A 288,358-nucleotide genomic window follows, 5' to 3' on the forward strand; every position below is an offset into this window, starting at 1 on the left:
GGCACATTCTGTGGTGTTCTGGTGCCCTCATTTCTGCACTGACTCGGCAGGATTCTTGCTGAGACCGGGCTGTGCAGGCCCCACAGGGATGGGGCCAAGGTGGAGGCCAAGGACAGGGTCTGGGTGAGATATGGTTGAGGAGAGTTTTGGTCATCTAGAATGGTCCTAGGCATGTGCCTGGTGTCTCTGTGTCCTGATCTCCTCTTCTTATAAGGACACCTGTCCTATGGAGTCTGTTACCTCAGAGTGAAGGGGGATTGTGTGTTCCATCCCCCACCATGGAAAAAGACATCCACATCCTGACCCCAGGGCCTCAGGACATGACCTCATTTGGAAGTAAGGACTGGTCCTGTAAGTAGTTAAGACAAGGGCATTAGGGTGGCCCTAATCCTGTGTGGCCCTAATCCTTTTAAGATGAGGGGAGACACAGACACAGAGGAGAAGCCACATGAAGACAAAGGCAGAGATGGGAGGGATGCAGCCACATGTCCAGGGATGCTTGGAGCCCCCAGAAGCTGGAAGAGGCAGGAAGGATCCTCCCCTGGAGCCTCAGCACTTTCCAAGTAGACAGTTGCCATGGGTAGGCCTGAACTGAAGGCAGTGCTGTGGACCCTGACTGTTCTGTGTTCCCTGCATGGTGCCCTGGGGACAGCTTTCACAGGACACTGACCAGCAAGTTGGTTTCACATGAGACTGCAGGGCGCTGGTCCTCTAAACATTCAGGCCCATCTCACCCTTCCTCTGGGCTTGGTCATACAGGGTGACTGTGCGCCGTGTGGGGCTGGGCTCTCGGCCCCTGCACAGGACCCCTGGGTGTTGGTTAAAAGTGCAGGTTACACCCCAAGAATGATGGAAGGTGAATTTCTCATCAGCCCTATGCAGTGTGGGCAGCGAGTTACAATAAATTATAGAGTTAAAAGTAGAGAGGGGAATACTACTCAGCCATGAAAAGGAGTGAAGCAGTGATACAGGCTGCAACATGGATGAACCTTGAAAACATGATGCTCAGAGAAAGAAGCCAGACCCAAAAGGACAGTTAGTTAATTCCACTTATATGAGATGTCCAGAACAGGCAAATCCGTAGAGACAGAAAGTGGTTAGTGGTGCTGGGGCTGTGGGAAGTGAGGGGTGACCTCTAAAGGGCAGGGGTTTTGAGGAGATGATGGAAATATTCTAAAATGGATTGTGCTGATGACTGCACAACTCTGTGAATATGCAAAACACCACGGAGCTTTATGCTTAAAATGGGTGAATTGTATGGTATGTGAGTTTAGTCTCAAAAGTTGTTATCAAAAGTTGAAAACTGGAGGCTTCCAGGCCCACCTCCAGAATCTTGACCCCAGAGGTGCAGGGTCAGGCAGGACCTGTGTGTCTGAAAGCCCCATGTGTCCAACCAGGCGGTCTGAGGGCACCTCATGAAATTCTCCCCATGGCACCAGACACCTGGGGCTCTAGTGTGGTTAGGCCTCAGGCCGTGAGGCTGGATTCTGTGGCCTTGCTGTCCCCTCTTAGGGACGGTGGCATAGTCTCCGTAGAAGGCGGTGGGTCAGCTTGAACCCTGCTTCTTTCTTCTGCCCGTTTCCTCTTTCTCTCCCAGCAATGGTGATGGCCGAGCTGTGCCAGAGCAACCAAGGCAAGAGCATCATGCCCAGAATGACCGAGAAGTTTGACCAGGTTGGATAGGCTGCTAAGAGGCAGTGACCCAGGACTGAGGTCCCAGGGCCTCCTTCTGAGTGTCGTGGCCCTGGTGCCCCGCTCATGGGTGTTGTTGTCAGGCCTGATGGTTGAAGCAGCCACAGTATCAAGATTTCAGTGGTAGAAACTGTCCTCTTTTGCTTCCCTGGGAGAAGTAGGCATCCTTCTACTTTGTTGGGGAGACTCCTCTTTTAATAAACAAAAATGATAAGCTTTAATTACATATTAAGAATTATGTTATAAACACATAAATAATAATCATAAAGATCAAGAAACAGAACATGATGAGTGGGCACCCAGGGGTGCCCTTCCCCTCTGGCGGCCTCCTCCCTACTGTGAGATAGCTGTTCTCCTGATTTTGTGCCAGTAATCTTGTCCTCATGGTTTACCCCCAGGCATGCATCCGTAAATAACACAGCCCAGCTTGCCTAGTTCTGAACTCTGTACGTGGGTGTACAGCACGTGCTGCTTTGTTGCCCTTGGTGGCTTAGCACTGTGTCCATGAGATTCTTTCATCTCGTGGATGTAGCTTTTTAAAAATAATTTTTATAGTTTTACCTACTTTAAATAAAAACCTACTCAATGGCTGTGGAATATTCCTTCGAGTGAGCACGCATAGTTCATTTCTGCATCCTCTTGTGATGGCCTTCAGGTTGGTTTCGGGTTTGGCTCCTGCAGCTGCAGAGTCATTGTGTGTCCTGGTCCAGAGCTTGTGGGTCTCTGTTTAACTGGGAGCAGCACGGTGGGTCCATGTGTGCACAGACTTCGCTGAGGCCAGATTGTTTCAGAAGTGGTTGCACCCCCGCTGGATACCAGGCTTTCCATTGCTCCACATCCTGCTGATATTTGACACTGTGTCTTTAATATCTGCCAGTCTGGTAGGTGTATGCATAGTTTTTTCTTATGGTTTTATTTCCTGGGTTATTAGTGAAGTTGTGCACCTTATTGCATTCATGGACTATTTCCTGTGGTTCTTTTAAACGTTAAAAAAATTGTGGTCAAATACATATAACATAAAAGTTACCATCTTAATCATTCTTAAAAAATTATTTTATTTTTGGCTGCGTTGTGTCTTCATTGCTGCACGTGGGCTTTCTCTAGTTGTGGTGAGTGCGGGCTACTCTTCTTGCGGTGTGCGGGCTTCTCGTTGCCGTGGCTTCTCTTGTTGCGGAGCACGGGCTTTAGGCGCACGGGCTTCTGTAGTTGTGGCACGTGGGCTCAATAGTTGTGGGACACGGGCTTAGTTGCTCCACGGCATGTGGGATCTTCCCGAACCAGGGCTTGAACCTGTGTCCACTACATTGGCAGGTGGATTCTCAACCACTGCACCACCAGGGAAGTCCCCATCTTAACCATTTTTAAGTGCACATTTCAGGATCAGGAGGTAATTCACACTGTTGTGCAACCACGACCACCATCCATCTCCAGAACTTTTTCATCTTGCAAAACTGAAACTGTCCCCATTAAACACTGACTCCCTATTCCCCTTCCTGCAGCCCCTGGGACCTACCATCCTACTTTCTGCCTCTATAGATCTGACTGCTCTAGGGGCCTTATATGAATGGATCAAACATTATTTGTTCTTTTGTGTCTGCTTTATGTCACTGAGCATAATGCCCTGAAGTTTCATCCATGCTGTAGCCTGTGTCAGAATTTCCTTCCATTTTAGGCTAAATAACATTCCATTGTATGGATGGACCGTGTTTTCCTTCTCCATTCATCCACTGATGGACACATGTAATATCTACATTAATCTCTCACGTCCTACAGTATTTGTAGAATAACTTCAGAAAGTCCTATGAATCAAAAGTCACTTACCATTAACTTTTTTCTTAAACTTTTTATTTTGAAAAATGTCAAAGTTAAGAAAAAGGGAAGAATACACATGTGCTTCACTTGTGTTTAGGAATTAACGCTTTACGATATTCACTTTACTCCCTGTGTGTGTGCTGTGTGTGTGCATACACTTGCTGTGCATGTGCTTGGGTATGTGTAGGTACACGTGTGCATTTGCACATGCACGTGTTAGTGTGTGCATGGGCATATGTGTGCTATGCATGTGTGTGCATGTGTATTCATATGCTAGTGTGTGCACATACTTACGTTGTGCAGGTGCATGTGTTTGTGTGCTGTGCATGCCTGTGCGCACACCTGTGCATTTGCCACAACCACTTGCAAGTTGGTTACAGACTTAACTACGTCCCAGATACCTCAGCACACACCTGCTCAAACAATCCTGTGTAGCCATGTAAAGGTCACGGATCTCAGGCATTTAAATGCATGGAGCAGGATGTCCTAACGCAGAGTCTGTCTTCCAGTTGCTCTAACTATCTCAGTAACGTCATTCACACCTTCTTTAAGCTCCATTCAGGGTCCAGCTTAGGCCCCCATTACATTCAGTGATCTGCCCCGGGTCCCCTTTAAGCTACAACGTCACTGTTGGACAGCCCAGCCAGGGCTGGGGGGGCCTCCCCAGCCTCCAGGCCCTGAACTTAGCTCCTGTGTTCCCATCGCTCAGTAAGGCCCTGACTCGGATGGGGCCACCGGCTCTTTCCTCAGAGGGTCCCGTCACCCAATTAGGGGAGTTCATTCTGCCCAAACTCAGCATCAGGACTCGAGGGTGGACCACTGGGTCTCCTTTATGAGACCCTGTGCATTTGAAAGAGCAGGCACTGTGTCATGGGGGTGGTGGGCAGGTGGCGTGCGGCCCATGGTGGGCAGGCAGGCCACCATGTGGAGATGGACTGGTGCCCTAGGAGCTCGGTCTGTGAGTTCTCCACTCGGATGGCTTCTGTGCCCCAACCTCTCCACGTGTTCTCCCCTTGAAGACAGTGCAGTGCACGCTCTGGGCAACAGAGTAACTTGACTGGAAGCCCTCGGAGCCATCAGCCTTCCACTCGGAATCGGCTTGTGGGATGTACGGTCTTGCCCAGGGTTCCAGTGCGGCCACCTCCTGCTGGGAGCTCGAGATGCTGGAATCAGGCCACTTCTGGTCTGTCCTTGCAAAAGACTAGGCTGCACTACAAGAAGCTCCTGGCTTACCCCGGGATCCTGACCATGATGTGACCAGAGAAATCTGTAATGTTTTTGTTTTGCATGCTGAAATGTTTAATGACAGAAAGATTTTGTTCAGTTTCTTGATGTGAGTGAGTGTGGAGCCCGATGTTAATTTATTTTCCCAGAAATGTACATCCTACTTCCCACACAAAAGTGAGCCCCCCTGTTCAGAGTTAAGGACCGACGTGTGTGACCTCTGCCTCATAGGAGATCAAACCTAAAGTAGTTTAAACCTGGCCAAGTTCTGTCTACACCATAGATTTAGATCTCTCCATGCCCTGTCTAGACGGAGTATGTTTTAGACCTGACCGTGTGCTGTCTACAAATGAGAACATTTAGAACAGACTGTGTTCTACATACACTAGAACGTGGAGACCTGAGTAGAGGTGCAGCCTGGCTTCAATCCTGGGAGCTTCAAGATGGAAGTCGAGACACGGGTAGAGACTTGGCCTCAGTCCTGGAGCTTCAGGAGAGATGTGGAGAGCAGGGCGGAGACACAGCCTGGCCTCAGTACTGGCAAGCTCTGTGCTTCTGTCTGAATGCCAGTGCTCAGATGTCTGGGGTCTGGAGCTGAGGTGGGCTTGTCTGGGAAACAGCGCTCTGCTCTGAGCGTGGTTACATGGCCCTCCCAGGGTCAGTGCTGTCGTAGGGGCCTTAGTCCTTACCCCTCTGAGGTTCACCTTCCCTGGGGCCGGTTTAGACTCCTCAGGTGGGCTTCCTGGTAACTATTCCAATTCACCAGCACACAGAGGGCGAGGAGGGAGGCAGGTTTACCTGGTGAATTGATTGCTGGGCTCATGGATCTGGGCTTAAGGCTGATGGGCAGCAGGTGAGGTTGCTACTGTGCTCGCATTCTGGTCGGCCTTCCCCACACAGCAGAGTCCGGTCCTGCTGCTCCTCTTTCAGCCCTGCTGTTGGTGAGTTTTCTCCACACCTCGCTGAGCAAGGAAAGGGCCGAGCCTGCCAGAACCAAGGTACTGTGTTCAACTTTAGCCTGAAAGCTTTAAGAACAATGAAAATAACACAGAACCCAAGTGAAACAGGAAGGGACTGACTTTGCTGGGACAAGTATCAGGAGTGGAGATGGAACCTACACTTCTTTGTACAGTCCTAGGAGGTCCCAGGGACCCGGCTTGTTCACACATTGGGCGCCCATGCAGCACAGCCACGGTGTCGTGACCAAGGTGGATGTGTGACCCCAGGTACAGGATCTGGGGAGGTGGGGTCCCCCCGGTGAGTGTGGACGTGTGATCCCAGGTGCAGGGTCTGGGGATTGTGTGGTTTCACCCCATCTGCATGGGTTAGGATCACATGTAGGGGGAGACCCCATATCTGCTTTCTGCCTGCAGGGTGTCTTGTCCCCTCTGAGATTTCCAACGTCTGAGTTGAGGGTTTTGCCATGATTAACCTGTGGTCTCCTTTCGTCTCTTTATGTTGTTGTGTTCACATGAGGATGGACGACCTGGAACAGGTGCTGCTCCATGTTCTGCTGTGTGATCAGTAACCCTGATCTGATGTGGGGATTATAGGGGAGTGAAAATTGAAATCTTCATAATCTGTGTATTAGTAGCTTCAGTATCATTGCTGACCCATAGTTTTTACTGTTAGGGAAGAGTTATTGATTTTATGTGTCACGTAAAGCATTCGCAGTGATGATAGGGCAACTCCGATTAGAATGATGGTTGGTAAATGTTTCCAGTTGTCTCTACTTGGCCCTTTCTGGATTTGTATACAGCCTAGGATTTTCCATTCAGTTAATGTAAGGAATGCTATAGTGAGTAATGTTTGGTAATTAGTGACAGAACGTTGATTATAAACATATTCTTAGGAAGAGGACTTGAACCTCTGTGGATTCAAGTTTGTTTAAATGCAGTTGCTAGGCTCTGCAAACCCTAACAAACCCTGTCTACAGTCGGGTATGCATAAACTAATTGAATGTGGATTTTATCATCGTTTAGTTTGAAGACATTTTGTAAAGTATGCCTTCCTTGTCTTGAAGTTTCATACTGGGAGAAATCTATAGTATAGGTAGAAAGGGACTGGGATTACTCCAGTCTGAACTCAGATCATCTAGGACGTTCATCACTGAACAAACAGACCATTAATAGCAGTTATACCATTAGGATATCCTGATCCATCATCAAGATCGTAAAAGCTATGGTTGATATGAACTCTGGAAAAGGATTGCGTTGTTTATCCCTAGGATAAGTTGTACCATAAGCATAAACAATATGGTTGATCAGTGTTTCAGAACAGTAGGCAATAAAGCATTCTGACTAGTTGGTATAAAGTTTAATCACTAGAAGTTTGTTTTAATCTCCATGGTCACCCCAACCAAAATTGTTAATACATTAAAAGCTACGTTATCCCTTAAAAGTTCAGTTGTTTATGATTTTGGATTAATTAAGCTCGATAGGGTCTTCTCATCTTATATTATTCCCACCTCTTCACGGGAAGGTCAATTTCACTGCTTAAAAGAGAGAGTAAAAGCCTTGTGTAACCAGTCATGCAAGTCCTTATTTAGAGAACAAATGACTATGCCACCTTTCCACACTCAGGATACCAAAACCCTTAAACGGATCTCACTGGGCAGACGGTGCCTCCGACCAGAAGTGCTAGAGGTAATGTTTTTCATAAACAGATAGGTTTGTATTGCTGAGTCCCGTTTACTTTTAAAGATCTTTTCTTTCTTTTTAAAAAAATTTCTTTTTTTTTTTTTGGCTGCGTTGGGTCTTTGTTGCTGTGCGTGGGCTTTCTCTAGTTGCTTTGAGTGAGGGCTACTCTTTGTTGTGGTGCGCAGGTTTCTCATGGTGGCTTCTCTTGTTGAGGAGCATGGGCTGTAGGCGTGCAGGCTTCAGTAGTTCTGGCACGTGGGCTCAGTAGTTGTGGCGCATGGGCTTAGTTGCTGTGTGGCATGTGTGGTCTTCCCGGACCAGGGCTCGAACCCATGTCCCCTGCATTAGCAGGCGGATTCTTAACCACCGTGCCACCAGGGAAGCCCTAAAATCTTTTCTTAAACACATACTTGTGTTCGGTTAACAATGTTTGAAGAGGTTACGTATTAGCTTAGGTTTCTTTAATTGTTATCTGTCATGGGTTATCTATTGTGATATAAGCTTATGCAAGGAGAAATATTTCTTGTTACTCATATTAACAGTATTGCTTCTAATAATGAATAGATGAGCCCAGTATTAAATTAGGAGTTGCTTTATCTACTGTTGGTATTAAGATGAAAGTGTGTGTGGTTGACCTTGCACACTTTCTTAATTGGTGGCTGCTTTTAAGGCAACTATGGTATTGTTTATGCTTATTCTCTAGAGAAGGTTGTATCCTGTATCTGAAAAGGTATAGCATTGTAAAATAACATTTAAAATTACAGTAAAATTTATGATTTTTTAAATAATATATAAGTTGAACTAAAATTCCTTTCTGGACAACCAGCTGTCACCAGGCTTGTTAGGCTTCTCACCTCTACTCACACGTCTTCTCCCTAGTTTGCCTTTTAGATGAGTTTGTTCTTGTAAACCGTTCCTAAGTAGCTCATCTGGTTTCAGGGTATTTAACTTAAGTTCTCTTTCTCAAAGTTTTCTAGTTAAATCATTATTCAAAAGGTGAAAATGGTAGTAAGTTTTTTTGGTACTTTTCATGCTTCTTTCATCATTCTTCCCTTATGGTACTTTATCTGTAGCACCAGATTTAGATTTCTATCTTCTATACATTAGATGTTGACTGAATGTTTTATTTAATTTACTTATGCCAGTTGAATTTGATGTGACGTTTGGGCTACTTTTAGTACAGACTGTGCATGCAGTGTGAAATGTCCTGGGTGTAAACTAGGTGCTTTTCTTTAAGCTACACTTTGACTCATCCAAGCACACTTTCCAGTCTGCTCACCTCATTACAACTTACCTCCTCTTTTACGTTTGGTACTTGTTAATAGGATATGAAAAGTCATCTATATTTAAGGAGAGTGATAGGCAATGTGCCCCTGCTTCATGGCCTGATTCAATTAAGCACTCTATTAATTTACTGGGAAATCCTCCTCTGATTTTTTAATTTCATAGAAGTTTCGTATAAATTATTTTATGTTCTTGAGGTAGAAAACGTAGCCCACTTCTTCCCCTACCGTAGGTTACACTTTGCCCTAACATTTTTATGTGTGATAATTATGCTTAGAGTTGTTCTTTACCAGGGTTTCCTGAGGATGGTGGTATATATGGCTGGTGAGGTTTATGAGAGTTTATCGATTATAGAACAGGCTCCTCTAGAAGGGTGTGAAGCACCACCAAGTTCTTTGACTTTCAGGCTGAGGCTAGTAGTGTTCCGGTGAATGATTCTATTGTTACAATTATTTGGATTTAGGGCTAAGCATAGTGGGACATGTAATCCAAGTGTGGATCTTAGCTGTCATGTAATCAGAAATGTTAAAGTCACTTTCATAGCTTATTTTTATTTTAGCTATGGCTTGTTACAGCTTAGCTCAGACTTAACTTTATTTGGGGATAATCTTTAATATCCTTTACACTGGGTTTCTATTAATGTGAGTTAATCTTACGACCAATGTGGCTGATACGAAAATTACCAGCCCTAATCCGTTCATATAACTTACCCGACCTTCCTTTTATGGCTTAATGTTTATCACTCATTTCCCATGGGGCAGAAGTGAAACAAGGCGTTGTCAGCTATGCCTGCTGCTTTTAATCCTTTATGATTTAGAGGGCATTCTTAATGGGATGCAGATACTTGCATGTGTAATTTTAGTTAAAAATTACTAGGCTGTGTGTTTATAAAGTTGGCAAAATCAACTAGACATTTACAGAGCCTCACTTCAACTACTATTTATGTGTGATATATTGGTAATTCAGTGTCGCAGTTTGGGTTGTGTTAAAATTAGTATTGACGTATTAAATATTTTTTCTTTTGGGGATTATTAAAATGTACTTCACTTTTTATTTTCTTTGAGGTACATGGCTGGTCTAGGGGGATGTCTTTCTATATAAGCCTTCTGTAAGGAATTGATTGGTATTTTTATGAGGCTAGTTTTTAGTTATACTAAGCTTGGATTGGTGAAGTGAGGGCCGTCTGTTTGTTAGATGGGTTACCTGACTCTTACGTAGTTATGTATTTCACCTTTTTTGGGGGGCATCGGCAGGGCCACATGGCCTACAAAATACGAGATTTAGTGTTAGGTAGGAGGGTTTGATTAAGGAAGCTGTTTACCTGAAAACACGTGCATATGTATGTATGTGTGTAAATGCTCTATGCCTGGTGATCGTCGACTCAAGAACACATTATAGTTGAGTATGTTGGTAAATAATATTCAAGTTAAGCTCAGATGCAAGTTGCTTGACTGTGTTAAGTCCTCTGATGGCCATAGCTGAGTCACAGCATCCCACAAAATTAAAAAATACCAACTGCATGAAACCAGTTAAGTGTGAGCATAGGCTGCTTGGATAGTCCATCGAGGTGTTTTATTTAAGGGGAAAGGGTGGGCAATTTTAGGTGAGATGGCCCTGAAGTTAGAACCAGATGCCTCATATAGTTCCTTTATAGAAATCCGCATAGTTCATGGCCCAGAACGAGGAGAGAGGCCTGTTTGTGGGCGGGTTGATGGTTTATCGTGGCTTTCTGGTTATTGGTTATGATAAGCATGTTGACGGGAAATGTTCAGAAATAATGTGGTCTGTACAATTAATAAACATATGTCCTGTATAAAATCAATCATTCCAATTACCCCTGTTACTATTTGTTAGGGACTGGAATCTAATGTGAATTGAACTGTAATATCAATAGGCTGATGTACATGCTTATACACATGGAGTAGATAATTAATACAGGATTATATGATCATGCATAATGATAAAGCATAGGTGTCCTACTTATATATGTAGTAGGGCATGTAATGCATAAAGTCCATAGTAATGTCAGTTTTCATGACGTCATATTTTAATACTTAAGATAGTACTTAACAATAGTGTTAATGTCCCATAAGCAAATTGTTCAGGGAGTTCTTTAAGTAGGATTTCAGCTTTGGGAGCTGAAGGTGGAGTTGGAGCCTCTTCCTTGAGTCTCAGGGAGATATGTTGTTCTTTTCTGATTTACAAAACCAGGGTAATAAATATACTGCAAAGACTTGTCTTTTTAGAAGATTATTTTCAGTAATGCTTGTTATGGGTATAAGGACAAAAATGAAAAGAAAGTATAGAATAGATGCTAGTTTGGGTTTGTGCAGTGAAAAAAGGAAACCGAAGCTGAGACCGATGCAGCCCAAGTTTTATTCTGTGGCCAGGGAATGGAGAAGCGAGACCTTAGTTCACAGATCAACTTCTCACCCATGGGGTGAGAGGGATTCTATTTTAAAGAGTGAAGAATGAAGGGAGGAGGGGTGAGGATAATGACGGGGAGACAGATGCATGAGTCTACTGGGGAAGGGGCAGCGTTTTCATGGAAATGGGGTGCCACCCCCTTTCTATCCTTTTTTGGTCCCCATCTTCCAGTCATGGCCACCAGTCTGTGTGTCATCCAGTAGCTGATGTGGTAAAATCAGCGTGTGATGAGACTGAGGGTCTGTTGGAGGTCAGATTCGTTGCCACCTTGCTTCCAGCTCGTTCTGTTTTTTGTTTTTTTGTTTTTGTCTCTCTGTATGGCTTCCTCCTTTTGTCTCCAGATCCTGTGACTTAAAGATACATGTTTATTTGTGTTCGGGGTTATGGGGACGGGTTGGTGGGTTTTGGGTAAAGACCTGGCACAGCTCTGGCAACAAAATCCCTCCTTTCCTTGTTGCTGTTCCTCATTCCTGAGGGGCGCTGAAGGTCAAAGTTCTGCCTTCCGAAGCCACTTCTCGCTGAATATGGGTGCAGTTTTTCCCTGGAATAGAGGAGTAGAAGTGTTCCTAAGTAGCCGAAACTATGTCTGCTGGTCACCAGGCTGCAGTCCCAGTTGCTCGTACCCTGTGTTATTATCATCTGAAGTCCGATGGCTTCAGTGCATTCACTAACGAAGTTGACAAGGCAGTGAAGGAGGCAAGGCCCCAAGATGAGCAGGAGGATAATAGCAGTTAGTGGGCTGAGAGGTGGAAGAGACCAGGTTAAACTGGGAGGCTCTGTCTGACCATACTCCAATGCAGCTTGGATCTGGACCTTGGATGTTATACCTATGTAGCCTTTGAGCTTGCTCATATATCTCTTTAATGTTTACCTCACTCTGACCAGAGTTATTGCCAAAAGCAGGTTTTCTTTGTAAGTGCACATATTGCCCCTTGCTGAGCCAGGAGGTAGTCAAGGGATAGCCTCTTGTCGAGAAGGACATCTGCTAGTGAGTCCAGGGAATTACAGAGTCCTTGTAAGGAATCCCCCCTATTTTTAGACAAGTCATCAAGGGCCTGATGCTGAAAGCCTGGCCTCAGTGCTCCGGTGCCGGATCTAATTTCGGAGGCAGAGTTTAGGGTGAAATAGAAAAGAATAGCTTTACTGCTTTGCCGGGCAAAGGGGGGACACATCGGGCTCCTGCCCCGAAAAACTGTGTGTCCCCTAGCCCGGGGGGATTTAATGAGGAGTTTTATCTCAGTAGTTCAAGGGGATGTGGGTACCTGGGTAGAGACCTGGCCTCAGTCCTGGAGCTTCAGGGGAGATGTGGAGAGCAGGGTGGAGACACAGCCTGGCCTCAGTACTGGCAAGCTCTGTGCTTCTGTCTGAATGCCAGTGCTCAGATGTCTGGGGTCTGGAGCTGAGGTGGGCTTGTCTGGGAAACAGCGCTCTGCTCTGAGCGTGGTTACATGGCCCTCCCAGGGTCAGTGCTGTCGTAGGGGCCTTAGTCCTTACCCCTCTGAGGTTCACCTTCCCTGGGGCCGGTGGAGACTCCTCAGGTGGGCTTCCTGGTAACTATTCCAATTCACCAGCACGCAGAGGGCGAGGAGGGAGGCCGGTTTACTTGGTGAATTGATTGCTGGGCTCATGGATCTGGACTTAAAGCTGATGGGCAGCAGGTGAGGTTGCTACTGTGCTCGCCTTCCGGTCGGCCTTCCCCGCTCATCAGTGTCCGGTCCTGCTGCTGCTCTTTCAGCCCTGCTGTTGGTGAGTTTTCTCCACACCTCGGTGAGCAAGGAAAGGACCGAGCCTGCCAGAACCAAGGTACTGTGTTCAACTTTAGCCTGAAAGCTTTAAGAACAATGAAAATAACACAGAACCCAAGTGAAACAGGAAGGGACTGACTTTCCTGGGACAAATGTCAGGCGTGGAGATGGAACCTACACTTCTTTCTACAGTCTTAGGAGGTCCCAGGGACCCTGCTTGTTCACACGTTGGGAGCCCATGCAGCACAGCCACGGTGTCGTGACCAAGTTGGATGTGTGACCCCAGGTACAGGGTCTGTGGAGGTGGGGTCCCACTGGTGAGTGTGGACGTGTGACCCCAGGTGCAGGGTCTGGGGATTGTGTGGTCTCACCCCATCTGCATGGGTCAGGATCACATGTAGGGGGTGACCCCATATCTGCATTCTGGTTGCAGGGTGTCTTGCCCCTCTGAGATTTCCAACGTCTGAGTTGAGGGTTTTGCCATGATTAATCTGTGGTCCCCTTTCGTCTCTTCATGTTGTTGTGTTCTTGTGAGGATGGACAACCTGGAATGGGTGCTGCTCCATGTTCTGCTGTGTGATCAGTAACCCTGATCTGATGTGGGGATTATAGGGGAGTGAAAATTGAAATCTCATAATGTGTGTATTAGTAGCTTCGGTATCATTGCTGACCCGTAGTTTTCACTGTTAAGGAAGAGTTATTGATTTCATGTGTCACGTAAAGCATTCGCAATGTTGATAGGGCAACACTGATTAGAATGATGGTTGGTAAATGTTTCCAGTTGTCTCTACTTGGCCCTTTCTGGATTTGTATACAGCCTAGGATTTTCCATTCAGTTAATGTAAGGAATGCTATAGTGAGTAATGTTTGGTAATTAGTGACAGAACGTTGATTATAAACATATTCTTAGGAAGAGGACTTGAACCTCTGCGGATTCAAGTTTGTTTAAATGCAGTTGCTAGGCTCTGCAAACCCTAACAAACCCTGTCTACAGTCGGGTATGCATAAACTAATTGAATGTGGATTTTATCATCGTTTAGTTTGAAGACATTTTGTAAAGTATGCCTTCCTTGTCTTGAAGTTTCATACTGGGAGAAATCTATAGTATAGGTAGAAAGGGACTGGGATTACTCCAGTCTGAACTCAGATCATCTAGGACATTCATCACTGAACAAACAGACCATTAATAGCAGTTATACCATTAGGATATCCTGATCCATCATCAAGATCGTAAAGGCTATGGTTGATACGAACTCTGGAAAAGGATTGCGTTGTTTATCCCTAGGATAAGTTGTACCATAAGCATAAACAATATGGTTGATCAGTGTTTCAGAACAGTAGGCAATAAAGCATTCTGACTAGTTGGTCTAAATTTTAATCACTAAGGTTGTTTTAATCTCCAGGGTCACCCCAACCAAAATTGTTAACACATTAAAAACTATGTTATCCCTTAAAAGTTCAGTTGTTTATGTTCTTGGATTAATTAAGCTCGATAGGGTCTTCTCATCTTATATTATTCCCACCTCTTCACGGGAAGGTCAATTTCACTGCTTAAAAGAGACAGTAAAAGCCTTGTGTAACCAGTCATGCAAGTCCTTATTTAGAGAACAAATGACTATGCCACCTTTCCACACTCAGGATACCAAAGCCCTTAAACGGATCTCACTGGGCAGACGGTGCCTCCGACCAGAAGTGCTACAGCTAATGTTTTTTTATAAACAGGTTTGTATTGCTGAGTTCCTTTTCCTTTAAAAAATCTTTTCTTTTTAAAAAAATTTCTTTCTCTCTCTCTTTTTTTTTTGGCTGCATTGGGTCTTTGTTGTTGTGCATGGGCTTTCTCTAGTTGCTTTGAGTGAGGACTACTCTTCGTTGTGGTGCGCGGGCTTCTCATTGTGGTGGCTTCTCTTGTTGGGTAGCACGGGCTGTAGGTGTGTGGGCTTCAGTAGTTGTGGCACGTGTGCTCAGTAGTTGTGGTGCACGGGCTTAGTTGCTCTGTGGCATGAGTGGTTTTCCCGGACCAGGGCTTGAACCCATGTCCCCTGCATTAGCAGGCGCATTCTTATCCACTGTGCCACCAGGGAAGCCCTAAAATCTCTTCTTAAATGCATACTTGTGTTGGGTTAACCATGTTTGAATAGGTTAAGTATTAATTTATGTTTGTTTTATTGTTAACTGTCATGAGTTATCTATTGTGATATAAGCTTATGCAAGGAGAAATATTTCTTGTTACTCATATTAACAGTATTGCTTCTAATAATGAATAGATGAGCCCAGTATTAAATTAGGAGTTGCTTTATCTACTGTTGGTATTAAGATGAAAGTGTGTGTGGTTGACCTTGCACACTTTCTTAATTGGTGGCTGCTTTTAAGGCAACTATGGTATTGTTTATGCTTATTCTCTAGAGAAGGTTGTATCCTGTATCTGAAAAGCTGCAGCGTTGTAAAATAACATTTAAAATTACAGTAAAATTTATGATTTTTTAAAGTAATATATAAGTTGAACTAAAATTCCTTTCTGGACAACCAGCTGTCACCAGGCTTGTTAGGCTTCTCACCTCTACTCACACGTCGTCTCCCTAGTTTGCCTTTTAGATGAGTTTGTTCTTGTAAACTGTTCCTAAGTAGCTCATATGGTTTCAGGGTATTTAACTTAAGTTCTCTTTCTCAAAGTTTTCTAGTTAAATCATTATTCAAAAGGTGAAAGGGGCCTTATGGTACTTTATCTGTAGCACCAGATTTAGATTTCTATCTTCTATACATTAGATGTTGACTGAATGTTTTATTTAATTTACTTATGCCAGTTGAATTTGATGTGACGTTTGGGCTACTTTTAGTACAGACTGTGCATGCAGTGTGAAATGTCCTGGGTGTAAACTAGGTGCTTTTCTTTAAGCTACACTTTGACTCATCCAAGCACACTTTCCAGTCTGCTCACCTCATTACAACTTACCTCCTCTTTTACGTTTGGTACTTGTTAATAGGATATGAAAAGTCATCTATATTTAAGGAGAGTGATAGGCAATGTGCCCCTGCTTCATGGCCTGATTCAATTAAGCACTCTATTAATTTACTGGGAAATCCTCCTCTGATTTTTTAATTTCATAGAAGTTTCGTATAAATTATTTTATGTTCTTGAGGTAGAAAACGTAGCCCACTTCTTCCCCTACCGTAGGTTACACTTTGCCCTAACATTTTTATGTGTGATAATTATGCTTAGAGTTGTTCTTTACCAGGGTTTCCTGAGGATGGTGGTATATATGGCTGGTGAGGTTTATGAGAGTTTATCGATTATAGAACAGGCTCCTCTAGAAGGGTGTGAAGCACCACCAAGTTCTTTGACTTTTAGGCCGAGGCTAGTAGTGTTCCGGTGAATGATTCTATTATTACTATTATTTGGACTTAGGGCTAAGCATAGTGAGACATCTAATCCTAGTGTGGATCTTAGCTGTCATGTAATCAGAAATGTTAAAGTCACTTTCATAGCTTATTTTTATTTTAGCTATGGCTTGTTACAGCTTAGCTAGGACTTAAATTTATTTGGGGATAATCTTTAACATCCTTTACACTGGGTTTCTATTAATTTGAGTTAATCTTATGACCAAGGTGGCTGATACGAAATTTACCAACCCTAGTTAGTTCATATAACTTACCTGACCTTCCTTTTATGGCTTAATGTTTACCACTCACTTCCCATGGGGCAGAAGTGAAGCAAGGCATTGTGAGCTATGCCTGCTGCTTTTAATCCTTTATGATTTAGAGGGCATTCTTAATGGGATGCAGATACTTGCATGTGTAATTTTAGTTAAAAATTAGTAGGCTGTGTGTCTATAAAGTTGGCAAAATCAACTAGACGTTTACAAAGCCTCACTTCAACTACTATTTATGTGTGATATATTGGTAATTCAGTGTCGCAGTTTGGGTTGTGTTAAAATTAGTGTTGACGTATTAAATATTTTTTCTTTTGGGGATTATTAAAATATACTTCACTTTTTATTTTCTTTGAGGTACATGGCTGGTCTAGGGGGGTGTCTTTCTATATAAGCCTTCTGTAAGGAATTGATAGGTATTATTAGGAGGCTAGTTTGTAGTTATAGTAAGCTTGGATTGGTGAAGTGAGGGCCGTCTGTTTGTTAGATGGGTTACCTGACTCTTACGTAGTTATGTGCTTTGCCTTTTTTGGGGGGCATCGGCAGGGCCACGTGGCCTACAAAATATGAGATTTAGTGTTAGGTAGGAGGGTTTGATTAAGGAAGCTGTTTACCTGAAAACACGTGCATATGTATGTATGTGTGTAAATGCTCTATGCCTGGTGATCGTCGACTCAAGAACACATTATACTTGAGTATGTTGGTAAATAATATTCAACTTAAGCTCAGATGCAAGTTGCTTGACTGTGTTAAGTCCCCTGCTGGCCATAGCTGAGTCACAGCATCCCACAAAACTAAAAAATACCAACTGCATGAAACCAGTTAAGTGTGAGCATAGGCTGCTTGGATAGTCCATCGAGGTGTCTTATTTAAGGGGAAAGAGTGGGCAATTTTAGGTGAGATGGCCCTGAAGTTAGAACCAGATGCCTCATATAGTTCCTTTATAGAAATCCGCATAGTTCATGGCCCAGAACGAGGAGAGAGGCATGTTTGTGGGCGGGTTGATGTTTCATCGTGGCTTTCTGGTTATCGGTTATGATAAGCATGTTGACGGGAAATGTTCGGAAATAATGTGGTCTGTACAATTAACAAACGTATGTCCTATATAAAATCAATCACTCCAGTTACCCCTGTGACTGTTTGTTAGGGACTGGAATCTAATGTGAATTGAACTGTAATATCAATAGGCTGATGTACATGCTTATACACATGGAGTAGATAATTAATACAGGATTATATGATCATGCATAATGATAAAGCATAGGTATCCTACTTATATATGTAGTAGGGCATGTAATGCATAAAGTCCATAGTAATGTCAGTTTTCATGACGTCATATTTTAATACTTAAGATAGTACTTAACAATAGTGTTAATGTCCCATAAGCAAATTGTTCAGGGAGTTCTTTAAGTAGGATTTCAGCTTTGGGAGCTGAAGGTGGAGTTGGAGCCTCTTCCTTGAGTCTCAGGGAGATAGGTTGTTTTTTTCCGATTTACAAAACCAGGGTAATAAATATACTGCAAAGACTTTTTAGGAGATTATTTTCAGTAATGCTTGTTATGGGTGTAAGGACAAAAATGAAAAGAAAGTATAGAATAGATGCTAGTTCGAGTTTGTGCAGTGAAAAAAGGAAACCGAAGCTGAGACCGATGCAGCCCAAGTTTTATTCTGTGGCCAAGGAATGGAGAAGCGAGACCTTAGTTCACAGATCAACTTCTCACCCACAGGGTGAGAAGGGTTCGATTTTAAAGAGTGAAGAGTGAAGGGAGGAGGGGTGAGGCTAATGACGGGGAGACAGATGCATGAGTCTACTGGGGAAGGGGCAGCTTTTTCATGGAAATGGGGTGCCACCCCCTTTCTATCCTTTTTTGGTCCCCATCTTCCAGGCATGGCCACCAGTCCGTGTGTCATCCAGTAGCTGATGTGGTAAAATCAGCGTGTGATGAGACTGAGGGTCTGTTGGAGGTTAGATTCGTTGCCACCTTGCTTCCAGCTCGTTCTGTTTTTTGTTTTTTTGTTTTTGTCTCTCTGTATGGCTTCCTCCTTTTGTCTCCAGATCCTGTGACTTAAAGATACATGTTTATTTGTGTTCGGGGTTATGGGGACGGGTTGGTGGGTTTTGGGTAAAGACCTGGCACAGCTCTGGCAACAAAATCCCTCCTTTCCTTGTTGCTGTTCCTCATTCCTGAGGGGCGCTGAAGGTCAAAGTTCTGCCTTCCGAAGCCACTTCTCGCTGAATATGGGTGCAGTTTTTCCCTGGATTAGAGGAGTAGAAGTGTTCCTAAGTAGCCGAAACTATGTCTGCTGGTCACCAGGCTGCAGTCCCAGTTGCTCGTACCCTGTGTTATTATCATCTGAAGTCCGATGGCTTCAGTTCATTCACTAATGAAGTTGACAAGGCAGTGAAGGAGGCAAGGCCCCAAGATGAGCAGGAGGATAATAGCAGTTAGTGGGCCGAGAGGTGGAAGAGACCAGGTTAAACTGGGAGGCTCTGTCTGACCATACTCCAATGCAGCTTGGATCTGGACCTTGGATGTTATACCTATGTAGCCTTTGAGCTTGCTCATATATCTCTTTAATGTTTACCTCACTCTGACCAGAGTTATTGCCAAAAGCAGGTTTTCTTTGTAAGTGCACATATTGCCCCTTGCTGAGCCAGGAGGTAGTCAAGGGATAGCCTCTTGTCGAGAAGGACATCTGCTAGTGAGTCCAGGGAATTACAGAGTCCTTGTAAGGAATCCCCCCTATTTTTAGACAAGTCATCAAGGGCCTGATGCTGAAAGCCTGGCCTCAGTGCACCGGTGCCGGATCTAATTTTGGAGGCAGAGTTTAGGGTGAAATAGAAAAGAATAGCTTTACTGCTTTGCCGGGCAAAGGGGGGACACATCGGGCTCCTGCCCCGAAAAACTGTGTGACACCAACCCGGGGGGATTTGATGAGGAGTTTTATCGCAAGAGTTCAAGGGGATGTGGGTACCTGGGTAGAGACCTGGCCTCAGTCCTGGAGCTTCAGGGGAGATGTGGAGAGCAGGGTGGAGACACAGCCTGGCCTCAGTACTGGCAAGCTCTGTGCTTCTGTCTGAATGCCAGTGCTCAGATGTCTGGGGTCTGGAGCTGAGGTGGGCTTGTCTGGGAAACAGCGCTCCGCTCTGAGCGTGGTTACATGGCCCTCCCAGGGTCAGTGCTGTCGTAGGGGCCTTAGTCCTTACCCTTCTGAGGTTCACCTTCCCTGGGGCCGGTGGAGACTCCTCAGGTGGGCTTCCTGGTAACTATTCCAATTCACCAGCACGCAGAGGGCGAGGAGGGAGGCAGGTTTACCTGGTGAATTGATTGCTGGGCTCATGGATCTGGACTTAAAGCTGATGGGCAGCAGGTGAGGTTGCTACTGTGCTCGCCTTCCGGTCGGCCTTCCCCGCTCATCAGTGTCCGGTCCTGCTGCTGCTCTTTCAGCCCTGCTGTTGGTGAGTTTTCTCCACACCTCGGTGAGCAAGGAAAGGACCGAGCCTGCCAGAACCAAGGTACTGTGTTCAACTTTAGCGTGAAAGCTTTAAGAACAATGAAAATAACACAGAACCCAAGTGAAACAGGAAGGGACTGACTTTCCTGGGACAAATGTCAGGCGTGGAGATGGAACCTACACTTCTTTCTACAGTCTTAGGAGGTCCCAGGGACCCTGCTTGTTCACACGTTGGGAGCCCACGCAGCACAGCCACGGTGTCGTGACCAAGTTGGATGTGTGACCCCAGGTACAGGGTCTGTGGAGGTGGGGTCCCACTGGTGAGTGTGGACGTGTGACCCCAGGTGCAGGGTCTGGGGATTGTGTGGTCTCACCCCATCTGCATGGGTCAGGATCACATGTAGGGGGTGACCCCATATCTGCATTCTGGTTGCAGGGTGTCTTGCCCCTCTGAGATTTCCAACGTCTGAGTTGAGGGTTTTGCCATGATTAATCTGTGGTCCCCTTTCGTCTCTTCATGTTGTGTTCTTGTGAGGATGGACAACCTGGAATGGGTGCTGCTCCATGTTCTGCTGTGTGATCAGTAACCCTGATCTGATGTGGGGATTATAGGGGAGTGAAAATTGAAATCTCATAATGTGTGTATTAGTAGCTTCGGTATCATTGCTGACCCATAGTTTTCACCGTTAGGGAAGAGTTATTGATTTCATGTGTCACGTAAAGCATTCGTAATGATGATAGGGCAACTCCGATTAGAATGATGGTTGGTAAATGTTTCCAATTGTCTCTACTTGGCCCTTTCTGGATTTGTATACAGCCTAGGATTTTCCATTCAGTTAATGTAAGGAATGCTATAGTGAGTAAAATTGGGTAATTAGTGACAGAACGTTGATTATAAACATATTCTTAGGAAGAGGACTTGAACCTCTGCGGATTCAAGTTTGTTTAATGCAGTTGCTGGGCTCTGCAAACCCTAACAAACCCTGTCTACAGTCGGGTATGCATAAACTAATTGAATGTAGATTTTATCATCGTTTAGTTTGAAGACATTTTGTAAAGTATGCCTTCCTTGTCTTGAAGTTTCATACTGGGAGAAATCTATAGTATAGGTAGAAAGGGACTGGGATTACTCCAGTCTGAACTCAGATCATCTAGGACGTTCATCACTGAACAAACAGACCATTAATAGCAGTTATACCATTAGGATATCCTGATCCATCATCAAGATCGTAAAGGCTATGGTTGATATGAACTCTGGAAAAGGATTGCGTTGTTTATCCCTAGGATAAGTTGTACCATAAGCATAAACAATATGGTTGATCAGTGTTTCAGAACAGTAGGCAATAAAGCATTCTGACTAGTTTGTCTAAAGTTTAATCACTAGACGGTTGTTTAATCTCCAGGGTCACCCCAACCAAAATTGTTAATACATTAAAAGCTACGTTATCCCTTAAAAGTTCAGTTGTTTATGATTTTGGATTAATTAAGCTCGATAGGGTCTTCTCATCTTATATTATTCCCACCTCTTCACGGGAAGGTCAATTTCACTGCTTAAAAGAGAGAGTAAAAGCCTTGTGTAACCAGTCATGCAAGTCCTTATTTAGAGAACAAATGACTATGCCACCTTTCCACACTCAGGATACCAAAGCCCTTAAACGGATCTCACTGGGCAGACGGTGCCTCCGACCAGAAGTGCTACAGGTAATGTTTTTCATAAACAGATAGATTTGTATTGCTGAGCTTATTTTACTTTTAAAAATCTCTTCTTTTCTTTTTAAAAAAATTTCTTTCGGGGTTTCCCTGGTGGCACAGTGGTTGAGAGTCCGCCTACCGATGTAGGGGGACATGGGTTCGTGCCCCGGTCCGGGAGGATCCCACATGCCGCGGAGCGGCTGGGCCCGTGAGCCATGGCCGCTGAGCCTGCGCGTCCGGAGCCTGTGCTCCGCAACGGGAGAGGCCGCAGCAGTGAGAGGCCCGCGTACCGTAAAAAAAAAAAAAAAACAAAAAAATTATTTCTTTTTTCTTGGCTGCGTTCGGTCTTTGTTGCTGTGCGTGGGCTTTCTCTAGTTGCTTTGAGTGAGGGCTACTCTTTGTTGTGGTGCGCGGGCTTCTCATTGTGGTGGTTTCTCTTTTGGTGTATCATGGGCTGTGGGCGTGTGGGCTTCAGTAGTTCTGGCACGTGGGCTCAATAGTTGTGGCGCATGGGCTTAGTTGCTCTGCGGCATGTGTGATCATCCCGGACCAGGGCTCGAACCCGTGTCCCCTGCATTGACAGGCAGATTCTTAACCACTGTGCCACCAGGGAAACCCTAAAATCTCTTCTTAAACACATACTTGTGTTCAGTTAACAATGTTTGAAGAGGTTAAGTATTAATTTAGGTTTCTTTTATTGTTAACTGTCATGGGTTATCTATTGTGATATAAGCTTATGCAAGGAGAAATATTTGTTACTCATATTAACAGTATAGCTTCTAATAATGAATAGATTAGCCCAGTATTAAATTAGGAGTTGCTTTATCTACTGTTGGTATTAAGATGAAAGTGTGTGTGGTTGACCTTGCACACTTTCTTAATTGGTGGCTGCTTTTAAGGCAACTATGGTATTGTTTAGGCTTATTCTCTAGAGAAGGTTGTATCCTGTATCTGAAAAGGTATAGCATTGTAAAATAACATTTAAAATTACAGTAAAATTTATGATTTTTTAAATAATATATAAGTTGAACTAAAATTCCTTTCTGGACAACCAGCTGTCACCAGGCTTGTTAGGCTTGTCACCTGTACTCGCGCGTCTTCTCCCTAGTTTGCCTTTTAGATGAGTTTGTTCTTGTAAACTGTTCCTAAGTAGCTCATCTGGTTTCAGGGTATTTAACTTAAGTTCTCTTTCTCAAAGTTTTCTAGTTAAATCATTATTCAAAAGATGAAAGGGGTAGTAAGTTTTTTTGGTACTTTTCATGCTTCTTTCATCATTCTTCCCTTATGGTACTTTATCTGTAGCACCAGATTTAGATTTCTATCTTCTATACATTAGATGTTGACTGAATGTTTTATTTAATTTACTTATGCCACTTGAATTCGGTGGGACGTTTGGGCTACTTTTAGTACAGACTGTGCATGCAGTGTGAAATGTCCTGGGTGTAAACTAGGTGCTTTTCTTTAAGCTACACTTTGATTCATCCAAGCACACTTTCCAGTCTGCTCACCTCATTACAACTTACCTCCTCTTTTACGTTTGGTACTTGTTAATAGGTTATGAAAAGTCATCTATATTTAAGGAGAGTGATAGGCAATGTGCCCCTGCTTCATGGCCTGATTCAATTAAGCACTCTATTAATTTACTGGGAAATCCTCCTCTGATTTTTTAATTTCATAAGAACTTTCGTACAAATTATCTTATGTTCTTTTCTTTCTTTCTTTTTTTTTTTTTTGCGGTACGCAGTCCTCTCACTGTTGTGGACTCTCCCATTGCGGAGCACAGGCCCCGGATGCGCTGGCCCAGCGGCCATGGCTCATGGGCCCAGCCACTCCACGGCATGTGGGATCTTCCCAGATCGCGGCAGGAACCCGTGTCCCCTGCATTGGCAGGCGGACTCTCAACCACTGTGCCACCAGGGAAGCCTTATTTTATGTTCTTGAGGTAGAAAATGTAGCCCACTTCTTCCCGTCCCATAGGTTACACTTTGACCTAACATTTTTATGTGTGATAATTATGCTTAGAGTTGTTCTTTACCAGGGTTTCTTGAGGATGGTGGTATATATGGCTGGTGAGGTTTATGAGAGTTTATCTATTATAGAACAGGCTCCTCTAGAAGGGTGTGAAGCACCACCAAGTTCTTTGACTTTGAGGCTGAGGCTAGTAGTGTTCCGGTGAATGATTCTATTGTTACAATTATTTGGATTTAGGGCTAAGCATAGTGGGACATGTAATCCAAGTGTGGATCTTAGCTGTCATGTAATCAGAAATGTTAAAGTCACTTTCATAGCTTATTTTTATTTTAGTTATGGCTTGGTACAGCTTACCTCGGGCTTAAATTTATTTGGGGATAATCTTTAATTACACTGGGTTTCTATTAATGTGGGTTAATCTTATGACCAAGGTGGCTGACACGAAATTTGCCAACCCTAATTAGTTCATGTTACTTACTCAGGCTTCCTTTTACGGCTTAATGTTTACCACTCACTTCCCATGGGGCAGAAGTGAAGCAAGGTATTGTGAGCTATGCCTGCTGCTTTTAATCCTTTATGATTTAGAGGGCATTCTTAATGGGATGCAGATACTTGCATGTGTAATTTTAGTTAATAATTAGTAGGCTGTGTGTTTATAAAGTTGGCAAAAGCAACTAGACATTTGCAGAGCCTCACTTCAACTACTATTTATGTGTGATATATTGGTAATTCAGTGTCGCCGTTTGGGTTGTGATAAAATTAGTATTGACATATTAAATATTTTTGCTTTTGGGGATTATGAAAAGTACTTCACTCTTTATTTTCTTTGAGGTACATGGCTGGTCTAGGGGGATGTCTTTCTATATAATCCTTCTGTAAGGAATTGATAGGTATTATTAGGAGGCTAGTTTGTAGTTATAGTAAGCTTGGATTGGTGCAGTGAGGGCCGTCTGTTTGTTAGATGGGTTACCTGACTCTTACGTAGTTATGTGCTTCGCCTTTTTGGGGGGGCATCGGCAGGGCCACGTGGCCTACAAAATATGAGATTTAGTGTTAGGTAGGAGGGTTTGATTAAGGAAGCTGTTTACCTGATAAACACGTGCATATGTATGTATGTGTATAAATGCTCTATGCCTGGTGATGGTCGACTCAAGAACACATTATAGTTGAGTATGTTGGTAAATAATATTCAACTTAAGCTCAGCTGCAAGTTGCTTGACTGTGTTAAGTCCCCTGATGGCCATAGCTGAGTCACAGCATCCCACAAAATTAAAAAATACCGACTTCATTAAACCAGTTATGTGTGAGCATAGGCTGCTTGGATAGTCCATCGAGGTGTCTTATTTAAGGGGAAAGAATGGGCAATTTTAGGTGAGATGGCCCTGAAGTTAGAACCAGATGCCTCATATAGTTCCTTTATAGAAATCCGCATAGTCCGTGGCCCAGAACGAGGAGAGAGGCACGTTTGTGGGCAGGTTGATGGTTTATTGAGGCTTTCTGGTTATCGGTTATGATAAGCATGTTGTCGGGAGTGGAGATGGAACCTACACTTCTTTCTACAGTCTTAGGAGGTCCCAGGGACCTGGCTTGTTCACACGTTGGGAGGCCATGCAGCACAGCGACGGTGTCCTGACCAAGGTGGATGTGTGACCCCAGGTACAGGATCTGGGGAGTTGGGGTCCCCTTGGTGAGTGTGGACGTGTGTTCCCAGGTGCAGGGTCTGGGTATTGTGTGGTCTCACCCCATCTGCGTGGGTCAGGATCACATGTAGGGGGAGACCCCGTATCTGCTTTTTGCCTGCAGTGTGTCTTGTCCCCTCTGAGATTCCAAAATATGAATTGAGGGTTTTGCCATTATTAACCTGTGGTCGCTTTTCTTTTATCTTGTCATGATCATATGAGGACAGGCACCTTCTAACAAGCTGCTGCTCCATGTTCTGCTGATTGGTCAATAACCCTTGGTGGCATGTTATTCATTCAAAACATGTCATATATCATACTTAATTTATAGGGGTCACCACTCTGTGGGTTCCCCGGGTCAGAGCTCAGGTAACATAGACTAGCCCCACTAAGAATGGTCCCTCACAAGCCAGGGGATGGCACCATGATGGCCCCTGAGGTGGGGGAGGGTGCTTGGGCCTCGCACATTTGTGACAAAGGGGAGTCGAACTGGAATCTCAACAAGACATCATTTCAAAAGTTTATCATTGGGCTTCCCTAGTGGCGCAGTGGTTGAGAGTCCGCCTGCCGATGCAGGGGATACGGGTTTATGCGGGAAGATCCCACATGCCACGGAGCGGCTGGGCCCGTGAGCCATGGCCGCTGAGCCTGCGCTTCTGGAGCGTGTGCTCCGCAAAGGGAGAGGCCACAACAGCGAGAGGCCCACGTACCGCAAAGTTCATCATCTTTTAATTGAACTAACAATACGTTACATACCCTTTACCATCGTTACCATTTTAAGTGCATGTTTCTGAGGCATCAGGTATATTCACCTTGTCATGGAGCCATCGCGCCATTCCTAGAACTTTTCATCTTATAAAGCCAAAATTTCACAACCTTTAAAGGATCACTACCCAACCCCTCCTGCAGCCCTGCCAGCGACGTCCACTCTGGTCCACGTGTTGTTGACTCCAGGCCCCCCACGTGAGTGGAATCCCGCAGTGTTTGCTGACGGGTCAGTTTGGAAGAGCTGACTTTCATTCTGAAACTCTTGTCTCTTTGCATCTGAAGAACTTGCATTTAGGTAGAAGCTGTAGGAGGGACAGCGTGTCCAGGGTGCAGATGAGCCAGGACGTGACCAGACACATTTGAGACCCTCTGGTCCCATCTCGTGGGCTGTGCCTCATCTGCATCATTGTGGTCCCTGCTGCTGCCCCTGGGAAGCTGGTGCTGAGTGAGATTCCTCTGGTGCCCCTGCTGCCCTCCCCTCTTCCTGCCAGTTGGGGAGGGAGATGGTAGCTGAGTGGCCGTTGCTCCTGAGGCAGGAACGTTGCTCCTGAGCTTACAGGGCAGACCCTCAGAGTGTGGGGTGTGATCCCCAGAGCACGCGCCCCTCATAGGACACAGTGTCGGTGTGGTGACAGGTGCTTAGGTTGCCTCATCACTAACATGGACTGTTCCCAAGATCCTGCTCAGGAGGGTGTGGTGGTTGCCCTGGGAACCCAGCGGCCCTGTTCCTATCCTGGAGCTCAGAGAGCAGGTCCACCATGGGCTCCGGATTCACCCTGGGTCTCAGCCGTCTCCTCTGTCCTGTCTTTGAAAACGAGAAAACGACTTCTACTGATCATTGTCCATAACATAGGCCTGGTCCTGTCGATGTTAGGGTTCTTTAATTTAGGCATCCTGGGATAGCAGGTGTTCTTAGCCCTAAAGAAGGAAAAGCTCGTGAGTGTAAAAGCATTTTCAGATGAAAGTAATATTTGATGACTATCTCTATACTACTTTGCTGTTGACTTCTCTTAGTCATAATTCTCCTGGTTTTAGACCTGATGTGGGGATTATAGGGGAGTCAGAATGTCAATCTTCATAATCTGTGTATTTGTAGCTTCAGTATCATTGATAATCCATAGTTTCTATGGTTAGGGAAGTCATTGATTTCATGTAAAGGATTCACATTGATGATAGGGCAATTCAGATTAGAATGATGGCTGTAAATTGTTCAAATGTCTCTACTTGTGCATCTAGTGTATGCATCTGAGTCAGTCTGTTGTCAGTATTAGTGAAATAATATAGAGGACTAGAGAACTTATCCAAAAATAATTATTAATGTGATCATGAAAATGTAAAAGTTTTTCCATAATTGGTGATGTTACATCTTGTAGACCTAGATGAAATGGATACGCCTTAGTGATATACAGGCTTTTTGCCTGTGATTTAACTTTGACAGTTATGTAATTTTTGTTTTTACTGTTATCTCATTTATTGAGAAAGACATAATGATTATGCTGTTGGCTTGACACCGGTTGACAAGGATTTGACTTCTTCCTTCCTTATTTTAAATTAACACAGGTAGGGTCTTCAAACATACGATGTGGTGGAGGGCATCCGTGTAACCATTATAGGTTAGTAGTAGTAGTTTCCACTACTGAGACTTCTCGTTTCGATGCAAATCCTTCTCAAGTTATGACGATTATTAGCATTACTGCTGCTGATGAGATGAGTGAGCCTATGGACAAAATGTTTCATGTTGTATGTTCATCAGGGTAGTCAGAGTAACGCAGCGATATCCCTGAAAGGCCAGGAAAGTGCTGCGAGAAGAAAGTCATATTTACTACTACGAAGGTAGTTGTGAAGGGAATTTTTGCTCATGTTAAGTGTATAACCTGAGGACAGTGGAAATCAGTGTAGGAAGCCTCCTGTAATAGTGAAGACTGCTCCCACTGACATTACATAATGGAATGTGCTACTACATAGTCTGTATCATGGAGGACAGTGTCCCGGGATGAACTGGCTAAGATGATTCCTGTCAACCCACCTACTGTAAGGAGAAAAATAAAGCCTAAAGCTCATAATATAGTGGGAGATGATGTAATATGACCTCCGTGAAGAGTTGCTAATCAGCTAAATACTTCTACTCCTGTAGGAATAGAAATAATTTTGGTGGCTGATGTGAAGTGTGCTCAGGGGTCAACATCTTTCCCCATGGTAAATATCTGATGGGCCCACAGGATAAATCCTAAAAAGCCAATGGACGTGATTCATAGTATCCCCATATATCTGAAAGGCTCTTTTTGTCCTAAGTAGTATGTAATGATATGTGAGATCATTCCAAGCCCTGGTAGGCTCCGAATAGAGACTTCTGGGTGACCAAAGAATCAAAATAGGTGTTGATACAGGATTGGGTCTCCTCTTGCACAGTCAAAGAAAGTAGTGTTTAGGTTTGTATCTGTTAACAGTATGGTAATTTAGGCTGCTAGGACTGAGAGTGATGATTATAGTAATATGGCTATAGTTGGGGCAGATCAAACAAAGAATGGTGTTTGGTATGGGGATGTGTGTGCTGGTTTTATATTAAAGACTATAGTAATAAATTTAATAGCACTAAGTATTGAAGAGACACTTGCTAAATGTTAGGAGAAAATGGTTAGGTCGACAGATGCTCCTGCATGGGCCTGACTGACGGCTAGAGGTGAATATACGGTTCCACCAGTACCAGCACCAGCTTCTACTATTGATGATATCAGTAGGAGTAAGAATGATGGGGGAAGTAACTAAAAGTTTATGTTATTTATTCGGGGAAATGCTATATCAGGTGCCCCAGTTATTCGTGGGACAAGTCAGTTTCTGAACCGTGTAATCATAATGGGTACACCTCTAAAGAACATTATTACCAATGCAGGGGGTGTTATGACTAGGCTACAGATTTGCTCATCCCCAAGTAGCGCTCCAGGTTAGCATAGCTCAGCCTGGATTAACAGACTGAAGGTGCTGCCTGCTATTCCAGCTCAAGAAACAAACTGTAAATGTGAGGTGCCGATAACTTTGTGACTTGTTGAAAATAATCATCAGTTTTTGAACAGAGGCAAAATGACTGAGCTAGCATTAGATTGTAAATCTAACAAAAGAGATTGAGCCCTCTTTTTGCCAAACCCTGTGGTGAATCAACAAATTGAATTACAAATTGAAAGAAGCAGCTTCAATCCTGCTGGTGCTTTTCCTGCTTTCTTCTTCTTAAAGGCTGGAGTAGTAGATTGAAGCCAGTTGACTAGGGTATTCACCTGTTAACTAAAATTTCCTGGGGTGTAAGCCCATCAATCTAGTAAGAATTTGGCTTAATTAAAATGTTTTATTTCCATTTAATTGATATAGGATTGAGTCTTGCTTCCTTATTTTCAGGAATTAAGTAAATTGCACTTGCTTAGGGTTTTGAAAGCTCTTGGTCTACACTAATCTCAATTCCTAGTCCAGTACTGATAGAGTGGCTGTTAAGGGTAGTAATAGTGTAGATATTATGATTAGTAATGGTAGGAAGGTTATTTGTTTTTTTAATGTTATTGAAGTATAGTTGATTTACAATGTTAAGTTCTGTACAGCAAAGTGACTCTGTTTTATATATATATATATATATATATATATATATATATATATATATATCTTTTTCATATTCTTTTCCATGAAGCTTTATCCCAGGATATTGAATACAGTTCCCTGTGCTATACAGTAGGACCTTTTTTTTTTTATCCATCCTCTCTATATATTAGCTTTCATCTGCTAATTCCAAACTCTCAATCCATCCCTCCCACTCCCAGTCCATCCCTCCCACGCCCACCCCCTTGTCAACCACAAGTCTGTTCTCTATGTCTGTCTGTTTCTGTTTAGTAGGTATGTTCATTTATGTCATATTTTAGATTCCACATATAAGTGATGTCATATGGTATTTGTCTTTCTCTTTCTGACTTTGCTTAGTATGATAATCTCTAGGTCTATCCATGTTGCTGCAAGTGGCATTATTTCATTCTTTTTATGGCTGAGTAATATCCCATTGTGTATATATACCACATCTCCTTTATCCATTCATCTGTCAAAGGACATTTAGGTTGTTTCCATGTCTTGGCTGTTGTAAACAGAGCTGCTGTGAATCTAGGGGTGCATGTATCTTTTTGAAATATAGTTTTGTCTGGGTACATGCCCAGAAGGGGGATTGCTGGATCATATGGCGACTCTATTTTTAGTCTTTTGAGGAAACTCCATACTATTTTCCATAAGGGCTGCACCAAGAAGGTTATTTGTTTTGTATATTCTAGTTGTTGTTTTATTTTTATGTTGTTTATTGAAGGGAATATAGTTAGTGATGTGGAGTATGTTAGCTGCAAGTAGAAATATATGCTGAGCACTGCTCTGATGGCTATTAGTGTGGTAGAATGTTGTTCTCATTTTTGTGATCTCTTGGATAATTATTCATTTGGGTAAAAACCCTGATAGTGGTGGGAGACCTCCTAATGGTGCTATAATGGTGAGCATAAGTATAGTGATGGGAGGTGTTTTATTTCACGTGTGTGATAATGATCCTGTTGTCGTACATGAGCTGGGCATAAATAGTAAGAAGACAGAGGGTGATGTTGTGATATAAATTAGCATGCTTAGGATTGTTATGGTTAGATTATACATTATAATAGCTGTTATTCATCCCATATGGGCAACTGACAAGGAGGCTATAATTTTTCCTAGGTGATTTTGGTTAAGTCTGCCTCAGCCTCCAATTATGATTCATAATATACCTATGATTAATAGTTTGTTTAGGTTGATGGATGGTGAGATTTGGTATAAAACTGAGAAGGGTGCAAGTTTGTTCTGATAGTAGCATCGGGCCTGCTGTTCATGGAGTGACTTGTGTTACTTCAGGGACTGAGATGTGAAATGGGGAAAGACCTAATTTTATGACAAGGGCTATGTTATGATGGTAGATGCTGTTGGATTAAAGATGTTTGTAATTCATTGTGTTCATTGACCAGAGTATATTAGATTAACAATATAGCCATTACAAGTAGTATTGATTTGGTAGATTGGTTTAGAAAATATTTGTTGGATGCTTCTATAGTTTATGGGTTAATGTTTTTATTAGAATGGGGATAACATTAACCAGTGTGAGCTTGTTACAGTTACGGTTCCTGATATAACTGGCAGTAGAATGATAATAAAAACAATATGGTTTAGTATTCCAGGAAGGATATAAAACAACATTTTGGGGGTATGGGCCTAACATCTTACTTTTGGTCCTTACTGTAACATGCGGTGTAATGTGGTAGCATGGAGAATGTAAAACTCTGAAGAGTAGGTTCAATTCCTACTATTCTAGGAATAAGAGGGTTTAAACCTATATTTATTCTATCAAAGTATTTTGTCAGACATATTTATGTTTGTGGCGAGATGCCTGATGTGATTACAGATTGTGAAACCTCTCAGATACACAGAGCTAATGTTAGTGGTAAAAAAACCTTTTTTATATAGAGACGTGTAAGTTGATCATATCAAAATTGTGGGTAGGATGCTCGAATTCCTAGAAAGCAGATTGTGAGGAGGAGTGTTTTAATGATGACACTGGCTGTATATAATTCTGGCACGTAGTGGTTGTAAAATGCTCCTATAGGTAAGATTGTCGTGAACATGTTTATTATAATGATATTGACATATTCTCTAGGAAGAACAGGGTGAATGTGCCTGTGTTTTCTCCATTGAACCAAATACAGGTTTTGATTGTACTTTTGCAAAATCAAATGGCGCTTCATTGGATTTCTGCTAGAATAATCAAATTCTGGGTAGGGGTCAGGATGGGAAAATTAGTCATAGGTGTTTTTTTGTGCAATTACTGTTGAAAGTGTCAATGATCCATTTACCAGCAGGACTGATGAGAGAATAATTGCTAATGTTACTTCATATGAGATTGTCTGTGCTACTGCCTGTAGAGCTCCAATTAGTTCATATTTTGAACCTGAAGCTCATCCAGATCAGAGGATGGAATAAATGGCTAGGCGTGATATAGTTAATATAAATAGTATGCCTAGGTTTATATTAATTGGTGGAGGAGTTATGGGAAGAGGAATTCATATTGTGAGAGCCAGGGTTAAGGCTAGCACTGGAGCAATAATAAATAAATAAACTGATGATCTTGACAGTCATAGTGGAGCTTTAATAAAGAATCTGACTGCATCAGCAATGGGTTGTAATAATCCACAGGGGCTGACCATGTTTGGCACTTTCTGGATTTGTATACAGCCTAGGATTTTCCATTCAGTTAATGTAAGGAATGCTACAGTGAGTAAAATTGGGTAATTAGTGAAAGAATGTTGATTATAAACATATTCTTAGGAAGAGGACTTGAACCTCTGTGGATAAAGGTTTAAGTTTCACGCAGTTGCCGGGCTCTGCAAACCCTGACAAACCTTGCCTACAGTAGGGTATGTATAAATTAATTGAATGTAGATTATATCATCATTTAGTTCAAATACATTTTGTAAAGTAGGCCTTCTTTCTCTGGTCCTTTCTTTTTTTTTTTTTTTGCGGTACGCGGGCCTCTCACTTTTGTGGCCTCTCCCGCTGCAGAGCACAGGCTCCGGACGCGCAGGCCCTGCGGCCATGGCTCACGGGCACAGCCGCTCCGCGGCATGTGGGATCCTACCGGACCGGGGCACGAACCCATGTCCCCCGCATCGGCAGGCAGACTCTCAAGCACTGTACCACCACGGGAGCCCTCTCTGGTCCTTTCTTATTGGGAGAAATCTATAGTAGATAGAAACCGACCAGGATTATTCCAGTCTGAACTCAAGTCATGTAGGACTTTAACTATTGAACAAAGAGACCATTAAGAGCAGTTATACCATTGCAATGTCCTGATCCAGCACCAAGGTCGTGAACCCTGTGGTTGATATGAACTCTAGAACAGGACTGCACTGTTATCCCTAGGATAACTTGTTCCGTTGATCAGTATTTTAGAACAACAGGCAATAAAGCATTCTGACTAGTTGGTCTAAATTTTAATCACTAGGAGGTTGTTTTATTCTCCAGGGTCACCCCAACCAAAATTGTTAATCCATTAAAAGCTATGTTATCCTATAAAAGGTCAGTTGTTTATATTTTTGGATTAATGAATTAATTTAAGCTCCATAGAGTCCTCCCATCTTATATTATTCCTGCCTCTTCACAGGAAGGTTAATTTCACTGATTGAGACAGTAAAAGCCTTGTGTGACCAGTCATGCAAGTCCTTATTTTAGAGAACAGATGACTATGCTACATTTCCACACTCAGGATACCACAGCCCTTATTAAACAGATGTCACTGGGCAGGAAGTGCCTCTAATACCAGAAGTGCTAGAGGTAATGTTCTTTATAAGCAGGCAGGGTTTGTGGTTCCCAAGTTCCTTTTACTTTTTAAAATCTTTTCGTAAATGCATACTTGTGTTGGGTTAAGTGTTTGAATAGGTTAAGTATTAGTTTAGGTTTACTTTGTTAACTATCAGTGGGTTATCTGTTCTGATATAAGCTTATGCAAGGAGAAATATTTCTTGTTACATTAAGAGTATTGTTTCTATTAATGAATAGATTAGTCCAGTATAAAATTAGGAGTTGCTTTATTTACTATTAAGATGAATGTGTGTGATTGACCTTGAATGCTTTCTTAATTGGTGGCTGCTTTTAAGCCAACTATGGAATTGTTTATGCTTATCGTCTAGAGAAGGTTGTATCCTTTATCTAGAAAGCTGCAGTGTTTTAGAATGACACTTAAAATGACAGTAAAAGTCTTTTTCTAAAAAAAATATTTAAAGTTGAACTAAAATTCCTTTCTGGACAACCAGCTGTCACCAGGCTTGTTAGTCGTGTCACCTCTACGTGCACGTCTTCTCCCTAGTTTGCCTTTTAGATGAGTTTGTTCTTGTAAACTGTTCCTAAGTAGCTCATCTGGTATCAGGGAATTTAACTTAAGTTCTCTTTAAAGTTTCCTAGTTAAATCAGTATGAAAAAACTAAAAGGGGTAAGTTTTTGGTACTTTTCATGCTTCTTTCATCATTCCCTTATGGTACTTTATCTATAGCAAGATTTAAATTTCTATCTTCATACATTAGATGTTGACTGAATGTTTTATTTAGTTTACTTATGATAGTTGAATTTGGTGGGAAGTTTGGACTAGTTTTAGTAAAAAGTGTTCATGCAGTATGAAATGTCCTGGGTGTAAACTAGGTGCTTTTCTTTAAGCTGCACTTTGATTCATCCAAGCACTTTCCAGTCTGCTCACCTTCCAGTATGCTTACAGTTTATCTTGTTTTATGTTTGGTACTTGTTAATAGGTTATGAAAAGTTATCTGTATTTGAGGAGAGTGATGGGCAATGTGTGTGTGCTTCATGGCCTAGCCTGATTCAATTAAGCCCTCTGTTCTTAATTTACTACTAAGTCCTCCACTGCTTTTTTTATTTCATAGAAACTTTTGTATAAATTATTTTGTTTTTGAGGCAGAAAATGTAGCCCACTTCTTCCTCCCCCATAGGCTTCACCTTGACCTGTCTTTTTTGTCTGATAATTATGCTTACTATTGTTCTTTACCAGGGTTTCCTGAGGTTGGTGGTATATAGGGCTGGTGAGGTTTATCAGAGTTTATCAATTATAGAACAGGTTCCTCTGGAGGGGTGTGAAGCACTACCAAGTTCGACTTTTAGGATTATGCTAGTAATATTCCGGTGAGTAATTTTGTTACAATTATTTTGATATAGGGCTAAGCATTGTGGGACATCTAATTCCAGTTTGGATCTTAGCTGTCATGTAATCAGAAATGTTAAAGCACTTTGATAGCTTATTTTTATTTTAGCTATGGCTTTGTACAGCTTAGCTAGGGCTTTATCTGGGGGTAATTTTTAACATGCTATATGCTGGATTTCTTAATTAATATGGGTAAATCTTATGACCAGGGTGGCTGATGCAAAATTTACCAACCCTAATTCTTTTTTTTAATATAAATTTATTCATTTTATTTATTCATTTTTGGCTGTGTTGGGTCTTAGCTGCTGCGCACGGGCTTTCTCTAGTTGTGGCGAGGGGGCTACTCTGTTGCGGTGTGTGGGCTTCTCATCGTGGTGGCTTCTCTTGTTGCAGAGTACAGGCTCTAGGTGTGCGGGCTTCAGTAGCTGTGGCTCACTGGCTCTAGAGTGCAGGCTCAGTAGTTGTGGCTCACTGGGTCTAGAGCGCAGGCTCAGTAGTTGTGGCGCACAGACTCAGTTGCTCTGTGGCATGTGGGATCTTCCTGGACCAGGGCTCGAACCCAAGTTCCCTGCATTGGCAGGCGGATTAACCACTGTGCCACCAGGGAAGCCCCCTAATTATTAGCAGAACTTAAGCTTTCTTTTATGGCTTAATTTCTATCACTGCCATTTCCCATGGGGGCGAAGTTAGGCAAGGTCTGAGCTACTTTTTAGTGTGCTTGATGCCTGCTCCCTTTAATCTTTTGATTTAGAGGGCATTCTCAATGGATGCAGACTTGCATGTGTAATTTTATTAGAAATTGGTAGGCTGGGACCACACCTATGAATTTATGGAGTTGGCAAATTCATCTAGGCATTTACAGAGCCTGACTTTACTTATTAAGCTACATCAACAGGTTGAGTAGGACTTTGTACGTATAAGATTTATGTATTTCTGTGATATATTGGCATTCAGTGTAGTAGTTTGGGTTGTGTTAAAATTAGTGTTGAAATGTTTAGTATTTTTTCTTTTAAAGATTATTAAATGTACTTTTAAAATTTTTTTTAAGGTACATGGCAGAACTAGGGGGGTATCTTTCTTTATAAGAGTACTCTAAGTAATTGATTGGTATTATTAGGAGGCTACTTTGTAGTTATACTAACTTTGGATTGGTGAAGCAAGGGCAGTATGTTGTTAGATGAGTTACCCAACTCTTATGTAACATTCAACTTAAGCTCAGTTACAAGTTGCTCGACTATGTTAAGGCCTTTGATGGCCACAGCTGAGTCACAGCATCCCCCAGAATTAAATGATACCAAATGCATGAAACCAGTTATGTGTGAGCATAAGCTGATTTGATAGTCCATCCAGATGTCTTATTTAAGGGGAAAGAGTGGGTAATTTTAGGTGTGATGGCCCTGACGTAAGAACCAGATGCCAGATATAATTCATTTCTAGAAATCCCCATGGTTCTTGGGCCCAGAACGAGGAGAGAGGCATGTCTGGGTGGGTTGATGGTATATCAAGACTTTCTGGTTAAGCTCTGGTTATTGGTTATGATAAGCATGTTGACTGGAAACATTTGGACATAATGTGGTATGTACAATTAATAAACATATGTCTTATATAATACCGATCACTTCAATTACCCCTTTGAATATTTCATAGGGACTGGAATCTAATATGGATTGAAATGTTTAATGTGTCCTATAGTATCAGTAGGCTGATGTACATGCTTATAGACATGGGGTAGATAATTAATACATGATTATAGGATCATGTATTATGGTAAGGTATATGTATCAAACTTATTTATGTGGGAGAGCATGTATGTACAAAGTACACAGTAATGTCAGCTTTTATGATGTCATTGTTTAATACTTACACAATACTTAAAGATAGTATTAATGTCCCATAAGCAAATTGTTCAGGGAATTATTTAAAGAATTTCAGCTTTGGGAGTTGAAGGTGGAGCTGGAGCTTCTTTCTTGAGTCTTTGGCGGATAAGTTGTTCTCCTTTTCTGATTTACAAAACCAGGGTAATAAATACACTGCAAAGACTTATTTTTTAAGAGATTATTTTCAATAATGCTTGTTATTGGTATAAGGACAAAAATGAAAAGAAAGAATAGAATAGATGCTAGTTCGGGTTTTGCAGCCAAAAAAGGAAACCGAAGCCGAGACCGACACAGCCCAAGTTTTATTCTGTGGCCAAGGAATGGAGAAGAGAGACCTTAGTTCACAGATCAACTTCTCACCCACGGGGTGAGAGGGATTCGATTTTAAAGAGTGAAGAGTGAAGGGAGGAGTGAGGCTAATGATGGGGAGACACATGCATTAGTCTACTGGGGAAGGGGCAGCGTTTTCCTGGAAATGGGGTGCCCCCCCTTTCTATCCTGTTTTGGTCCCCATCTTCCAGGTATGGCCACCAGTACTTGTGTCATCCAGTAGCTGATGTGGTAAAATCAGCGTGTGATGAGACTGAGGGGTCTGTTGGAGGTCAGATTCGTTGCCACCTTGCTTCCAGCTGGTTCTGTCTGTTTTTTGTTTGTTTCTATCTCTCTGTATAGCTTCCTCCTTTTGTCTCCAGATCCTGTGACTTAAAGATACATGTTTATTCCTATTCAAGGGGTGGGGGTGGGTTGGTGGGTTTTAGGTAAAGACCTGGCACAGCTCTGGCAACAAAATCCCTCCTTTCCTTGTTGCTGTTCCTCATTCCTGAGGGGCGCTGAAGGTCAAAGTTCTGCCTTCCGAAGCCACTTCTCGCTGAATATGGGTGCAGTTTTTCCCTGGATTAGAGGAGTAGAAGTGTTCCTAAGTAGCCGAAACTGTCTGCTGGTCACCAGGCTGCAGTCCCAGTTGCTCGTACCCTTGTGTTATTATCATCTGAAGTTTGATGGCTTCAATCCATTCACTAACGAAGTTGACAAGGCAGTGAAGGAGGCAAGGCCCCAAGATGAGCAGGAGGATAATAGCAGTTAGTGGGCCGAGAGGTGGAGGAGACCAGGTTAAACCGGGAGGCTCTGTTTGACCATACTCCAATGCAGCTTGGATCTGGACCTTGACTGTTATATCTATGTAGCCTTTGAGCTTGCTCATATATCTCTTTAATGTTTACCTCAATCCGACCAGAGTTATTGACATACCTGCAACAGGCTTTATTTGTAATTGCACATACTCCCCTTTTCTCAGCCAGGAGATAATTAAGCATTTGCCTGTTGTCAAGAACAACATCTGCTAGTGAGTCTAGGGAAGTACGGAGGCCTTGTAAGGCATCCCCCATATTTTTAGATAAGTCCTTAAGGGCCAGCGTTGAGATTTTGTAGAGTGGTTTCATGCTATGTAAAACCTCCACAGGAAGCCACCAGTGTGAGGGCAATCTATACTTCTGCCAGAATGAGATCTATTGCCCTTTTTTCTCAGGGTTGGGCGGTATCATGAATGGTTATACCTAGGTTCCTGGAACACAGCTGGCCTAGCATGCATTGTGCACAAATTGGGGACTACCTAAACAAGGGTAGCCTAGAGCCCACCCTGGAGAAGGATAGGAGTTAGGGTTGTTCTTATGGGGCAGTTGGTTTACTCTCAGGCCACAAAGAACAGGTACCCAGGGGGACTGCATGCCTGGTGCACTTCTGAGGAGTTGAACCACCTCCATAAGTGGCTAGCCCAAGACGGGGTGCCCTTGCAGTGTGGGGAGAGAGGCCCACCTGCACAGCAGGGGTCACTGGGGTATTCTTGACTAATGGATTTCCCCCAGGCCTCAGGAGGGCCATATACTAAACACCAGACAACCAGTGTCTTCCCTCCCCAATGAGTACATTTCCCATCTGGTCCCTGTGTGTATTCATGGAGTCAGTGTGGAGGGCACCAGTAGGAGTAATTTCCACAGAAGTCAATCCCGCGGCACTTAATTGTGGGGCAATGGAAGAAGCACCGATCAGAGTCCAGATCAGCCACACGGTGTTACTGCAAGTTCCTCCCTTTGGTAGAGGCTGTTGATAGGGGCAGTGGCAGCAAGACCGGTAGAGAGATGGCACTGTAGCGTGAGTGCTTTGCACTCCTTAGAGGTGTTAATGCGAGGGGTGAGCTCCAGGCAGGAAAGCTGTGTTAGGGATGAGATATGAACTTCAAGAGGGGTGGGATTAGCAGACCTGTTAAGCAAGGTGAGAGTGAGGCTGTCATTCTTAGGAGTAAAATGTGATAGCTTTAATCCATATGCGTCACTTTGTGGGCGGGGGCGACAGACCAGCACTGGGATGGATTTTGTCCATGGGCTGTAATCCTCAAGGAATTTACTACTGCACTGGACTCGCATTCCGTGTGGATAGTTATGAGACAGAGCAGAGAAGGAAAGGAAGAACAGACCGTGATGGCCACTCATGCTGCCACCTGTATTAATATCCCCTTTATCCAGCATGGACAGAGATGTTCGCCAGAGGAAGGGGTTTCGCAGAATAGCAGAAGCCAAGGAAGACAACAGCAATAACAAGGGCAACTACTCAGCCTGTCTGCCCCATTACTTATTGGTAAGCTCATCCTTTTGAAAAGTAACTTAAGGTCTGTGACAGGTTCACAGGTATATTGAATGGGTTCCCCAGTAACTTCCTCATGCACAGGTCTTATACCCTGTAATTGTAAGGCAGGATGAGTGGTCACTGTTACTAGATAAGGTCCTATCCGCTTGGGGTCTAATTCGTCTTGTGGATTTCCAGCCTTCCAGGTTTTCAAATAAACCCAATCCCCAGGGGAGAAAGGATGTAAAAGCATGTCAGAAAGGGAAGGCAGTTCTGGATTCCTGCAGGCATATAAATCTTTGATTACTTCCCCTCCCTGTAAGGTATATTTCCATCCGTCCATAGCCCTAAGTTTCGTCTTGGAGCTGGGTCCTTCAGGAATGGGCCTCCCATACATAAGCTCCTAAGGACTCAACCTGAGCTTTCCCTTAGGGGCTACTTGCATTCTCAAAAGTGCTACAGGGAGAAGCAAGATCCAGGGTTGATGAGTGTCTTGACAAAGTTTGGCTAAGTTTGAGGATTTGATTTGTTCTACTTTTCCTAGGGACTGTGGTCTCCAAGTGGAGTATAAACCCCATGTAATTCCTAGAGCTTAGACTTCCTTAGTAATTCGGGAAACGCAGGCCCATTGTCACTCTGGATGGACTTACGGAGCCCAAACCGAGGGATTATTTCCTTAAGTAGGATCTTAGAGACCTCCAAGGCAGTCTCAGTTTGGGGGCGGGGGGAATGCCTCTATCCACCCGGAGGTGTCACTCAAAACCAGCAAATGTCTAAAAGTTCCTTGTGCCCAGGGCATGACTGTAAAATCAGTTTGCCAGTCTTGACCTGGATATGTGCCTCTAAACTGGGTGGGGGTCACTCCATTGACCTTGGGGTTGGGGCAGGGGAGTGTTGGACTTATTCTAGAGGCAGATAGGGCAAGCTTCAACCACCTGTTTAAGGAGATTGTGGAAATTGGGAGTAGTCATGGATTTGATGAGCCACTGATATAGGGCCTCCTGCCTGTAATGTGTGCTCTGGTGAGCTTCCCTGGTGGCCTGCAGGGTAACAGTTGATGGGAGGAACCGCTGCCCATGACCATTAACCATCCATCCCAGACATTCTGGGCTTTTAAAATAGCCCCATCTCAAAGCCTTTTCCCTTTCTTCTGGGGTACATATGGGAGTGTAGGAGTTAAGGTCTGGGTGAGCTGGTAGGAGTGGCATTTGAAGTCCGTCCCCATCCTCTGCTACTTGTTTAGCTGCCATGTCTGCTCTGTTAACTCCTCTTTTAATTTCTGCTTCTCCCTTTTGTTGGCTTCTGCAGTGAATAACTGCTACCTCCTTTGGCAGGAGTATAGCCTCCAGCAGCTGCATAATTTACCTCTATTCTTTTTTCTATTGGAGTATAATTGCTTTACAATGTTGTGCTAGTTTCTGCTATACAATGATGTGAATCACCTATACATATACATATATCCGCTTCCTCTTGGACCTCCCAATCCCGCACTTCTAGGTCATCACAGAGAACCAAGCTGAGCTACCTGTGCTTTATAGCAGGTTCACACTAGCTAGCTATTTTGCAGGTAGTGTATAATGTCAATCCTAATCTCCCAATTCATCCCACCCTCCTCTTCCCCCCCATGTCCACATTATCCATTCTCTACGTCTGTGTCTCTATTTCTACCCCGGAAATAGGTTCATCTGTACCCTTTTCCTAGATCCCACATATACGCGTTAATACACGGTATTTGTTTTTCTCTTTCTGACTTACTTCACTCTGTATGACAGATTCTAGGTCCGTCTGCCTCACTACAAATAACTCAATTTCGTTCCATTTTATGGCTGAGTAATATTCCATTGTAGATATATACCAAATCTTCTTTATCCATTCATCTGCTGTTGGACATTCAGGTGGTTTCCATGTGCTGGCTGTTGTAAATTACAAGTGCTGCAATGAACGCTGGGGTACACGTGTCCTTTTGATTACGGTCTTCTCAGTATATATGCCCAGTAGTGGGATTGCTGGGTCATATGGTAGTTCTATTTTTAGTTTTTTAAGGAACCTCCATACTGTTCTCCATAGTGGCTGTATCAATTTGCATTCCCACCAACAGTGCAAGAGGCTTCCCTTTTCTCCACACCCTCTCCAGCATTTACTGTTTGTAGATTTTTTGATGATGGCCATTCTGACTGGTGTGAGGTGATACCTCATTGTAGTTTTGATTTGCATTTCTCTAATGATTAGTGAGGTTGAGCACCTTTTCATGTGCCTCTTGGCCACCTGTATGTCTTCCTTGGTAAAATGTCTATTTAGATCTTCCACCCATTTTTTGATTGGGTTGTTTTTTTGATATTGAGCTGCATGAGCTGTTTGTATATTTTGGAGATTAATCCCTTGTCGGTTGCTCATTTGCCTATATTTTCTCCCATTCTGAGGGCTGTTTTTTGTTTTGCTTATAATTTCCTTTGCTGTGCAAAAGCTTTTAAGTTTAATTAGGTAACCCATTTGTTTATTTTGTTTTTATTTTCATTACTCCAGGAGGTGGGTCAAAAAAGATTTTGCTGTGGTTTATGTCAAAGAGTGTTCTTCCTATGTTTTCCTCTAAGAGTTTTATAGTGTCTGGTCTTACATTTAGGTCTCTAATCCATTTTGAGTTAATTTTTGTGTATGGTGTTAGGGAGTGTTCTAATTTCATTCTTTTCCATGTAGCTGTCTAGTTTTCCCAACAGCCTCTTCAATAAGTGGTGTCTTTTCTCCATTGTATATTCTTGCCTCCTTTGTCATAGATTAGTTGACCATAGGTGCTTGGGTTTATCTCTGGGCTTTCTATCCTGTACCACTGATCTATATTTCTGTTTTTGTGCCAGTACCATACTGTCTTCACTACTGTAGCTCTGTAGTATAGTCTGAAGTCAGGGAGCCTGATTCCTCCAGCTATGTTTTTCTTTCTCAAGATTGCTCTGGCTATTTGGGGTCTTTTGTGTTTCCATACAAATTATAAAATTTTTTGTTCTAATTTGGTGAAGAATGCCATTGGTAATTTAATAGGGATTGCATTGAATCTGTAGATGGCTTTTGGTAGTCATTTTCACAGTACTGATTCTTCCAATCCAAGAACATGGTGTATCTGTCCATCTGTTTGTGTCATCTTTGGTTTCTTTCATCAGTGTCTTATGGTTTTCTACATACAGGTCTTTGGTCTCCTTAGGTAGGTTTATTCCTAGGTATTTTATTCTTTTTGTTGCAATGGTAAATGGGAGTGTTTCCTTAATTTCTCTTTCTGATCTTTTGTTCTTAGTGCATAGGAATGCAAGAGATTTCTGTGCATTAATTTTGTATCCTGCAACTTTACCAAATTCATTAGTTGTTTTCTGGTAGCATCTTTAGGATTCTCTATAGTATAGTATCATGTCATCTGCAAACAGTGACAGTTTTACTTCTTTTCCAATTTGGATTCCTCTTATTTCTTCTCTGATTGCCATGGCTAGGACTTTTGAATATGAGTGGCGAGAGTGGGCATCCTTGTCTTGTACCTGATTGTAGTGGAAATGCTTTCAGTTTTTCACCTTTGGGAATGATGTTTGCTGTGGGTTTATCATGGCCTTTATTATGTTGAGAAAGGTTCCCTCTATGCCCACTTTTTGGAGAGTTTTTATCATAAATGGGTGTTGAATTTTGTCAAAAGTTTTTTCTGCATCTATTGAGATGATCATATGGTTTTTATTCTTTAATGTGCTAATATGGTGTATCACACTGATTTGTGTATATTGAAGAATCCTTGCATTCCTGGGATAAACCCCACTTGGTCATGGTGTATGATCCTTTTAATGTGCTGTTGGATTCTGTTTGCTAGTATTTTGTTGAGGATTTTTGTGTCTACGTTCATCAGTGATATTGGTCTGTAATTTTCTTTATGATATCTTTGGTTTTGGTATGAGGGTGATGGTGGCCTCGTAGAATGAGTTTGGGAATGTTACTCCCTCTGCAATTTTTTGGAAGAGTTTGAGAAGAATAGGTGTTAGCTCTTCTCTAAATGTTTGATAGAATTCACCTGTGAAGCCATCTGGTCTTGGACTTTTGTTTGTTGGAAGATTTTTAATTACACTTTCAATTTTTTTTTTTTTTTTTTTTTGCGGTACGCGGGCCTCTCACTGCTGTGGCCTCCCCTGTTGTGGAGCACAGGCTCCGGACGCGCAGGCTCAGCGGCCATGGCTCACAGGCCCAGCTGCTCCGCGGCATGTGGGATCTTCCCGGACCGGGGCACGAACCCGTGTCCCCTGCATCGGCAGGCGGACTCTCAACCACTGCGCCACCAGGGAAGCCCCTACACTTTCAATTTTATTACTTGTGATTTGTCTGTTTATATTTCTTCCTGGCTCTGTCTTAGAAAGTTGTACCTTCCCAAGAATTTGTCCATTTGTTCCAGGTTGTCCATTTTACTGGCATATAGTTCCTTGTAGTAGTCTCTTATGGTCCTTGTATTTCTGTAGTGTCAGTTGTAATTTCTCCTTTTTCATTTCTAATTTTATTCGAGTCCTCTCCCTTTTCTTCTTGATGAGTCTGGCTAAAAGTTTATCAATTTTGTTTACCTTCCTAAAGAACCAACTTTTTAGTTTTTTTGACCTTTGCTATTGTTTTATTCCTTTCTGTTTCATTTATTTCTGCTCTGATTTTTATGATTTCTTTCCTTCTACTGACTTTGGGTTTTCTTCTTCTTCTCTGGTTGCTTTAGGTATAAGGTTAGATTGTTTGAGATTTTTCTTGTTTCTTGAGGTGAGACTAAATATTGCTATAAACTTCCCTCCTAGAACTGCTTTTGCTGTGTCCTATAGGTTTTGGGTTGTCATACTTTGTCATTTATTTCTATGTATTTTTTATTTCCTCTTTGATTCCTTGAGTGATCTCTTGGTTATTTAGCAGTGCACTGTTTAGGCTCCATGTGTCTTGTGTTTTTTATTTTTCCTGTAATTGATTTCTAATCTCATACTGTTGTGGTTGGAAAATATACTTGATACAATTCAGTTTTTTTAAATTTACCAAGGCTTGATTTGTGACCCAAGATGTGATCTATCCTGGAGAACGTTCTGTGAGCACTTGAGAAAAGAGTGTATTTCCACTTTTGGGTGGAATGTCCTATAAATATCAATTAAATCTATCTGGTCTGTTGTGTCATTTAAAGCTTGTGTTTCCTTATTTTCTGTATAGATGATCTGTCTATTGGTGTTAGTGGGGTGTTAGAAGTCCCCCATTATTATTCTGGTACTGTCAATTTCCCCTTTTATGGCTGTAAGCATTTGCCTTATGTATTGAGGTGCTCCTATGTTGGATGCATAAATATTTATAACTGCTTTATTTTCCTCTTGGATTGATCCCTTGAGCATTATGTAGTGTCCTTCCTTATCTCTTGTAACAGTCTTTATTTTAAAATCTCTTTCATCTGATATGAGTACTGCTACTCCAGCTTTCTTGTGATTTCAATTTGCATGGAATATCTCTTTCCATCCCATCAACTTTCAGTCTGCATGTGTCCCTAGGTGTGAGGTGAGTTTCTTGTAGACAGCATATATATCGGTCCTGTTTTTGTATCTATTCAGCCAGTCTGTCTTTTGGTTGGAGCATTTAATCCATTTACATATAAGGTAATTATTGATATGTATGTTCGTATTACCATTTTCTTAATTGTTTTGGATTTTTGTGGGTCTTTTTCTTCTTTTGTGTTTCCTACCTAGAGATGATCCTTTAGCATTTGTTGTAAAGCTGGTTTGGTGGTGCTGAATTCTCGTAGCTTTTGCTTGTCTGTAAAGGTTTTGATTTCTCCGTCGAATCTGGATGAGAGCCTTGCTGGGTAGAGTGATCTTGGTTGTACGTTTTTGCCTTTCATGGCTTTAAATACATCCTGCCACTCCCTTCTGGCCTGCAGAGTTTCTGCTGAGAAGTCAGCTGATAACCTTATGGGAATTCCCTTGTATGTTATTTTTTTCCTTTCCCTTGCTGCTTTTAATATTTTTTCTTTGAATTTAATTTTTGTTAGTTTGATTAATATCTCATTTGTTTGTTCTTTAGTTCTTCTAGGTCTTTGTTAAAGACCTTGATCTGTGCCTCCGTTCTATTTCCGAGATTTTGGATCATCTTTACTATCATTACTCTGAATTCTTTTTCAGGTAGGTTACCTTGCTCCTTCATCTGTAACATAGTTTGTTGTCTCTTTTTTTGATGGGTGGGACTGTGTTCCTGTCTTACTGTTTGTTCGGCCTGAGGCTTCCAGCACTGGAGTTTGCAGGCAGTTGGGTAGAGCTGGGTCTTGGTGCTGAGATGAGGACCCTCTGGGAGACCTCACTCTGATTAATATTCCCTGGGGTCTGAGGTTCTCTGTTAGTCAAGCAGTTTACACTCTGTGCTCTTACCACAGCAGCTCAGGCCCGACTTCCGGCCTGGGAACCAAGATCTCACAAGCTGCACAGCACAGCAAAAGAAAAGAAAAAAAAAAAAATAGGTGCAGTACAATAACAAAGAATAAAAAATAAAATAGAAAGATAAAAAATATATTAGGAAAAATAAAAATTGAAACAACTACAACAAGGCAAAACAGAACCACAACATAAAAAAAGAAAGAAAAAAGGGGGAGGGGGACAAGCCAAAAGGAGCAGAATAACAAAGTATAAAGATTAAAATGCAATTAGAAAAATAAAAAATTAGAAAAAATATAAATTAATCAACAAGAAGGTAAAACAACCACAACCTGAAAGAAAAAGAAAAAGGCCAGACAAGGCCTTGGCTGTGGAGGGCAGAGCTTAGGCAGGGAGTGGAACTCAGGCAGCAGCAGACTTTAGCAGGGGCAGCAGGGCCTAGGCCCAGGTCCTTGTAGTTGGAAAAAGCCTTGGGGGGTGGGACCCAGGCTTAGAACCTGCACAGCAGGGAAAAGCAGCATGGCCTGAGGGGTGCCTCACAGTGTGGAGTTTGGAGGTAAAGGGGTGTGTGGGCAGGGTTTAGGCCCAGCAGGGTTGGAGGGGGTCTTAGGGTGCTGTGTGCAGAGTTAGGGTGCTGGGTATAGGGGTGGGGCTTAGGCTTTGTGCAGCAGGAAGGAGACTCTGAGGGTGGAGCATTAGTCCTGGGAGCCCAAGAGGCTCCCTGGTGCCCAAGTGGGCAGGGGAAGCACTTGTTGCTCCCTTCCATTCCTCTGCTCTCCTGAGGGTCTCCCCTGTCACTGCTGAACCCCTAATGTGGGTGGGCCCCACTAGGTGTGGAAACTCCTCCCCTTCCCCAGCTGCCCCTCAGAGGCACCTGTCCCATCAGTCCGGTCTTTACTTTTGCTCCCCCTTCCCTCCCTCCCTCAAGGCCCACATGGCTGAAGGGGGCCTTGGTGGGCAGAGGGTCAGGCCTGGGATCTCAGCAGGCTCCCTGGGGCCCAAGTGGGTAGGGGAAATGCTGGCCGTGCTCCCTTCTGATCCTCTGCCCTCCCAACAGTCCCCCCTTTTCCCCCTTGGGGCGTGGGAGCCCTTCCCCTACCGCAGCTGCTTCTCAGGGGTGCTGGTCCTGCTCCCCACCACTTCTCCCCCTTCCTCCCCACAAATCCTAAGTGGTCGCTGGGGGTTCCTCCTGTCTGCTTAGGTGTCCGTGGTCCCCGACCAGGGCCTGGTAGGTGCCCTAGTTGTGCAGAGACACAAACTCCGTGCCCTCCTAGTCTGCTATCTTCACTCCACCCCTTTTTCTTTTATGTGTGTGACCAGCGAGGATGGGCCAGGACACAGAGGTCCCCTTAGCTACCTTCTGGGATGTTTGGGGCCTCCCCCTTCCAGTGGCCCTCCTCGAGGCAGTGTGCACACTGATTGACTTTGAGCCCTTCCCTGCACTCTGGGCATGGTCTTCGAAACCTGGGTCAACTCATCAATGTCACAGGGTCCCTTCGAGGGGGCCCCATTGTCACTGGGAGGTTGACAGACCCTGAATCACTAAAGGCAGATTACTGGCAGTTTGTTGTGCTCATCTATCTTCCTTGGCATTTGCCTCTAGATACCATTTGTTGAACATATGAAATGCTGACTCCACCCCCAGGAAGTGGGCGTGGTGGCCCCTATCTCCAACTTCTGTGATTTTCTCCTAATGTCTGGGGCACTCTAGGAAGTGAAACGGGACTTAAGACTGGCCTGTCCTTCCCCTGACTCCAGGTTCACATTCATGTACACGCAAAGGCACTCCCTTAGGCATTTCCGGACATCCGAAGGGGTTTTCCTTCAGTCACTGGATGACTCCTTGAACCCTATTCTAATTTATGGGTTTCTTCGCAGCCTACTGAATGCCCTGAAGTATCAAGTCCCTGAAATGTGTGAGGTGCTGCTGACCGTTTTCCTCTTAATGGTTCCACCCCCAGAGTCCATGTCAGGAATGGCCTGGATTCCAGTCTGGTGTAGAGTGTGTCCTGCATTATTTTGACTGGTGTTATCAGCTTCCTCCTTTGCATTAGTTATAATCAGTGCCTTTTCTTCCCCAGAGAATAAGATGTTCAGGAGGGTTTGGACACTCACCCAAGTGGGGAAAGGAGTGTGGAATATTCCTCAGACTAAATTGGGCAGGGAGGCCAAATGCCCATTTGGCATGTGTCCAGTTCTCCATTTACTCAGCTACAAGGACCCAAGGACTTTGGATGTCCTTTTCTTCTTTTCCCAGCAGGCAAAGTGATTTTCCTGAAATCTGGCAGAAACAACATTTGTAAAGAGTTTGTGTCTGAGAAGGGATCCCTAGGGATCTGCAGTGGAGGATAGTGGGGCGAGACCTGTCCAACAGAGACATGTACCCTGCCCCGGGATGGCAAATTGGGATACAACAGACCAACACAAAGGATGCGCTCTTGGGTTTTTGACTACATCCTGAAGGTGGGAATGCAGCAGGGGTTCTGGGGGCTGTGAGCATTTTACAGTTGCCTACTTATATTTGCTTCAGTCAGCAGGATGCCTAGTGCTCATCTACCCTGCTCTGTGACTTATCTTTTCGTGGAAGTCTTCCAGTGGTGAGTGGCCTTTAACAATGCTCAAGCTGTGCCCACATTTGCAGCAAGGGTTTTCAAGAGCATTAGGACAGACAACATAGAACAGAGACTGAAGCTTCAATCATATCAAGAACAGACTAGGACTTACAACACACACAGAAAACAAAGAGGTGTTCTTACCATGTGGTGGCCCCTTGTCCAGTCTAGTTCCCCTTTTGGGGAACCAGTTCAACGAGACAGCCAATTGTTCAATCTCCCTCACTAGTAGAGGATTGGCTATATTTAGACAACTACCTAGTTGTTGTGTGGATCCCAAGGAGGGGGTCCATACGACTTAATTCAGCAGAAAAAGCAGTGTACAATGTAATCCCTCCAATATTCAAACTGCATTTTTCATGGAAACAGAACAAATAATCCTACCACTTGTATGGAACAACAAAGAACCCTGAATAGCCTAAGTGATCCTAAGAAAGAAAAACACAGCTGGAAGCATCTCCCTCCGTGACTTCATACTACACTACGAAGCTACAGTAACCAAAACAGTGTAGTTCTGGCACAAAAACAGGTGCATGGGCCAGAGGAACAGAAATAATCCCATTTGTACGTCATCAGTTAATTCATGACAAAGGAGGCAAGAATAAGAATACAAGACAGGGAGAGGACAGTCCCCTCAATAAATGGTGCCAAGAAAGCTCTACACCAAACATCAAAGAACACCAGACACCGTCAACACCACACACAAAACTAATATCCACAATTTTCCACATCAAGCCCTTCCTCTGCAGGGTCTTCTGAAAATGGACCCCCCCCCCCCGCTTAGTGGTAAACCACACACAGGAGGTTTCTCTCCCCCTTTTCCTCCCATGATGGTGCCTCCTGGCAGTTCCTAAAGGCATCTGGCTCTTGCCTGCATGGACTCAACCGAGTCTTGTCCCAAAGCTGAAACCATGGTGGATCCTGAAGAGACCGAACTTCAGTCAGCAGCGTGAGAAGCCAAGTTCCTTCACGAGCCAAGTTCATCAGTGAAGCACATATGCACCTCAAGGATCAGCAAGGTGGGTGTACCACCTCCTGCTGGCCAACTGGGAAGTGCAGGCCACAACCTCTCAGTTCAGTGGAGCCCATGCTCCAAGCTGGCAAGCCTGCAGAAACCACTAAATTTGGAAATTCAAACTGAAATGGAGCCAAATATCCCATGACTTCTCCAAAAAGAGTTACAGAATAATTGGAAACCATATGCAATCAAAAGAACGTAGACACAAACTTTACAGCCTACACCAAAATTCACTCAGAATTGTCCACAGACAAATTTAAAATGCAAAACTATAAAAACAGTAGATGAAAACACAGAAGCAAATCTACATTACCTTGGATCTGGTGGTGGATTTTAACACAAAACCTCAAAAGCCTATCCACAAGAGAAATAAAATTTTGAACATGGACTTTAAACTCCATGAAATATATCTTATTCAGAAAACCAAAAGACATGCCACAAACTGAAAGAAAAATATTTGCAAAATACATATCTGATAAAAGATTTGTACTCAAATTACACCAAGAACCCTAGAACAAACCTCCTTAAAAATGGGTAAAGATTAGAATAGACACCTGGCCAAAAAAGATTATACAGATAGTAAATAAGCATACAAGAATATGCCCAACATCATATACCATTAGGGAATTACAAATGAAAACGAGATAGCACTGCACACCTATTAGAATTAATAAACTCCAAAAAAAATGACACTACTGATTGATGGGAGGTGAACAGGAACTCTCCTCTACTGCTGGTGAAATGCATATACAGCTACTTTAAAAGATATTTTGGAAGTTTTTTCCAAAGCTAAGTAAGACTCACCTGAGGATCCAACATCCTGCCTCCAGTATCTAGACAACTGCTTTTCAGAACTATGTCCAAACGCAAACAAGGATGTAATTAAGCACAGCACTTCTACTCATAATGGCTATAAACTTAAAGAAACCAGGATGTTCTTCAGTAGAAGAATGCATAAGCAAATTGGGGTACCTCCATTTCAAGGCGAGCAGAATATGCCACCCCAATATGCCTCTTGGAATAAGGATTATTTTGAGCTGATTATTTTTTGTTTTTTTAAAAAGAAGACAACATGAGAGTCTCTGAAAACCAAGTCAAGATTGCCCTGTTGTGAGGGAAATATATATTTATAAGGGAAATCTCCATTTGAAACGTTATCTTCCTCTCCATTACCAGGAATGGAAGGATGACTAAATCTCAAGAAAGTCTATCAATGGAGAAAGCTACTACTTAAATCTGCACAACACCCATACCCTTCCTTTCTTTCGTCTTTAGATGAAGACGGTATTTAAGGTAATGGCTTGGGCCATTTCAGGGCGTTAGTGTTCCTGAGTATCTCCCTTGCATATAGGAGGTACATATGTTATTAAACTTCTGATTATTTGTCTCCAGTTCATCTGCCTTTCATTTTTTATGGGGGGTAAGGGGGGGACCTCAATGAAGAACAAAGAAGGGTAGAGGGAAAATTATTTTTCCTTCCATACACATGCAATGGTATAGCATTTAGAAATACAAAGGAGTGAACCATCAACCCATGCAAAAAACATGGGTGAACCTTACATGTATATTGCTAAGCAAAGAATCCAGTCTGAAGTGCTACACACTGTATGACCCCATTTATGACATTCTGAAACACGTAAAACAGAGATGGTGAACAGGTTACGGGTGGGGGATTGAAATATTCCATACAATACTTCAGTGATGAATACCTGCCACTATGCATTTGTCTAGATCCAGAAATTTTTACAGCCCAACAAATAAATCATAATATATTCAATTTTAGTTATTTAGCATATGGGAGTGCCACAGGATGCATTACAGAATTTAACAAAAACTGATTTAGTAATGTATGAGAAAACCTCACTGTTGGTAGTGGGACAGAAGGTGCTGACCTTAGTAATTCTGGAAGTAAATGGAATCTCTAGACTAAATGCAAGATGTACTGTACCTAAACAGTAGACTCTAAGTTCTTTCCCTGTGGGCAGGCGCTAAGAATGTTGAAGCCACTGTATCTGTAATCTGGAATGGAACAAGCAATGAATTCAAAAAATGACAGATGGTGGAAGCCAGGTTTCTCACCACTGGAATAGGAAGTTACAGATAAACAAAGGGAGTAGGTTACAATATCCATGTAATAATGGATCAGGGTGATGACATCTATATAAATTCATCTTTAGTTTAACATGGATACAGACAGTTCCACATAGAAATCTTTATAATTAGGTGTATATGCACAGGTTGGAATACATGCATATATTTTAGTGCATTACCAGCTGAGTACATTTAGCTTTCAAATGTAAGTTTTTAATACCATCCTCTAATTAAAGGAATCAGGGCTCTTTGAAAAAATGTCTGCTACTAGAACTCAGTAAATGTATGAGCCAGGATAATCTTAAAGTATCAAAGTAAAGAAGTACCAGCAGGGGGTGGGGTGTGGGGGGGACGGACGACTCACAAGATGTTTTCATTTGACATAATTCCATGAGACAATGGAAAAAGCTCTCAACAGTCAAAGCAAGAATGAACTAAGCACTGTACTGCTGAATTATAACAAGTATAAAATAACTATTCAGGTGTCCACACTAGTAAAATAAATGACTACACTTTTTATGAACTGTGTTGAACAGAAATGTCCTATGCAGAAGAATTCCAAATAACTGATGTAGACACACAGCCATCCATCCATCGAGGAGGGTGACCCTAACCCTCCTCTGAAGTGTGGGTTCTTCCTAAATAAGACACATAGTATGGACATGGGAAAAATAACTTCACAGCAGGGAAAATTGACAAACAGGACCTCAGCCACGTGACCAAAGTTAACATGAATGGTGATAAGTTGCCTTGAGAGCCTGTTCCTTTGACATATAATGATAAGAACGCACTTGACCTCTGTGATCTGCTTCCTCAAAACCCATAAACCCAGTCTAATCATGACAGAAAAACACCACGTAAATCCCAACATGGGACAGTCTACAAAATACCTGACCAGTCCTCCTCTACAAAGAGAAACAAGGAGAGTCTGAGAAACTGTCAAAGGCCAGAAGAACCTAGACAGACATGATGACTACATGTCATGTGGTGCCCTGGATGGGATCTGGGACAGAAAAAGGAAAAACAAAGGGAACCAGAATAAAATATGGACTTCAGTTAACATATAAAAAGGTATCAATATGTGTTCATTCATTGTGACAATTCTGTAGGAAGCTAGAAGAAAGGAAAAATTAAAAGTCAAATAAGAGAAAGCTATTGTATCAAACTGGAAATGTAGAGGAAATGGGTGATTTTGTAAAAAAAACACGTTAACAAAATGCCCTTAAAATAAGGCAAATACAAACAGACCGATTAGCCACCCAGGGACCCCTTTCCCCTGCTGGTTCTCCTCTCACTACTCTGGGGTTTCCCTCTTCTGGACAGGGAAGGAACAAGAACAGAGATGCCCAGCAGCTCCCCTAAGATCTGACCCCACCCAGTGTTTCCACCTCTGCCCACCATGACCCCCCGAATGAGGACACCCTGCCAAAGGGAGTCTCAGGGATTATTGGTTCTGATGTGTCAGCAAGGAATTTTTTGACTCCAAGGGACTGGACACACTTACTGATAGAAAATAAGTTAATTTAATGATAGAAAGAAAATAATATACTTGCAAGAAGCAGTTATAGGAGTGGTTTTGAGCCTGGTAAGACAAGCTCACACTCTCACAGTGTGACCTGGTCCCTTTCTCCTACTAAGTGACTTTGTGGTTGGTGGCGCCACCCACAGGCACAGTCTCTCTCTCTGCATCAGGGGCCTTCAGCAACTCCAGGCTAACACCCACTCATGTCCATCCTACTGGGAAGGGTCTCTCCTTCTTTAGGTTCCATGAAAAGTCATGGCTTTAAATACCTTTGCTCTGGCTTGGGTCATGGTCTCATGCTTGAACACACCAGAGCACCAAGAGGATGGAACGTGGGATTGGCTAGAGGTGGATCATATGCACATCTTCGAGGGGGGTGGAACATGGGATCAATCCTCTGCAAATGTGTGGACCAGAAGCAGGTAAGATGTAACTCCCAAAAGCTGAGATGTTGAGAATAGATGCTGGGTTGGGGAAAGCAGCAGATACCACATTACTGACAGCCTACTGCATAGCTGTGTAGGAAGCCCAAGAAAGGAAGGGATTCACTTAGGGTCAGGGGCTGTGGCCACCCATCCAGTGCTGTCCTCCCAGTTTGGCAAGAAGCTCTTCCACTTGCTGAAAAAGCAACTTTGTTGCTGGTGATAAACTCAGGGATCCTGGTTTGGGCATCGGGTCCTCACATTTTAAAGACTGGCCAAGAATAGCCTGTGTGCCCTCAAAAGGCCCACAGACCTCATTCCTGGCCCTGGGAGGTGGGAGCCACGCCTACCCCTTGGCCACATTACTCACTCACCCACAAGGAACAAATGTGCCCATTTTCCAGTCTCTTCTCTCTATGAAGAGCAGAGACCAAATACTAGAGTTGCAGATAAATTCTTACTCAATGAAACAGATGGAGTCTCATGGACTGTTTTATACTATGATAACACAGTTGGTGGCTTTCCAGAGACCACAGGGTATGGGCCAGGGATGCACATATCTCCCCAAGGCCATATAGCCACAACATGAAACTGCCTGTTAGTAGGCCCAGATGCTTCCATACCTTTGATTCTCAATGAATATGAAGGTCAATCTTTGTTACAACCAGAAGGTCAAAGAATTGCAGGGCCACAGTCTGTTCATTATTGTCATGACCAGGGCCATGCTCAACATTTGGAGGGTTATTACTTGTCTTGGCAGGCTAAGAGGCTGTAAAGGGAGAGACATTTGTCTCAATGACATGGATGTTGGGAACTGAAACATCCCAAGGAGCTGTCTAGGCTTCCCAGGTAGTTGTTCAATTACCCAGCAGCACAATCAGTAATTGGCCACAGGGGGCTTGAGGGGCCAAGGCTGACCTGAGCTGGAAGACCATGGATATCTGCCTGGATGCTGAGAGGCCAAGGGCTGTTCTGAGACCTGTTTCTACACCCATGCAGATGGAACAAAGGATACATCCAGTCCCAGGAGGGCCCCACCAGACCTCAAGAAAGGCAGCACCTGGGGGCTGGCAGCTCAACGCACCCACTCCTGTATAAAATCCACACATGTTGGGGCTTCCCTGGTGGCACAGTGGTTGGGAATCCGCCCACCAATGCAGGGGACATGGGTTCAAGCCCTGGTCTGGGAAGATCCCACATGCTGCAGAGCAACTGAGCCTGTGCGCCACAACTACCAAGCCTGCGTTCTAGAGCCCGTGTGCCACAACTACTGAGCCCGTGTGCCACAACTACTGAGCCTGCGTGCCACAACTACTGAAGCCCATGTGCCTAGAGCCCATGCTCCACAACAAGAGAAGCCACCACAATGAGAGGCCCGCACACTGCAATGAAGAGTAGCTCCCGCTTGCTGCAACTAGAGAAAGCCTGCGTGCAGCAACAAAGACATAACACAGCCAAAAAAAAAAAAAAAAAATCCATACATGTCTACTGAGTACCCTGCATGTCACGGCTTTGCTGGACGTGGGGCTGCCCTGACAGAGTGGGGCCTGCATCACTCTTCCCAGGTGGGAGCATGGAGGGAAACCCTGAGACCCTAAGAACACTTGGCTGAGGTTGAGTTCAATTTGGAACAGTGAGTGGCCAGAGCAGACATTTCATTCATCATCTATCAGAGCCCAGGACAGGAGAAGGAGAAAAACAATGACCTAGCTCAACCTTGACCCCTAATACTGACAATGATCCTAACCCTAAACTCTGACCCTGACCCTAAACCCTGACCTAACCTTACCTCTAGCCTATACCCTAAACCTGTACCTTACCCTAACCCATATTCATACCCATATCCTACCTGTACCCTAATTCTAACCCATACCCTAACACCCACACTCCAACACAGAACCCTAAGACCAAAGACCCTGAGACCAAAACCATAAACCTTAACCAATAAAACCATAACCATAATCAAACTGTAATGCATATTAATTAACCATATGCATAAATAAGTCATAACGATAAAAGTTAGATCGCAACAGCAAACATAAACCATAACCCACCCAGCCCCCACACCAGTCTCAGCCCTAGTGATAACCCTCCAAACCACTAACACCAAGCCAAATGAATAAAAATCACACAAATACATCATAAAAAAGAAAACGACATCAGTACACCTTATAAATAGGAATGTAAGAATCCTCCACAAAATAAGAGCAACATGAAACCAACCGAACATTAAACGGATGATGCTGCAAGCAAATGTCTCTACACCAGAAATGTCAGGTTGTTCAACATTAAAACTAAGCAATGTATTAAACCACAATAAAGGTGTGAAGTAAAAACACACGATCATATCAATTATTACAGAAAAAGCTATAATCAAAATCCAATGCTATTTCATGATACAAACACTCAAGAAAGTAGGAATAAAAGGAAATTTGTTCAATATGGAAAAGAGTAGTATACAAAGCCACAGGAAACATCATGCTCAAGTTAGAGATTTATTCTTGAAATCAGGAACAAGGCCAGGAAGCTGGCCTTCACCACTGTTACTCAATAGTGTACTAGAGGTTCTACCCAGTCTTGAGGAAACAAAAGGCACCCATGTGTCAAAGGAAAAATTAAAACTGTGTCTATGCACGGAACACAGACCACATCATCTTATAAATAAAACTTCCTGTATCAACAAAAAATTATTTGAGCTAGTCAACTAATTCAGCAAAATTATAGGAAAACTATCAGGCTCGGAGTCTGATGTGGCCGACTGTAGGGAGCTCCGCAACCCATTGGTACCGAACCACTCCCCTCGAAAATGATCCAATTAATGTTCCAATTGACAGGCTCCTGGATTAGAAATAACCTTTAAATCGTAGCAATAAAAAAAGCTTGGTGGGGAGTTGACCTAAACCCAATCCTAACTTGCAAAAGAAGGGAAGCTGAAGTTGAAGGTTTGAGGCCATCAATCTTGTGGCATATCTTAGATGAAAAACATCAGCAAACTAGACAAGAAAAGGATTACTGACCAAAACTGAAGGAAAACAGCTAACAGGACTTATGTGAGATTGATTCATTATAAGGAATTGGCTGACTGGCTCATGCAACTGCAGAGGCTAACAAAGCTGAAGATCTGTAAGAACGGGCAATCTAGGATTGGTTCAAGATGGCAGAGTAGAAGGATGTGCTCTCACTCCCTCTTGTGAGAGCACCGGAATCACAACTAACTGCTGAACAATCATCAAAAGGAAGACACTGGAACTCACCAAAAAAGATACCCCACATCCAAAGACAAAGGAGAAGCCACAATGAGATGGCAGGAGGGGCGCAATCACAATAAAATCAAATCCCATAACTGCTGGGTGGGTGACTCACAAACTGGAAAACACTTATACCACAGAAGTTCACCCATTGGAGTGAAGATTCTGAGCCCCATGTCACACTTCCCAACCTGGGGGTCCAGCAACAGGAGGAGGAATTCCTAGAGAATCAGACTTTGAAGGCTAGAGGGATTTGATTGCAGGGCTTCGACAGGACTGGGGGAAACAGAGACTCCACTCTTGGAGGGCAAACACAAACTAGTGTGCGCACTGGGACCCAGGGGAAGGAGCAGTGACCCCATAGGAGACTGAACCACCCCTACCTGCTAGTGTTGGAGGGTCTCCTGCAGAGGCGGGGGGGGGCTGTGGCTGACCATGAGGACAAGGACACCGGCAGCAGAAGTTCTGGGAAGTACTGCTTGGCGTGAGTCCGCCATTAGCCCCACCAAAGACCCCGGGTAGGCTCCAGTGTTGGGTCACCTCAGGCCAACCAACCAACAGAGAGGGAACCCAGCCCCACCCATCAGCAGATAAGCGGATTAAAGTTATACGGAGCTCTGCCCACCAGAGCAACACTCAGCTCTACCTACCACCAGTCCCACCCATCAGGAAACTTGCACAAGCCCCTTAGATAGCCTCATCCACGAGAGAGCAGACAGCAGAAGCAAGAAGAACTACAATCCTGCAGCCTGTGGAACAAAAACCACATTCACAGAAAGATAGACAAGATGAAAAGGCAGAGGGCTATGCACCAGATAAAGAAACAAGATAAACCCCCAGAAAAACAACTAAATGAAGTGGAGATAGGCAACCTCCCAGAAAAAGAATTCAGAATAATGAGAGTGAAGATGATCCAGGACCTCGGAAAAAGAATGGAGGCAAAGATCGAGAAGATGCAAGAACTGATTAACAAAGACCTAGAAGAATTAAAGAACAAACAGAGAGGAACAACACAGTAACTGAAATGAAAAATACACTAGAAGAAATCAATAGCAGAATAACTGAGGCAGAAGAACAGATAAGTGACCTGGAAGACAGAATGGTGGAATTCACTGCCACAGAACAAAGAAAAAAGAATGGGGGAAATCGGGAAAATGGCGGAAGAGTAAGATGTGGAGATCACCTTCCTCCCCACAGATACACCAGAAATACATCTACATGTGAAACAACTCCTACAAAACACCTACTGAACACTGGCAGAAGACCTCAGACCTCCCAAAAGGCAAAAAACTCCCCATGTACCTGGGTAGGGCAAAAGAAAAAAGAATAAACAGAGACAAAAGAATAGGGATGGGACCTGCACCAGTGGGAGGGAGCCGTGAAGGAGGAAAGGTTTCCACACACTAGGAAGCCCCTTCACGAGCGGAGACTGGGGGTGGGGGGGGGAAGCTTCGGAGCCGCAGAGGAGAGCACAGCAACAGGGGTGCAGAGGGCAAAGCAGAGAGATTCCCGCACAGAGGATCGATGCCGACCAGCACTCACCAGCCTGAGAGGCTTGTCTGCTCACCTGCGGGGGTGGGCGGGGCTGGGAGCTGAGGCTTGGGATTCGGTCGGAGAGCAGGGAGAGGACTGGTGGCGTGAACACAGCCTGCAGGGGGTTAGTGCACCACGGCTAGCTGGGAGGGAGTCCAGGGAAAAGTCTGGACCTGCCGAAGAGGCAAGAGACTTTTTCTTCCCTCTTTGTTTCCTGGTGCACGAGGAGAGATTAAGAGCGCTGCTTAAAGGAGCTCAAGAGACGGGCGCGAGCTGCGGCTAACAGAGCAGACTCCAGAGACGGGCATGAGATGCTAAGGCTGCTGCCGCCACCACCAAGAAGCCTGTGTGCGAGCACAGCTCACTATCCACACCTCCCCTTCCGGGAGCCTGTGCAGCTTGCCACTGCCAGGGTCCCGGGATCCAGGGACAACTTCCCCGGGAGAACGCATGGCACACCTCAGGCTGGTGCAACGTCATGTTGGCCTCTGCCGCCGCAGGCTTGCCCCGCATCCGCACCCCTCCCTCCCGCCGGCCTGAGTGAGCCAGAGTCCCAGAAGCAGCTGCTCCTTTAACCCCGTGCTGTCTGAGCGAAGAACAGACGCCCTCCGGCGACCTACACGCAGAGGCAGGGCCAAATCCAACACTGAGCCCCGGGAGCTGTGCGACCAAAGAAGAGAAAGGGAAATCTCTCCCAGCAGCCTCAGAAGCAGCGGATTAAAGCTCCACAATCAACTTGATGTACCCTGCATCTGTAGAATACATGAATAGACAATGAATCATCCCAAATTGAGGAGGTGGACTTTGAGAACAAGATTTATTATTTTTCCCCTTTTCCTCTTTTTGTGAGTGTGTATGCCTCTGTGTGAGATTTTGTCTGTATAGCTTTGCTTTCACCATTTGTCCTAGGGTTCTCTACCTGTTGGTTTTTTTTTTTCTTAAAAAAATATTTTTTCTTAATATTTTTTTATTTTATTTTATCTTTATCTTCTTTCCTTCCTTCCTTCCTTCCTCTTTCCTCCCTCCCTGCCCCTCCCACCCCTCTCTCTCTCTCTCTCTCTCTCTCTCTCTCTCTCTCTCTCTTCTTTCTTTCTTTCTTTCTTTCTTTCTTTCTTTCTTTCTACTTTTTCTCCCTTTTATTCTGAGCTGTCTGGATGAAAGGCTCTTGGTGCTGCAGCCAGGAGTCAGTGCTGTGCCTCTGAGGTGGGAGAGCCAACTTCAGGACACTGGTCCACAATAGACCTCTCAGCTCCACATAGTATCAAACGGCGAATATCTCCCAGAGATACCCAATCTCAACACCAGCACTCAGCTTCACTAAACGACCAGAAAGCTACAGTGCTGGACACCCTATGCCAAACAACTAGCAAGACAGGAACACAGCCCCACCCATTAGCAGAGAGGCTGCCTAAAATCATAATAAGGCCACAGACACCTCAAAACACACCATGAGATGTGGACCTGGCCACCAGAAAGACAAGATCAGGCCTCATCCACCAGAACACAGGCACTAGTCCCTCCACCATGAAACCTACACAACCCACTGAACCAACCTTACCCACTGGGTACAGACACCGAAAACAACGGGAAATACGAACCTGCAGCCTGCAAAAAGGAGACCCCAAACACAGTAAGATAAGCAAAATGAAAAGACAGAAAAACACACAGCAGATGAAGGAGCAAGGTAAAAACCCAACAGACCTAACAAATGAAGAGGAAATAGGCAGTCTACCTGAAAAAGAATTCAAAAAAATGATATTAAAGATGATCCAAAATCTTGGAAATAGAATAGAGAAAATGCAAGAAACATTTAACAAGGACGTAGGAGAACAAAAGAGGAAACAAGCAATGATGAACAACACAATAAATGAAATTAAGAATACTCTAGAAGGGATTAATAGCAGAATAACTGAGGCAGAAGAACAGATAAGTGACCTGGAAGATAAAATAGTGGAAATAATTACTACAGAGCAGAATAAAGAAAAAAGAATGAAAAAAATTGAGGACAGTTTCAGAGACCTCTGGGACAATATTAAATGCACCAACATTCGAATTATAGGGGTCCCAGAAGAAGAAGAGAAAAAGAAAGGGACTGAGAAAATATCTGAAGAGATTATAGTTGAAAACTTCCTTAATATGGGAAAGGAAATAGTTAATCAACTCCAGGAAGCACAGACAGTCCCATACAGGACACGCCAAGACACATATTAATCAACTGTCAAAAGTTAAATACAAAGAAAACATATTAAAAGCAGCAAGAGAAAAACAACAAATAACACACAAGGGAATCCCCATAAGGTTAACAGCTGATCTTTCAGCAGAAACACTGCAAGCCAGAAGGGACTGGCAGGACATATTTAAAGTGATGAAGGAGAAAAAGCTACAACCAAGATTACTCTACCCAGCAAGGATCTCATTCAGATTTGAAGGAGAAATTAAAACATTTACAGACAAGCAAAAGCTGAGAGAGTTCAGCACCACCAAACCAGCTTTACAACAAATGCTAAAGCAACTTCTCCAGGCAAGAAACACAACAGAAGGAAAAGACCTACAATAACAATCCCAAACAATTAAGAAAATGGGAATAGGAACATACATATCAATAATTACCTTAAATGTAAATGGATTAAATGCTCCAACCAAAAGACACAGACTGGCTGAATGGATACAAAAATAAGACCCATATATATGCTGTCTACAAGAGACCCACTTCAGACCTAGAGACACATTCAGACTGAAAGTGAGGGGATGGAAAAAGATATTCCATGCAAATGGAAATCAAAAGAAAGCTGGAGTAGCAATTATCTTATCAGACAAAACAGACTTTAAAATAAAGAGTATTAGAAGAGACAGAGAAGAACACTACATAATGATCAAAGGATCGATCCAAGAAGAAGATATAATAATTATAAATATTTATGCACCCAACATAGGAGCACCTCAATACATAAGGCAAATACTAACAGCCATAAAAGGGGAAATCAACAGTAACACAATCATAGTAGGGGACTTTAACACCCCACTTTCACCAATGGACAGATCATCCAAAATGAAAATCAATAAGGAAACACAAGCTTTAAATGATACATTAAACAAGAAGGACTTAATTGATATTTATAGGACATTCCATCCAAAAACAACAGAATACACATTTTTCTCAAGTGCTCATGGAACATTCTCCAGGACAGATCACACCTTGGGTCACAAATCAAGCCTTGGTAAATTTAAGAAAATTGAAATTGTATCAAGTATCTTTTCCGACCACAATGCTATGAGACTAGGTATCAATTACAGGAAACGATCTGTAAAAAATACAAACACATGGAGGCTAAACAATACACTACTTAATAACGAAGTGATCACTGAAGAAATCAAAGAGGAAATCAAAAAATACCTAGAAACAAATGACAATGGAGACATGACGACCCAAAAACTATGGGATGCAGCAAAAGCAGTTCTAAGAGGGAAGTTTATAGCAATACAGTCCTACATTAAGAAACAGGAAACATCTCAAATAAACAACCTAACCTTGCACCTAAAGCAATTAGAGAAAGAAGAACAAAACAACCCCAAAGTCAGCAGAAGGAAATAAATCATAAAGATCAGATCAGAAATAAATGAAAAAGAAATGAAGGAAACGATAGCAAAGATCAATAAAACTAAAAGCTGGTTCTACTTTTTTTTTTTTTTTTTTTTTTGCAGTACGCGGGCCTCTCACTGCTGTGGCCTCTCCTGTTGCGGAGCACAGGCTCCGGACGCACAGGCTCAGCGGCCATGGCTCACGGGCCCAGCCGCTCCGCGGCATGTGGGATCTTCCCGGACCAGGGCACGAACCCGTGTCCCCTGCATCGGCAGGCGGACTCTCAACCACTGCGCCACCAGGCAAGCTCTAAAAGCTGGTTCTTTGAGAAGATAAACAAAATTGATAAACCATTAGCCAGACTCATCAAGAAAAAAAGGGAGAAGACTCAAATCAATAGAATTAGAAATGAAAAAGGAGAAGTAACAAGTGACACTGCAGAAATACAAAAGATCATGATAGATTACTACAAGCAACTCTATGCGAATAAAATGGACAACCTGGAAGAAATGGACAAATTCTTAGAAATGCACAACTTGCCAAGACTGAATCAGGAAGAAATAGAAAATATGAACAGACCAATCACAAGCACTGAAATTGAAACTGTGATTAAAAATCTTACAACAAACAAAAGCCCAGGACCACATGGCTTCACAGGTGAATTCTATCAAACATTTAGAGAAGAGCTAACACCTATTCTTCTCAAACTCTTCCAAAATAGAGCAGAGGGAGGAACATTCTCAAACTCATTCTACGAGGCCACCATCACCCTGATACCAAAACCAGACAAGGATGTCACAAAGAAAGAAAACTACAGGCCAATATCACTGATGAACATAGATGCAAAAATCCTCAACAAAATACTAGCAAACAGAATCCAACAGCACATTAAAAGGATCATACACCATGATCAAGTGGGGTTTATTCCTGGAATGCAAGGATTCTTCAATAGACGCAAATCAATCAACGTGATACACCATATTAACAAATAGAAGGAGAAAAACCATATGATCATCTCAATAGATGCAGAGAAAGCTTTTGACAAAATTCAACACCCATTTATGATAAAAACGCTGCAGAAAGTAGGCATAGAGGGAACTTTGCTCAACGTAATAAAGGCCATAAACAACAAACCCACAGCCAACATCATCCTCAATGGTGAAAAACTGAAACCATTTCCACTAAGACAAGGTTGCCCACTCTCACCACTCTTATTCAACATAGTTTTGGAAGTTTTAGCCACAGCAATCAGAGAAGAAAAGGAAATAAAAGGAATCCAAATCGGCAAAGAAGAAGTAAAGCTGTCACTGTTTTCAGATGACATGATACTATACATAGAGAATCCTAAAGATGCTACCAGAAAACTACTAGAGCTAATCAATGAATTTGGTAAAGTAGCAGGATACAAATTTAATGCACAAATCTCTGGCATTCCTATACACTAATGATGAAAAATCTGAAAGTGAAATCAAGAAAACACTCCCATTTACCATTGCAACAAAAAAAAAATAAAATATCTAGGAATAAACCTACCAAAGGAGACAAAAGAGCAGTATGCAGAAAATTATAAGACACTGATGAAAGAAATTAAAGATGATACAAATAGATGGAGAGATATACCATGTTCTTGTGTTGGAAGAATTACCATTGTGAAAATGACTCTACTACCCAAAGCAATCTACAGATTCAATGCAATCCCTATCAAACTACCACTGGCATTTTTCACAGAACTAGATCAAAAATTTCACAATTTGTATGGAAACACAAAAGACCCTGAATAGCCAAAGCAATCTTGAGAACAAAAAATGGAGCTGGAGGAATTAGGCTCCCTGACTTCAGACTATACTACAAAGCTACAGTAATCAAGACAGTATGGTACTGGCACAAAAACAGAAATATAGATTGATGGAAGAGCATAGAAAGCACAGAGATAAACCCATGCACATATGGTCACCTTATCTTTGATAAAGGAGGCAGGATTGTACAGTGGAGAAAGGAAAGAGTCTTCAACAAGTGGTGCTGGGAAAACTGGACAGGAACATGTAAAAGTATGAGATTACATCACTCCCTAACACCACAGACAGAAATAAGCTCAAAATGGATTAAAGACCTAAATGTAAGGCCAGACACTATCAAACTCTTAGAGGAAAACATAGGAAGAACACTCTATGACATAAATCACAGCAAGATCCTTTCTGACCCACCTCCTAGAGAAATGGAAATAAAACCAAAAATAAACAAATGGGACGTAACGAAACTTCAAAGCTTTTGCACAGCAAAGGAAACCATAAACAAGACCAAAACACAACCCTCAGAATGGGAGAAAATATTTGCAAATGAAGCAACTGACAAAGGATTAATCTCTAAAATTTACAGGCAGCTCATGCAGCTCAATAACAAAAAAACAAACAACCCAATCCAAAAATGGGCAGAAGACCTAAATAGACATTTCTCTAAAGAAGATACACAGACTGGCAACAAACACATGAAAGAATGCTCAACATCATTAATCATTAGAGAAATGCAAATCAAAACTACAATGAGATATCATCTCACACCAGTCAGAATGGCCATCATCAAAAAATCTAGAAACAATAAATGCTGGAGAGGGTGTGGAGAAAAGGGAACCCTCTTGCACTGCTGGTGGGAATGTGAATTGGTACAGCCCCTATGGAGAACAGTATGGAGGTTCCTTAAAAAACTAAAAATAGAACTACCATATGACACAGAAATCCCACTACTGGGCATATACACTGAGAAAACCATAATTCAAAAAGAGTCATGTACCAAAATGTTCATTGCAGCTCTACTGACAATAGCCAGGAGATGGAAACAACCTAAGTGTCCATCATCAGATGACTGGATAAAGAAGATGTGGCACATATATGCAATGGAATATTTCTCAGCCATAAAAAGACATGAAATTGAGCTATCTGTAATGAGGTGGATGGACCCAGAGTCTGTCATACGGAGTGAAGTTAAGTCAGAAAGAGAAAGACAAATACCATATGCTAACAGATATATATGGAATCTAAGGGAAAAAAATGTCATGAAGAACCTAGGGGTAAGACAGGAATAAAGACATAGACCTACTAGAGAATGGACTTGAGGATATGGGGAGGGGGAAGGGTAAGCTGTGACAAAGCGAGAGAGTGGCATGGACATATATACACTACCAAACGTAAAATAGATAGCTAGTGGGAAGCAGCCGCAGAGCACAGGGAGATCAGATCGGTGCTTTGTGACCACCTAGAGGGGTGGGATAGGGAGAGTGGGAGGGAGGGAAATGCAAGAGGGAAGAGTTATGGGAGCATATGTATATGTATAACTGATTCACTTTGTTATAAAGCATAAACTAACACACCATTGTAAAGCAATTATGCTCCAATAAAGATGTAAAAAAAAACAAACCCAAAACAATTAAAATGGGAATAGGAATATACATATCGATAATTACCTTAAATGTGAATGGATTAAATGTTCCAACCAAAAGACACAGGCTTGCTGAATGGAAACAAAAACAAGACCCATATATATGCTGTCTACAAGAGACCCACTTCAGACCTACGGGCACATACAGACTGAAAGTGAGGGGATGGAAAATGATATTCCATGCAAATGGAAATCAAAAGAAAGGTGGAGTAGCAATACTCGTATCAGCTAAAATAGACTAAAATAAAGAATGTTACAAGAGACAAGGAAGGACACTACATAATCATCAACGGATCAATCCAAGAAGATATAACAGCTTTAAATATATATGCACCCAACATAGGAGAACCTCAATAAATAAGGCAACAGATAACAGCTATAAAAGGGGAAATCGACAGTAACATAATAACAGTGAGGGACTTTTAACACCTCACTTACACCAATGGACAAATCATCCAAACAGAAAATTAATAAAGAAACACAAGATTTGAATGACACAATAGACCAGATAGATTTAATTGATATTTATAGAACATTCCATCCAAAAACAGCTGATTACACTATCTTCTCAAGTGCTCATGGAACATTCTCCAGGATAGACCACATCTTAGGTCACAAATCAAGCATCAGTAAATTTAAGAAAATTGAAATCATATCAAGCATCTTTTCTGACCACAATGCTATGAGATTAGAAATCAATTACAGGGAAAAAAACATAAAAACCCCAAACACATGGAGGCTAAACAATACGTTACTAAGTAACCAAGAGATCACTGAAGAAATCAAAGAGGAAATCAAAAGATACCTAGAGACAAATGACAATGAAAACATGATGATCCAAAACCAATGGGATGCAGCAAAAGCAGTTGTAAGAGGGAAGTTTATAGCAATACAAACCTACCTTAAGAAATAAGAAAAATCTCAAATAAACAATCTAAACTTACACCTAAAGGAACTAGAGAAAGAAGAACAAACAAAACCCAAAGTTAGTAGAAGGAAAGAAATCATAAAAATCAGAGCATAAATAAATGAAATAGAAAAAAGAAAACAATAGCAAAGATGAATAAAACTAAAAGCTGGTTATTTGAGAAGATAAACAAAATCGATAACCATTAGCCAGCCTCATCAAGAAAAAGAGGGAGAGGACTCAAATCAATAAAATTAGAAATGAAAAAGGAGAAGTTACAACAGACAATGCAGAAATACAAAGCATCCTAAGAGACTACTACAAGCTACTTTGCCAATAAAATGGACAACCTGGAAGAAATGGACAAATTCTTAGAAAGGTATAACCTTCCAAGACTGAAGCAGGAAGAAATGGGAAATATGAACAGACACATCACAAGTAATGAAATTGAAACTGTGATTAAAAATCGTCCAACAAACAAAAGTACAGTACCAGATGGCTTCACAGGTGAATTCTATCAAACATTTAGAGAAGAGCTAACACCCATCCTTCTCAAACTCTTTCAAAAAAATTGCAGAGGAAGGAACACTCCCACACTCATTCTATGAGGCCACCATCACCCTGATACCAAAACCAGACAAAGATACTACAAAAAAAGAAAATTACAGACCAATATCACTGGAGACTATAGATGCAAAAATCCTCAATAAAATACTATCAAACAGAATCCAACAACACATTAAAAGGATCACACACCATGATCAAGTGGGATTTATCCCAGGGATGCAAGGATTCTTCAATATACGCAAATCAATCAATGTGGTACACTATATTAACAAATTAAGAAGAAAAACCATATGATCCTCTCAATAGATGCAGAAAAAGCTTTTGATGAAATTCAACACCCATTTACGATAAAAACGCTCCAGAAAGTTGGCACAGAGGGAACCTACCTCAACATAATAAAGGCCATATACGACAAACCCACAGCAAACATCATTCTCAATGGTGAAAAACTGAAAGCATTTCCTCTAAGATCAGGAAGAAGACAAGGAGGTCCACTCTCACCACTATTATTCAACATAGTTTAGAAAGTCCTAGCCACGGCAATCAGAGAAGAAAAAGAAATAAAAGGAATACAAACTGGAAAAGAAGAAGTAAAGCTGTCACTGTTTGCAGATGACATGATACTATACATAGAGAATCCTAAAGATGCCACCAGAAAACTACTAGAGCTAATCAATGAATTTGGTAAAGTTGCAGGATACAAAATTAATGCACAGAAATCTCTTGCATTCCTGTACACTAACGATGAAAAATCTGAAAGAGAAATTAAGGAAACACTCCCATTTACCACTGCAACAAAAAGAATAAAATACCTAGGAATAAACCTACAAGGGAGACAAAAGACCTGTATGCAGAAAACTATAAGACACTGATGCAAGAAATTAAAGATGATACCAACAGATGGAGAGATATACCATGTTCTTGGATTGGAAGAATCAATACTGTGAAAATGACTATACTACCCAAAGCAATCTACAGATTCAATGCAATCCCTATCAAATTACCAATGGCATTTTTTACAGAAGTAGAACAAAAAAATCTTAAAATTTGTATGGAGACACAAAAGAACCTGAATAGCCAAAGCGGTCTTGAGGGAAAAAAACGGAGCTGGAGGAATCAGACTCCCTGACTTCAGACTATACTACAAAGCTACAGTAATTAAGACAACATGGTACTGGCACAAAAACAGAAATATAGATCAGTGGAACAGGATAGAAAGCCCAGAGGTAAACCCATGCACCTATGGTCAACTAATCTATGACAAAGGAGGCAAGGACATACAGTGGAGAAAACACAGTCTCTTCAATAAGTGTTGCTGGGAAAACTGTACAGCTACATGTAAAAGAATGAAATTAGAACACTCCCCAACACCATACACAAAAATAATCTCAAAATGGATTAGAGACCTAAATGTAAGACCGGACACTATAAAACTCTTGGGGGAAAACATAGAAAGAACACTCTTTGACATAAATCACAGCAAGATATTCTTTGATCCACCTCCTAGAGGAATGGAAATAAAAACAAAAACAAACAAATGGGACCTAATGAAACTTAAAAGCTTCTGCAAAGCAAAGGAAAGTACAAACAAGATGAAAAGACAACCCTCAGAATGGGAGAAAATATTTGCAAATGAATCATTGGACAAAGGATTAATCTCCAAAATATATAAACAGCTCATGCAGCTCAATATTAAAAAAACAAATAACCCAATCTAAAAATGGGCAGAAGACCTAAATAGACATTTCTCCAAAGAGGACATACAGATGGCCAAGAAGCATATGAAAAGCTGCTCAACATCACTAATGATTAGAGAAATGCAAATCAAAACTACAATGAGGTATCACCTCACACCAGTTAGAATGGGCATCATCAGAAAATCTACAAACAACAAATGCTGGAGAGGGTGTGGAGAAAAGGGAACCCTCTTGCACTGTTGGTAGGAATGTAAATTGATACAGCCACTATAGAGAATAGCATGGAGTTTCCTTAAAAAACTGAAAATAGAATTACCATATGACCCAGCAATCCCACTACTGGGCATATACCCAGAGAAAACCATAGTTCAAAAAGACACATGCACCCCAATGTTCATTACAGCACTGTTTACAATAGCAGGTCATGGAAGCAACCCAAACGCCCATCGACAGACGAATGGATAGAGAAGATGTGGTACATATATACAATGGACTATTACTCAGCCATAAAAAGGAACGAAATTGGGTCATTTGTAGAGACGTGAATGAATCTAGAGACTGTCATACAGAGTGAAGTAAGTCAGAAAGAGAAAAACAAATATCGCATATTAACGCATATATGTGGAACCTAGAAAAATGGTATGGATGAACCGGTTTGCAGGGCAGAAATTGAGAAAAAGATTAGAGAACAATCGTATGGACACCAAGGGGGGAAAGCAGCAGTGGTTGGAGGTGGTGGTGTGATGAATTGGGAGATTGGGATTGACATTTATACACTAATGTGTATAAAATGGATGACTAATAAGAACCTACTGTATAAAAAAATAAAATTTAAAAAAGAGAAACATATCAATTCATGAAAATCTATTTTATATGTATACACTAGCAATAAATAACCTGAAAAAAATTATGAAAACAATTCTATTTTAAATGTCAACATTAATATTTAAGAATATATTTAATCAAGATACAAGACTTGTTTTTATGTATGTAGAGTTGTCTATATGTTCAAAATTACTGGAAAGTAAATTACTTTTCAAAACACCATGTCAATACCATGCCGGAATAGCAGAGAAAACATCAAACTTCATATAGAGGCCAGCCTTACCCAGATCCAGTTCATCCAAAGTACACACGTAATTAGAGGCACTGTGGGAAGATTATATTAGGGGCTACTTTCTTCCGTATTGTGGATGACCTGGATGTGGTAGAAAGAGTTGGTTTTTTGAATTCCAATTTTACACATCATTCCACCAACAAATTACTAGAAATAATGCATTCAGTAAAGTAACAAAATCAATACACAAAAATCAGTTGCAGTTCTAAACACTAACAATGAACCATCAGAAAGAGAAAAAAAAAACCCTATTTACAATTCCATCAAAAAGAGTGAAATGGTATTTATTTAAATTTATGAATAAATTTAACCAAGGACGTGAAAGACCTGCACATGGAAAACTTTAAGACATTGATGAAGAAATTGAAAAAAAAACACAAATAAAGGGAAAGATATCCTGTTCTCATGGAATGGAAGAATTAACGTTGTTAAGATTTCCATTCTACCCAAAGCAATGTACATAGTGAATGTAATCCCTACCAAATTCCAATGTACTTTTTACAGAAACAGAGCAAATCATCCTAATATTTGTATGGAACCACAAAGGACCCCAGTTAGTCAAAGAGATCCTCAGAAAGGAGAACAGGCATCTCGCTCCTTGACCTCACACTACAGCACGAAGCCACAGTCACCAGAAGTGTGGACTTGGCACAAAAACAGGCGCGTGGGCAGCAGGAACAGAGGGCCCAGAATTAAACCCACGTGGATGGGGTCAGTTAATTTATGACAAACGGGCTAAGGACACACCAAGGGGAAGGAGAGTCCCCACAATAAGCAGTGCTGGGAAAAATGGACACCACTAAGTCATGCCGGTTACACTGCCCACAAAACTGACGAAAGCCCAGTTTTCAACGTGAAGCCCTTCCTGGGTCGTATGAAGACGGACCGCTCCTCAGCAGTCAGTCGCACACAGGAAGCTTCTCCCCACTTTTCTTCACTGTTTTCTCACTTTTTCCTTCCGGTCGTCAGGAAACTCAGCTCCAGTCTGCATGGACGCAGTCCTGTGTTGTTCTGAAGCTGAACCCTAGCGAGCCCTAAGGAGACTGAGCTCCTGTTGGCAGAGATGCTGACCCGAAGCATCCCAGGCCCAAGCGGTGCTTGAGGCAACAGAATTCCTTTCAGGTGTGCAGAGCCAAGTCCCAGGTGGAATGCGCATGCGCCGTGGGTCAGCGAGGTTGGCTTGGCCCCCCTGTGACAGTCCCCGAACTGCAGGCCGCGCCTCACTCACAGTTCACTGGTAACAGCGCTCCCTGCAGGCAGAACTGCTGAATCCATTTAACTGTGGTAATTCAAACTGAAATGGAGATAACACTCCACAACTTTCTTAAAAATAGTTAAGGAACAATTAATTGGAAACCGCACGGAATGAAATGAATGTAGATGCAAACTTACATAAAATTCACTCAAAATTATTCATAGAAAAAATTTAAATACAAAACTATTCAAAATTATAGAAGAAAACACAGAAGAAAATTGACAGGAGCTTGGGTTTGGTCATGTAGATCCTGAGCTCCAAGTTTTAACAAAAAACACAAAAAGCCAATCCACAAAGAAAAACAAGGAATATCATGGACTCTGTAAAATTAAAGATTTCTACTCTGTGAAAGGCCTTATTCAGAAAATCAGAAGACAAGCCACAGACTGAGAAAAATATTTGTAAACATATATCTAAAAAAGGATTTGTTTCAAAATATACAAAGAACTCTAACACAAACAACGCCATTAAAAATAGGGAAAGCTCTGAATAAACACCTGATCAAAGAATTATACAGATAGTACACAAAACCATGCCCTTGACCAGGGGCAGAGAAACAATGGTCCAGCTCAAGTCCCTAAGTCATGTGTGACCCTAGACTAATCCTGTCCTTCCTGGAGGCCTCAGAGAGATGGAGAGGGAGGAAGGGAAAGAGGGCCAGTTATGCTTAAACCTAACTCTAACCCTGAACACTCTCACCACTTTCGTTCCAAGGTCTAGGAAGTCCTAGCCATACTAATTAGATGAGAAAAAGAAATAAAAGGAATCTAATGGCAGAGGAAAAAGTAAAACTGTCACTGTTTGTAGATGACATGGTACTGTATAGAACAGCCTGAAGAAGACACCCCAAAACAGATAGGATCCATTGGAAAATTCAGTTAAGTTGCAGGATAGAAAATTAATCTACAGAAATCGGTTGCATTTCTATACACTCACAACAAACTATCAGAATGAGAAATTAAGAAAACAACTCCACTGACAATAACATTAACACAAATAAAATACCTAAGGGTTACATCTAAACCAGGCAGTAAAAGACGTGTACTCAGGAAACTGGAAGACCTTGATGAAAGAAATTGAAGACCACACAAACAAATGGAAAAATATGCTGTGCTAATGGATTTGAACAATTCGTATTGTTAAAATGATTCCACACCTCACGGCAATCTAGAGATTCAATACCATTCCTATCCTATCAAAATACCAATGGGATTATTTGGAGAACTAAAACAAAGAATTCTAAAATGTGTATGGAAACACAAAAGAACCTGAAAAGTCAATACCATCTTAAGAGAAGCACAAACCTGGACATGTTACGCTCCCTGATTTCAAACTATACTACAAACCTAGAATCATCAGAACAATATGGTATTGGCACCAAAGAAACACAATAGATCCATGGAACAGAACTAAGAGCACAGAAATAAACCCACAGTTTATGGTTAGTTCATCTATGACAGCGGAGGTGAGAATATACAATGGGGAAAAGATAGCCTCTTCGATAACTATGTTGGGAAAACTGGACAGCTACATGCACGAGAATCAAACTGGAATCCTTTCTCATACCATCTATAAAAACCTCAAAATGAATCAAATACTTCAGTGTAAGACCTGAAGCCATAAAACTCCTAGAAGAAAACATATGCAGTATGCTCTCTGACATCAGTCTTAGCAATATTTTGGGGATCTGTCTCCTTAAGCAAGGGAAACAAAAGCAAAAGAAGCCAACGGGACTCCATCCAACTGAAAAGCTTTTCAATGGCAAAGGAACCATCCACAAAATGAAAAGGCAGCTTACTGAATGTGAGAAGATATTTGCAAATAATATATGTGGTAAGGGGTTCACATCCAAAATAGACCAAAAACTCACACAACTCAACCTGCAAAAAACAAAACCAATTAAAAAATTGGCAGACGATCAAGCATTTTTCCAAAGAATATATACAGATGGGCAACAGACACATGAAAGGATAAACAATATCACTTATCATCACGGAAACGCACACGCAAACCACAATGAGATTATCACCTCACACCTGAAAGAATGGCTATCAACCAAAAGACAACAAATAACAAGTACTGGCAAATGTGTGGAGAAAAGGGAACCCTCATGCATTTTGTTGGGAATGTTCATTGGTACAGCCACTATGGAAAACAGTATGGAGGTTCCTCAAAAAATTAAAAGTAGCACTACCATATGATGCAGGAATTATACCAGGCCACCACTCTGATTCCACCCAGGTAACCCTATGTCCCCTCCTTGTATGTGTGGACGTAGGGGGTTTATGTGGAGTGGGTCTACTTCAAGCAAGAGCAGGTCAGAAGCCTGGTGGGCTGGTCATATCCACACTCCAGGTCAAAGCTGGCTGGGTCGGATGTGGAGAGCTGGGGCAGTGCCCTTTTGCCCGAGGTTTATCCCAAGCCCTCTAGAGGCATCTCTTTCCTCCCAGGTGGATATCTGAGCAGACACAGCTCTGTGCCTGATCTGGAAGCAGAAGAAGCAGAAGAAGCAGCAATAAGATAAAGGCCTGGCAGGGCTCTGATACATCCGGGCCAGGCTGGCTGCTGGTCACTGTCATTGCAGAGCCCCACCCCACAGAGCCATGAGGAGCTTGTTGATGGCAACACTCAATCCATCTCCCCAAGTGAGGGGCCACTGCACCACACTGCCAACGAGGGCCAATGCAGCATCCTGGTGAGTGTGTCCACAGAGGGTTCTCCAGAACCAGGGCCCAGAGATGAATGGGAAAGGCCTCCTGCCTGCATACCACCCAAGCCATTCTCCAGGGTCCCGTCCTGGGCTTACGTGCAGCTCAGCACATCCAGCTCTGACATGAAACACTATGTCAACCTTCCCCTGAGTCAGCTGGAGGACCTGGAGCCCACCAAGGCAGAGACCAAAGGTGGGAAGGGCGGGGGTGGGTGCATGTGAGTGTGTGGGAGGGCTGAGTTCTGGGCCACACAGGGAGGAGTACCCAGAGGCTGGTGTTGGGCGAGGAGCAAAGACTGGCTCCAGACCACCCATCTGGTGGACTGCAGTCTGAGAAGTTCCTGGGCTGGGACTTCTCTAGAAGGCTCTGGGAAGATTTCTGTCCTTGGAAAAGAACATGGAAAGGCAGGCATGTGGGTAATCTTTTCTTCTCTCACAGCTCCAGCCAGAGACCCAGAGCCAGGTCAAAATTCACCACCCCTGCAGGGAGAGCATGCACCAGCTCTTGCAGGAGACCCAAAGCCATTTCAGAAACCACCACACACCCAGGCAGAGCTGGCTCTGCTACCACCACCGCTGTCAACTCCCGATCTACACCATCAACCCACTCCCCCACCCAAAATTTACTTTCCTTCCCCTGTAGTTGTTTGCATTTGTGTGGTTTGTAATTTTATTTTTTCCCCCACATTATTTACGGCACCCCGTCCTTTAGGTTTTACGTGTGAAATAATAAAATTTAAACTTTTTCTATTTTAAATTGTGCAATTAAGTATTCACAACGCTGTGCAAATATCACCACTGAATAGTTTCAGACTATTTAATTCCCCCCAAATAAAACCCTGTCTCCAAAGCACACACTCCCTATTCCTCCCTCCCCCAGCCTCTCACAACCCCTAATCCTCTTCCTTTACCTGTTTCTTTACCTATTCTGGATGTTTCCTATAAACGAAACTATACAAAAGGTGACTTTTTGTGTCTGCCCACATATTTTAAGAGGGGACTGGTGAATTTTTATTTTTTTTAAATTTGAAATAGCATTTTTGTTATTTAAAAGGGAAATCCAGATGGATTAAAGATGAGAGGTATAAAACGAAACCCTTTTAGTAAATATATGCAGAATCTCGGGGTAGACACTGTTCTAAATGTGACACCTAAGCCAGAAGACAGAAGGGAAATGCTTAGCTCCTCCTGTGGCATTAGTCTAAAACCATGGATTTTTACGACCCAACATGTAAATCATAACATATTCAAATATAGTTATTTACGATATGGGAGTGTCATAGGGTGGAAGAGAGAATGTGCCAAATAACCTGATTTAGAAATGTATGGGGCCTCCCTGGTGGCGCAGTGGTTGAGAGTCCGCCTGCCGATGCAGGGGATACGGGTTCGTGCCCCGGTCTGGGAGGATCCCATATGCCGCGGAGCGGCTGGGCCCGTGAGCCATGGCCGCTGAGCCTGCGCGTCCGGAGCCTGTGCTCCGCAACGGGAGAGGCCACAACAGTGAGAGGCCCGCGTAAGGGAAAAAAAAAAAAAAAAAAAAAAAAAAAGAAATGTATGAAAAAAACTCACTGTTATTGGTGGGGCAAAAGGTACTTGCTTGACCTAGTTAACTATGGACAAGAATGTAATCTGTAGAACAAAGGCAAACTGTGCCATACGTAAATACTGGACTCTCTAAGTTCTTTCCATGGTGTTAGTAGCTAACAATACTGAAACTACTATATCTGTACTAAGCTGGAATGGAGCAAGCAATAAATTCAATGAATGACAAATGTTGGAAGCCAGGTTTCTTACCGTTGGAGTGGGAAGTTACAGATAAGCAAAGGCAGATGGTTACAATACTCATGTAATAACGGACAGATTACATTTCCTCAACTTGAAAAAATTTTGTGCATCAAAAGGTGCTATGAGAAAGTGAAAACACAGCCCACAGAACTGAAGAAAATATGTGCACGTGATATATCTGACAGGAGTCTGTCCTTCAGAATACATCAAGAACTTTTACAAATCATCCACAAAAAGACAACCCAAATTTTAAAATGGAAAAGGACTTGAACACACTTTTCTCCAGACAAGAAACATAGATGGTCAATAAGCACATAAAAAGATGTGTACGAAGATAAAAAGAAACCCACAAGATGGAATTATGTCAGAGGAAAGCAGGAGCAAATAGAAAGAGCTCTCAATAGCCAAAGCAGGAATGAATTGCGCAGCCAATACTGCTGGATTATGACCAAAAGCTTAAAATAACTTTCTGGGTGGGGTGTCCACGCTGGTAAAAAGAAATGATTAGATAGTGTTTTGTTGTTTTTTAATGAGTACTGTTGAATAGAAGTCTCCTACGTTTAAGTATTCCAAACAGCTGATGTAGATACTCAGCCACTCATTAAGGAGGTGGGGCTAACTCCCCTCTCCTGAAGTGTGAGTGCCGCATAGTGACTTCATCTTGAAGAAGACGCAAAGTATGGACTTGGGGAAAAAGTAACTTCACAATGGGGAAAATATGACAAAAACTACCTCAGCCAGGAGGGCACAGTTAACATGAACAGTGTTGCTTTGATGTATGTTCCTATGATATAAAGTAACGAGAAAGCACTTTACCTCTGTGCTATGCTTCCTTAAAACCCATGACCCCATTCTAATCGCAAGAAAAACATCAAGTAAATCCCAATGCAGGACAGTCTACAAAATACCTGACTAGTCCTCCTCAACACTACCAAGGTCATTGAGAGAAGGATAGTGGGAGAAAATGTCAAAGCCAGAAAGATCCTAAAGTGACATGATGACTCAATGCCATGTGATACCCTGGATGGGATCCTAGGACAGAAAAAAGGGAGAATGAAGGGAACCCAAATAAAATATGGATTTTAGTTAGTAGTAAGGTATCCATATTTGTCGATTAACTGTGACAATTCTGTAGAAAACGAATGAAAGGTGAAATTAAAGGTCAAAAACGACAAGCTATTGCATCAAACTATAAATCTAGGATAAAACAGTGATTTCCTAACAATATACAAACAAAATAAACCATAAAATATGGAAAATACAAGCAGACCAATTAACCATGCTATGACCCTTTCTCCCTGCTAGCTCTCCTCTCGTTGTTCTGGGGTCTTCCTCTCCTGGGACATTGAAGAACAGGGATAGAGTTGTTTGGCAGCTCCCCTTAGATCTGACCCCACCCAGTGTCTTCATCCACTGAAAGCAAACTGTTCCAGGGCAGATGGACTCACAAGCTTGACCTACCCAGGCACTTTAAAAAGATCCAGTCCACCCACCCAAATACGTATTAGGAGTGCGTAAATCCCATGGGCTCAGATTCCATGTAGGAGATGATACTCAGTCCACCATCTCATTCTATTTCTCAATCTTGAAAGACTGGTTATCCAATCTTTTGGAATTCACCTTTTCATTGCCTGATGAACCATTTGGATGGCTTACTCTTCCCCTCCCCCACCTTTCCACTCAAACACTCAACAACTTTATTTGCCTATGGCTGGTTTCTTGGGATGTGAAGGACGGGGCTGGCAGCAACCTGGGCTTCATGCGCCCTCTGGTGGGCTTCAGAGGCAAGGAGCAGAATTGTGACCAACCCGAAAGGACTTGCCAGTCTGGAGGCCACAGTCAATACAGTCTAGGGGAGGGTTGCAGTGTTCCTCATGACTGTTGGATGACCACATGTTCTGCCGAGACTTCATCTGCTTCAAACAGTCCTTGTCCACTTCCCACTTGGTGAGGATAAAGAGGAGGATACCACAGGGGAAGCTGATGGCCCAGGCTAGCCCCACAGCTTTCATGGGGTTCTTGCCGCTCTTCCTGGGAATGTATTCCAGCTCAGGGGATGGGGCTTGGGCTCCTCCTCACACTCTATGGAGCTGTGGCTTTGCAGTGCCCAGGTCCTGTTCTGGGAACCCTTGTTAGCTGTGGCTCCTGACAGAATCCCTTTGAAAGCCACTTCCACATCACTGAGGGCTCATCACCCTGGTGCCAGGGGAGTGAGCTTCACTGTCATCTCCTCAGACACAGGACGTGAAGGACTGCAGTAGGGCTCATGTGAGACACGCGAAGGAAATCTGAGAAAAGGTTTTCAAACCTGGAGGGCACGGGCATTTCTTGCCCCCTGGCCCTCCAGTGCCACAGCAGCTACCACCGCCGCCATGTTCAGATCCCACCCCCCTTCCTGGATGGCTTACTCTTGGCACTGACCATTGGGCATGACATGGATACTTGTGTTCTGGACACATGAACACAGCCAAGGTGTGTGCAGTGGTGCAGTGGGACGTCCTAGCACAGTTCACTCCCTTCCAGTCCTTCTCACCAGGTGACGGGATCTGGCAGCCCGCCCACTGCTCACGTCTTATGCAGTTACTGAAAGAACGGAAAGCACTAGGCTGCTTCCCCAAACCACCTGAGGTTGAATGGCAGGAATTTCCTGATATGATGTGGAAAACCATATTCACTGGGGAAAACAGAAGTACGAACTCATTTAAAAAAACATGTTACTGTGCGATATTTCAGCGGTGAGACTTGAGCAAAGCTGACCCAGCGTTCTTTAAAGACTTTTGTCTCCTCATGCCCCACACCCAGCACCACTCCCCGACCTCGCTCCCTGAATAAGAACAAACATGAAAACAATTCACTGTAAGCTGGATTTGGCAGCCACCCACGGTGTGGTCCAAGAAAGAATGCATCTTGTGGATCTGCACAGGAGGAAGAGAGGAAACTGTATGAGAAACAGTATGATCTGTGCCGTTATAGATTAGAGGTCTAGACTTTGCGTGCTGAGCTAGAGGGAAGAGCAGAGAAAGATCCGTGGGAAGAAGAGGGGTCAGCTGATTTTGTTCCATGAAAGGAGAGAAAGAAAGCAATGCTGAATTCAGATGGGCCTGTGAGGGCTGCAATCATGCATCCCCTGCTACCCTCTCTTTTGGTTTATGCACGATTTTAATCAGCCTCTGCCTCTGGGGTGGGACTAACACTATGTTTTCAAGGGTCACCACTGGTTTGAAAAGAACAAAGTCTCACACTTGGCTTGGGTCTTTCTGCCCATGTCTAAGTCCCAGTTCTGGTAATGTTCCCAACACCATAGTAATTTAGATGGGCAGCTTCAAGATCACAATTACCTGAGAAGGTCTTTACTGCCAGCTAGTCAGATTCCTCCCATGCCATGAACAACAGGGATTAACATTTACTGAGCACTAACTGTACGCCAGGCACTTAACATCCATTACCTAATTTAATTCTTAGAACAAGCCTGTGAAGGTGATGCTATTATTATCGTGCCCATTTTATAGGTGAGGAAATTGAAGCTAAGATCACCTGTCTGGTGGGGGTGGAGCTCAAGTGATGGTAGTCTGACTGCACAGTCCATCCTTTTGACCTCCGGGCTGGAAGTCAGCACATTCCCTGCTTTCTGACCAAATCCCAGCACCTGTGTTCTCACATGCCTTACTGATTTCTAGTCTCAATTTCTGCTTCATTATGATTCTGCTGCTTGAGTCTTGGTGACATTCATCTACTCATTTATTCAACAAGGATTTATTGAGCCCTTACCATGCACTGGATGCTATGGATACAGGGATGAGAAAAACAGGCATGGTACTTGCAGTCACGGAGCTCACAATCTGGATCCTTTTACCAGGACAGCCACTAGCTGATTTTTGACCTTCACTTCTCAGACTCCATCTGACACTCAGGGCAGCGTCTCAGAGACTGATCCACAAAACCCCGTGATTGTGTTCCCAGGTACCATTTCCAGGAGGCACACATCTATCAGCAGATTTGTCTCAGGGCTGATGCTTACTGGGTCCTCTGAATAGTTCCTGCTCCTGGCTTCCTTATGGTGATGCTTTGCCTGATAGCTGGGATACCTTACTACTGTCTGTATACCAAGAAAATAAGTTCAATAACCAAGGCCTCTGAGTGCCAAACTCTTAGGTCAAAACAGATTTATGCACAGTCACCTTACAGAGATGGACAGTTGAACTGGTTCATCTATATCTTCCTTTCTCTTGCTTCTATGGTCACAGGACTATTCTGAATGTACTAGGATTTGGTCTGTACATGTAGGTAAGATGACGAGAAACAACTGCCTTTGAAAGAAGAGTTTATCACTGACAGCCCACCAAGGGACAGGAGGTATGTCCTGCCACACAAGGGGGCCACATGGAGAAGCACTAGGGTCAGTCAGGAGACAGGAGGAGTGAGGGGAAAGCACGGGCGAAAGTCTTTATTGTGGTTTTTGTGGCAAGGAATGCGTGAAGCAAGGTAAGCAGTTAAGCACGTTTAAGGTTGAATAGTCTGGGACTTCCCTGGTGGCGCAGTCATTAAGAATCCGCCTACCAATGCAGGGGACACGGGTTTGATCCCTGGTCTGGGAAGATCCCACATGCCGCGGAGCAACTAAGCACGTGTGCCACAACTACTGAGCCTGCACTCGAGAGCCCGTGAGCCGCAACTACAGAGCCCACATGCTGCAACTACTGAAGCCCGCGTGCCTAGAGCCCATGCTCCGCAACAAGAGAAGCCACGACAATGAGAAGCCCGCGCACCGCAATGAAGAGCAGCCCCCGCTTGCTGTGCGTAGCAACAAAGACCGAATGCAGCCAAAAATAAATAATAAATTTTAAAAAAAGATTGAATACTCTGAGTAACTTAGGAGGCTCTGGGCGATATAGGGCAGGGGAAATATTGGCGTGTGTGAGCTCAGGAAAGGAGGTGGCTGGGGGTATACGCTCTGGATGGGTTGGTATGCATGTCAAAGGCAGGCTCACAGGCAAGGTGGTTGCTATCTCTAGGAATTAGCTAACCCTGGGAGGAGCAGTTCCTCCTCAGTATGCAGGGCCCCAAGATGTCAAAGCATCATAAAATACAGAAAAAAGAGACACTATTAAAACAATGACCCCAGATGGCCAATCATAAGCATTATCCCCTAGTTCCAGTGGTCGGTTCAAGGGGTGGGCATGTGACCTAAGCCAGACCCATCAGTCTTTTCCTTTACTCTCTTGTCATGTAAGGATGTGCTTCTGCAGCTCCTGGGAGCCAGGAAAGGCCAACTCTGAGCAAAGGAACGTGACATATGTAGAGAGAAACTGGATGGCACTTAAGTCTTATATGGTGGAGTCAGACAGACCTAAACTAAAATCTCAGCTCTTAAACTTCCCACTCATGTGACTAAGAGCTATGTACGAAAGCTCATATGAAAGTAGAAATCTCAGAGCTGTGATAAGAATAAACACAATGGACTCCCACTTGAAAGAACACCAGAATCACAACAAACTGCTGAACAATCATCGACTGGAAGACACTGGAACTCACCAAAAAAGATACCCACATCCAAAGACAAAGGAGAAGTTACAATGAGACAGTAGGAGGGGCACAATCACAATCAAATCAAATCCAGAAACTGCTGGGTGGGTGACCCACAAACTGGAGAGCACCTATACCACAGAAGTCCACCCACTGGAGTGAAGGTTCTGAGCCCCACATCAGGCTACCCAACCTGGGTCTGGCAACGGGAGGAGGAATTCCTAGAGAATCAGACTTTGAAGGCTAGAGGGATTTGATTGCAGGACTTCAACAGGACTGGGGGAAAAAGAGACTCCACTCTTGGAGGGCACACACAAAGTAGTGTGTGCATCGGGACCCAGGGGAAGGAGCAGTGACCCCATAGGAGACTGAACCAGACCTACCTGCTACTGTTGGAGGGTCTCCTGCAGAGATGGGAGGTGGCTGTTGCTCACCGTGGGGGACAAGGACACTGGCAGCAGAAGTTCTGGGAAGTACTCCTTGGCATTAGCCCTCCCAGAGTCCATCATAAGCCCCACCAAAGAGCCTGTAGGCTCCAGTGCTGGGTCACCTCAGGCCAAACAACCAATAGGGAAGGAACCCAGCCCCACCCATCAGCAGACAAGCGGATTAAAGTTTTACTGAGCTCTGCCTACCAGAGCAACAGCCAGCTCTGCCCACCACCAGTCCCTCCCATCAGGATGAGATAGCCTCATCCACGAGAGAGCAGACAGCAGAAGCAAGAAGAACTACAGTCCTGCAGCCTGTGTAACAAAAACCACATTCACAGAAAGATAGACAAGACGAAAAGGCAGAGGGCTATGCACTAGATGAAGGAACAAGATAAAACCCCAGAAAAACAACTAAATGAAGTGGAGATAGGCAACCTACCAGAAAAAGAATTCAGAATAATGCTAGTGAACATGATCCAGGACCTCAGAAAAAGAATGGAGGCAAAGATCGAGAAGATCTTTAACAAATGTTAAATATCTTCAAGAAGTGTTTAACAAAGACCTAGAAGAATTAAAGAAGAAACAAACAGAGATGAATAATACAATAACTGAAATGAAAAATACACTAGAAGGAATCAATAGTAGAATAACTGAGGCAGAAGAACAGATGAGTGACCTGGGAGACAGAATGGTGGAATTCACTGCCACAGAACAGAATAAAGAAAAAAGAATGAGAAGAAATGAAGACAGCCTAAGAGACCTCTGGGACAACATTAAACACAACAACATTCACATTATAGGGGTCCCAGAAGGAGGAGAGAGAGAGAAAGGACCCGGGAAAATATGTGAAGAGATTATAGTAGAAAAATTCCCTAACATGGGAAAGGAAATAGCCATGCAAGTCCAGGAAGTGCAGAAAGTCCCATACAGGATAAACCCAAGGAGAAACACGCCAAGACACATAGTAATCAAATTGGGAAAAATTAAAGACAACGAAAAAGTAAAGAAAGCAGCAAGGGAAAAGCGACAAATAACATACAAATGACCTCCCATAAGGTTAGCAGCTGATTTCTCAGCAGAAACTCTACAAGCCAGAAGGGAGTGGCATGACATATTTAAAGTGATGAAAGGGAAGAACCTAAAACCAAGATTACTCTACCTGGCAAGGATCTCCTTCAGATTTGACGGAGAAATCAAAAGCTTTACAGACAAGTAAACGCTAAGAGAATTCAGTACCACCAAACCACCTCAACAACAAATGCTAGAGGAACTTCTCTAAGTGGGAAACACAAGAGAAAAGGACCTACAAAAACAAACCCAAGGAGAGAGGGGGAAGATGGCGGAAGAGTAAGACGCGGAGATCACCTTTCTCCCCACAGATACATCAGAAATACGTCTACACGTGGAACAACTCCTACAGAACACCCACTGAACGCTGGCAGAAGACCTCAGACCTCCCAAAAGGCAAGAAACTCCCCACATACCTGGGTAGGGCAAAAGAAAAAAGAATAAACAGAGACAAAAGAATAGGGACGGGACCTGCACCAGTGGGAGGGAGCCGTGAAGGAGGAAAGGTTTCCACACACTAGAAGCCCCTTCGTGGGCGGAGACTGTGGGTGGCGGAGGGGGAAAGCTTCGGAGCCAATGAGGAGAGCACAGCAACAGGGGGGCGGAGGGCAAAGCGGAGAGATTCCCGCACAGAGGACCGGGGCCGACCGGCACTCACCAGCCTGAGAGGCTTGTCTGCTCACCCGCAGGGGCGGGCGGGGGCTGGGAGCTGAGGCTCGGGCTTCGGTCGGAGCGCAGGGAGAGAACTGGGCGGCGTGAACACTACCTGAAGGGGTTAGTGCACCACAGCTAGCCGGGAGGGAGTCCGGGAAAAAATCTGAACCTGCCAAAGAGGCAGGAGACTTTTTCTTCCCTCTTTGTTTCCTGGTGCTTGAGGAGAGGGGATTAAGAGCGCTGCTTAAAGGAGCTCCAGAGACGGGCACAAGCCGCGGGTAACAGCGCGGACCCCAGAGATGGGCATGAGACGCTAAGGCTGCTGCCGCCGCCACCAAGAAGCCTGTGTGCAAGCACAGGTCACTATCCACACCTCCCCTCCCGGGAGCCTGTGCAGCCCGCCACTGCCAGGGTCTCGTGATCCAGGGACAACTTCCCCGGGAGAACACACGCCGCACCTCAGGCTGGTGCAACGTCACTCCGGCCTCTGCCGAAGCAGGCTCGCCCTGCACTCCGTGCCCCTCCTTCCCCGCAGCCTGAGTGAGCCAGAGCCCCTGAATCAGCTGCTCCTTTAACCCCGTCCTGTCTGAGCGAAGAACAGACGCCCTCCGGCGACCTACATGCAGAGGCGGGACCACATCCAAAGCTGAACCCCGGGAGCTGTGCGAACAAAGAAGAGAAAGGGAAATTTCTCCCAGCAGCCTCAGGAGCAGCAGATGAAATCTCCACAATCAACTTGATGTACCCTGCATCTGTGGAATACCTGAATAGACAACGAATCATCCCAAATTGAGGAGGTGGACTTTGAGAGCAAGATTTATTGTTGTTTCCCCTTTTCCTCTTTTTGTGAGTGTGTATGTGTATGCTTCTGTGTGAGATTTTGTCTGTATAGCTTTGCTTTCACAATTTGTCCTAGGGTTCTATCCGTCCGTTTTTGTTTTTACTTAAAAAATTTTTTTTCTTAATAACTATTTTTTTATTTTAATAACTTTATTTTATTTTACCTTATTTTATTTTATTTTATCCTCTTTCTTTCTTTCTACTTTTTCTCCCTTTTATTCTGAGCCGGGTGGATGAAAGGCTCTTGGTGCTGCAGCCAGGAGTCAGTGCTGTGCCTCTGAGGTGGGAGAGCCAACTTCAGGACACTGGTCCACAAGAGACCTCCCAGCTCCACGTAATATCAAACGGCGAAAATCTACCAGAGATCTCCATCTCAACACCAAGACCAGCTTCACTCAACGACCAGCAAGCTACAATGCTGGACACCCTATGCCAAACAACTAGCAAGACAGGAACACAACCCCATCCATTAGCAGAGAGGCTGCCTAAAATCATAATAAGTCCACAGACACCCCAAAACACACCACCAGATGTGGATCTGCCCACCAGAAAGACAAGATCCAGCCTAATCCACCAGAACACAGGCACTAGTCCCCTCCACCAGGAAGCCTACACAACCCACTGAACCAACTTTAGCCACTGGGGACAGACACCAAAAACAACGGGAACTACGAACCTGCAGCCTGCAAAAAGGAGACCCCAAACACAGTAAGATAAGCAAAATGACAGGACAGAAAAACACACAACAGAAGAAGGAGCAAGGTAAAAACCCAACAGACCTAACAAATGAAGAGGAAATAGGCAGTCTACCTGAAAAAGAATTCAGAATGATAGTAAAGATGATCCAAAATCTTGGAAATAGAATAGACAAAATTCAAGAAACATTTAACAAGGACCTAGAAGAACTAAAGATGAAACAAGCAACGATGAACAACACAATAAATGAAATTAAAAATATTCTAGAAGGGATCAATACCAGAATAACTGAGGCAGAAGAACGGATAAGCGACCTGGAAGATAAAATAGTGGAAATAACTACTGCAGAGCAGAATAAAGAAAAAAGAATGAAAAGAACTAAGGACAGTCTCAGAGACCTCTGGGACAACATTAAACGCACCAACATTCGAATTATAAGGGTCCCAGAAAAAGAAGAGAAAAAGAAAGGGACTGAGAAAATATTTGAAGAGATTATAGTTGAAAACTTCCCTAATATGGGAAAGGAAATAGTTAATCAAGTCCAGGAAGCACAGAGAGTCCCATACAGGATAAATCCAAGGAGAAACACGCCAAGACACATATTAATCAACTATCAAAAATTAAATACAAACAAAACATATAAAAAGCAGCAAGGGAAAAACAACAAATAACACACAAGGGAATCCCCATAAGATTAACAGCTGATCTTTCAGCAGGAACTCTGCAAGCCAGAAGGGACTGGCAGGACATATTTAAAGTGATGAAGGAGAAAAAGCTACAACCAAGATTACACTACCCAGCAAGGATCTCATTCAGATTTGATGGAGAAATTAAAACGTTTACAGACAAGCAAAAGCTGAGAGAGTTCAGCACCACCAAACCAGCTTTACAACAAATGCTAAAGGAACTTCTCCAGGCAAGAAACACAACAGAAGGAAAAGACCTACAATAACAATCCCAAACAATTAAGAAAATGGGAATAGGAACATACATATCAATAATTACCTTAAATGTAAATGGATTAAATGCTCACACCAAAAGACACAGACTGGCTGAATGGAAACAAAAACAAGACCCATATACTGTCTACAAGAGACTCACTTCAGACCTAGAGACACATTCAGACTGAAAGTGAGGGGATGGAAAAAGATATTCTATGCAAATGGAAATCAAAAGAAAGCTGGAGTAGCAATTCTCATATCAGACAAAATAGACTTTAAAATGAAGACTATTAGAAGAGACAAAGAAGGACACTACATAATGATCAAGAGATTGATCCAAGAAGAAGATATAACAACTGTAAATATTTATGTACCCAACATAGGAGCACCTCAATACATAAGGCAAATACTAACAGCCATAAGAGGGGAAATCGACAGTAACACATTCATAGTAGGAGACTTTAACACCCCACTTTCACCAATGGACAGATCATCCAAAATGAAAATCAATAAGGAAACACAAGCTTTAAATGATACATTAAACAAGAAGGACTTAATTGATATTTATAGGACATTCCATCCAAAAACAACAGAATACACATTTTTCTCAAGTGCTCATGGAACATTCTCCAGGATAGATCATATCTTGGGTCACAAATCAAGCCTTGGTAAATTTAAGAAAATTGAAATCGTATCAAGTATCTTTTCCGACCACAACGCTATGAGACTAGATATCAATTACAGGAAAAGAGCTGTAAAAAATACAAACACATGGAGGCTAAACAATACACTACTTAACGAAGTGATCACTGAAGAAATCAAAGAGGAAATCAAAAAATATCTGGAAACAAATGACAACGGAGACACGACGACCCAAAAACTATGGGATGCAGCAAAAGCAATTCTAAGAGGGAAGTTTATAGCAATACAATCCTACCTTAAGAAACAGGAAAAATCTCGAATAAACAACCTAACTTTGTACCTAAAGCAATTAGAGAAAGAAGAACAAAAAACCCCCAAAGTTGGCAGAAGGAAAGAAATCATAAAGATCAGATCAGAAATAAATGAAAAAGAAATGAAGGAAACGATAGCAAAGATCAATAAAACTAAAAGCTGGTTCTTCGAGAAGATAAACAAAATTGATAAACCATTACCCAGACTCATCAAGAAAAAAAGGGAGAAGACTCAAATCAACAGAATTAGAAGTGAAAAAGGAGAAGTAACAACTGACACTGCAGAAATACAAAAGATCATGAGAGATTACTACAAGCAACTCTATGTCAATAAAATGGACAACCTGGAAGAAATGGACAAATTCTTAGAAATACACAACTTGCCAAGACTGAATCAGGAAGAAATAGAAAATATGAACAGATCAATCACAAGCACTGAAATTGAAACTGTGATTAAAAATCTTCCAACAAACAAAAGCCCAGGACCAGATGGCTTCACAGGCGAATTTTATCAAACATTTAGAGAAGAGCTAACACCTATCCTTCTCAAACTCTTCCAAAATAGAGCAGAGGGAGGAACACTCCCAAACTCATTCTACGAGGCCACCATCACCCTGATACCAAAACCAGACAAGGATGTCACAAAGAAAGAAAACTACAGGCCAATATCACTGATGAACACAGATGCAAAAATCCTCAACAAAATACTAGCAAACAGAATCCAACAACACATTAAAAGGATCATACACCATGATCAAGTGGGGTTTATTCCAGGAATGCAAGGATTCTTCAATATATGCAAATCAATCAATGTGATACACCATATTAACAAATTGAAGGAGAAAAACTATATGGTCATCTCAATAGATGCAGAGAAAGCTTTCGACAAAATTCAACACCCATATATGATAAAAACCCTCCAGAAAGCAGGCATAGAGGGAACTTTCCTCAACATAATAAAGGCCATATATGACAAACCCACAGCCAACATCATCCTGAATGGTGAAAAACTGAAAGCATTTCCACTAAGATCAGGAACAAAACAAGGTTACCCACTCTCACCACTCTTATTCAACATAGTTTCGGAAGTTTTAGCCACAGCAATCAGAGAAGAAAAGGAAATAAAAGGTATCCATTTCGGAAAAGAAGAAGTAAAGCTGTCACTGTTTGCAGATGACATGATACTATACATAGAGAATCCTAAACATGCTACCAGAAAACTACTAGAGCTAAACAATGAATTTGGTAAAGTAGCAGGATACAAAATTAATGCACAGAAATCTCTGGCATTCCTATATACTGATGATGAAAAATCTGAAAGAGAAATTAAGGAAACACTCCCATTTACCATTGCAGCAAAAAGAATAAAATACCTAGGAATAAACCTACCAAGGGAGACAAAAGACCTGTATGCAGAAAACTATAAGACACTGATGAAAGAAATTAAAGATGATACCAACAGATGGAGAGATACACCATGTTCTTTGATTGGAAGAATCAATACTGTGAAAATCACTATACTACCCAAAGCAATCTACAGATTCAATGCAATCCCTATCAAATTACCAATGGCATTTTTTTACAGAAGTAGAACAAAAAATAGTAAAATCTGTATGGAGACACAAAAGACCCCGAATAGTCAAAGCAGTCTTGAGGGAAAAAAACAGAGCTGGAGGAATCAGACTCCCTGACTTCAGACTATACTACAAAGCTACAGTAATCAAGACAACATGGTATTGGCACAAAAACAGAAATATAGATCAGTAGAACAGGACAGAAAGCCCAGAGATAAACCCACGCATCTATGATCAACTAATCTATGAGAAAGGAGGCAAGGATATACAGTGGAGGAAAGACAGTCTCTTCAAGAAGTGGTGCTGGGACAACTGGACAGCTACATGTAAAAGAATGAAATTAGAACACTCCCTAACACCATACACAAAAATAAACTCAAAATGGATTAGAGACCTAAATGTAAGACCAGACATTATAAAACTCTTAGAGGAAAACATAAGAAGAACACTATTTGACACAAATCACAGCAAGATCTTTTGTGATCCACCTCCTAGAGGAATGGAAATAAAAACAAAAATAAACAAATGGGACCTAATGAAACTTAAAAGCTTCTGCAAAGCAAAGGAAACTACAAACAAGTTGAAACGACAACCCTCAGAATGGGAGAAAATATTTGCAAATGAATCAACAGGCAAAGGATTAATCTCTAAAATATATAAACAGCTCATGCAGCTCAATATTAAAAAAAGAAACAACCCAATCTAAAAATGGGCAGAAAACCTAAATCGACAGTTCTCCAAAGAGGACATACAGATAGCCAAGAAGCACGTGAAAAGCTGCTCAACATCACTAATTATTAGAGAAATGCAAATCAAAACTACAATGAGGTATCACCTCACACCAGTTGGAATGGGCATCATCAGAAAATCTACAAACAACATGCTGGAGAGGGTGTGGAGAAAAGGGAACCCTCCTGCACTGCTGGTGGGAATGTAAATTGATACAGCCACTATGGAGAACAGTATGGAGGTTCCTTAAAAAACTAAAAATAGAATTATCATATGATCCAGCAATCCCACTACTGGGCATATACCCAGAGAAAACTATAATTCAAAAAGACACATGCACCCCAATGTTCACTGCAGCACTATTCACAATAGCCAGGTCATGGAAGCAACCTAAATGTCCATCGACAGACGAATGGATAAAGAAGACATGGTACATATATACAATGGAATATTACTCAGCCATAAAAAGGAATGAAATCGGGTCATTTGTAGAGACGTGAATGAATCTAGAGACTGTCATACAGAGTGAAGTAAGTCAGAAAGAGGAAAACAAATATCGCATATTAAAGCATATATGTGGAACCTAGAAAAATGGTATGGATGAACCAGTTTGCAGGGCAGAAATTGAGACACAGATGTAGAGAACAAACATATGGACACCAAGGGGGAAAAGCGGCAGCGGGTGGTGGTGGTGGTGTGATGGGAGATTGGGATTGACATGTATACACTGATGTGTATAAAATGGATGAATGATAAGAACCTGCTGTATAAAAAATAAAAATTTAAAAAATTGAAAAAGAATAAACACAATGTACTATAGTTATTTTCACATAAGTACTCCATTAGTGGCAAAATTATTCTCAGGTGTGATTTAAGAGGTTGAATTATCAGCACATGGGATTTTCTGTGAAGTTAGAGCCCCTCTGGGTGGAATTTTTATCCCCTTTAATCTTCCCCCACTGTCTTGTTTTCGTGGTACCCTTTCAGCAGGGGGGAGGTGCCACATATCAAGCACCGAACCCTGTGATAGGCACATAGTAGGTGCTTTAGAAATGTTGGCTAACCAGGACTTTCCTATCTTTGGGGAGAGGACTGTCCTTGTGGAGGGGATGGAGGCTTTGGGTTACTACAGCTCCAAGACCACCCATGCTTCCATTTCTCATGTACATCCATTAATACATTGACTTTCTGATTTTTATTTAAAAAAATATCACTTCTCCTTGACACTCTCTCCTTCCGACCACACAACCTGAAGTCTTCCTCCCAGGAAGTCCTAGCTTCATACTCCTGGAAGACAGGGGCCATGTATATTAATACTACTCAACTCTGCCTTCGTAACACAAAAGCAGCTATAGGCAATATATCAATTCATGGGTGTGGCTGTGTCCCAATAAAGCTTTATTTATAAAGACCGGTGGCAGGCTAGATTGGGTTCCTTGGCCACAGTTTGCCAACTTCTGCTCGAGGTGGTGTTAGGCATGAAGTGGGCAGAACCTGAGCCCCAGCTCACTGACATGAGCTGTGAAAGCCACCAAGAGGTGATGCTCCTGGATAAACAGAAGTTCGTAGCCAAGATGGCAATGGTGCGAAATCCTTCCTCCCATCCTACCCTTGAGTGTCATCGAGTTGGGAAGAGGATTAAACTGAAAAGACTGGCATCACACAGTAAGAGGAGGGACTTACCCAGAGCACAGAAGCTTCATTCTAAGAGATGCATCTGTTTGGGCATTATGAGCTTGACAAATTCATATAAGATTCCGCAAATCAGACTGGTCTCTCCTCTGCATTTTCCCAGACTGCATTTCCAAAGGGACACAACCAAAAAGGTGGCCTCGAGAACAGTAGCATATTTAAGAATGCATGTCTATTCTATTGGTATTTCTTCAGGCAATTACATGTAGTTATGCCTGTGTAACCAGGAGCTTGCTTTTTTTTTTTTTTTTTTGAAAAAGAGTGAATGAAACTTAGGACTTCTCAGAAGTCTAAAATATGGAAGAAACTAACATGACTAGAGGGCTTAGCTCTTGTTGGGAAACAGGAAGCCTCTGTCCCACCCATGCTAGACGGTGGGGGGAGGGATGGCGATCCATCCTCAGACATAACAACTGATCCTTTGCTGGATGCACAAGGTCACAAGACCAACTTCCTTCTTCATGACTGAAAAATGTTCAGCTTCCCAGATTACAGCATAATCCCTCCAGGGCAGGGACGGTATGACACCCTTACCCTGTGTCCCTATAGGTCAAAGTAATAATCTTTGCTAACATTTAAGGAGCAATTATTTTGTGCCAGGCACTACCAAAGTGCTTTAAGGCCCTTCTCATTTAACAACCTCACAACTCATGCCTTGGGACCCTTTATCATTATTATTCCATATCGATAGATAATAGAACTGGGGATAAAGAGATTGAGTAACTTGGCCCAAATCATGCAGCTGCAAGCGTGGAGTCCAGATTTAGACCCAGGGATCCCAGCTCCAGAGACACTGCTCTTAAATTCTATCTATACTGCTTCTAATAATGCAACCAATACAGGTGATCAGTAAACTTTTGGGGTGGATGACAGTAGTGACTTGGAGAGATGGGGAACAGTGGAGGAGGTCTGGGTTGAAGCTAAGCCAACTGTGCATGATTGCCAGTGAGCTCACTCTGCGCATTCCCCTGGGTGGGGAACACAGGACTGTCTTGAGGGCTCTGCACTGGAGCCCGGCTCTAAGAGGGCAGCTGTTACTGGAGGAGCTGCAAGTAGGCACGTCTGCAGCTCGTAAAGGCCTTTCTTCAACCGCCTGAGCTGGGAGGCGTGGGAGATGTGCCTACAGCTGGGATCAGTGCTCTCTCTGACCCTCCCAGAGCCTTCCCTAAGGGGCCAGGGTAGAGAAGATAGCCCCAGGGCAGCCCCCATCCCCCCACCCCCCCAATCTCCTCAAGATCCTGACTCTGGGAATGCAGGGGCCAGGCCTTCCTAATTTCTCAGTGATTGAGGTGAAGACGAGGGGCAGCTGAGGAGGAGGAGAGGGAACAGGCACTGTCAAGCTGGGGCTAGACATGATAACTTTGTTCATTAGACCACTTGGTTTTTCCTTCATCAAAACCCAGATTATTTTGATTTTTCTTTCCTTTTTCTTTCTTTTTTTTTCTTAAAATGTTTTTGATTCAGAAGCTATTTTAATCTCTATTTTTCTTCTCTAACACTGGCGTTTGGGAGTAGGAAATGTAGTCCAATTACAGTTTTGATTGCATCCCATGGTATACAGGGAAGACTGCACTTCTACTGTCTTTTGATATATTGTGTACTTGGTTTCTTCTTTCACAAAACAGCTATTTAATAGTTTTTGAGCAATTGGATAGCTTTTAATTAGCTCAGCATTCTACACCTCCAAAGTCCTTATATCAGGCAATTAAGTCTGATTGCTTTATTTATGAGAATATTTTTCAAACAGACCCTATATATCTTTGTAAAAGACCTCTGTACTCTTGAAATATATTTTATCCTCCACTTTTAAAATTTTTCTTAAAAATTCTATTAAATTTCTCCCAATGAAGTGTGGAACAAAGCTGTTTCATTTATTCTGCTGATCAAACATTTAATTTATTTATCATTGCTTTCTTTGTCTAACATACTCTGATAACAGGGTGCAAAGACTCTGTACATGCAATTATTTCCAAGAGTCAGAGAACCTGTACTCAGATCCTGGTTTATCTTTAAGCTGCTGCATCACTTTGGCCCAAATCACTTGACATCTCTGGACCTAGGTTTCCCTTTTTTATAACATGTAGAGTTGAATTAAAACTTTCAAAACTGTCTTTTGACAATATCATTCTAGGACAGCTTTCAGTGAGGCTTTACCACCAGGACCATCTTTCCTCTTCCTTTCTGCTCCAAGGTAACCCTTTTAACCAGATTTCACCTGATGAAGGAAGGGAAGGAAAGATCAAATAGACCCTGAGAATCACTACACTGTCCTTAGAAGGAAAAGGAATTCCTTGTTCTGCGCGCAGCGCGTGCACGCACACACACACAGGATGCCTGAATGTGAACTTTTTAATAATCAGTTGTAATGTACCGATGAGAAAATTTTTATTCTGAGCAACCAGCAAGTATTTGGTAAAGGGATTTTTTCTTTTACTTAAGGGCAAATATCAAGAGGCCACAAGCCTAGGGGGACCCTGGCCACCTTATATCTCCCTAGCCTTGGAACAATCGCAGAGAAATGCCAGCCTCAGAGGGAATAAACTTAGAATCTTCAACTTCCACAGCCTGGCTGTCACCACAGTATATCGGTCAGATTTCACTCAAGTCACTGCCGGGAAAGACCCAGACACCTGGCTAGGATCAAGGTTCTGCAGGCATCTGAAAATCAACTATTCCTTCATGGACTGAGGATGTCGGAACAAAATAATATGGATTGGCTTCAGCATGTAACACACTTCTACTATGAAAACATCCAAGAACAACTGTTAAATGTACATACAGCGTGCAAGAAAAATGAGCATTCCCTGGATTGGACTCAATCACACTGGGCCAGCCACGCCAGGAATTCCAAGTGAAATCCTTGACTTCAGGCCCTCTGAGATCTCCAGCATGTCAGCCCATGCTCTGGCTCACCCAGAGCTGATAAAAATTACAGTTGGAATTTCAACCACCAAGCTGGGAATAACATTTCAACACACTCTCTTCAGTTTAGATGTCCCCTCCAAGAAGCTCTTTATGTACAGCAAAAAGTGACCAGTCTGCTGATCAAGGCAGGGACTGAGAGAAACGGGGTGCTTCCCCTGAGCCCATCAACAGGTGAATTTAAAATGTGGGGAAAAACACAGAACTGAAGAGGAAGTGGCGGCAAAGGAGCCCTGGGAAAGAAAGAGGTTCCCTGGACTGGAACTTTCCCTTGGAAAATGTAGGCGACAAACAACAACAACAACGACAAAAAAGACCAAAACTGCTGAGCTTTTACCCATGTCATTCCCCTTTCCTGGACTGAAATTTTCTCTTTTCCAAATATGAAAATCCTATTTGGAACCCCAGTTTACGCTCCTTCTCTACAGGGCTTTCCCAAACCCATCCACCCCATAAAGACTGCTCCATTCTCTAAACTCAGCCGGTGTCTCGTTTCACTCCAACAATAATGCTCATGCTGTCTTCTGGCATCTCACATCCTTGTTTTGTGACATCATGTAATTATTCCACTATTATTCAGCTTTTCACATGCTCATACCTCGATTTCTAAACTTGATTTTAACCTTCCTTCCTGAAGGTGAACTCCATGATCATTTTAGCTTTCTTCTCTAAGGCAGCCGTTCCATACATGCTAATTGATAAAGGAAGGAAAGAGGAGGGGAAGGTAACACAGTACAGAAGTGTTCCCTGGTAGCACAAGGGTGGACCTGTCCTGACAGAAAGGGCAACAAAATTCCGTGCCAACTAAGTACCAACAGCACACAGCAGACACCTAAACATGTCTGTTGAATGAAAGGAAGGGAGAGAGGGAGGGAGGGAGAAAGGGAGGGAAGGAGGAGAGAACAGAATGGAAGAAAGGATGGAAAGAAAGATGGATGGAAAGGCGGACAAAGGGGTAGAAGGAAGAAGGAGGGAGAGTGGAAAAAAGGGGAAAGAAAAGGATGGAGGACGTCTTATCCTTGACCTTCTGGGTCTTCCATGTTTATACTTGTTCCTTTTCTATTTCCAAAATATCTCTGGCACCTTATGATACCGAGCAGGACCCTCTGGGGCTCCTGGGCACAAAAGCCTTTCTGTGTCCACTGATAAATGGAATATTTCCTGCCATATCAGTAAACAAAGGATGTCACAGTCATCAAAGATTGCAGCTCTCGGGCCTCCCTGGTGGCGCAGTGGTTGAGAGTCCGCCTGCCGATGCAGGGGATACGGGTTCGTGCCCCGGTCTGGGAGGATCCCATATGCCGTGGAGCGGCTGGGCCCGTGAGCCATGGCCGCTGGGCCTGCGCATCCGGAGCCTGTGCTCCGCAACGGGAGAGGCCACAACAGTGAGAGGCCCGCATACTGCAAAAAGAAAAAAAAAAAGATTGCAGCTCTCCAATGTGAGCCAGTGAGCCCTGAGGGAACTCAGGGCTGAAAAGAATACCTGCCATCTAGCAGCCAACAGACTGCAGCCACTCCCTACGGTGAACCCTGAGGAAACTCAGGATGTGAAAACACAGGATACAGGCCCCAGATGGCTGAGGTGCATATCAAAGGAATGATTTCAGTGAGCCCAGACTCTTGCATCTTCCCACATATAGAAAAGCACTAAATTCCTTAACTTGAGATACCTGGTTTTCTTTAGTTAACAATAATCTTTTGACGTTCTGACTACCTGCCCTTTGTTATAAAACTTCTATATAACCTGGCTCCCCTCCTCGTCTCCCCGGAGCAGTTTCTCAGAGTTCACTGAAACGCTGTCTGCTGGGCTGCAGTCCTCATTTTGCCCCAAATAAAACTTAACTCGAAACTCTTACGTTGTGCTTTTTTTAAGTCAAGAGTTATGGCGACCACGAATAAGGGACCCGGAGTGGACTTCTCTCCTTCGCCTGAACTCTAAGAGGAAACGGAGCCTTGGTACCAGTAGCGGCCCCTTGTGCCCATCTGCTTCCTCGGAGAGTCCAGATGAATTTGGGTAAGTCTCTCCTGGTTCTTGGATCTCCTATGTTGGTTGATGAATCTGAGTTTTATTTGGTGGTGTATAAAAGGTACCTGCCCCCGCCCAGTTGAAAGATACTGGGGCGGTGGGGGGGGCCCCTGGTTGAAAGATACCAGGGTTTGCTCACTTGTAGGAGACTGAGTGGTCTTGGCTGAGTGGTTAGGTAAGAGGCTGATCTGATGCTTTTCCTCAATTTGGCTGCCTTAATAGAATTTGTCAGGGTAAAAGTAAAGACATTACATGAGAACGTTGCTCTGAAAAAAAGGGACAAGACTCCTCCTGGCTGGTTACGGCTTTGAGAAACTTATGGGAGTGGTGGATGCAGAGTCCTCGTACCATGCAGTGGTCCCATAGGAGAAACCTATTACAGGGAGGGGTGAACCATCCTGGGTGCTTACGTATACACCCTGGACCTTGGGAGAACTTAGAGCCTTGGCTAAGGAATTTTCCGATCTGAGTCGGGATCCATTGGGATTTCCTAAGAAATCTGAGTTAACCATCCAGGCCTATGAGCCTCTATATCAATCAGTATTTACTTAATTGGAAGTTAAAGGAAATCACACCCTAAAAATGAGGAGGCTCTTTTATTGCATACGTGGTTAAGTTAAATTAAGGTGAAAAAGCTGGCTTGATAAAAATCTTTTCAGAATTCTGACTTTAAACAAAGGCCTTCTGGGGGAAACTTGCATTTCTCTTCCTGTGTCTTTGAGATGTAAATGTTCTACCTTATCTTCCTAGGACTTTCCGTGTAAGTCTGTGTTTTGAAAACTTGACCTCTGCCATACTATTTTTTTGTTGTTGTCGTTGCAGTACGCGGGCCTCTCACTGTTGTGGCCTCTCCCGTTGCGGAGCACAGGCTCCGAACGCGCAGGCTCAGCGGCCATGGCTCACGGGCCCAGCTGCTCCGCGGCATGTGGGATCCTCCCAGACCGGGGCACGAACCCGCCTGCATCGGCAGGCGGACTCTCAACCACTGTGCCACCAGGGAAGCCCTGCCATACTATTTTTGAGAGTAAACTTTCTGGATTTTACGTAGGTTACACCCTCCCCTACTCTCTTATGGGGAAGCCTCTTGAATCTTAATGGTTTGAACCACTATAAATACATATACTTTATTAATGGCCAAATGATGGATCCTTTTAAAATTGGAGAAACTAACAAATTGGTCAATCTAGAGTACTCTCATTATAAACAGCTGTTTTATTGGTACCTATAAAAACAAATCACATTAAAGGTGGAAAAAAGAAATATATCTAATGATTACCCAAGAACTTCTTTAGTTTAAAACAATTAAGAAAAACTGGTGTGGGAAGCTTCATTTGTGGTCTTTGCCTTCCCTCAATGGGTCTCACAGATGCTAATAGAATCATTAGAATAATTAATGTTAACAGTAAAAATCCTATAAGGAAAGTCTAGATACTATTTCCAACAAGGTAGAAATTTTAAAGGAATTATCTCAAATGAATAAAGAAATCTTTAGATGGTTATTTAAAATGGGATAAATAAAATGGACACTGATGTGATTTAAACACAAGGTTTTTATATTACACTACCTAAGGTTAAATGGGCCAAAAGGGACCCCCTACTGGTCCCCAACATTAAAAGCCAAACACGTCTGTTCTATTTACCCCAGCTTTAAAATATATTTAACAGGCTAAACAATTTTTTTTTTTTTTTAACATTGAGATACCTGACCAGCAATTACTTGGGACAACAGTTAGGCCAAAGGGTCTAAGTTCCTTGCCTCAGCCTCACTCTGGGGATCCCAGAAGCCTTTTATATAAAAAAAGATAAAATGCACAGGGAACAAAAAGAAAAACTTCTAGAACTCCTCCTGTAAGCTTGTTGATTGGCTCTTAATGAAAAGTAAAGTTAAAGGTATAAAGTTGATGGAATTGAGATGAAAGTACAAAATTGGTATATTTAAATGGGCTTTATATAAGATGGCTACATCTCTTTTGTTTAATTACATTGTGGAATAGTCATGTTTCACTGGGAAATACTTCCCCTACATGGTATTATAAGACAACGCATATAAATCTGCCCCTCAGGAAATATTAATTGAACATACTAAAACACACCAACAGGGTTACCTGAACCATACAAGTAGGTAAAACTGGGAACTAACATTCAAGGGCTAAGAAAAATAATAATAGTGATTTTGCTCTGGGTTTAACCTGTAAACTCAGAAAGAAGGTCTTTGCTGAATTCCTTATACAAACCTTTGAAGGCATGATAAATTAAACTCTAAAGTTATAGAACATAGAACTTGTAAAATAATTTTCAGTTTAATTAGAAATCTTGTCACTGATAAAATCTTTTAGTATCATTTAGGTGACAGACCTGTTCTTTGGGAAACTAAAAGCAACTGTCTTTCTCTTGCAAATCTCTACAAACCAGAAATGTAAATACAGGCTACAAGGACCTGAGACTGAGCCTAATTAGCTCAATCAGACAAGACCTGAAATGAAGGAAAAAAAAAAAATGACAAAGTGGCAGTTATAAAATTCAAACTGTTGGGAATGCTCCCTCAGCCAAGCTTTACAAATAGTAAAGCCTTAGTCATATAAGCAAGCAACTTTAATGTATTCCAACTGTCCTTTGTAAACTAGTAAGTTTATATTGTAATACCTAATTCATAACTACGTTTTTTTCTTTTAAATGAAGCCATGAGATCTCTAGTTTTGCCTGTTTATGTCTGTGTACACATTATACATGTGAGATATCTCTACCTCTGGAAAGTATTATCAAAATTGAACTTATAAAGAGCTCTATTTAATTTTTTAAAAAGCGCTTACAAATAAAGAAACCGGCCAAAATGACTTTCAGGTTCAAGTAAACCAGGAAATATTCAATATTAAGTTGATATCTGGTATTAAAGTTTGTGGATCTAATTAATATAGACATACCATTAGAGTCATCAACATTAAATGTAATACTTCATTGTACCTAGGTTTAATAGACGTCAAATAAGACCTTATCATATCTGCTGCAAGAAAAATAGCTTGATAACACTTTAAATGTAAATAAAAGCTTTGGGGTAAACTTTAAAAATATATTTTAGATATGTCTACTTAAAATTATCCCTTCATACATTTGATAACTTAAAGGTCTAGAGTTGTGTTAATTTAAGCTATGGAAGTTTATTGAATAGCTAATTTCCAAAAAAAAAAAAGATACTGAGACATCAATTACTAAGTAGAGAAACTAAAGGTATTTAGGACTATTAATGAAAATGTTTGCTGCCACCCTGAGATGTCCTCTCTAAGAAAACAAATGTTTTTAGAAATTATCACTGGTATTTATGCTCACCAATCTACAGAATGCTAATGTAAAAGACAGTTCATAATTGCTTCTTTTTTTTGATGTTCTTAATTATATTTTTAATTTAATAAAAACATAGTTTATCTTACAAGCTTTCAATAAAGATCTAAAGATAGATTTTAGGAATTGATGTTGTTGATTTGGTTTGCTTTCCAGACTCAGGGGTCCCTCGAGAAAGTTCACGTGAACAGTCTCTGCTGGAATGGATCAACACCTTTCCTCGCACGGGAAACGCAACTCGAAGCGGACAGAATGGGAACCAGACTTGGAGAGCTGGGAGTTGAACAAACCCACACAGTGGAGAGTTCCAATTTAGTCTGGAAATCCACATCAATCACGAGAATAGAGGATTTGAAATGGGTGGCGAAGATTATGTGGGCGTTCCACTTTCAGATGTCAGCCAAGATCACACTACAGATGGGCCGCAGAGATCAAGTAGTCCTGTGGCCAGGCGAAAAAGGAGCCGAGCTGCAGGGAACCTCAGTGGTAGTGGTGCCAGCGTTCCGAGAGCTACGCTTGGATCGAGGGGGTGGAATTCAGTAGAAGGATCTTTGTCAGCATTCGGAAGATTAAGAAATGGAATTGGGGGGCAGTTGGCACCCCTACAACTAGTGCTCCACGCGCTAATTTCAGTAGTCCATCAGGTGGTAGTGAACTCAGGCAAAGGGAGGGGCAGCGATTTGGAGCAGCCCATGTTTGGGAAAATGGGGCTAGAACCAATGTCACAGTGCAAACCAAAGATTAGAGCCAATAAGATTACAGTCTACTTTCAATAGCCGAAGCCGGTCATCAATTCAGAGGCAAAGTGGCACTGTTTATCCTAGTTCACAAAGGGAAAGTAGACCTTTTCAGCAAACTAGTAGGCGGTCTGTTAGGAGGAGAGGTATATCTCGTGTCTTTCTAGAGCAAGACCGAGAAGGCAGAGGTACTGCATATACTCCATTCTCTAACTCAAGACTTGTGTCAAGAATCACAGTAGAAGAAGGAGAAGAGTCCAGCAGGTCCTCCACTGTTGCACGACGACATCCAACAGTCGCAATGAATCTTCAAGTGAGAAGGATTCGTCCTGGAGAAAGCAGAGACTGGGACAGTATTGCAAACAGAACTCGATCTAGGGTGGGGCTGGCAGAAAACACAGCCACTATCGAAAGCAGTAGTGGGGGCTTTCGGCGCACCCTCTCTCGTTTAGAGCGCTCAGGTATGTGAACCTCCGTTAGTACCATAACTGTTCCTCTTCGTAGGATTTCTGAGAATGAGCTCGCTGAACCATCATCAGTGGTTCTTCGATCAATTTTAAGGCAGATCGTGAACGGACTTGGAGAACTGAGTTCTCTAGTGGAGGCCGAATATGGGTCAGAGGCTCAGAGAAGTGGTCAGCATCGGCCAGAGACACACTCAGAAGTGAGTCTCCTCAGTGAGGCCGTCAGCCAGCACAGGGGAGGGTCCTCCCAAGGCAGGTGGACCCGAGAAGACAGCCCTGACACCCCGCCTCGTGCCCCAGAGGTGACAGGCAGTTGCGAAATTCAAGTAACTTGGTCGAAACTGGCACCCTACCTATCCTTCACCTCGCTCACTTCTTGCTTAATGAAAGGGAGGATGATGACCGCATACGTGGTTTAACCAAAGAGCAGACTGACAATCTTTCCACCCGGAACTATGAGCACAGCAGTATCGATAGCGAACTAGGGAAAATCCGTAGTGTTTGCATCAGTGACTACGTAACTGGAAACAAGCTCAGGCAGTTACCTTGCATGCATGAATTTCACATCCACTGTATCGACCGGTGGCTCTCAGAGAATTGCTTGTGTCCTGTCTGTCTGCAGCCTGTCTTAGGGTCCAGTACAGCAAACAACGGGTGACATGCTGGATCCAGTCAAATGTTGCATCTTAGTAGAGCTGAGTATTCAGGCATTCTTTTGTTGAATTATTTGTGATAAGCCATCCTTCCGCTTGGCTTTGTAGACGTGACCATAAGTGCCTCGGCCAACTTTGCAGCCCTCGTATTCAAACAGGTCCTCGACCTGCTCCTGCTCGCTGCTCAGCTTCACTTTAAAGTCATAGTCCATTGTCACGGCCTGCGAGGCCGGGGAGCGGGGTCGCGGGGCGGGGGTGGGGACTGGGGAAGCTCCGGCAGCCGCGGCCCCCGGGAACCCGCCCGCTCTACGCCCGGCGGCCGCAGCGGCAGGAGGAGGCCCCGCGAGGGCGCCGGGGACATCCAGGGGGGCGGCCGGGAGCGGGCCGGCCGGTGTGGACGGCGCGGTCCCCGGGCGCAGGAGGGCGAGGGACGAGGGCTGGGGGCCGGGAGCGCGGTCGTTGCCCTTGTCCCCGCGGGCTCCGGCCGTGCGCTCGGACCCCGCGGCGGGCAGCGGCAGGACGGCGCGGCGGATTGCCCCTCGGGCTCTCGCGCCTCGCCGCGCTCACAAACGTTCTCACTCGCTCGCTCGCTCGCTCGCTCGCTCTCCCATCCACTCAGACAGAAAGGCAGCCCATAATTGCTTACTTCTTAACTTTCACTAGAAATTAAGGTTTTTAAGAGTTGAGGATTCTAATTTAAACATGTAATTAAAACTGATAGGAATAATACAGAAATATTTCAGTGTACAGTAGGAAAGTAGAATGTGTGTTTCCAGTAAAGAAGATATGAGGAATGGAATTAAATTTTATTGAGGGAAAAGGAAGAAAGTATATCTTAGGGCTGGTTGGTTTATTTGGATAGAAAAAATAAGGGACAGGCTGATATGAAAACAGATAATGAAAGGCTGTGGAAAATAAACCCTGAGGCAAAAAAGTTTTGTTTTTTTTTCCCCCCCCCCGGTATGCGGGTCTCTCACCGTTGTGGCCTCTCCCGTTGCGGAGCACAGGCTCCGGACGCGCAGGCTCAGCGGCCATGGCTCACGGGCCCAGCTGCTCCGCGGCATGTGGGATCTTCCCGGACCGGGGCACGAACCCGTGTCCCCTGCATTGGCAGGCGGACTCTCAACCACTGCGCCACCAGGGAAGCCCGAAAAGAAGTTTTATGCATGGTCAGGATTAACTAAATTTTAGATTGAAGTTAACTAAGTAAATAGATTTTGTTAAGTAAACTGGTACAAGACTGGAATTTGAACAAAGTTTCTTAGAGTGCCCCTTTTTGATAACAGATTGTGTGAGTTTCTGTCCCCTTAACTAATCTTTTTGCGACTTTGGTTAAATGAATTAAGTATTGTTTCACAATGACCTGTTGTATTTGAAAACCTTTTTGATATTTTTAACAAACTTCCCAAATATTAAAATCCAACTAAAGTTATTTTTAGCCTCCAGCTGACTCTGGGATGCTTTGAAGGAACATCTCTGAGACATCTTAGAGAGGAATTTTCTTTTTTTAATCTTTATTGGAGTATAATTGCTTTACAATGGTGTGTTGTTTTCTGCTTTATAACAAAGTGAATCAGCTATACATATACATATATCCCCATATCTCCTCCCTCTAGCGTCTCCCTCCCACCCTCCCTATCCCACCCCTCTAGGTTGTCACAAAGCACAAAGCACCGAGCTGATCTCCCTGTGCTATGCGACTGCTTCCCACTAGCTATCTATTTTACATTTGGTAGTATACATAAGTCCATGCCACTCTCTCACTTCGTCCCAGTTTACCCTCCCCCCTCCACGTGTCCTCAAGTCCATTCTCTACGTCTGCGTCTTTATTCCTGTCCTACCCTTAAGGTTCTGCAGAACCTTTAGAGAGGAATGTTAAACTAAGTTTATTTGGTATGTTTAATTACTTCAGAAACATTGTCAAGTGATTGGAGACGAACCTTAGGTTATAGTGTATGGATAAATGTCATTAATATAGATATTCCAAAATTTATATGGAATTCCTAACATCTGATATGCCCTGATACAGTGTTATCAGTCATAATTCTAATTATTCTAAAATGTTACATGTCACGGAAATATCCAAGTTTCCTACTAATTGCATTGTACTCAAATCTTTAACCACACTATTTTAAGTTTAGTCCTGATGCTTTTACAGATTGAAGATTTTCAAGAAGACTCATAAAAAGAACTTTTTTTTTTTAACAAACATAAGTTTCTGATGGCCTTTAGATAATACCACTGAACTATGTAACAAATGATGGAAAACCTGATTACTTCAGATCAACAGGAATCAATTACATGGGGCTGAATGAACTGATGAATATGATTTATAAATTTATGACTTTGGGAAATATACTAGCTTTAATATTGTTTTTTCAGAAAAACCTTTTATCTTATGCTATGGCCTACAAGTTGATAAAGTATACCCTTGTAAACAAAAATTCGCTCTACCTGATCCTGCCAGAATTTGGCTTTTCCAGCTGGCTCTCCTATGGACTTGATGGTTTACTGCAACTGGATTACAACTAGTTATACTAAGCATTGTTTTAATTTGTTCTTTGTTTCCAAATTGTTTATAATTGGGTCTCCCTGCTGCACTATAACTTTGTCAATATTACTAGTTGCATTACTTATATCTTGTCTTTTTTTTTTTTTTTTTTTTTTTTTTTTTGCGGTACGCGGGCCTCTCACTGCTGTGGCCTCTCCCGTTGCAGAGCACACGCTTCGGACGTGCAGGCTCAGCGGCCATGGCTCATGGGTCCAGCTGCTCCGCGGCATGTGGGATCTTCCTGGACCGGGGCACGAACCCATGTCCCCTGCATTGGCAGGCGGACTCTCAACCACTGCGCCACTAGGGAAGCCCCACATCCTGTCTATTTTATAAGATCGTTGTCTCTTACAGTACTCAATGATAGTAACCAGGCTATTAGCCTACTGAATTCTGAGGTCTCTATGATGAGAAAAGCAGTGCTACAAAATTGCACGGCTCTTGACATCCTTACAGCATCTCAGGGAGGCACCTGTGCCATAATTCAAACTGAATGCTGTGTTTTCATACCTGATGAATCCTCTAATACAACATGTTTAATGAACCATATGAAAAATCAGATTTCTGCCTTAAGTGACCCACTCCCAAATCCTGATGACCTCTTAGAAAACTGGTTTGGCATGGGATGCTCTTGGCTTAAATATTTACTCATAATTCTATTAATATTATTAGCTATATTATTTGTATTTTGCCTGTTTTACAAGATTGTTCTCTATATTACCAAATGTGTGACCGAGCCTCCAACAAAAATAATGATGACTAGGCGGCTTGAAACAGTTGATCAAATATATAGCTCCGTATGCGATCAGTGATTGTAATATATTGTGCAACTCTAGATATGGGAAGATTCAACAAGGGAAAACATTTCCTGGATCACAATAGATTAGTAAGACAAAGGATCCAGAAAATCTTTAATCTGATGATTAAACAGGGCCCTAATCTGAAAATTAACACCTGGAGTGGCATATCAACAAGAATTTTCACCTGATCTGGGATGAACCTCCCAGTGCTGTGGGACAAAATTTGGTCATGAAATGTCTCCCGAACATTGGTCTAATTTCCGACCAAGAGGAGGGACTGATAAATGGAATATTTATAAATTTAATGGAATATTTATAAATGGAATATTTCCTGCCATATCAGTAAACAAAGGATGTCATGGTCATCAAAGATTGCAGCCCTCCAATGTGAGCCAGTGAGCCCTGAGGGAACTCAGGGCTGAAAAGAATACCTGCCATCTAGCAGCCAACAGACTGCAGCCACTCCCTACGGTGAGCCCTGAGGAAACTCAGGATGTGAAAACACAGGATACAGGCCCCAGATGGCTGAGGTGCATATCAAAGGAATGATTTCAGTGAGCCCAGACTCTTGCATCTTCCCACATATAGAAAAGCACTAAATTCCTTAACTTGAGATACCTGGTTTTCTTTAGTTAACAATAATCTTTTGACGTTCTGACTACCTGCCCTTTGTTATAAAACTTCTATATAACCTGGCTCCCCTCCTCGTCTCCCCGGAGCAGTTTCTCAGAGTTCACTGAAACGCTGTCTCCTGGGCCGCAGTCCTCATTTTGCCCCAAATAAAACTTAACTCGAAACTCTTATGTTGTGCTTTTTTTTTTTTAAGTCAACACCGCCATTTCTTGATTACAGAAAATAGGCTTCATTCGGTCTCCATTACTTTCCCTGAGTTCCAACCAGCAGGTTCAAACAGTTGCTAATTAGGGAAGGGAGGGGGATGCGGAGACTAGGGAGAAACTGCCCAAAGAAACAATAGTGCAGCCTTGGGTCCTGGTTCCCCCTCAAGGGACACGCAAAACAATACCTTTGAGCTGTTTTGCAGATACTGAAACCCAACCAGGTGGGAGAAGTTAACTGTATGCTGCCCACAAGCACGTAGACCTCAGGCCACCAGGTGGAACCAGAAGGTTGATGATGCTGACTCCCACTTACCTCACCACCAACCCAATCAGAAAAATGTCCACAAGTTGATCACGCCCTCTTCGAACTATCACTATAAAACTCTTCACTACCCCCTCCCTGTTGGGACAGCACAGTTTTTGAGGGCATTAGCCCGCTCTGGCCCCTTTTGCCTGACAAAACAATAAAGCTATTCTTTTGTACTTCACCCAAAACTTTGTTTCCAAGATTTAATTCGGTGTCGGGGTACAGAGGCCAGATTCAGCTTCACTTACAGGGCACCCAGCACCTAGTTCCAGGCTGCTTGATTCACCTGCATAAAGATGTGCGTGAACCACCTCCAAGGCCAGTTTGCTTCACTGGTCAGCACCCACCATCTCTTTCGAGTGCCCCTGGTCCAGGGACGCCGGCTCCCACAAAGCTACGCCTCATGACCCAGGGCTTGGAGCTCTGGGGGACGTGTGGGCAAAAGCCTGGTCACTCCTGGTGCAGCGGGAGGCCATCTCCTCTTACTTGTGACAAGGCAGCACATGACACAGCCCACTGGCTTCCTGGGCAGTCCATTAGGGAATCAGGGATCCTGGGCTCCGAGGGGTCGGGGCGGGGAGCGCCTCTGAGGACCCGCACTGGCGCGCATGCAATGCCTCCCTCACTGCCAACCACCGACCCCCCTGCAGCCCTCGCCCCTCCTGCACCCCCTCCTCCATGCAACCCCAAGGACCTGGAAGGCGGGAGCAAGGGGTGGGGGGAACTAGAGCCTTAAAGGCCACCCGCGTCCTTCAAGGGAAGGGAGGAACGCATCTTCCTAACAGTACTTTTCTCAGGGATCAGCCTGAAAGCAAGGACCCTGTGGGGCCCTCCTGGACACAAAAGCCTTTCTGTGTCCCCCGTTTCTGGTCTGTAGGAAATAAGCGTCATTCAGCCTCCAAGACCTTCCCCGAGTTCCAAACAGCAGGTTCAAACATTTGCAAATCAGGGAAGGGAGGGGGGGATGCGCAAACAAGGGAGAGGCAATCCAGAAACAATGTGCAGCCTTGGGGCAGGGTCCAGGTTCCTCCTCATGGAAAATACAAAGCAAGATCTTTGAGCTCTTCAAGGGACCTACGAGCCAATGGATGAGTTTCGAGCCCGTGGATGAGTTGTAAACCCGAGAGCCCAAGACTCAATCAAATACTGGAACCTACTGTAAGAGTGTGGGGGGGGATGGTTAGGAGGCTGAGTCCCACTGCAGCGGCTCCAGCCCTGGGACACCGCATATCCTCGCCCCCCGACCACTTCCCCTCGCTCAGGAGGTGGGGCGCTGCGACTGCAGCTGGGACGCTGAGACTCTGCGCCTCCCCCTCCTCATTCCCCTCAGGAGGCGCAGGTTGGACCTCTCCCCGCTCCCGCCGGCCCCGGTGAGCCGGGTGGAAGGCAGGAGCTAGACGGCGCACCAAAGTTCCCCTGGACCAAGACGCTGCCCCCAGCTCTTCCTAAACAGCAGGGGCGGCTCCGAGCGAACGCGAACACGTGGGACTCAAAAGTTGGTCTCCCGCAGCAGCCCGGGGACGCGGTGCTGGGTCCGCCCCTACTTACCAGGCGCGGGGCCCCGAGGGCGGACTGGGCTTCGGCTGGCGGGGTCCAGCCCGAGTGCGGCGGCGGTTCGGCCGTGGGCGAGGTCGAGGGTCGCGCCGCCCTCCCCTCGGGCTCCGGGGCAGCGCAGCGGCGGCAGAGAGAAGAGACTCCAAGCCGGGAGTTCGGGCTCCGCGGGGACCCGGTCTCCACTCCAGGCGTCGGGGGTGGGTCCGCTCGGCCCTAAGTCTCTAGGGGAGGCGGGCGGGGGCGGCGGAGAGTGTGGGGAGCTAGAGGGAGGAAGCGGGGCCCGAGCGGGCAGCTGGGCACCACGCCTCCGCAAAGCGTTTTCATCTTCTGAAGATCCGCTGGCCACGCAGCCCACGCGTCGCCCACGCGCTGCCTGCTCCTATGCCTTGGCGCGAGCGCCCCCTGGGGGCCGGGAGGAGGGAGGGCCGGGAGCGGAGTGCACCGCCGGGCCCCTCCGTGCCCCGCCCCGCCGGGTGTCCCGAAGCGGGCGGTCCGGACTGGGGAAGGCCCGCCTTGGCAGCAGCCCTGGCTCCTGGCTAGGCCCCATCGCTCACCTGCAGCTCCTGGGGACACGTCTCCTCTCCACTTCGGGGTAAAGCGTGGATATCTGGAAGCGGGTAGGAGTGATGCTTCTTTTCGCACGCATTCCAGGAAACTTCTTGGACGGATGTTCAACTGCCACAAAAAAACGGTGAGGATATCGCTCACCTCTGCATCCTCAAGGTCTCCAAGAGCGCCTGGCCTATGGTAGGGGCCTGGTAATAATTTTTTAGTAAATAAGTGCATGAATAAATGAATGGATCATGAGGCTTTTTTTCATCCCATAAAGTCTTCTGGAACACATCCGCTTCACAAATAAGTAGAAGATAAAGAAATGCTTGGGGAGCACCAATGTTTAAAAATAAATATAAACAGGCTGTCTTATGTAAGGGGTAACCACTGCCACATGTTCTGAAGCACTTTAGAAAGGAAATGTGGCTTTCCTGTTCCACACTTATTAAAAGTCGAATTCAGACAAATGAGTGCTGGAGGTGTATACTGTGCCTTACGTCTGATTCTTTCTGCAGCAGCAGATAAACTAGACAGCTACAGTAATCAAAGAGGATTATTCCACATCCAGAAACGGAGCCAGCTGTCAGGTGGAGGAACACACAAGCCAAAGGAGGCCTGTTGGCGTTTTGGAGAGTCTCTGCTTCCAGCATAAGGTTTACTTTATTTATTTACATTTTGTTTTATTTTTAAAAATCTATTATTTATGAAATCGTTCTCTTTGGTCAGATATATACTGGTATTGAAAACAGTTAAAACATGTAATGGTTATCTACAAAAAAATCATTTCTGATTGTTGTATTCCCTCAATAGCATATGCATCTACACAGGTGCAAGGATATTATATTCCCCAAATGTTTTATATTCAGAATTAAATTTTAAAGGACCATGTTTTCCATAGTTTTGGTCTGGTAAACAGGTTATTTTAAAAAACCCATTAAAAGGGGCACAAGTCATCAGAATAGGCACCCAATATCACAATAGGCACCAACCATCAGAATAGGTGCCAACTATCAGAACAAGGCATCAGCCGTCAGAACAAGCACCAATGACCAGAAGAGGCATCAACCATCAGAATGCTTGACATACTGTTTATTCCCCATTGAACTTTCACTTCACTTATTCATTTATTTATATTGGAAAGGACACAGCTTTCTGTTTGATTCAGTGGGTTATTATCCATTACTCTCATTGTTTATTTTAATCCTCACATTGTCCCAGATTTGACCAGTGAGGACCTCTTCAAACTGGATTCTGGGTCTTTTCAACATGCTCCATCATTCTTAGAGCACTTTGTTACTTTGTAGGCCCCAAAGATCTTACAGGCTCATCTTGTATTTTCCCTGCCCCTTGGATTCTTTTAGTGGAGAATGGCTTTTAGAAGTCAGATATGGGTGCTAGGTGTTCTCATTGCTATTGGGGTGGTCATTGCTCCTAGGCTGTCTCAGTGGACAGAACTAAAAGTGTGTGTGTATATGTGTGTGTGTCTCACAATTACATTAATATTTATCTCTATATATTGAAAACCATTAATTTACATAATACCTCTAATTCTAATTCAAAGCCACAGGGCTCATTCTGTTTTTCTCCCCTTCTGTATTTGTAACTGCCTTCTTAATCAGTGAGAAAACTGGCTCCCATCATTCTTAATATATTTGCTTTGCTTGGTTGATCTCCCTGCATGGAACCAACTTCCCATAGGAGGACACCCTCCCACCAGCACCTCATTCTGCTTGGGCTTTGGCATTCCACCTTGACTGTTCCCGTTTCTTGTGTGGGCACCCTCTTCATTGTATTTGGGCTCTGACGCTGTGCGTTGGGCTACCAAATCCCTGCTCCCCTGTATGGATACTCTCTTTGTTCTGTTCCGGCTCCGACATCCCATGCCAGACCCTCCCCACCACGGGGTGCTCTGCTCTCACAGTGCTGGGCTGCTCCAGTAGCTGCCCTACCCTGTGCAGATGTACTCCTCCCTACTCAGCTCCAACACTCACCTGGTCTGCCCCTTATGGGGACATCCTCTCATTCCACTTGGGCTCCAACTCTCTGCTCTTAGCCTCTGAGACTCCCTAACCCTGGCCCATCCTCATGAATGCTGAGTCTCTGGTGATGGTGCCATGCCTCTAGACTATAGCAGTTAATCAGGTAGCCCTTCCTCCACAGTCCCCTAGTTCTATGACTGGATTGTCTCCCCTGATTCCATTAGCTGTAGGGTGGTAACTTCTTTTGCTAGTCTTTGACTACCTCACCATATCCTGTATTTTCCCTTAACTCTGCCCACACCTCTCTGTTACCTTCCCATGAAGATCTCTTCATGTGACTATCTGGGGGTGAACTCTCCTGCTTAGAGTACGACTGATATGCTACCTTTCATTTTCTTGGTCTCCCTTCCTGGAAATTTTATTAATTGGATAATGGATCATTTGCATTAATCATCTATGCCTCTTATTTTTACATAGGGTTTCCATCTTTTTGTGTTTTTGCTCTACATTATGAGACATTTCTTTACCTCCCAATAAAATATTTTTCAGTTTCAGAAATCATACGTTTCATTTTCAAGGGTTCTTTCTTGCTTTCTTGGTCTCATGTTTTCATAGCAATCTGCTCTTATTTGCTGGATTCAGAAACTTTGTTAATCTCCTTAAGGATTAATGGAAGTTTCTAGTCTCTTAAGTTTCTTTTCTATTTCTTGAGGTATTTCAGCTTCTTTTGAGGCCAATTATTTTATTTATCTTGACGTTTTTTTTCTTTTGTGCTGTTGGTTTTCTGAATGTATGGGACTCTTTGGTTCTCTGTTCATAAGAATGGGAAAATAAATGGATTTTCCTGGATAGCTGATGAGGCTTTCCTTTGCTATGGGTCTTCCAGGGAAAAAGCAAGACAGCTACCCGTGAGCTCTCTGTATGGGCGACATACTTGTCAGCTTCCGTTTAAAATGAGCAGGTGGAAGGTCAGGGACATTTCACAGAGGGCTGCATCTCCAAGAATGAGTAGGAGTTTTCCAAGTGCAAAATGAGCTCAGTGAGTCCAGGTTCTGGAAGCAATATCTACACAAGCATGGATGTGTAAAACACAATGATATTCCCTAAAAATGAAGAGTTTATATGGAGAAGGAGTCTGGGGGAGGCACCTTAGGAAACCTTAAGGAGAAATAGTGTCAGACTGATTTTATTTATTTATTTATTTATTTATTTAATCATTTAGATTTTGTTTTTAAATTTTTACTAGGATATAACTTATATATAGCCCAGTGCAGATATCTTAACTGATGAAGTTAGGTGTATTTATACATTCAAGTGACAACCACCCAGATGGCGATATAAAACATTTCCATCACCCCAGAAAGAGTGTCAGGCTGACTTTACAGGCTCCCATGGCTGAGCACGTAGAGCCTGTTAGGACCCTGTTGGACTAATTCAGGAGAGAGGTGTGGATCGTGCCATGTGGCTGGAGAGGTTTTCAACTAGAATTGGTAGGGACTGCTCATTAGCTGTGGGTAGGGAGCTCAGGGAGGTGGACAGGCACATAGGACACAGGAATGATAACACCAGCCACAGATCTCTAGGATGTGTTTCCTGCCAGGGACTGTACTAGGAGCTGTTTGCATCTCATCTCATTTTTTTCTCAAGCAAGATTTTATTACTGGCTCCATTTTACAAAAGAGAATCTGAGGCTTGGCAAGTTGGCTCCCACGCCCAGCTCCTGACCACTCACCACACTGGTTATCAGGATGCTCAAAGTAATAGCAAATTGGCAGCAAGGAAGTGGATTGGGTCCATCTTCACTTCCTGACCCTCAGCTTTCTTCATCAGACCAAGGACAGCACTGATTGACCTTGCAGTGGACTGAGAGTTCAAACTTTGAGCTGTCGAGGGCCAAACACACCTGTGTGACTCCAAGGTGATTCACGTGGAACATTCCTAAGGGGGCAAGAAGTGAGGTCTGTCACTAAGCTATTAAGGAAGGTCAATGTCTAGGAGGTTGGACAAAGCCAGACACTTTTTTTTTTTTTTTTTTTTTTTTTTTGCGGTACACGGGTCTCTCACTGTTGTGGCCTCTCCCGTTGTGGAGCACAGGCTCTGGACGCGCAGGCTCAGAGGCCATGGCTCACGGGCCCAGCTGCTCCACGGCATGTGGAACCCTCCCGGACCGGGGCACGAACCCGCGTCCCCTGCATCGGCAGGCGGATTCTCAACCACCGCACCACCAGGGAACCCCAAAGCCAGACACTTTTATGGTGCAGGGAAAACCCTATTGAGCCCCTTCCTCAGAGACTGCAGAATGCAGCCTGGCCACTGACAGGACCTCCCAGACTGGGGTCCTGGCCCCAGATGCCAGCAAGTGGGGAAGTACAGCTCCCAGTTTCTTGCTCATGGGCTTTGCTTTCTTGGGGAGCTCCAGATATTCTTGCTCTGCTCTGTTCAGGGCTCAGCTGCCACCAGGGGTTGCTGTTTCCTTCCCCGGCTGAGTAAAGCGTCTGAGAGCTAGCTCCTGCTGCGTTGGTTTAACTAGGAATGTCTGCTATCAGGCACTCCTTCCCCTTCTCGGGGGCTCTCCGGTGCTGAAGAAGGAGTTCGGACTTTGGGTTCAAACCCCAACCCCACCATCTACAATTTGGATGACTGAGACAAGTCATTCCACTTCTTCGAGCCTCAGTTTTCTCACCTGTGAAATGGGGTGATCATACTTCACAAGGTGGGAGTGAGGATGGAATAAAAGAAAGTGCTGCTGCCTGGAGCGGGAGCTGGTCACTATTTTCACTGCTCCCTCAGCTGCTCTCTGATCCATGGGGGCTCGGGGTCAGGCCTGGGAGCCCTGGGCGGTTGCTCAAAGGACTCACCTGTAAGACCTCAGCCCTTGGCCCCAAACAGCTTCCCCACGAGGAGGAGGTGTCAGTGTCTGAGTTCTTGCCCACACAGAGAACAGGTGTCTATAGGTGAATGGTTTCTGGACAGGAAAGACTCTTCACTTCATTATTTTTTTAGTTTTTACTTTTTTGGCCACGCTGCACGGCTTGTGGGATCCTAGTTCCCTGACCAGGGATTGAACCCCTGCCCCTGCAGTGAAAGCACAGAGTCCTAACCACTGGACCATCAGGGAAGTCCCAAATACTCTTCACTTTAGACTCCTGGAAGCCATCATTATGATTAAATTCCATCAAATGCATTCCTTCCTCCCTTTGTCGGATGCTGTCGCTGTATATGGACCCATGCTGGGCTCTGAGGGCAGAGACAAGGAATAGTGCCCTAGACATGGGGAGTATGTTGTGTAAACATACAAGCAGGCTTGGCCACCTGCCTCTGCAGCAGAGCACAGAAGGCTGCGGGAATGCATCATGGCACAGGGGACGTCAGAGCTAGGCTGCGAAGGAGGAGCAGCATTTTCCCAGGCAATCAAGGCAGGGATGAGAGTGGTCCTGAAAGAAGACACGGCAGCTGCAAACCTGGAGGGGCCAGTGAGCAGAGGCATGGGTGTTTGGCAGACTGGATCTGAGTGTTTCTTAGCTGAGTGACTTTGGGTAAGTTGCTCAATGCTTGAGTCTCACTTGGCTTCATCAGTAAAACAGATATAAAAATGCCCACCTCTCAGAGCTGTTGTGATGATCCAATAGGGTAAGGTCTGCAGAGCCCACATGGGCCATAAATGACAGCTGTCATTCTAGAAAGCTGTCACTGCCCACAACTCTGGAAACATTTCCATAGTCGGCACCATGGATGGTGCCTCTGGGATTACTTGGTGTGTTTGGGGGAGCAGCTGGGAGGTCTGGGCCGTGTCCTGTGGGTCATGGGGAGCCATGGAAGGTTTTCCCCCCAGCTTTATTGACATATAGTTGACATATAACATTATGTACATTTAAGGTGTACAATGAGTTGATTTGATACATTTATATATGGCAAAAGGATTACCACCATAGCATTAGCTAATACCTCCATCCCGTCACATAATTACCATTTCTTTTTTTCGTGGTGAGGACATTTAAGATCTACTGTCTTAGCAACTTTCAAGTATATAATACAGTATCATTAGCTATAATCACCAAGCTGTACATTAGATCCCCAGAACTTGTTAATCTTATAACAGGAAGTTTGGACCCTTTGACCAATTATCTCCCCATTTCCTCAACCCCCTGGCCCCTGGTAACCGCTGCTTTACTCTGCTTCTGTGATTTGGAGCCATGGAAGGTTTTAGAGAAGAGTTGTATATGTCGGATACTTAGGAAGTTCCCCAGAAGCAACGCCTACTCTCAGGAGGTCCTCCAAGTACACACATGATTTTACCATGTGGCCTTCTGGAGGAAATTATAAGTTAGTGTATTCAAAACTGGAGCAGCCTTTGTAATAAACATTGTCCCCTTTCAGGCAAGTCCTGTTTCACGTGGACTCCAATGGAGAAGTGCTTTCTTACTTGATTCTTGTTGCAACAATCTTGGAGGCCTTTCCAGGATCTACCAGGGCCTCCCTGACTGTTCTCACATGCACCTCTGAAAGCCTTGGCATTCTCCAGCCAAGGAGATCACCGCCCTTCAGTGATCTCCAGTGAGTCAATGCCTCCAGTCTCAGGGCCTTTGCGCTTACTGTGCCCTCTGCCTGGCCCACATATCTAAAGCTGATCCATTTCCCCACAGCATCTCACTCCCTGCAATAATATTAACTTATTTACTTGTTTACTTGTCCTTGATGGGCCTTCTCCCCCCAGGGCTGGGAACTCCAGGATAACACAAGGATGGGAACTCTGTTTTGCTCAGCTCTGTGTCTAGCAGGAGAGCCAGGTTCATAGGAGGCCTGTAATTAATATTTGTGAACGAATTTATGAAAGGCAGGTCTTATGCCCATTTCATGGATGAGGACACTGGGGCTCAGAGAGAACACCAACAGGGCAGTTCCAGCCCGCTGGTGTGTAGGGTCGGGGTGGGCGTGGGGGAGGCCGGCGTACGGGGCTGCAGCTCCTGGCGCACAGCGGACGGGAGGATTCGCGGCCGCAGCTCCGGAGCAGGCGCCTGGTTCGCCGGCGGCCGGCCGGAGCGTCCTCAAGGGCGGCGCGGGCGGCAGACTGGGCGGGCACTGGCGGTGGCGGCGCGGGAGGGAGCCGAGCGGGCGGGGAGAGCGGCAGGGCAGCTCCGCTCCGCACGCAGAGAGCGCCGGGCCGCCGGAGCAGGTGAGACCGGCGCGGGCCCCGCAATTTGCCCCGTGGATCCCACGGGCAGAAGGGACCCGGGCCCGAGGGGTTCCCGGGAAGCCGCGCGCTGCCTCTGCCGGGCGACTGGGGAGGGGTCGCCGGGAGGGCTTCGCAGGGGCTCAGAGCCGCGCAACCGGGACGGTGCGGGGAACCCTGCTCCTCGAGCGAACTTGGGCTCCTTCAGTCTCACCTGTCCTCACCTGTGTGCTGCCGGGAGAGCAGGTAAGGGGTGAGTGGAAAATGTGGGCACCGCGGGCTTTAGGAGACAGAAGCTGTTTGCTGAAATTTCAGGAAACAAAGCAGACATTCTTCTCTCCATTCTTAGCTCACGGGAGAATTGATATTATTTGTATTATCCATTAGTTTTCCTCTGAGTGCTGGGAAGGCAGGCTGCAGTGGAGGGCTCCCCCCTCCCCCCTTCCCCCCCGGGTTGCAGATGTTTCCACCTTGTCACGAGAACCGCTTGGGATCTAAACCTGGAGACACTATTTCACTGACTTTGCACAATAGTCTGCCTTCCCGCTCCCAGAATCGCCACCCCCTGGGGTGTGCCTGGAGGACCTGAGGTCTCCTGGTCCGCACTGGGCACCTCTGAGGAATGCAGTGGGAAGTGAGGGACAGTCTTGGTGTGAGGGCCCTCCGGGGAACTCCAAATCACCCAGAAGGGTCTGAAGTGGTCGGAGTGGCCCCAGCTCAGCAGCCCAGGGGAGTGGATGCGATCACCTTGAGGTGATCCAGGTGAAGAGTTGCATTGCTGGAGGCTGCAAGGGATAGACACTCGCTTGTGATAGCCCTTCAAGCCCACGTCTCTCCCCTGGGAGCTGTGCTCTTGTGTTCTGCCCCGGCGAGGGGCCTCTGGGGTTCTGAACTGTGTCGGGAAGGAGGCAGCTCTATCTAGGAGTGTCATTCCATTAGGGACTCCAAACCCGCATCTGCTTGGGAAGGATGAGGGGCTGGAGAGGCTGGGCTGTCCGCAGAGCTGCCCCGGGAGGAGGGGGCTCTGAGCCAGCATGCTGGGGCCCCAGGCCAGGGGACGCTGGGCGCTGCCACCCCACCTGGGGCATCTTCTCACTTGGGCGAGCCACATCCCGGCACCCCCAGGTGCTCACCCAGTCACGCTTTGTTGGGGATTGGATGTCCATCTCCGACCCTGCCTCTACCGCTCCGCCTGCCCACATTAGTTCACCTCCTGCTTCAAGACAGGCCCCGTTCCTCTTTCCTCCTTTTCAAAATCTCTCTGTCTGGCAGAGCCTGGTGCAGGGGGCTTCAGAATCAGACTGACCAGGGTTCCAGTTCAGCTTTGCCACTTACTGACTGTGGGGACGTTGGCCAGGTCCCTTCATCTAACTGGGCCTCAGTGTCCTCCTCTTTGAAATGGGGCTGATACTAGATCCAACCATATGAATTTGCTGTCTTTGCAGGTTGAAAGTGCTTGGATACTGGCAATTTCATAGTTCAGCCTAGTAATGCCTTCCTCCCGGGGCTTCAGTGTGGATTAATGCTCAGGGAGATGTCTTGTGCCCAAAGCTCTGTGAAGGCTAAAGTCCCTTCTGCCCTCTGTCTCCCAGCAAAGTGTGCGCTCTCCAGGGTGAGGCAAGACACACCCGCTCCTTGGGCTCTCTGCAAGACTGGGCTCCCGCCTTCCCTCCCCTGCCTGTCTTTCCAAATTCCCCTTCCTGCTCCTCTGGGTATGGCAGGCTCAGTTGCTTCCATTCTCTCCCCAACCCCTGCCCAGTTACAGCCCCTGAGGCTGCTTGGGCCTCCCATGTGTCTGCGGGACCAAACTCAGACCAGAGTCACCTCTGCATGCGTGCTGCCACTGCCTTCTCCCTACTGCCCCTGTGCAATTTCTACAGAAGGAAACCAGCTTTCGTGCTGACCTGGGGCTCAGGGGTTTGAATTATTACTGCCTTGCCCCTGGAGAATGCTTCTGGAAATCCTCAGTTCCTGTGTACAGAGGGCCTTTCTGGGGTAGGGGCTTATGGAGTGGTTCCCTCCCTGGTATTCCCTTCCAGCATCTGCAGCTCTGGAGAAAGATGCAAGGGCCAGATGGCAGTTCTGCTCCTTTCTTGGTCCCCCAAAGATCTCCTTCCCATGTTGATGCTCTCCCAGCCCCAGCACTTCCCTCCTCTGCCCCAGTCCCAGAAGCTGCTGGGAAGGGCTGATTTGCGTTCAGGCAGCTGTGTGGTCTAATCAGCAGGGACTGGTGTGGGGTTTCCTGGCTCACTGGTGACCATCCCTTGTGTTAGCTCTTTATGGATTCTCTGAGAAGAGGGCTGCAAGCCAGGCAGATCCCCAGTGCTGCCTTCAGCCCTCCCCCTCCTCCTGTCTTGGCCCTTTCCCTCAATCTATTCTCTACATCCAAATGACCTTTCTGGAATGAACTTGGGCTTGCTGGCAGCCTTTCAGCAGCTCACCCAGCATTCCTGGTCTGGCCCACCTCTCCAGCCCATCTTTTGCTACTCCCTTCCACCTACTCTAGGCTCTAGTTATTCTGAACTGCTTACTGTTCTCTGAGGAGGCTTTCTTCTTTCCTGACTCCTTGCCTTTGTACCCTGTTCCCTGTACCTTGAATTCCTTCCTCCACCTTGTCTATTTGGATAGTTAACTCCTCTTGGATCCTTTGAGCCCTGGATCCATGTCCCCTCTTCTCTCATCTGCCTGCTTCCTTCCTCGATCTCCCAGCTCACAGGCATTCCATTCATACTGGTTTTGGTGATGGCAATGTGGCATTGAGGTTCATCTGTGTTCCTGGTGGCTAGTTCCTCTGGTCTGGGAGGGACACGGCTGTATAAGTCATCTTTGCAGACTTTGTTTCTAGCGTGGGACTTGGTACATGCTTATTGAGTGAATGAATGAACGAAGCAGGAAGGATTTTCTGGAGCCCTCCCCATCTAGTAATGGCACTCTGATCATGCTGAGCTTGGCCAGTTTGGAACCAATGGTGTTGTTTCCCATTGTTGACCCAGCCCTGGCTGTTGGTCAACCAGAGTCTTGGATTTCCATCTTATTTGCTGCTTCTGAGCACAGTGTATCTGCCACAGTTTCATGCAGCTATGGCTGTTTTTTCACTCAAATACTGGACCTTATATTTTGCCCTGGTATATTACATTTTGTCACATTCAATTCCAAATGACTCTTTTTGCCCAAAGACTGTGGTACCAGAAAAATCCTCTTGCTTCTGGGATTGGGTAGCTGAAATAACCAGACTATAAACTGTCATTCGAATTCACGACGATCTTGTTCGTGGCAAAATGTGACTCATCTTTATAAGCCAAATTAAATGTACAGTGAGTGACATTTTTGACGGCTGACAAATAGGTTTTATTGACCTCTGGTTAATTTTGGCTATACCCTGTAAAAACTGTCTCTAACTTAGCACTTGAACATAAAGAACATATATAATGTTCACAGTTCACAAATAGACACAACCATTATAAGGCCTCAAAGAATATCTGAAATAGGGTATTCCTCTATGAACAGTACTTATCAAAATGGGGTCCAAGGACCATGTGCATCGGAGTCATATGGGTCAGTTGTTAAAATACAGATTCCTGAGCCCCATCCCGGACTCACATAACTGCATCTCCTGGTGAGGGATTCCGGAATCTGCGCTTTCAATCTGCTCCTGGAATGATTCTGATGTCTCCTGAAGGTTGAGAACTGCTTGTGGGATTAGTGATGACTAGAGAAGTCATGAGGAAGGTGAGCCCTAGTGGTGTGTGATGATGCGGTGGCGCTCCACGTCAAAATATCTTTCATTGGCATTACCACCTGGAAGCTCTGGAGTCCAAATTCCAATTAAGTCTTGGCAGAGGGTCCCTTGTGTTAAGGCACCAGAGGAAGACAGCCAGGCTGGGCCGGGACATGGAGGTATGGCCCAGGCTGGTGTCTGGGAGCTGCAAGCTGTGACTTGAGCATAGGCATGGAGGGGACCCACAGGGAAGGCAGTGGGCATCCCTTGACCTTGGCCTGGTGTGTGTGTACACATAGGGGTCAGGAGGAGAGAGCTGGTGTGCTGATGACCAAGTCTTTGCATACCTGGCTGTCTTCAACTCTGCCATGTGTCACCTGAGAAACAAGGCTGGCAGGGCAGGTAGGGGCTGAGACCAGAAGGGCACACTGTGTGTCAAGCCCCGAGGTTTTTGTTCTGTCCTAAAGGGGTGCCATGGAAGGACCTGAGCACATGGCAGAATGTGTTCCTGTCTCTATTTGCATAAAATGTGATAAGGGGATTTCTACCCATGTTCCCTAAGTAATTCTGTCCCTGAACTCTGCATGCAACAGTCCAACTTCTTGATCATCAAAATAGCCTCAAACTCTGAGGTCAGAGGGAATTTGTGGAACAGGTTCTGAGGTCAGACAGACCTGGGTTTGTATCTGGACCCCCTTACTTATTAGCTGTGTGACTATGGGCAAGTTGCTTTACATCTCTGAGTTTCAGGTCCCCTAGGTCTCAGCCTTGGGAAGGAAGCAGCCATGAACCTCTCTACCTGGTCCCCACTCTTCCCTGGATTCCACACAGGAGACACTATCCTTCAGTGCCATTTGTCTTTGCTTTACAGATGTCATCATTGAATCTCCTGGAATCTTTTCACATCCACCATGAATATCTCTCACTTCCTGGCCTTGCTGCTTCCAGAATCCCCACAGGGTCAAAACAGGAGCAAGTCAAGTTCTCTGTACGCTCCATACAACTTCTCTGACTACTGCCAGGATTCCATAGACCTAGTGGTCTTCATTGTCACCTCCTACAGCATTGAGACCATTGTGGGAGTCCTGGGCAACCTCTGCCTGATATGTGTGACCATTAGGCAGAAGGAGAAGGCCAATGTGACCAACCTGCTTATTGCCAACCTGGCCTTCTCTGACTTCCTCATGTGCCTCATCTGCCAGCCACTCACAGCTATCTACACCCTCATGGACTACTGGATCTTTGGCGAGGTCCTTTGCAAGATATCGGCCTTTATCCAGTGTATGTCGGTGACAGTCTCCATCCTCTCGCTTGTACTTGTGGCTCTGGAGAGGCATCAGCTCATCATCAATCCAACAGGCTGGAAACCCAGTGTCTCCCAGGCCTACCTGGGGATTGTGGTCATCTGGCTCATTGCGGGCTTCCTTTCCCTGCCCTTCCTGGCTAACAGCGTTCTAGAGAATGTCTTTCATAAGAACCACTCCAAGGCTCTGGAGTTTCTGGTGGATAAGGTGGTCTGTACTGAGTCCTGGCCAGTGGACCATCACCGCATCATCTACACCACCTTTCTTCTGCTCTTCCAGTACTGCGTCCCACTGGCCTTCATCTTGGTCTGCTACGTCCGCATCTACCAGCGTCTGCGGAAGCGGGGGCGGGTATTCCACAAGGGCACCTACAGCTTTCGGGCTTGGCAGATGAAGCGGATCAATGTGATGCTTGTGGTCATGGTGGCTGCCTTTGCTGTGCTTTGGCTGCCCCTGCATGTGTTCAATAGCCTGGAGGACTGGTACCATGAGGCCATCCCCATCTGTCATGGCAACCTCATCTTCTTGGTATGCCACCTGCTTGCCATGGCCTCTACCTGTGTCAACCCTTTCATCTATGGCTTTCTCAACACCAACTTCAAGAAGGAGGTCAAGGCCTTGGTGCTGACTTGCAAGCGGAGGGTCCCTGTGGAGGAGTCCGAGCATCTGCCTCTGTCCACAGTGCACACGGAAGTCTCCAAAGGGTCTCTGAGGCTCAGTGGCAGGTCTAACCCCATTTAGTCAGGTTTAGGGCTTCTCTCTGCCATGTTCATTACCAGCCTCCCTCACTTAGCTAAGTGGGCACGTTGCAAGCTGGGCGTGGCACTGGCCTTGTGGGGCCCAGATAGGGTAGCAAGAGCCTGTTTTTGCATCCATTTGCCTTGTGAAGCCGAGCATTCTGATGGTTCAGCTATTGTTCTTGGAAGAATTCTGAGTCTGGATTCTGCAGGTCGCACACAGTATGTCTTGCATCCTGAGCAGAAGCCAGAGCCGGAGATGGTCTGATTGATGGTCTGTAGTTCATTCTGGTAACTCAACAACAGATGCCCATCCCGGAAGCCCAGGGATTTCACTTCCACCAGTGAGGCTGCAAGGCCATGGTGCGGTCAGGGGAAGAACACATGGAGTCAGAGTTCTGGACCTTGGTAAACCCCTAACCTCTGTGGGAGACGATGTTTGTGGATGGGCTTTGTAAGTGGTAAAGAGTTCTATGGAGGCAAGACAGTGGGATTACTGTATATCATTAGCACATCCAGCTGCAGAGAAGGGACCCTGGCAGCCAGCTCACACTCCTCTGCAGTAGGAAAATCAGCCCTGAGCAGCGGGAATTCCAGGGTTCACATCCTACTCCATCCTTTTTCTCTTTCTTTGTATCTGCCACCTTGAATGGAAATAAGCCTGCAAGCATCTCTCCTTGATAAGACTGTGGGCCCCTTGAGGGTGACATCTGTATTGTCAAAGAGCTTGGGTCCCCTATGCCTGGGACAGTCCCTGGCACAGGGAGAGAGCTCCAGAAAGATTTACCATGGTGACAAGAAAGGTAGCAGGTGCCCCTGCTGAGTGCTCAGCTGAGGACAGCACCCTGCGACACAGTCCAGTGTAGGAAGGGCTCAGGCTGCTGCAGCCACACTCTCTCGCCTGCCCTTCCTTGCCTCCCAAGACCTCTCTTGACAAGGCAGCTGGCCAAGGACTCTGCGGCCCTGCCCAGTCCACCCACTGCAGAGATTTACAGTACTTAAGGCCATGACTCCAGCCTCCTTCGTTCCACTCTGCCCCTGAGCTGACTTGCCCCGGGTGATGTGTCACCGTTCTTCCGAAGCCTCCCCAGGACTTTGGGCCTCCCAGCAGCTTTCAGTAATGGCAGGGCCAGGGAGGGAGTTCTTAAAGTCTGGGGCATGGGCTGAAAGGAGCAGAGTGTCCCCCTTCCTCCGGCCAGCCTGGGAGATAGAGAAAGGGCTATGATGAGTATGAATATCTAACCCATGGAGGTCAAGGTTCAGGCTTCTGGATCCAAGGCTTCATCTGTGTGTGGACCAGACAGCTTGTCCTTGCAGAAAGGGAAATGTCAAGATTGCTTGTGGGCCACCTTGGATGGGATGTCCAGACCTGGTTGTACCTGCTCAGACCTGCAGAGTGGCTAGCGGCTGGACCCACCATGGCCTCCCGGGGCAGGGTATTCAAGTCTCTAGACCCTTTGAGGGTCCTCACTGTGAGGCTCCTAGGGTTGGCTCTACACAGGGCATCTGGCAAAGGGCCAGGTAGCAGGAGATTGAACAGCCACATTTGATCATCTCTCTGGCCTGGCCTCTGACCAAGAACCCGTACAGCTGACACCAAAGACAACTGCTCTTTGAGTCACCAGCTTCCTTCCTGGGAGCTCCCTTCCTGGAACTGTTTGTTTTGTCCCAACTTCTGGTCACATCTCTCATTCCGTTCCTTTGCTCACCTTTATCCTATTTTTTTGGACAGATTGTTGAGCCATTCTCTTGGTTGCAGCTTGTGCTTGTCCTCTGGTGCCACCTGCTGCTGGCTGCTCCAGGTAACCACCTGCCAGCAAAGCCCAGACCATGGGACCCATTCCAGAAAGATGTCATTGCTTAAGCTCCGCAAGGAACTGGGGGCCTCAGGCCCCTCCCGATCCCATACGATTGCCTGGAGTTTGTGTGTCACCACTCATCTCAGTGGTGCCAAGATGCTTGGGGACAAGGATGCTTTAGGGTGCTAGCATGCTTGAAGACTGGGGGACCAGGCTGAGCATGTGGTGAAGGTGCTTGGCATTGGGAATTCGGGTAGCGGATGGAAGCCTCGCTGAGTATCTTCTGTGCTCCCCTCACCTTGCTGGGTTGGCATGACTTGCCTGGATGGCTGTCTCCTGCTCCTGGTTCCTAATGACCCTTGGGGTTTCCCATTTATCCCACCTTTGGCCCTTGTATCTCAAAGTGTACTCCGAAGACGAGCAGCCTTAGCATCACTTGGAGCTTGTTTGGCATGTAGAATCTCTCTTCCCACCCCAGACCTATTGAATCAGAATCTGCATTTTATCAAGATCTCTGAGTTAATGGTGCAAACATTCGAGAAGCTCTCCTCTAGGAAACAGATTGCCCTGGAGCCTGGAGCCACCTTTAGACACCCACAGTGGGATCTCCAGTAGAGCTATAGGAATCCTAGTTCTAGAGATATGGCTGTAAAATGGTATTGCTGAAAAGGTAGATTCAGTTTTGATTGCATATCTGGCTGCATGTGGACATATTTCTTGTGGCCTTTTCCTTCCTTCAATAAATATTTGTGAAATGAACAGTTTGCATGGTTATATTCTTGGCGAACGTGCTCCTCTGTATTCTGCTCTGTTTCACTTAAAACTGTATCATCAACAGTTTTCCATCTTGCTGGGTATTATTTTTGCCAGCTGGTTAAGAATCTAGAAAATGCTCCAGTGAAAGCTGGTGCCTCTGAAGAGCATCTCTCTTTAGCTCTTGGAGGGGCCTTCTCTCACCCAGAAAACAGACCTGCCCCTGATAGTAGTGGGAGTAACCCATCTTCAGAGGAGCACCATGGCTGGAATTGGAGACCCACATCGACAAAGACTGCCTGGGGACACTCGGAGGGTGCAAAACCTTATTGAGTCCTGTCGATGAGAGTGTAAATCCTACCTAACTTTAGCCCTTCTTTATTATTTTTATTTCTTATTTTTCAACTGCGCCACATGGCTTGTGGGATCTTAGTTCCCCGACCAGGGATTGAACCTGGGCCATGGTAGTGAAAGCCCTGAGTCCTAACCACTGGACCGCCAGAGAACTCCCAAGCCCTCCCTTTTTAAAGAAATGACCTTGACTTGTTTTTTCCATCATAAAAGTAATCATATTCATTTTAAAAAATATGCAAAATAAAAATAAAATGAAAAAGGAAATAATATTTCACCACCCAAAGATGATTACTGTTTATAGTTTAGGGAGTTATTTCTTTAGTTTTTATATATATAGTGTTAGGGTGTTTTTTGTTTGTTTGTTTGTTTGTTTAAAACATGGTTGAGATCATACTGTGAGCGTATGCAGATTTACATGTAAATTTAAGGATTATTTTATCTTTTTATTGCTTAACTTTATAAGAATATTTATTCATTCATTCAACAAATACCAGTTACATGGTAGGTGCTGGGGGTAAGTGATAAATAAAATAGACACCATCCCTGTTCTCAGGGAGTTTATAATCCAGTCAGTGGGTCCATTCTGCATCCTTAATCATTATCTATTGTGGCATATTTAGATGTTCCTAGACCTATGATAAAGAATTTTGTGACAAATGTCTATGCAGAGAACTTTCCTCTGTATTTGGAATTATTTCCTGAGGAGAGATTTCCAGAAGTGGAATTAGTGGGTCAAAGGACATGGTCATCTTTCAGGGCTCTTGATGTGTATTGCTAAACTGATTTCCCAAGAGGCTGGAATGATTTCCACTCCCTGAATAGTGCCTGCTTCCCTGTACCCTGGACACTGTTGAAAAATTACCATTAATGAAAAGACCCCCATGTTCACTCGATCTTGTTTTCCTCTCATTCACTCATGAGCATCACTCCAACATCACCAGTTTTCTGGGCTCCCCTTCACACAAAACTCCTCCAGAGGCTTGTGGAATCTCGAAGTCTCTGCTTCTCCTCCTCCCATGCTCTTTTGTCCCTCCAAGTAGCTCTTGCCAAGGTCACTGGTGACCTCCGTGTTGCCAAATACCATGACCAATTCTCAGTCTTGTCTTATGTGGCAATCAGCATCATGCGGCAGTTGGTCAGCTTTTTCTCTTTGAAACTCTTCTGCATGTGACTACTTCAGGAAGACACTTGCGGTTCTCTCCTGACTCACGGGGCACTCCTTCTCAAGCTCCTTTCCTGGGCTCTCATCTCCCTGACCTTGGAACATTGGCCTGTCCCCAGGAAACCATGGAGGCCCATCTGCTCTCATTCCCTAGGTGGGTTCATCCAGGCTCCTGGCTTTCTTTTTTCTTTTTTTTTTTGTGGTACGCGGGCCTCTCATTGTTGTGGCCTCTCCTGTTGCGGAGCACAGGCTCCGGATGCGCAGGTTCAGTGGCCATGGCTCACGGGCCTAGCCGCTCCATGGCATGTGGGATCCTCCCGGACTGGGGCACGAACCCATGTCCCCTGCATCGGCAGGCAGACTCTCAACCACTGCGCCACCAGGGAAGCCCTCCTGGCTTTCAGTACCACCAAATGTTTCAATGTCCAATGCTCCCAAATGGGAATCTCTAGTCTGGACTTTCCCCTGCTCTCCAGATTTGTTTATCCAGCCATTACTTTGTGTTTACTGGACATCCAATCAGGGTGTTCAAAAGCAGGCTCCTGATTTGCCTCCTCACCTCTTCTTCCTTAATCTCCCCCTTTCAGTAAATGGCAACTCCCTCATTTCATTTCATTGCATCCCAGTCTTGGGACCAACCTTCTGTTTACACTCCACATCCAATCCATCACCAAGTTCTGAAAGTTCTGCCTTCAAAATGTATTGAGCATGACCATTTCTCACCTCCCCTGTCTCTGCCTTAGACCACCTGGTCTAAGCCAACATCACATCTACCAATGTTATTGCACTGGCCTTCTCTCTGGTCTCACTCATTCAGAGCGATCCTTTGAAGCCTAAGTCAGGTCCCTCCACACCTCTGTTTAAAACCCTTCATTAGCTTTCTGCCACTCAGAGTAGAATTCACAGTCCATGGCCTGCCCAAGCCATCTGCCTGTCTCTGACGTCACTTCTTACCACCTTACCCTCGCCCACCCCCTGCACCAGTGCTGGCCCCTCTGCTGCTGTCCCTTGAACACTCTAAGATTGCTCCTACCTCAGCCCTCTGTGCTCCCACTCGGGCTGCTTGGAATGCTACCCCTGATATCAATGGTTTCACTCCTTTGCTCCCTTTACCTTAAGTGAGCTTTTATCAGAAGATTGCTTCCTCAACCATGTTATAAAAATATAAGCCCCCTCACTCTGCATTCCTACTTTATGCCATAGCACCTAGTACCCTATGACATGCTTACACACATTGACTGCTTCACTGTGGAGTGTCTCATTTCCTCATTAGAATACAAACCCCATGAAGGCAGGGACCTTGTATGTTTCGTTCACTATCTAGCTCTCCAAAGAGTGTCTGCATATGGGAGGTGCAGAAGAAATATCTGTAGAGTAATACATTTAAACACTTTTATATTTGATCAGTGAGCATTGATGACTTCAGCCTCTTGTTTGTGGAGTCCAGTCTGGCTTTGTAGGATTTTGGTCCCAGGTTTCATAGCTATTGTGAGCCAACTGTGTGACCCTGAGCAGCTCCCTTTGCATATTGCTTTCCGATTCCTCATCTGTAATAATGCTGACTGCTATGTATTTAGTGTCCCAAACACTCTGCTAGACACTACACACATTGCCTCTCCTCAACCCTGGGATTGGGTAGATGAAGAAACTGAAGCTTAGAGAGGTGAAAAACTTTATCCCAGTTTTCAGAAAGAGCCAGGTTTAAAACCCAGTCTGATGGATCCCAAAGCCCATGACTTGGACTGTTGCAGCATGAAAGAAGGCTGACCAGATGGCCTCTAAGCTGCCTTCCAGCTTTTAGCTAGAGAGTTTGAACTTTAGGACAATGGGGAAGCATTGTAGGGCTTTCAGCAGGGGAATGGCATGGTCAGGTTATATTGAGAGAGAGCTCTGTGGCTGAATGGGCCCGGGTTCCCCTAAAAGCAGAAGCTGAGGCAGAGGCTTATGGGCTTTTTCTTTATTAGAGAATCCAATCCCAGGAAACAGATTGAGGGACCTGGGGAATGAAACAGGGAAAAAGAGAGAGCCAATTCCAAGATATTTTATGAGCCGATTGTTTCTAAGAGGCAGATGATCACTTGATTTTTGGTATAGCTATCTCAGGACAGTCTGTCTGGAAGGAGAAAGAAGTAAGAATTTATTCATTGGCTCCTTTTTTCCTTTTGTCAATGGTTCCCCCCATGGAGTTGTGCACTCATAGACACTGAACACACTTTCCGTGAACAGGACAGCTCCAGGAAGAGGTGAAGTGAAGTGTTGTGAGGGTACGAGGTGGGGCGGCATCAGGTCACACCTGTGGGAAGTTGGTTGGAGCCTTGCAGGGTTGGATGATGCAGCGGCCATGGGACCAAGAAGCAGGTGAAAACCAGAGGATCTCAAGTAGGGCAAAAGCGGCCTCTGATGCAGGCAGAGCTAAGTTGGGATGGGAGGTGTTATGGATTGAATTGTGTCCCCCCACATTCATAAGTAGAAGTCCTAACCCCTGTTCCTCAAAATGTGACTTTATTTGGAAGTAGGGGCATTGAAGATGTTCTCAGTTAAGATGAGCTCATAGTGGAGTACAGAGGGTCCCTAATCCAATATGACTGTGTCTTTACAAAAAGAGGAAATTTGGACACAGAGACACTCACACACAGGAAGAATGCCATGTGAGGATGAAGGCAGAGATCTGGGTGATGCTTCTACAAGCCAAGAAAGGCCAAAGATTGCCGGAAAACCACCAGAAAGGTATGGACAGATTCTCTCTCACAGGCCTCAAAAGGAACCAACCCTTCTGGCCCTTTGGTTTTGGACTTCCAGCCTCCAGAACTGTGAGACAATACATCTCCATTGCTTAAGCCACCCAGTTTGTAATACTTTGTTATGGGAGCCCTAGCAGACTAATACAGCAGGTGAGATTGAAGGGAGGGGGACCCGTCTATGTGAGTTATTGGGTCAGCAGGTGTTCAGTAGTTGGAAATAGACCACAATTCAAACTTGTTATGATGAAATAGGGAATTTATAGACTCATGTCATGGGGCTGTCCAAAGGAAGTTCTTTGACTGTAGGCTGGATTCAGGGGTTAAAACAATGACATCAGAGCTCTCCTTTCCTTGCCCCCTAGTCTCTATCACTCTCTCTAATCCCTTGATTCTGCTGGTCTCTTCATAGCTTTACACTCTACATGTGATAGTAAGAGGCCCCACAGCTCCTGTCTTACCTTGGTCCTTGTGAGCCCAAGGAGAAAGGGCATAGCTTTCTCGCCATGCCCAGTAGAACTCCGGGGAGGATTCTGATAGTTCAGCCCTTAACTGATGACCGTGGCCAAGTGGCTGGATACTTTCTGTATCCAGGCCTGGATCCCTTGACCACTCCTAGACCAAGATGGTGGGGTCAGCCCCACTTGAATCACATGGATGTTCAGGGTTATCATACTAGGGCATAGAGGTAGTCCCCAAAGAAAGTAATGCCAGGCAAGCAACAAAAGCAGAAGTGGACTTAGAGAGGATAAATGGATTAGAAAGATACTTGGGTGTCAAATGGACAGGATGACTTGGGTGTGGGAGAGAGAAAGAAGATTCCCAGGTTCCAGACTTGGGAAAGTAGGTATATGCCTGGTCCATTTAGTGAGATGGAGAGGGTTTTTATTTTTTTGGTTTATCTTTGGACATGCTGTGTTTGGGGCCCTCTTGGGTGTGCAGATGGATGGCCAGATGCTTGAGTCTGGAGCTCTAGAGAGCTTTGGCCAAGGCCTGACCAAGTCTTGCTGAGGGGTGGGGCTGGGTTGTGCTAGACTGGGGTGTGAGCTGATCTGGAGCTGGATGTGGGCCAAAGGAATTCCAGTTTCCCAGAGCTGAATCTGCTGATAGGACACAGGTCAGTAAACAAGGTGGGGTCCTGGGATACGGGGTGGGGTAGTGCTCAGCAGGATGCCCTGGTAGACAGGGTGGAGTAAGCCAGGCACAGGAGCTATTTTCCCAGAGATGACACCAGGTAAGTTGCCCTTCATCTGTGACCCATGGCCTCAGTTCTTTTGAGAATGAAGGACTGTTTCAAGGTCAAGCTTCTTGGCTAGAAGTTGGGAGTTGTTGCTGTGACTTACTGCTTTGTAGGGATACAATGATGCCTGAGAAAATCCTGAAAGGCCTGGAAGTTCTTCAGAGAAGGAATCTGTGATTCTTACACCCTGTTGAGAGATGGTCTGGTGGTGGAGGAGTGAGCACAGCTGTCATCTCTGTCTTAAAGCGTGTCATGCTCACTTGGACCGACATCTTTAGTGACAAGGCCCTTGGCCTGACCTGGTCTGGTGGTGGGGCTTCTCCCCAGAGTACCTCTTCAAGGCTCTGATACATCTCACAACGGCTGCAAATATACAGACAGACAAGACTGGGGCTTCTGGGTCCTGAGAAGATACTGGGAAAGGATTTGCAGAGCATATTCAGATGCCTTCTTTTTTTACATCTTTATTGGAGTATAATTGCTTTACAATGGTGTGTTAGTTTCTGCTTTATAACAAAGTGAATCAGTTATACATATACATATGTTCCCATATCTCTTCCCTCTTGCGTCTCCCTCCCTCCCACCCTCCCTATCCCACCCCTCTAGGTGGTCACAAAGCACCTAGCTGATCTCCCTGTGCTATGTGGCTGCTTCCCACTAGCTATCTATTTTATGTTTGGTAGTGTATATATGTCCATGCCACTTCTTAACCGACAGCAGCCAGGCACTTCCTACCTCGGGCAGCTGGGAAGGCATCTGCAGGGTGAACTTGCCAATGAACCATCAGCAGGAGGGTGCTTGTGAATGGGGCTGTGTAATCATGGCCCTTGAGGTTTCTAGTTGTTTAAATATCACCCTTTATTTGAAACTGATTCTTGTCAGACTTTGAAAAGAGTTTGTAGGTGCTGTACATTTCCTTTCATTCATGAAGCTGTTAATGGGCATTCGATTAGTCATTCAGTCACTACCAAGGAAACCATACTGAAAATGGGGCATGCATTCAGAACAAAGAACTTCCACTCACTGAGATAACCGTATCTCCCTTAAAGATAGTGCGCTTTGTGATGGTCAGCAGCCTGTTGCCATCTTGTAAATGTCATTTGCAGCCCCTTGTGGGTTTGATAACTTTAAGGTGTGGGGGTGGATCTACAAAGGATTTCTTAAAGAGAGAGACCTCCTTTTCCTACCTTTACTTTTACAGACTCACGTATCTGGAGCTCGTGGGAGACCTGTGCCGTACCTGGGCAGGTGTGAGCACCAGCCTTTTCCCCAGACCCCTGGGCACTGTCAGGGTGTGCTGTCAGTTGACAGTGGGGCCTCAGTCACATCCTGGCGGAGGGAATACTGAGGTTCTCATTGGTATATTTAACTATTCAGAGGAAATGGCCAGTACCACATTTTGTTCAGTGTGTAGCTTTAAAACAGTTAAAGATAACATGATTTATATAAGAGAGTAGGTGTTTCAGCATCTGTGAGATCTGGGATCTATGGCTATGGGTAGGGCAGAAGGGCTTGGAGCCTGAGCTCTGGGGAGAGGTATATGCAGCTGATGCCCTTCATCCTTATTCATCGGCACCTTCTCTGCAGATGGCATGACTGAACCACCTCCAGACAGGCAGGTATGAAAACAACTACGCAGTGCAATGACAAGGGTAATTATAGAGTCAGGGTGCGGAGAAGGAGCCAGACGTTCTCCATGAGGGCATTTGGGGTAACGCGCCTGCAAGTTCACGGGACCGGCAGGATGGGAAAAGGCTCACTTTGCTGTGAGCAATGGTGGGAGGTAGCAGATCCAGTGCATTTGGGGATGGGGCTGCTGAGGGTAAGCCTGGACAGAGAGGTGAGATCCGGTGGAGGGGGCCTCGCATCCCAGGCTAAGCAGTTTGACTATATCATGCTGGTAAGGGAAGACACTAACAGGTCTTAGCAGAGGGTTCCACGGTTAAGTTTGAGGTTAGGAAAGCTGCCTTTGACTGCAGTGAGAAGAAGGGGTTACGGTAGTGAGAACTAATGTATTCAGCTGATTCCTGGTTTAGCTATTCTCTGCAGGCTGGCCTCACAGGAGGCTGGTCTCCTGCAGAGCTCCAAGGAAGCTGGCTCCAGCTGAATCCTGAAGACGACCAATCTTGGTAGATCACTGCCATGTCATAGGCTGGAACCCCAAACCCTGGCCATGCCAGAGTGGGGCTGCGGCTCCCCAACTCTGAATGCTGAGCTGGAAGAGCAGGGCAGATGACCAAAGTTCTGCCAAACCACACTGTGATCAAATCCCGAGTCCTGATCCAATCAGGAGAGGGGCTGCTGCTTCTCTAATCATAAAAGCCCAAGGCCTGGGTCCCTCTGCTGGAGTCTGACACTAGTCCAGCTAGATCCCCATGCAAGGCCTGGGAACGGGTCCGTGCACCGTTCCGGAGCTTACCTCTGTGGGTTTCCCCCACTGAACCCTGCTGCAGCAGGCAGCGTGTGGGCCTCCAGGTACTTTTCCCTTGTTTGCTCAAGGAGTTTGCGGCCCTAAGGCCATTTCCATAGCCTTTTGGTTCAGCTTGCCAGAGGGAGGCTGCTCTCATTCACAAGCACAGAGTCCTGACGAACGTGGGGACTTGGAGGATGATGGAGGTGTGCAAGCCACCTTGATGACGGGGCATGTACTGCTCCCACCTCCTCCTCAGCCTCCCCTCCACTGTCCAAGTCTCTTTCCCACAGCGCGTTACCCAGGTTTGCCCCCCAGCCTAGAAATTATGAGGGCTCTGTGTCTAGTTCTGAGCCCCACAGAGTATGGTTTGTTGTCCAGAAGGGGTGACTGGACCTCATAGAACCCTTGTCATCTCGTGGTAGCCGTCTTCTCACTGTTCAATGCATTCTGTGTCACCCGCTCATTGAGAAAGGTCTGGAAAGTTGTTAACTCTGAGTCTCATTTCCATATTAGTCAAATGGGGGGTGGAGGTTGGACTAGAATATATTCAGGATTCTGTGCTCTTTTAGGAGAGTCCATGATTTCTTTTTCTTTGTAGGAAATAGAGTAATTCTGTAGCCCTCCCATCTTTCCACAGAATAAAGCAGAGGCACAGCCACTGTGGAGAAGAGTATGGAGGCTCCTTAAAAAACTAAAAATAGAGTTACCATATGATCCAGCAATCCCACTCCCGGGCATATATCTGGAAAAGATGAAAACTCTAATTCCAAAAGGTACATGCACCTTAATGTTCATAGCAGCACTGTTTACAATAGCCAAGACATGGAAGCAACCGAAGTGTCCATTGACAGATGAATGGGTAAAGAAGATGTGGTATATATATATACAATGGAATACTACTCAGCCATAAAAAGAATGAAATAATGCCATTTGCAGCAACATGGATGGACCTATCATACTAAGAGAAGTAAGCCAGACAAATATCATATGACATCGCTTATATGTGTAATCCAAAAAATAGTACAAATGAACTTATTTCCAAAAAGAAATAGACTCACAGGCATAGAAAACAAACTTATGTTTACCGAAGGGGAAGTGGGGGAGAGATAAATTAGGCGTTTTGGATTAACAGATACACACTAATATATATAAAATAGATAAATGACAAAGACCTACTGTATAGCATAGGGAACTATATTCAGGAACTTGTAATAACCTATAATGGAAAAGAATCTGAAAAAGAATACATATATAACTATACATATAATATATATAAATATTTTCTATATATATATATAGAAAATCTTACTTTGCTATATACCTGAGACTAACACAACATTGTACATCAACTATACTTCAATTAAAAAAAAAGAGAGAATGAAGAAGAGGCCCTCACTGGCAGAGCCAGTATCAGGACCAGTGAGTAGAATTCCCACTACATGGCGGGAGTTGCCTGACTAGTTAAATTCATACCCTCATTTTCATGAGGGCTGTGCTGATTTTTCTGGCCTGGGCTACTCAGGCCAGAGCTTGATTCTATGGATGGGTTAGTTAATTTAGTCATTTTGTAAACCTTAGCCGCATCAGAGCTGTGCAATTGGCTATTAAAAGCCAGACAATAGCCTCATCCATCTGAATTATAACTGTGCACTGACAAGACACATGGTGCTAGATAACACGCCATAAATGTCCAAAATGCTGAGAAAAAATGTGGGACGAGCGGGGTCAGAGGCCCACGTCACACTGTTGCCAGCTTGCCATGTGGCTCCAGAACTCGGGCCTGTGTCCAGCACTGAGTTCCCGACACTCCGCTGACTCGGGATGTCAGCCTTTGAGCCTTGCCAGCCAGCTTCTCCACAGGGCCCTGATTCTTCTCCTCCCTCCCGCCTCGCCTGAACTGGCCTGCAGCTCAGCACTAGGGAATGCCAAAATATCTGAGCCTGTGGAGGGTGACAAATCCAAAGCCTGTGAGGGTGACTTCTTTTGGGAAAGTTTATCCTGCAATTAATGACATCACAATTCTCTAGTCTCCCAGCTTGGCATTGTCAAAGTCATCCTCGTAGCCTCTACCTCTACAGGCTGTGGCATCACAACCTACAAACTAGGTGAAGCCCCACATAGGAAAAACCCTTCCCGTGACTTTGCCAACCCCCTTTTTGGATCTTTTTCCCTTTCAAAGCCAAGCTCTTCTGAGAATATTCTATACTCATGGCCATCAATTTCTCACCTTCTCTTTGCTTCTCAGTTGTGGGTGTTTTGATACCCACTGCTGCTGAAATTGCTGTCCATAAAGTCACAGCAATGGGATGGCGTGCTCATCACCATATGGCTTGGGTCCACACCCCACCTGAACTTTGTAGCATTTTGTTTTGACATTGTGTCCCTGAATTCCCCTCTTCTGTTGGCTTCCATGGCATGAACTCCAGCCTCGTTCTCTTAACACTGGCACCTCCTTCTCAGCTCCTGTCTCCCTCACATGCCAGGCTTTTCCTTGTTCCGCTTTGGTGCTTGTGTCCCACCCGACACACTTCCCATGAGCAATTGCATTCTATTCCTGTGGCTTCAGCGGCCACTTGCAAGTTGACAGTTCCCAAATGGACATCTCCTCCAGACTTTATCTACTTGCCACTGGACATTGTCTCCTGGATGTTCCACACACACCTGAAGTGCAAGTGCAAAGCAAAATGGGGGCCCTTCTCTTGGATTCCCACTGGATTTTCCATCACAGTTACTCCTATCAGCAACCACCTGATAGCCTAATTCACAGCATCTGATTCATCCCTGTCCCTTTGGACTGTTGCAAGAATTTCCTCACTGGTGTCTCTGATTCCAGTCTTGCTGTCTTGTGGTCCTTTCTCTACTCCAGTCATAGATTTGACCTTGACAGGTCTATTTGGCAGGTCTATTTTGGCAGTTCTAATCTATTTGGCAGTTCCTACTATCTACAAGATACAGTCCCAGTGCTTTTACATGGCCCTTGGGCCATTCATGGTCCAGCACTAGCTGGCCCTCCCATCCTCTGTTCTAAATCCATCTGCAACCCCCATCCTGTTGCAGTCACCAGACTCCTTATTTTCTGTTCCTCAAACATGCCATACTTTGCCCAGATTGATGCCACAGGAGTGCACTTTCCAAGTTTACCTTCTCTGAAAACTTTCCCTGGCTCCCTTGTCTCATTGTCTGCATGCCCAGAGCACTTTGTAATGTCTCTCTTGGACACTTAGGGAGTCTTAGAACTGGAAAAAAGAAAGGGTGTCTCTCTCTTTCCTCGTGTCTGTAGCCCCTCAAGCAAAGGAATTGGGCCTTTATCTTCTGAGCTGCCAACACAGCACCTGGCCTTGAGTAAGTGCCCCATGAAAGGACAGTATGCTGGTGTCCACCAAGAAGAAAAGACAAATCAACTTGGAAGCTTAGAGGTGAGCTGGGCTTCAGGGAGGAGACCAGGAAGAGTTGGGTCGGCAACCTCTTTTCTCTGCAGTGCAGCTAATAGAGGCTGCAACATCTCTAGCAACAGTGCGTGCAGAGTGACTCTCCATATGGAACATTTAAACTCTGGGGTCTAAGGGAATGTAGCCTGTCTATTTTTTGTATTTGAGAAAGCAGGGCAGTATAATATACATTAAGAGAGAGACTAAGGCAGAGTACTGTCCTCTGTAAATTCCTTGGGCCTGATGGAGGCAAGCTTTCTATCTTGGGCTCAGTACTTTATCACCTAGACATACTTCCTCCTCTTTTCCCCAGGCAGAGCTATTGATACAGGAAACTACATTTGTATATATTAACACAGAAACCAATGAACAAATGCTGTGTTCCTGTGCAAATAGGCAAACTTCCTTATGCAGACAGGGATCAGCGACATTTGGCTCAGAAACTTTTGGTTTTTAGAAATATTTAACAGACGCAGGTCCAGATGATGTGCCCGCTGCTGCACCCTCCTCCGGCGACAGTCCTGGGCCTGGACACCCCTGCTTTCCTCAGTCTCCCTGCTGTGCTCTGAGCATTTCTGTGGTCACTGTCCTTAGCTTCCTGGAAGCTAACATGTTCTTTAGTGAGTGTGTGTCAGATCCGTGCACTCTCACTTAACAATGAGAAGGGATGGGTTATGCATGAGTCGTCAATGAATGAGGGTCATTCAGTCAACATCATCAGCCACCTAGGCACGTGCCAGTCTCTGGAGCCATGGAAGGCGGGGCAACAAATGTGCATGAGGCAGCCTGGAGGAGCTCAGCGCTTATAAGGGAGACCTGTATTTGATGGTAAGATTATGTACAAAAAGGCCTTTCTCTGTGCTGTATCATGTAGTGAAATATAGGGAACAAGCAAATGTCCTACAATCAGAGAAAGCTAAATAACATGCCATGACAGGCTCCTGGGCTACTGTTTTAATAGTATTAGGATTGCTCATGATCTGCTAAATACTGTGAAATCAGAATGTTGAACCATAGAGTATATGCTGCACTATTTGTAAGTACACTTACCCAATCGTGGAAAAACAATAAACCAATATCCCTGGAAGGAAATACACTACTGATTACGGGATTATAGTGATTGTTTTTTGTTCTTTTTATATTTTTCACATTTCCCAAGTTTTCTGTAATAAGCAGACATTGCATTTATAATCAGAAAAAGCTATGTTAAAAATCTCTTCAGGCCTAGGTGGAAAAGACTGTCCACGGAGATCCTTAGGGGTCCCCTGGGTTCTGCTCTCCTGTCAGGGAAACCGGGTTCTAAGAATTCCTGTAGAAGAGCTACCTAAAAACAAAATGAAGGGGAAACAGAATGTGCACATTTCTAAGCTTCTGATACATCTTGCAAAACCACTTTCCAGCAAGGCTGTGCTGACTGACCTCCTCCTCCAACATCGCGTGAGAAGTGCAAAGGGTTGGAGCAGACACCTCAGTCCTGAGGGGAAGGGCGTTCAGACTGGTGACATTTAGTGGCAAGGCTACTTCCCTCCCACAGGGAGGGGAGTCACCGGGGCTCCTGCTCAAATCCCATCTTATCTCCAAACACCCAGGCCTGGTTCAGAGATCAGAAATACATGCATTTTGACAGAAGACCTCCAAGTACTGTCTTCCAGAGCAAGTAAGTCCTACCATTGCTATGGGCTTTCCTGTGTCTCAGTCGGGAATGTTGGAGTCTGTCTGAACAGGCTGTTATCTCCAGAGTGATGATGTGACATTTGTAGAAGGCTGGCTCTGTTGGCTGTCTGTCACTAGGACAGTGCTAAGAACTGAGGATGCAGGAAGCAAAGGGGTGCAGCAAAGAGAGCCCAGAGTGGGGAGCTGAGTGGCCTGGCGACCCTGGGCAGGTGACTGCCCCTTCCTGGGCCACAGGTTCCTCACCTATGACATGTATTCTGAGGTCCTTCCTGCCTGAACATCCAGCCATTTTGCATGCTCTGGTACAAAGAGATGCTGTGTGAATTCTCAGGGTACCCCCAGTGCCCAGATAAACTCCTCTGTGGGTTTGCTTGGTGTCATTCAAGTGTTCCAAGCTTTCATTGGCTTTGGACTTCAGATCATAGATTGTTTGAGCTCACAGTGTTAGGGTTGGGATCTGACTATGTCAAGGCTCTCAAATTACAGATGAGGAAACTGAGACCCAGAAGGATGGAGAGACTTGCCTGAAGTCCCAGGGCCTTTGCAGGCCAGCTGAGAGGACGCCTGAGGCCCTCTCATCTGTGTATGGAGCTCCTCACATCACCCTGCTTCCCCTCAAGGTTGTATCTGAGCACTCCTCCTTGGGAGGAACAGAGCCAGCTGGGACTCGAGCCCTGGGTTCCAAGCGTGATTTCCTTACACACGTGATGACCAGGATGCTGTCCCTATGAGGCTGAGGCATGCTCAGTGGGGCAAAGTGCTTCCTAACACCAAGCACCTGTGCGGAGGTTGCACAATCAAAAGCCACAGAGGAGAAACCCCAGGACTTTGTCAGAAAGGAGAGAAGGGGACTCTCCCCTCCCAGGCGCTGCCAGACTCTTAGCAGAAGGTGGAGAGTGGGAACAGAGGGAGGGGCAGGGATGGTCTGCCCCAGCCCTCCTGTGTCGTGTCGGCTGGGAGCCTGGGCACTGAGGCCTTTGGCCCTGCCACCACGAAGCTCCCAGGATGTCACGGTACAGGGGCGTGGGGCTAAGAGTGGGCTTTTGGCAGTGGATTTCTCTCCATCATTTTCTAGCAAGTCGATCTGCCTGAGTTAGAAGGCAGATCCCCCAGCCTTGCTGTCTGTTCTTGAGAATGTGAATTCCACCTTGAATCACACAACGGGCCATAGGATGCATCTTGGTGTGTTACACAAATTTCTCAAACAAATTACCGAAGCCCATTCAAGAAAAAATAGACAACTGAATAGCTCTATTACCGTTAATGACATTAAAATTTAAAACCTTCTCACAAAGAAGCTCCCAGGTCTGAATGACTTCACTGGTGAATTCAATCAAATATTTAAGGAAGTAATAACATCAATCCTACAGTTGATTTTTGTACATGATATGAGGTAGATTCAAACTTTAGTCTTTTTGCATGTGAATATCGAGCTTTCCAGCACCATTTGTTGAAGAGATTGTTCTTTCCCTTTTGAATGGACTTGACAGCCTTATCAAAAATTAGTTCATCATAGATATATAGGCATATTTCTGGATTCTCAATTCTATTGCCTTGGTCTATATGTCTCTCTTTATGCTAGTACCACACTGTTTGGGTTACTGTAGCTTTGTAGTGAGTTTTGAAATTAGGAAGTGTGACTCAGACACATATTCTTTTATTCCTGCCCATATCATGTGCTGGTGACCTGCTAGCCTCCAGGACCCCCCTTGAACTTCTGGTCCTGTGCCTAGGTTAGGCACAAGCCTAGGAGGCCTGCTTCTTCTTTCTTCCCTCAGACTCCTCTCTGGGGTGTGTGGGTGTGTGGGTGGGGGAGGGGGGAGAATATATTATGAAACTTGGATATTTTTGAAAGTGAAAGGGGATTTGTATCCATTTTACAGGGCTTATATGACAAATTACCACAAACTTGGTGGCTTGAAACAATAGATATTTATTCTCTCATAGTCTGGAGGCCAGACGTCTGGAAACAAAGTATTGGCAGAACTGTGTTTTCTCAGAAGGCTCTTGGGGAGGCTCCTTCCTTTACTTCTCTAGCTTCTGGTGGCTGCAGGCATTCTTGGCTTGTGGCCACATGACTCCAATCTCTGCTGCCATCTTCCTATGGTCTTCTCATCTGTGTGTCTTCTCTTCTGTCTCTTATAAGGGCACTTATCATTGGATTTAGGGCCCAGTGGATAATCCAGGATGATCTTATCTTGAGATCCTTAATTACATCTCCAAAGACCCTTTTTTCCAAACAAACTTATGGTTACCAAAGGAGAAAGCGGAAGGGGGTAGGTAATAAACTGGGAATTTGGGATTAACAGATACACACTACTATATACAAAGTAAACAACAAGGACCTACTGTATAGCACCGGAAACTATATTCAATATCTTGTAATAACATATAATGGAAAAGAATCTGAAAAAAATATATGTAAAACTGAATCACTTTGCTCTATACTGAAACATTGTAAATCAACTATACCTCAATAAAAAACAAAACAAAACAAAAACTCTTTTTCCAAATAAGTTCACATTTGCAAGTTACAGAGGTTAGGATGTGAGCACGTTTTTTGGAGGGGGATTGCATAATTCAGCCCACTCTAGGATTTTACTAAAATTATACCAGGACAAAAGATATAATACCAGGAATCTCCCCGGCAAAGTAGGGCGTATGGCCACCTAGATTGAAGACCCTGGAGTTTACCTTATATGAAGGGACTGCTCTTTTCTTCCATAGCATAGGGCAGAAGCACCCTCCCTCTCACATCACCCTACCATGCTTCCTTGTGCTAGGCCAGAGTCTGGCCCATGTGGTCTTCCAAACCTGAGGATTCCTCTTACAGAGGTGGCATCTCAATCTCTGTCTCTCCATATCACTGAGAGGCAGGGGGGAAAAGAACTCTGATCCCTTTTGTACCTCCATCTAAAGATTCCCGTACTCCTATAATAGGCATACCAGGTGTCAGAGAATCCATGTGGCTCCTGACCTGTGCCAGACGTGTTCCCTTGTCTTTCCCTAGAAGTCGGGGACGGATCCAGCCCTCCTGATGTTTGCTTCTCCTCTCAGAACTCAAGGGAGGGGTGAGAGTGGGGGATGCCTGGGAGATAAGTCCATCTGGAGGCAGAGCAGGGGATACAGGTTTCAGAGGGAAAGCAGAGAGAGGTTCTAGGTTTGGTCTTCTGCAGAAGGGGACAAGGGGGGCCGAGAGGGTAGACGGCCCGGGAGGTCTGGGAGGATGGGGAGAAACGAGAGGGGTGGGGTGAAATCTGGGCACCTGGGGGTAGGGGCTGAAAAAGGGGACCTGGGAAATTCCAGAGGCACATTTCTCTTTGTCACCTAGGTTCTGGTTGTGTGGTCCCTTACATGGCATTGCAGGGACTTCTGGTACAGTTTTACCTCTATGATGTCCTGCTTTAAGAAAAAGATTCCTTCTTACCAACATTCTGTGATTCTGTGGGGGTAATAATAGAGGAACTCCCTCTCTCAACCACAGGTGGTCAGATGACACGAGCTGGACAATTAGAGCGTCTCATAACATTAGACGTGTCACAGGGTCAGCATGTGACACAGCAGGGCCAACCAGAGCCCACTTTTCAGGAACTGAGGATGGGTGTTGGGGAAGGAGTACTCTGTCTCTGTGTACTGTGTGGGCTGTGTGAGCGGGGGCTTCTGTACAACCTCCTGCTGTCTCACGGGGAGAATGTGTCTGAAGCCGGAGCCACGTGGAGGCCTGCAGAGCCTAGAGGTGACTAGGGAGTGTCGAGGACCCTATTTGAACTCCTGGGCCCAGCCAAACCTCAAAGTCCTGGCCGTGGGCTTTGAGGGCGACAAGCCCATACGTTTGCTTTGAGTAATGGCCACAGAATCTTTGACAGGGCTCCCCTGGAGAGGTAGGGTGGATCCCAGGTGGTTGGCTAAGCCAGAGGCCTGTGGGCAAGAACTGGGTACCAAGGAGCACCATCAATGGGGCTGTGGGGTGTGGTGGAGCAGAGAGCAGAAGTGGACTCTGAGGAACTGGAGGAGGAGATGCTTACTACCGCATGATCTCATTTCATACTCACTCAGCCTTAGAGGTGGGCACTGCTCCTATCCCAATGAGAAGACCAAGGCTGCAGAAGGTGAAGGCCAAGACTACCCTGTAAGCAAGCAGCAAGACTGGAGTCCAGGCTCACTCCTGCCTGAGTCAATTTTCCTGATAACGAGGCAGTGATCGCTGTGCCCTCACAGCCTCCTCCACCCAGCTGCCTCCTGAATTATCCTGCTGCACAGACCTCATTACCACCAGAGCAGGGAGCATGGCTCCAGCCTCAGTGCACACCTCGGCTGCTAATGAGCACCCTAATTTGATTGGCTCCAAATGAATGTGATGCAAAATTACAAGATGCCAGAAGACACTGCCATAAATTGAATGAGTTGGCTTCAATTTATTATATTTTGAATTCAATTAGATTTCTCCTCCAATCTGCTCTGAATATTAATCCAGCTTCTGGCTAGAGAGTGATACCTAGGAGGGGCTGTTATCATCGAATTCCAGCCTCAGCCATTCAGCTTGGGCTCGGGCAACAGCACTGTATGGAACACCTCAGCCTGGGCGTGGGAAAGTCAAGGAAGTTCAAGGCCATCTGCCAAGCCTCCCGCCAGCGAGTCTGCATATTTCCTGTTGGGGAAGGGATTTAAAGCAATGTACCCGATTAAAATGGTTTTCAATTATTTTTAGTGCATAAACACTTCAAAAGGCTACATAGAAGGCAGTGTTGGAGTCATGGACTTTGTCATGTGACAGGCAGCAAGGGACATGGTGACCCGAGGTCTGGGCTCAGCCACAGACTCTCTATGTGACCAGGGTAAATATCCAACCTCTCCCAGCCTTGATTTCCCCATTTGCTAATTGAGGGAGTTGAACTCCAAGAACGATTTCGATAGCCTTAGATTCTGTGCTGCACACCCACCCACCCTGTCCCCCTCCCGCTGTCATTCTCTGGCCCATTTGCCCTGGAAACCTGACCTCTTCAGTCTGCCTCAGTGGCTCCCACATCTTGGTCCTAGTGCTGCCCCTTGGCTCATAGGGAAGCTGGGCAATGATTATTTACTTTCCTGGGGAAGGAGCAGCCACTAGGGAGGGATGGGGTCCCTGTCACTTCAGGTTTTAAGACAGTCTGGAAAGCCCAGGACTGATAACAAAGGGATGCCGATGACCTCAGGGACCTTCCCAAACTTGGACACCTCGGGGCTGTGACCTCTCAGTCAATAGAAAATTCAGGTATGAAGAAGCCAGGCCTGGATTCTGGACAACTGGAGATGGGGATCTAGGCCAAGAGTCAGAGCACCAAGTCAGGCCTCAGGAAAGCAAAGGTGAATGGGATCCTGGCCAGCTGCTCTCAGGTGGCTTCCATTCATCTCCCAGGGCCAGAGCTGGCAGGAGCAGAGAGATGAGCGTGGTGTGGTGAGTGTTCTGGACAGACGCTGGAGACAGATGAGCCATATGTCTGCGAAACAGATAAATGGGGGAGGGGCAGGTCTTCTTGTGAGAACTAAGGTAGCTTGCTGTCTCCTGTAGAAAGGGGGTTGACAAGAGGTCCATCCATTCATTCCTTCAACTATTTGTTATTGCTTTTTTTTTTTTGGCTGCATCAGGTCTTTGTAGCTGTATACGGGCTTTCTCTAGTTACGGTGAGCAGGGGCTACTCTTCGTTGCGGTGCGTGGGCTTCTCATTGCGGTGGCTTCTCTTGTTGAGGAGCATGGCTCTACGTGTGTGTGCTTCAGTAGTTGTGGCTCGCGGGCCTAGTTGCTCCGTGGCATGTGGGATCTTCCCGGACCAGGGCTCGAACCCGTGTCCCCTGCATTAGTAGGTGGATTCTTAACCACTGCGCCACCAGGGAAGCCCAGTTTGTTTTTAAAGCCTTGGGACATCTATCTTTTATAGAAACTTGTGACATAGCAGGTCAAACTCCTAGAGGTTCAGCCCAGCAGATAAGAAACAAGGTAGTTTGCTTCTTAAAAAGCGTAAGTTAAATGCTAATAAAGATGATTTCAAATCATCTTCATTGTATTTGACCCTAAAATTTCATCCCAAATGGAGTCACAATACTAGCTTAGGCTGTTCATCCAAATATCAATATTTAATGATCTTTCACTACCACAGTACATCTTGTCATCGACGTAATGCATACAAATAGGAACAAATCAAATAGGACAGAAGAGTTTATGATGAAAGAAAACAGTTGCCAACCTCACTTCTGCCCAGTCCTGGTCTCACTCTCCAGAAGCAAACTTCTTTTAAACATTTCCATTTTTAGTCCTTCTGGTGGATACCTCCATAACTCTAAATAGCATGCATGTGTAGTCGTATTTCTTGATCCATCATCTGTAGAAAATTTATTGAGCCCTACAGTGGAAAAAAGAAATTGCTTCATAGATATGCCTCTCCTTCCTCCCTTCATTTCCCCAAGTTTAATGGTTTCCCATAAGTTTTTTTAGTTCTTCTGTTATTTACTTTTATAACTACACTGTGTAATTATATCTTGATCCCACATTTCATTAACCTCAGTCAGGGTAATGGATTGTGGCAGCCAGTTTTGGTCTGTTTCCATACTCCCCACCCCTTCTTTCTTTTGGGAGGGTATCTTCCTTTCTTTCCTGGGGCTAGGCTGGAGCATGCTCCTGGCCGGCCAGTCAGTGCACTCCATCTCTTTAGCCATGGCAACTGCCTCAATACTGGGCATGTTCCCTAACCCAGGCCATTAAGCATCTTCCCCAGGCCTTTTACTACTAAGACGTCTTTCTTTTTCTCTGGGACTACCTCTAGCAGGTAAATGGAACATTTACTCTTGTAGGGTCCTTCTGGGCCACCATGTGGAGAGATCCTGCCTGAGAAACACAACCCAGAGGCCAACAGTTGTGAGAGGGGGAGCTAACGAGAGAGAGAGAGAGAGAGAGACTGAGTTCTGATGATGGGAAAGACTGCTGGATCCATCTCACCTGAAGCCTAGTTTGCCTCTTGACCTTCAGGGCTACATGAACCTAAACATTTCATCATTAGCTCTAACCCAGTGTATTAGCTTTCTGACTAATACAGGGCTAATCACAGCATACTGAACACCCCATCACATATAAGATGAGTATTAGCAGCTATATTTCCTGTATTATTTGCCTACCACTGCTGTAACAAATTACCACAAATTTAGTGGCTTAAAATTTCACAAATTCTGCAGTTCTGGAGGTCAGAAGTCTGAAATGGGTCTCACTGGGCTAAAGTGTTCACAGGGCTGTGTTCCTCCTTCTGGAGGCTCTAGTGGAGAATCTGTTTTCTTGCTCTTTCCAGCTTCTTATGACTGCCTGCCTTCCTTGGCTTGGTACCTCTCCATCCGTCTCCATCACTAGCAATGGTGGGTCCAGTCCTTCTCACATGACGTCACTCTGACCTCCTCTGCTGCCTCCATCTTCCCCATTTAAAGATTGCTGGGATTCCACTGGATAATCCGGAATGCTCTTTTTCTACCTGAATTTCCCTTTGCCACTGTGATGTTCTTTCTGACACTGCTTCTGACACCCAATATGTGGTATCTTTTCCAACACCAGTCAATTCTCCAGTTCTCCAAGATCAACACCAAATCTCTGATTCTGTGACACAACTCAGTGCCCTACGATTCAATTCAATTCTGACACTAACTACACAAAGTAAGCACAGACCCCACAGTTTTCAGGGTTCCGTCCCTCAGGCTGACCTCAGTTCAGTTGCCAGTCACAAGTACTGCGTCTCCAGGTTACCCACACTTCTGTCCAGATGCTACAAATTTGAAGTTGTTTGAAGTTACCAACTATAATTTTGGATTTCCGTGCTTCTCCTTTCAGCCCCATCAGTTTTTTCTTCACCTATTCTGAGGCTCTGTTGTTCGGTGTGTACACATATAGTATTGTTATGTCTTCCTCCTGAATTGATCCTTTTATCATTTTATAACGTCCCTCTTTGTTTCTAGTAATTTTCCTTTTTCTGAAGTTCCCTTTATCAGATATTGATATATTATATACACACCTAATTTTTATTTTTTTCCTTCTTTTTAAAAAAATATTTATTCATTTATTTATTTATTGGCTGCATCGGGTCTTAGTTGTGGTGTAGGAGCTTATCTCTAGTTGTGGTGAGTGGGCTCAGCAGTTGCAGTGCATGGGCTTAGTTGCCCCGTGGAATGTTGGATGTTAGTTCCCTGACCAGGGATCGAACCAGTGTCCCCTGCATTGCAAGACGGATTCTTAATCACTAGACCACCAGGGAAGTCCCCCCTAATTTTTTTTTTTTTAAAGAAGATGTTGTGGGTAGGAGTTTATTAATTAATTAATTTATTAAGAAATAAAAGGAATCCAAATTGGAAAAGAAGAAGTAAAGCTGTCACTGTTTGCAGATGACATGATACTATACATAGAGAATCCTAAAGATGCTACCAGAAAACTACTAGAGTTAATCAATGAATTTGGTAAAGTTGCAGGATACAAAATTAATGCACAGAAATCTCTGGCATTCCTATATACTGATGATGAAAAATCTGAAAGTGAAATCAAGGAAACACTCCCATTTACCATTGCAACAAAAAGAATAAAATACCTAGGAATAAACCTACCTAAGGAGACAAAAGACCTGTATGCAGAAAATTATAAGACACTGATGAAAGAAATTAAAGATGATACAAATAGATGGAGAGATGTACCATGTTCTTGGATTGGAAGAATCAACATTGTGAAAATGACTCTACTACCCAAAGCAATCTACAGATTCAATGCAATCCCTATCAAACTACCACTGGCATTTTTCACAGAACTAGAACAAAAAATTTCACAATTTGTATGGAAACACAAAAGACCCCGAATAGCCAAAGCAATCTTGAGAACGAAAAATGGAGCTGGAGGAATCAGGCTCCCTGACTTCAGACTATACTACAAAGCTACAGTAATCAAGACAGTATGGTACTGGCACAAAAACAGAAAGATAGATCAATGGAACAGGATAGAAAGCCCAGAGTTAAACCCACGGACATATGGTCACCTTATCTTTGATAAAGGAGGCAGGAATGTACAGTGGAGAAAGGACAGTCTCTTCAATAAGTGGTGCTGGGAAAACTGGATAGGGACATGTAAAAGTATGAGATTAGATCACTCCCTAACACCATACACAAAAATAAGCTCAAAATGGATTAAAGACCTAAATGTAAGGCCAGACACTATCAAACTCTTAGAGGAAAACATAGGCAGAACACTCTAGGACATAAATCACAGCAAGATCCTTTTTGACCCACCTTCTAGAGAAATGGAAATAAAGACAAAAATAAACACATGGGACCTAATGAAACTTAAAAGCTTTTGCACAGCAAAGGAAACCATAAACAAGACCAAAAGACAACCCTCAGAATGGGAGAAAATATTTGCAAATGAAGCAACTGACAAAGGATTAATCTCCAAAATTTATAAGCAGCTCATGCAGCTCAATAACAAAAAAACAAACAACCCAATCCAAAAATGGGCAGAAGACCTAAATAGACATTTCTCCACAGAAGATATACAGACTGCCAACAAACACATGAAAGGATGCTCAACATCTTTACTCATTAGAGAAATGCAAATCAAAACTACAATGAGATATCATCTCACACCAGTCAGAATGGCCATCATCAAAAAATCTAGAAACAATAAATGCTGGAGAGGGTGTGGAAAAAAGGGAACACTCTTGCACTGCTGGTGGGAATGTGAATTGGTACAGCCACTATGGAGAACAGTATGGAGGTTCCTTAAAAAACTACAAATAGAACTACCATATGACCCAGCAATCCCACTACTGGGCATATACCCTGAGAAAACCATAATTCAAAAAGAGACATGTACCAAAATGTTCATAGCAGCCCTATTTACAATAGCCCGGAGATGGAAACAACCTAAGTGTCCATCATCGGATGAATGGATAAAGAAGATGTGGCACATATATACAATGGAATATTACTCAGCCATAAAAAGAAATGAAATTGAGCTATTTGTAATGAGGTGGATAGACCTAGAGTCTGTCATACAGAGTGAAGTAAGTCAGAAAGAGAAAGACAAATACTGTATGCTAACACATATATATGGAATTTAAGAAAAAAAAATGTCATGAAGAACATAGGGGTAAGACAGGAATAAAGACACAGACCTACTAGAGAATGGACTTGAGGATATGGGGAGGGGGAAGGGTAAGCTGTGACAAAGTGAAAGAGCGGCATGGACATATATACACTACCAAACGTAAGGTAGATAGCTAGTGGGAAGCAGCCGCATAGCACAGGGAGATCAGCTCGGTGCTTTGTGACCGCCTGGAGGGGTGGGATAGGAAGGGTGGGAGGGAGACGCAAAAGGGAGGGGATATGGAAACATATGTATATGTATAACTGATTAAATTTGTTATAAAGCAAAAAATTTAAAAAAAAATAAAAAAAAATAAAGAAGATGTTGTGGGTAGGAGTTTATTAATTAATTAATTTATTTTTTTGCTGTGTTGGATCTTCGTTTCTGTGCGAGGGCTTTCTCTAGTTGTGGCAAGCGGGGGCCACTCTTCATCGCGGTGCGCGGTCCTCTCACTATCGCGGCCTCTCTTGTTGTGGAGCACAGGCTCCAGACGCGCAGGTTCAGTAGTTGTGGCTCACGGGCCTAGTTGTTCCACGGCATACGGGATCCTCCCAGACCAGGGCTCAAACCCGCGTCCCCTGCATTCATTAGCAGGCAGATTCTCAACCACTGCGCTACCAGGGAAGCCCACCCCCCTAATTTTTAAATTCATGTTTGTATTGTTTTTTCCCATTATTTTATGTTCAATCTACCTTTGTCATTGAATTTGAAGTGAGATTTTTGTAAATAGCATATAGTTGGGTCTTTTTTTTTTTTTATTTAACATCCATTTTGCTAATTTCTGTCATGCTTGGTGTATTTAGACCATTTAATTTAAGGCAATTATTGAGATGTTAGGGATTAAATCTGCCGTTTTATTATTTGTTTTATGTTTGTTTTCTGTGGTTCTTATGTTTCTCTTTTCTTGCCTTCTTATGGGTTACTTGAACACTTTTTAGGATTCTATATTGATTTGTTTATTAGGTTTAAGAGTGTATCTCTTTGTATAGTGGTTTCTCTGGATATTATAATACGTATATGTCTTATCAAAGTCTACTAGTATCAATATTTTACCATTCTGAATAAAGTGTTGAAACGTTACCTGTTTGCAGCCTCAGTCATGCCTGCTAAGCGTGTGAAGAGAACCTCTCCCACCTCCTCTGGAATCCTCATATACACTTGGCACTGCAGAAATGTGTTGGACTCCTTCATTCATTAATGGCCCTCCCTTCTCTTTGCTTCTGCCCTATGGGTTTTATTCATTTTAAATTTACAAGATTAAATTTCAGGCTATCTTCAGAAGAATAGGAGGTGAAGGAATAAAAGAATGGAAAGCTCAAAGGGCTCTTTAAGAGGCATGCAGTGGGAGGATCCTGGACTTTGGTTCTGGGCAGATCCGATGCCTCGTGAGTTGGCACTGCTCACTCACTCATCGCGTGGGTAAGTGTGTGATCACACCAAGCTCCGGTGTTGTCTCGGCAGCTCACATTGTTGCTGGGAGGATGAGTGAGAGAGAGTGTGTGAGGAGTCTGATTCGGTGCCTGGCACAGAGAGATGTCCTATTCATGGCTCACTATCTTTACACCTGCACCATGGTCAAAAGCTGAGTGCTGGGAAGATGCAGCACATCCCTGTGGGGTGACCACAGGCCTCTTTCACTGGTGATTCCTGAAACAGTCTGACTAAACCACCTTTGGTGCCAAGGAATGTCCCAGGAAAGGAGGTGTGTGGCCCTTGGAGGGAACTGCTTCCTGATGGCTGAGCCGAGTAAGGGAGGGGGTCGGGGCCATTTTAAGAAAGTCACTGCCGGACTTCCCTGGTGGTGCAGCGGTTAAGAATCTGCCTGCCAATGCAGGGGACACGGGTTTGATCCCTGGTCTGGGAAGATCCCACATGCTGCGGAGCAACCAAGCCCGTGTGCCACAACTACTGAGCCTGCTCTCTAGAGCCCATGAGCCACAACTACTGAAGCCTGTGCACATAGAGCCCATGCTCCGCCACAAGAGAAGCCCCACAATGAGAAGCCCCACAATGAGAAGCCCGTGCACCGCAACGAAGAGTAGCTCCCACTTGCCGCAACTAGAGAAAGCCCGCACGCAGCAATGAAGACCCAACGCAGCCAAAAATAAATAAATAAATAAATAAATAAATTAAAAAAAAAAAAAAAGAAAGTCACTGCCCACTACACTCTATCCCTTGGGAACTCCATCCACCCCATTTCAAACAGTAAAACCACCACATCCACCCTCATTACATGCAGTTTATATATAACTACTATAAAACAACAAGTTCCCTAGTTGACATAATGTTACATATTGTAGGCCTGGGATTAAAATACCTACATATTTCGTCAAAAGATGTTTTTCATAGCATTTGAGAAGTTTGGAGCTCCTAATGGTTTCTCATGTCGCAAACATTTTTACAGGCCCTGGAAAAACTCAGAGGACCTGTATTCTGGGCTTGCAACAGATGAAACAGCCCTGCCAGCGTTCTCAGGAGGATGGTGGGGACCAGGCTTGCTGGGGGAGGGTCAGCCGATGCCCACCACGCAGGAGGCAGGGCATCATGCCACAAGGATCGGTTTGTTGAGCACACCAACAGCAGGACTGAGCCACAAGCCCCCAGCGAGTGGCCAGTGAGCAGGGCACAGCAGGCTACAGCATCTGGGGTATCAGCGGGGTGAAATCCTGGCTTTGTTGCCTTCTGGCTTTGTGACTTTTGTCATGTTACTTGCCTATCCTGATCCTCAAATACTCTAAGGTCTTTTTACCTTTAGAACCTTTAGGACCAGAACAGCCATGAGGCTCTGGTTTGTTGGTTGCTGCCCCTTATTTAACTCCTTTTCTCAAATATGGGCGATTGGGTTGGCTTAAAATGGGACATTTCTGGGCACTCTCCTCACCCTGACTTGGAGGCTGTGAGGAAACCCACTGTGCGGAAGGAATGGGGGGAAAATTGAGGCTGGACCTGTGTTTTATTGGCAAAGGGAAAGGGAGATCAGGTGCTTGAGTTACAGAGAATGAGGATCACACACCTTTTCTTTTTTTTTTTTAATTTTTTTTTTATTAGTTTCTGCTTTATAACAAAGTGAATCAGTCATACATATACATCTGCTCCCACATCCCCTCCCTCATGCAAGCTTTTCTTATATTAAAGACATTCCTGAGCTCTTTATCTGCCCTGTTGCAACTCCTAAATTGCTAAAGCCTTATGCCTCCAGGTTGGCCTGATGTGTGGTCTCCAGGCTGGTCGGGGTGAGTGAGCCTGAAATGTTCCTCGGCTGAATGGAAAAGCGAGGCCACCTGGGACCTGCCCAGCATCTCACTGTGGGGATTGACAAGCGTGGGCATCGTCAGTGAGCACTTCCTGAGACCCAGCAGGGCAGCAAGGGAGGCATGGGAGCTTCTGCCTGCTTGGTACTGGGCTGGCCCAGTCGGGGCTTGGGAGGGCCATGCCCAAGAGGGCTGCACCCTGGCCGGGAACACGCCCAGCCTGCCAGCACTCGGCCCAGGGGAGAGGCCAGGCTGGCACAGAAGGGCAAGGTCATGGGGCAGTCATGGCCTGGGGGCCCTTCCTAGCAGGTGAGTCCAAGCCAGGGGTTATTTCTCTCCTGAAAGTGAGGTCCAAATATGGGTTTCCTATTGTTATTGCTGTTTTATTATTGCTAGTGTTGGAAATACACATTGAACAATGTTGTGAGCATTGGAGATTAAACATGAATGACGTAAATTCCTCTCTTAAGAGGCTCACATTCCAGAGGGGGAGACAGATACCCTTCCCCCTAATAAACAGACAATGGCTACAAAATGTAGTAATTTCCCTGAAGAGAAAAACCAAGGGACAGAGAGAAAATAATGGTGATAGAGTGGGTTAGACTTTAGGAAGGGAAATGAGGAGTGGTCCCTGCACAGGAGTAAGGGGGAGGAAGCTGAGGCTCAGAGAAGTAAAGTTACTTACCCCAAGGTCACTTCCTGCTAATGGCAGGGCTAGTGGGCTGTCCCTCCCCACTTTGTCCTGCTCACCATGTCAACATGTTGGGACCAGGGTCTGAGCTGGGGCAGAAACTATGGCACTGCGGGTGTGTGGCCCCAGTGGAGAAGGTTAAGGGGCCCCATGCAGGCCAGAGCCTGAGCCTTCTGTGCTCAGCCTTCAAAGGAATAACTCAGAGTCCTGCATCCTGTCCCTCTCCCAACTCTCTCCAGGCTTTTCCTGGCTCTACTCTGGTGGGCTCAGGAGTTAAGACCTATGCTGCACAAAATAATGACTGAGAAGTCAGATTTTAAAGGAGAACTTGGAGAACACCACCCTTATTTTATGAAGGAGAAACAGGTCCAGAGACAGTGGGTGATTTGCCTAAGGTAACACAGCTGACCTGGAGTAGTCTCCCAAGAGGTCCCTCAGTGCTCTTTCCCCTTGTGTGGTTATATTCCCTTCTAGGAAACTTACAAGGACCCAAAGGAATGCATCACTAATGGTGTGATTTTGTGGAAGGTGGGAGTGAGCTATAGGAGGCATGAACACAGCCTACTAATAGCATAATATGAAATTAGCACACACTTGGCACATGGTAAGCCCTCCATGATTGCTCTCTTCTTCTTCCATCACTTGGTTAAGATGTGATGTCTGAGTTCTGGGCCTTGCACATTGTTGGCACTCTACCAAAGTTTGCTAATTGACTGCATGAATGCTGAGGTGTGGGGACGTCTTCCTACTTTCTCATCCTCAAAGGACACTCTCTAATACTCAGGGTGGGAGAGGTGTAGGGGGAGTCAACTTTCACCGATTCATGCTAATTATATGCTCCTGCATGCACATGTGCACACACACCCACACATCCACACACACACACACACACACACACACACACACCGGACTTCTCAAGCTTTTGGAGCCAGCAAGGAACATAGCCAGGCCTAAGATAATATTTGTTGGCCTCTTTTTTCTTGTGCTTTAACAGAAAAAAACTATCCTCCAAACCCACGGCTGTGGAGATCTTCCTGGGCAGTGCTCAGTCTTTAATCACGTTCTGGAGGACAGGCTGATCCATGACTCAGGAATCTGCTTGGTTGATAACTCAATTCTGCCACTGGGCCACATTTATAAGCAGTGATAGCGCACCCCACGGAAACCCAGAATCCAATTAGGGCTAAGGGCTGCATCATTTCTCATCCCTCACTCTGCCTTCCACAGCCCCTGACCATCCATCTTCCTTGGCTGAAGGCGCCCTGTGGTCTGCAGGGCAAACTTCTGACCCTCTCACTGGCTGCTCATCAGGCTACTCTCCCAATACTCACAGCAGCCACAGGTATTGGAGTCAAATCTTGAGGGGACAGGCTTTTTTTGGTCTCTGGGACTGGGGCACACAGGACAATTCCGAGCTTTCAGTGAGTGGAGGCATTTCATTACCTCTATCTGTTCTAGTCTTGGAGGTCCTGGGTATTTTCAAAAGCTCACCCAGCCTGAGAGCCGTTTGCGTGAAGCTGCGTGGATTGCTTCTTGGCAACAAATGTTGAAGCAGAGACTGCTAGAAAATCAGACGTTAGGATTTTAGCAATACAGAAAGCAGACCCCAAAGAGTTTTAATCAGCTTCATTTATACAAAAATGCAAATGTGCCATTAGATAAGGGCTACATGGCTTTGCATCAGGCCATAAGATCAAAAGTTTCTGAATTTTTCTGAGATTCATACTCACTTCTCAATTCTAGGACTATTAAGGTCCCGCCCCCCCAACCTCCACCCCCCCAGAAATGTCTGAAGGACTACATTTGTCCCAAGGGCTCAGCCTCCTCATTTTATGAACTATTTAGATAAGGAACAACAAATATCTTTCAACTTGCCTGTCCGCTCCAATAGATTGGTGGTGGCTGCTCTAAAAGTTGGGTCTAGAAGGATTCTGAGTCCTAATTGGGCACAGAAGGGAAGAATGCCACGTTCAATTAGCAAAGCCCTTTCTGCCTGCTGGAGGGTGAGAGGTGGCACATGCATCACAGGATTTGCTATCTTCCCACTGAACCACTGTAAATTCTGAAAGGGGTTTTTAAATAAGATAAATAGATCCAGCCCTCAAGTTGTTCTCAGGATAACAGGCTGAAGAGCAGCAAGTACTCCCAGTCAACAGATGATGCCTTTGTTGAGGCAGATGTAAGCATCAGCGTGCCATACTAGCCAATCACATGGACTTGGACAAAGCCTGCTTCTGACACTTAACTGCTGGGTGGCAGTGGGCTAATCATCTCTATGTTCTGAGCCACAGTATTTGTAAAAGGAAGATAATACCTATCTCACAGGGTAGTTGTGGTCACTAAATGACATCAGATTTTGAAGCATTAGATGCTTACCTTTTAATTATCATTGGTGTAGAACCCCAGGCAGGTCTCTAAACTTTGCCTTGGGTACAGAGAAGATTCCACAGAGAGGCCCTGTTCTGAATTTCAAGTGGTGCACGGCAACCTTCAGCAGAAGAAGACAGAGGCTATTCAGCACAGAGGAGGACATTCTGCCCCCTTGGTTAGGGAAATCTGAACTAGGGGTTAGAAAAAAAATTAGGGTTAACATTCAAAACAACTTTCCTGAAATAAAGGAAGACTTGAATGTACTGACTGAAAGGGAAATTGATACAGAGTGGTCAACACTGAGACAGATCCTAATAAATGAATATTTGACTTTAAAGAAAAAAAATTCTAAGGGTGTCCAGTGAAAAACCATCCCTTTAAAAGCCAAGTTAAAAAAATCCCCAAAACAAACAAATGAAAAATCACATAAAAATTCAAACCAAGAGAAGGACTTCCGGAATGGCAAAATAAGACCTCTGAAAATATGCTCCTCCATTAAAGCAATGAAGATGCTGGCAAAAATTGTTGAAATCAACTTCTTCAGAGCTCTTGGAAAAAAACAAAGGTTTTCAACAATCTGAGTGTCATTTATTGAAGTGAAATGGCTGAATCATGATAAGAATAGCAAATTTTATGGTGTTTTAACTTGCCTTATTCCCATCCTCCTCTCAAACTCCACTGTAGACTTGAAAACCAAAGGCCTCACACCCCTGGTAGCTGTGGAAACCAGCAGCTTGGAAGCCCCTGAAGAGGACAGAATGGTTTGGAACTTTCCAAAAAACCCCATCCCCAAAGAATTGTCAGTATTTGATCTGACAGCTCCCTGGAAAATATCCCTTCTTAGGGATTACTTTTATTTGACATGGCTCAGAGCTTACTCTGTGCAAATAGCCCTAATCTGGGGACGTTTGTCAAAAACAATCAGCGACCTGGGGTGACAATACCAGCTGGGGATAACAAGAAACTGATCAAAATGCTTAAAAGGAAAAACTGGGGAATGAGGTATTCATAGGGGTTTGGAAAAGCTGGGGCATATTCCCGGAATTCTAGAAGGCCGCATGCATGTGCTGTGTTGTATGCATGCCCAAGACCTGCATAGGGTTTAACCTCCATCTGACCTTGAGGCACAGAGAAAGCAGGAAGTAAAGACGGAGGCAGAGTTGTAAGTGCAAGACTTGTATACTGAAAACCATAAAACGCCATTTAAAAAAATTAAAGAAGACATAAATAAATAGAAAGACTGCCTATGTTCATGGATTTGGATGGGTTAATATTGTTAAGACAGCAATACTTCTCAGCTGGTCTACAGATTCAATGCAATCCCAATAAAAATCTCACCTGCCTTTTTCTCAGAAATTTGCAAGCTAATGCTAAAATTCATGTGGAAATGCAAGGGATCCAGAATAGCCAATATAATCTTGAAACAGAAAAACAATGTTGCACACTTGCTTTTGTTAATTTCAAAACGTACTACAAAGCTATAATAATCAAGACAGTGTGGTACTGGAAATGGAATAGAATGAGGATCCAGAAACAAAACGCTCATATATATGGTTAATTGATTTTTGCCAAGACAATTCAATGGGGAAAAAAAGTCTTCAATAAATAATGCTGGGACAACTGGATGTCCATATGCAAAAGAATTAAATTGGACCATTACCTCACACTACATACAAAAATTAACTCAATTGGATCAAAATTCTAAATGTAAGAGCTATTAGAAGAAATTATAGGAGTAAATTTTCATGGCCTTGAACTTGGCAAAGGATTCTTACATATGACACCTAATGCAAGAGCAAGAAAACAAAAGCTAAGTAGACTGGATATCATCAAAATTTAAAACTTTTGCTTTTCAAGAAAGTCAAAAGATAATCCACAGAATAGGAGACAATATTTGCAAATCATAAATATGATAAGGGACTTGCATATAGAATATATAAACAATTTTACAACTCAACAGGAAATGACAAATAACCTAATGAAAATGTGGGCAGAGGATTTGAATAAACATTTATCTAAAGAAGATATACACATGGCCAAAAAGCACATGAAAAAATGTTCAACATCATTAGTCAGTAGGTAAATGCAAATCAAAACCACAATAAGATACCACCATCCACTCGCTAGGATGGCTTTAATAAAAGAGACAGATAATAATAAGTGTTTATGACGATGTGGAGAAACTGGAAACATTATACATTGTTGGTGGGAATATAAAATGGTTCAGTCATTTTGGAAAACAGTTTGGCAGTTCCTCAAAAAGTGAAATGAAGAATTACCATATGACCAAGTAATTCCACTCCTAGGTATATATCCAAGAATTTGAAAATATATGCCCTCACAAAATCTCTTATCGGTATATTCATAACAGTATTACTCATAATAGCCAGAAAGTAGAAACAATCCAAATGTCCATCAACTGATGAAGGGATAAACAAATGTCATATTCCATTCTGGTAGTGGGAGAGAGAATTAACCAGGGAAACATGGCTAATTCACTAAACTCACTAAAAGGAAGAAAGGACGTGGGCTGACAATTCATACGAAAACAACTACAAAAGGCTTTTTATATGCAAAAAGCATCACGTGTTCAAAACCACTCGTTGTAGGAAGACAAATTAAAATGTCAATTTATTACTTTACTCACCAGATTAGCAATGATCAAATTTTGAAAATTTACTGTGTTAGTGCAAGGGTTAGGAAACTGGTACTTTGCTTCTTTATTGATGAGAATGTCAGTTTGGGGGCAATTTGGCAAAATTTATCTCAGTTACCATTCCACATGCCCTTTGATCCATGCACTATATTTTAGGAGTCTATCCTATGACTGTACTGTATGAAATCATACGAGGATGTTTATTGCAGCATATTTTCAATAGCAAACAACCACAAACATCCTAAATGTCCATTGAGCAGTGACTTGCATTTATCATATTACCCAACAACTGCATTCCTGGAAATTTATTAGAGAAATTAAAATTTAAGTCCACACACAAACTGTATTCAAATGTTCATAGCAGCTTTATTTATAATATTTCTTTGATGACTAATTCACATACAATGAAATGCACAAATCATAAGTTTTACAATTCATTATGTTTGGCAAATGCATGCACTCCTATAATCCACTCTTTATAAGATTTAAAACATTGCTAACATCCCAGAAAGTTCCTTTGTTCCCCTTCCAGTTAATCTCTGCTATATCACAGCATCCCCAAATCCCAGGGCAATTAGTAGTCTGATTTCTTTCATCGTATATTAGTTTTCAACCATAATTCAAAAAGAGTCATGTGCCACAATGTTCATTGCAGCTCTATTTACAATAACCAGGACATGGAAGCAACCTAAGTGCCCATTGACAGATGAATGGATAAAGATGTGGCACATATATACAATGGAATATTACTCAGCCATAAAAAGAAAAGAAATTGAGTTATTTGTGGTGAGGTGGATGGACCTACAGTCTGTCATACAGAGTGAAGTAAGTCAGAAAGAGAAAAACAAATACCGTATGCTAACACATACATATGGAATCTAAAAAAAAAAAAAAAAGGTTCTGAGGAACATAGGAGCAGGACAGGAATAAAGATGCAGATGTAGAGAATGCACTTGAGGACACGGGGAGGGGGAAGGGTAAGCTGGGACAAAGTGAGAGAGTGGCATGGACTAATATATACTACCAAATGTAAAATAGCTAGCTAGTGGGAAACAGTCGCATAGCACAGGGCGATCAGCTCAGTGCTTTGTGACCACCTAGAGGGTTGGGATAAGGAGGGTGGGAGGCAGACGCAAGAGGGAGGAGATATGGGGATATATGTATACGTATAGCTGATTCACTTTGTTGTACAGCAGAATCTAACACACCATGGTAAAGCAATTATACTTCAATAAAGATGTTTTAAAAAAGTATATTAGTTTTCATATACATGGAATCACACACTGTATATTCCTTTATGTCTGGCTTCTTTTGGTCAGGAACATGTTTCTGAGATTCTTCTGTGTTGTAATGTACATCAGTAGTTCATTTCCTTTTTATTGCCTGTTAGTGTTCCATTGTATGGATACACCACAATTTGTTTATTTATTCCTCTGTGGATAGATGTTTGGATTGTTTCTCATTTTCTTCTTTTATGAATAAGGCTTCTGTGAACATTGTCTCTAAGTCTTTTGTTAGAGATGAGTTTTCACTCCTTTTGAATAAAAACCTAAAAATGGAATTGCTGGATCATACAATAGGGAATATATTTAAATTTATAAGAAACAACCAACTATTTGCAAAAGTCTTTGCATCATTTACTTTCTCACTAGCAAAATAGATGAGCCTATTTGAAATTTTTGATGATTATGCAGTTTTTATGTGAGTATTGGCTATATTCCTTTGTGAAGTGTTTTTCAAGACTTTTGCCCATTTTTAAATTGGGATTTTTTATTATTGAATTGTAGAAATTCTTTCTTTTTCTCCAGCTTTATCAAGATATAATTGACGTATAACATTGTGTAAGTTGGAAGTATACAATTATGTGTTGTAAAATGCTTATCACCATAGCATTAGTTAACACCTGTATCACATCACATAATTACTGTTTGTTTTGTTTCAAGAACATTTAAGATCTACTCTCTTATCAGCTTTCAAGTATATAATAAGCATTAAAACCACAATCACTCTGCCGTACATTAGATCTCCAGAGATTATTCATCTTATAACTGGAAGTTTGTACTCTTTGACTAAGAGTTGTACGAATTCTTAAATATTCTGGCATCAAGTACTTTGTTTGGTATGTTTTGTGAATACTTTCTCCCAGTCTAACTGGGAGATGGATCATTTAAAAAAAATATTTATTATATTTATTTATTTTTGGCTGTGTTGGATCTTCGTTGCTGCACGCAGGCTTTCTCTAGTTGCCACGAGCGGGGGCTACTCTTCGATGCGGTGGGCAGGCTTCTCCTTGTGGTGGCTTCTCTTGTTGCGGAGCATGGACTCTAGGCGCGCGGGCTTCAGTAGTTGTGGCACGCGGGCCCTAGAGCGCAAGCTCAGTAGTTGTGGCGCATGGCCTTAGTTGCTCCGCAGCATGTGGGATCTTCCTGGACTAAGGATCAAACCCGTGTCTCCTGCAATGACAGGTGGATTCTTAACCACTGTGCCACCAGGGAAGTCCTCTATTCATTTTTTTACTGGCAAAGTTTAAAATTTTGGTGAGGTTCAATTTATCAATGTTTTTCCATTGTAGTTACTGCTTTCTCTGTCTTGTCTAAGAAATATTTTCTTATCCTAAGGTGGTGAAGATATTCTGTCTATTCGAGAAGCTTTTAAGTTTATTTCTATGATTTATCTCTAATTATTTTTTTTACCAGATGCACATTATATTTAATATTTAAAAAATAACTAATTAAAGAAAAACATGTAGGAGTCTGTAGGAACATCAGTGGCCTTGAAGTCCAAGGTGTATCTTTATTGTGTCCAGCCAGGTGGCCTTGGGCATTTCCCTCCCCAGGGAACAAAGTGGGCTAAGGAGATGAGTGCAACAGTGACCCACTGAGGGTCAGTACAGGTAAGTTTTTTTTTTTTTTTTTTTTAACATCTTTATTGGAGTATAATTGCTTTACAATGGTGTGTTAGTTTCTGCTGTATAACAAAGTGAATCAGCTATATGTATACATATATCCCCATATCCCCTCCCTCTTGCGTCTCCCTCCCTCCCACCCTCCCTATCCCACCCCTCTAGGTGGTCACAAAGCACCGAGCTGATCTCCCTGTGCTATGCGGCTGTTTCCCACTAGCTATCTATTTTATGTTTGATAGTGTATATATGTCCATGCCACTCTCTCACTTTGTCCCAGCTTACCCTTCCCCCTTCCCGTGTCCTCAAGTCCATTCTCTACGTCTGCATCTTTATTCCTGTCCTGCTCCTACGATTTTCATAACCAAGTGTTTTTGAATCTAATTGGAGAAGCTTACTGCTCCGCAGTGAGGACACTCCAGAAAGCTGATATATAAGAAAACGTGGAACTCCCCGTGCCCAGTGCTGATGAGGGCCAGGGATCCCCCTCCACAGTGCCTCAGCCCTCTCTGTCTGGGCAGTGGGTGTCCACCCCTTTCTGCTAATTCGAGTCTAGGCCAGCTTGGGGCTTCCTGCTGCACCCATGCAAGGCTGGGCTCTTCCTGCTTGTGTGAGGGTGCTATTTGCTCTCTGGGGGGCGGAGGAGGCTTTACAATTCACATACCGTCACACAGGGAGCTGGGGAGGAGGGCAGAGCAGCGACTTCACCTAAGGTGTGGAAATGTCTGCCCCTGCTGGTGTGTTCCTTCAGAACACAGATCTAGGAATGGGAACAGAGGAATAAAGGCAGCCTAGGAAGGGGAGGAGGGGCTGAAACGAAGGGCAACATGGGGCAATGGGCCCCAGTCAGACTGGCACAGGGAGACCCAGGGAACACGGCAGAGTCCGGCGTTTGTGGTGAGTCAGTTCACCCTAGGTTAATCAGTGAGGGCCTATGTCCCACCAGGCCAGGGGCAGAGCTTAGATGACTGACTTCTGTTTCAATTAGGATCAATTTATGACAGGGTGGGATGGAGGTGAGGGAGGGGAAACTTATCTGTGAGGGGCTGCAAACAGCAGACACAGGGGCAGTGGGATAGGGCAGTCATGACTCACCCATGGCTAATCTGGTCTCTCTGGCAGCAAGGCATTCTGGGAGTAAGAGAAATACTGAGTTCTGGAGAGGAAGGCTTGGCTGTAAAGCTGTGGTCCTATGTCGGAGCTGACTGGCCCAGACAGAGTGAGGCAAGCGTGTCCAGTCAAAACTGAGTGTCAGGCACCCCCAGGTTTTGGGTCTGGGAGACGCTGATGGGAGTCTAGCTCCAGAGCACATCACAGAGGTGGTGTAAGCCCTAATCTCCAAGCTGGTAGCCCCAGAATTCCATCACAGCACAGCCCCAGGGCCAGGCCCAGAACCAGGAGCAGGCTGGCAGGGGAATAAAGGTATCCCAGGCCACCGGGGTATCAGACAGGTCCACTTCAGCCCAATCCCATGAGGGAACTTGGACACCTACTCAGGGCCATGGAAGTCCCCAGAACCTCACACTCAGGCTCAGGGCTCACAGAGCTATTTCAGAATTTATGGGCTGATGGTGAGAGCTATGGAAATCAACATCCGCTCCTCACTACGGGGACAGAGACGCAGTGGCCTGGAGCTACATCACAACTACATATAAAGATTTCACTTCCCAGGATCAGAACAGAGAGTGTCCAAGCTTAGCTTCCCTCTTGGGAATTATCTCCCGGACCACAAAGCACTAGGCAGGAAGGGTGGTGGGAGTTGCTGTCGGTAGCTGCAATAGCTTCAGCTCTGGGCTCCCCTCCTCCAGACTCACGCAGGCACACTCACCTTTGTAGCGCTGCAAGGAAATCTTACTAAGTTCCATCCCAGATGCCCCTTGCCTGAGCCCTGAAAGGCTCCGGTTGCCCTGGAAATAGTTTGAGCTTCTCAGCCTGATACCTCCCTGACTTGGCCACTGACATTTTTATCTTTTGACTTTCCCACCATTCCTGCAGTCTGATAGAGACCAGACTTCTTGGATGTTTGCATTCCTCCCTCTGCCTGGAATGTTCTTCCCTGTCCTGTCTAACTGATAAGCACTGAATCATCCTTTGAGACCCTGCTCAAGCATCGCCTTCTTTATGAAGACGTACCTGGCCAGCTCCAACCTGGTTGCAGTTAGAATGCTTGGCTGTAGTAACAGACAACGTAAGGTGTTGACCACAAATCTATTCCTCCTTTTGCTTCTTACCAAAGTATCCTGATTTTGTCCAAGTAGTCAACCCTCAGCAAAATGACCCCTTGCTCAAGGAGAAAGTAGAAAGAGGCCAGGCCCAGCATGCTAGCCCTGTCCCCCTGGTGGCAAGAAGCTAACACTGGTGGGCGTGTGCTCAGTTCTGGCCACTGCCTGAGTGCCCCATGGGATGGTGGTCAGGTGTGACGAGCTCTTTTTTTTTTTTTTTTTTACAACTTTATTGGAGTATAATTGCTTCACAATGGGGTATTAGTTTCTGCTTTATAACAAAGTGAATCAGTTACACATATACATCTGTTCCCATATCCCTTCCCTCTTGCGTCTCTCTCCCTCCCACCCTCCCTCTCCCCGCCCCCCCACCCCTCCAGGAGGTCACAAAGCACCGAGCTGATCTCCCTGTGCTATGCGGCTGCTTCCCACTAGCTATCTACCTTACGTTTGGTAGTGTATATATGTCCATGCCTCTCTCTTGCTTTGTCACAGCTTACCCTTCCCCCTCCCCATATCCTCAAGTCCATTCTCAAGTAGGTCTGTGTCTTTATTCCTGTTTTACCCCTAGGTTCTTCATGACATTTTTTTTCTTAAATTCCATATAAGTGTGTTAGCATACGGTATTTGTCTTTCTCTTTCTGACTTACTTCACTCTGTATGACAGACTCTAGGTCCATCCACCTCATTACAAATAACTCAATTTTGTTTCTTTTTATGGTTGAGTAATATTCCATTGTATATATGTGCCACATCTTCTTTTTTTTTTTATTAGTTTCTGCTTTATAACAAAGTGAATCAGTCATACATATACATCTGTTCCCACATCCCTTCCCTCATGCATCTCCCTCCCTCCCACCCTCCCCATCCCACCCCTCCAGGCGGTGAAAAAGCACCGAGCTGATCTCCCTGTGCTATGCGGCTGCTTCCCACTATCTATCTACCTTACGTTTGGTAGTGTATATATGTCCATGCCTCTCTTTCGCTTTGTCACAGCTTACCCTTCCCCCTCCCCATATCCTCAAGTCCATTCTCAAGTAGGTCTATGTCTTTATTCCCGTTTTACCCCTAGGTTCTTCATGACTTTTTTTTTTTTTTTTAATTCCGTATATGTGTGTTAGCATACGGTATTTGTCTTTCTCTTTCTGACTTACTTCACTCTGTATGACAGACTCTAGGTCTATCCACCTCATTACAAATAGCTCAGTTTTGTTTCTTTTTATGGCTGAGTAATATTCCATTGTATATATGTGCCACATCTTCTTTATCCATTCATCCGATGATGGACACTTAGGTTGTTTCCATCTCTGGGCTATTGTAAATAGAGCTGCAATGAACATTTTGGTACATGTCTCTTTTTGAATTATGGTTTTCTCAGGGTATATGCCCAGTAGTGGGATTGCTGGGTCATATGGTAGTTCTATTTTTAGTTTTTTAAGGCACCTCCATACTGTTCTCCATGGTGGCTGTACCAATTCACATTCCCACCAGCAGTGCAAGAGTGTTCCCTTTTCTCCACACCCTCTCCAGCATTTATTGTTTCTAGATTTTTTGATGATGGCCATTCTGACTGGTGTGAGATGATATCTCATTGTAGTTTTGATTTGCATTTCTCTAATGATTAATGATGTTCAGCATTCTTTCATGTGTTTATTGGCAGTCTGTATATCTTCTTTGGAGAAATGTCTATTTAGGTCTTCTGCCCATTTTTGAATTGGGTTGTTTGTTTTTTTGCTATTGAGCTGCATGAGCTGCTTATAAATTTTGGAGATTAATCCTTTGTCAGTTGCTTCATTTGCAAATAGATCACTCCCTAACACCATACACAAAAATAAGCTCAAAATGGATTAAAGACCTAAATGTAAGGCCAGAAACTATCAAACTCTTAGAGGAAAACATAGGCAGAACACTCTATGACATAAATCACAGCAAGATCCTTTTGGACCCACCTCCTAGAGAAATGGAAATAAAAACAAAGATAAACAAATGGGACCTAATGAAACTTCAAAGCTTTTGCACAGCAAAGGAAACCATAAACAAGACCAAAAGACAACCCTCAGAATGGGAGAAAATATTTGCCAATGAAGCAACTAATGAGCTCTTACAAAGGGGCTTAATCAGGGATTGATTCTGCTGGGTTTGTTTGTCACTGCAGTGTCAGAAACTGAAACAGGGCCCGGTGCCAAGTAGGTGCCAAATGAGTTGCAAGAAGCTGCCTTCCCTGTTAGATCCTTTTCAGGACTGTTTTCATTGGGTTGGCTGAGCAGGCATCCCTCCTCGGGGGAGTTCACAAGGCCCAGAGTGTCTTCTCAGAATCAGAGACGATGAAGGACTGGCTCAGGCTCGATGGCTATTGGGTCTTCTGTCCTCCCAAAGTCCATGCTCTTGTTTGTTGTTGTTTGTTCAAAAATATTCACGGAATGCTGGCTATGTACCAGCCACTGCATGTTCACAAATGAACAAAACCAAGTTCCTGCCCTCAAGGGGCTCACAGCTTTTTCGAAGGAGACACATAAGCAGATAATTATCCTCTGATGTCAAAAGGGCAGTGATTCTGTGCAATAGAGAGACTTCTTGGTTGCTAACAAGAACATTCTCTCTGGATAGTATAAGCAGAAAAGGAATTTATGAAAGGTCATTTGATAGCTCACAGAATCCAGTACCCAATGAAAACGATGTCTCAATCACGTAGTAGGACAAACTCTGAACTCAGCTGACTAGAGCAGCGTCTGCCCTTCCTCACCAGGCATTGCAACGGAAGAAAATGAATCCACTTTCAGAGAATGGGAAACCTTGGATCTGAGGATATCGAGGAAGTCCATGAATATATAATGTATCATAGAGAGTTAGAAAACAAAACAACATTTTTCGTTATAGAACCACGAGCAGGGCACACATACCCTCTCATTTTCCTTCTTTGCTGAAATCAAACTGACCAGACCCCCGACTGCAAAAGTATTGGACTTTAGGAAAGGGTCTGTTTCATCAGAAGTAGCCCTAAGCTCATTCCAGCAAAAATGATTTGGAGGTAGAGGACACTATCAGTGTCCTGGCCAGGTTCCTTTGTCAGTCGGTGCCCCTTTCCCCCGCAGTGGCCACAAGAGTCAGCTAATAACACCTAGCTGGCTCCTTCTCTGGAGAATGCCCTCAGCTAGACAGGAGCCCTCTCACAGGGAGGGCACATGACCCCCCAAGCTGCTCTAGCTGTGACCCCGGGAGGAGAGAGCATCTCTCCAATCTGAGGAGACCTGCTGCTTCCACCCTGTGGGGATAAGGGGAGCTCCACTGGGAGTGACAATGAACTGCACGGCTCTGCTCAACAGATTTCCTTGCTGGGCACATAGTTGGACATCACCACATTTCCTAGGCCGTCTCTTTGGCTGTAGCTCTTGAGGTTCCTGTTTGGACATGTCAAGCCAGTTTTGGGGTGGGTTGCCAGGGAATCTTTTGCCCAGAGAACCAGCATTCCAAAGGATTGCAGGGTGGAGGGATCTTCTAAGTCCTTTCTAAAGGGCTTTGGCTGAAAGTGACTCAGTGACTCAGCACTGGAAGAAAGTCCAGGGAGGGACTTGAACAAAAAAAGAAAAAAGAATCATTACCACCCGAGAGCCTCGCCTGAGGCCTGACAGACAGCACCGAAACCCAGCAGTAAGGATTGAGGCCTGGCCCTGCAGGGGTCCCTTAGACCCTGCTCCAGCCCTACAGACAGCAGCCATGCACATGGGGCAGTTGTGCTGCATGAGTTGTTCAGTATTTTAAACTACTTGTTCAGAGTTTAAGAGAAGAGCCACTAAATTCTTTGACATTTGTCCCATTGACAGATGGGGACTGCGTTTCCTTCCCTTGAAGCTGGGCTGGATTGTGATGACCTTGACCAATAGGGCATGACGGAAGTGATCTGTGTGAGGTTTTGTCACCGAAGGAAATGCAGCCCTGAGCCTCCACATAAGGGCTTCCACTACCCTGGGCCCCAACCCTGGTGAGGTCACATGTAGGAGTGTTAGGGGACAGTCCCAGCTGAGCCCAGCCTTCCAGCCATCTCACTGGCACCCAGCATGTGAGTGAAGAAGCCTCCAGATGATTCCAGCATCTGCCCTAGAGTTCTCTTGACATTTGAGTCTTCCCGACAGAGTCTCCAGACTTGCTGGAGCAGATACAAGTTATCTGCACTAGGCAACAGGTCTGAATTCCTGACCTACAGAACCCAGGAGCATAATAAAATGATGGTTTTCTACCACTACCTTTGAGGTGGTTTGAAAGCAGCAATTGCAGCAGGGTTTCCACCTCTGCAGGTAAAGGTAAAGAATCTGAGACTCAGACAGAGACACACACACACACACACACACACAGTGATTAGGTCAGAGTCACAACAGCCAGTGCAGCGCAGAGCCAGAATCTACCTCTCCTCTGTGTGAGCTCAAAGCCCCACTGATCTGCCTCACTCTTTGCTCCCAGGTATTTCTTCCCCAAAGCTGCATATTAATCTGCCCTTTAATAAAGCATCATTGTTATGTGATGACCTGCATGGGGAAAGCCTGGTTCTGCCCTACAGACCCCTGGCAGGCGCTGTGATGAGATGCTTGTAAATGAATTGAAGTCCCGCCGATGTGGCGTGACACCTGGACCTGACATGGACATGTATAAACATTGTCTAGCCCTGAAAACAAACAAACGATTCTCAGAGTTGCACTCTATAAAAGTTTCTAGTTTGCAAACTAGAAAATGTTGGGAGGAGTTGGCCCCAAACCGGGCTTTAAGAGGGACAGTTGAAGGGACTGGGGACATTTAGCTTTGACAGAAGAAGTCTTGGCAGAATATGTGGGCTGTCTTCAGAGATCAGAAATGGTGTTAATGGGAAAGGATAAGCTTTGTAGCCCTAGATGGCATAGTCTGGAGAGTAGGCTCTATGGGGTAGAATTTGGCTAATCAAAGTGGTTCTACTTTGGTCACCTCTAAAAATCCAAAGACACTTAAGTTCCAATGTACAAATCTTTATTGTTTTGAAAAGCACAACACAGGTATCTCAGCTTCTCCTGCAACCAGTTCCCATTGCCATTTGGTCAGGATTAGAGATTCTCCAGGCTTGCGTCATGGGAGGAAGGAGCAGCTATTTTGATCAAGGACTAGAGAAGCCCAAGCCTCTTAGAACACAGTGTCCTTGTGTCAGGCCATTAATTTTCAGCTTTCTCTGTTGGTAGGATGATGAGAGAATTTTTCTTCTACTTATAGCCTAGTATTTTAAAATGAAGCTGGTGAATGAATGTTGGTGATAGCCCACTTGGCCTGGATATATGTGTTCCTTTCTCAGCTGCCCACAAGCATGTGCTCAGAAACAAACAAGCTCTCACAGCCTTCTCTGGTTGCCTGAAAGTGAAGCATATCAGCTGAGACACTTATTAAAATTCCATATTGTCTGGTCTATTCTCTGCAGATCTCAGATTAGTAGATGGGAGTGGGCTGAGAGCCTAGGGGACTCTGTGACCAGTCAGGCTTGGGAAGCTCCTGTGTAGGGAGAAAGAAGTCATCACGAGTCCCTGTAGACCCCTTCATGCTGAGGTATTTGTCAGATCAGATATATGCTAAGGTTGGCAATGTGCTCACACCTGAAAATGACTTGGGAAGACAGTGGAAGTAGGAGCCCCAGGCTGATCCTTACTTCTGGGTCAGAGAAACTGGCTGGAAAGCACTGGAAGCTGGGAGACAGAGGACTGAAAGCTGTGCTGTTGCTCCCCCCACCCCCATCCCCATCCATGGCCAAGGTTGAGCAAGCAGGACCCAGTGGCTCCACCTTCTTGACCTTTGCTCTTGTCCTTCTGAGCCTTCAGGGGTCACTGCCCACCAGGTTCAGCAGGGCATTCTTGTAGTCGCTGCTTGTGTCTTCCTGAGGACAGGAGGGATGTGAGAATTAGAAGGGGGGGTGGTTTGTGGCATTGGCTTGACTTGGAGTCACCTGCATCAGGAACAGCTGCTCTTATTACCAGGAGTTGTGCTTCTCTGCGGGAGACCTGGAACATTCCTCTACAGGTTCCTATGCCACAGGCCCCTCACTGTCACCCATCTTTCTTTGTTTTCCATTTCAGGCTGTTTCTATTGCCACTCCCAATCCCCTACCACCTACTGCCCCATTCTGAAACTTCTTAAAGCAGAAACATCTTTTTAACATATTGTAAGCTATGTGTGTCTTGGAAAGTGTAGTGAACAATGGACACTTGTAGAATAACTAGAGGCTTGACTTAATAGCCAGTGAAGACTTAGGGATATATTTCTCATGACTTGACTTCTGTTAATGAAGCTGTCAAGGCCTCATTTGGTATTAATGGCTAGAAGAGCTATTTCTCTTGAAGTTATAGCAATGTGATAATCACTGTGTTTTCTCAGCTCTAGAACGTTCACTAATTGGAATCAGGTTAGGCAGCCCACTGGAGCTCATATGATTTATGTCCTTAAATTTTTGCTGTCAGGACTACCTATATCTGTATTTGAATGCTACGCCTCGACTCCGACTAAACTATTTACTCTCACTGACTCTTCAGATATGGTTCCTTCTGCAAGGATTCGGTGTGTCATTTTCAAAGGGGCAACCATAACTCAAATGCAAAGCTAACTTTCTGGGTGCAATGTACAGGGGCCTCCACTAGCTACACCGACCTCCTTGCTGATCACTGTATGTAGCACATAGCAATGAATGCAAGAGTGTGATACCCACTGAGGAGGGACAGACACGTGTGGCTTATGACATTGGTCACAGCATTCAGGTTTCCCAGTAAGGTCTCTGTTTAAAACTGCTGTTAGAAATGGGAACTCGGGTTTCCCTGGTGGTGCAGTGGTTGAGAGTCCGCCTGCCGATACAGGGGACATGGGGGTCCGGGAAGATCCCACAGGCCGTGGAGCGGCTGGGCCTGTGATCCATGGCTGCTGAGCCTGCGCGTCCTGAGCCTGTGCTCCGCAACGGGAGAGGCCATAACAGGGAGAGGCCCGCGTACCGCAAAAAAAAAAAAAAAAAAGAAATGGGAACTCATGGCTCACCATGATCATGCTGCTGAGGGTCTTGCCGTACATCTCCTTGAACTGACACTTGATGAGATTTAAGTCAATCTCACTCCTTGAAACGATGTTTCGTATCAGGGTCCCATCGTGAGTTCCTGCTCCCTGGATAAGACACAGCAGTCAACCATCACTTCTTCCCTTCCTGGTCCATCTCTGTGATAATGGACAAATCTATGTTGGGTTCAGTGGGCTTTCGTAGGGGATGGAGGTACAGGAATGAGCCTCTGCTTTAGCAGTGAAGCACTGAGAGGGATGCGCTAAGGGATCCCTTGATCTCTTCTCACTCACTGCTCATGTTTGTCTCTTATTAGACGCCAAATACCCCAGATAGCAGTGTGTGTTTGATTTGCTTCATCAGATTCTAGACACAAAATGTTCACTGCTCCAGGAATAAGGCCTCTTCCTAGGGCAGCAACATCATGAAATCAGCTTAACTGGCCAATTCACATGCAGGACCCTCCTGCTCACTTTCATCCTTGATCACTCTCATGTCAGAGGGAGCCACGTGACCAAGGGAATCCCATGCCCTCTCTCACTTCCTGGCCAGATGTAGCCAGAGAGCTTGGGGTTCTTGCTTCAGGTGATGTTAGCAACCATCAATCAGAGAAGGTGGGCTGACTTTAATCTCCAGGAATTACTTTCACTATCTATCTTCCAGTGTGGTTCCAGATACCAGAGCCTCCCTTGATATGAGTGTCTTGAACATCTGAGTGGCCAGTGCTGCCTTCTGGACAACAGGCAAACCCAGATGGGCACCCTGGCACACGCAGTGTTGTTGAACTGCTGTGTGTGGCAATCTCCCTCTTAAACATGCCTGTTCAAAGGATGCCTTGACCTCCTGGCAATCCTGACCTGTGCTTTGTCAAGGAGGCCACGTGGACAATGATGCATAAATAAAATCAGAATAAAAAAGACAATTGCACTGGCTTGGACTCAAATCAACACTTTGCCACCTACTAGCAGTGTGACCTTGACCACAAGTCTTGGTTTCACCCCCTCTGGGAGGGCAGATTACTACATAAGTTTCACAGGATTGTGGTGAAAGTTCAGTACCATGCACACCTGTTGAATGCACCTACTCAAATTCAGCCTTCAGGAGCTGTGGCTTCCCTTCCCTAGCTTGGTTTGCCCTCTGAGAACTAAAACCCTTCTGGTCCACAAGAGGCTGGGATAAGAGGAGACCCAAGTGTCGGAGACTTGGGTGGTGGCTCTGAGCTCCTTGGCTTTGCAGTTGTGCCGTGTAGGACTGAGGGTCAGGCACACAGAAGACAGAACAGTTACCTTCATGGCATAGTAAAGGCGCTCTGCAAAGTAGCTGTGGAGGTTCCGGGTGCAGTTCACTGGCAAACAGGAAAGTTCTGTTAGCAACCAGAGGTTGTAGGAGACATTGTATACATGTTTATTTATTTATGTCTTGCTTTGGGTCTTAAGGGTTAGTGTTGTGCAAGTCTTGGCCTATTTATCTGTGCTCTGCCTAGTCCTAAAATGAGAGGCTTTGTGTCAGGAGGGGTGGGGCAGGGAAGGAAGCCCAGGGCACTGGGCACAGGTGCAAATGCCGAGAGTAGGCAGACAAAAGGGCAAGGTGTGAAATGCACTGGGACCCACAGGGCTGGTCTGGCTCATCAGAGCACAGCTCCACCAAGGGAGTCCCTGGGCTCTTACATTCCAGATACAGCTTCACCAAGAATCTAGCCACACAGCTCCATGGAGGAGCCACCGTTGTGGTGACCACTGGCCTCTGAGTGCCTGCTTTACATGTCACCTCTCAGAGGGCCCCTGCAGATTGAATTCCCTTGTGACAGATGGGTTTTGGACCCAGAGCAAGAAGGCACCCAGGGCATCTGGCCCTATCCTCGCTTTCATGGATGCTGTTTCAGAGACTTGGTGTCTGGGTGGGGAGGTTGGTGTTTTCATCCAAGGTGGCAGAAAGAGCGAGGGCTTTGAGGGAGGTAGGCATGAGTTTGAACCCTGCTTGATGGCACCAGGTGCCTAGTGACTTGACCTCCCTGCCTTGCACCATCCTCACGTGTGAAGTGAGTGGTGTGAGTCTTCAAGGATAAACAAACAGTAAGTGCCCAGCACTCCAGGGCCCGGCATAGCCTTGCTTTTCCCTGCCTGTAGATTTTTTTCAGTTGTTTAAATCGGATCCAGGGGCTGCCTTTGGAAGCTGAGACTGGAGCAGGAGGCATGCTTAGATGCTCCGACATAGATTGGATTTATCACAGCAGTCAAAGGCAGCTGGGAGAGTCAGATGCCCCAGTTTACCCCCGTGGACCAGGACACACTGTGCAGCTCCCCTGGCTGCTCGGCACCCAGTGGGCACAGCCTGGTGTGGAGGTGACCTTGGCTCCATCATGGGAGGGAGGAGGGAAGTCCCTCTGCCCTGGGCCTCAGTTCTTTACTCTGCAATGACTCCTCTCCCTGTCACTTTGCCTCTGGACCCCAGGATGTGCTCTGCAACCTGTCCGCCTACATGAATCTGACCTCATGCTTGGTGGAAGGTTCTCAGTGTTCCCCTAGTGTCAGACCACCAATCACTCAGTTTGGATTCCAACTACACATCATCATTTCTTCAATCAGCAACTGAGGCAGGGACCAAACCCCTGGCTAAAGTCCAGCTAGGTGATTCCTTCAGGGCTTCACAGTCAGAACCAGAATGTTCCTTGTGTGGCTGCTGTGGGTGAGCACAGGCCCTGGGTCCGGCACAATCCTGCACATGTGTGCATACACACACATGCGCACACACACTCACACACACAACTCGCGCACACAACTCCCATGCACACACTCGCACGCTCGCACACGCATGCGCGCACACACTCGTGCGCACACTCTCACGCGCGCACACTCACACTTATGCGTGCGCACGCACGCACACTCACGTGCACACACACACGCAGGCACACACTCACATGCGCACACCCACCTACTCACGTGCACGCACATGCACTCACACGCACACGCAAAGCACACACACACACTCATGCACACACACATGTGCACACCCAAGCGCACACACTCATGCACACGCACATATATGATGACACACTCACACGGCACTGGGCACTCTGTGGGCAGCACAGAGAACAATCTCTGGCAGGACACAGCACATTGAGGACACGAGGGTCTCTCCTAGTAGCTCCAGTGTCCTGGGTGAAGGGTGCATGCTCAGAGTGGCAGCTGGTGTGGAGGTTGGCTTTGAAGGTGAACATAGGGACCCAGCACTTGCTACTGCGCCCTGGGCCCTTCGCCCTTTGGTGCTGCCCCACTTCTGAGCCCCAGGGCCAGCGGACACACGTGAGCCTGAGCACGGAGCTCCGTCTCTTACCCACTGTGAGCATGGCCTCCTCCAGTGAGCCGTGGGTCTCACTCTTGATGCTGTCTTCAATGCTCTTGCTGGCAATTTTCTCATATTCCTCAAACACTGTGGAGAAAGACCTTCTCTTAGGGGACATGCGCATCTCAGCGTGACGCCCCCCAGCATCTCAAATAGGAGACTGCACATCTGTGCAGCACCCCTGACCTCCACTTGGTTGCTGGGGAAAGGGTCCAGGGCTCCTTGGCTCTTTCCCCAGCTCCATGATTTGACAAGGCCACACACTGGGTATTCAGTGTGAAGGGAGAGGACCTAGAGCCAGGGTGCCTCCCTGTCCCCCAGGACCTCCCTACCTCCCCGGTACCTCTCATCAGGTGTGTGGTACTGCGTGTGCACAGGATGGTGATGAATTTCATCTCATCACTCCCACAAATCTTCTCACCCACTGTGTATAGATCCTGCATTGGGACACCCACGACAACCAGTGAAGGCGAGCAAGGGGGGTGAAGAACAGCCCCCCATCCACACTGCCAGGTTGACATTCTCCTCTGCTTGACCATCTTTTTGACTGGGAGCCTGCTATCCCCGTGGTTAAATTCTCTTCTCAATACCGGGCTGCTCTAGGAACTGTCCCGCCTCCCCTCTGGGGCTTTGCTTTGCCTCTGGGTACCTTCAAGCGTTCTGCCAGCAGGCAGACCTATAGAGAGCTGAATGCACACATCTGGGCCTCGGAGGCCCAGCATTCCCGGGTTCGTAGGCTGTTCCTGCCCGGGCAGGGCTTCAGTGAACCCCACCCAAATCAGTCTCCTTCCTCCCCTCCACCCTCACTTCCCTCTGCAGACACCAGAGGGTAAAGGCCTGCAGAGAGCTGAGCCAGGGCCCAGCCTAGCATCAGAGAAAACCCCTGCGGGCAGAGGGGCTGGGTGAGGCTTTTAGGCTTCAGCACCCCGGAGTCTAGATGGCAGAGGGTGGGACTGGGTGGCCTGCAGGGCAGAGCTGCTGAGGGGTAGCCTTACCTGTGCATCTTTCAGGGCCAGTCCTGGGTCCACGAAGCCACCCAACTCATCTCTGCTGCCCTAGGAACAGAAGAGGCGGCTCTGTAAGGCAGGCTGGCTGAGCAGAGCAGCCGGGACAGAGGGGACAGCCAGGTAGGAAGGCAGGCAGTTATCCTCTCCAGGCCTTGGACTCTCATCGGTAAAGGGAGAGTCATAAGGAATGCCCCATAAGGAGCTGCAGGACTCAGTGAGCAAAAGTAAGCAACATGCCTGGCATGGGGCCGGGTGGGAGGGACCTGCTCAGTGATGGGCCCTCTCCTCCTACTTTCTGGAGAGGTGCAGGGGCTCTGCCATGAGAACACTCCGAGCCCGCTGGGATGTACCCAGTGAGCCCAGGCCCCAGCGGCTGTACCACACCCTTGCCCCCCACCCCACTTCAGTAGCTTTGCCCAAGAGCCACTCTCTGATGGGGGATCTGTGGAGATCTCCCAGACAAGGGGCTCCTGGGACCCTGGGCTGTGATACCTGCAGGAGGCACACCAGGATCCTCTCCAGGTAGCCGCTGGTGTCTGCTTGGATGTCTTCCTCCAGGCTGGACCCATAGTCTGCAGGGGATCAGGACCATGAGGCTCAGACCTGCTTTCCTCCTCCTTGCCCCATTTCTCACCCTTTTCCTGACTAAAGCCTTCCAGGAGAGATGAGTCCTTGGCACAGGGAGAGTTTGCTCTGTCCAGGTGTCTGAGTGGCAGAGGCTCCCTGCTTGTGGTTGTTCAGAACTAGGAAGCAACATGGGTTGCCAGCCAAGCTCAAAGCACAAAGATGGGCCAGGCCAGAGAGCCAGGGGCTGCTGATTGAGCCTTATTTCATCACGTGGTTTGGCAAAGCCAGGAACTTCCTGTGGACTCCCCACCAGGCAGACATTGTGGAGGATGGGCTTTGCCTTGCAGCCCATGAGAGCTGGCTAGGGCTCCACACCCGCCACTGCAACGGGGCCCTGCATGGTCCCCAGGGTCAGCCTGTGCCTGGCCAGGAAGGTGTCAGCCCCGCCCACTGCTGACACAGCTGGCGGCCCGCAGTACCGCCACACTGTCAAGGGGCAGAGAACTTAATGGTTGCATGCCCTCCCCCGCAGCAGCCCATGATCTTAGGGAGCTCAGAGATGGATCCTGACTCATATCCAATCTCACTGTCAGGCACGGGATTTGGCACACAGAAGGTGCTCAGCATCTGTGTGTGGAAAAGCCCAGAAAGAATCCTTTCCAACGTGGCCCAGTACACGGCTTGTCTCTTATTTGCCGCTAGGCTGCCAAAGCTCATGGTCATTCCCAAGCTAGCCTTTAACTCAGGGCCCACATCCTCCCTCTTAGCAGGCCTCTTACCCTCCTCATATGCCTTCATTATCTCCTGCAGCTGGTTCTTGGTCCGAGAAGCCAGGATTTCGATGATGACGCCCTGTCTGGTTCCTAAGCCCTGTGGATAAAAACCTCTGCCTGCTCGAGAGCTCTGTCCACACCCTCGGGCTCTGTCCGCATTCTCTTTTGTCAAGAGGCAAAAGGAACAGTCCTAGGATGAACCAGTCAGTGCTCTGCTGGGGGGCCTCTGCTGGAGGATGTTACTGGGGGAGATCACGTGCATTTGTCTCCAGTGGTGGATACTTGTGGGCAAGTGATGTGATGGGAGGGCTGTGTCTCAGCTCAGCCCTCTATAGCTGGGTGGTCCCAAACAGGTCACTCCACCTCCCTGAGCCTGAGGGTCCTCATCAGGACACAGGGATAATAAGCCACCCCCACCCCGAAGGTGGAGATAATAGATGTAAAATGCCTGGCAGATCCACACAGTAAGTGCCCTTTCAATTTTTTTTTTTCCTGCACTGTGCAGCATGCGGGATCTTAGTTCCCCAACCAGGGGTCAAACCCATGCCCCCTGAATTGGGAGCATGGAGTCTTAACCACTGGACCACCAAGGAAGTCCCTTTTCAATTTTTTTTTTTTTTTGGAGTAAGTACACTTTCTTTCTTTTTTTTAAAAAAATTAAATTAAATTAAATTTTTTTATACAGCAGGTTCTTATTAGTTATAAGTGCCCTTTCTTATTTTTTTTTCTTTTTTTTTTTTTTGCGGTATGCGGGCCTCTCACTGTTGTGGCCTCTCCCATTGTGGAGCACAGGCTCCGGACGTGCAGGCTCAGCGGCCATGGCTCACGGGCCTAGCCGCTCCGCGGCATGTGGGATCTTCCCGGACCAGGGCACTAGCCCATGTCCCCTGCATCGGCAGGCGGACTCTCAACCACTGCGCCACCAGGGAAGCCCTGTAAGTGCCCTTTCAATGGAGATGATTATTATTACTTGGTCCTGACTCCTTCTTAATCATCTTCGAATGCAAAAGGAGCAGTGGGAAGTAACGGGAAATTGGGGGACAAGGCACGAGACAGCAGAGGCTGGTTCCTAATTCCTGCAAACCTGGTCTAGCAATGTCCTGAGAAGGATGAATTTTGGTTCCATCAAGGCTAGATGATGGCGGAGGCCAGTCTGTGTTTGGTGGCAGTCTGAGTGATAGGGACAGAGTAAAGGGACAAAGAAGGTGATTAAATAGTTAATCCCACTTGGGCATTGTCAGTAGAGAAAAAAAGTATGGGAGACCCCTGTAAGTTAATGATCACTCAAGAAACCAGGTTTGCTTAACCACAAAACCAAGCAGGCTTGCTTAGCAACAAAACCGTGCAACAGGAGCATGGCCCCCAAACAATAAAACAATGGTGGAATGAGACCCACATCCTGCCCAGTGAGCTCAGTAAGTTAATGATTCCTAGAACATGCTCCTCTGTGCACACTAAAAACAAAAATATAAGGAAAAGGTGATATTATACTGAAACCTGAGATGATTTACCATATTTTAGTATACGTCACAGACTTTTTGCTCATTTCCATTACGCCATGACAGTCCCGGTTTGACCATGAAACAAGAAACAAGGGACAAGAAAACTCCCCTGCCCGACATGGAGGAGGGAACTGATGATAGAAGCGTGAAATCTACTCAAGAATGAGGAAAAAGGTGGTCTTCTCCCCCTCCCCACTTTTCCTTTGATTACAAAACAGTAGGGCTTCCCTGGTGGCACAGTGGTTAAGAGTCTGCCTGCCAGTGCAGGGGACGTGGGTTCAAGCCCTGGTCCGGGAAGATCCCACATGCCGCGGAGCAACTAAGCCCGTGAGCCACACCTACTGAGCCTGCGTGCCACAACTAATGAAGCCCACGTGCCTGGAGCCCGTGCTCCGCAGCAAGAGAAGCCACCGCAATGAGAAACCCGCGCACCGCAACGAAGAGTAGCCCACGCTCGCCGCAACTAGAGAAAGCCCATGTGCAGCAACGAAGACCCAACGCAGCCAAAAATAAATAAAAACAAAAAAACAAACATAAAAACCTGTAGCCCACTAAGTTCTTGGGGTGGCACCCTCTTGCCCGCCTACTTGTAAGCCCCACAAGCGCCCTATTCTAATAAATCACTTCTTATCTATCACTTTGCCTCTCACTTAATTCTTTCCATGCTGAGATAGAAGAACCTATGCTCTACCAAGTCCCAAAACATCTTGTATGATTTCATGAGCAGCAGGCTGCAAGCTCGCTGGGCTCGTTCCAAACAGTGGCTCAGGGGGAGCTCAGAGCTCCCTGTGCCAGGGTCTCTGGGGAAAGCAGTCCCGGGCATCATTCCCCCACCCAGTCCTTGTAAGTGTTTCTGAACCCCCTCACCCCACTTGCTTGGTTACCTTCATGGAGTCGTACAGCTCCTTGGCTTCGTATCTGTATGGAGGGTACATGAGGGCTATGATGAACCTCTCGAACTGGCTGCTCAGCTCCGACTTCAGCGTCTCGATGAGATTCTAAGGCAGGAGCAGGGAAGGGCGGTGTTCTGTGTGCTGTGTCCACTGGAGTGCAGGCAGCGGGTGCTGGCTGGGCCCAGGGGCTCTGGCTGGATTCCCACGTGGGCTCTGCCACGCGCTGGTGCTGGCTGGGGCTTCTTGGGCCAGCAACTCAGCCTCTCTAAGCATCCTTACCCTTTTCTGTGAAATAGAGACCTTGGTGCTCCTGCTTCATACCATTACTTAGGGGATTGGCGGAGAGATGTCGAAATCGCTCTCAGCGCAGCGCCGGGCACACCATGAGCCCGAAATACAAGTCTGTCATTAAGCTCATCAAGTCCCTGTCACTTAGCCCGTAGACACTCAATGAATGAGTGAAATGAATTAAGGAATCTATCTCACGTGTGTCTCCTTCTAAGGGCACTTATATTTGCAAGAAACCACAAGGCCACACCCAGCTGATCTCCCCTCACTGCACAGCGAAGGACCAAGGGCCTTGTCAGACCTGGATTTAAATCCCAACCTTGTTGCTTACAGGCTCTGGGATCCTGGGCAACATCCTCCGCCTCTCAGAACATCAGTTTCCTCTGACGTCGAATGCAGAGAATAATGCATAGTTGTGAAGGTTAAGAGAGATAAGTTATTTTTTAGGAGAGAACATTGGTTTCTCCCATGGAGTGTTTGGGCTTCATCATTCATCTTCCTGGGTTAAGTGTCCACATTACCAATGTGTGCTAATGGAGGCTTCCGGCCACTACGGCTCTGTGTGCATTTATTCCTGTGCTTAGCTAGGATGCCGATGCCTCGCTCTGTTCTGGGGGTGGCGGGAGGAGGGACAAAGGGTCCAGGCGGTGTGCTCCCTGCCCTTGGGTTTCGTCTGTGGCAGGAGGGAAGGGGCACTGGAACAGCAGCTCCAACACGAGGAGACAGTCCTGCGGCACAGCACAGAGCAGAGCCCGGCCTGCATCTCTGGCGTGTGGGAAAGAGAAGGGCCTTCCAGTCTTGGGGAATAGGACAAGCAAAGCATAGAGGCAGGGAAACAGCTCAGGGATGGGGCCGCGGAGCAATTGTAAAGGAGCAAGTGAGAGAAGGTGGGAAAAGAGGTTGGGGCCAGACATCAGAAGGCTGGACCAAGCCAGGGCTGTGGGGAGCCATCAGTAAGTTTTCAGAGTTAAATCTGATTTTCAGAGAAACAATGCATCATGTTTTCAGTGTATGTCCCAAATGCCCCATGTTGCCAGTGGGCCGGGCTCTAGACCAGCTGGACCTCGTCCAGCAAGGCCCTGCCTGCAAGGCTGTCTCTGGCAGCAGTGGTCCCTACAGCCCCCCGAGCACAAGTGCCCCACTTTACCTTGCCAAACTGAGCCTTGAAGGACTTGGCGATCTGCTGCCTCTGTGCGTTGCTTCTCTGTGTGAGCACATCGATGATGGCCTGCTCGTTGGTCCCTGGAGGGGGGCACAGTATGAGCACCCTCATTGCCCCTGGGGGACTGATGAGGGCTGGGGAGGAGGGAAGGCAGCTGCTTGGTGGCCAAGCAGTGGGGATGCACCACCTGGAAGCTCCCAAACCTGATGATTTTCATGGTGTAGACAAGACAGAAAATCCATCTGTCCCCCCATCCACACAATGTTGGGGTGCAGCCAGGCCCAGCCTCACAGCGATAGAATCTGAGGCCCCTCTGGTTTTCTGATCTGCTCTGGACATCAGCTGGAAACTCCGGAGCTCAGGCAGTGAGACCTCCTGCCCTGACCTCCCTTGTGCTGGTGGCCATGGGGGAGGATGGGGACAGAGGGTCCGGAAAACTGGATCTGAGTCCTGGCGCAGCAGCTGGGTGAGTAGAAGGCTCACCTCCCCGAGCCTCCACATTTTTCTTTGGGAAATGGAGATAATTATAAAGATTTCACAGGGAGCAGAGGACGGAGCATGATTTCTCAGCTTGTCTGGGAATGGCAGTTTTTGTTAATGCCCCAATTCACCAGTCAGAGCCAGTTAGAGGGTAAATCCTGCCTGGGTGACAGCATGAGGGCTGTCTGGGCCGGGTTATCCAAATCCCAGCGGGCCTCCGGCCAGCCCTTTCCTGCTCACAGGAAAGCAGGCGCTGGAGACAGGACGGTCAGCTCTGCACAGCTCCCAACCTAGTCCCATCCGAAATTCACAGTGACACGCAGGGTCCACAGTTGTCGGGGCCATTTTATGAGGGAGAAAGCACAGACTGAATGGGGAGAGGTCTCTTGCACAAGGACTCGCAGGAACACACAGCAGATGGCCTCCGCCTCCCCACCCCCATTACTCACAACTGCCCTCCCCCCTCTCCAGTCTTGGGAGTCTGTGTAGACCTGTTCTGGGGAATGTGGGCCCTGTGTGATTCTCTGGGTGCCAGAGGATTATGGGGAGACGTTCACTCCCAGGGCTGTGAGCAGAGGGGTCTTGAGCAGAGAGGGCAGAGCCCCAGAGAGTCACGGGGTTCCCGGGTCAAGGCCACTCACCGATCCCCTTCATAGCTTTGTAGAGGGTCTCTGCGTCGGGGTCTGGGTTGAAGTGGGGACTGCTCTTCACCGAGACACCCTCCTGTTCAATCTGCAAGAGAAGCCACGCCTGCTCAAAGCGGGAATGTGGGGAAGGCAGCGCCCCTGGCAGCCAGCCCAGCAGGGTGAGCACCAGCTCGGCCCCTGCAGACCAGCGGCTGAGCCTCCATCCGTCCTGGCCCTGCCCATCCATCCAGGGTGAGGGGAGGCCCAGGAGAGGCCTCAGCTTCTGGACATGCTAGTTTCCATCAGGTCGTGCTGAGGAAGGGGCACCTTTGTCCACTTTGCACTAGGTTGCCATCTGGTCCTCTCAGGTCAGGGCTGCAGAAGACCCACGTGACTATTAGCCCCTTGGCCAAGGGGAGGCCCGTCCTGCCAGCTCGGCCCTCAGGCTGGAAGGAGGGGCCTCCTGAGGAGGAGTGGGTTGGCGCCACCCGGCCACACTAAGAGATGGAATCCCAGCTCTCAGCCCCACTGCCAGAGTTGGGCTTGGGGAGTTGGGAGTTGGGGCTTGCAGGCTCAGACGGTGTAGGGAAAGACCTCAAAGGTGGCTGGTACTGTGGCCACTGCCAGAGCCTCCGTGCTGACTGTGGGGCAGCAAGAAAAGGCTCTAGAGACTGGACTCCAGCCTTCGGTGTTGGGAGCTTCATCTGTCTCCTGAGTCTTCCACGGCCAGCAGCCCTGTGGGGACCACGCCTCCACCCCCTCCTACACACCCAGCAGCCCCGGGCCACGTCTCCTCTGTAGCTCTGGGTCCTTAGATCCTCAGTTGGCCATTTGTTTTCTCCTTACTTGCACTTCCTGGGTTTTTGTGACGATCAATGGACTTTAAGGAAAAAAATAAAAACAACCAAAAAATTTGGAGAGATAGAGTTGGGGTAGGGGGCCTGGCCTGAAAAAAGATCAGCAGGGGTTTGGGGGGCCGCTGAAGAGGGAGAATCCTTCAGAGTCCAGTGATGCTTTTACTGCGGTGACAGGGCACAACAATGGAATCTCCTAGGAGATCTGTGAGGCCAGATGACCCAGGGGCTGTTCACTCCGAGGCGTTAGCTGTGTAGGGAAGGGTACCCCCAGAGACAGTGGCCTGACCGTGAGGGATTGCTGGTTCCCCTTGGGGCTCTGTGGGACTGCCTTCTCTCCTGTGCAGAATGGCCTCTTGTTTTAACAGGCTGGCGCCAGCCAGAGCCACAAAACCTCTCCCATCCCTGCCCCATCCTGGGGCGTGGGCTCTGAATCAGGCTGCATCTCTCCCAGGCAGTGCCATCTGAGGGCAGGCAGCAGGAAGGGACAACCCTGCTCAAAGCTACAAGGACAACGATCAAGTAAGGAAAGGCTTAGTGGAGCTGAACATGCTGCCTCCCTACTCCTTCTATCCACCCCTCATCCACTCATCTACTCTTCCACCTATCCACCTACCAATCCACTCATCCATCCATCCATCCATCCATCCATCCAGCGAGCCAGAGAGCCAGCCAGCCAGCCAGCCAGCCAGCCAGCCATCCACCCATCCAATCACCACATCCATCATTTTTTCCTCCCTTTCTTCCTTCCTTCCTTCCTTCCTTCCTTCCTGGCCCTGGTCAGATCCTGAAAATACAGAGCAGCTTCCCTTCCATGGTATATCTGTACGGATATTTCTTTTGAGTAAAAAGTGAGAAGTCTTTCCATATCCTTTGCTTGAATTTCAAATATCTGGTGACAGATTTTCCTACTTTATTTCTTAGCACCATGTTTCACAGAAGAAATTACGAGAAGTAATTCCCTGTGCAAATTTCATCCAGAGAGCCTTTGTGGTCCCAGATGTTGCCCAGCTGCATGCGTGCATCTATTGCATCCCTTTTTTGTGGAGTCATGAGCAGCTGTTACTACTGTTAGTGATTTGAGCACCTCCTATGTGCCAGGCCTTGTGTGTTAGAGGCTTTAGGTGCTTTAGATGCAATGCTCTTCTCCTTGCTGTCTCTGCCAGTCACACTAGGTAGCTATGAATGCCCCATTTCACAGGCTGGGCTCGGAGTGCCTGGCAAGGTTATGCACCTAGTAAATGGTGGTGCTGGATTTAACCCACAGCCTGACTCAGAAGCTAAGCTCTGTCTGCCGCCCCCCCTGCTCTCAATGACTCAACCTTTCCCAGGCATTAAGTTTTCCCGGTACCCTTCGCTGAAGGAAACCTTGCTCACAGGAATGCAGGTCGTTTGTGAGCATGGGGTCATCTCAGATCTCAGTGCTAAGCTCTGGAGGCCACCCAGGAGGGGCTCTCCCCCGTCCCTTGCCCCAGGCTGGCACTCAGGGGGCTGTGCAGCAGTGACTGACCAGGCCGTGTGTGCCAGTCACCATGGAGTGGCCTATTCAGCGGGTCTGAGGTTGGGCTCCGGTGGTAATGTTTGTAACTAACTCCCTGGGGGTTGTGATTTCATTGCATTGAAGAGCCCCAGCCTTACCTCCCACGCTAAGGTGTTAGGGGGAAAAAAGACAAATTTCCAGGAATCAGACCCCTGCCTAGTGGGTGGTTCTACCTACTCCCCACCCCATGTTGGAGGAGGGGTCTGCCTAGGCCCTTGCCGGGTCTTGCACAGAGCAGGCTAGTCCCGACAGGAACATTTTCACTGAAAAGGTGACTCAGCCTGGCTTGTGACTCTGTTACGTGTCTGTGAAGGTCTCAGGGGAGCTGCCACGCCTTTGCCTTCCCCCATCACAGGGCTGCCCCGGAGAACTTGGGAGGCAGAACTTCAGCTCCACAAGAGAGGCACAGACGGGCCCCCCTCAAGCTGATCTTTCACACCCCTTGGCTGCCCTTGGCTTGTGGGTGGCCGAACCCCATAGAGTTTGAGCTCTGGCGTCAGGTTGCTCAGAGTCTAACCCAGACTCCAACACTTCATAGTGTGGCAACTTTGGGCACCGTCTTAGTCTCCTTGTGGCTCTGTTTCTTCATCAGTGGATAAGGATATTGGCATCTATATTGTACTGCAGAGGTGTACAGAGGCTCAAGTGAGATATTGACAGAGGAAGGTCCAGGGCACAGTAGGTGCTCAAGGAATGTCATTGTTATCCTGCCAGGTTGTCATCCAGCCTCCCTGCAAGGAGGCTTCTGCCTGCCTGGCTGGGTGGGCCCTAAGGATGGGCCTTTGACCTGCCCCACTGGGAGCAAGGCCCAAAGTCAGGCCACCTTGGGCAGCAGCTGACTTTGGAAAGTGCCCAGCACTGGACTCTCCCTGCCACGTATGCCTCCTCAAAGCCTTGTTCCGCATCAGCCAGGATGAAGCTGGAGGCTGCCCTGGCCCTTGCCCTGTCATGGCTGTTTCGCTGGGGCCAGATGGCTGCCACACCTTGCCCCTGGTCTCCTCTCTGTCCCACCTGTCCAGGCCCAGCACGTCTGAATCTGAGGGCCCCTGAGTTGTGACGTTTGTGACAAAGAGATTTCCTGAATTAGGATAAGCCCGGGTCACCCACTAAGACTCACAGAGAGCCTGGGGGCAGGGACAGAGAGAGACCCCAGTTCACACTAGACCCCCACCTGCTAGCTGTGAGACTGTGCAAGTTACTAGATATGGCTGAGCCTTAGTTACCTCATCTGTGAAGTGGAAATAGCAGCCCTGATATCCCAGGGCTGCCTGGGGATGAAATGAAGGAAGGTGTGCCGAGCACACAACATTGTGCCTCCCCAGGGGACATCACCTGCTCCTCATCTTTGTCCCCCTTTTGTGTTTTCAACTCCTTAGCATGAGACAATGTCGGACTCAAACCCAGATGAAACACTCCTGAGAATCTGTTCATTCACTGGACATGGGAGACTTGGGGGCAGGATGTGCTGTCCCCCTAACTCAGCCATCTGTCACTCTGTAAATTTCACTCATGGATTTCAAATGTGGAAGGCCCCTGTGGCCCAGGTCGTCCTCCCATCCCCTGAGGAGAAGACATTGATGAGTCCTCTAACATCAGCCTATTCAATCAGGTTACTCTCCAGCTCAAGGTCCTTCAATGGCTCTGCACTGCTCTCAAAGTGGAGCCCAAGCTCCTTAGCCTGCCATGCACAGCTCTGTAGGACCCAGCCTTGCCTGCTTCTTTAGGTGCATTTTCCCCGACCCTCAACCCTCCCATCCAGGACCCTCAAGCTTACTTCTCTTTAAAGCCAAGCTTCCCAGTCTTCTGAACCTTTGCACATACTGTTCCCTCTTTAAGGAAACATCTGCCTGATTCTCCCTAAACACACGCATGTGCATACACCACACACACACACACACACGCACACACACACATGGACATATGACTCAACCATGACTCCCCCTTGTTTCCAGCAGCCTGACCCCTCCCTTTGGGCTCCCCCAGCTCCTCAGCTTCCCCAGGTGCATTTCAAGGTTTCTTTATCTGCCCATCTCCCTGTTCCCATCCTGGCTGCCATGAATGCCTCTGGGACTGGGGCAGTATCTCCTTGTCTTCCTCCCCAGGGGGCAGCCCAGTCCTGTGCCTGGCCTGGCAGGAAACAGAGTGTTGCCCGAGCTGACCTCTCTCTAGACCAACACCATGAGGGAACCCTCCACCTCTGCTTGCTCTGCACTTACCCAGGCTTTCCACCAGGACATCTCGTTTACCTCGCCGCGCCTTTCGTCAGGGAGATGAAGATGCACTGGTCAGCCCTCCCTCCACTCTGAGACTCTGCACACTTGGCTCTGCTGCACTCAGAAGAGCAGGCGGCTTGGGGTTGGGTGTGGTGGCACCAGCATGCAGGCCCCAGGCCCCACCCAGTACCACGCCTGCACAACCCCCCTCCTGCCCCCGGGCTCTGGGTTCTTCCTGTGGCTCTCAGGCCCCACCCTGGCACCAGCCCAAATGCCCTGTGGAAACACACCGCTCGCTGCCAAATGTTTGAGCTGTGGCTGTTACACAGACTGGGAATGCTGAGCTCCAACCTGTGAAAACCCCACTTAGCAAACACGGGTCTTCATTCAGTCTTTGCTAGACCTGATCTATAAATAGGAGTCTATTTATTACACGGCTTCTCCCCAGTGAACAATGCAATGGGGAGCTCTGCAAAGGACATAAAATAATAGCAGCCTCCGCTTGTTTGGGCGTCTCTATGCCTAGATCCCTCTTTAATCACTCTGTGCACTCTATCCTCTTTAATCTTTGCCACAAAAATTAAATGGAAACTCCGAAGTTTAGATAATTTGTATAAATCACACTTCTTGTGGGAAAAAGCCACGTGATCCACCAGGCCTCTTGGACTTGCCTACTCTGCCATGGGCCCTGCAGGACAAGCTGGCTGCCAAGGGAGAGAGGAACCTCTTGGAAAGAGGTTAATTTTTTCCTTCCTGGAGTTTGCTCTCCTTGGGGCCCCTGCCTAGAACATTCCTTAGCACCACTCTCCCCATGCCACCCCTTAACCTGCCCTTCAGGGCAAAGACCTTGTCTCAGCGACTGCCCGGTAACCCCTCCATCCTGGGGTTACTTCCTCAGGGCTTCCAGAAACCCCACTGCTCCTAGAGCCCCAGAGAAAAACAGCCCCACCCTGGTGTGACTTGTATTCAGTGAAACGTCTCAGAGTGTTGACGAAAAATTAATTGGTTGATCTAAGAAACAAATGGAAAATTTTATTCAAGCCAAATTTGAGGATTATTACCAGGGAAGAGCATCTCAGAAGGCTCTGAGAACTGTTCCGCCTGTTAGAAGTCAAGGTACAGCTATATAAGTTTTTTGAGACAGAGGGCTGTACATTAAATGACGTGTTATTAATAGTTTACACAATCCAGATCTAAGTGCCATGTGACCCCTTACAAGATCAAGAAGGAATGTTATCTTTTAAGGAATTGTCCGGCCTGTGCTAAGAGAATGTTGCTTTTTATGATGGAACAAGTGTTTCTGCCCACGGGAGGTCTGGTTGATGCCTAAGGCAGACACACAATGCACAGTGCGGGAGAGGGGAGGCCAAAGGGCAGAGAAAATTTTTTATGTTTAAATTTTTCTTGTCTTGCCATAAAATATGAATTTTATTTCTAAGGGTAGTAGGTAAGAACTGTACCCTCCGGATTCCTGACCCTGGTTCCAGTGCTCCTTTCTCTACACAGTCCTCAGGCTGCTCCTTCTGGAAGTGAGGGCTGGGCGGGTGGGGAGGGAGCTGGGCCAGCGTGCAGAGGGGAGGGGAGGCAGCTGGGGCGGGGTGAGCAGCCGCTGCCCAGGGCTGCCGTGGGAACTGGACGGTCATCACGCAGTGCTGTGGGATGCCACCATAAGAGGAAGACTGAAGCTTGCTTCAGGTCACATGGACTGAGAAAGGCCCTGCTTGGGACCTCAAACTCCCCACCCTCCTTGGGAGCCCTTGGGGCCAGAACCAAGGCGTCCTCACTGGTGATTCTTTCTCGGGACCTCAGCTGCTCACAGGGGCCGTGCCCACGTCATGCCATGAGGATCAGGGTCTGGGGAGTGGGTATCCTCCAGGGGGTCTGTCCAAAGTCAGTTATGAAGACGACCCTAGCTAGGTCACCGTAGTGTGGTGGCCCTGGGCCGAGCCCAGAGAGAAACTCTGGACTCTGAGACCAAGACAGGCCACAGAGCTCGATGCAGAGAGAATGTCAGACAGGGTTCTGCCCTCTGAGGGTCCACAGTGCACAGCGACCCAGTGAGGTCGCAGGAGAAGTCCTGCCCTCTGTGACCTGCTCCCTCCAGCACTTGTGTCCTCTTCTCAGGCCCCGCCCTGACCAGCTCCTGCAGGCAGGACCTCACCTTTTATTTGAAACTCTGGGCTTAGCTTCTAGGATGGCCAGCACTCCTGGCCTTTTTTTTTTTTTAAGAAGATGTTGGGGGTAGGAGTTTATTAATTAATTAATTAATTTTTGCTGTGTTGGGTCTTCGTTTCTGTGTGAGGGCTTTCTCTAGTTGCTGCAAGCGGGGGCCACTCTTCATCGTGGTGCGCGGGCTTCTCACTCTCACGGCCTGTCTTGTTGCGGAGCACAGGATCCAGATGCGCAGGCTCAGTAGTTGTGGCTCACGGGCCCAGCCACTCCGCGGCATGTGGAATCCTCCCAGACCAGGGCGTGAACCCGTGTCCCCTGCATTAGCAGGCAGATTCTCAACCACTGCGCCACCAGGGCAGCCCCTGGCCATTCTTTTTCATCTCTTTTCTGCAACCAAACTGCCCCCTAGGACTCCTCCCTGGGCTTCCGTTCTTCCCCCTTTTTGTTAGTGGTTCTGAGGCTAGGTTGCCCTTTGGGCTCACCTGGGTACCTCCTACTCCAGAGACGAGAGCCCCAAGGTCCGCACCTGCTCTTTTGGGGTGCCCTTGGCTCAATGTCCCCATCCCAGAATCATCCCCTGACATCACGTCACTATGGGTCTCTGACGTCCTGCGTCATCCCCACGTCCATTCTGGAACCTCTCACCCACCCTCTTGTGCCCATAGCCTGCCCTTGTGCCTGCTTCCTCCTCCTGAATGGCCTTTCCTCACTCCTGGCTGGGCATGGGCAGCTCGCCAGCCCCAGCTGTGAGCCTCTGCCCAGCAGAGTGATCCTCTTCCCCCACGTTACCTGGCTGGGATGGCCATGTGATATCACAGAGTCAGGCAGGAAGAAGGTGCCCGAAACCATGGGGCTTGCTCAGCCCTGCTGAGTGAACCCTGGCCTGGCGTCAGGCAGGGCTAGGTCTGGCTAGCTGCACCCTGGGGTGACTGAGCACTCTGTGTGAGTCCTCATGGGTGAAATCTTTGTGGTCTGCCCTTCCCACTGCTCAGACGGGGACTGAGGACCACACACAACAATGAGGCTGGCAGAAGCTGGCCTGGGAGGTGCTCAGTACCTAGCCAGGCCAAGCTAGAGTTCTTGTGAGGAATGTTAGGCTCTTCTGATCGGGGAGGGGTCTCAGGATCTCCAGCCTCACATTTCACTCATGGCGCAAAGAGCAATGGCGCTGCTGTGTTCCCAGCGCTCAGCTGAGAGCGGGCCGTGCTGAGCCTGCAACCCCGGCCCGGGGGAGCAGAGACTGTCCACAGAGCCCTGTAAGCTGCAGGTGAGTGGCAGAGAGGAAGGCAGAGGATGCTGTCGGAACAGACAGCAGGGCAGGGGATTGGGTCTCATCTGGATCCCCATGTCGGGAGGCTGCTCTGAGGAAGCGATGTTTCTCTGGGCCCTGATGAATGGTTGCAGTTAGCCCTGGAACAGGGCTGCAGGTGGGGTAGCAGACAGGCAAAATGGAGGTAAGGGATGCCCATGGTGCAGTGCTCATGTCCAGGTCGGGTGTGTGTGCCCGGGGCTAACTACCCATTAGAACGAGGGAGGGACACATGGGAGGGTGTGGCCTGTTCAGGATGAGAACGGCTGCAGTCACCAGGGAAAGTAACCGGGACTACACAGGAGCCTTGCAGGCCGTGGAAAGGGTTTCTGCTTCGCCTGAGCACACTGAGGCAGTATGGACAGCGCACGAAGGAGAATGGCATGATCTGGCCCAGATTCTGGAAGCCTGCAGCTGTGTGGAGCCAGCTGGGGGGCCGGAGACCAGGCAAGTGAGGAGGAGGGGACGTGGGGCTGCAGACAGACAGGGGAGAGATGGAAATGGCGAGTGTGAGCGACAGAGATGTCTCGCAGTGCAGGCAGTTGGAGGCCAAGAGGTCAAGGATCCAGAGGTCCTGCATCATCCTGTGGTTGTTGAAGTTCCCGGGGATAACAGTGGGCTTTGGGCTGTGGGGCAGTGCCAGCCAGGTGCCCGAGTCTGCAGTGAATGAGGAGTAGAAGATGCCCGTGGGGAGAAGGGTGGAGGATGGCAGAGCGGAGGGGCCAGCCTCTTCCATGGGGCCCCAACAGCATGCGGGGCCCTTACACTTGGGCACGCTGGGCTCTGGCAGAGGGGCTGGGGCCGGCCCGCTGGCACAGACCCAGCTGCCCCAGCCATGAGTCTGCTGTTCATCACAGGAAGCTGCACATTTGGTGGGAAGCCTGTGGGTGGGACAAGGGCATGCTGAGGGCTTAGGGCAGGGTCCCCCCAACCCGCCTAGTACTCTGCCATCTCTCTAGGTTTTCAAGCAATATCTCCAGTCTCCAGAAAGGGGAAAAATAGCTCTCACCATTGACAATGTGATAGAAGGAGCCACATAATGGGCATGAAATCAACTAAGAAGTGAAACAAAAGTCTCCATCATGCTTGTTCCATGACTCTGCTAACACTGACGTTTTAAAACTGATTTTTAAACTGGGCTAGTAGACAAACGTAAGCTCTGAACACTGGAACAGTTTACCACATCGCATCAGCTTCCTGTCATCCTGTCCTCAACAAGGCACCTGGGCACCCAATGCCTGGAGCTACAGGACAGGAAGGCCCCTGGGGGGTGAGGGTGGGACCGTAGGCAATGCCCATTAGCCCCCTGTGTCTTCTGCCCCCTGGGCCCCCAGGGTTAGACTGCTGCTGATTTAGGCCCAGCCCATCTCTCAGACAGTCCCCAGCCCTGCCCCACCCAGGGCAGGGCCCCCATCCCTGGCCTCCTTCCCCTTTATGTCCTTCTGCCTGCATGATGAGCATCTCCTGTGGCTGGCCATCTGCTCACTGAGCCAGAGTTGACTTCCTTGGGATGCCTACCACCCATGGGTAGCAGAGAAATAAGGAATGAAAATTCTGGATTTCCAGTTACAAGTAATTGTATCTTTGGGTTGAAAACCCCTTGTCATCTTTGGGCTCATGAGCTGCAGTGCTGGGCATCCTGATGTCCCCTGGAGCCCCAGAATCTCCACAAGGATCATAAGCGTGGGGCTGCAACACATACTTCCTCAGCTCTTCACCTGTCAAAGGTGAGGATGAGTGGCCAAGGCCCTTCCTGATCTTGCAGCAAGTGGGTCCTGACCCAGCATTGCCTCAAACTGCCTGGAACTCATGGTGCAGGAGCTGTCTCTGAGGGGCCCCCACTGTGTATGTGAGTGCAGGGAGCTATGTACATAGTCATGTTCTGTCTTCACACAGCTGGGGACACTACGGAGGTGAGGGTGACCTGCCTGGGGTCATCCAACTTGTCCATCACAATGAAGTTGAGCAGGACCTGTGGCCTTTTTGCCTCCAAAGCTTGTAGGAGTCTTTTCCCAGGACCCCTCTCTTCCCCAGAACCCACTACTTGAAAAGAGGTGCTCCTGATAAATGGCTATTATGGGCCGAGTTGTGCCCTCCCCAAATTCACCTGTTGAAGCCCTAACCCCCAGGACCTCAGAATGTGACTGGAGATATGGTCTTTACAGAGGTAGTTAAGTGAGGTCATATGGGTGGGCCTAATCCAACATGACTAGTGGTCCTTATAAGAAGAGGAGATTAAGACACAGACACAGACAGAGGAAAGACCATGTGAAGACAGGGAGAAGACAACCGTCCACAGGCCAAGGAGAGAGGACTCAGAAGAAATCAACCCTGCAGACACCTTGATCTCAGACTTCTAACCTCTAGAACTGTAATAGATTTCTGTTGTTTAAGCCACTCTGTCTGTGGTACTTAGCTTGGGTACAGCCCAAGCAAATGAATAGAGTGGCTTTGCTGTTAACTGAACCCACACTGCACCACCCCCTGTTTCCTGTACCTAAGGGTGTCCCCTCTCCACGTCCACTGCCAAGCCAAGCCCTGTTCTCCCAGCCGTCACAAGCCCAGTCTGTAGACTGGAGGCAGCAGGCAGGTGTGGGACCTTCATAGAAGGGGCAGGGGTTGTGGGCAGGGAAGAGCAGACATGAGGGTCTCTCTTGCCTACATGGCCCAGCTTGCTAGGGCGTCAGGAGGACAATGTAGGTGGGAGAAATGAGTAGGGATGAAGGATGTAGGGTGACAAGGGCAATTCATGGAGAGACAGATGGGTCAGGCTCTCTAACATGTTGAAAATACGTTGGAGGTGCCTGCTCAGCCCACTGTCAAGACACTCAAAACTGCCCCCAGGCCCCGTGCTGGGCCTGACAGCAGCCGTGTTTGTACATGACGCTGGTGGTTGGACCAGGCATGGACATCTTTCCCCCAGCGATGGGGCGCTGGGGAGCAGCCAGACAACCTGAGCGGAGGACCAGCAACCAGGAACTGTGCACAGGAAGGCAGAGATGGGGGAGAAAGAGCAGACGCACAGAGAGGGGGAGGGACAGAGGCCAGTGACGACATGGTCCAGAGAGCAGGAGATCCTGCAAGAGAAGGCCAAGCATGGACCCCATGGAGTTGGCAACATCTGGTCCCACCGGGGCCTGGCTGCCTATCCACCCACGTGTAGGTCAGGACCCACAGCCACTCCAGCCCTGTCCTTCTGGCATCAGCTGTGGACCCTGCCTCTGCACAGCTTGGAAGCAGGTCAGGCTGGGCTCTCTTGTGTGGAGACTTCAAAGGGCAGGATTTCTTAAACTTTCCCATGAAAATCCCCGGTAGATGGAGAACATGAGTCAACTGGGCCACATTTTGACATGGTCTAGGAAATGTGTGCAAATTATGTGGTTCCCCTGAAAGATTCATGGTTTAAAAATGGGCTCGTTCATATTTACGAACGTAGTTTCTGTATGCGCCGAGAGCTCCTCCTTCTCCGGGGCTGGGCCAAAGTCCTGCACGCAAAGGCCCCTGATCAGTAGTCCTTGTGGCTGCCCCTGAGTCACCCAGGGCCCGGCCTGCATGGGCCCTGCAGTCCTGGTGGCTCTGGTGAGGCTGGGTCCCCAGTCCTGCTCACCACCCAGCCACCTCTCTGGAGCCCGGTGATGGGCAGCCCCGTCTGACCCCAGACCTCTGTCTCCTGCCCTCTCCACTCTACTCCCTCACTCAGGGACACAAAGCGTTGCCCCTCAGGAGCTTCAGTCTTGACACAAGATGGAAAAGAGGTTGACTTCGGGGCACTCGTTTCCCACTGCAAACATCCAGGCAATACCAAGGGCCCGGCTCCCTGCTAGGAACGTGGAAAGGAAAGCAGAATGAGAGCATGACACAGAGTGAACATGTGTGCAGATTGCCCAGCACAGCCCAACTGGGCGCCCCGGGCAGTGCTTGAGAAACGGAGTTCCCTTCTGCCACCCTGACCTCCTCTGCATCCTGGGCACACTCGGGGTCCTGATGCACAGACAAGAGAGTGGGAGGACTGCTGTTAAGGCCACAGCTTTGCCAGGTACCCAAGTTCCCTCGCAGGGGTACATGTGCATGGCTTCTACTTGTGTGCTTGTGGAGGAGGCTTGTGGCTGACCCTGCGGGGGTCTGAGGGAGGTTTCCGGCTTCCAGAAGCTCAAGACTTTGGCCCACGCTTGGAGGTCCATCTGAGTCTACAGAGGCTGCTTTACACGACACCAAGAGGCACTCAGAAAATGTGCATTTTTGTTGCCCTAGTCTAAAATAAGGAAGAAGCACTGCCCAGTATATTCCTCTGTGTACAGGTCTCAGCTTGGGGCAGCTCAGATGTGAGACCTGTTACCTAAAGCTATCCTGCTCCATGCCAAGACTCAGACAGAAGGGGGATCTGGGACAAAAGGCTGCCCTACAAGTCAGGTATCAGCTGAGGGCTGTGCCCACTTTCCTCTTTACTAGGGTGAGGAGCCCCTGGTTAATGCCAAACCAGAGGGGTTGGATGAGCTAGAAGGAAGGAAGGCAGGGGAACAGAGGGGCCCGGGGGGAGACTGCCGAGGAAACTCCCTTTTGCTGCAGTCTCCTGTTACAGTCCACCGCAGAAAGGGAGGCCGGGGTCAGTGGGTGTGGGTGCCGAGCTGTGGGCTTGTGTCCCTCCCAGATCTCCCCTGACCTGATGAAATTGATGACTGCCTCCCTCCTCAGTTCAGGGGTCAGGAAGGAGTGGTGGGCCAAAAATGAGAAGGCTCTCAACATCCATTAATATACAGACATGCGGATGTCAGCCAGGGTCACATTAGGCTCGTTATTAAATCACAGATACATTTCTCCATTTAGGGTCACAGAGTCTCAGAAGATGGGCATGTACTATTTTACAGGTATACACAGACACATAGATATAATGTAGGAGCACAGAACCAGTTTCAGAAAAGTGTCCCTGACCCTTTCGGGCCCGGACAATGCTTTCACCACTTACAAACAATCTAAAATATTCCACTTCCAAGGAAGAGATAAAATCTCTCTATAGGATTTCACATTATTTAAACCCCCTTTCTGCCTAAAAAAAAAAGTTTCATACACGTTCCTTGGTATCGTGAGTACATTTTCTTTTTTTGAACATAGGGAAAGTTATGGTCATCACTATCCATCCACTTCAATCAGTACAGATGAAAAACCCAAACCTGACATATTTTTACCTCTAGCTGTCTTACAGAAATTCAACTGAAAGGCATAAATATAACATTCAAGGAGATGGGAGTGAGGGTGGAGAGTCGTTCAACTTACTATCAATACAGATTAGGGACAACTGGTTATTGTCCCCAGGCCCCCAACCCCGGGGAACCCCTCCTTGGTGTTCCCGTGGGCTGTATGCATGGCGTTGGAGTATCATACAGACCCCCTGGGTGGTGGGGAGGACATGGCATGCTAAAACATCTCTGTCGGGAGCACGGTTTCTTCTATGGTGGCAGATGGCAAATAGGTGAGGTGGAGCTTTATGGAAATGGAGAGACTCCTCTAAAATTCCCCTGGGCCTAGGGACCAGTTGGTTTACCTGGAAAAAGAAGATGCATTTCTGGAAGATGCACTTCCAGCTGGTGAACTGTAGAGGGCCTCGTCTCTTTCTGAGACACGTTCGCAATGGAGGTAGCCAAAAAATGGAAACCAGGAGCACGGGGTGAAGGAGGTGAGAAATTCAAGTACTTCTCTCTGCATCAGATTAGGGAAGGAGACACAGGATACTATTCATGTTTCAAAGACGTTTTGGGCTTTGTTCAAAGAGCAGAATTTGACTAAAACCCCATGCGTCCCAGCCCTTGGTGACAGATGAAGACCAGGCTTTGGGGAGTGGGACTCATCATGTCTACATCCACAGGACGCCGGGGTGCTTTGTCCTGGCAGGAGCAGTATAGATACGTCTCACCAGGTAACAAACTCTGATCAGCAACAAATTCCAACGCCTTTTGACTGTAAACAAAGTCTCAGTATATATGTCTAATTCAGCAAACAAAGGGGCTCTTAACAATCTTGGGTTCTTGGTGCTTTAGAGGTTGGGCTAGGGGGGCTGGAGTGACAACGTGGCTCCGCAGCGTGGCCAGGCAGGGGGAGAGATGAGCGGCTGCATCCTGGAGGGAAGCCTGGAGGGAAGCCTGGAGCACACAGCGGGGGGTATCGGCACCCTGAGCAGCAGCTGTTGACGGAGAAGCACTCCCAGCTGGATTGAAGGCAGACCTTAGGGCTGCTGTGCAATTGCCCAGAGTGGGGCTTCATTAGGGCGAAGTTGAGGCGCTTCCCCTGCAGGGGACAGAAGACAGAGAAGGTCACTGGGAGCCACTGGAATTGGGAGCAGAAGGTTGCAGCTTCCCTGGCCTCTGGCGCCTGCCGAGCTCCTTCTCTGTTTCAAGCCCAGAGTTCCCTGATCCCCCTGCTGGGTCTGTCTGGGCCTGTTGGTTCCTATAGGTGCTCCACGTGGCGTGCAGACTTCAGGCTTCCGTGAGCCTGCCATTCAGGCGTGAAGTATTACCTTGAGTGCCTGTGAGTGACAAAGGCCACTGAACGCTGCCTGCTCCTCCTGAGGCTGTCATTTTCATCACCCTAGGTTTTAAAATCCTTAGTAACCCTTTAGAATGATTGTGGTTTTCCCTGGTAATGTAGCCACATTAGGAAAAGAGAACACCTAACCCCCCTTGAATTTGAAAGAATGTTCTTAACAAATCTTCGACACCTTGAGCCTGACCTTGTCCTCTTCCACACCCACAGGGATGTCTGACCCGATGAAACTTTCAGGAAATGCACCCTGCTTTGGGACCTGCACCCCTTGGCGCAGAGCAGAACCAGACCCAGAGATGGGAAGGGATTTCTCACTCTGACTTCCCCCAGCATGACAAGCCTGAGACAGTTTGGTAAATGTCACTTTCTAGCAACTTTCTATGTAAAATCATCTTAGGCTTCAATAAGTTAATATTTTCTCTTTTACAGATAAACATTTTTACTTTTCCTGATTATAAAAGTAGTACCTGCCCATTATACAGAACCTAAGCAACACAGGAAAATATTCACGGGGAAATACATGCTTCTTTTCCAACCACCCACAATAACCACTATGAAGAGGATCCTGAACTCTTGGCAGACAGCAACTTCTTTGATCATTTATCAGCAATTCCCCTTTTCTGATCTCCATCCCCAGCTGGCTGTTCTCCCTTCCAGACGCACGGCCCAGGCTTGCCCTCTCCTGCCACCTTCCTGCGGGTCCTGTGTCGTCCAAGCTCACCTCCCCTGCCTCCTACTCTGCAGGCCTCTTCAGCCTCTAGGTCCCCAGGCCCAGCCTCAGGGCCCACTCTGCCCGAACCTTGTCCTGAGCCACGAGTGTCTCCGGCTGCCCATCTGTGCTCTGCACCCACTGCCTGTCCAGGCCCTCAGCTCCCTTCCTAGGCCGACTCAAGTGTCTCCTCTCCCCTGGTCGCCTGGCCCTTCCCCTCCTCCCCCCCCCCAATCCAGGCCTCACGGAATCAACTTCCTCTGGCTTCCTCTTCCTCAACTCACACCTTCAGCTGTGCTTCCTCACTGTCTGGGAATCCAGCCCCAGTGCCCAGGCTGGCCCACCAGGCCACCCAACCGCCGGCTCCTGGCCCATTGCCAACACTGCCCGCACGCACCCGAAGTGTCCGTGTGTCTCAGCTGCACCTTCCGTGCTCCTGTGCTCCAGGGTTGTCCTCCCCGCCTCTCCGTTTCCCATATTCAGGCTACCCACCCTCTGTGGCCGCCTCTGCCCTCCCGCAAGCCAGTCTGGGAGCGCCTGGGCCACACGGCCCCCAGGGCACTGGAGCTGGTTCCCTCTTCTCTCAAGCCCACCAGCAGGGTCTCCCTCACTGGCAGGACCATCACCCTTCCTGCCCTAGGACTGCACCCCAAATTCCTTAACTACTCTTAACAGTTCATTTACTCAGGTGAATTTTAGAATTATTTTGATCAAATTCCCTAAAAACACTCATTACAATTTTCACTAAAGCAGCATGAAGCCCATGAATTCTTTTGGGAAAAGCTGACATTGTGGTCTACGTTTTTGTATTTTCAAGTCTTCTTTTATAGCAAAGAGTAAAGTTTTGTGGTTTCTTTTTATTACAGGTCGGCACACATTGTCACACCTGCGTGTGGGTAAGTTCTTTTACTGCTACTATGAATAGACTGGGATCTTCTATTTTGATTTCTAAGCTCCTTTATTTCTGCTTATTTATCCAGACCGTGAACAGACCGTTCTAGGACCTAGTGTCTACCATCTGCTGTGGGACCCCTTTGATTTCCTCAGAGCACGAATGCAGGGCACCTGTGCTGAGGCCTGGCTCCTTTGCCTCACCCGCAGCCCGTCACTGGGAGCTGCAGGGGGACGTGTACGTGGGCTGAGGGAGAGAAGCGAGTGGCTCCAGGTGGTGCTGGAGGCCCCTGGCTAGTGGCAGAGCCCCTGAGTCTGTTGTGTGATCATAAGGGGGTGAGGGAGGTGACTAGGGGCTGAGGAGGGTCTCCCTCCCCTTTGGTTTTCTATTAATGAAGAGATCTAAGCCAGTGACCAATTACTTCTTTTGTTTGTTTGTTTGTTTTTTGTTTAAGGTTTTCAAAATAACATTTATTTCTTAAAAGTTAACGTGCATAATAGGAAACCAAAGAACACAAGAAGCAAAAAACAAAGTCATCCATCATCACAAGCAGTTTACCATCTGATGTGTCCTTCTAGGTCTTGTTTGTGTATTTAAACACAACTAAGCATCCATTTTTATGTAATTAAGATCATACAGTTATGTATCATGCTTTTTCACACATCATGAATATTTACCATTTCAAAGTCCCAAAGCTATGAGTATTTTGATAACCAAAAATACACTACACCAACTCAATCTGGAAGGAAAAAAAATGTAATCCTTTCTTGGCGACAAAAGCTTCAGAAAAGACAAAAATGGCAACAGGCCTCTAGATAAAGATATTGGCAGAGTTATGATTAAAATACTACATTCCCTTAAAGTTCAATTAAAAATGAGACATAAAGCAACACAGAACCCAAAGTATAATGCTTTTAAGAGGATTCATTATCTGATCTAAACTATTAAAGTATTAGCAAGGAGGTATGTTTCCACTGAATTACTTAACAATGTATTCCTATAGTACAGCTAAGAGATGCACACACATCAATGGTTATCATCAAAATATAAAAAGGAACACATCCACATACTTCCCTCCCTTTTATACTTCCTTCTGCCCCTCTGCTGCCAACCTAATGAACAAGTCCTGGTGTACATTTCTCAGATGGTTTAACAATTCCATGTCCAAGATGCTACTATTTTACCAATTATAACAAAGATATTTACAAATTGGTTAATTCACTAGCTCTACTTTTTATCATACATTGTCACCTCAGGACTCCTAAAAAGCCTAGATGTTGCAAAATAATGAATGAACCTTGTCCATAATAAGCATTGGTACTTTACAAAAATGCACATTTAGACCTATGGTTATAACCTAAAACTGTCTTCTAGATATGGAGGTATTAGCTAAGAGCCCTTCCCTTCACCCTTCCTCTTACCCCTCCTCCAGCATATCAGCGACTAAGTACAGGACTATATCTAGCTCCAAGAGGTGGATTAACATAGACACTCCCAGAAGACACAGCCCTTCCTAAAAACCAACAAAAGGGCATTTATTAAGGGGTTATTTTACTACCTCTACTTTTAATATACTTTGGGCATTAGGACTTGCTTATTCTTTAATACACAGCAATAGTAACTAAAACACACAAATAGAACAATGGTTAGACAATCTGAACTTGTCTAAAGACTCATGGGCACAGATCCCTTCTCTGTACTTCCTTCCCTGTCCGCTCCCCGCCTCCCCACCACCCAGTGAATAGTCACCTTACCCTCCAAGACTCAAGTTTAACAATTTCCACTCCCCCAATACAACCATTCCTATGAATTAACAGAAAAAAAAAATACTTAAAAGGTCTTACTTTTAACTCTCTATTTTCAACATATGTTGTGCACTTTTACACATCTAGAAAGATTAGATGTTTCAAATACAGATTTAAGTTTGTCCACTATGTATACACGTAGTAGCACTGAAGAAACTGCACATAAAGGCTATAGTCACAAAGTGTCTCCTAAACAGGAACACTCTGGCCTAGAAGCTTCCCCTCCTCATCTCTATCAACCCAGTGGACAAGAATAATAAGCATCTGTAATGCTTAGAGGGGATTCTGACAATTTTACTTCCTCCAGTTGTTTTCAGAAGTCTTTCCAATGAATTTTAACACAAAGTTACACAGTGTATTTATCGGCTCTTTTTGTCATACACTGGCGACCTTTTTAACACCCGGGAAGACGAGATGTTGTAAATTTGGACCCTCTGTCCTTTATGTACACTATGTACACAGCCAAGTAAGACAAAACGCAGAGACACACCAGACAATGGTTAGTCTTGGTATAAAGCCCTTTACACTTTCTTCTTTCTCCCTGAACCAGCACAAATAAAATAACGTGTACTGCTCAGAGAGGTGGTTTGATCATTTTGATCACTCCATTTCTAAAAGACAGTATTTCATATGAATTTTAACAAAAGGATATATCTACAAAACATGTTACTTCACTACCTCTACTTTTTTTTAAAATTATTATTTATTTATTTATTTTTATTTATTTATGGCTGTGTTGGGTCTTCATTTCTGTGCGAGGGCTTTCTCTAGTTGTGGCAAGTGGGGGCCACTCCTCATCGCGGTGCGCGGGCCTCTCACTATCACGGCCTCTCTTGTTGCGGAGCACAGGCTCCAGACGCGCAGGCTCAGTAATTGTGGCTCACGAGGCCAGCTGCTCCGTGGCATGTGGGATCTTCCCAGACCAGGACTCGAACCCGTGTGCCCTGCATTGGCAGGCGGACTCTCAACCACTGCGCCACCAGGGAAGCCCACTACCTCTACTTTTAACATACTTTGTGCACTTCTAAACATCTAGAAAGACTAGATGTTTCAAATAAGGACTTAAGTTTGTCCACTATATACACAGTAGTGTTGAATAAACTGCACACATATAACAATGGTTAGATCTGAAAGTGTCTTCTACATAGGAACATTCTAATCTAGAACACTTCGTTTCTCCCAGTACCTCCTTTCTGCCATCCATCCAACATTGGGCAAGTACAGGCACAGGCGTCACTTAGATGTGATTTACAATTTCACTTCCAAAGGCCCTTTTCAGAAGACGGCCTTTCAATGAATTTTAACACAAAGTGTACAAAATGTGTTAGTTTACTAACTCTACTTTTGTCATACATTGGCAACCTCTTTAATATCTAGAGACTAGATATTATAAAATTGGGACCCATTGGTCCAGTATATACAAAATATATACAGTAAAGTTAAACAAAATGCATGTAACATATAGAGCAATGGATAAGTTGAAATGTTCTAGTACCTGCTAGCAAAACATCTTTTGCAACCTTTCCCTCCCACCTCCCTAAACCCAATGAACAAGCAGAGAGTATACTGTTCAGAGAGGAGGTTTAACAATTCCATTTCCAAAGACAGTATTTCCCATCAGTTTTCAAAAGCTATTTACAAGAAGCATTATTCTACTAAAACTACTTTTAAATACATCGAGCACTTCCAAACATCTAGAAAGAATAGATATTTCATATAAGAGCTTACTTGTCCACTATGTACACAGCACTGTTAAATAAAATTGCACACATGTAACAATGGTTATAATCTGAGGTATCTTCTTCTAAATATGACCATTTTGGCCTGAACCATTTCCTCCCTCACTTCCTTCTCTCCACCGCCAATCCAGTGGACAAGTACATGCATGTGTAATGCTTAGAGGTGGTTGAACAAATTCATATCCAAAAGGCATTTACAGAAGACAAGCATTCCTATGAATTTCAATAAAGTATACAAAATGTGCTAATTTTACTACTTTGTCATACACTGGCAACCCCTTTAACATCTAGAGACTAGATGTTGCAAAACTAGGACTCAATTTGTCCATTATATACACTATATACACAGCAAAACAAAATGAACATACAAAAAATGGTTTTGTCTGAAAATGCCCAGGTATGAACACACTAGCATATTACCTTTTGCAATTCTTTCCCTCCCTCCTCCAAACCACTGAACAAGTATAAACAATAGTATACTGCTCAGAGAGGTGGTTTAACATTTAACATTCCCAAAGACTACTTCCTGTGAATTTTAGCAAAAAGATATTTACAAAGTGATATTTTACTACCTCTACATTTAACATACGTTGGGCACTTCTAAATATCTAGATGGACTAGGTGTTTCAAATAAGGACTTAATTTGTCCACTATATACAGAGCAGTACTGAATGAACTGCACACATGTAACAGTTACAATCTGAGAGTGTCTTCAAAATACCAGCATTCTAGCCATTCTAAGACCAACCCCCTTCTCTCTCTCCCCCCTCCACCAACCCAGAGGGCTATCGTGCTCAAATTTTCAGAAGACAATCTTTCCTAGAAATTTTAACACAAAATGTACAAAATGTATTATTTACTATATTTTTGTCATACACTGGCAACCTCTTTAACATCTAGAAAGACTAGGTGTTGTAAATTAGGACTCATTTGTCCATTATATACACTATATACACAGCAAAGTGAAACAAAATGCAGGAACATAAAAAGACAATGGTTAATCTTGCCTCACTATAAACACACTGGCACAGAGCTCTTTGCACTTCCTTCTCCTCCCCCCGACCTCGAACCAGTGCACAAACAAACACAGTGCATACTGCATACTGTTCAAAAAGGTGGTTTGGCCACCCCTGCCCCCCCAAAACAACATTTCATACGAATTTTAACAAAAAGATATTTACAAAATGTCTTTTTACTACCTCTACTTTGAACATATATCAGGCACTTTAGAACATCTAGAAAGACTAGATATTTCAAAAAAGTAATTATTGTCAACTACATATACAGTAGTAAGGAGTAAAATGCACACACAAAACAATGATTCTAATATGCAAATGTCTTCTAACTGTGACCAGTCTGGCACAGAACCTTTTCTCCCTCCTCAACGTCTTCCATTCCATGTCCTCTAACCCACTGAACAAACGTGGACCTCTGTGGCTCCTGATGTCGCCTCTAGAGGTGGTCAAACAACTCCATTTCGAAAAGTCATTTCCAGAAGACATTTCTTTTCTACGTTTTTTTAAAAAGAAACAAATGGGCATTTACAAGACATGTGACTTTAACTCTATCATACGTCGGCAACCTCTTCACATCTAGGCCTATATGTAGCGAAAAGTTTTCTTTCGAAAGGTTGGGGGGAAAGTTGAGAGCAGCTTTTTCATATTATATACAAAGGCCTTCTATAAACGGCAAGTAAATCTTCCCAAAGGGTGGCTGGCACTTCCTATTGGCCGCATGTGGTACGTTATTCAACCATTTCTGTCTTCCGACATCGAGGTCTTGGTAGAACGACGACCAACCGCCTGATGACCCGCGAACGTTCCAACCGTCGTCGACCAGGGCTCCGCTCACCTTCCGGGCCCGTTAAGGCCTTTGTCCGTCGTTGTCCGGACGAGGTGAGGTCTCGTTCAACTGGGGCAGAGAGGTCACCTCAGGTGCCGGATCCGCGCGGGCTCCAAGGCCTAAGGGTGGCTGAGCTGGTGTCCCCGTAGACGCCCCTTCCCGGGCCCTCGAGGCTCTAACGGCCCTCCGCGGCGTTCCAGTGGCCGCCATTCTTCTCGCCCTGCCACGCCCGATGCCCAAAGGCGCCACGTCCTCGGTGGCCTGCCGGGGGTTTCGCCTAACCCCTGCAGCGTGGGGTCAAGAGACCCGGCGGTGGGCGGGATCTGGGCTCCGAGGGGCCGCCGCCATTAGGTCGCGGAGGTGGGGGTGGGGGAGCAGTTCGTTGCTGCTTCCAGGTTCGGGCCCTGTCAGTTGGCGGCTGCGGCGAGGGCTCTGGGTCTCGGCAAGACGCAGCCTGAGCCTGTCCCGGGGGCCCCCCAGTTCACCTGCCGACCAGAGGCCGGAGGGCCTGGAGGGCCCCGGGCTAGAAGGCTGCGGTCCGCTTCTTACCGCGCTCTCTGCCGGAACTCCCAATTACTTCTTACATCAACTCAGCGACTCCACAGTGAAGGGATGTTTAAGAGATTGGCAAATGGTTGACTGAACCTTAATCTCCAGTGTTTTGGAGCTTTGGTTCCATTTCTGGATTTCCTGCTTATTACAGAGGGAAGTGTGTGCGCACGTGTACGTGTGAGCGTGTTTGTATGTGTGAATGTGTGTGAGAGAGTCTGTGTGTGTGTGAGGGTTGTCGAGCATGGAGGAGCAGGCTGCCATCACTGTCCCAAAGTTATGATCTGGGACTTTCACAAAGGTCACTGTCTTGAAGGACATCTGTCAACTTGGGACTTCCTGGAGGGCTCAAGTCCTGCCCCAGCTTTATCACACGCACCTTGGTGCTCCCTCTGTCGGTGGGGTCAAAAGATAGGAACTCAGGAGCTCCTTGGCCATGAAAGCTTCATATGGCCTCTCTGCAGCTCTGATCGTTACCCAGGACAATTGTTTCCAGTAAATATTTATGTGTTCATATTTAGAGGAGGTCTGCAAGCAACACAGTGTGAAAATAAGAAATTAACATTCATAATTGTTTGCACATCTAACACACTGCACAGAGGAAGGAATTACTTTCCAGTTGTTTCCCTATCACCGTGATAGGTTACAGGAGCCGTAGCCTGGACTTGGAAGTGAGCCTCCCTGGGCTCTGTTCACAGCCCTGCTGTACCCCTCCAGAACTCTGTCACATTGAGCCCATCATGAAACATCAGAACCTCGGTTTCTTCAGCTTCAAAATGCTGAGGAGTGATCACCTGGCAGGACAGAGAGGCAGCCAAGCACGGGGTGAGGTCTGGGCCCTGGGCTGTTGATACTGGCCTTACTGTTTCATGGCTATGCGGCTGGGCAGGTGACTCAACTGCACAGGGGACAGCTTCCTCCCCCGCAGAGTGTTGGGAGGATGAAAAGAGTGAGACTGTGTAAAGTACTCAGTGTCTGGCGATCCCTACTCTGTATAAACGGCCGCTGTTGGGAGAATGAATGAGATCCTTGTGTAAAGGGCCTTGCATGGTGATGGCACCCAGGTCACCCTCTCTTGGAGACAGTTGTATCACTGTCAGCATCACATTCAGTGAGAAGTGGAAGTTTTCCCATTTTTACCCGATTTTCCTGACGGATATAGGAGAACTGATTTCCATGAACTGAATGGGCTGCCCTGGAAAAGGCAGGGAAGGAAGAGAATCAGGACCTTGGATCGGGGGCAGGGTTTGGCTCAAGACTAAGAAACTAAACTGAGTCTTGCTGCGTCATTTTGTATATGTGTGTAGGGAGAGATGGTCTGGAAGGGACCATTATTAGAAAACTTCTTCTGGGGATGAGAAGGCGGTGGGGCAGAGAGACACGGTCATTTCACAGAAGGTTACAGTAAACAAGAATGACTGCTTCTGCTACAAAAACACTGAGATTTTTGGTCAACTGAGCCTTTGAGAATTTTCTGCATTGTATTGTCCTGAAGTGCAGAAACATGTGGATTCACTGAAACGAGCAGCTGACTGAGGTTTTAGAAGGCAGTAGCTCCTACAAGTTCAACCCCAGACTCCACTGTTCACATTCTGAGCATGTTCACATCCGCAGGCCTGACTGCAATTCCAGGCCAGGCTGAGGAGTTTGGAAACAACCTCCCTGTGGATCGGGAACTGGAAGGAGGAGAGAGAGGCTGTGCACCTGTGCTGCTGGGAACCCCCTCTCCTGCGGCTTCTGTTTTCCAGCACAGCGTGGTGAAGAGGGTCTGGGCAAGGTTCTGTCTGAGCAGAACACGGGGTGGTCTGCAGTGAGCAGACGAAAGGCTTATGTCTGCACATTCAGGGCTGGGATTGGGGGCCGACTGTGGTCTGCAGGGACGGTAGGTCCCAGCTGACACCCCGTCACTTAGACCAAGATTAACTTTAAGCCTGGGACCAGAGCACTGAGGGCTTCAAGAAAGGACTCAGGACTCACTCCTGCACCTCCTGGAATACTGGGGTACCCACAGAAATCCTACAACACTAGGTCTCCAGGACGAAGGTTGGGAGGGACAAGGTCAAATGGGATGGGGGCAGAGGAGGGGGAGGGGTCACGTCCACCAGGCACAGTTACGGGCTCCCAGCCCCTCTCAGGATGAGCAGGGCTGATTTCAGGCATCTCTGGCTGCTGCCACTTACTCTCTGGGTGGTCCTGGCAACTCCCCTGATGTGTCAGGCCTCAGTTTTGCCTCCAGCGAGCACGCAGGTCACTGTGAGCCACAGACTGCTGGGCGGACTCGAGAGCTGGCATTGCAGGGGCCTGGCAGGGCCCTGGGCAGCTATAAGTCCCCCTAAACCATCACTCTGCCACTTCCCCAACCTGAGCTTCGAAGAGTGGCCCTGGGAATGGGACCATTTCAGAGAGGTGCTCAGCGCCCCTGCCCTTACCTCGCTGGGCAGGAAGGCCATAGCTGGCACCTTCCCTTGGTCCACCCTCTTGTCTCTTGCCTCCCTCTGCTTCAGCCCTCTGTCTTGCTCTGTCCCTCGTGATCCTGAGTGAGCATCTCTGGGTGGCTGTCTCCACTGTTCAGGGCATAAGGCTGGGGTGGGGCTCTTATGACTATAAAGGGGCTGGTTCTGGGAGAGGCTCCAGGAGAATCAGGTGGAAAATGGGGCTTCTGTGCAATCAAGGCTGGGACTCAGAGCTCGATTCAGACCCAGAACTGGGAGCTCAGTGCCCCAGCCTCTCCTGCTCACCCCGGCTGGAATCCAGGATGGAGCCTTGAGCTCCCCACCACAAGACCGGGGCCAGGGGAGGTGGCAAGGTGTGTCCAGGGTGGGCAGAGCCTCAGCACGGTTCCTGGACTCTGCTTAGGGCTCTAATTGGTCTCTTCCATGTGCCTTCAGTGACACTTGGTTCACAGAGAGAGCAAAGGTTTGCAAGGCCTGGACAGTAAGGTGACCCCCAGGTGCTCTTTTTAGTAGCACTCTCAAGGCACTACTCAAGGCTCATGGGGGTTCAGCTCCTGAAGGTAGGGCTAAGGGCTCCGAGCTACCTGTGAGATGCTGCTCAGGGGCCTGTCTGCACAGGCTACCTTTTGTGCCTGCCTGGGGTGTTGTTCCCTTCACTTGCCTCCCCAGGGTGCAGGGTGTCAGGACAGCCTTAGATGCTAGAGCCTTACCCTGGTACTCGCACAGTTCCTGCTGGTGATGCTAACATTGTGGCTGATGAAGCTGACACCGTGGTTCAGGCTAACTTCAACAAAGACCTCCCTAAAGCACAGAAGGGGCAGAGAGTGACCACCAGGCCAGACAGACATAGTTCTTACACTTGGCTCCAACTGTAGCTTATAATATCTCCTGACTGTAAAGACTTTGAACATCAGGTATTCAGGGCTACCAGAGAGCAGATAACAGGGGTAAGGGGAGCTCATCCCAAAGTACTACGAGGTCAGCTTCTGCAGTGAAGGCTGACCAGGCAGTGAGGATCCCTGCGCGGGGTCAGATGTCCTCGTGGCCATGAGTGAAGTGACCAGGGATGGCGGTATGATGTCACCATCCCGACTCCTCTGTATGTACAGAGTATGTGAATTTAGCTCCAAAAGGCTGCCTGGAGCAAAGGTACCATCCCTGGGGCACAACATCTCCTGCATCCTACGCTCCTCAGCAGAGCCTGGGCCACAGCAGATCGCTGAGCACCTCCGGGGACCACCAACCAGGGCAGGTGTGAAGGATGCCCTCAGTCCTCCTGGAGACAGACATGTGCTGCCCCAGTAGAGGTGGCTTCCTAAATTTTTTACACCTCATGGTGGCAAAAACTGCCCACTTGGCCCCTGGGCTGGGCACTTACTGATCTGGCTTCTCTATCTTTACTCCTGGGCATGTTATACTGCTATCTTTCACAGACTTGGCTTTTACATCTGAAAGACAATCACATGAGAAGAATGTCAGTGGACTTGTCCACCCATCCGCCCCTCCCCTTCTGCCTGCCCTTGGAAGCAGAGCTACCACTTTGGCAGAAGCAGCTTCTCTTCTCTGCCTTCTTCTGAAACCTACTGTGCACCAGGCACTGTCAGGGCTCTGGCGTTTAGTGGGAACAAGGCACGCAGAGGCCCTGCTCTCAAGGACCTGACATTTGTGGCACTGGAGAGGGAGACAGACAATAAAGTAACAAACAGTGAACAAAATACGCGCCGGAGTGATAAGTGCAGTGACATCAATAAGTAAGGGACAGGATAGGGAAGGGAGGGGAAGAGACAGCTGCTTAGGAGCAGGTGACCTGTCCTGTCTTTTAGAGACTGAATTTCTCTTTAAGAGAAAATGAAATATTTATACAGGACATGATGGGATGTCTGGGATTTGCTTCACAATAATCAATGGTGAGAGTATCAGCACAACCAGATTGGCCAGGATTGGTAATTACTGAAAGTAGGGGAAGGCTGCTTCAAGGGCATTATACGATTTTTGCTACTTTTGTGTATTATTGAAAATTCCCATTAAAGATAAGGTGTCTGTGAGGCGGTGTGCCTGGAGCTGAAACCGGATGAGGGGAAAGGCAGGGAAAGGTGTAGGGAAGAGGGTCTGGGCTGTGGGAGCCTGTTCCAAGGCCTGAGGCATAACTAGCTGAACTTGTGGGAAAGAGGTGAGTGAGGAGAGGGGGCGGGGCCTCGTGGGCCCTGGGAAGGGGTTTGGGCTTTATTCTAAGTTCAGTGAGCCTGTTGCATGGCCACTATCCTCACAGTGTCCACAGTGAGTGGTGAGCAAGGGCTTCGATGGCCTAGCCGGCTCAGGGAACACAGTGTGGTGTGGGAAGCGTGTCACTTGGCGGCACCAAGGGGGTTACTTACCAAACAACCGCTTGTCGCTGAACTTAAATCTACAAATAACTTCATCCTTCTTCTTTGCATTGTTAAATCCTCTTCCAGAAATCATCAATTCATTTTCATCTGCAAGGGCAACACCCAAAGGTCTGTATTAGGAGGGGCTGAGTGCTGTCTTCCCTCTGATCTTGCAGTTATGACAGGCCACTCCATAACTGAATTACCAGGGACTCTGATGAGGAAGCATATGTGTCTGAACCAATATCTGTGTGCACACTGGGCCTCACCAGGTATCACAAAGGGTACAACTGAGATGGCTGGGCCTTGAGCACTCGGGGGCTTCTCACCACTGCCCCTGACCCATCCAACTCATTAAAGGCATCCAGTCTCATACCCTCCGCAGGGGCAAACCCAGCCATAGGTTTCCGACTCTGAAGCCAAGGGCTTCCCTGAAAGGCGCAGGCAGTGCTCTCCAGCAGGCCCTCTCTTACGCAAATGCCAGGAACCCAGACAACACAGGCTGAAGACAGTCCTGACCCTTGTCTGAGCTGAGCACACAAGCCTGGGTGTCTGTGGGGCTTTCTGACACTAGGGGGTCTGCTCCTCCTCCGTGTCTCTCTCTCTGCCTATGGCAGGCTGGAGACCCCAGGAGCAAGGCCAGGACCTGGGTGAGGCACGGAGGAGGCGAGGACCCTGCCCCGGAGAATCCCCCATGGCAGGCGACGTCCTGTCTCAGCTGTGGGTCTGAAGTCTGCAGTGCGTGCTCTGCCCCTCCATGGGCCTCACACAGCCCCCCACGCCCACCACAGAGGTTCGCCAAGCACCTCCTTCTGTCAGGGTGGGAGACACTGATAGGCAGTTCTGGGCCATAGGGGCTCCCCAGGCTTCTGGGTCCCCACTGGTGCTTCCTGACAACTGAAACAAATACTAGGGGATCCCGAGAAGGCAGCTAGTGGGCCTGGCCCCTGGAGCTGGCCAGGAGAAATGCAGATCTTCCTGCTGCAATCCATGGTCTTTAGCCTGCACCCCTGCCTCCTGGCCTAGGCTGGCTAATGCCAATCCCAGATACTTGATTGGCGCAAGGTCAAGTAACTTGAGAAATATTCCTCAGAAGTGCCAGCACAGCCTTGGACCTGGCAGTGCTGATTCGTCCTGCTTCAGATCTTCCTGTGGTCCCCTCAGATCAAGGTGGAGTTTACAAATTCTCTTTTGAAGGAAACAGATTCTTGGGCTGTAGGCAGAAGCTGGCCTGCTAATATGTTTTGATAGGCTTTTGGAAGCAGAAAGCTCCCATAGAGGACCTGGCAGTCCCGGCCTCATGGTGAAGGTTGGACACAGCCTCCTCTTCCACGTAGCTGACAGGAGGGAGGGCGGCAGCCGAGGGCAGGGCCGTCTGATAGCCCAGCGCAGAGCCCGTGCCGCATCCTCAGGAGCAGCGCACGCTGCCCTCCGCCTGGACACCCTCCTTCCTCCTTGTGTCTCCTGCTGCCTTCAGCCCCGCTCGGGTGCTGCTTCACCTCTACAGCAGAGCCCACTGTGCCCCAGGCAGTGCCGCTCCCAAAGGGGGGCTTCTGAACTCCGGCAGGTCTCCAAAGTGGAAGGCAGGGTGATGGTTTCAATATTTCAGCAAAAGAGACTTCCAGGTCAAGGATTTTTGCTTTGTCCAGAAAGCTGCTCCTTTTGCTTCCCAAACCCCTCCCCCTGCACCCCAATTCCTCCAACAGTATCCACCACAGGAAGAAAAGGAAGTCACAGGAAGGTCTATAATAGGCTTGCAGGGCTGCATGTCCCATGTACAGTCCACTGCCCACCAGCTCTCAGGCAGCAGACAGACGAACAGTCCCGGGAAGGGAGATGGATTCTTTCTGGAACAGAGAGGTTTCTCTCTGGAAGAAAAGTTGTACACCAGGCCAGCCGGGGGCTCCAGAGAGAGGAGCTGGGAAGGCAGGCGTCTCCCTGAGAAGGCTGGTGGAGCTGAGCATGAAAAGGGCATCTAGCCTGCCTGAGACTGACACAGGTGCACAGGTGGATGTGACCTGCCCTGGGGTGGGCGGGTCTGGGAGCACCACATGCTGCTTGGGACAGTCACTTTGAGAGAAACTGGACACTGACCAATCCCTGGACCAACTGTGACCAGGGATTGTCTGGGAAGGCAGATGAGGGGCCTTTCTGGGGGCTAATGTAGTGCTGTGACTCTTCATGGGGTTTGTGGTTACACAGGTATTGCGTGCATCTGTCAGAACTCATCAAATGATACACTTAAGTTTGCTGAATTTCAAAAAGAGAAATCTTAACAAAAATTGTTTCCAAATTCAAGATATGTGGTGCGGTAGCCTGATGACTGTAATTTATTTTGGAATGCATCAAAAAACCAGATGGACTGATGAAGACAGTGAGACAGAGAAAGAGAGCTAGCTAGATGAATATGAAAGAATACAGTCCGATATTAAGTGCAGATCCAGGTGGTGGAGGTAGGGGTGCCCACTGTACAATTGTTTCCACTTTGCTGCAGGTTTGAGATCACCCATAATAAAAGTTTGAAAGAAAAAGAATTGACTGATCAATAAAAAGAAAGACATGGACGCAGCCAAGCAGAAGTCATGGTTCCTACTGGGTGACAAGTGACGAATGACAGGAACAGAGCAAAGGCTGTGTGAAGCCAGGGGGCAAGCTGACCAGGAAAGACTTTGGGGTTGAGGCGCTCTGAGAGTGAAGTCTCAAAGGCTGGGTAGGCTGGACCCTGTAAAGCTGAGGAAGGTTTTTCAGGGAGGCCGGTCCCCCCACCCCCCAGCCTCTGCAGCAGGTGGGCTTAGAGCAGAGGCTGGAGCTTGGAGGGTCTGGTTGTCTGGCTCAGGGGCCTCAGCCTCCATGGTCAGGCTGGGGTAAGGAACTGGCCTTCTCTACCCCTCAGGCCCTGTGCAGAGGATGGGCTGGAGCACAGGCCTGGAGGCAGGGAGGCCAGCAGAGGCCTCTGCCTAGAGCAGGAGGGACGCCGAGAGGCTGAAGAGGCCACGTGTCTTATGCGCCCCACTCCCGGCTTCCTCACACCCGGCCCACTGACTTACTCAGGACGACAGCCTGATGAACAGCTTCTTCTACTTCATTTGGGGTCCAGGTTCCTGCCTTGAGCTTTCCCTCCAAGTGACAGTCATGCTGTGTGGCAACTTTTGACAAGATGACATCAGTTGTAGAGGTCAGAGCAGCAGTGCTGGGCCACGCCTGCAGAGGGTGTGCGGTGGGCACCTGTCACCTCAGCTGGGCCACCACAGGGCATGAATGACAATGGGCATCTTCCTCTATGGTTTGACAGGCCTGTGTATGTCCCAGGGACATAATCAGAGAATTGAAGCTGTCAGGGTGCTGCACGGCTCAGACGTGACACCAGAGAAGCAGTGACCCATGTCCCCACTTCGCACCGCAGGTCACAGTGTGGATTCAGGAGGAGTCACACGGCTGCCACCCACAGCGGACTCAGCTGGAGACGCTTTCATCCTGGTGGTTCTTTAACCACCTCCCTCCCCACCTTAGGCTCAGCCCGGGGGTGGGGGCAGCACCAGGGGTCAGTGATGGAAGTGTTAGTGCCAGCTCCTGTTGGGGAGGGCCACCGGCTTCTAGATCCTGTGCCAGTCACTGTGAGCTCCACTGTATCTACGTCTCACTGCAGACCTGACAGTGGGTGTTGCTGTTTGTACTTCTTGGCGACAAAAGTGGAACTCGCAGGTCCTCAGCATTTTGCGCTGGTTTCACGCCCGTGGGCAGCAGAGCTCGGATATAAACACTGCTCTGTGTGACCCCATGGCCTATTGCACTGTAGCCTTGCAGTTCAGAGCACGGCGGCCAGGCCCAGCTTCCTGGGTCTGCGTCCAGCTGCATCCAGCTGTGTGCTGTTACCAGTGGGAGCGTGTGCTTATCCACCTACCTCAGCTCCACAAATCCCAGTGATGTGGACGTACGAGCCGGCACGCACCGAGCTCGCTGAGAGAGAGGGCTTCTTCCAGAAAAGCAACTGCACGGGATCCTCCCCACACTGATGCAGGGACCCTTCCGGGGGAGAGAGGGCATCCTTGTCAAGTTCCAGATCTCAGGGAGAGGCCGACCCCGTTGAACCAGTGGGTGTAGTTTTGGCTGTGAGTATTTGTTGGATGTCTTTGTCAGACTTGAACCGTGTCCAACTTTTCTCTTAATCCGTTGAGATAACCATGTTTTCCTTCTCCATCTTCCTGATGTGGTAAATTACATTGATATTCATATACAGAATCAGACTTGCATTTCTGGCTTCTTACCTAATAGTTTTTTTTTTTTTTTTTTTCTTTTTGCGGTATGCGGGCCTCTCACTGTTGTGGCCTCTCCCGCCGCGGAGCACAGGCTCCGGACGCGCAGGCCCAGCGGCCATGGCTCACGGGCCCAGCCGCTCCGCGGCATATGGGATCCTTCCAGACCGGGGCACGAACCCGTATCCCCTGCATCGGCAGGCGGACTCTCAACCAACTGCGCCACCAGGGAGGCCCCCTAATTAGTTTTGATGTATTATATTTTTTATGTGTTGTTGGATTTCATTTGCTAAGTATAGTTGAGGGTTTTAAAGTATATATTTAATTTTTTAAAGAAATGTTTGTTTTAGTTTTATAAACTAAATTCATTTTGGTCACCTTTTTGCAATATTATGCATTCAAGTCTATACCATTATGTGGTATACTTTAAATTTATCCAGAGCTATATTTCAATTACATGTCAATAAAGCTGGATGGTAAAAGTAATTACACGTGCATATCCACACACAACTCCCAACATGCATGCATCATACAATGACACACTGACTTATCTATCTGCACACTCATGTGTTGGACAGATTTCCTTAAAACCTCCTCATACACACACACATCACACTCAGACACCACACTCATAGACACCACACACACATACCATACACACTCACTCCACTCAAACCACACATACGACACACACATACAATCACACCACATACAGAAACACACCATGTACACACAACCCACAGTCACAACACCCACACACCACCCAAATGTGTCACATACACACACACAGAGCCACACACTTCTGTATAGAAATGTGACTCTGGCTCCTACCTCCTACACAGGCACAGTAAGTGTCCCCAGCCATCAGTTCCATACAGGAATTTTCCACCAGCTGGAACAGACAGTGGGGTGGCAGTGTCAGGGAGACTGATGACAGAGGCATAGGGAGAAGACACCCCATCTCCCCTCTCACGGTTAGCCCACACTCACCGAGGTAACAAGCTTTTCCAGGGACTTGAATTCGTCTATCCCATACATTTGGTCTTTTCTTTCTACAATATCATGCAGCTACAAGGGAATTGGAGATGGTGGGCACACAGCCAGGGCTTGAGGACACAGCAGATCCTGTCTCAGGAGACAGACTCTTGCTTTCTGCTGTGTTAGACTCCAAGGGCCACATCCTGGTGTCTGCCAGCAGCCCACCCTTAGCGAGTGGAAAGCTCCTCCATCCACACCTCTGGTGTGTAGGATTCCACAGCACTTGCTATTCATTGGCTGTGGCTATCTGTTCTCCAAACAGTCGGGGTGGGTAAAGGGCCATGCTCTGGGGGTCTCTGGGACAGCTGGCTGCCTTTGAAAGCTTTCCCCATCTGGGCTCAAGAGTGGCACCTGGTTAGCTGAACACCTGGTTAGCTGTTCTGAATTAGCTGGTATTTCTTATAGTCTTTCACACCCAGACAGTCAACTTTGGCCCCCATATCCCGAGCTTTTTCAGCCTAAGAGGGAAAAAAAGGTTTGAATAAAAATACCCCAATACATGGAGCACAAAGCTGGTAATGATGGACAGGACTCACTTCACTCTTAGTTTCCTGTAATGTCATTGGCAGCAGTGGTCCAGTGGTCAGAGTGATAATCAGGCTGGAAGCACTGCTATCTGCAGAAGAAGCAGGGAGTGGCCTGGTCAGCAAGGCACCTGGAGTGACCTGCCTCAGGCTGCCAGGCCCACAGCACTGCTCCCACACCTCCTCCTCCTGCGGAGAGGCCACCCTGACCTGAGTACCCATCACCCAGAGCACCGGGAGGGAGAAGGGGCCTCAGCCCAGAACCCACTTGACAGACGAGGAGCCTGAGACCGGATCAGAGCCCTTCCTAGTGGACCTTCACTATGGGCAGGTGGCACAGCCTTTGCCCTGAAAGGCAACTGCAGCTACTTCACTGAACAAGGACAAGCCTCTCAGGTGAGCACAGGGAGGAGCAGCTGACCGACTGCACACGACACCCCCTTGGGACCGGGGGGCAGTGGGCTCTGTCTTGGGCGGCACTGGCAGGCACTCCTGCTGGCTCTGTGGGTCCTGCTATTCAGAACTCGAGGTCAAGGTGCTTGGGCAGCAGCCCCCGCCCAGCTCCCCGCCTTTCCCCAGCAGCCCATGTATCCTTCCTGACAAGGGCTGCAACCCTACAGTCTCGATGCAGCTGGTCTGGGCCAAGTACAGCCATTTCCACAGTCGGAGGCACAGTCAAAGGATGAGAGTCAACCAGAGGAAAGAGGCTCAAGGGAAAGGAGGAAGAGCCAGAGCTGTGGTGGACAAAGTGTGGGCAGCCAGGGGGACACCAAGGTCTCTGTTCCCTAAACTGAACCCCGTCTGCTCGCCGTCCCTGGAAGTTCTCTTTTCTTTTTCATGCAGCCCAACCATAGGTCAAGCACTTGATATCTAGTAAGAACCAGGAATGTAATGCATGATCCCATGTGGTTCTCAGAAGCATCCCTGGGGGTGGTTTTCCTCCTCACTGTGCAGAGGAGGAAACTGCAGCCCAGAGAGGACAAGGGACGCGCTCCAAGGTCAGCGCTAGGAATTGGCCGAGGTGGGTCTGCACCAGCCCTCGCTGAGGCCCGCGCCTGGCTCTGTCCATCTGAGCACAGTGACATCAGCAGGCAACTTACCTCCTGAGTTAGCTTGTTGAATCTGCTCATTTGCCTGCAACAAAATGAAGGAAAGTTGGGGGAGGGAAGTGAGGTGACCCCAAAATACTCTAAGAACTTGATAAAGCAGAAGAAAGTCTCAGAGCTGTAGGATCTGTACCTTTTTAAATCCTTCCTGCATGTGTGTGGCTCCTGTAGGTACCATATTCTGAAGTCTGCTGAGACCATCATGAATTTCATTTCTGAAAAAAAACAGTAAAGGGGGTTGAGGAGGAATGAGGGTTGACTGTTACAAAACAGACCACTTGACCTGGTGCCATTCTGCCCTGTGGAGACCTGCCTGGACCAGAGAGGACACAAGTGGCCCTGTGGTGACCTCTCTGCCTGTGTCTTTGACACTGACAGGCCTTGGTCAACGCTTCTCTGTCCCCCATTCAGCGGGTGTGGAGGATGCTGCTTTGCTGGTCCCATGGGTAGGGCCTGGCTTTCAATGTGCTCATCCCTGTCTCAGGCATGCAGACCTCAGGGGACTCAGCAAGGGCCCTGCATTGACCGTCCGTGGTGAGGGGGGAGCACCCATGGATACGCACCTGTGAATTCAGCACCCCCAATGTGACTGGCGGTACTGCTGGCACCTAAGAGGTCCCTGGTGAGGGCACATCACCTTCCAATAGGCAAGGCTGAGTGTGGAAAGGTCACTGTGCTGATACCCCTGCCCTGTCCCCTCCTCCCCTACCACAGACCCCTGAGGTGGCCTTGGACCCTCCAAGCCACTTCCCCCTCTGGATTTGTACTAAAGCAAGTAGTCAAGCTGCTGCATTAGAGTGTAGGGCTCCTGGGCTTCATGTGCTCCTGAAGAAATAGACCATAAGCTGGAAAAGAGGCCTGAGGCCTGTCCATGCAGGCGGAAGAGCAGTGACCCCAGGCTGCCATGGGGATGGGCTTTCGGCCTCTGTTAAAACAGATAGCAGGGGATGGGACTGGGACACACCAGGGTTGGGGCTTAGGTTCAGGCTAATGCAGTGTGATGGGCTGAGCAGTCACAGCAATTCTAAGGAGAACGTGCTCCCTGAAGGCTGGCTCTTGCCTTGCACAGAAGGGATTCTGCCATGAGGTGCGATCTGAGAGCCCCAGGTCCTGCCCTGCCTGACCTAGCCCAGGAGCTGAGGAGGTTGTGAACCAGGTCCAGTGGAGGCCAAACCAGGCCCTGCCCACGCGAGCACAAACACCCTCCCCGCTTCCTGACCCTTTTGGGAAGATTTCTGTTTTGTTGACAGCACCCGCAAATATGCTGGAGCTCTCATCTCTCCCCAGCCTTTGACCTGGGACTGAGCTTGGCCAGGCTTCACTCCTGCCTGAGCGGGCCTTTTCCTTGGGCTGCCTGCCCCATCCTTACTCCCAGCTCTGTGCACTAGGCTGCTTATGCCCTCATCAGGCCCTTCAGTTCTTAAGATTCCACCCCATTTTTCACTCCCCTGAGCCCACTCCCACTTCTGACACCTTCCCTTGAGGAAGACTTCGTCACCTCCACTTCCAGAGAGGACCCCGGAGACCCTCAAGAGCCTCCCCATAGCTTCCTTGGTTCAGGCTCTGAAACCCTGCCTTGGAGGAGGCAGTGGTCCTCCTATCCCTCACGGGCATCTCCTCCCCTAGAGGCCCCCGCCCAGCCCCCGCCTCTCTTTCTGCTACCTGCCTGACAGCCCCCCACTGACTTGCTGTCTTCCACCTCAACCCCACTCAGGTCTCTCTGAAATGCAGAAGACAGGGACACACAAAACCACGCCTTCCCCTAGCTCACCTAACAGGAAGCACAGCCCCTGCTTCTCCTGGGAGCCAGGCATGGGGAGTGCTGCGTCCACGCACTGGCGCCAGCACACTCCCTGGGTTCCGATCATCTGCATCATGAGCATCGGAACCTCCCGGCTACTAAGGAGCTCCATAGCTTCCCACCTCCAGGGCTTTGGGCACATCGCTGGGCCCTCCTAATGGCCCACCTAGGATGCTGGTGTGTCACGCTTCCCTCCTGCACCCCAGCCCACACTCATGGGCTCCCTTGTCTCAGACCCACCAAGGGACCAAGCTCCCCTCCACTGAAGCTCCAGCACTGCCCACCCCTGCCTCCCGGTTCTGACTGTGCCTCCCCTCTTCCCCCACTGGCCCAGAGCAGAGAGTGACACACAGAGCAGGTGCCCAACACAGGCCAGTGTTCACAAAGGGCCCACACGTCTGCTCCACCAGGTCCCAGGCGTCCTTGCAGTGAGCCAGTTCTCAGAAAAGGGAAGAGCGCTGAGGGGACACAGGACAGGTGGAGGGCGGGGCTTAGAGGGGGCGGAGATGGTCTAGCAGCACAGGGTCTGCCAGGGCCAGTGCAGCCAGGGGTCAGTGGGAGCCATGGAGCCGGGGCTGGGGGTCAGAGTGGACCCTGAGGGGAGCCCAGGACGGCCCAGCCTGCTCCCAGTGGGTCCACATGAGGTCTCAGGGAACCCCTCAGTTCCCTGTTTTTCCCTGTGAGCACTCCCACCAGGCCTGCTTTGGGGGATTCAAGCAGTACTTAGCTGTCTGAGGTGAGCTTCATGAGGGTGTGACCCAGTGTGGAGTAGGTGATGAAGGACACCCTCAGTTTAGGGCTGGAGAAGTATGAAGACAAAGTCAACAAGCAACCAGCAAGGGGGTGCATGTGAATTTCCCTGCTCCCATTCCAAGTGTTTTGCTTCGGGGACTCGTTTCCTGAACACTGGAAGTTCCTATAACTTAGTAAAGGATTCTGAGGCCTGTGGAGGTGTGGGGCCTTCCTGCTCCCTCCTTATACTCCCAAGCCCCCAAAATCTCTCTGTCTCTCTGTCTGTCTGTCTGTCTCTCTCTCTCTCTCTCTCACACACACACACACAGAGGCATGCACAAGAAGATAGATACTTATGTACTTCTGCATGAGCCTCCCAACTGGCCTCTTTTCTACTGTAAAATTCTCTGAGACTCACCCCTTTTCTCTCCTTGCCCACCTCCCCATGTCCTGCCCATCTCAAAGAAGTCATTCTACCTCTTTCCAGCCTTTCACACATCCCTCCCTTTTCTCTCCCTCCACTGTCTTCTGCCCCATTGACCCTCATTATTTTTTCTCTCAGTTTCTACCATAGGTCCCTAGCTGTGCTCTCTACTGCTCTTGGCTCTTGTTGCAAATCATTTTAACCACTCTTATCAGACTTTACTACCGGGAGGACCTCATGTATCATATCAGACACTTGCTCAAGAATCATCTAGAGCTCCCAATTACAGCAGAATTCTAAGCCCCTTGGCCTGGCATTATGAGCCTCAGTGGTTTTGGCTCCACAGTGCTCTGTCTAGACTCATCTCTCAGCCTTCCCTGAGTTAACGCTACTCTCCAGTCAAATAGACCACTCACTCCACAAGAAATCTCCTTGATCATTCTTCTACCCTCTTTTCCCCATTCTTTAGGATCTAGTTCAAAATTCCACATCCCCTAGAAAGTCATACTTGACTTTCAAAAGATAAGAATACTTGCTTCTTCCTTAAAGTTACTAGAAATTCCTTTTCACTTTTCTTTTAGCCCTTGGCACAATTTAACTGGGTGTTTGGTTACTGGTTTGCCTGTTTATTAATCTGTGCGGTCCTCAAGGGCAGACTGTGTCCCCTACAATGTGGCCTGACCCCAGGCAGGAGCCAAGAAAGCTGCTGAGACCTGATGGAACCACCGTGATCTGTCCTTTCTGCTTCAGAACACCCACCTGGACTCTGTGCTCCCGACCAAAGGGACCTCTGTGACCACCGAGTCTAAAGAGCTATGTACCCTGCCCGGCAGAAGAAAACAGTAGCTGTACTTTGTGTACTTCTCCAATATTTCATCCACTACTATGTAAATGTCCTTCCAAATATCGTTCGCCTTCTGTGACCTGAAAACAAAGAAGACTTGAGTCAGAGGGGTGAGGCGCATCCATCCAGTGGGCAGTGTTTCTGCCTCTCGAGCTTCCAGCAGACACTTTGGCAAATCCTCCCCATCCCAGGTACCGAAAGGCTGCCACACTCCCTCAGTGACCTCAGTGGGTCACCCTGGTGGTGACTTTCATCACTGAGTGCTGGGGAGGGTAAACAACCAGACCCATGTGCAGGGGGATGAGGGTCTTTGGGTGGCAAACCAGGATGGTTGATCATTTTACTTGGGGCTTTAAGACAAGGAAAGAGGGAGAATTCATTGGTTAGAAACGCCTCCAGTGCTTCTGACACGTTGGCTCTCATCCCTCACGTATGGACAACGAACAGGTACCCTGGCCTCAGGCCAGGTAGCATGTGTTACTCAGACTGTTTTATTACCGTTTTTTTCCTCATCAGCTGGCAAACTAGGCCTGGGACACTGCTGTCCTGACATCATGATACCCACCAGCAGGGAAAACTGCAGGCCCTTCCTGGTCTCCGTCAAGTTTTTTGCTCCCATTGTCTTTAACTTTAGTGCCAGGATGGAGACTGAGGAGCCTGAAGGGGGTGAGGGTGAGGAGTGTGCTGTGCTTTCAGATAAGCCTGGCCTATCCCACTGTGGCCATGCTCTAGGCTTACTCCTCACTGATGGCCTGGGGATGGGAAATGAGTGCATAGGGCCCATCCTTGGAAACCGTCAGCTCCTCTTCCCCTTTGCAGAATCCAGCAAGACTCAGTCCTGTCACACCCAGTAGCCTCTGGGCTACTTCATCCAATGTCTAGGAGCTTTCCCCTTTTCCAGTTGATTGCATAAGCAAATACCTTGCCTACTCTACCTCCCAGAATGTTTTGAGGATGACAGATGTGCAGTAAAGGGCTCTGGGGACCGTAAAGTGCTTCAGTGATATTGGCAGCCATACCACTGTTACTACTGAATGAGTAAAACTTATCCTCAGCCCCACGGAGGAGTTGAAAATGGAACCTAGGCAATCTGTCCAGTCTGAGGACACGCCCCTCCCTTTCCTTCCTTGAGGGCCAGAAGGTACAAAATGCACAACCCAGGTTTCCCAAGGCCACAAGCAGACAGACCAAACTGTTCATCATGTGCACACAAACGGTAACGTGGGTCTCCAAGTTGTCAAAGAAAGAAGCAAAACATTTAGAACCAGCAAAGCAAAGGACTTTCTAAGCAGTGACACTCGGAGAATGCCTAACGGATGACATAGCAATCTCCCTGGGCCCCAGGAGAAATAGAAGTCATTAGGGTAAATAACAAAACAAAACAAACACCAAACAAACCCAGAAATCCCAGTGAGCTTCTTCCAAGTGCTGACAAGACAGCTTCTAGCAATCACCTGACCCTCGAGCTGTTTAAGGGACGTGCAGGTCACAGATCCAGGTCAAGCGGATGGAGAGACTGACAACCATCCAGAAACTCTATGGTGCTTTGTTTACTTTCCAAATATAAATGTTGCCGGGAACAAAGGCCTGGGGCACTAATTCTAACTCAGGAACAAGGAGGCCACAGAGGTGTGTTCCTTGGGTCTAATCAAGACTGTTCTTGTCTCCCCTCTCTCAGAGGCTGGGTTCCCTTGGACTACTTCCTGTCATCAGTGGTCCTGTGGACAGAGGTGCCCTGAGGAGCACCCGGGCCAGGCAGGAGAGCCACTCACGCGTCCACTCTGAAGTACAGCTCAAAGGCACCCTCGCAGGATTTCAGCTTCTCCCAGTTGTTTCTGTGATGGCTGGTGCCCAGGTGGAAGGTTCTGTTGTTTGGGAGGTGGTGCAGGGATCTCCCTGGGCACAGCTGTAGAGGCTGTAGCGCCAGCATCAGGAAGAGCATGGAGCCCAACATCCTGGGCCCAACATTCCCCAATTTCTTGGCCAGCCCCCGTGGTCCCACTGGACCCTGGCCACTTCAGGCCATCTCAGGCTGGGGCATGAGCTACCTCCGCTGGTTCCCAGGAACCACTCCTCCTCCAGCCCTTTCACTAAGGTGCACTGTGCTGTAAGCCTCCCCTGGTATCTGCCCTCAGGGCAGAAGAGGCAAGAGGCTGGCCTCGGGGGATGTCCTCACTACCTGCATAATCCTCCTCTGTGATGTCCCTTATGATGGACAGGAAGGTTGGCATGGTGGCTTTGTGGCCCGCAGGTCTGCTCAGTGTCCTGCTGTTGACAGTCCCAGTGGGGTGTCATGGGTGGGAGTGAGATGAAGCGTCCATTTGTTCTTTATCCCAATCCCTCTCAGGTGGCCATTAAATTCCTCGGGAAACCCTACCTTTCTGTCAACTGAAAGAAGGCAGCTGAGGTGGCTTAGATAAGGGCATCACTTTTGGGTCAAGGAATTGGGAGCCTAGAGTGCTGCAGTGGTCACTCGTGTGACCCAGTGGATGGAAGGGTCTACAAGTGGACGAAGGCCTGTAAGGATGTCAAAGTCCTTTGTGAATGCGAGACATTGCAGTTATCTTCTTCTGTGTAGCAAATCACCCCAAACTCAGTCGCATAAAACAAGAACTATTTTATTATTCTCCTGGGTTCTGTGCCCAGAAATCAGAGAAGGCTCAGTGGCAATGGTTTGTCTCTGTTCTATGTGGGCATACACAACTCTAAGGCAAAAGTGATTAAAAAGCCAGGACTGTGAATGTAAAACTTTTTAGAATACCTTAACCAATTGATTTTATTACTTTCAGTTTTATATGCATAAAAGAAGAGTGATATATGCTAAAATCCTTCTCTAGTAAGCTTAGATATTTCAATTCGTAAACCATAAATTGGAAGTGATGTAAAGCATTTTGGGAGTGGTATTTAAAATAATGGAATATTTTAAATAAATGGTGTTTTGGAATTGAGACAATTAATTGGTGTACTTCTCCCAATAGCCTATTAGGTTTTCCTTGCTTCATATTCTTCATGACACTTGGTATTGTCCTATTTTTATATATTTTCCTATCGATGCAGCATCTCTTTTTGGTCTTAATTTGCATTCTTCTCATTACTGATGGGATTGGTCTTCTGTTCTAGAGACTTAGGGTCCTTTCTGAAGGAGGTAACAGGTGTCAGGGCCTGTTCCAATTAATTCTTGAGGTTTATGTGCTTGGTGAGCTTGGAATGTGAACCTACATGTGGTTAGCAGGCTTTTACAGAGAATGTTCGTGTATAGGAACCCCATGTCTTGGTACCCAGAGTTGAAAGTCCCAGTCATGACTTTTCTTACACCCCTGTCCTCATCAGACACTTCTTGATGATTCTGAGAGTCAGCTTCTATCAGAAAAGCAACTGCACAGGATCCTCCCCACACTGATACAGGGACCTTCTCGGGGGGAGAGAGGGCATCCTTGTCAAGTGCCAGATCTCAGGGAGAAGCTGTCCCCATTGAACCACTGTGGGTAAGGTTAGCTGAGAGAATGTGTACGGATGCCTTTTGTCAGGCTGTTCCTGTTATGATGCTGGACTTGAACTTATGACAACTTTTTTCTTCATTCATTGAGATAATCATGTTTTCCTTCTCCATTTTGCTGATGTGGTCAATTATATTGATATTTCAAACCTGAATCAGACTTGCATTTCTGGGGTGATCCCTAATTGGTCTTGATGTATTGCCCTCCTTATACATTGCTGTATTTCATTTCTTAGTATTATGATCAGGGATTAAAAAATATCTTTTATTATTTCTTAATTATATTTTTGGTTTTGAGTTTTAAAAAAGTGATTACTCCATCTTCATCCCAGCTGGAGTCATACGTTGGTAGATTTGGAAAGGACTGTGGAGATAATTTAGCCCAACCCCAGTTTATTGATGGGCAACTGAGGCTGAGAGAGATGGAATAGTCAGTTCAGGGTCACTCACTGGATTGATATGGCCACTTCTGTCTCTTCTAGGAACATTGGTTGTCATTAATCTCTGATGTCAATGGCATCTCCTTTGAGGAATCAGTCTGGACAGGATGTTAGGAGAGGCTCAGATGTCCCTGGTGGCACAGTTTGGACATCCTTTGAGGATAAAATGGCAAATGAAACCCAGGGTCACACAGGAGTGGGATGAAGGGTAACACTGGCATGTGCTTCCTCAGGAGCTGTTGAAAGCTCAGAGGTTAGACATAGAATCTGACTTTTATTCTTTTTCTTTTTTCTTTTGTGGTATGCGGGCCTCTCGCTGTTGTGGCCTCTCCCGTTGCGGAGCACAGGCTCTGGACGCGCAGGCCCAGCGGCCATGGCTCACGGGTCCAGCCGCTCCGCGGCATGTGGGATCTTCCCGGACCGGGGCACGAAGCCGTGTCCCCCGCATTGGCAGGCGGACTCTCAACCACTGTGTCGCCAGGGAAGCCCTAGAATGTGACTTTTTGATGGGGTAAAAGTTTGGGAGAAGTTGGAAAGAAGGCAGGAAAAGGAGACCTAAACCCTCAACATGCCCTCATTTGGTGTTTGGGTCACATGGTTGACTTGTTGTTTACCTCTGGGGGCTCTGGGAGGGCGACATGGCCAGTGCAACCAAAGCAGGCTTGGGGACACACACTTGGGTTTCAATCCCAGCTGCGCCTCATCCTTGCAGGCGACATGGGGCAAGATGCTTAGTATTGCAGGACTTGGGTCCTCTTCATCTGTGAAAGAGGGTGATGACCCTCCAGGTGTGTTGAAGATGGAAGGAGGTGACATATGCAAAACATGTGTCACAGACTCCTGTTGCCAAGATAGTGAGAAGGAGGGCAGGCCCCTGTGCTTCCTTTTACAGGTGGGGCAGGAGGCGGGGCGAGAGGAAGGAGCTAAGTTGGACTCAAGTGATGTTCCTGTGAGGAGGGAGCGGAGCTGTCCCCTCCTCACGGTCCTCCGGGCTCAGGAGACGTATTTGTTAATGATGAAAATTCGGGACACTCAGCTGAGTGTGGTCCAGCAAACCTCTCACAAGCTGAGGGGGCGCTTGAAGATGGGTTTGCAAGCCTCAAGAACTTGCTGGTGGAGCAGATCAGGGAAGGGCAGGGATGAATGTCTTCCCAGAAGGGCTGATGGCTCCCTTTCCTCCTGGGTGCCACCCTCACTTATGGCCATTGTGTGTCTCCCGTGCAGCCGTGAGCGCCTCAAGGGCAAAGCAGAAGCGGATTCACCTGTTAGTGCCCAACAGGTTGTCCCAAGAGGGCCTTTGACAGTTGACAGGTGAGCAGAGCAGAAGCAAGTGTATGAACATGTGAAGAACAGTTGTGGTCACTTCAGGAGAGTGGAGAGGGAGACCCACACTTGGTGCAGGGGCAGGGCCTGGTGGATAGATGGCTGCCCCCAGGTGTGGGAGCAGGCAACAGGAACAGCTCCAGACCCAAGCCACCATGTCTGGATGTTACTGTCCAGCTTTTCCCCTCTGGTCACCTGTGCTGCAGCAGCTCCTGTGTCCAAGCACATCTGATGATTTGTGAGGAAAGGTGGCATGCAGAGCAGCAAGGAAAATCATCTGCTGTGAATCAGGGTGCAAGCATATTAGAGTTGTCAACCAAGTCCCAACTGACTGGTGGAAGCCTTGTGTAAGTACAGCAGCTGCTGCCTGGATGCTGACAGATGTGGGGCAGTACTGAGCCTGGCCTCTGGGTGGCAGAGTTGTGTGGTGTGGTCCCTCCTCTGTGGTGGAATCCTGAAGGTGAAAGCAGGTGGCATTGCGCTCTGAGTCAGGGTGAGTTGCTGCATCTATAGCAGTCTGGGTTCTTTGGATACCAACAACAAAGACCGACTCTGGCCACCTTAGTCAAGAAGATGAGTTAGAAGGTTTTGGTGAGGGTGAGAAGCGATGGGAGAGGAGAGAATAGATCCCAGCATCAAAGGGAGGACTGAAGAACTAATCTTGGAAAAATACAGGGCTTGAGCTGCTTCAGAGAGTCTGGTAATCCCCTCAAACTGAAATTAGGTGTTCTTAGGAAGGATGATGGCAGCATAAATTCAAACCAAACCATCGGATGTCTGCTTTACTCTCATAGTTAGCATGTAATCCTGCCTTCCCATTTGCTGGTTTGAGAACCTGGGTACAAAAGAGTGCCCTTAAGTCCGCTGCAGCCAACACTTCCTGAGAGTGTGCTACTTGCCACCTCATGAAGCCCTGTGGGGTACACAGATAAACAGACACGCAGTCTTTCTCCAGGAGGAGAGGATCAGGCTGGGTAATAGCAAGGACAGTGTTGGGGCCCCAGCAGGCTCCACACACCCTGAGCTTTGGCTCTGCAACCCTGACAGCAAACCTGGCAGCCCTCACACAGGATAAATTTGCTAGCTGTGGAAGGGCATAGCACTGGATTCTAATTTCTATTGGGGATAAAAGTAGTCCTCTCTCAGCCTTCAGTTTAGGTACTGGCCCCTGGAGTGTGGGCAGAACTTTTGTGAGTCTCTGCACTGGGGATCAGGACCCCTGACTTGCGCCCCTGCTCTACCTGCTCTATCTGGCAGGCGATTATGAGTACCTTCAGCCCGCCATCTGGACTGTGACCCGGGCAGGGCATCAGATGGGGGCTGGATGCCTGCTCCCACCTCCCAGGGGAGCCTGAGGACATGAGGGTTCATGAAGGTAAGCTGTTCTGAGGTCTGTAGAGAAAGCTGTGCAAGTTGATGGCTCTTACTGTGACCCTCTTCCTTTTCCCTCCCCTGACGCACTCAGTGGGGATGGAGTCACAGGTGGGTCTGGATGGCTTAGTATGAATAGAAGGGTATCATTTAGGGGTGGCTCTGTGTCCTACTAAACTTGTGTCCCTCAACATTTTCCTCATGACTGGAGGATGCCTAGACCTTCTTTGCCTGTGCTATTTTCACCATTGCTTCTTGGAAAACTCCTATTCATCCATCAAACTCCAGAGCTAATGTCACCTCCTTGATGGGCATCTCTTAGGGAGCACATTATTAGTGACTCTTCATCCCTGATCCTACAACAGTTTTCCCACACCGTTAACACAGGCTTCAGGAGATCCTACTATAACTAGGCTTTCTTCCTCTTACTGAATGTGCAGTAGTGGCTCCACTGTGTTCATCTTTTCATCTACAGGCTGAGCAGAGATTTGTATTTGTTGGATAAATGAATGAAAATCACCCCTAAGAGATATGGAATGGGTTTCTGTGTCTGGACCATATGCCTTGCTCATAAACGGTCCTTGCAAAACACTCGTGATTGAATTCTTACTTTTTTAACTGCCTTGCACCTGCTTTTGCAGTTCCCTCTGGCTTCTCTTTTTGTATTCTATTTTCTTCCTGCCCTTTGGAGGATTTCCTGCCCCCTTTCTAATACCAGGAGGGTGTCTCTGGTATTCCAGTGCCCAGAATTCCAAATTATTTGGGTCTCATGGGTGGTGTGCTGGTAAATGTTTAATAATTGGCTCTCAGCATGTAGTTACAACAGGAATGTCAGATGGTATTTTCATTTGTGGTAAAGTTAACATGAAAATGAAACAAGGAAGACAGCGGTCTAAATTTCACTTGTTTCTCAGTGCTTTGAGTGATGTCTTTTTCAAAATAGAGAATAGTTTAACAGTCGAAGAATATTCTTTCAAATTTTTGTGCTAATCACAATGGAAAGAATTCAGACAGGACATAATTTTTAGTTTAAACTGAATTAACTTTTCACCCTCACATTCTTAAGTCCAGATAAACAATGAACCAAGAAATGAAGCCCCGATTTATAGCATATGCCATAGATGCCCCCATCATGGCTGACTTGATGTCATTCGATGTGGAGTGGGGGAGAAATGCACAGGAGCAGGGCACCACAGCCCACATACAGGGCCAACAGTTGTGGTACCATCGGCAGCAAGATATTCAATAGTGAAAACTAGTAAAAGAATTAGGAAGTGGTGAGTTTGGGATATTTATTGTTTTTATATAATTCATTAATAGTTTACTTAATGTGGTTTTTGATAATGTCTGTGTTAAAACAGCTAGCTCACAAAATTCCTGAAAATCTCACAAGGCACTATGAGCTGGCTCTGGCCGACCACTGGCCACATGCCACAAAAAATTGTTTACTCAAAGAGAGTTGAGGGGAGAGAGGACACTTTTGGGGGACAGAGTTGCATGTATGTGTCCCCTCAGCCTCTTCATGTGGTGAGCTGTACTCAATGCCACAGTGACAGGTTCTGTCTGTTGGTTCAATCAACCTGTGTACGTCATCCCTTCTACTTGGCTTTCCTGCACCGTAGTGGTGGAAAAGCTAAATGTACATTTTATAGACCCCTTGCAGTGAGGACATGGGCTTTTGACATGGATCCCTCCAAGCTTCTCCACCCATCAGTGCACCTGGATAGGAATTCCAAAAGGTGTGAGGTGATATCTCATTGTGGTTTTGATTTGCATTTTCCTAATGAGTAGGGTGTTGAACATCCTTTAATGTATTAATCTATCACATTTATTGTTTTGTGTATGTTGAACCATGCTTGCATTCCAGGGTAGAATCCCACTTGATTATGGTGTATGATCCTTTAAATGGTTCACTAGTACTTTGTTGAGATTTTTTCCATTATATTCACCAGGGATATTGGTCTCTAGTTTTCCTTCCTTAAATGTCCTTTTCTGGCTTTGGATTCAAGGTTGTGCTGGCCTTGTAAAGTGTCTTTGGTAGTGTTTCTTCCTCTTCATTTTTTGCAGAAAAGCTTGAGAAAGGTTGTTGTCCATTCTTCTTTAAACATTTGTAGAATGTACTAGTATAACCATCTGGTTCTGAGCTTTTCTTTGTTGGAATGTTTTTGATTACTAATTGAATCTCCTTACTCATTATTGGTCTGTTAAGATTTTCTGTTTCTTCAGGATTTAGTCTTGGTGGATTGTACTTTCTAGGACTTTCCCCATTTCTTCAATATTGTCCGATTTGTTGATGTACAGTTGTTAAACAGTAGAGTTTTAGAATTAATTTTGGTAATATCAGTTTTCATGTCTTCTCCTTCATTTATAATTTTATCAATTTGGTTTCTCTTTCTTTTACTTGCTTAGTCTAAACTATTGTCAATTTAATTTATGTTCTCCAGAAAACGAACTCTTCATTTTGTTAATCTTTTATATTGTTTTCTTGTTTTGTATTTCATTTATTTCTGCTCCAATCTTTCTTATTTTCTTCCTTCTACTAACTTTGTGCTTTTTTTAATAGTTCTTTAGGTTAAAATATTTTTTCCCTTAAAATATGCATTTACTTCTATAAATTTCCTCCTTAGAAATGTTTTTGTTGCAAACTGCATGATCTGGTTTACATACTGTGTTTGCCTTTTCAAGATATTTGTTTGTTTTTAAAAAAGTCTTCTCTGGTCCACTGGTTGCTCAGGCATGCGTTGTTTAATTTTCATGTAATTTAGCATCTTCCAGCTTCCTTCACGATATTCATTCCTACTTTCATACAATTGTAGTTGGAGAAAATGCATGGCATGATATCAGTCTTCTTAAATTTATCGAGACTTGCCTGTGGCCTAAAATATGATGTATCTTAGAAAATGGTCCATGTACATCTCTCATTCCATGTTTGGTAAGTGTTCAAGTCTTTTGTTTCAAACATACTTTTTCTCTTCCTCTTCTCATATGGGACTCCCATAATTCACTCTTGTTTCTGTTTGTAATGTCCCATAGTGTTCCTTCACTCTTAAGTTAAATTTTCTTTTCACTCCTGTGGCAGGATAATTTCAAATGACCTCTGTTTTAGTTCACTGATTCTTTCTTCTGCTTGCTCGAGTTTGTTGTTGAATCTCTTTATTATATTCTTCAGTACAGTCATTGTATTCTTCCGCTCTAGTTTCCAGTTGTTCTTTGGATGGTTTCTATTACTTTGTTGAACATCTCATTTTGTTGATACATTTTCTTCCTGAATTTTATGAAGTTGTGTGTCTATGTGTGTTTCTTGTATTTCACTAAACTATTTCAAGAAGATTATTTGGAATTCTCTCTACAAGAGTCCATAGATCTCTGTTTCTTTAGAGAGTTTATTCTTTTCATCATCTCATGTTTCCTTGATTCTGCATGGCCCCTGATTTGTTGCATTGGTATGTGCACTGGTATTTGAGTAAGCAGTCTCTTCTTCCCTTCTTGGACTCTGTGGCCCATGGTGTTCCTTCATCTTCACATATATATTCTGTGATTTTCACAGTGAATTCTTGCCTATTGATAGTCCTCTAGCATGTAAGTGTGGAAGGAAACCTGATTATGTTTTCAAAGTATTCTTTAGGAGGGATCTGATAAATTGGGAGGTCTGTCTGTGTCATCAGAGGAGCTGGTGGGAAATTGGGACCCTGCAATTACCTTAATATTATGAGAAATATTAAGGTACAGGAAGGGAACTTACACTTCTGAAGGAGGTGGTAGGTTTGAGGACCTGTTTTTGACAGTGTCTTGGAGATTACATGGGTGGTGGCCTTGGATGTTAACCTACACGTGGTCAGCAGTTTACAGAGAATTCTCAAGCATGGCAACCCCAAGTCCTGGTGTCCAGAGCTGAAAGGCCCAGTCATGATTTCTTCTAACACCTTGGTCCTCACTGCACAGTTCTTGATGTCTCTGAGCTCATCATCCTCTCCCTCCCTGGGGCAGAGGAGGAAGACATTAACTACTGGGCCCCTGAGTCTTTACAAGTGACCTGGCACTGTTCTGAGCATACTGTAGCAGTTACTATCACCCTCTTGGCACCCTGTAGAGGAGACACCATTATCCATCTTTTCAGTGAGAAATTGAAGCACAGGGAGATTAAGTAACTTGCCCAGGAGATTAAGTAACAGCAAGTGAGTAATGGACACCAGACTGTATTCATACATCAGAGATATTTGGGGCTTTTTGGAAAGAGCATATTTTGGCTAAAACCCCACGTATCTCAACCCATGGTGACAGATGAAGGCCTGTCTGTGGGGAATGAGATTCATCATGTCTACATCCACAGGACACCAGGGTGCTTTGTCCTGGCAGGAGCAGTAGAGCTGCATCTCATACAGTGGAGCAGTGCTCACCAGGTAACAAACTCTCTTGCTAATCAACAACAAATCCCAACTCCTTTTGACTGTAAACCAAAACACAATATATGTGTCCAATTCAGTACAAAAGGGGCTCTTAACACTTTTGTGTTTTTGGTGCTTTAGATGTTGGGATATGGGTGTGGGAGTGACAAAGTACTTCTGCAGAGGTTCTGGGCAGTAGGAGGGATCAGCGGCAGCATCCTGGAGAGTGACTGAGAGCATATGGGTGGGAGATGTTGACCATGTGAACAGCAGTTACTGATGGGGAAGCACTCCTGGCCGGGTTGAAGGCAGGTATTTGGGCCGCAGAACATTTGTGTGCAGTGGGGATTCCTTAAGGTGAAGTTGATGCACCTCCCCTGTGTGAAGAAGAGTAGAGAGAGAAGGTCACTGAGAAGCCATTGGAATTGGGAGCAGAAGGCTGTGCTTTCCTTGCCTCAAGGGGATTAGGCTCAGCACCTGTCAGGATCCCCAGGGTGAGCCTTTGTTGAAGCCCTTCCTCTTCCTAGGTCCTGGCCTCCAGCCTGCGCTTCTAATTCTAGAATCTGTTCAGATATTGGACATATGCCCTCCCTTCCCTATGGAGCCCCGTTGTTGTGACTCTGGACTCCCTTTGCTCTGGTGTTGAACTTGCCTGCTCCCCTCTGCACTGGGAGCCTGGTTAGCAAGGACAAGGGCTTATTGCCACTGTAGCCCCAGCATTGCCCAGGCTCTTTTGATGAGTATGTGCCGAAGGGATGGGTTCTTACTGCAACCCTCAGGCTGGTGTTGAGTCCAAAGTGCAAGGGCAGGTGACGGCGCCCTCAGATGGGTGATGGGCTCTGGAGGCAACAGCACATACAGACCCCTTGGTTTGGGTAGAGATTGATGCGGACCCTTTGGGACACCATAATCTGTCTGCAGCATCACAGGGAGGGTGGGAGCACACGGACCAGCTGACAGCATCTATGGGCAGCCCTGGACTGGATCTGTCAATGGGACTCCAGGACCTCTGGACTTTGGGTTATTCAGACTCACCTGGACACTTTCTTAGCCTCACCAAAAACTGACCTAGCATTCTTCATAACTGCATTATTTGTTCAGTGGCATTTTATTATTTTATCCCTGTTTTTGTTTAAAAAAAAGGTAAGGCTTGGAGCATTTCAGAAGCTAGACTAACTTCGCAGATTTACTAACAGGTTGAAGTCAGTACTTTCCTACAATCACTCCTGAAAATGCCAAAGGGACCTTTCCCCATCCCTGCACAGTGCCCCGCAAAGCAGATTTCTGTGCCCTATATTGTCAGATCCAAAATGTGTCCTTGTGTCACAGAAATGACCTAAAGCCTCTACACAGGAGCACGTGTAACTAGAAGTGCCCGTTCATTCATTCATTCATTCATCATCAGAGGGCTCAGTGTGTGTGGACCACGTGTGTCGGAACAACTGGATTTGGTGCCCTCGCAACACTCTGACCTGCAGGACTCGTGTGCCTCTGTCCGCCACACCCTATTGGGTGACACTGGGTATCCTGTGAACATCTTGACCATTGGATTGATGAGGACAGTACTTGATTTCCAGCCTTTCAATTCACCAAGCCCTACAGCCCCAGGGTATACGCACTGGCTGTTTCCTCCGTTTGGAAGGACCTCTCTGGGTTTATTTTTATCAGTTATTTCTCAGCTTAACTGTCACTCTCTCACAGATTCTGATCTGGCCAAACAGGCACTCACTGAGATATTCATGACTTTCAAGTGTCTAGAGAGCTGTCTAGAGACAGGTGGAGAATGGGGCTTCTGTGCAAGCAAGGCTGGGACTCAGAGCTCGATTCAGACCCAGAGCCGGGAGCCAAGCTGCAGAAGGAGCCCCGACACCACTGTCACCAGACAGTGTCTCTGCTGGGTGTGAGCATGCCTCAGGTGTGTCATCAGCAGTGTCCAAGAGACTTTCAGGCCTATCCAGAGCTTCTAAATGCCCACCTGTCCAGCCACCGAGAGCCAGTGTTTTCCTGATTCAGTGAATGTGGTCAGTACAGACCTCACTGCAGATCTTGGGACTGCAACATCCTCCAGGCCCCTGGCCCGGTCTGTACAAAAGGTCTGATAATGGGGACACCAGGAATATGATGCCCAGGCAGGTGCTTCCCAAGAGAACCAGGAGCAAGGCCCTCCTCGGATCTGGAGGCCTGAGAAGGGCAGCTCTCTGACGGTTTGGGGTAACCATCATGAGACCATGAGTGCCGAACCGAATGGGGGACAGAGCGGTGAGAAGGGTGGAGCCAGCCTCCGAATTCAAGTCCCGCTCTGCTGCTCCCACCCTTTGAGAGCTGGGACAAGTCACTCAGCCTCTCTGTGGGTCAGACCCGCCTCCATAAAGCTGGGATCTGCCAGTACAGTAGTATCTACCTGTACATTCACTGGGAGGATTAAAGCAGTGAGAACATGTAAACTTCTTGAGCAACGGACCCACAGAAAGGATGCAATAAAATTATCTATCATTATTATTATTAAATAACAAGGATGACAAGTGGAGAAACTGGGCTTCTCCACATTGTCACAGGCACTGACACAAGGAGGGCATCTTTACTAGCTGGTAAACCCGGTCAGTGTTGACCAGACAACATTTGGGAAGGGTGTCACCATGTCCTCTGCCACTCCTGCAGCTGAGTGAGCAGCCCAGGAGGGTCTCATGGATGGGGTGCAGCCAGCAGTCCCACAGGGTCGGGTAGGCAGTGGGGAGGGACGATGGACGGGAATCCAATAGGCCTCTCCAGCCCTTTTCGTTTAAGATTGGAATTGCTGGGCATTGCTCTGGAGAAGAAAGGTCCTGACATCCTTGAGACGAGGACGCAGGGGAAATGCACGGGCACCATGTTGAGTATCGTCTGGAAGCTCATGAGCTCCAGGTCTCCACGCCTTGGGCGTTCCTCTCGGCAGATGCCCGGAGAGGGCTCTCTGACCCACAGTCCCGGGGGCAACTGTCAAGGGCAAAAGCAAGACCCCAGCCCACGGGGAGCATCCCTATGCCCTGCTTACCATGTCCCTGGGCGGACACGACATCAATGGCAGCTGGCTGCAGTGCTGGGCAATGTCACAAAAAGTATCCAGTTTTCCCTGAAAAGCAGATGTGGTAGTGAGGAAGCTACAGGCACAGACGCCGCCCCCAGATGGGTGGTGTCCCCTCTGTCTCCCATGGCTTCCCACGGCTGTGTCCCCACAAACTGGCTGAGACAGCACTGCAGCCATCACCTGGGGCAGGGGGCTTAAAAGCCTTCTGTGTTTGTTCGGAGCTCGTCACTGTGGGTCACAGATTGTTTTGGATTCTGGAACAAATCAGTACTTTTGGTGTAGGAGGAGGAGTCGGGGCTACTTTTGAAAAAAGTGTCAAAGTTTGGAGGAGATATGCAGTAGCCAAGGAGAGGTCCTCAAGGAGAAAGGTGAGGGGGTCATGGGGACTGGGCAGTAGCTTGAAGAAGAGGGAAGAGGGCCTGCTTTTGGGGGGCTCAGAGGGAGAAGGCAGGGAAGAGACCCAGTCCCTGCTCAGGGGGGAGGGTCCTGAAATGGGGGGAAAGAGAGAGATGGGGAAACCAAAGAACAGGTGAAAACGTGGACGTGGTGTGGGCGGAAGGTGGGGCCGGGCCTGCGGCAGGAACGAGCCCATGGCAGGTGCTTCCTCCCTCTCTGGAAGGTGAGCTCTGGCTTCTCCGTGCCCTCACACTGACTCTCAGGGGACATGCAGGGCCCGCCCTCCAGCTGCCATTGGAAGTTCCCAGGAGGACCAATGGATCCCACAGCGACAGAGGCAGGACCAGGGGGAGGAAGGCAAAGCTGAACCCAGAGATGGTGGGGTCTTTCTTCCTCACACCTGCCACCTGGGGCCCTCTTTGTCCCTGTCATCTCTCAGCCCCCTGCCAGCTGGGGTCTCAGTCACCTGGGGGAGGGAAGTGTCCTCCATGTGGCCCTTGTCACCCCATCTCAAGGGCCTCAAGGACAATGCGGTGAGCTCTCTCCCTCCCTCACTGAGCAGACAGGAGCCATAGCCACTCCCAGGTAGTTTGATGCTGGTAAGATCTTGGCTCAGAAGTTTCTTTTCTTTTTCATGTTTTTTTTTCCCCTGACCGGTGTGTGTCTTTGTCATTATATGTTTTCAGTCATCCAGTCACTGGCCAGTGAAACCAAGGACATTGCCAGAGCTGATGACAACCTCTATGAGAATCAGGAATTGGCCAGCTGTGAGTCAGCCCCCAACATCCAGAGTCCTGGGCCCATCCCAAGGCGAGGTCCCTGGTGCTGGCACTGCCTGGAGGCAGGGGGCACCTGAACCTTCAGCTCTTTGTCCTCCCCTGGGCCATTAGGGTCGGGAGGGCCTCTGGTTTTTCTCTGTCACCGAGGGGTGGGAGACCAGAGCCCATAAAGCTCATCTCCATGCAAGCCAGGTGTTTTAGGCCCAAGTCTGTGTGCATTGAACTGGCTCCCCCTCCTCCAAACCCCCAGCCCTGAGGGGCTCATCCCTCCCTTCCTAAGTTTGCTTGTCACCTCCATCTGTTTTATCCTGTCTTCTTGGCACCCACAGCAGGAGACAATAATCGTGGTCTGTACAGAGCATGGATTCTAGAAAGAGAAATAAATTGCAGGCTTTCTTGTCTGGCAGCTCCTGGGTGCAGACACATGACATCTGTTGCCTGGGCTCCTGTCAAGTACTGGCCAGTCAGCAAATGTTTGTTTGAGAATCAAGGACAAATGAGCAGGACCCGGCACAGTAAGAGAGTGGCCTCCATGTGAAAAACACACCAACACCTTTTGGTTTAAAAAGATGGCACTTTTCCAAATAACAACAAACTCTATCCTGTCCCCTTGGTTCCTGGCAGCCACCCTTGTAGGAGAAGCTGGGCGTGAGGCTGTGCCATGTGATGGAGGCGGGCAGGGGTGGGGGCATTAGTAGGTGACAGGGCTGTATTCACCCGACTCTGGCAGGTCCAGCCACCCCAGGCCACACTGCAGCCAGTGTAGACGTCAGCCTGGGCAGTGACCCTGTTTCCCACCAGATGTCAGGCCCAGATCCCCCTGTCTGGGGACATGGCACCCCTGCTCTCACTACTTCTTATGGGCCCTGGGTTGGGCCCCATCCCGGGTCAGCCCCAGCCTCCTCACCTGACCCTTGGTCCCTGTGCTCACCTGCGCTATGCCTCAACAGCTCAAAGTCAGGTTAGGATTCCCTCCACCCTCCCCAGTCCCCGGTCCCTAAAGGCCAACCCTGCCACGACCCTCGTCCTGACATGAGCCAGGGATGAAGACCAAGGAAATGGAGCCCAGCATACATCAGAGCCCGGGGAGCGGGACCAGGTCCCTGAAACCTGAGGATCCTTTTCCAAATGCTAGAGTGAGTCCTGGGAAGGTTCAGTCTACAAAGAGTCTTTTGGGAATTAAGAAAAGCCATTTATATCAGGAGGGACCATAGCTGTTTCTGAAATAGGCTACCCCATGTTGCTGATTCAGTGATAAAGGCCCTGGTGCAGGCTGTCTTCGGAGGTGGGGAACCGTGTTGTCTGGGTGACATTTTGTGAGTCTCAGGTCCTCTCTGGGGTCCCTCCCTGCCCTCTGTCACCCTCTTCTTTCTGAGCCTCTCTCTGCCCAGGTAGGTGGGAGCGGGAGGGGTGGGGGACGGCATCTCCCCATACATGTCAGAGGGCCTCTCTGTGCAGGTCAGTGTGGGCATCAAGTATGCTGACAATATCACTACGAAACACACCACTTACTTTTTCTGGTTTCTGGGCTGGTGGTGGCTCCTTGACGATCTAGGATGTGAAAGAGACATAAACACAGGCTGGAGGGGGCATGGAGGGCTCTGGCTCAGCTATGCAGACAGAAGGGGACCCTGCTCGGCAGCAGTAAGGGATCAAAACATGGGCTTTGGGGTGTCAACCTCGGTGCCCAGAGCCTGAGGGTGTGTGGCCAACAGGCTCCACCTCCCTGAGCCTCAGGCTCCTCAGTCATGAAAGGGGAATGGGTATCTCCATGGAGGGTCAAGGGGGAGACAGGCAGACTAAGGCCCCTGGTCCCTGGTAGAGTTTTCAGCAGCAGCCCTGACATCATATGAAGACAAGAGAACACTCCCCACACCCCTCCTCCTCTCCCCTTCCCTCTTTCCCCCTGCAGCCCTCCCTGCCTCCCAGCCCTCAGGGATGACAGTCCACCTCCCTCTGCCCGACCCGCCTTTCTCTCCTCACTTCTCGCCCTTTGCAGAAATTTGACCTGCTGGCTTCTATGCTGCTTTGCTTGTCCTTTCTCAGCTCTGCTTGTTCATCTTCTTCACCCACCTCTGGCCTGTGTCCTTGCAAACCCAGCCGGCCAGCGCCTCTGCCTTCCCTCCCACCCAGGGCCAGTCTCGGTCCTTTATCATTATCAGGGCACCTGTCACACCCTCTGAAGTTGACATTTATCCTCAATGCCCCCCAGCTAACAATACCAGACCAGACACCACATGGTGAGCGCCTGTGGGCAAGGGAGGCGGCTGCTTCATTGCTGCCCCTCTGTGCCCAGCACGGGGCCCTGCACATTCTGGTGACTTAGTGATGACTGTTGAAAGAATGACGGAAGGCACCAGAGATGGGCAGGGATCCGCGCTGTTTTCAATGGCGCAGCTGCCCCCGGGGTTAGCATCCTCCCGGCCAGCATCCTTCTTCCTGTGGGCCATCAGTGCCCTTGCAGACCCCTCTTCGTCCCCCAACAGCAGAGACTCTTGGGGCCTTGGTCCACCAGAGTCCTTCAGAAGCCTGACTGCTGTGGGGCAGCCCTCGTCTCAGGCCTGGGGTCCTTTTTCCCCAGTGTCTGGGACAGTCCGTAGGCCGCCTCCCTGTGAAGGTGAAAGCATGAAGCAGGTGGCCCCCTAGAAGCCCAGGCTGTGTCTATGCCCGGGACAGGAGGACAGAGTCTGTGTCTTGTTTGCTTGTGTGTTGGCCCTGGAGCTGATGGGAACCCGCCCACAGGCAGGATCGTGGGGCAGGCATGGGCATGGTCCCTTGGGGCTTGGCGAGGGCTGGATGCAGGCTGTGCGGGCAGGGGTCACTCACCTTCCTGCGGCACAGCCACCAGATGCACCAGAGCATCAGGAGGATCAGGAGCAGGGCTGGGATGAGGGCATATAAGTAGAGAGGTTTGACATAGGGTGTGAACTGTGGTTGTGGTGATGAGGGAGGCTCCTCAGGAGGCTGCTGGGCATCTAGTGGGGCAGCTGGTGGAGCATTCTTGCCATCTGGTCCCGCTTCCTACAGAAAAAACACACAGCAGAGTCCCGGCATGGACCAGGCGCCTGCTACTTGGATCCCATACCAGCCCACCCTGTCCTCTCAGTCCCCCTTCTACTTGGTTGCCCCACCTGAGGAGACAGATTCTAGGAGGTCACGGCTGGTACCCAGAGAGCCACTGTGGGGCCCTGGGCCACAGACCCCACCGTTGGCCCTGCTCAGAGGCTCTCCCCAGAGCCCTGTCAAGGAAGCCCAGTCCTCCATGCAGTGACAACCCAGCCCTCACTGCCTGCCTAATATGACATACAGGGCTTTTGTAAGGACCACAAAATGCTACGACACACAGATGAGTGAGGGAGGGGTTTTAGGGCCCCAGAGAGGTGTGGGTGCAAGAGCAGAAGCAGGACACCCTGCTCACCTCCCCGTAGCCTCCCTCCCCTACTTCCCCCCTCTGCAACCTCGGGCCAAGCTGACTAAGCATGGTCACAGCTGCTCCCACCCTCCTGACCCCTGTGCCAGGGACCCCGACTTGGAGAGCCCAGGGTTCCTAGAGGTCCTGGACCCTGTCCCCTAGTACACAGTGCCCCGGCCTCTCCTGCTCACCCCGGCTGGAATCCAGGATGGAGCCTTGAGCTCCCCACCGCAAGGCCGGGGCCAGGGGAGGTGGCAAGGTGTGTCCAGGGTGGGCAGAGCCTCAGCACGGTTCCTGGACTCTGCTTAGGGCTCTAATTGGTCTCTTCCATGTGCCTTCAGTGACACTTGGTTCACAGAGAGAGCAAAGGTTTGCAAGGCCTGGACAGTAAGGTGACCCCCAGGTGCTCTTTTTAGTAGCACTCTCAAGGCACTACTCAAGGCTCATGGGGGTTCAGCTCCTGAAGGTAGGGCTAAGGGCTCCGAGCTACCTGTGAGATGCTGCTCAGGGGCCTGTCTGCACAGGCTACCTTTTGTGCCTGCCTGGGGTGTTGTTCCCTTCACTTGCCTCCCCAGGGTGCAGGGTGTCAGGACAGCCTTAGATGCTAGAGCCTTACCCTGGTACTCGCACAGTTCCTGCTGGTGATGCTAACATTGTGGCTGATGAAGCTGACACCGTGGTTCAGGCTAACTTCAACAAAGACCTCCCTAAAGCACAGAAGGGGCAGACAGTGACCACCAGGCCAGACAGACATAGTTCTTACACTTGGCTCCAATTGTAGCTTATAACATCTCCTGACTGTAAAGACTTTGAACATCAGGTATTCAGGGCTACCAGAGAGCAGATAGCAGGGGTAAGGGGAGCTCATCCCAAAGTACTACGAGGTCAGCTTCTGCAGTGAAGGCTGACCAGGCAGTGAGGATCCCTGCGCGGGGTCAGATGTCCTCGTGGCCATGAGTGAAGTGACCAGGGATGGCGGTATGATGTCACCATCCCGACTCCTCTGTATGTACAGAGTATGTGAATTTAGCTCCAAAAGGCTGCCTGGAGCAAAGGTACCATCCCTGGGGCACAACATCTCCTGCATCCTACGCTCCTCAGCAGAGCCTGGGCCACAGCAGATCGCTGAGCACCTCCGGGGACCACCAACCAGGGCAGGTGTGAAGGATGCCCTCAGTCCTCCTGGAGACAGACATGTGCTGCCCCAGTAGAGGTGGCTTCCTAAATTTTTTACACCTCATGGTGGCAAAAACTGCCCACTTGGCCCCTGGGCTGGGCACTTACTGATCTGGCTTCTCTATCTTTACTCCTGGGCATGTTATACTGCTATCTTTCACAGACTTGGCTTTTACATCTGAAAGACAATCACATGAGAAGAATGTCAGTGGACTTGTCCACCCACCCGCCCCTCCCCTTCTGCCTGCCCTTGGAAGCAGAGCTACCACTTTGGCAGAAGCAGCTTCTCTTCTCTGCCTTCTTCTGACACCTACTGTGCACCAGGCACTGTCAGGGCTCTGGCGTTTAGTGGGAACAAGGCACGCAGAGGCCCTGCTCTCAAGGACCTGACATTTGTGGGACTGGAGAGGGAGACAGACAATAAAGTAACAAACAGTGAACAAAATAAATGCCAGAGTGATAAGTGCAGTGACATCAATAAGTAAGGGACAGGATAGAGAAGGGAGGGGAAGAGACAGCTGCTTAGGAGCAGGTGACCTGTCCTGTCTTTTAGAGACTGAATTTCTCTTTAAGAGAAAGTGAAATATTTATACAGGACATGATGGGATGTCTGGGATTTGCTTCACAATAATCAATGGTGAGAGTATCAGCACAACCAGATTGGCCAGGATTGGTAATTACTGAAAGTAGGGGAAGGCTGCTTCAAGGGCATTATACGATTTTTGCTACTTTTGTATATTATTGAAAATTCCCATTAAAGATAAGGTGTCTGTGAGGCGGTGTGCCTGGAGCTGAAACCGGATGAGGGGAAAGGCAGGGAAAGGTGTAGGGAAGAGGGTCTGGGCTGTGGGAGCCTGTTCTAAGGCCTGAGGCATAACTAGCTGAGCTTGTTGTGGGAAAGAGGTGAGTGAGGAGAGGGGGCGGGGCCTCGTGGGCCCTGGGAAGGGGTTTGGGCTTTATTCTAAGTTCAGTGAGCCTGTCGCGTGGCTCGCCAGGTTCAGGGAAGTTTGGACCCAGAGGTAGCAGGGCCTGCAGGTGGCCTGGATGTGGGATGAGAGCAAAGAGGAGTCAAGGGCGACGTGCCCGTTAGTGAGCAGAGCGCCTGGGCGGGTGGTGGTGACATTTATGGACACAGGGAAGCCTGAGGGGAGCAGGACTTCTGTGTTCCTGCTTGTCCTGTAATTTTATGGGATCTGGGAGGTGGCACTCCGGAGGCTAGGACAGTCTGTAACTAGTAGCTCTGGAACCTTCTCCTCTCCTGAGCCCTAACTCTTTACATCCTTGTAAAAAGAGATGTGAAAAAAGATGGGAAGGCCCAGCTGCTTTGACTGCTGGCTTTCCTACCAGCTTTCTCCCCACCCTGCTCAAACTTCCCCAGGTCCCAGACTTCCCCTGTGAAGAGTTAGAATCAATGGTCCCAGAGGGCTGCAGCAGTTCTGACATCGGGAGGAGAGTCCTTTCACTGGCCTTTCTCATGACACAGGCTTCCCAAGGCCCTAGGAGCTAGGTCCCCACTTCCTGGGGTCTGGAACCACAGCTCTGCACCTGCTGCCCTGTGTGGACAGATGCTGGCCTGCACAGTTTTGCTGTGTAGGATGAAAGCAGGTTCTCTCCTAGACTTGCACCTACAGGGCCGTGAGCAGAGGTTAGGGACGAAGTTCTACAGGAGGGGCCATGCCCAGGGCCACACCTCTAGGGACACGTTCCGGAGCATCTCCCTGAAAGTGGAGATAGCTTTAAATGTTCTTCTTTTAAATTTATTCAAAAATAGGCTTGTCGTCTGTTGAGAAATATTCTCTCATTTTTACAAGACTGGAGTCTAGGTGTCACTACCTGGACACTTAAACTTCAAAAGCACACAGATCATAATCAAACGAAAGATTTTCCTCTTACATTCCTAATCTGTTAGTGTTTTTAGAGCCTCCTTTTAACTTAGGGGTATTTTGGGGGGAACTAATATGTCTCATGAAGAAGGCTCTGCGTGACGCTTAATACTTTCCTCAATTCCACTTCAGTTTTTCTGCTATCATTCAGGAAAACTGGGGTTTACCAGCTGTATTTGAGATGTTACCGGCACTTATCTGTGGATTTGGAATCGGGCTAACGTCTTATTCTTTACTTTTTTGTACTTCCTGCTTCCTACCGTGTAGCATTGTTATAATCAACAATGTCTAATAATTTTTATTGCTTTTCTCTTTTTTGCCGCAGGTCAGGGCTATTCCCTACAGAATGGTTCATTTCCATGGAAGGGTTTTTGGATCTAACTCAACTGTCAGATTAGCTGTGAACTTCGGACGGTGTTAGTCCTTTGTTGGCACTGAAAATGAAAACTAATCGCCGAGTATGGTTAGGGGAAAGGATCTGCATCTGAAGGATAGGATGGTTGGGATTAGTGTGAAAAAAATTCCAAAGGGGAGCAACTTACTTTCCATAGGCTGTTCACAATCCAGAACAGGGAGAGGGAGGTGACGGCAGGCACCCCACATACTAAGGGCCCAGAAAAGCATGGGTGACTGGAAAGTAGTTTCCAACATTAACGGATTAACTAAATACTTCACTTGCCACATTTAAAAAGCTTTGTCTTAGAATAAGAAAACTTTACATACTAGCAACAGACAAAACGTATAGAAACCTTGATCAAAATATTTCTTCTTTATGCTTCTCTATGTTTTCTAAACTGTTTTGCCATATGTTTTAATCAGAGGAAAATGTAATTAAAAAGAACCAAATCAATCCTCATCAGCGCATCAGGGCTCCTGGCGATAAACAGCCCTGTACGGCCACTCCTGGTCAGCCTTGACTACGTGCAGTGAGGCGGTCAGCAGAGGAGCCCAGGACTGTGGGATGAGCTCTCCCGTGTGAGATCCTGGTGCTGGTCCAACTCAGAGAGAAACACTCGTGATATCTAGAGTGGGAAAGCAATATAGCCATGGACCACAGGGGAACATCTGAACACATTTCCTGGAGGATAGGTTGAGTCCCACCTTCCTCAAGAACTGTCATCTCAGTGAGGTCAAAGGCCCAGACTGGGCAATCACATCACCTATGCCTACTTTCCAGCTCTTTCTGAACCAGCTTGTGACCTTGGGCAAGCTCTTGAATTGACTCTGACTCTGGTTTCAGATCTACACAAAGGAATAACAATAGGTTTCTTTTGAGAATTAGCTGGGATAGTGCATGGAAGGCACTTAGCACATTAGCAGATGTAGTAGGTGCTCAATAAACATTAGGTCTCCACATCAATGTGTTACTCAGTCCTAATCACTTCTGAAGTAGAAACCAAGAGATATCTAACTCCCTGAGGCCATCTACACACTATGTGGTGTGAGAGTGTGGCAATGGCAGAGCCCTGCGCATTCTATGCACCCGTGGAAGGAGCAGTGATGGCCCAGAACTGTGCTGGGGCAGAGGATTTGCTCTGGGTTTACCAGATGGCCCTGGAATGAAGAGTGTCACTGAACATAATATAATCATATTAAGTCAATGCATCAGGGGAGGGTTGAGAAGGAAGAGAAAGTCCCACTGTCCCCAGGCGCTCTTTGTGGGAGATCAGGCCCACCTCAGCACTGAGGACACATCTGCTGCCCCAACTGTGTGCTTCCTCAGGCCTCTCACCCTTCCTGGAGGGACACCTGGTGCCTATTTCCAAACAGTAGCTTTACATATGTGATAGGGCTTAGTTAGTACACCTACCATACTGGCCCCATTTCCCAGTACAGATAATAGAGGCTGAGAGCAGAACACTCATTAGGTCAAGATCACACATGAAATGTGGGCCAGAGCCAGGATTCCGGGGCTCAGGCCTGGCAGTTGGCATCCTCTCTCAATCCCAGGTGACCACACGGTCCTGGGAGAGCTCAGTGCACCTGGCCCAGACTCAGGGCCCTGGGGCCGCCTCCACTTCCCACCAGCAGACTCGTGAGATTCAAGTCCTTGTCTCTCAAGGGAAGTGAGGGCCGAGGAAAGTGTGGGGGGAGTGTAGCAGTGAGGACAGACCCAGCACCCCCAACCCAGCCTTGAGAGGTGCACTCCCCGACCCAAGACGCTCTTGATGTGCTGGAGACTGATCACTGCCTGGCCTGAGATGAAGGGAGCAGTGGCCAGGCTTCCCAGACAGGTCCCTCCTTCCATTGTCCATGCTGCCTCTGTCTTCACAGTGTCCACAGTGAGTGGTGAGCCCGGGCTTCGACGGCCTAGCCGGCTCAGGGAACGCAGTGTGGTGTGGGAAGCGTGTCACTTGGCGGCACCAAGGGGGTTACTTACCAAACAACCGCTTGTCGCTGAACTTGAATCTACAAATAACTTCATCCTTCTTCTTTGCATTATTAAATCCTCTTCCAGAAATCATCAATTCATTTTCATCTGCAAGGGCAACACCCAAAGGTCTGTATTAGGAGGGGCTGAGTGCTGTCTTCCCTCTGATCTTGCAGTTATGACAGGCCACTCCATAACTGAATTACCAGGGACTCTGATGAGGAAGCATATGTGTCTGAACCAATATCTGTGTGCACACTGGGCCTCACCGGGTATCACAAAGGGTACAACTGAGATGGCTGGGCCTTGAGCACTCGGGGGCTTCTCACCACTGCCCCTGACCCATCCAACTCATTAAAGGCACCCAGTCTCATACCCTCCACAGGGGCAAACCCAGCCATAGGTTTCCGACTCTGAAGCCAAGGGCTTCCCTGTAAGGCGCAGGCAGTGCTCTCCAGCAGGCCCTCTCTTACGCAAATGCCAGGAACCCAGACAACACAGGCTGAAGACAGTCCTGACCCTTGTCTGAGCTGAGCACACAAGCCTGGGTGTCTGTGGGGCTTTCTGACACTAGGGGGTCTGCTCCTCCTCCGTGTCTCTCTCTCTGCCTATGGCAGGCTGGAGACCCCAGGAGCAAGGCCAGGACCTGGGTGAGGCACGGAGGAGGCGAGGACCCTGCCCCGGAGAATCCCCCATGGCAGGCGACGTCCTGTCTCAGCTGTGGGTCTGAAGTCTGCAGTGCGTGCTCTGCCCTGCCCTCTTCCTGCCCCTCCACGGGCCTCACACAGCCCCCCACGCCCACCACAGAGGTTCGCCAAGCACCTCCTTCTGTCAGAGTGGGAGACACTGATAGGCAGTTCTGGGCTATAGGGTCTCCCCAGGCTTCTGGGTCCCCACTGGTGCTTCCTGACAACGGAAACAAATACTAGGGGATTCAGAGAGGGCAGCTAGTGGGCCTGGCCCTTGGAGCTGGCCAGGATAAAGGCAGGTCTTCCTACTGCTAGCCCAAGGTCCAACTCTGTCTCCTGGTCAAGGTCAATTAATTACTTGAGGTCAGTTAACTCTGAGGGACATGCCTCAGAAATGCCAGCACAACCTTGGACCTGGCAGTCCTGATTCCACCTGCTTCAATTCTTCATGCAGTTCCCATCAGATCAAGGCTAAGTTTGCAAATTCTCTGCTTTGAGGCAATTAGATTCTTGGGCTGTAGGCAGAAGCTGGCCTGCTAATATGTTTTGATAGGCATTTGGAAGCAGAAAGCTCCCATAGCGGACCTGGCAGTCTCGGCCTCATGGTGAAGGTTGGACCCAGCTTCCTCTTCCACGTAGCTGACAGGAGGGAGGGCGGCAGCCGAGGGCAGGGCCGTCTGATAGCCCAGCGCACAGCCCGTGCCACATCCTCAGGAGCAGCACACGCTGCCCTCCGCCTGGACACCCTCCTTCCTCCTTGTGTCTCCTGCTGCCTTCAGCCCCGCTCGGGTGCTGCTTCACCTCTGCAGCAGAGCCCCCTGTGCCCCAGGCAGTGCCGCTCCCAAAGTGGGGCTTCTGAACTCCGGCAAGTCTCCAAAGTGGAAGGCAGGGTGATGGTTTCAATATTTCAGCAAAAGAGACTTCCAGGTCAAGGATTTTTGCTTTGTCCAGAAAGCTGCTCCTTTTGCTTCCCAAAACCCTCCCCCTGAACTCCAATTCCTCCAACAGTATCCACCACAGGAAGAAAAGGAAGTCACAGGAAGGTCTATAATAGGCTTGCAGGGCTGCATGTCCCACGTACAGTCCACTGCCCATCAGCTCTCAGGCAGCAGACAGACGAACAGTCCCGGGAAGGGAGATGGATCCAGAGCTTTCTCTCTGGAAGAAAAGTTGTACACCAGGCCAGCCGCAGGCTCCAGAGAGAGGAGCTGGGAAGTCAGGCGTCTCCCTGAGAAGGCTGGTGGAGCTGGGCATGAAAAGGGCATCTAGCCTGCCTGAGACTGACACAGATGCACAGGTGGACATGACCTGACTTGGGGCGGGCAGGTCTGGGAGCACCACATGCTGCTTGGGACTGTCACTTTGAGAGAAACTGGACACTGACCAACTGTGACCTGGGTTCCCCTTAAAGCAGCAGGTCTACTTCTGGTCTTGACCCCAGGGAATTCCTTTCCCAAGCTCGCAGAGGTAAGCATCAGGACGGTCCTACAGTATGACTTCTAGTATCGACCTATTAGGAACAATCTGAATATTGATCAAGGGAGGCCCATGAAATAAATTGTTCCATCCATGCAATGGAATACTATGTAGATGGCTGGAAAGTACTATGTACTGCATGATCCCATTGATGTAAAAATATCCTTGTAAAGTATCCTGAGGTAGGTCTTTACATATAAAAGCTGAACTCTTTGTGGTTGTTCTCTCTGGAGAGAGTAGGATGGGACAAGGGGGGACCTTATCACGCTGGGGGACAGCCTGGACCCAGGCTGGTTGCAGGAGTGTCCCCGTCTGCGCAGCGTGTCCTGCCTTCATCCCACGGGTCCTCCTGCCCCGCACAGCCTGCCCCCCCCCCACACCCCCAGAGGGTCTCTGGCCATGACGCAGAGCTGGATGCCGGACCTCAGAGGGAAGCCCTGCTCTGCACTGTGTCCTCCTATGGCCACACTGCTGGGCCCCACCTGCTGGGCTTCCTGCAGACACTCACTCTGGCCCAGTCACATACAGGAAAAGGAGTGACCAGGTGCCGCCTCCAGCCTGCCTCTGGGGTCCAAGCCCCGGGCCAACCCAGCAACACACAGGAGGGATGAATCCCCAAACCACGGTGCCGAGGGTCCCAGGCCAGGCCCCGCGCTCATCCCCTGTGAGTCCCTGAGGAGAGGTTCTAAAGCAGCAAAGAGGCCTGTGGAGGAAGAAATCAGGGAATAGCTGCCTCCAGGCGGTGGGGCAGGGATTGCCTGGGAAGGGAGCTGAGGGGACTTTCTGGGGGCAAATGTAATGTTCTGAGTCCTCATAGGGTTGGGGATTACACAGGTGTGTGCATTTGTCAGAACTCGTCAAATGATAAACTTGTTTGTTGCATTTCAAAAAGAGAAATCTTAACAAATATTGTTTCCCAGATAAAGAAATGTGGTGCAGTAGCCTGATGACTGTAAGTTAGTTTGAAATGCATCAAGATATAAGATGGGGACTTCCCTGGTGGTGCAGTGGTTAGGAATCCGCCTGCTAATGCAGGAGACAAGGGTTCGAACCCTAGTCCGGGAAGATCCCACGTGCCGTGGAGCAACTAAGCCCGTGCACCACAACTACTGAGCCTGAGCTCTAGAGCCCGCAAGCCACAACTACTGAGCCCACATGCCAAAACTACTGAGCTTGTGAGCCTAAAGCCCGTGCTCCGCAACGAGAGAAGCCATGGCAATGAGAAGCCCGCGCACCGCAACAAGGAGTGGCCCCTGCTCGCCACAGCTAGAGAAATCCCACAGCAATGGAGACCCAATGCAGCCAAAAAAAAAAAAAAAAAAAGAAAGAAATAAGATGAACTGATGAAAACAGAGAGTCAAGAAAGAGAGAGGAGTTAGATAAATAAATGATAAAGGAAATACGGTCAGGTATTAATTGCAGATCCAGGTAGTGGAGAGAGGGGTATCCATTGTACGTTCATTTCCACTTTGCTATAGGTTTGAAATCTTCCGTACTAAAAAACTGGAATAAAAACAATGAATTGAATGATAAAAATAAAAAAACAAAGCTGTGGACACAGCCAAGCAGAAGTCATGGTTCATACTGGGTGACAAGTGCCTGACAAGAGACAGGAATAGAGCAAGGGCTTTGAGAAGCCAGAGGGACCAGTTGAGTAGGAAAGGCTTTGGAATTGAGATGCCCTGAGAATAAGAACTAAAAGGATGGTGGGCTGGACCCTGTAAAGCTGAGGAAGGTTTTTCAGGGAGCCCAGTCCCCCCAGCCCCCAGCCTCTGCAGCAGGTGAGCATAGAGCAGAGGCTGGAGCTTGGAGGGTCTGGTTGTCTGGCTTGGGGGCCTCAGCCTCCATGGTCAGGCTGGGGTAGGGAAGTGGCCTTCTCTGCCCCTCAGGCCCTGTGCAGAGGATGGGCTGGAGCACAGGCCTGGAGGCAGGGAGGCCAGCAGAGGCCTCTGCCTAGTCCTGGAGGGAGGCCGAGAGGCTGAAGAGGCCACGTGCCTTATGCTCCCCACTCCCGGCTTCCTCACACCTGGTCGACTTATTCAGAACGATAGCCTGATGAACAGCTTCTTCTACTTTATTTGGGGTCCAGGTTCCTGCCTTGAGCTTTCCCTCCAAGTGACAGTCATGCTGGGTGGCAGCTTTTGACAAGATGACATCAGTTGTCAAGGTCAGAGCAGCAGTGCTGGGCCACGCCTGCAGAGGTTGTGCGGTGGGCACCTGTCACCTCAGTTGGGCCGCCACAGGGCATGAATGACAATGGGCATCTTCCTCTATGGTTTGACAGGCCTGTGTATGTCCCAGGGACATAATCAGAGAATTGAAGCTGTCAGGCTACTGCACGGCTGGCACGTGACACCAGAGAAGCCCTGGTTTCGTGTCTGGGGGCAGCAGAGCTCGGATATGAACATTGCTGTGTCTGACCCCATGGCCTACTGTGCTGTAGCCTTGCAGTTCAGAGCACGGCGGCCAGGCCCAGCTTCCTGGGTCTGCGTCCAGCTGCATCCAGCTGTGTGCTGTTACCAGTGGGAGCGTGAGCTTATCCACCCACCTCAGCTCCACAAATCCCAGTGATGTGGACTCACGAGCCGGCACACACAGAGCTCACTGAGAGAGAGGGCTTCTTCCAGAAAAGCAACTGCACAGGATCCTCCCCACACCGATGCAGGGACCCTCCCAGGGGAGAGAAGGCAACCTTGTCAAGTTCCAGATCTCAGGGAGAGGTCGACCCCATTCAACCACTGGGTGTAGTGATAGCTGTGAGTATTTGTTGGATGCCTTTGTCAGTCTGGGTTGCTAGTATGATGCTGACCGTGAACTATGTCCAATTCTTTTCTTCATCCACTGAAATAATCATATTTTTCTTCCCCATTTTGCTCATAAGAAAATCACATTGATATTTCATACACTGAATCAGGCTTGCATTTCAGAGGTGAGTCCTAATTATTCTTGATGTATTGTCCTTTTTTTATGTTGTTGGATTCTATTTGCTAGTGATTTGTTGAGGTTTTTTAAAATAAAGTTTTTCTTATTACTTAATTAAACTTTTGGTTTTGAGTTTAAAAAATATGTACACTAAACTTATCATTTTGCAATATTTTTGTGTCATTTTATGGCATACATCAAACTTATACAGAACTGTATGTCAATCACATCTCAGTAACACTGGAAGAAAGAAGTAAATATACAAATACACACACACGCACCCCCAACACTTGGCATACACACCTCACATAAACATTCCCTTCTATGCCCGATGTAGTCCTATGCCCACAATTTCCATACAATCACCCCTCACACTCAGACACCACACTCACACACACCATACACACTACACGCACACCCCACACATAGTGAAATCATGTGCTCACAGCACACCCACAACGCACACTGGGCACGTTCACAACTCACACAAACACACACCCCTGTGTTTAAAACAGCACTCCAGCTCTTACCTCCTGTACAGACACTGGAAGGCTCCACAGCTGTCATTTCAATACAGGACTTAGTTCCGAGCTAGAAGAGGGAGATGAGGGGCAGGGGCTTGAATGCGGGGGCTTGGCAAGAAGCTACCCCTTCCCACTTTTCACGTCCAGCCCTCACTCACTGGCTCAATGATGTATTTAAGAGCCTTGAAGCCTTGGTCCACTCCAAAGACGTGATGTGGGCTGTCTGCAATTTCCAATAACTACAGCAGAGAAGAGATGGTTGGCACACAGTCAGGGGTTGAGGACGCGGCAGGTCCCATCCCAGGAGACAGGCTCTTGTCGCCTGCCATGCTGGATTCCAAGGCCACATGCTGGCATCTGCTAGCAGCCCACCCTTAGGGAGTGGAAAGCTCCTCCATCCACACCTATGGTGGGTAGATTTACCCAACACTTGATATTCATCTGCAGTGGCTGCCTGGTGTCCAGACACTTGGGGTGGGTAGAGGGCCGTCCTCTCGGAGACCCTGGGACAGCTGCCTTTGAGAGATTTCCCCAACAGGGCTCAAGAGTGGCACCGGTTAGCTGTTCTGAATTACCTGGTCTCTCTGATAGTCTTTTACACCCACACAGTATACTGTTGCTCCCATTTTCCGAGCCCTGTCAGCCTAAGAGGAAAAAAGCGTTGAGTACAATTCACAAAACAGGCGGAGCACAAAGCTGGTAATGATGGTCTGGACTTACTTCTTCCTTAGTCATTTCAAACGGCGCTTCCTCCAGGGTTCCATCGGTCAAGGAGATAATCATAGAGGGAACCTTGTTTTCTGCAGAAGAAGCAGGGAGTGGCCTGGTCAGCAAGGCACCTGGAGTGAGCTGCCTCAGGCTGCCAGGCCCACAGCACTGCTCCCACACCTCCTCCTCCTGCAGAGAGGCCACCCTGACCTGAGTACCCACCACCCAGAGCACCGGGAGGGAGAAGGGGCCTCAGCCCAGGACCCACTTGACAGACGAGGAGCCTGAGACCGGATCAGAGCCCTTCCTACTGGACCATCACTATGGGCAGGTGGCACAGCCTTTGCCCTGAAAGGCAACTGCAGCTACTTCACTGGACGAGGACAAGCCTCTCAGGTGAGCACAGGGAGGAGCAGCTGACCGACTGCACACGACATCCCCTTGGGTCCGGGGGGCAGTGGGCTCTGTCTTGGGCGGCACCGGCAGGCACTCCTGCTGGCTCTGTGGGTCCTGCTATTCAGTACTCGAGGTCAAGGTGCTTGGGCAGCAGCCCCCGCCCAGCTCCCCGCCTTTCCCCAGCAGCCCATGCATCCTTCCTGACAAGGGCTGCAACCCTACAGTCTCGATGCAGCTGGTCTGGGCCAAGTACAGCCATTTCCGCGGTCGGAGGCACAGTCAAAGGATGAGAGTCAACCAGAGGAAAGAGGCTCAAGGGAAAGGAGGAAGAGCCAGAGCTCTGGTGGACAAAGTGTGGGCAGCCAGGGGGACACCAAGGTCTCTGTTCCCTAAACTGAACCCCGTCTGCTCGCCATCCCTGGAAGTTCTCTTTTCTTTTTCATGCAGCCCAACCATAGGTCAAGCACTTGATATCTAGTAAGAACCAGGAATGTAATGCATGATCCCATGTGGTTCTCGGAAGCATCCCTGAGGGTGGTTTTCCTCCTCACTGCGCAGAGGAGGAACCTGCAGCCCAGAGAGGACAAGGGACGCGCTCCAAGGTCAGCGCTAGGAATTGGCCGAGGTGGGTCTGCACCAGCCCTCGCTGAGGCCCGCGCCTGGCTCTGTCCCACCTGAGCACAGTGACGTCAGCAGGCAGCTTACCTCCTGAGTTAGCTTTTTGAATCTGCTCATTTGCCTGCAACAAAATGAAGGAAAGTTGGTGGAGGGCAGTGAGATGACCCCAAAATACTCTAAGAACTTGATAAAGCAGAAGAAAGTCTCAGAGCTGTAGGAAATGTACCTTTTTAAATCCTTCCTGCATGTGTGTGGCTCCTGTAGGTACTATATTCTGAAGTCTGCTGAGACCAGCACGAATTTCATTTCTGAAAAAAAACAATAAAGGGGGATGAGGAGGAATGAGGGTTGACTGTTACAAAACAGACCACTTGACCTGGTGCCATTCTGCCCTGAGGAGACCTGCCTGGACCAGAGAGGACACAAGCGGCCCTGTGGTGACCTCTCTGCCTGTGTCTTTGACACTGACAGGCCTTGGTCAACGCTTCTCTCTCCCCCAGTCAGCGGGTGTGGAGGATGCTGCTTTGCTGGTCCCATGGGTAGGGCCTGGCTTTCAATGTGCTCATCCCTGTCTCAGGCATGCAGACCTCAGGGGACTCAGCAAGGGCCCTGCATTGACCGTCCGTGGTGAGGGGGGAGCACCCATGGATACGCACCTGTGAATTCAGCACCCCCAATGTGACTGGCGGTACTGCTGGCACCTAAGGGGTCCCTGGTGAGGGCACATCACCTTCCAACAGGCAAGGCTGAGTGTGGAAAGGTCACTGTGCTGATACCCCTGCCCTGTCCCCTCCTCCCCTACCACAGACCCCTGAGGTGGACTTGGACACTCCAAGCCACTTCCCCTCTTTATCCGTACTAAAGCAAGTAGTCAAGCTGCTGCATTAGAGTGTAGGGCTCCTGGGCTTCATGTGCTCCTCAAGAAATAGACCATAAGCTGGAAAAGAGGCCTGAGGCCTGTCCACGCAGGCGGAAGAGCAGTGACCCCAGGCTGCCACGGGGATGGGCTGTTGGCCTCTGTTAAAGTAGATAGCAGGGGATGGGACTGGGACACACCAGGGGTGGGGCTTAGGTTCAGGCTAATCCAGTGTGATGGGCTGAGCTGTCACAGCAAGTCTAAGGAGAATGTGGTCCCTGAAGGCTGGCTCTTGCCTTGCGCAGAAGGGATTCTGCCGTGAGGTGCGATCTGAGAGCCCCAGGTCCTGCCCTGCCTGACCCAGCCCAGGAGCTGAGGAAGTTGTGACCCAGGTCCAGTGGAGGCCACACCAGGCCCTGCCCACCCCAGCACAAACACCCTCCCCGCTTCCTGACCCTTTTGGGAAGATTTCTGTTTTGTTGACAGCACCCGCAAATATGCTGGAGCTCTCATCTCTCCCCAGCCTTTGACCTGGGACTGAGCTTGGCCAGGCTTCACTCCTGCCTGAGCGGGCCTTTTCCTTGGGCAGCCCCCCCACCCCATCCTTACTCCCAGCTCTGTGCACTAGGCTGCTTATGCCCTCATCAGCCCCTTCGCTTCTTAAGATTCCACCCCTTTTTTCACTCCCCTGATTCCACTCCCACTTCTGACACCTTCCCTTGAGGAAGACATTGTCACCTCCACTTTCCAGAGAGGACCCCGGAGACCCTCAAGAGCCTCCCTATAGCTTCCTTGGTTCAGGCTCTGAAACCCTGCCTTGCAGGAGGCAGTGGTCCTCCTGTCCCTCACGGGCAGCTCCTCCCCTAGATGCCCCCGCCCAGCCCCCGCCTCTCTTTCTGCCACCTGCCTGACAGCCCCCCACTGACTTGCTGTCTTCCACCTCAACCCCACTCAGGTCTCTCTGAAATGCAGAAGACAGGGACACACAGAACCACGCCTTCCCCTAGCTCACCTAACAGGAAGCATAGCCCCTGCTTCTCCTGGGAGCCAGGCATGGGGAGGGCTGCGTCCACGCACTGGCGCCAGCACACTCCCTGGGTTCCGATCATCTGCATCATGAGCATCGGAACCTCCCGGCTACTCAGGAGCTCCATAGCTTCCCACCTCCAGGGCCTTGGGCACATCGCTGGGCCCTTCTAACGGCCCACCTAGGATGCTGGTGTGTCACGCTTCCCTCCTGCACCCCAGCCCACACTCATGGGCTCCCTTGTCTCAGACCCACCAAGGGACCAAGCTCCCCTCCACTGAAGCTCAAGCACTTCAGCACTGCCCACCCCTGCCTCCTGGCTCTGACTGTGCCTCCCCTCTTCCCCCACTGGCCCAGAGCAGAGCGTGACACACAGAGCAGGTGCCCAACACAGGCCAGTGTTCACAAAGGGCCCACACGTCTGCTCCACCAGGTCCCAGGCGTCCTTGCAGTGAGCCAGTTCTCAGAAAAGGGAAGAGCGCTGAGGGGACACAGGACAGGTGGAGGGCGGGGCTTAGAGGGGGCGGAGATGGTCTAGCAGCATGGGGTCTGCCAGGGTCAGCACAGCCAGGGCTCAGTTGGAGCCATGGAGCCAGGGCTGGGCGTCAGAGTGGACCCTGAGGGGAGCCCAGGACGGCCCAGCCTGCACCCAGTGGGAACTGTCAGCTCCCTGGGCTCTCAATGGATCCCATCCACTAGGCCTGCCTGGGGGATTAAAGCAGCACTTACCTGTCTGAGGTGAGCTTCATGACGGTGTGACCCACTGTGGAGTAGGTGATGAAGGACATTCGCAGGTTAGGGCTGGGGAGGAAGCACGGGCTCATGAGAAGGTCTATGTGACACAGGCTCCAAATGAAGCCAATGAGCAGCCAGAAAGAAGGTGCATCCCAATTTCTCTGTTCCTCACTCCAACTCTTCTGCTTTGGGGTCCATTTCCCAAACCCTGGAAGCTCCTATATCTATAGTGAAGGATTTTAGGAATCTTGGTGAAGGAGGCCTGTGGAGATGTGGTGCCTTCTTGGAAGAAAGTGCCAGGATGGCATCCTGCTCCAACCCTATGCTCTCAACCCCCCCCCCCAAAGTGTCTTTCTCTCAAACACACACACACACATGCACACACGCACACAGGTGCACATGCACACACCAGGAGATAGACACCTACGCCTCTGGCATGAGGGCCTCCCAACTGGCTTCTCCTCTTCTATAAAATTCTTTGTACCTTCACTCCTCTTCCCTCCTTTATAGCCCTCCCTGCCTTATCTCCTCTCATCTAGAAAAATCATTCTCTATCTTGGCAGCTATTCTTATACATCCCTCCCTTTCCTCTCCCTGGCCACTGCCTTTTGGTCCATTGACCCTCATTTAGCTAAATTGCTACAATATGTTCATGGATAAGCTCCCTACTGCTTCTCGTTCTTGTTACAAAACATTTTACCCACAATATCAGACTTTCCTTCCTGGGACACAACCTTGATCATCTTGACCAAGATCAACCTTGACCAAGAATCATCTACAGCTCCCTATTGTTCACAGCAGGAAATACAAGTCCCTTGGCATGGCATTATAAGCCCTGATGACCTTGGTCCAAATCTGTCCTGTCCAGCCTCATCCCCTAGCCTTCTCCTGAGTTAACCCTACTCTCCTGCTCAACAGACCACTCGCTGCACAAGAAGTCTCCTTGATGGTTCCTGTTACCCTGTCTTTCCCCATTCTGCAAGACCTAGTTCAAAATTCCACATCCTCTGAGAAACGATCCTTGACTTTTTTCCTAAGAATTCTTGCTTTTTCCTTTTAATTTGCCTTATAAGTCCTTCGCCCTTTTCTTTTGGCCCTTGGCACCATTTAACCTGGTGTTTAGTTATCATGTTACTGGTTTGCCTGTTTCCTCATCTATGAGGTCCTTAAGGGCAGACGGTGTTCCCTACAATATGGCCTGACTACCAGGTAGGAGCTAAGAAAGCTGCTGAGACCTGATGGAACCAGCGTGATCACTTCTGCTTCAGAACACCCCCCTAGGCTCTATGCTCCTGACCCGAGGGGCTCCCATGGCCACTGAGTCTAAAGAGCTGTGTACTCTGCCTGGCAGGGGTGAACACCCTGCAACTTGAAGAAGTCGTACTTGCTATACTTCTTGACCAAATCCTCCACAAGTGTGTAAATGTCCTTCCAGTTGTTGTTCACACTGCCTGACCTGAAAATGAAGAAGACCTGAGTCAGACAGATGAGGTACATCTATTGTGCAGGCAGAATTTCTGTCTCCTCAGCTTCCAGCAGACACTTTAGCAACTCCCCCCACCCCCCACCACCCACCAATGTAGCTGAAGGCTGCCATGCTCCCTCGGAGACCTCAGTGGGTCACCGTGGTGATGACTTCATCAGTGTGAGAGTGGGAAGGGTGACCAACCAGACCTGTGTGCTTGGGACTCAGGAACTTTTCGGGATGAGGGACTTCTGGTGGCAGACTAGGATGGTTGGGCAGGCTTGGTGGAGCTGTTCCACAGGCAATGATATAGGATGCATTGGTTGGAAAAGCCTCCAGTGATTCTGATATGACTCTTTTGGTCCCTCAATTCCCCTTGGGAATAAACAATTCTTAGCTGTCTACTCCTCTCCTGCCCCTTGAAAAGGTGTGGGGGTGGGCAGGGGTCAGGGCTCTCTGGCACACCATTCCCACAGAAGTCTCTTAGTTGGTCCTATCATTCATTCTGTGTCCTCTAGGCTGAATCTAAATCTCTCAACAGGGCTTCCCTGGTGGCGCGGTGGTTGAGAGTCCACCTGCCGATGCAGGGGACATGGGTTCGTGCCCTGGTCCGGGAAGATCCCACATGCCGCGGAGCGGCTGGGCCCGTGAGCCATGGCCACTGAGGCTGCGCGTGCGGAGCCTGTGCTCGGCAATGGGAGAGGCCACAACAGCGAGAGGCCTGCGTACCACAAAAAAATAAATAAATAAATAAATAAATCTCTCAACAAATAGTGATGAAACTAAGAATAGATTCTTTTAACATTATCAAGATTATCATTCATTGAGATGTATGTACCAGGCATTTTACATACATGATTTCCAATTCCAGAACAACCCCATGATATCAGCATTATTTTCATTTTCATTATTTTCATTTTCATAAGAAACTTGAGGCTCTCACAAGTCATGGAATTTTCCACAATTTCCATAGGTAACATGGATCTGAATCCAGATCTCGCCTCAAAACCCATGCTCTACCCACTGCACTGGGCAGACGTGTGTGACACGGCTATGTCCAACAATTGCTGGGTAGCAAACACTAGACTCTGACAACTCCCACAATATAAACTTTCTATCAGAAGCTTCCATGCTAAAGTGCAAGACAACTTTTTAAACTAATGGTAACACCTGAAACTAATCTAATATTTTAAGTCAACTATACTTCAATTAAAAAATAGAACTATGTATTCAACTCAAAAAAAGAGAACACATCAAAATAATTAGACACCATGTCCTAATGAGATTTATCCTTGGAATGTGAGCATGGTTCAACACATGCAAATTAAAAAGTGGGATACACTACATTAATAGAATGAAAGATAACAATCCAGAGGATCATCTCAATAGATGCATAAAAAGCACTTGACAAATTACAACACTTCATGCTAAAAACTTCAAACAGATTGGGTACAGAAGGAACATACTGCAACATAATTAAGGCCATATACAACAAACCCACAGTTAACATGACACTCAATGGTGGAAAGTTGAAAGCTCTGCTTCTAAGATCAGGTACAAGACAAAGATTCCCACTCTTACCACTCTTATTCAACATAGTACTGGAAGTCCTACCTGGAGCTAATTGGCATAACAAAGAAACAAAAAGCATTCAAACTGGAAATGAAGAAGTAAGCTTGTCATTATTTGCAGATGATTTGATTTTGTATATAGAGAATCCCAAAGACTCAACCAAAGACCTGTTGGAACTAAACAATGAATTCTGTAAAGCTGTAGGATATAAAATCAACATACAGAAATCGGGGGTGTGGGGCATGGAGGAACGGAAGAGAACACAGCCAGCACTTTTCCTGTCCACTTAGGCGCCAGGGAACCTGTTGGGCCCCAGGGCCTAATCCTCTGCCCTCGGAGCCTCCCTTCTACTGTGCAGAGCCCAAGCCCTGCCCCTACACCTACCCAGGGTCCTACATCTGTATCTGGAGACCCCCCTCTGAGACCTCCTCCAACTCTGCTGGGCCTAAACCCCACCCACACACCCTCACCCAGGGCCTTACCTCCAAACCCCAGAACTTCACACTCCAGAGGCCCCCCATTTGGACGAACTGCCTCTCCGCTACTGGGCAGGTCTTAAGCAGAAGCCCCGCCCCACGCTTGAATGTCGCCCTGCCTAGGGCCCGCCCCCAAGGCCTCTTCCAGCTGCAGCTGCGTGGGTCCTGAGCCTAGGCCCCACCCCACGCTCAAACATCACCCCCTCCCGCCTAAATCCCACCCCACCCTAAACCCTGCCCCTGCCTAAGTTCCACCTTTGCCTAAACTCCACCCAAACTCCTCTCCCCCATAGCCAAGGCTTTTTTTCTTTTGTTTTTCCTTCTTTTGGCTTTTATTTATTTATTTGAATTTTTAGAATTTTATTTATTTTTTTATACAGCAGGTTCTTATTAGTTATCCATTTTATACATATTAGTGTATATATGTCAATCCCAATCCCTTTTTTACATTTTTAGATTGGGGTTCTGTTTTACCTTCTTGTTGATTCATTGTTGTTGATTCATTTATATTTTTATTTTTTCTAATAAATCTTTTATTTTTCTAATTTTATTTTATTCTTTATACTTTGTTATTGTTTTGCTCCTTTTGGGTTGTTCCCCACCCCCCACCCCCCTTATTTTTTTCTGTTGTGGTTTTGTTTTACCTTGTTGCAGTTGTTTCAATTATATTTTTATTTTTCCTAACACATTTTTATCTTTCTAATTTTCTTTTGTTTTTTCTTCTTTGTTATTGTACTGCTGCTTTTTTTCTTTTCTTTTCTTTTTTGTTTTTTTTGCCTCACCAAGCAGCTTGTGGGATCTTGGTTCCCAGCCCATAGTTCAAGCCCAAGCTCCTGTGGTGACAGCTCTGAGTCCAAACCACTGGACTAGCAGAGAACCGCAGACCCCAGGGAATATTGATCAGAGTGAGGCCTTCTGGAGGTCCTCATCTCTACACCAAGACCAGGCTCTATCCAGCTGTCTGCAAACTCCAGTGCTGGACGTCTCAAGCCAAACAACCAGTAAGACTCCTGTCCACAGCCCCACCTATCAAAAAAAAAAAAAAAAGAAACGACAAAAAAATATGTTACAGATGAAGGAGCAAGGTAAACACCTACAAGACCAAAGAAATGAAGACGAAATAGGCAAGCTACCCAAAAAAGAATTCAAAGTAATGATAGAAAGATGATCTAAAATCTCAGAAACAGAGTGGAGAAAATACAAGAAACATTTAACAAAGATCTAGAAGAACTAAAGAGCAAACAAACAGTGATGAACAACACAATAACTGAAATTAAAAATACTCTAGAAGGAATCAATAGCAGAATAACTGAGGCAGAAGAACGGATAAGAGAGCTGGAAGATAAAATGGTGGAAAAAACTGCCAGGGAGCACAAAAAGAAAAAAGAATGAAAAGAATTAAGGACAGTCTCAGAGACTCCTGGGACAACATTAAATTATGTACCAACAATGTACCAACACTCGAATTATGCGGGTCCCAGAAGAAGGAGAGAAAAAGAAAGGGCCTGAGAAAATTTTTGAAGAGATTATAGTCCAAAATTTGCCTAACATGGGAAAGGAAATAGTCAATCAAGTCCAGGAAGCGCAGAGAGTCCCAGACAGGATAAATCCAAGGAGAAACATGCCAAGACACATATTAATCCAACTATCAAAAAGTAAATGCAAAGAAAAAATATTAAAAGCAGCAAGGGAAAAGCAATAAATAACATACAAGGGAATCCCCATAAGGTTAACAGCTGATCTTTCAGCAGAAACTCTGCAAGCCAGCAGGGAGCGGCAGGACATATTTAAAATGATGAAAGGGAAAAACCTACAACCAAGATTACTCTACCCGGCAAGGATCCCATACAGATTAGATGGAGAAATCAAAAGCTTTACAGACAAGCGAAAGCTACAAGAATTCAGCACCACCAAACCAGCTTTACAACAAATGCTAAGGGAACTTCTCTAAGTGGGAAATACAAGAGAAGAAAAAGACCCACAAAAACAAACCCAAAACAATTAAGAAAACGGTAATAGGAACATACATATCAATAACCACCTTGAATGTAAATGGATTAAATGCTGCAACCAAAAGACACAGACTGGCTGAATGGATACAAAAACAAGACCCATATATATGCTGTCTACAAGAAGCTCAGTTCAGACCTAGGGACACATACAGACTGAAAGTGAGGGGATGGAAAAAGACATTCCATGCAAATGGAAATCAAAAGAAAGCTGGAGTAGCAATACTCATATCAGATAAAATAGACTTTAAAATAAAGACAGTTACTAGAGTTAATGAAGGACACTACATAATGATCAAGGGATCAATCCAAGAAGAAAACATAACAATTATAAGGATTTATGCACCCAACATAGGAGCACCTCAATACATAAGGCAAATGCTAACAGCCATAAAAGGAGAAATCGACTGTAACACATTAATAGTGGGGGACTTTAACTCCCCACTTACATTAATAGTCAGATTATCCAGACAGAAAGTAAACAAGGAAACACAAGCTTTAAATGACAGAATAGACCAGATAAACTTAATTGATATTTTTAGGACATTCCACCTAAAAGCAGAAGAAGACACTTTCTTCTCAAGTGCACACAGAATGTTCTCCACAATAGATCACATCTTGGTTCACAAATCAAGCCTTGGAAAATTTAAGAAAATTGAAATTGTATCAAGCATCTTTTCTGACCACAACACTATGAGATTAGAAATCAATTACAGGAAAAAAAAAAACCCAGCAAAACCCACAAATACTTGGAGACTAAACAGTGCACTGCTAAACAATCACGAGATCACTGAAGAAATCAAAGAGCAAACAAAAAAATACCTAGAAACAAACGACAATGAAAACACAATGATCCAAACCTATGGGACGAAGCAAAAGCAGTTCAAAGAGGGACATTCATAGCAATTCAAGCTCACCTCAAGAAACAAGAAAAATCTCAAATAAGCAATCTAACCTTACATCTAAAGCAACTAGAAAAAGAAGAACAAAGAAAACCCAAAGTTAGTAGAAGGAAAGAAATCATAAAGATCAGGGCAGAAATAAATGAAATAGAAACAAAGAAAATAATAGCAAAGATCAATAAAACTAAAGGCTGGTTCTTTGAGAAGATAAACAAAATTGATAAACCTTTAGCCAGACTCATCAAGAAAAAAAGGGAGAGGACTCAAATCAATAACATTCGAAATGAAAAAGGAGAGATTACAACTGACACCGCAGAAATACAAAAGATCATAAGAGACTACTACAAACAAATATATGCCAATAAAATGGACACCCTGAAAGAAATGGACAAATGCTTGGAAAAGTACAACCTTCCAAGACGGAACCAGGAAGAATTAGAAAATACAGACCAATCACAGGTAATGAAGTTGAAACTGTAATTAAAAATCTTCCAACAAACAAAAGTCCAGGACCAGATGGCTTCACAGGCGAATTCTATCAAATGTTTAGAGAAGAGTTAACACCTATCCTCAAACTCTTCCAAAAAACTGCAGAGGGAGGAACACTCCCAAACTCATTCTAGGAGGTCACCATCACCCTGATGCCAAAACCAGACAAAGATATCACGAAAAAAGAAAATTATAGACCAATATCACTGATGAACATAGATGCAAAAATCCTCAACAAAATACTAGCAAACAAAATCCAGCAACACACTTAAAGGATCATAAACCATGATCAAGTAGGATTTATCCCAGGGATGCAAGGATTCTTCAATATACGCAAAACAATCAATGTGATACACCATATTAACAAATTAAGGAATAAAAACCATATGATCATCTCAATAGATGCAGAAAAAGCGTCTGACAAAATTCAACACTTATTTATGACAAAAACTCTCCAGAAAGTGGGCATAGAGGGAAGCTACTTCAACATAATAAGAGCCTTATACAACAAATCCACAGCAAACATCACTCTCAATGGTGAAAAACTGAAACCGTTTCCTCTAAGATCAGGAACAAGACAAGGATGTCCACTCTCGCCACTATTATTCAACATAGTATTGAAAGTCCTAGCCATGGCAATCAGAGAATAAAAAGAAATAAAAGGAATACAAACTGGAAAAGAAGAAGTAAAACTGTCACTGCAGACAACATGATACTATACTTCAGAACATCCTAAAGATGCCACCACAAAACTACTAGAACTAATCAATGAATTTGGTAAGGTTGCAGGATACAAAATTAATGCGCAGAAATCTCTGGCATTCCTGTACACTAACAACAAAAGATCAGAAAGAGAAATTAAGGAAACCATCTCATTTGCCATCACAGCTCAATATCACAAAAACAATCCAATCCAAAAATGGGCGGAAGACCTAAATAGACATTTCTCCAAAGAAGACATACAGATGGCTAACAGATACATGGAAAGAGGCTCAACATCACTAATCGATAGGGAAATGCGAATCAAAACCACAATGAGGTATCACCTCACACGGGTCAGAATGGCCATCATCAAAAAACCTACAAACAATAAATGCTGGAGAAGGTGTGGAGAAAAGGGAACCCTCCTGCACTGTTGGTGGGAATGTAAATTGATACAGTATGGAGGGTCCTTAAAAAACTAAGAATAGAACTACTATATGACCCAGCAATCCCACTACTGGGCACATACCCTGAGAAAACCATAATTCAAAAAGAGTCATGTACCACAGTGTTCATTGCAGCACTATTTACAATAGCCAGGACATGGGAGCAACCTAAATGCCCATCAGCAGATGAATGGATAAAGAAGATGTGGCACATATATACAATGGAATATTACTCAGCCATAAAAAGGAATGAAATTCAGTTATTTGTAGTGAGGCAGATGGACCTAGAATCTGTCATACAGAGTGAAGTAAGTGAGAAAGAGAAAAACAAATACCGTACGCTAACGCATATATATGGGATTTTAAAAAGCAGTACTGATGAACCTAATGGCAGGACAGGAATAAAGATGCACACGTAGAGAACGGACTTGAGGGCACGGGGGTGGCAAGGGGAAGCAGAGATGAAGTGAGTGAGAGAGTAGCACTGACATATATACACTACTAAATGTCAAATGGATGGCTAGTGGGAAGCTTCTGCATAGCACAGGGAGCTCACCTCGGTGCTTTGTGACGACCTAGAGGGATGGGGTAGGGAGGGTGGGAGGGAAGCTCAAGAGGGAGGGGATATGCGAATATATATACATAGAGCTGATTCACTTTGTTGTACAGTAGAAACTAACAAAACATTGTAAAGCATTTGTACTCCAATAAAGATGTGAAAAAAGAACAACACAATGAGATACATCTCACACCTGTTAGAACGGCTATAATTAAGAAGACAAGAGATAACAAGCATTGGTGAGGACATACAGAAAAAGGAAACTTTTGCACTGTTGATGGGAATGTAAATTGTTTTAGCCACTAGGGAAAACAGTATGGAGGTTCCTGAGAAAATTAAATATAGAATTTCCACATGACCCAGCAATCCCACTTCTGGGTATATATCGAAAGGGAATGAAAACAGGATATTGAAGAGATATATGCACTTCCGTGTTTATTGCAGCATTATTCACAATAGCCAAGATATAGACTCAACCTAAGCGCTCATCAACAGATGAGTAGATAAAGAAGAGGTTGTATGTATATACAATAGAATATAATTCAGCCATAAGAAAGAAGGCCATCCTGCCATTTGTAGCAACACTGATGGACTTTTCGCTAAGTAAGATAAGTCAGACAGAGAAAGACAAATACTCTATGATATCACTTATATGTGAATCTAAAAAACCCAACTCATCAAAACAGAGTAAAATGGTGGTTACCAGGGGCTTGGGGGAATAAGAGGTGTTGTTTAAGGGTACAAACTTGCAAATAGTTGACAAATAAATCTTGGATGTCTAAGGCACAGTTTAGTGAACATAGACAACAATAGTTTATTTTAATCATCAAATTTTCTAAGAGACTAGATCTTAATTATTCCAACCACAAAAAAAGAAATAATTATGTGATGTGATAGAGGTGCTATCTAAATTTATTTGATATATGTCAAATATATTTGAATACAGATAATGAGTTTTAAAAAGAAAGAAAAAGAAAATCAGGAAAATTACATATATAGATATCATATAGATATCATATATGAGAATATTAACTTGTAACCATTAATAACCAGGTAACTGTAAAGAAAATATCTAGAATAGATATTGAAAATAGCTTCACACAAAGGAAGTGAAAAGGGAACCAAAACCTGTCACTACAACAACAGCAAAAAAAATCAACTAAACTCAAAGGAAGGCAGAAATGGAGAAAATTAGGGAGAAAAACGCTAGAAGACATGTAGAAAACAAATAGCAAAGTGTCCGATGTAAGTCCTTCCCTATCAGTAATTACTTTAAATGTACATGGATTAAACTCTCCAATCGAAAGGTACAGATTGCCAGAATGGATCCAAAAAGATGCAACCATATGATGTCTACAAGAGATTCACTTTCAATGTTAAGACCCCAGGAGGTTGAAAATGAAAGGATGAAAAGAGATATTCCAAGTAAAGAGAAACCTAAGGAGAGCTGGGATGACTATAATTAACAAACTAGACTTTACATATAAAACTGTTATAAAAGACAAAGAAAGACATTCTATAATTACAGGAGGGTCATTTCACTGAGAAGACACAACAGTTATAAACAGATAAGAACCAAATATCAGAGAAGCAAAATTTAGGAAGCAAACATTGACAGACTTAAGGGAGAAACAGACAGTTCTACAGTAACAGTTAGAAACTTCAAACTCCCACTTTCAGTACTAGAACAATCAGACAGAATATGAGAAAATAGAGAAATAAGGGAATAGAGGATGTGAACATCATCATAAGCCAACTGTACCTAACAGATATGTACACTCTTCTCCCAAACAGTAGAATACACGTTTTTCTCAAGTGCATGTGAAATGTTCTCCAGGATAGAGTACATGTTAGACCACAAAGCATTTCTTTAAAATTTTTAAATGATGGAAATCACCCCAAAACTTAAAATCATTTCCAACCCCAATGAAATAAAGCTATAAGTCAATAGCAGAAAATAATCTGGAAATTCACAAATATGTGGAAATGAAACAGTACCCTTTGAATCAGCAAATTGGTCAAAGAGGAAATCACAGAGACATTAGAAAACACCAGGAGACAAATGAAAATGAAAACACAACATACCAAAACATACAGTGAAAGTAGAATTGAGAGGGAAATTGATAGCTGGAGACAAATACATTAAAAAGGAAGAAAAATCTCAAATCTGTACACTAACTTTACAGCTGATGGAACTGGAAAAAGAAATGAAAACTAACCCAAAGTCACAGAAGGGAAGAAATAATAAAGATTATAACAGAGATAACTAAAATATGGAATAGAGAAATACCAGTGAAATAAAAAATTGGTATGTTGAAAAGATCAACAAAATGGACAAACCTTTATATCCATTGATTTAAATAAAAGAGGGATGACTCAAATGAATGAAATCAGAAAATGAAGTGGGACACTACTACTGATTTTATACAAATAAAAAGGATTATAAGAGACCACTGGAATTTGTAAGCCAGCAAAATAGATAACCTAGATGAAATTAGCAAATTCCAGGAAACACACTTACCTGCCCAAACTGAATCATGAAGAAACAAAAGCTGAATAGACCTATAACTAGTAAAGAGATTGAATCCGTAATCAATAATCTCCCAACAGAGAAAAGTCCAGGACCAGATGGTTTCACAGATTAATTCTACTAATCATTTAAAGAGGAATTAACACTAATCCTTCTCCAAATCTTCCAAAAAACTGAAGTGGAGGGAACACTTTCAAACTTATTTTATGAGGCCTGCATTACCCTGATACCAAAGCCAGACAAACACTTGAAGAAGAGTACAGACTAATATTTCATATGGATATAAATTCAAAAATCCTCAACAAAAAAATCTAGCACAATCTGAAAAGGTAGGATTTATTTCCACAATACAAAGATGGTTCAACATATAAAACTCAAACAATGTAATTAATAAAATTAATATATCAGAGAAACCAAACTACGTGATCATTTCAACTGCTGTAGAATCACTTGATAAAATCTAAAACCCCTTCTTCATAAAAACACTCATATTGGGAATAGAGAAAAATTCTATGAAAAACATGATAAAGGCTAATATATGAAAAATCTACAGCTAACATATCAATGGTGAAAGACTAAAAGCTTTTCCCCAAAGATCAAGAGTAGTACAAGGATGCCCGCTTTCATCACTTCCGTTCAACATAGCATTGGAAGTTATAGACAGAGCAACTAGGCAAGAAAGAGGAATAAAGGCACCCAAATTGAAAAAAAAAAGAAAAAAGATGTAACATCTCTGCTCTTGGACAATATAATCTTACATGTAAAAAACCCCAAAGATTTCACAAAAAATGTTTGAGTTAATAAGGAAATTCAGCAAAGTTATAGGATACAAAATCAACGTATAAAAATCAGTTCTATTTCTATATACTAATAATGAACATTCCAAGAAGGAAATTAAGAAAACTATTCCATTTACAATATCATCAAACAGAATAAAATACTTAAGAATTAATGTAATCAATGAGGCAAAAGACCAGTACATTGAAAACTAGAATACATTGCTGAAAGAAATTTTAAAATATGTAAATCATTGGAAAAACATGATAAGGAAAATCATAAAGTTTTCTATGGCAAGAAAATCAGACTAAGTCGGAATTGAAACATGCATGACATGCCCCCATTTGTGACGGACCTCTCCCAAATGTTCATTGTGCTTCTGCATTATGCATTAACCAGACCTCCTCAAGGCAGGATGATATAATCAACCTTTGAAGATAATGGTCCCTTTCTTCTGATGCCAGCACTGTAATTTCTAAGATCAATATTTTTTGTCATCTTGACACTGGATCAAATTGACCTAAAGGCTCACTCTGTATAGGCATATCTGGCCAAAACATCTCTGAGGAACTTTATGTATCATGTTAACCTGTCAGTGTGACACATAATTCTTTGTCTCAAAACTATATAAAACTGCATCTCTAGCTCCTGGCAAGTGTAACAGTTCTCAGAGCTTCTGAGAATCTGTCTCCAAGGTAATAATCCTCAGTTTGGCTCAAATAAAATGCTCTAATTTTTCTTCTTTGCCTGATTGTTAATTGAATTTTCATCAGCAAACATTACATATTTATGGATTAGCAGACTTAATAGTGTTGAATTGGAAATACTAGCTAAGGTTATCTACAGATTCAATGCAATCTTTATCAAAATCTCAACAGCAATTTTTTTTGTAGAAATTGAACGATCCACCCTAAAATTCATATGGAATCTCAGGGGATTCAAATAGCTATAAGCAAAATCTTGACTAAGAACAAAGTTGGCAGGTTCATATTTTCTGGTTTCCAAATTTAATACAAAGTTATTGTATTAATAGCTTGACCAAAACAGTGTGGTACTGGCATAAGGACAGACATATAGAACAATGGAATAAAATCGAGAGTCCAGAAATAAACTCTCATATATGTATTCAATGGGTTTTTGACAAGGGTACCACCAAGACTATTTCCCAATGTGGGAAATGACAGTATTTTGAACAAATGATTCTAGGAAAACTGGATGTCTACATGCAAAAGAATGCAGTTAGATTCTTATCTTACACCTACATAGTATATACAAAAATTAACTCAAAATGGATCAAAGACCTAAATGTAAAAGCTAAAACTAATAAACTTATAAGAAAACATAGGGGAAAAGCTTTATGACATGGGATTTTGTAATGGTTTTTAGATATGACACCAAAAGCACAGACAATAAAGAAAAAAGAGATAAACCAAACTTCATCAAAAGTAAAAACTTTTGTACAAAGGATACCATGAAAAAAAATGAAAAGAGAGGGACTTCCCTGGCGGTGCAATGGTTAAGAATCCGCCTTCCAAAGCAGGGGACATGGGTTTGATCGCTGGTTGGGGAACTAAGATCCCACATGCCGTGGGACAACTAAGAATGTGAGCTGCAACTACTGAGCCCGCGGACTCTAGAGCCCCCATGCCACAACTAGAGAGCCCCTGTGCCGCAACTACTGAGCCTGCGCACTCTGGAGCCCACGAGCCACAACTCGAGAGAAGCCTGCGTGCTGCAACTCGAGAGAAGCCTGCGTGCTGCAACTAGAGAAGCCCGCGCACCTCAACGAAGAGCCCGCATGCTGCAACTAAGACCCGATGCAGCCAAATAAATAAATAAATAAATATTTTTAAAAATGAAAAGATAACCTACAGAATGAAAGAACAATTGCAAATCATATATCTGATAAGAAATTGATATCCAGAATACATAAGAACTCCTACAACTCAACAACCAACACCAAACAGCCCAATTCAAAAATGGGCAAAGGACTTAAATAGACATTTCTACAAAGAAGATATACAAATGGCCATTAAGCACATAAAAAGATGCTCAACATCCCTAGTCATTAGGGAAATGTAAACCAAAACCACAATGAGATACCACTTCATGATGGTTATTATCAAAAACAAAACAAAACAAAATAAAATAAAACAAAACAAAATTTGGAAAATAATAAGTGCCAGAGAGAATGTGGATAAACTGAAACCCTTGTACACTGCTTGTGTGACTGTAAAATAGTGCAGCCACCGTGGAAAATAGTTATGGCATAGTTAACATAGTTAAACACAGAATTAAAAGCACAGAATGATCCAGCAGTTCCACTCCTAGGCATATGCCCAAAAGGAGTGAAAGCAGGGACTCAGCTAGTTAACCTGTAGACCAGTGTTCGCAGCAGCACTATTCACAATAGCTTCAGTGAGGAAACGATCCAAGTGCTTATCTACAGATAAAAGGATAAGGGAAATGGTATATACATTAAATGGCATATTATTCAGCCACATAAAGAATGAAAATTTGATACATGCTACAACATGGTTGGACCCTGAAAACATTTTATTAAGTGAAATACGTCAGACACAAAAGGCCAACTAGTGTATGATTCTACTTGTATGAGGTACCTAGAAGAGGCAAATTCACAGATATGGAAAATAGGATAGAGGTTACCACAGGTTGGGGAGAGATGAATGGGAGTTATTGTTTAATAGGTATAGGTTTCAATGTCCTCTGCTGACCAAAGCACATAAGCCATGTCTAGCTCCACGAGGGACTGTGAGGGGTCCTAAGAAGGAGAAAACAAGACATGAGATGACCCACAAACAGGAGAACACAGATCAATGGTCTGGCCTGCATAGCCCTATTCTGCCATTCATCCAAGCTGTGGGAGGAGCTGTGAAGGACACAGATATGCTGAGTCTGCATATTACTCTGAGGATGTCCCTTCAGCTGTCATCAGCTCTAGGAACCCCTCATGTGCAGAGTTTCCTTGCCCAAGGTCGCTCCCTTCCTCAGGTAGCCACCTGCGGTGACTGACGGCCTAATCATTTGGCCCAACTTGGGACAACCTTGAGGGTGCCTTTCAGCTCCAAAGCTCCTCCCAGGTCGGCAGAGCCTGTCAGGCCTGCACTAAAGCGCCACTCAGTCCTCCTTCTGTCAGTCCCCTCGCACAGGTGTTGTTGCCAAGGCCCTTCCTACTGAACATCCTGCCTCGCTCTGTTCCCGGCACTCTGCTTCTCTCCTCTTTGGCCAGCCCCTCTCCTTCCACGCTGCCCCACGTGTGGGTGCTCCTCTGGGTTCTGCCTCCTCATTCTCCTCTCGGGCACACCCACCCTGGGCTCCTACCTGCCTTTCTCCAGCTGCCTGGGACCTCCTTGGACCCTTCTCTTTTTTACTCCAGCTGCTGCTTCCAGTCTTTCCTTTTCCTACCCATCCTCCCCAAGGCAGCCAAGGGGTCCTTCTGAAAATGCAGATCTGATCCATTTCTCCTCTGATAAAATGTGAAGAACACACCTCCTACGTGGGCCCAGGGCCACATCATTGGCCTGTGCCCCTCCTTTCTCCTTCTCCCCCACGCCCAACTTCTACACACCTGGATCTTCTGGGATCACCTGAGGGCCTCATTCCTCAGGCCTTTGCACAGGCCACTCCCTTAGCCTGCAGCTCCCTGGCCTTCATAGGCCACTGGCCAGTACTGTGGGCACATGGGAGGGTCTGTCATTTTCATCCAATTCAGCCTAACAAAGGAACCAATGAATAAGGAATCTAATGAAGCAGCTGGGAGTGAACCACTCAAGACCTTCCTGCAGGTGAGACACTGCTTTTGCTTCTAACCACCCGGAGGGATTCTCAGGGACCCACCCAGTCTTGGAGTCTTTGGAATGGCTTTGGAATCAGATACTCGAGGGTTTTAATTCCAGCTCCATGTTTTCCTATCTGAGGATTTGGGTGGTTATTCCCAGGCCCTGAGCAGCTTCCTTTCCTCATCTGTAAAATAGTGGTAATAACATTTACACACAGTTGTTAAGAAGACGCAGTGATGAGGCTGGTTTCCTACTCTACCCTTACGCTGAGTCTGGGGACACACCTGGTCTCCCTCCATCCATTCTGTCTGGAATCCCGTGGCCTCTACCTTCAAAAGAGCTCCATCATCGCCACCCGTACCTACTGGTCCACACCACCATCATCTCCTCCCTGGGTCCCTGCACGAGGCCCCTCATTGGTCTCCTGCCAGGATCTGCCCTTGTGCCCTTTAACGGTGACCCTTTTAGAAACAGTGCAATCACACACCTCCTCTGCTCAAACGACACCTACCCTCTCCCACCTCCTCACCTTCCAGTCTGTCAGCATAGCCTTTCCTGAACACATCTTTAGAACAGCCCCTCCCTCAGCACTTCCCATCCTCCTGTCCTGATTTTCCCCCTGGTGTTTATCCCCATCTAACACAATATTTCCTCTTGGATTTATTTATTTCTTGTCTCCTAATATGAAAGCTCTAAGGGCATGAGGACTGTTTCAAGTTTTGTTTGCTGCCTTATCCCCACTGCCCAAAACAGTGACGGCAGTAGAGCAGTTTTCCAGTAATTATTTCAGTGAGTGGATGAACAAGGGAATGAGAGAATGGATAAGACTGCTCACCAATGGATGAAAGATCCAGAGAGCCTTGGGAATGCCACCAGCAGAGGTGTCTGACGCACAACCCACCTCCCCACAAAGGGCACATGCAGAGAGAGTGAGCCACGGAGTCAGGGCTGGATCAGGGGCCCCTGCAGTGCCGGGGAGTTCCCAGGGTGTGTGACTCTGCCTTCCCTGGAAGCTTGTTTTATGCTTATCCTCCACAGCTGCATCTGACACATGCTGGGCAAACCATATAAACTCCCCTTCATCCCCATCCCAACCTGGTGAGGTGGGTATGAAGGCCCCATTGTACAGATGGGGACACTGAGGCAGAGAGAGGTGAGGCGACTTGCCCTAGGCCGCATGACTGATGATGAGTGGAGTGTGCCTGACTGCAAAGCTGGGGCTGCCTCCTCAGTGGTCATTATTCCCCTCTCTGCAAGAGTAGCAGGGGACATCAGGAGGAAGGCTGTCCTCACATTCTGGGAAAATCTTGTCAAGCTGGTTTTCTTCAACTAGACTAAAAGAGCATAGTTCCCAGGGAGTGCTGTTCCTTCCCTGGGGCTGAGGAGTGTACTGTGCTTTCAGACAAGCCTGGCCTGGCCCACTGTGGCCAAGCTGTAGGCCTACTCCTCCCTGATGGCCTGGGGCTGAGAAATGGGTGTGCAGGGCCTTCTTTCGGACATCCCCAGCTCCCCTTCTCATTTGCAGAATCCAGCAGGATTCAGACCTGGCCAGACTGCAAGGCAAGTGTCTTACTGACAGTAAGGGGCGGGGACTGTGGAGCAGCTTCAGTCCTGGAGCCTGAGTGGACTGAGCTTGAGTTGCTCCCCTTTCTCTCCTGCCCTCCCAGCCTTCATGGGAAGACCCACATACTTCACGCTGAACTACAGCTACACCAGCTATGGTCAGAGGGATCAGTGCTGCCTCCCAGCACTTAGGAAGACAAAGGAGGCAGGAGGTGGGGGAGGGGGGTGGGCGAGAGGGGTGGGAAGTGGGGACAACCTGGCTCAGGAAGCCATTTCTCTGGTGCCTTTCTAGTCCCCCTACCTCACACCCTTCTTGGAGGAGAGGAAAGGGGAGCATCCTTCCACTCTTTAATGTTTTGCAGCAAACTAACTTTGATGGACATTGAGCAAATCATTTAGTACTCCCAGCCTCAGTTTCGTCACCTTAAAGTAGGGGTATAGAACCTACTTCCTCAAGTTCTTGGTTGTTCTTAGTGTTCAGCACATCCCTGAAACATAGTAAGTGACCCACCTGTGCCCAGAGCCCTTCCCCCACCCATCCTGGGGCTGTGCTGTGCCCACACTGGGCTTGACTGCAGACAGCAGGGGTGGGGGCAGTGGCGCTGCAACAGGATGGCAGCTGACGGGACCCTTCGGACTCCCTGCCACTCTCTGGAAAGACTGACCCAAAGAGGCTGTCATCTCCCTACAATGCCCATCCATCCCCATCCCCAATGCCCAAGAGGGGAATCACTACCACCCTGGGCAACCAGACAAGATGTGCCCAGGGCATCTCAGAATTCCTGCCACTGGACCGTGAGGAGGGAATTTCTCTTCTAGCAAGCAGGGTGCTCCCACCTCTGCTGCCTCTGCTTAGAAGCTAGTGGGCTGGGGCACACATCCCCCCCCAAGCATCAGTCTCCACAGAGAATAAGAGGAATCAGAGGTAGTACAAACTGGGATGCTGGAATTAGGGAAACACAGGAAGCCTGGGTTCTGTCACCCCCACCAGCCTCTGGGCTACTTCACCCAAACTCTGGGAGCCTGCTCCCCTTTCCAGGAGATTGCATATGCAAATATTTTCCCTGCTGTATATCCCAGTATTGTTTTGAGGATGGCAGATGCCCAGTAAAGGGCTTTGGGGACCATAAAGTGCTTCAGTGATATTGGGAGTCAAACCACTGTTATTACTGAATGAGTAAAATGTATCCTCAATCCCACAGAGGAGTTGAAAATGGAACCAAGGCAATGTCTCCAGTCCGAAGACCGGCCCATCCCTTTCCTTCCCTGAGGGCCAGAAGGTACCTAATGTACAGCCCAGGTTTCCCAAGGCCACATGCAGAAAGACCAAAGTGTTCAGAAAGTGCACACAAACTGTAATGTGGATCTCTAAGCAGTCGAAGAAAGAAGCAAAACATTTAGAACCAGCAAAGCAAAGGACTTTCTAAGCAGTGACACTAGGAGAATGCCTAACAGTTGACACGGCAATCTCTCTGGGGCCCAGGAAAAATAGAGGTCATTTGGTTAAAAACAAAACAAAACAAAAAACACAACCCCAAACGCAAAGTGAGCTTCTCCCAAGTGCTGAGAAGATAGCGCCTAGCAATCACCTGCCCCTCCAGCTGTTTAAGGGGCGTGCAGGCCACGGGTCCTCGTCAAGCTGAGAGCCGTCCAGAAACCTATGGTGGCCTTTTTTCCTTTCCAAAAGAAAAAGTCCCAGGAAACGAATGCCCGGGTCACTCCCTCGGCCTCAGGACAAGGAGGGAGGCCACAGAGGTCTGACCAAGACGACTCCACCCTCTCCCCTCACAGAAGCTGGCATCTGTTTAAGCCAGGTCTTGCCCACACTGACATCAGAGACGGCACTACCGCTCCCAATGGCGCCATCGGGGCAGGAGGGCCACTCACATGTCCAGGATGAAGTAGAGGTCAAAAGAGCTCTGGCAGGAATTCTCGTCTTTTGCCCGGCTCTTCCGGGTCCAGGTGCTGGGGCTGCGCAGGTGGTGGGAGGTTCCCGTGTCCCGGATGAGGTGGCGGTAGAGGTTCCCCCGGTCCAGGCTGAGGTGGTGGGGGTCCTTCCCGCCTGGACCGTCGTGCTGGAAGCTCCGCGCGCTCAGCAGCGGTGGCAGAAGCACCAGCAGCAGGAAGAGCGTGGGCCCTGGCAGGCCAGACCCGCCGCTGCCCATTTTGTTTGGCTGCCCCTGCGGCCCCACTGGACGCCGGCCTCCGCTGTGTCTGCGTGTTCCAAGGGTCCTCGACCCCTCTAGCCCTTTCCCCAAAGCTGTGAGCCTCTCCCGGTACCTGCACTGAGGGCGGAAGATGCAAAGATCGCTGGCCTTGGGCGATGGCCCACTACCTGCTCGGCCGGCCCCCAGCCCCAAGGAGGCAGAATTCCCTTATGATGTCACTTATGATGGACAGAAAGGTTGGCATGGTGACTTTGTGACCTGCAGCTCTGCTCAGTGTCCTGCCTGTTGACAATCCCAGGGGGGAGTCAGGGACTCTTTGGAGGGGCAGTAAGATGAGGCCTCCGTTTGTTCCTCATCCCAAACCCTCTCAGGTGGCCATTAAGATCCTGGGGAAATCCTGCCTTCTTGTCAGCTGAAAGAGGGCAGCTGAGGTGGCTTAGATGAGGCATCGCTGTGGGGGAGGAGGTCCCGGAACTGGGAGTGTAGCGTGTTGCCGTGGTCATTCGTGTGACCCAGTGGATGGAAGGATCTAGAAGGGGAAGAAGGTCCTGCAAGGATGTCAAAGTCCCTTGTGACTGAAGGGCCTGCCAGTTATCTACTTTTTGTAAAAGCCATCACAAGCTGAGTGACAAAACAAAAACTATTTCGTTATGCTCACAGGGTCTGTGGACCAGAAATTCAGAGAGGGCCGAGTGACCATGGCTTGTCTCTGCTCCATGGAAAAACATGCAACAACTAAATGAGGTTGGGGGGTGGCGGGGCGTGGTTCGCAGCTGTTAACTTGCGACCATTAGCTCGAGACCCTTAGGACGTGACCTTTAGTCATCCTCCCAGCAGCCCTCGGGCAGAGAGTGCGGTGAGGGGTGGATTGCGGCAGGCCCCGGGGAGAAGGCTGCCAGGTGAGCTGGGGGTTGGGGGACAGGCTGAGGGCTGTGGAGCCCTGGCCATGGCCGCCCACGGACTGGGCCGAGGCCTTGAAGCAGTGGCCGAACCTCTCCCCAAAACCCGCCTCCGGGACCTAATGGCGGCGGCGGCCTCCATGGGTCACAGTGCGTGGGACCCGGCCCCCATTTAGGCGTCTTGAGGAGCCTGAGGGCTGGTCCTGGGCGCCTGGCTCCCTCAGGCTGGGCAGGGTCTGGAGACCTGGCCCTGAGGGCGCCGCCAGCTGAGATCTGCCTCTTCAGCTGGACCTGGGCACTGGCGGGAGGACCCAGACTGGGTGCTGGACGAACGCTCCCGGGCAGGGTGATGGGCCTGCGCAGGGACCCCCTCGCTTAGCCGGCGCCTGGACCTCGGAGGACGAAAGTCCAGCCTTGGGACCTTGACCAAGTAAAATGAGGGGTAATGATGTCGCTTTGCTTATGGGATTGGTTAAGTGTTGAAAGTCGAAAGGAGGCGTGGAGACAATTAAATGCCTCCCCTTCCCTTTCTTGTCAGAACAGAGAATAACATTGGTTATTAACAAATGTGAAGAACATCGTGACCTGACCGTGACCTGACCTCATGAACGAAGGATCTGACACCAAGATGTCTGCAACAACTAACCACGCCCCTCCCTCACCTTTCCTATAAAAGGGTTTTGCCGAAAGCTTTCGGGGAGTTTGGGGTTTTTAAGGCATGAGCCATTGTCTCCTTGCGTGGCCCTGAAATAAACCTTTCTCTGCTCCAAACTCAGACGTTCCGGTATTTGGCCTCACAGTGCGTCAGGCACAGGGACTTGCGTTTGGGTAAAAAATCCATTCGCTCTTTCATGTCAATTTTAGAAGTAGCACACTGTTTTCACTCCTCTCCCCCGCCAAACCTTCTAATATTCGACTACAATAACTGTAAATATTTGGAAGGATTTGAATCTGTGATCTGGACTCCTCCTATCAGTGAACACGGCAACGTCTTCATTTATTTGAGTTGTTTTCAGTGCCTTGCCTATAAATTTCCCTATGAATATCTTGACTTCTTTTGTCAAGTGCCTTCCCTATATACTCTGTATTCTTGATGCTATTGGAATGGCATTTTTAATACAGAGTTTTTAAATGATTGCTATCCTGAAGAAATGTATGTATTTGATATACTCACCCAACTTGCTAAACTCTGTTATTATAAAAATTTATCTGTAGAATTGTTTGCGTTTCTATAAAAAATGAACAGACCCCAAAAACATTATGCTGACTAGTTCTCCAATGAAATGTTGACTCGAAGTTGTGATGGAGGCATTCTTGATTGTAAAGAGAATAATTCTAACACATCACGTTTAAGAATGGTATTTATTGAAGGCTTCTGTTGGATATCTTTTATCCGATTAGGCAGTTTCCTTGTTATTCTCGGTTTGATACAAATCGTGAAGGAGTGTTGAATTTTATCTAAATTCCCTTTCTGTATATTCTTTTGATGAATACGTGCATTTCACCAATAATCTGTTAGTGTGATTAATTACATTGGTGCATGTAAAGCTAATTTTAATATTTTATTACTAGACCCAAATTGATCAGGATAATTTTTTAAAACACTGCTGGATTGCGTTTACCATTAGTTTAGAATTTTTTAACCTATGATCAGGAGAGAGGCTGCCCTTTAATTCCTGTTTTTGTGCTATTCTTATCTGGTTTTGATATTAGGTATACTAGCCTCATAAAATGTGCTTGGGAATGTTTTCACCTTCTTTTGGAAGGACTTTGAACATGATCACAATAATCTCCTCCTTGAATATTTGATATGATATAATCTAGGCCTGGTGTTTTCCTTGTGGGAACTTTTTAAACTACTGATAAAATTTACTCAGTATTTACTGAATGTTATGGACTGAATTGTGCACCCACCAATTTAGATTTTGAACCCTGACCTTTAATGTGACTGTATTTGGAGATTAGGGCCCTTAGGGAGGTGACTGAGGTTAAATGAGGTTATAAAGTGGAGTCCTAATCCCAGAAGACAGATATCCTCATAAGAAGAGAAAGAGACACCAGAACTCTCTTCCTACACAGGCACAGAGGAAAGGCCATGTGAGGACACAGCGAGAAGGTGGTCATTTGAAATCCAGGAAGAGAAACCACATCAGAAACCAACCCTGTTGGCCCTTTGATCTTGGACTTCCTGCCTCCAGATGGTGAGAAAATAAATTTCTGTTTTTAAGCCACCCAGCCTGTGGTACTTTGTTAAGGCAGCCTGAGCAGGCTACCACATTGGATTGTTTAGTGCTTCCATTCTTTTATCAGTCCTTTCAGATATATTTTTCTAGGAATTTGAACATCTTTGCCCCTATATTGGTATAAAGTTCAGAATATGTTTGATTTTTATATTTCTGCTCTATCTTGTTTTTAATTCCTATTATTACTTGCGTCTTTTCTTATTTTATGGATTCACAACAAGGAGGGTATTGCCTCCAAGAGGTTGAAAATTAGTTAAGACTCTTTAAGTACGAAGCACAGTCATAAAGAGATATATAGTTTCTCTGTGATGTTACATTAAACAATTTTCTTGGATCATACATTTCCTATAAGCTAGTGGTTAGAGCTAGAAACTTGGTGAGATTCAAGGTTAATTGTTTTTGTTGTTGTTGATTTTATTCTTCAGGAGACACATGATACTTGGTAGTTGTATTTTTACTGATGATAAGATTGGTAAATGGGATCAAGTTTGTCAGTCTGTTCCCACCATTAAAGTTCTCCAGCAATGTTTCGACTCATGGTTAAATCCCCCAGCAACATTCCAACTAATGGCTTAAGCATCTATTAATGATAAATGTCTATATTATTTCATTAAGGGTCGCAAAATGGTGACTTAAAAAAAATTTTTTTTTTTTCTTTTTTGCGGTACGCGGGCCTCTCACTGTTGCGGCCCCTCCCGCTGCGGAGCACAGGCTCCGGATGTGCAGGCTCAGCGACCATGGCTCACGGGACCAGCCGCTCTGCGGCATGTGGGATCTTCCCGGACCGGGCACGAACCCGCGTCCCCTGCATCGGCAGGTGGATTCCCAACCACTGCGCCACCAGGGAAGCCCTAAAAAAAAAAATTGTTTTTATTGGAGTATAGTTGATTCAGAATGTTGTGTTAGTTTCAGGTGTACAGCAAAGTGAATGAGCTATACATATACATATATGCACTCTTTTTTTTTTTTTTTGATCCTTTTCCCATATCGGCCATTACAGAGTATTGAGTAGAGTTCCCTGTGCTATACAGCAGGTAAAATGGTGACTTCTAATTTTATTATTTCTTCTGTATTTATTAGCTGAGGTTCTTTTTTCCCCATTTGATTGAGATATAATTAACATAGCATTGTATGTTTAATGTATGCAGCATAATAATTTGACTTACATATACTGTGAAATGGTCACCACAGTAAGGTTAGTTAACTTATATCATCTCATCTAGATACAAAAAAAGAAAAAGAAAAAAATGTTTTTTCCTATGAAGAGAATTCTTAAGATCTATTGTCTTAACAAATTTCAAATATACCATACAGCAGTGTTAACTGTAGTTATCATGTTGTAAATTACATCCCAAGTACTATTTTATCTTATAACTGAAAGTTTGCACCTTTTGAACAGCTTCATTCAGTTCCTCCTCCCCCAACTCCCCACCTCTGGTAACCACAAATATGATCTCTTTTTCTATGAGGTTTTATTTATTTTTTTTAAGTTTCCACATATAAGTGAGATCACACAGTATTTATCTCTCTCTGACTTATTTCACTTAGCAAAATGCTATCAAGTTCTATCCATGTTGTCACAATGGCAGGATTTCCTTCCTTTTTATGGCCAAATAAAATTCCATTGTGTGTATATATATATATATATATACCACAACTTTTTAATTCAAAAAAATTTTAGTGAGATATACTTTATTTACAATATCATATTAGTTTTAGGTGTACAAAATTTTTAGAGATTATACTCCATTTATAGTTATTATGAAATATTTGTTATATTGCCTGTGCTGCAGAATATTTCCTTGTAGCTTATTTATTTCATACATAGTAGTTTGTACCTCTTAATTCCCTACCCTTATCTTGCCCCTCCCCACTTCCCTCTCCTCGCTGGTAACCACTAGTTTGTTCTCTATATCTGTGAATCTGTTTCTTTTGTGTTATATTAACTAGTTTGTTTCATTTTCTAGATTCCACATATAAGTGCTAACATACAGTATTTGTCTTTCTCTGACTTATTTTACTGAGCATGGTACTCTCTAGGTCCATCCGTGTTGTGGCAAATTACACAATTTCATTTTTTTAGGGCTGAGTAGTATTCCATTGTGTGTGTGTGTGTGTGTGTGTTTGCTGACAATGCGAGCAACATCTATCGAGGGGGAGGCACTCCTGGCTGGGTCAAAGGCAGATCTTTGGTCTGCAAAGCATTTGTGCATAGTGGGGATACATTAAGGTGAAGTTGACACACCTCCCCTGTAAGGAAGAGAACAGAGAGGTCACTGAGAAGCCACCAGAATGGGGAGCAGAAGGCTGTGGTTTCCTTGGTTTAAGGGGAGTAAGCTCAGGACCTGTTAGGATCCCCAGGGTGAGCCCTTGTTGATGCCCTTCCTCTCCCTGGGTGCTGGCCTCCAGTCTGTGCTCCTATTTCTAGACTCAGTTCAGGCATTGGGCATCTGCCCTCCCTTTTCCAGGGAACCCTGTTGTTCTGACTCTGGCCTGCCTTTGCTCTGGTGTTGAACTTGCCTGCTTCCTTCTGGACTGGGAGCCTATGGAGCAAAGACAAGGGCTGATTGCCACTGTAGCCCCAGCATTGCCCAGGCTCTCTTGATGAGTGTGGGCCAAAGGGATGAGTCCCCACTACAATCCTCAGGCTGGGCTCTGGGCCCACAGGGCAAGGGCAGGTGGGGGCACCGTCAGATGGATGATGGGCTATGGAGGCACATGGGCCCTTAGGTTTGGGTAAAGATTGATGCAGATCCTTTGGGACAGTGTAATCCGTCTGTAGCAAAAACTGCCCCTGGCTTTTCTGTCATTTCCTCCTTGTCCCCAGCTCCTGCTCAGCTTAGGACTCCCAGCTGAAGAGCCCAGATCACCAGACAGGGTGCCCTAAGCACTCTGGAAGCTGGCAACAACTCTGAGCACTCAGCTCCAAGAGATGCAGACAGTGAGTAAGAAAGGGTCTCCATGCTCTGAGGCAGCATAAGGGAGAAGAGGGAGAACACCTTGGTCTTTCCCAGACTCCCAGCTCACTTTCAGTGGGCAGGTCCTCAAGGACCACGGGCTCTCTCTTTACCCCCCAAAATCTCATTGGCAACCAAGGCAGTCAGAACGTAGGAGCACAGTTGGAGCCATGGCCCCTGAGTGTGGACCCTTCTTAGCCTGATCTGTGCATCCCCACACCATGTACGCTCACACCTTTGTGCCTTTGTGTCCCTCTGTTCTTTACATGAAGCATAGTATGCAAGGTGCCCTATAGAACAGTCCCTGCCCTCAAGGAAGCTTCTAGTTCAGTGGTTTGCTATGGTCGCTTGAATAATGGCCCCGAATATATCCCAGTCCTAATCCTTGTCACCTGTGGATGTTGTAGGTCATATTGCAAAAGGGCCTTTGCAGGTGTGATTCAGGATCTTGAAATGGGGAGACTATTCTAGGTTATGTGGGGGGGCTCCTACACTTGATCAAAGGGTCCTGTGACAGGGAAGCAGAGGGAGATTTGCCCAAAAAACAAGGCCATGTGACTGTGCAAGCAGAGCAGATTTAGGTGCTGCCCTGCTGCCTTGTAGATGGAGAAGGGCCAGGAGCCAAGGAACACACGGAATATAGCTCTAGAAGCTGAAAAGACAGGAAAAGCATTCTCTCCTGGAACCTCAGGAAGGAGTGTGTTCTGGAAGGGCCAATATTAGAAAAATTCCTCTGGGGGTTAGAAGGTGGTGGAGCAGAGAGACACTGTCATTTCACAGAAGGTAACGGTAAATTAGACCGACTGCCATAGTGCGTGGACTGTCATAAGGACACTCCTGGGTACTGTGTCCCCATAGCCTGTCTGGGTATCTCCTGCTGCACATTCAGGGCTGGGGTTGGGGGCCGACTCTGGTCTGCAGAGACTGTAGGTCCCAGCTGACACCCCGTCACTTAGACCAAGATTGACTTTAAGCCTGGGACCAGAGCACTGAGGGCTTCAAGAAAGGAATCCGGACTCACTCCTGCACCTCCTGGAATACTGGGGTATCCACAGAAATCCTACAACACTAGGTCTCCAGGACGAAGGTTGGGAGGGACAAGGTCAAATGGGATGGGGGCAGAGGAGGGGGAGGGGTCACGTCCACCAGGCACAGTTACGGGCTCCCAGCCCCTCTCAGGATGAGCAGGGCTGATTTCAGGCAGCTCTGGCTGCTGCCACTTACTCTCTGGGTGGTCCTGGCAAGTCCCCTGATGTGTCAGGCCTCAGTTTTGCCTCCAGCGAGCACGCATGTCACTGTGAGCCACAGACTGCTGGGCGGACTCGAGAGCTGGCATTGCAGGGGCCTGGCAGGGCCCTGGGCAGCTATAAGTCCCCCTAATCCGTCACTCTGCCACTTCCCCAACCTGAGCTTCGAAGAGTGGCCCTGGGAATGGGACCATTTCAGAGAGGCGCTCAGCGCCCCTGCCCTTACCTCGCTGGGCAGGAAGGCCATAGCTGGCACCTTCCCTTGGTCCACCCTCTTGCCTCTTGCCTCCCTCTGCTTCAGCCCTCTGTCTTGCTCTGTCCCTCGTGATCCTGAGTGAGCATCTCTGGGTGGCTGTCTCCACTGTTCAGGGCATAATAAGGCTGGGGTGGGGCTCTTATGACTAGAAAGGGGCTGGTTCTGGGAGAGGCTCCAGGAGAATCAGGTGGAAAATGGGGCTTCTGTGCAATCAAGGCTGGGACTCAGAGCTCGATTCACACCCAGAACTGGGAGCCCAGCTGCCAAAGGAGCCCTGACACCACTGTCACCAGACAGTGTCTCTGCTGGGTGTGAGCATGCCTCAGGTATGTCACCAGCAGTGTCCAGAGGCTTTCAGGCCTGTCTACAGTTTCCAAATGCCCACCTGCCCAGCCACCAAGAGCCAGTGTTTTCCTGATTCAGTGAATGTGGTCAGTGCAGCCCTCACTACAAACCCTGAGACCACAACATCCTCTAAGTCCCTGACCCCGTCTGTACAAAACGTCTGAGCATGGGGACACCCAGGAATATGATGCCCAGGCAGATGATTATAAGGGAAATCAGGAGCACCATTCTCTATGGGCTTGGGGCCTGAGTAGGGCCAGCTGTGGTGGCTTCGGGGTAACCATCATGAGACCATGAGTGCTGAACTGAAAGGGGGACAGAGCAGTGAGAAGGGTGGAGCCAGGCTCCGAATTGAAGTCTAGCTCCGCCCCTCCTGGCCTTTGTGACCTGGGACAAGTCACTCAGCATTTCTGTGGGTCAGACCCCCCTTGGTAAAGATGGGATAATAAGAGCACCTAAAAATACAGTTACTGGGAGGATTAAAACAGTGAAAACATGTAAAGTTCTTAGTCTAGCAACTGACCCAGAGAAAGGACACAATAAAATTATCTATCATTTTTATTATTAAATAACAACGATGACAAGTGGAGAAATTGGGCTTCTCCACATTGTCACAGGCACTGACACAAGGGGGGCATCTTTACTACCTGGTAAAACCAGTCAGTGTTGACCAGACAATATTGGGGAGGGGTGTCACCATGTCCTCCGCCACTCCTGCAGCTGAGTGAGCAGCCCAGGAGGGTCTCATGGATGGGGTGCAGCCAGCAGTCCCACAGGGTCGGTTAGGCAGTGGGGAGGGACGATGGACGGGAGTCCAATAGGCCTCTCCAGCCCTTTTCGCTTAAGATTGCAATTGCTGGGCATTGCTCTGGAGAAGAAAGGTCCTGACATCCTTGAGACGAGGATGCAGGGGAAATGCACGGGCACCATGTTGAGAATCGTCTGGAGGTTCATGAGCTCCAGGTCTCCACGCCTTGGGCGTTGCTCTCGGCCGATGCCCAGAGAGGGCTCTCTGACCCAAAGTCCCAGGGGCAACTGTCAAGAGCAAAAGCAAGACACCAGCCCACGGGGAGCATCCCTGTGCCCTTCTTACCATGTCCCTGGGTGGATACCACATCAGTGGCAGCTGGCTTCAGTGCTGGGCAATGTCACAAAACGTATCCAGTTTTCCCTGAAAAGCAGATGTGGTTGCGAGGAAGCTACAGGCACAGACGCTGCCTCCAGATGGGTGGTGTCCCCTCTGTCTCCCATGGCTTCCCAGGGCTGTGTCCCCACAAACTGGCTGAGACAACACTGCAGCCATCACCTGGGGCAGGGGGCTTAAAAGCCTTCTGTGTTTGTTGGGAGCTCATCACTGTGGATCACAGATAGTTTTGTTTTCTGGAACAAATCAGTACTTTTGGTGTAGGAGGAGAAGTCGGGGCTACTTTTGAAAAACGTGTCAAAGTTTGGTGAAGATATGCAGTAGCCAAGGAGAGGTCTTCAAGGAGAAAGGTGAGGGGGGCATGGGGACTGGGCAGTAGCTTGAAGAAGAGGGAAGAGGGCCTGCTTTTGGGGGGCTCAGAGGGAGAAGGCAGGGAAGAGACGCAGTCCCTGCTCAGGGGAAGGGTCCTGAAATGGGGGGCAAAGAGAGAGTTGAGGAAACTAAAAAACCGGTGAAAACGTGGACGTGGTGTGGGCGGAAGGTGGGGCCGGGCCTGCGGCAGGAACGAGCCCATGGCAGGTGCTTCCTCCCTCTCTGGAAGGTGAGCTCTGGCTTCTCCATGCCCTCACACTGACTCTCAGGGGACATGCAGGGCCCGCTCTCCAGCTGCCATTTGAAGCTCCCAGGAGGACCAATGGATCCCATAGTGACAGAGGCAGGACCAGGGGGAGGAAGGCAAAGCTGAACCTAGAGATGGTGGGGTCTTTCTTCCTCACCTGCCACCTGGGGCCCTCTTCATCCCTTTCATCTCTTAGGCCCCTGCCAGCTGAGGTCTCAGTCACCTGAGGGAGGGAAGTGTCCTCAGGCCCCCTCCTCCATGTGGCCCTTGTCACCCCATCTCAGGGGCCTCAAGGACAATGCAGTGAGCTCTCTCCCTCCCTCACTGAGCAGACAGGAGCCATAGGCACCCCCGGGTAGTTTAATGCTGGTAAGATCTTGTCTCAGAAATAGTTGTTACTGACCCACATGAGGTTACTGGTAATTTGGTTTGTTTTCACTCATCCAGTCACTGGCCAGTGAAATCCAGGCCACTGCTGAAGCTGATGACAACCTCTGTGAGAACTAGGGAGTGTCCGGCTGTGAGCCAGCCACCAACATCAAGAATCCTGGGCCCGTTCCAAGGGGGAGACCCTGGTGCTGGGACCCACATGGTCAAAGGCTAGCACCCATAAACTCATCTCCACCCAGCCAGGACTTTGAAGTCCAGGTCTCTGCTGCAGGAGGCCTGCAGGCTTCCTCCCACCCCCCAGCTTGGAGGGCATTCTGTCTCCCTTCCTAAGGACACTTCTCACCTCCAGCAGCCTTATCCTGTCTTCTTGGCACCCACAGCAAGGGATAATCACTGTGGTATATATCCCTGCACGGGGCATGGCTTCTAGAGAGAAAATTATTGTGTGAGTCCTTGTCTGGCAGCTCCTGGGTGCAGACACATGACATCTGTTGCCTGGGCTCCTGTCAAGTACTGGCCAGTCAGCAAATGTTTGTTGGAGAATCAAGGACAAATGAGCAGCACCCGGCACAGTAAGAGAGTGGCCTCCATGTGAAAACCACACCAACTCCTTTTGGTTTACAAAGATGGCTCTTTTCCAAATATCAACAAACTCTATCCTGTCCCCTTGGTTCCTGGCAGCCACCCTTGTAGGAGAAGCTGGGCGTGAGGCTGTGCCATGTGTACGGAGGCTGGCAGAGGTGTGGGCATTAGCAGGTGACAGGGCTGTATTCACCTGACTCTGGCAGATCCAGCCACCCCAGGCCACACTGCAGCCAGTGTAGACGTCAGCCTGGGCAGTGACCCTGTTTCCCACCAGATCTCAGGCCCAGGTCCCCTTGCCTCGGGACACGGCACCCCTCCTCTAACTACTTCTTATGGGCCCTGGCTTGGCCCCACCCTGGGTCAGCCCCAGCCTCCTCACCTGGCCCTTGGTCCCTGTGCTCACCTGTGCTATGCCCCAACAGCTCAAATTCAGGTTAGGACTCTCTCCACCCTCCCCAGTCCCCAGTCCCTAAAGGCCAACCCTGCCACGACCCTCATCCTGACATGAGCCATGGATGAAGACCAAGGAAATGGAGCCCAGCATACATCAGAGCCCGGGGAGGGGGACCAGGTCCCTGAAACCTGAGGATCCTTTTCCAAATGCTCGCGCGAGTCCTGGGAAGGATCAGTCTACAAAGAGTCTTTTGGGAATTGAGAAAAGGCCCATTTATATCACGAGGGACCATAGCTGTTTCTGAAATAGGCTACCCCATGTTGCTGCTTCAGTGATAAAGGCCCTGGTGCAGGCTGTCTTCGGAGGTGGGGAACCGTGTTGTCTGGGTGACATTTTGTGAGTCTCAGGTCCTCTCTGGGGTCCCTCCCTGCCCTCTGTCACCCTCTTCTTTCTGAGCCTCTCTCTGCCCAGGTAGGTGGGAGCGGGAGGGGTGGGGGACGGCATCTCCCCATACATGTCAGAGGGCCTCTCTGTGCAGGTCAGTGTGGGCATCAAGTATGCTGACAATATCACTACAAAACACACCACTTACTTTTTCTGGTTTCTGGGCTGGTGGTGGCTCCTTGACGATCTAGGATGTGAAAGAGACATAAACGCAGGCTGGAGGGTCATGGAGGGCTCTGGCTCAGCTATGCAGACAGAAGGGGACCCTGCTCGGCAGCAGTAAGGGATCAAATCATGGGCTTTGGGGTGTCAACCTAGGTGCCCAGAGCCTGAGGGTCTGTGGCCAACAGGCTCCACCTCCCTGAGCCTCAGGCTCCTCAGTCATGAAAGGGGAATGGGTACCTCCGTGGAGGGTCAAGGGGGAGACAGGCAGACTAAGGCCCCTGGTCCCTGGTAGAGTTTTCAGCAACAGCCCTGACATCATATGAAGACAAGAGAACACTCCCCACACCCCTCCTCCTCTCCCCTTCCCTCCCTCCCCCTGCCACCCTCCCTGCCTCCCAGCCCTCAGGGGTGACAGTCCACCTCCCTCTGCCCGACCCGCCTTTCTCTCCTCACTTCTCGCCCTTTGCAGAAATTTGACCTGCTGACTTCTATGCTGCTTTGCTTGTCCTTTCTCAGCTCTGCTTGTTCCTCCTCTTCACCCACCTCTGGCCTGTGTCCTTGCAAACCCAGCCGGCCAGCGCCTCTGCCTTCCCACCCACCCGGGGCCAGTCCCTGTCCTTTATCATTATCAGGGCACCTGTCCCACCCTCTGAAGTTGACATTTATCCTCAATGCCCCCCAACTAACAATACCAGACCAGACACCACATGGTGAGCTCCTGTGGGCAAGGGAGGCGGCTGCTTCATTTCTGCTCCTCTTTGCCCAGCACGGGGCCCTGCACATCCTGGTGACTTAGTGATGACTGAGGAAGGAGTGACGGAAGGCACCAGAGATAGGCAGGGATCCATGCTGTTTTCAAAGGCGCAGCTGCCCCCGGGGTTAGCATCCTCCCGGCCAGCATCCTTCTCCCTTTCGACCATCAGTGCCCTTGCAGACCCCTCTTCGTCCCCCAACAGCCGAGATTCCTGGGGCCTTGGTCCACCTGAGTCCTTCAGAAGCCTGACCGCTGTGGGGCAGCCCTGGTCTCAGGAGGCCTGGGGTCCTTTTTCCCCAGTGTCTGGGACAGTCCATAGACCACCTCCCTGTAAAGGTGAAAGCATGAAGCAGGTGGCCCCCTAGAAGCCCAGGCTGTGTCTATGCCCGGGATGGGAGGACAGAGTCTGTGCCTTGTTTGCTGGTGTGAGGGCCCCAGAGCTGATGGAACCTGGCCACAGGCAGAATCATGGGGCAGGCATGGGGCTGGTCCCTCAGGGGCCGGTGAGGGCTGGATGCAGGCTGTGCGGGCAGGGGTCACTCACCCTCTTGCAGCAGCAGATGCAGACAATCAGCAACGGTATCACGACCAGGGACGGGATGAGTGTCGGGTACAAGGGAGGATTGTTGGGAACTGGGCTCTGGGTGACAACCATGGGCACTGTGGTCTCCTCCTCTGCGACAACGGTAGTCTCTGTGGTGGTTGTCACGGCAGTTGTCATGGTGACAGTGGTAGGCAGCGTGGTCTTCGTTGTCATCGTTGTTGTCGTCCTTGTTGTCGTCCTCTTGGTCCTGACGGTGGTAGCCACTGTGGTCACTGTGGTTGTAGTTGGGACAGCTGGGCGCTCCACAGTCTCATGCTGTACAGGGCACACATGCCAAAGTCCTGGGGTTGGCCTGGGTGATCTCTTCCCGTGAACCCAATATCCACTTCCCACACCAGACCTCACAGTTCCCCTTCTCCTCAGGTTGCCTCATCCAGAGGGATCACAGAGGGGCGAGGGGATCATGGCTGGTACCCAGAGAGCCAGTGTGGAGCCCTGGGCCACAGACCCCACCACTGGCCCTGTTCCGAGACTCTCTTCAGGGCCCTGTCAAGGAAGCCCAGTCCTCTAAGGCATGACAACACAGCCTTCACTGCCTCTCTTGGCTGAGAGCACAGGGGTTTTGTGAGGACCACAAAATGCTACGATACACAGATTGGTGAGGGAGGGGCTTCGGGGCCCCAGAGAGGTGTGGGTGCAAGAGCAGAGGCAGGACACCCTGCTCACCTCCCCGTAGCCTCCCTCCCCTACTTCCCCGCTCTGCATCCTCGGGCCGAGCTACTCCCTCTCTCGGAACCTCCGTCTGCACATCTGGAGTGAGGAAGTGAGCAGGTACTTGAGAGCGTTAGAGAGTGGCTATAGAAAGCCCACGCACAGGCCAGGTCCACGTGGGGGATTAAGGAACGGGCTCTGTTCTCTTGTTTTGTGCATAACCAAGGGCACGTGTGCTGCATCTGTGGACCCGCGCTGCCCAGCCCTTCCCTACATCGAGCCTCTGCTTGAGAGAAGCAGGGCGTGAAGGGGGCAGAGAGAACCTATGCCCAGGAAACAGGGAGGCCAAAAGGAGAGGCCGAGTGGGGCTGAGGGTGACCCTGTTCTGGGCCCGGAGCCACGGGTGGCTCTCGAGTTCTCAATGTACCTGTGGACGGGGGCCATCCGGTGGCGGGACTCCTGCTGGGAAACGTGGAGGTGAATCTCGGGTCCGGAGGCGGATGTGCAGGGACCAGCGGAGACAGACACACAGGGGACCGTCACGCTGCGGGAACCCTCACCAGCTGGGACTGGACACAAGGGCGGTGGCATTAGGCACACGCGTCCCTCCTCCCAGGGGAACCTCACTCCAGGCTCACACGCTCTGTCCTCCATGGCGGGCTGCCCCAGGCTAAGGGGCCTGGATGCTGTGGAGCTTGGAAAAGAGGGCCCCTGGGAGCAGCACTTTGTTCCCAGCTTCCTCTCCCTGAGCTGAGCCCTGCCCTTCCCCCCAACCCTGCCAGCTTCCCAGCAACAGAGGGGAGAGTCCCCGTGCAGAGGTCAGAGCCAGTTAGGGGAGAGGGGCAACTGAGGAGCATGAGAAAGGAGGAGTGGCCGCAGTGAGGTTGATGACATCTGCAAAGTGACAGCCGGTGTTCCCCAAACGGGTGTGGGAGGCCAGGGCTGTGACGGTCATGAGAGGGTCCAGAACCCTGCCCGCTGCTACACCAGCGCAGTGCAAACACACCCTGACTATGCACGGCCACGGCTGCTTCCACCCTCCTGACCTCTGTGCCGGGGACCCCGACTTGGAAGGCCCAGGGTTCCTAGAGGCCCTGGACCCTGTCCCCTAGTACACAGTGCCCCAGCCTCTCCAACTCATCCCGGCTGGAATCCAGGATGGAGCCTTGAGCTCCCCACCACAAGGCTGGGGCCAGGGGAGGTGGCAAGGTGGGTCCAGGGTGGGCAGAGCCTCAGCACTGTTTCTGGAGTCTGCTTAGAGCTCGAATTGGTCCCTTTCAAGTGCCTTCAGTGACACTTGGTTCACAGAGAGAGCAGAGATTCTGCAAGACCTGAACAGCTGCCTGCAACCTTGGTGCTCTTGTAGAAGAATTTGCAATGAAGTTTACCAACGTGATGAAGGGCTAAGGGCACCTGTCTGTCTGTGAGGTGCTGCCCGAGATGCCTGTCTCATAAGCTACGTGCTCTGCCTTCCGCAGGGACTTTGCTCCCCTCACCTCATCTCCCCAGGATGTCTCTGCCTCCATCCACTGAGGGAGGCTCAGGCTTACCCTGTCATTCACACAGTCCTTGCTGGCAATTTTCAGGTCTTCGCCTCGAAGGTGACACCATTGTCCAGGCTGTAATCAATGAAGACCTCCCTAAAGCACAGAAAGGCAGAGGGTAAGCACCAGATCAAATAGACACAGTTCTTGCGCTTGGCTCAGTCCATAGCACACAGCTGTCCTCATGGAAATGAGTTTGAACATCAGCCATTCAGGGCTACCAGAGGTAGACAGTAGGGGTAGGGGGTGTTCATCCCCAAGCACCATGAGATTGACCTCTGCAATGAGGGCTGACCAGGCAGTGAGGAACCCTGCATGGGGTCAGATGCCCTGAAGACCAGGAGCGAAGTGACCTGGGATGACTTTATGGTGGCACCATGCCGATTCCTCTGTATGTACACGGTATGTTGGCTTCACTCGGAAAAGCTGCCTGGAGCAAAGGTACCAGCCCTGGGGCACACCATCTCCCACATCCTGCCCTCCTCAGCAGAGCCTGGGCCACCGTGGATCCCTGAGCTCCTCGGGGGATTGTCAACCAGGGCAGGTGCGGAGGATGCCCTGAGCCCTCCCAGAGACAGACATGTGCTGCCCCAGCAGAGGTGGCTTCTGATATTCTTGGCTCAGATGGCCCCCAAGCCTAATACTTACTGTCCAGCCTTGTCAAATATATGTCCTGGGCAAATTAATTTTTCTTGAGTCATAAAAGTGGGTGTTTTATCTAGAAGAAAACCACGTGAGAGGAATGTCAGTGGACTTGTCCACCCATCCACCCCTCCCCTTGGGCCTGCCTTGGAAGCAGACCTGCCACTTTGGCAGAAGCAGCTTCTCTTCTCTGCCTTCTTCTGACATGTACCATGTGTCAAGCGCTGTGCAGAGCTCTGATATTTTGGTTTTTTAAACATTATTTATTTAAGTACAGTTGATATACAATATTCCCTAAATTACAAGTGTACAATACTGTGATTCACACTTTTAAAAAGTTGTACTCCATTTATAGTTGTTATAAAAGGCCCTGGTATTTAATGGGAACAAGGCATGCAGAGGCCCTGCCCTCAAGGACCTGACATTTGCGGGACTGGAGAAAGAGACAGACAATAAAGTAACAAACAGTGAACAAAATAAATGCCAGAGTGAAAAGTGCAGTGACATCAAAAAGCAAGGGACAGGATAGAGAAGGGAGGGGAAGGGACAGCTGCTTAGGAGCAGGTGACCTGTCTTGTCCATTAGAGACTCAATTTTTCTTTAAGAAAAAGTGAAATATTTATACAGGACATGATGGGATGTCTGGGATTTGCTTCACAATAATCAATGGTGAGAATATCACCAAAACCAGATTGGCCAGGATTGGTAATTCCTGAAAGTAGGGGAAGGCTGTTTCAAGGGCATTATACGATTTCTGCTACTTTTGTATATTACTGAAAATTCCCATTAAAGATAAGGTCTCTCTGAGGCGGTGTTTCTGGAGCTGAAAGCGGTTGAAGGGAAAGGCAGGGAAAGGTCTGGGGAAGAGGGTCCAGGCTGTGGACACCTGTTCCAAGGCCTGAGGCATAAGTAGCTGAGCTTGTTGTGGGAAAGAGGTGAGTGAGGAGAGGGGGCGGGGCCTCGTGGGCCCTGGGAAGGGGTTTGGGCTTTATTCTAAGTTCAGTGAGCCTGTTGCGTGGCTCGCCAGGTTCAGGGAAGTTTGGACCCAGAGGTAGCAGGGCCTGCAGGTGGCCTGGATGTGGGATGAGAGCAAAGAGGAGGGCGACGTGCCCGTTAGTGAGCAGAGCGCCTGGGCGGGTGGTGGTGACATCTATGGACACAGGGAAGCCTGAGGGGAGCAGGGCTTCTGTGTTCCTGCTTGTTCTGTAATTTTGTGGGATCTGGGAGGTGGCACTCCGGAGGCTCAGACAGTCTGTAACTAGTAGCTGTGGATCCTTCTCTCTCCTGAGCCCTAAAACTTCTCACACCCTGACTGTGGCCACAGGTCAGGCCTGTTCCACACAGATGGTCCGCTTCCAGGGGACCAGCTTTTGGCTCTAACTCAGTTCTCAGATTAGCTACGAACTTCTGAACTGTGTTCCCCTTCATTGGTGCTGATATAGAAACTAATCACCAGTTATGTTTAGGGGGAAGGATTTGTGTCTGAGGGGTAGGGTGATTGGGATTAGTGTGAAAAAAAATCACAAGGAAATGTGGTGTAATTTCCATAGTATTCACAGAGCAGAGAGATCGAGGTGATGTAGGCACCTCGTATACTGAGGGCCAAGGAAGGCATGTTTGGCTGCAGAGGAGCTTTCTTTGTTTTCTTTTAATTGAAGTATAGTTTTTTTATTTATAATATTATACTAGTTCAGGGGTATAGCATAGTGATTTAAAATTTTTAATAGATTATACTGCATTTAAAGTTATTATAAAATATTGGCTCTATTCCTTGTGCTGTGCAATATAAACTGTAGCTTATTTATTTTATGCATAGCAGTTTTTAACCTCTTAATCCCCTACCCCTGGATCTTGCTCCTCCCTGCTTCCCTCTTCCCACTGGCAAACACTGGTTTGTTCTCTACATCTATGAGTCTGTTTCTGTTTTGTGATATTCAATCACTTGTTTTATTTTTTAGATTCCATGTGTAAGTGAAAACACAACAGTATTTTCTTTCTGTGTCTGACTTATTTCACTTAGCATACATACCCTGTAAGTCCATCCTTGTTGTTGCAAATTATGGAATTTCATTCTTTTTTTTTTTTTTTTGCGGTATGCGGGCCTCTCACTGTTGTGGCCTCTCCCGTTGCGGAGCACAGGCTCCGGATGCGCAGGCCCAGCGGCCATGGCTCACGGGCCCAGCCGCTCCGCGGCATATGGGATCCTCCCAGACCGGGGCACGAACCCGTATCCCCTGCATCGGCAGGCGGACTCTCAACCACTGCGCCACCAGGGAGGCCCGGAATTTCATTCTTTTTTATGGCTGAGTAATATTTCCTGAGCAATATATACCACATGTTTTTTACCTCTTCATCTGTGATGGACACTTATGTTGCTTCCATATCTTGTCTATTATAAATAATGCTGCTGTGAATGTTGGGGTTCATGTATCTTTTCAAATTAGTGTTTTTTTTTTCTTCAGATATATATCCAGTAGTGGAATTGCTGGATCATATGGTAATTCTATTTTTACATTTTTGAGGAATCTCCATACTGTTTCTCTAGTGGCTGCACCAATTTTTGGTGCAGTACATTCCCACCAACAGTATACTGGGGTCCCCTTTTCTCCACATCCTGGCCAACATTTGATAAGAGCCATTTTGACAAGTGTGAGATGATATCTTATTGTGGTTTTGACTTGCATGATTAGTGATGTTGAGCATCTTTTTATATACCTGTTGGCTATCTGTATATCTTCTATGGAAAAATGTCTATTCAGGTCTTCTGCCCATGTTTTAACCGTTTTTTTGGACACTGAAGTGTTTGAGCTATTTATATATTTTGGATATTGACTCATCAGTCATATCATTTGCAAATATTTCCTCCCATTCAGTAGGTTATCTTTTCATTTGGTCAATAGTTTCTTTTGGTGTGCAAAAGGTTATAAGGTTAATTTGGCCCCAAATCAAAATCTTTGATTTTGTTTCCTTTGCCTTAGGCAACACGTCCAAAAAGGTATTGCTACCATTTGTGTCAAAGAATATTCTGCCTATGTTTTCTTCTAGGAGTTGTATGGTTTCAGGGCTTATATTTCCATCTTCAATGCATTTTTTAATTGGAGTATAGTTGCTTTACAGTGTTGTGTTAGTTTCTGCTGTATAGCAAGGTGAATCAGCTGTCTGTATACATGCATCTGCCCTTTTGTGGATTTCCTTCCCATTTAGGTCACCACAGAGCACTGAGTAAACCTCCCTGTGCTATACAGCAGGTTCTCATGAGTTATCTATTTTATACAGTGTAGTGTATATATGTCAATCCCAATCTCCCAATCCATCCCACCCTGCCCCTTCACCCCTTGGTACCCATACATTTGCTCTCTACATCTGTGTCTCTCTTTATGCTTTGCAAATAAGTTCATCTATACCATTATTCTAGATTCCACATATATGTGTTAATATACAATATTTGGTTTTGTCTTTCCGACTTACCTCACTCTGTATGACAGTCTCTACGTCCATCCACGTCTCTGCAAATGGCACAATTTTGTTCCCTTTTATGGCTGAGTAATATTCCATTGTTTATATGTACCACATCTTCTTTATCCATTCCTCTGTTGATGGACGTTTAGGTTGCTTCCTTCTCCTGTCTATTGTAAATAGTGCTGCAATGAACATTGGGGTGCATGTTTTGTTTTGTTTTTTGGTTTTTGTGGGGGTTTTTTTGGCGGTACGCAGGCCTCTCACTGTTGTGGCCCCTCCCGTTGTGGAGCACAGGCTCTGGATGCACAGCCCCAGCGGCCATGGCTCACGGGCCCAGCTGCTCCACGGCATGTGGGATCCTCCCAGACCGGGGCACGAACCCGTGTCCCCTGCATTGGCAGGCGGACTCTCAAGCACTGCACCACCAGGGAAGCC

At 46.8% G+C, this 288,358-nt stretch overlaps 2 protein-coding genes and 1 pseudogene across 4 annotated transcripts; 2 read left to right on the plus strand and 1 right to left on the minus strand.

Annotated features, from left to right (window-relative positions):
• The first annotated feature begins 278 nt into the window (after window positions 1–278).
• On the plus strand, window positions 279–100,480 carry LOC309798677 (E3 ubiquitin-protein ligase RNF6-like; annotated as a pseudogene). Its single transcript has 5 exons — window positions 279–351; window positions 1,598–1,674; window positions 73,247–73,357; window positions 73,475–73,565; window positions 98,666–100,480. The product of its transcript is annotated as an E3 ubiquitin-protein ligase RNF6-like (transcript).
• Window positions 100,481–114,096: 13,616 nt separating this feature from the next.
• Window positions 114,097–120,571, plus strand: NPY4R2 (neuropeptide Y receptor Y4-2). 2 transcript variants are annotated; one of them, XM_082602176.1, is made up of 2 exons: window positions 114,097–114,151; window positions 118,738–120,571. In XM_082602176.1, exon 2 carries the CDS (start codon window positions 118,778–118,780, stop codon window positions 119,909–119,911), a length of 1,134 nt encoding a protein of 377 aa, XP_082458302.1. In that variant the 5' UTR covers window positions 114,097–114,151; window positions 118,738–118,777; the 3' UTR covers window positions 119,912–120,571. The 2 variants fall into 2 exon arrangements, with proteins under 2 accessions (XP_082458302.1, XP_082458301.1); XM_082602175.1 differs by having other exon boundaries at window positions 114,113–114,394.
• A 44,099-nt stretch (window positions 120,572–164,670) lies between these two features.
• Window positions 164,671–182,140, minus strand: LOC309795008 (annexin A8). The gene is made up of 12 exons (XM_082606963.1): window positions 181,988–182,140; window positions 177,393–177,483; window positions 176,257–176,351; window positions 174,813–174,926; window positions 172,433–172,523; window positions 171,579–171,658; window positions 171,075–171,134; window positions 170,423–170,516; window positions 170,071–170,166; window positions 168,024–168,082; window positions 166,722–166,844; window positions 164,671–165,576 (listed from the first exon to the last, which is right to left on the minus strand). Exons 1-12 carry the CDS (start codon window positions 182,006–182,008, stop codon window positions 165,517–165,519), a joined length of 984 nt encoding a protein of 327 aa, XP_082463089.1. The 5' UTR covers window positions 182,009–182,140; the 3' UTR covers window positions 164,671–165,516.
• Between the last annotated feature and the right edge of the window lie 106,218 nt (window positions 182,141–288,358).

This window comes from Mesoplodon mirus (genome assembly GCF_964341445.2).
Source record: "Mesoplodon mirus genome assembly, chromosome: 2".
Classification (NCBI taxonomy): Eukaryota; Metazoa; Chordata; class Mammalia; order Artiodactyla; family Ziphiidae; genus Mesoplodon; species Mesoplodon mirus.

Coding starts and splice junctions, on each gene's coding strand:
- NPY4R2 (XM_082602176.1), top strand. CDS start 118,778: ATGAATATCTCTCACTTCCTGGCCTTGCTGCTTCCAGAATCCCCACAG.
- LOC309795008 (XM_082606963.1), bottom strand. CDS start 182,008: ATGTCCTGGTGGAAAGCCTGG. Junction 171,135..171,578: donor TCCTGGTGTGCCTCCTGCAG/GTATCACAGCCC, acceptor TTCTGTTCCTAG/GGCAGCAGAGATGAGTTGGG. Junction 168,083..170,070: donor GGAGGCCATGCTCACAGTGG/GTAAGAGACGGA, acceptor CCTGTTTGCCAG/TGAACTGCACCCGGAACCTC.